The sequence below is a fragment of the Musa acuminata genome, chromosome BXJ2-11 (genome assembly GCF_036884655.1).
Source record: "Musa acuminata AAA Group cultivar baxijiao chromosome BXJ2-11, Cavendish_Baxijiao_AAA, whole genome shotgun sequence".
In the NCBI taxonomy this organism is placed as follows: domain Eukaryota; kingdom Viridiplantae; phylum Streptophyta; class Magnoliopsida; order Zingiberales; family Musaceae; genus Musa; species Musa acuminata.
The window spans coordinates 27,730,139-28,010,093 of NC_088348.1; the positions used below are offsets into that span (position 1 = coordinate 27,730,139).

Genomic DNA, 279,955 nt, shown 5'->3' on the forward strand with positions numbered 1-279,955 from the left:
AATATGTTTCCATGGACATTACTTCAGTAGAGTAGGGGAAACTTATGAAGAAGGAAGAGGAGAAGCAATAGAGGGAGTGAGGAGCTGTTGAATCGATAAAACAAGAGAGTGTAGATCCTTAGGAAAATAATTGAATGATATTGTGAGAGGCTCATTTGAGGAGATCAATGATATACTCCAGTGATGTATATTTGTTGGAGTAGCTTGCATGATAGGAGACTCATGGTTTTAAAACGGAAAGATAGACTCCATAAAAATAATATGATGTGATATAAAGACTTTTTAAGTTTTGGGTTCGTAGTATCGAAAAGCATTATGTTCAAGAGAATATCCTATGAAAATGCAAGGTTTAGATCTTGGTGTTATCTTGTATAAGGTGTAGAGACATAACCATAGATAACATAAACATCCAAATACTTTGAGTTTTTGAAGATGTGAAGATTTATGAAATAATTTTTCAAATGGTGACTGGTATTAGAAGACTAGAGTGAGCATACGATTAATAAGATAGGCAATAGTTTGAAAGACTACAGACCAAAAGGTTGTTGGCATGAAAGCTTGATGTATAAGTGTGAGACTAGTTTCAACTATATGTTGATGTTTGCATTCAGTAGAGCCAACTAGTTGAAGAGTATGCAGAGGTGACTTCAGGTGTTATATACCACAAGCTAAGAGTCAGGATGTGAGGGCTTGATATCACCTCCGTCATCAAAGTAAATTATTTTAATTATAAACTAAAAGAAGTTCTTGACCAAATTTTTAAAATTGGTGAAGATTGTTGAAACTTCATATTTATGATGGGGAGGGTATATCCATATGTACTTGGTGAAATAGTCTATGAAAATGACATAAAATCTGAATATGTCAAAAGAAGTAATTGAGGCAAGACCCCAAACATCAGTATAAATAATTTTAAATAGGTTAGAACAAAATATGGAGGATATTCCAAAAGGGGAGTCTATGACTTTTATTATTGAGACAAGCATCACAATGAGTTATAATGCTACTATTTTTAAGAATAAGAAGAGAATAATAAGAAAGTAATTTTTGCTAGATAAAGAATGGGGGATGACTAAGACGACGATGCCACACATCAATTGGAGCTACAATTGAAGAGTAAATAGTGGGTTGGATTATTTGTGGTACTAACGGTCATTCATAAACATTGTCCTTACTCTGGCCTCTGATCAAGAATGCTCCCATGCTCAAATCCTTGATAAGAAAAGAGTTAGAAAAAAATTCAATTGAGGTATTATTTTGTTTGTAGAATTGAAAAATGGAAATGAAATTTTGTTTAATATGAGGCGCACACAGAATATCATCGAGTGTAAAAATTATGGTAGGTGAATTAAGCATTATGGAACTAGTATAAGTAATAGAGATTCCTTTACCATCACCGATGATGATATCGTCATTTCTACTATAGTTGTTGTGGATGGATAAGTGATGATATGGTGAGATGCTCTAGAGTCCACAATCCAATTATGATGAGTAGTATTCAGAGTAGTCATGAGATTTACCTGAGGCCAATGTGATTGAACAGAAAGTTTGGGTCGAGATTGATAGACCTTTGCGGAGTGACCAATTTTATCACATAGTTGGCTGATAATTCTTTGTTGGTTTGTGTGGTCAGGGCGCCAAGACTAACGATGATTGAAGTAGCTACATTGGTAGTTGTGATTGTTAAATGAGGAGTTTAGCTCTGTGTTTGCTGGTTTGGTTATGCAATATTAAGCAAACCTACATATCTTTGTTTAGTAGTTCCTATGGTTGGGGATCTGGGTAGTGAAGAATGTGAAGAGTATTGCTACGTGGAACTCCGGCAGCACAAGTGCTTCGTTAGTGAGGATCACTATTGTACTTTGCTTAGCAATGACACAGTGATGAGTAGAAAGGGAATAAAGAGTTTGCGGCACTCAAGATGGCTCGATATGATGTTTAAGAGGCTAAACAGTGAGGAGGGAGTGTTGGGGATGGAGGAGCAAGGAAAATTAGAATACTACGATACGAGTAAAAAGAATCCTTTCGACTCAAAAAAACTGATATAGTATTAGAAAATAGGAGGTTTGATAAGAACACTTACAAGATACCAAATGCATACAGACTCTCTCTATCTCTTGCTTCATGAACTACGGTCCTATTTATAGGACCTAGTGACAACCACCCTATAACTACTAGATTGAGATAGTTATTGAAACCACCCTATAACTACTAGATCATGATTGAGGTGGTTATTGAAATCATCATGTAACCACTAGATCATGATAACTATCTAGATAGATAACTATGAATCAAATCTCAACACTCTCCCTTAATTCATAGTTGCATACACCAATTTGCGACATAAAATAAACATGCTTTCGAACTGGAAGCGATTTGGTGAGGATATCCACAACTTGTTCATCCATTCCATAATACTTCATTGTTATGGCTCCACTTGTCTAAAGTACTCTTTCGATCATCTAAAGCTCTTGCACAATCATTATCAGTGAAACCAAATAATTTATATTTAAATTTTATTTTGAACACCTATTTTAACCGAATAGGTTTCTTTTCTTTCGGTAGATCCATTAGCTCCCAAGTTTCATTCTTCTCAATTGACTTGATTTCCTCTTTCATTGCTTTTCTCCATTCCTCTTTTTTAACTGCTTCCTCAAAAGTTGTTGGATCTGAAATAAACAAAGCAAATGTTGAGTTATAAATTTCTGTTAATGATATGAAATTTCTTGGAGGGGTTTCATATGAGGAATCTGAATTTGAACTGCTATTGGGTGAGGTTGACGATGAACTTGTTGGAGCAGGATCTGTCACTTGATTCTGCGGAGTGTCTAGTTCTACTGGAATCTGCATTTGTGTTCCACCTTTATTTGTCTCCCAATTCCAACTTGCCCTTTCATCAAACATAACGTTTCTATTAATAATAATTTTGCCACTAACAAGATTATATAATCGATATACTTTCGATTGTAAAGAATAACAAATTAAAATGTATTTTTTAGATTTTTCATCAGGCTTGTGATGATTTTGTAAATTCACCAAAGCATAAGCAATATAATAAAAAATTCTTAGATGTCTAACACTTGGTTTCATACCATACCAAGCCTCAAAAGGAGTTCGATTCATAACAATCTTTGTTGGTGAAATATTCAATAAATAAACTGTTGTTGCAATTGCTTCTGCCCAAAATTGATTTGGAAGATGTTTTTCTTTAAGCAAATTTCTTACCATTTCAACGACAATCCGATTCTTACGTTCAACTACATCATTTTGCTTCGGTGTATATGGTGCTGTCAATTCTCTATGAATACCATTTTCTTCATAAAAAAAATTAAACTCATTAGATAAAAATTCACCACCTCTATCTGTCTGAAGTGTCTTTATATATCTACCACTTTGCCTTTTTACAAGTGCCTTAAATTTTCGAAAATTATCAAATGTTTCAGATTTCAATTTCAAAAAATATATCCAACTTATGTGACTATAATCATCCATAAACAATAAAAAATATTGACTTCCACCAAATGATTTTGTATTCGTAGGTCCACATAAGTCAGCATGAATTAATTCAAGACAATTAGATGCTCTCCATGCTTTTCCAATAGGAAATGATTTTTTACTTTGTTTGCTATAAATACATCCTTCACATACATCAAGTGTATTAATCTTGGGCAATCCGAAAACCATTCCTTTTTGACTTAACAACCTTAAACCTTTAATGTTAAGGTGTCCATATCTTAAATACCATAAACTAGACTCATTCTTTTGAGTTGTGATAAGCACATGCTTTTCAATATTTGACACATCAAGTGGAAACATCTTGTTTTGTGTCATGCAAACATTTACTATAATCAAACCAGAATTTTTATCTCTAATAATGCATGAACCATCATCAAATATTACTGAATATCCATCATCTACTAATTGTCCAACACTCAACAAGTTATGTGATAAAGTAGGAACAAAGAAAACATTATCAAGGTATTTTACCTCCCCTTGATTTGTCTTCACCTCAATTGTTCATTTTCTTTCCACTTGGATTTGCTTACTATCTCTAAGTCTAACTTTCAACTTGTGATTTTCATCAATATCTTTAAATATTAATTTTATGCCTAACATATGATTAGAACATCCACTATCCAGAAACCAAATATCATTTGAGATATCATGAACTTGTGAATGAGTCATAAACAACTTACTATTTTCTTTATTTTTCTCCACATAGCTTACTTGCTTTTCTCTTTTCTAGCAATCTGCCTTCTGTGATCTGTGATCAAACTTTTTACAATAGTGGCATTGAATTCCACTCTTGTAATTTCTTTGATTATAATTTGATTGCCTTTGTTCATCATGCCCATCAAAGTGTCCTCTTTCTCGAAATCCTCTTCCTATTGATTTTTTGTCTTCTTTTGAAGTAGAAGACTCCTCCTTAACTTGAAATATTTTTTCTTCACTTTTTTCAAGTGACCTGTTCAACCTTACTTCATGTGCTTGCAAGGAACCCATTAGTTCATCAAATGAATATGTAGATAAATCTTTTGATTCCTCAATTGCGGCAACAATCAAATTTCGGAGTTAAACTTCTCAAAACTTTTGCAATAATTATATGATCAGGAAGATTTTATTTGACTAACAATTTCAGTTACTCGAGAAAGAAAATCTTGCACCGATTCAATCGCTTTTCATGAACAAAATTTCAAACTCACGACGAAGGGTTTGAAGTTTTACCGTAATCACCCTTGATGAGCTTTGAAATTCATTTTGAAGTATCAACCAAGCTTGCTTTGAGGTTGTCACTGCTACAATTCTTGAGAAGATCGTCTCATGTACAGCTTGTTGAATAAAGAACAATGTCTTTGAGTCCTTCTTTCTATTCTCCCTCAGCCTAATTTCGTCATATGGATCTACATATCCATTCTCTATTTAAGTCCCAAAGATCTTAAGACTTGAATAGAGTCTTCATCTTGATATTCCAAAATTCATAGCTTTTGCCCGAGAAGATAGGGATAAGAGGTTGAGACATGGAATTACCATTGAAAGTCAAAATGCCCAGTTTAGATTGAAACTAGGCTATGATACTACAAATGTTAGGGATGGAGGAGTAAGGAAAAAACAGAATACTATGATATGAGTAAAAAGAATTGATATGTTGTGACAATGATGGGTATGGGATGTGTTGTCGTTGTGTTGGGTAGGGAAATGTTTTTGCTCCGTTGGTGATCTATCAGTTCTTGAAGTTCTCTATCAAGCAGTCAGGAAGAGGGAAAACGAGCAGATCACTGAAGTCATGCAAAGGTTATCGCCATATCCGCTAATGATGGTCGAAGCATCATGGTTGATGGTGCATGGCGAATAGCAAATAAGATTTTCTCATATGAGAAAATCTGTCGAGGAAAATCCTCTAATCTGTTGAGGAAAATCCTCTAATCTGTTGAGGAAAATCCTCTAATCTGTTGAGGAAAATCCTCTATCTGTTGAGGAAAATCCTCTATCCTGTATAAATAGGAAAGGGATATGTAAATATAATAAAGAGCTTTATCAATAATTCTTTTTGTCTTCTATTCTTTCTAACAGCTGCAGCACTGGGACGGTGTGCACCTGTTGGAGAGAAGATGCAATGTATCGTAGTTGCCGGAGGAGCTAATGAAGAAGGGAAGCCTCGTATGTGGATCAGACGACGGCGAGAAGAGAGCGTCGTCCACAACACTCGCACTTGGACTCTCACAGGGAGTGGTTGCATTGTTGCTTAAGTGTTGCACGAGTGGTGGCAGAGTGCAGTCCTGGCAGCAAAGAACACAGCAAAGAGGTAAGTGTTGCTCTAAGGCAAAGGCTTTGATACCATATAGAATGAAGTGCAAAAGCAAAAGCACACGGCAATTAGTTTGATACATTGTCTATTTATACATGTCAAAAGAGAGAATTTTTTTCAAAGATTTTCTCAAATCTGATCTGCTATCATAATTGTAATTAGATCACAAACAATCTTATCTTAACAATATATTAACAATAGTAATATCAAATAAAGATAAAGTATACATAGGGCACTATCAATGTGATGTACCAAAACATTGTGATAAGTATTGCACATGATCGATTGACTTGCTAAATCATCCTGTTATGAAAATACTGACTAATTTAGTTAATAAAAATTTTGATAATTCATCGTAAGATATTAGACTCAAATTCTTAATTCATCACTTGTCCTATGAAAGAAAAAAAAAAAAAACACACAAGCTGAGTCCCAAGTCAACTTTTGTATTTGTCGCTTGGCACCACATAGGACCACATCAATGATTACTTTTTGTTCCTCTTCTTTCGATCTTCATCGCATATATTAATATCTTGACAACAAAATTTATCGGAAAATTTCCATTGTTATTTGGATCGTGCTGTTCAATGCTTAGCCACAAGTTCAGGAGAACAAGAGATGCAAACTGAGGTTTGTAAACCTTTCGGAACTCGCACCTTTCGTACCCTTCCTTCCATCTAACAAATTGGCTTCATGTCCGCGCCCATTAATTGCTGGTCGTAATCAAAGGAAGCTTCATCTTTTATCTTCATCTTTTATCTCTCTCAGGTGGGATTCAACATTGATGCATATGAAGTCCCACCGGTGCCCGGTCATGGTTGTCACATCATCACGACATGGCACCGCGTCATGGCCAGCGATGTATTTATTTGGCATATATCCTATTATTAAAAACTATTTAAGCTCAAATCAATAGACAAAACATGCTTTGGTAGTAATTAATGCTTCTAACCATCATTAATAATCACTTAACATTTTATTAAAAATAATCTCATTTTAATAAAAAAAAAAAATCATTCGAATAAGTAGAGTATCAATCAATACACACAGTCTTATCTCTCAGAAAAAAAGAAGAAGATTTGATTAACTTGATCACAAGTGAATAATTTTAGTATGATGCCAAAGCTTGAGCTCTTTGCATAAATAGTTATTCCACCAATGTGAGAAATCATAATATGAATGCAGGGAAGTTTTATTAATTTACAAACAGTAAATGACTGGTAACAAAAGAGAGTAAGGAAAACGAGGAAGACAAGAAGAACAATGGCATCCATTGGTATTAGAATTGAGCATGGAGCACAAGAATGAGGTGACAATTCACCAAAATGCACCATCTACCTTTCTTTTGAGGTTTTGATTCCAAAGAAGAGGCTCCTTCATTCAATTACCAGTGCCAATTTTTCTGAGACCAAAGAATTCAACAACTACTACACATCCTCAGTTTGCTGGTTTTTGACGCGACTGCATGCACATCACAGGAACTCTGTCATCCATCAGCATTCATCTTTTCCTCGGCACCAACTCTCGTCCGCTGGTTTAATGTTTCCAGACGCCACGGTGATGTTGCCAGAAGTAGTCCGGAAGAGAACTTCTCGTCAACCATTTGTCCTCTCTCTAGAAAAGAAAAACATGATAGGATTTCACTTTTCAGAGAGAGAGAGAGAGAGAGAGAGAGAGAGAGGAGCTGATTTCAGGATCAAACTCGTGGCCTTCATGCAATGCAATGGATTCATGGACGTGGGAAGTGTGTGTTTATGGCTGTGGAAAGGCAGCAAGGAAGCCTTGCTCAACCCGTGAGGTAGGAGATAAACCCCAAACCCAAACGCAGCGTTTATTACGACTGCTGGTGGTGTCACCATCGCCACCTCAAATGTGTGTTGCTTCCGATCCAAATCCATGACTTTGGTGGATCAGAAAAACGATGATCAGCTGCTGTTTCCATCAGAGCTATAAGATCAGACTTTACGTATGTGGCTGCTAATAGATGGAACCGTTTTCCATCTTATGCATCGAACTACACAGTCCTTTTCTCAACAAAGCATAGCCTTATGTTTCCAATGTCTTCTGATTTCCGCTAATCAATAATTCTCTTCGGCCAAAACCAAAAACAAAAACAAAAAGGATCGAATCGGCAGCAGTGGGTGAAAACTTGAAGTCAAGTCTCGTGACTCCATCGACAAGCTGACGGCGTGCAAGTGCCGATACGATGTTGAGCCCGCGGGACCCACCACCCTCGGTTGTCGGCGTGGCACACTACGCACCACGCGTTCGTTGACCCATCACTGGAGCAAAGGACAGATCCAATTCCTAAGATGACACGAAACAAGTCATAAATTTGAGAAAATATCCTTAAAATGATTTCTTGGTATATATATATATATATATATATATATTTGATCCTTTTCCTAACAATATATGTTAGTATATACCGATAGTGTAAATATCAAAGAGGAAGTATTCAACGAAGAAAATTATACATAAGTAAATGAGTGTCTAATTCTTTTTTCAGTTCCAATATGCTATCTAAGCGAAACATTACAACAAAATATATCTTTTCCGACGGTTTATAGTTGTATGTCCCTATATTTAGAGGCAACAGATGCCATGGGGATACCATATAACTATAGTTTTAGCAGTAAAAATTTGTCTTAGTAACCGTAGCGATAGATGAATTATTTGTAGATAAAAACCACAGCCACACATGAAGTTTTCTTATGAAAAATAACTGTGGTAAAAGATGGCAAAAAATATTTAAATATCGTATTGAAAATTTTACCTATGATTAGGTAAAAAAATAAAAAAAAAACTATTGATTGGGAAAATAATAACGCTGCCAACTCACCTCGTCACCTGGACTGAAAAAGCCCCATAAGCAAAGACACGAGCAACTCATGCAAAAAGTCTACTAGCCTCATTTAGTTTCAACTCCTGAAAAAATGCCAATAAGACTTGATAGGGAATGCAATGGCACAACCATTGTTTTGTTAAATCACCCAATTGTGGGTCGTCAATTGGAATCAACACTCATCGCCCCCTCACGCGATCGCCAACCAGAACACAATCCTCGGAGAAGTTGTATGAGTTGACCATCAATATATCGCGATCGAACCCATCCTCTCAACTTCCCCTTAATCATATTGTCGATCGCCAGCGATTTGTTGCCCTCGATCGTGATTTCTAAAGGGGTCGCATACTTAATCACATAGAGCATTATCTTTTAACGATGTAGCCTGACTCTTAGGGCACCTGACATCAATCCTCATCCCTTGTCCATTTTAGGTATGTCCCTACCCTAACAAACGACGTGCCTTCAATTGTCCTTTTCTGACGTAAACGACAAAAAGATATTTTCACTAACCGTCGATATAAATGAATCTTTGATACGAAAAGTTAAAGGAGGAACGAGCAGCCAGCCATCCTCTACTGACAAATCAAGTATAAAAGCTAGCCCCCAAAATCAAACGGGGCAAGCATACTCAACCTAAACTCTCTTGAGCTCTACTAAACCCTCTCCACTAGTATTTTACTATGTACCGATACATAGTAAAATACTAATCTATATGAGTCAGATTTGATCTGTATAATACTGCAATATTTAGTTGATGGAGCAGTACGTACCCAATCATGCTTAAAAAATGATTTCATTGCTTGTCACTAATCGATACAAATGGCATGATCTGTCATCGGTCATAAGTTAGATTTATCGGTAAGCCAAATCTAATCCAACTGAGAGCGAATGTTTTGCCACAGCTTTTTGGCTTCTCCTATCAACCCACAAGCTTTTTTTGGTGTGCACCACAGCAACGCACTGGTGCTCTCTCTTGTCTGTCTCTCTCTCTCTCTTGCTACTAATGTTTGGCCTCTCCTATCAACCCGAGATTCTTTTGCGTGAGTTTTTGGGTGTGGCACAGCAACACAGTGGTCCTCTCTCTCTCTCTCTCTCTTCACGGTGGTAGTGGTTAGGCCAATAATGGCTAACTTTAAGTCTCAATCTAGAGAATGAATTAGATCGAAGAGAAAAATAGAACAAAAAGATGTAGCAGACAAAGGACCGAGTGTTCACTGTTCCTCCCATGTTACTTGTATTTTTCATTGTTTTTTGGGGGGTCAATTTTGCATGATAAAGTTGTTTCCGTAGGTGACACATTGCCACCAAAACATTTCATTCACCATGCAAAGTGCATCAAATCTTAAAAGGTGTATAACTCTGTATAGCTGATGACAGTGAACTCCGTACAGAACAAGGAGACATTAATGCGTCACATTTGCATCGAAACATGTCACTTCTTCTGATGGCTTTGGAATCAAATGTTGCACCACCTTGTCTTTCTTTCTTTCTTCTTGTGATTTAGATGGTTTTCTCTGACATTAAAGACTTACCGATGCACAGCTCTAAAACCTGTGGCTCAAATCGACCGACAGCAACCTCTCGGAGACATGCATTCATCGCCAGCACACGCGCTGTGCTTCTCAAGGCAGGCAGAAAAGCTGAGGAAGAAAAGTCAGAGAGAGAGTGGTTGTATCTCTTGAATCTAGATCTCGGCTCCGAAGGATAGGAGGAGAAAGAAGACCGACCGACTTGCTCCCGTCCTTCCTCTGTGCGGCCTTTCTGTTGTACCATCCCTCCATGCATAAAGAGACCCATTGAATCCTGCACGGTTAGCTTCCTGTACTGAGCGACAGTGGAGATGCTTTGATCTGTTGCAAGGGTTGGTACTGATGCCCCTAACCCGACCTGTGAATCTGTCTACCTTTCAGCTTCCATATATGGCAGGAGTAATCTATCCTTTTGTTGTTGCTTTGGTTCTTTGTCAGATTCGGACTTGGCCAATCTTGTTTTCCCTCAAAAGGGCTTTGGATACTGACACGGATCCAAGTAGGAATAATTGTGTTTCTAAATACATGCACATGGATTCTTCTACTAGTTAAGGGAATTTTGATCTGTCTGTCTTTGGACGAGCAGTTCATCCTTGCTCTAATAGCATCAGTTGATTTGCTCCTCCACCTCTTTGCTTGCTCTGTTCACTTCAGTGTCTTGTGTTTGGCTGAGGGTCTCAGTCCTTTTAACTCTTGGAGCATAGGTTAAGCTCTACGATTGTGGTCCGGAGCAATAACAGAGGTGTGGCCTTGTGGAACAATGATGTGAAGGCCGCCATGGTTGGTGCCACTGATGATTTTGTTGTATGGAAGGATTTCCCCAAGCGGCTCAAGATTCTGCTCCTCCAGAAAGATGAGGCCTCCGCCGCCGAAACGAAATCTAAACTCGAGGAAATGGACTATTTGGGTACTTGTTGCGGCTTCTGATAAGCTGCTGTGTTTGTAATCTCACATGTAATCTTGGATGCATTGTGCTGTTGTGTGATGAATCTGAGCATGTTTCAGTTGCTGTGCAGTGTCTTTGTATCATAGTGAAGAAGACGCACTGGAAGCAATCTCGAAGGACGCTGAGAGCTTTCATGTTTCTATTGTGGAGGTAATACATTAATTTGAACTGCTCTCAACACAAATTTCACAACCAAAGATAAATAGGCTTCATAAGATCCAACTTTTGCAGGTGACGGCAAGCGATTCCTGTGGCACTTTCAGGTTTCTTGAGATGGCTCAGGACATTCCTACCATCGGTTAGTGCAGCTATAAACACTTCTGGTTGCTGCTTTATGCCGAACAAAATGCATCTTGTTCTTTCTAATTTACTAAATGCACTGTTAAATTAGCTGCAATTAGATTCTGATCATATCACACATTCAAGTGAAGCTCCCTTCTATATTTAATTCAGTTACAAATTTGAAACTCTTAAGAAAGGAGCTGTGCCACATTAACAATTAGGAATTCAGTGATGTGTTTTCTGTTGCAGTTATCTCGGATGAACACTGCCTGAGCACCATGATGAAATGCATAGCGGTGAGTTCATCATATTTCGTGGATCGTATGTTTGTGACCTCATTTGTTCTTGTGCAGTGCCGTGATGAACTTTCAAATCATCCTGACATATCTGAACATGTATGTAATAGTTGAGTTTCTTATTCGGTCCGCTCTATAATTTGCAGCTTGGTGCAGCAGAGTTTCTTCAGAAGCCACTCTCCGAAGACAAACTCAGGAACATATGGCAACATGTGGTTCATAAGGTGCCTTTGCATCTCATTTTGAATCTACGATTAACAACATCGGTTATAGACGATAACAAATTCTCTGAATTGATTATTCCTGAACAGGCCCTCAACGCAGGAGGCAGTGTGTTGTCGAAATCGTTGAAGCCCATCAAAGATACCGTAGTTTCTATGCTCCGAATTCAGTCAGAAACATCAGAGCACAAAATTGAAGAGAAAGTAACAGAGATTGATGGCAAACATGGTTGTGAAAAGACCATGGCAAATGACAGGTTATCAGCACCTTCAACTCCGCAACTGGAACGAGGAAGGTTCCCGCCAGACCGAGAGTTCCAGGATGTGACATGCTGCTCGGTTGCTAAAAAATTGTTACAACCAAGGAAGTCTAGTAGCTCGGCGTCAAAATCAGTCGAAAACACTTGTGATAATTCAATCAGTGTTGCTAACACTGTGGATGCCTTACCTTCCAAAGCCCAACATATTGCAGCCGAAGAAGAGGTTAATTCAGTAGATGGTTCCAAAACTGATGAGTGCAGCTCTGTTAAAGCAGGATCTCTACCTTCCAACTTGCATAGCGTAGAGAATATAGAATCTCATGCGGACGATGTACAGAAGAAAAAATCGGTTCTCGATTATTCTTATTTAAATGGTGGCAGAAACAACAGAAAGAAAACAAAGGTACCAAATTGATGAGTTTTTGCAGCTTGGTCATCAGAACTTTAAACAACTGGACATGATTATAGTGTTTAAACTTCTCGGTATTGTAGGTGGACTGGACTCCAGAACTTCACAGACGGTTTGTTCAGGCCGTAGAGCAGCTGGGAATAGAGCAGGCAATTCCTTCCAAGATCCTAGAACTGATGAAGGTGGAGGGTCTTACAAGGCATAATGTTGCTAGCCACTTGCAGGTTCACACGAAACATTTGCCTATTTTGTGATCGTCGTTCTTTCCTCTTTTTTGTTTCAGAAAAGACCACCATATTCATTTCCTTGAGTCTGTGTCTTTAATGTTTGCTAGATAGAAATATGACCATTCCCGGGGCACAGATTATTGCACGAACTTAAGGATCATAGCCATACTGTCATTGTGCTTTCTCATAAATCAGACTGTAAATGACTTAGGATTTGTATAGATCAAATCGATTTAATGGCAATCAACACTAAAAGCAAGTGGTTTTTCAAATTTGTGTATCTAAATGAATAATTTACGATATCAAACTTTGAAGACTGTAATACTTGTGAAGGAATCAGCTTACATATTTGAAGGCATCTTAATCTTGCAGAATCTTGTGCCAGTTACGGTACATTGCTATGTCAAGCATTCAAAAGACATGACCTCAAATTCGATATGGCTGGCCTCTTCTTCCTTTCATACTTTTCGCACATCGATAACCGGCTCTATGCTAACAATGATTGAATTCTTGCAGAAGTATCGGATGCATAGAAGACACATTCTGCCGAAAGACCAAGATAGGAGATGGCAACCACACAGAGACACCACTGCAAGGGGTTGCATATCGCGCCCGATCTTGGCATACCCTCCGTATCATCCCAACTGTGGTGCTCCAACAAATCAGATTTATCCTGTTTGGGGTCATCCAAATTACCGCAGCCATGGTGTTCAAATGTTGGGGCATGCTGGTTATGCGGCATGGCATCCACCTCCACAAAGTTGGCCCTGGAAGACCTATCCACTGGTAAATGATATAGCGACCCAACCATCACATTCTCTTCTATCTTCCATTACCACAGATCGAGTCGTCTATCATCATGGCTTTGATTTCCTGGTGTAAGATATTCTTATGTGTGTCTTCGATAACCTTCATCTGCATGGCACTGAGAGGTGTGGTGTGTTGCCTCGTTTCAGGTTCGTGCTGATGCATGGGGATGTCCTGTTGTCACCCAATACGGCCAGTATCGGATGTCTTCACCGGTGAGCGTGCACTTTGATTGAAGTATCTAACATGGATTTTGCAGTTCCATTGTTCTTGAACTTTTGAGATTGCACGAGTGCAGAGGTCTCCGATGAGCAGTGACTTCGACATGAATGGAGATAGAAACGAGATGTTCAGAGAATCCTATGACCTCCATCAGGTAAAAGCACACGACCGACCGTTTCGAGTTTCACCGTCTCCTCTGCATTCATCGACACATCAGAGGGATGGAAATCAAGTCTGTCTTTGAAATGGCAGGTGGAGATGATCGACCAATTGGTGAAGGAGACGATGAGCAAGCCGTGGCTGCCCCTCCCCCTCGGCCTCAAGTCACCATCCACCGACGTGGTGCTGGCCGAGCTCAACCGGCAGGGCATCTGCACCGTGCCCCCCGCCACCAACGCCGCCTCTCCTGATCCCAACGACTTCTGCGGGTGACACAGCCGCGCGGGGTGTGGTGGTGGGCTCGGCCGACTCTGTGGCTCGCACCGCCGATACGTGGCCGATCACCTCGCGAGAGCAGTACGCGGTTGTCGATGAAAATAAAGGGGCTGCTGCTGATGCTGTCGCTGCACGAGGAAGACATGGTTACCGGTGGATTTGTCCTCTTGCTTGTTGCCGTGGGCTGTCCTTTTCGTCTCTCCTTCCGAGAACTATGTTGTATCTGCGTCAGCTTTCTGCTATTAATGCAGCACCGTAAGGATGGATGTCAATGGCTGCAGCAATGATGACCGTATTAAATGGAATGGATTTAGAAATAATTTCCACAATTAAGAAAAATAAAAAGAGGTGGCGCTTTTGTGGCAAATGACATGATAAATATCATGCTAAGACCACAATATACATCACAGCAAGATGACAGTGAAACATCGATACAGGCATAATCAAATGACTCGTCCATAAATGGCAGTGCAGCAACACCGCTCGATTGCTGGTGATTTATCAACTGGAAGGCTTTGTAGCGTCCATTAATATCTCCATTTCCGAAGGTTGGCAAAGCCAACTTTGTAAGGGCTTATTACATCCAATATGGAAGTAAGCTTTGCTCACAAGTGAAGAAAAAAAAAAGAAAAATATTACTTACTCCACCCAAAACACTATAAACAAATACAAATGCCAATTTTACAAACTCCAGAAGACTAAGTTTGGAAAGGGAGTAATATGGTACTCACGAGTCGGGGGAGACATACAATGGTACAGGTAAGAAGGGGAATGGAGCAACTGATGCATAGGCGATGGGTGGACGGGCTTGTGTGCAAGTCAGATCTTTCCTCTGCTTGTATTGCCCAGTGCTGCTGCTGTTTCCCTCATGCACTTCAACTTCAGATAGAAGAACGTTCATTGTGGTAGGTTCGGAGATCACATGCTCGTGTTGTTCATTAGGCTGCCTATGCAATAAGAGTCCAGACATAAAAACAGGCAAATATAATAGGCTTCCGTAAAACATCCTTCTGGCGTTCTTTGATGTTCGCTCACGAACGAATAATAGGGCTGAAATGCTGCTGAAAATTGTGAGTAGTGATGATTCAAGTGCAAACCACTTGGAAGTAAGACCCCCTGCAGAGAAAAGGAAACATATACCATTCTGTTATTTCATTCTCATGTATGCCTTTTTAAGAGGTGTACATGCATAACTGTTGCAAATTCATAGCCGGAGAAAACTTGTCACCAATTTGAACTTTATGAAGAGCAAAAGCAGCATGGATTGAAAAGTGTGCATTGCCTTGGCTCTTCAACTAAGTGAAGAAAAAAGAAAAAGAAAAAGAAAACAAAGCAAATGAAATAAAAAAAAGTAAAAGTAAAACACAAAAAGAAAACGCAGGGACAATGCCTTATTTTTTATCCATTTATGCATACTGCTATAGAAACCAAGAAAACGAAAGCTTGTCTAAATTTAAAACTAGAAGCATTACGACAAAGAAACAAAAGCTACACAAGGTTGTAAATGTATCATAGCACTTTTTCTTTCATTGACGAGGAGGAAGGACAATGTCTATGTCATACAAGAGAAAGAAGAAAAAAATGTAACCACGAAATCCACACTTGAAAACTATAAAAGCATTCTTTTTAATATTTTGGTTAGTTCTATTATTCATACCTGATATTCCACTGATATATGAAAAGCATTATCGGAGATAAAGGTACTTTACATATGTCTCTGAATGGAGAATAATTCTAATGTGTTAGAAACTTACAATTATATGCCAATAGTCCCAGAGGAAGCAGATACAGGCAGTTCCTTAGGGACACTAAAGCAGTTCTTTGGCCAGAAGCATCAGCAAGAGAAAACATACGGAACCTGAATCAAGTAGGCAACAGTAGCAAATAAAAGACGGGTATGATTATGAATGCACTATGAATGTCTATTGTAGTTAATAAAGGAACACAAACCCTCCAGCAATGTAGTCATTGCGACACAAATAAGCAAGGGCCATAAAGTGCGGAATCTGCCAAAAATACAAAGCAGCTGGAAGAATCACTGATTTTAACGGTAGTTCACCAGATGATGCTGCCCACCTGCATTAAAGAAATGATGGTAAGCGGAAAATGAAGTGCATCAACCAAGCAGGGTGCTCAGTTTTAATTGCTAATGAGTATAATGCGACACAACAGGATCTGGTTGTTATAAACTAGAATGCCTTGTTATCCTATTTCATTTGGACAAAAGTGACTATGATAGGAACAAGCCACTCGAACACTGGCAAGAAACCATACATCTCCTTCCATCAAAATTCAATTCAGTAGTACGTTTCACAAAACTATATATTGCTACTATCCATTTCAAATTGCACAGAAGTGCCAGCCTACATGTGCAGCATGCGTGTGTGTCTATATATATATATATATATATATATATATATATATATATATATATATATATATATATATATATATATATATATATATATAGGTGAATAGATATATGTATACACACACACACACACATATATAGAGAGAGAGAGAGAGGTAGGTAGGTAGGTGAATAGATAGATACAGATATATGTGTGTGGTTAGCATGGGATACACAATGATGTAAATGCATTGTACGCATAGGGCCTGAGTAGCACCTATGTGATCTTAGTATGTGTTCCTTGTGAATATATCCCTTACTGATCAAGGTGATATTTCAACCTATTAGACATAACAAATGAAAGAAGACCTTTCTCCAGTCCCCTGGAGGAGAAAAGACGAGCAATAATATTTGAGAGATAGCAAACTGGAATTTAGACACTTCGGCAATATAGCCTCCTCAACTTTTTCCCGCTCCTATCAGCTTTTCCTTCTCTAAGGTTCCAACTATTACTATCCTCTCCTTACCTTATTTTCCACTCCTCTGCTCCCGAACTATCAGCTTGCTTTTTCTTCCGTCACCAAAACTGTGATAGATCTTAGGAATGTCTTCAATAGTTTGCCATATTGTACTTCAACTGATGCACATAATAATCCAGAAATATCTACTCCTGATTTTTATAAAGAAATAATCTCCAATATTATTTGTCTCAACTTAATTCTAGTGTCCCAGTTTGTTGTAGGAACCCAAACCATAAATTTTCTTCTATATCAAAACAGTGCACCATAAACAACTTCTCCGCTATGCCACTGCTGCTTTTGAGTATAGAATCTCATGGTATGATAGACATAATCTACAATAATCAGTAATTCATGATTGCTAGATTATATTTTCCAACACAGCAAGCAAGAAACCTAAGATTATCAACAAAATACAAGCAAATTATCTCAATTTTTCAACTAATGCTCAGGAAGAATGCACAGTCCAAAATTTCAAAAGAATTAGTGATCTAATCCTCATGCTAGATCACAAGTTTCCTCTAGTATTGTCTCCATCACCAACTCACAAACAACCTTTTGCTTGAGCTTAGACTCATGTTCTCATATTTCAAGGAGTTCCAGGATTTCCGATCATGCTGTGTTCGGTTGACATGGTATCAACATGGTGGTTCATATTACGCCCATCACCCATGCATATGCCAACACATCTTTTTGCATATTTTTCAGTTGTGTCATCTGGCAAAGATTCTGGGCAAGCTGTGCTATCATCTGTGTAGGAAACTATTATGGGGCATGCTAAGGAAAATTAAAGCCTTGCTCAGATTAAATTCTCACTTCATCCATCTTGGAGAGAAAGAAGAGGGAACAACCAAATTGTGTGAATAAAAAAAATGAATAGTTAATGTAACCATAATAATCAAATAAGATTCTCTCAAACCTCTTAATTAGAATTTATTCTGAATATAAATCAGTTAACTGGTGATATACAAGTCCTACTTCAATTAAATCCTCTCATCTAACATATTGAAAAGAGAAGACCAGTAGAAAGAAAAACAAAGCCAACATTTGGATGTTTTATTTCTAATAATATGATAATTCAGCGTCTAGGGCACAACAACAGTGTCACAAATAATTGAATTAGATATACAGAAAGAGATGTTACCCAAGAAGTGGAGGAATGGCACCAACTACTGCACCAACCCATGTATTGACTGGGTGTATCTGTTTCAAGGGAGTATACACAAATGCATAAAGAACTAAATTACTAGCTGCAAGCCCTGCCGCCAGGTAATTAGCCTGCAAGAACCTTGTCAATGATGATTTTCAACCATCAGTCACAACCTCATTAATGCATAGGAAGCTTAAAAGCCTAAAACAATTATTTTAACCAGACTGATATTACAAAACCTTCCAAGCCAACAAAGTTGTGCCAGCAATCCCAACAGTAGATGCCCAGATGGCAGCATGAGGAACACTTAGACGTCCTGAAGGTAGTGGTCTTTGCCTTGTTCTTTTCATTTTAGCATCATTCTGAATCTCAAACACCTGTCATGTATCAAATTTGATTAGAACAAAAGAAGAGAAATCAGGATTCAGTATCTAGCTCAATTTCATATAAGATTTGTCAGTGTAACACATAAATACCTCAATTAAAGATTTAGAAAAAAAAATAAGAACATGCACTTCGATCTTGGAACAAAACTAAAAGAAAGAAACATAGTTGTATGTTTCCTTGCATTTAGAGTACCAGTCAAACCAACATAAACAAGAAAACCTAGTGGTTAAACTTAGATAAAGATGTCAGAAGCACTAACCAGTTATAATTAAAGTTTTGTTTTCCTGGATAAGTAAGATAACGCTACATATTGGATTTACAAACAACCTTTGTAATTCAATTAGAAAGCAAATTAATAAGTTATATACCATCAGTGATAAATCTACAAAATCAATTACTGCCTATGAGTTTAAGTAACAGTATCATTCCTAAGCTGGAGGTGCTTCATTAATTTGTAGTACAAATCTTATTAATTAACAAATATAAGGAACATCAGCAGAACCAATATGTTACAGAACTATCATCTTCAAATCATATACAATATATGATTAAAGATGTAATTCAGCAATAGATCTTGCATCTGGAATATTGCACCAATAGACTGTGATTACAACCAGAAAAGGTGCAGCAATATACAAATTCTTTCTTAACAATAGCATACAAATTTCAAATGGTCAAGCAAAGACAAACCACAGGTAGAGCCAGCCACCGGCTGAAACAGATGCACTATGATAATCCAGCACATATTATACCTATGATATACTCTAGCAAAAGTTCCAGTTTAAGGAATTTACTGGATGCTGACATTTGGTGATGGAAGTATAGGTAGATGTATTATTTATCTTTTTTTGCATATATCTCTTCAGAAGAAAGTTTCTGCTTTTACAGAGACGGTTCCAAGGGTTGGATGTTTTTTTTTCCTTTTCTTGTCATAAAATGAGTGCTTTCTGCAAAGACGCTTAAAACTACAACTACAAGAAAATGATAAATAGCCTCTTTTACAGAGTAATTATGACATGCCAGTGAAATAGGAAAATTGATTTGCAATCTTCAGCTACAGTTCATGCAATTGTTATAAGAAAAAAAGATGGACAAGAAACCTATATGGCATCATGAAAACAACAAAATATAGGATTTCAAATATAATATAACCAAAACAAGACTCAGGGCACCTGATTTAAAGAGTTTGCAGATGCTGCAACCATCATAGTGCCAGCACAAGTGCAAGAAAGCCCCGCAATATCTATAGCGCTGCCACTACCGAGAACAAAACCAGTTCCAGAAGTTGCAACTACAAGCATGCTGAAGAAAATGGATATGTTAGTCATCAAGAAACAGAAGACCAGATTAGTCAACAGTCCACCTTAGTGCAAAACAATAGTGGAATCCAACATGTTATTTATCATAAGACAAATACTCATATTGGGGAATTATATACCACAAGTGCACATGATACTCACATCCAGCCACATATCTCGAAAAGCCAGATGCAACAAGAACAATTAAGACTATGAATCTATAAAGCATGGATATGGATACAAAACACTCACATAACATGATATGGATACATTACACATAAAAACCTTAAAAGATTGGACAGAATACAACATAGATCCAATGATAAAAAAGAAATTAAACATAAAGTTTTAAACATAAATAAGCAAAAATTCCTCATAGACCATTAGACATGATAAATCCAACCCAATAATGAACTAGTCAAAACCACCTAATGACTATATAATCAATTGCTAAACCTAATAATTAACAAGCTATGTTAACGTAATATAGAAGCTTGAATTTTATTATGGGGATACATTATCCAACTACTGCAGAAGAACTAACCGATGAGTTCCATCCTGGTTAAATGTTAATTAATAGATTCACAAATTGAACCTAGCACACCGATTGAGAAGTTCTCGCACAACTATTATCACATTCTAGCATTAACAAATTACAAAACAAAAATCATCAATAACCAAGGCTCCAACAACAAAAACGCTTCCAATGGATGACAAGATATAACCTTCTTATTCTCATATAAACAATCCCTTACTACTAAAAGATGATTCAATCCACTACCAGCAAGAAGAGAAATTTTCCTCTGGCTATGGTGAACAGAGCAACAGGGTAACAAGACTGTCAGACAACGATCACTCACGATATATATGACGCGTATTTTATGAAGTATCATATTCTATAGCAAGAAAATGGTATTTTATTAATGACGTCTCTCGGTTGAAGATTAATCGATTGTCGGTCTAATCGAACCTCCAAATCCTAAGTGAAAGACCGTATAATGAACCTGGAAAAGAAAAGCGAAGCAAAGCACTCTGACCTAAGACGAGCCTTCGAGAGCTCCCAGTAGCAGCGGCCGTAATGACGGATGGCCTCGGAGACATTCCTCGACATCTGAGAGACAAACGACGAGGCAGGCGCCAGAGATCCGAGCATCGCCGCCGCCTCAGCCGGAGACGAGGTGGAAAAGGCGGCGGAGGCCCTCTCGAGCCTCGGCGTCAACGGATCTACGGCCGAGTGGAGTCGCAGAGCAAAGAGAAGCGCCGCTCCGCTGCCGGCGAGACCATCGACGGAAGATGAGATCCGAGGAGACGAAAAGGAAACGGAGGAGAAATCAAGGGTAGGTTTAGTGCTTGCTCGGCCAGCGGAGACGAGGCCCCTCGTGGCGGCGGCGGCGGCGGTGACTCTCCACATGGCGGCGACGGTGCTGCCCCAAATGGCTTACCGAATCGGGTAATAAGGACCAAACGTTTGCAATTAGGCCCCTCTAATGCCTATATTTTGCATTTAGTCCACATTGGAACCGACCAGATTCGGGTTCATGTCGTCAGACCCGACCGGGTTCTTCTTCGAACCGGATTGGAAACGTAGTCAGTCGATGGACCATTTATATATATTACCGTAACTCGATTTTTCATTCAACCAAAATTCAAATAATTATTGAAATGACGAAGTTATTTCGGTAAGTTCATAATTTTCCGATCAGAACAAGAATTTATTTGATATGGATGAAAAGAAATACAAGTATTTATTACAAGCACATGCAATAATAGATTAAAGCTTCGGAAATCGGAGGAATCATCCCTCGTTAATGACCAGTGGCTTCGAGGGACCAACTTAAAACGATGCTAAGCTTCATCTTTCAGTGGTCACCGTATATATTTTATTTTACTGTGAAAAAGATGATGATATTTGATTGGGGATTATTTATCATTTCATATTTATGTATCATGATACAAAAACTCATATGAGAGGAATATTAGTCTCTCTGCAAAACACGAACCTTATGCTCATACCCTAACGGCTCACTTTAGCTATTCTTATATATTAAATCCACTGGTGCTTATCAGACGTGGAAACCACTAGTACCCTTCTCACATCTCCCTTCCATCTTGATGCACTTGTAGGACATGGCACAAACCACGTACGCCACAAGGTCTGCGCAGCTTAAAGCTGCTAAGAGGAAGTAGAACCTGTCCAAGTGGCCATCATTTAGGTTCGCCGGAATCCACCCTGGCCGACCGCCCTTGCCTGTGATCTTCATCACGATGGTGACGATGAAGTCACTGAAGAAGTTTCCGAACGCGATGGAGGTCATGTAGAGCGCGCTCCCGAAGCTTTTGAGCCCATCCGGAGTCTGCCCATTGAAGAACTGCAGCTGACTCACGTACATGAACACCTCCGAGGCTCCTACCAGCACGTACTGAGGCACCTGCCACATGATGTGCAGCGAGCTGGCGGCGGTGCAACCCCTGCACCGCAGCTTCAGCCTGAAGTGCTCCACGACACCGGCTGAGACCATGGCCAGGGCCGCTATGATCAGCCCGATCCCCATCCTCTGGAGTTCCGTGAGCCCCGTCGTGTTCTTCCTGACCCTGCAGACGAGGGGTTGGAGGAGCCTCTTGTAGAAGAAGATGAAGGCGACGACGCTGAGGATGTCGAAGGCCGACATGATGGAAGGCGGAATGGTGACGCCTCCGACCGTCCTTCGCATTGCGGCGCCTTGTACGACGAAGAGGGAGGCCATCTGAGTGAAGACCACGGAATAGAGGATGGTGCAAAGCCATATGGGGAGCAACCTGAGCACGCACTTCACTTCTTCTACTTGTGTGATGGTGCAGAGACGCCAGAGTTTACGGTGGGTCGACTGAGCTTGGAAGGTAAAATCATCGGAGTCGACGACCGCAGCTCGGTCCAAGAACCTGCGCAATCAAACAGGAGTAAGGGAGAGATGTCTATCATCTGTTCTTTTGGGCTTTTCTCCCTCCTGATCGAAAAGAAAGACAGAGACAGTGCCTCCGTACCCCAAGCCCTCTGTGTGGAGGATCCTTCTGCGTCCACCAGCTACTTGGAGCTCCTTCCCGTCCTCCTCGTACAGGTCGGCGGCCCCCGGCGGCATCCCGACCCTCGATTTCCTCGACGCAGCGACGACCACCTGGCAGAATCTAGAGAGGGTGTTGCCACCTGGCTTGCGGTGGCGGTACGTAGGGGTCGCACCCACGAAGATGAGCAGTGCCACGAAAGCGGACACAGTGGAGGCCCAGAAGCCCCAGGCCCACATGCCACGGTCCTCGAAGTAGCTCAAGCAGGTGTTGGAGAAGAGGGAGCCCAGGTTGAGGGCAAGGTAGAAGTAGAGGAAGAAAGTGTCTTTGGAGTGGGCTTCCTTGGGGTCGTCCTCATCGAACTGGTCCGCCCCAAAGGAAGCAACGGTGGGCTGGTAGCCCCCGTTCCCCAGGGCAACCATGTAGATGACAAAGTAAAACAACCTGACTTCCAGATTGGTGTGCGAACCACAAGGAGTCCACTGATCACCACAACCCGAGGGCTTGATCAGGAACAGGTGCGAAGTCAGGGATAGCACCGTCAACCCCTGTAACAGAAGAGTGAGAAGGATTTCGAGGACAAGCACCCCCCCTATCCCTGTGCTCTCTTTCTTTGACATGTCAAAGGGCTTACAGAAGTCACTTACGAATACGAACACGGCTTGGAAGACGACGCACGTCTTGTATCCTCCCCAGTAGGAATCACTGAGGAATGCACCAACGAGAGAGAAGATGTTGAGAGCCCCTGTCCATTTGCTGACGTTGTTGGCGGCAACCGCGTTGCTCTGCTGTAGCACTCTCGTGAGGAACAACACCAGGTTGACGTTCACCCCGAAGAAAGCTAGCGTTGCCAGGCCCTGATTCACTGCATTCCGGAACATACGGTGGCATCAGCCTTGGCGAACAAAGCGAGAGAACTTAAATCCAAGTGCACAGGAAGCAGAGTAGTAACAGTTGCAGGGGAAGAACACAATTTGCAGACACCTAACGGATATCGCTTTTTTGAATGTTGGTTGTAAGTTTGTGGTTTTAACAAGCGAGGAAAGGATTACCAAGCAGAAAATTTCCAGCCAGCCATCCGCCCGACCTCCCTTCTGCTGCATGCTGCCCTGTGAACTCCACCGAGCTCTCAAGTATGTCCTTGTCCTGTGCGTCTTCCTTTGATAGTATTTTCAGATCAATCATCGTCATAATTCGATGAGCGATGTGCCTTCTTAAAGATGGAGATGATAGTGATGTGTGCTAATGCTCATGAAAGAAGGTACTAACCATTTTAGACACCTTGAAGTCGGTCTGCAAATACACCATAGAGAGGCCAAAATGATACCGGAAGGTAGAAGCAGGAGCAGGAGAGTATGGTGAAAGAACAGCTGTAGGGAGAGAGGACGACACCAGCTATGCGTTTATATAGGCGATAAAAAGGAAAACGGACGGTCGTGATTGAGCCACCAGAATCATGGCATCAAAAGAATAGGGGGGAAATCCTCGGTGCAGAGCCTATTTGTGATGTGTATGGGAGTTGGATATGTGCAATGACCAAGGAAATAAAAGCAGTAATCCCAAGAGTGCTGAGAAATGTTGGCGTCAGAATCAAATGAAGAATATGTTCCCTTCGCTTCCGGAAATCCACTTCCTTCTGATAAAGCTAATATTCTGCGCCTGCTTTGCAGGTTATATGCGGGAATGCAGAGGTCGTTCCAGCAGACGTCTCAAGTTATAATGCCGAACCATCTAGTTAGGCCGGAGTAGTGTGAGAATTCTTCATTAGAAGAGCTAAGTTATGAGCAGAAAGCAGATCAAAAGGGATCACAGAACAACGGGAAGACAACCTGACAGAATAAACTCAGTGTCTGAATTAATAGTGGAACTTGGCATATTAATAGAAACCCAAGCTTTTATTCTTACGCACTGATAATTCATGGTGGCCTGCACACGAGATTTTGCTTCCTTTTGTCCTGCATCAGAATATTTAGAGCAGGATTGTTGCTCCAGTTCTCATTACAAGAAAAGCCAGTTCCAGAATTCCTTGCTGATCCTCAATAATTGTTGATCCCCTTCTATTCTTCGAATTATTGAATAAGCACCTGACTTTTTTGTGTTTCCTTGTAATGAGATGAGGCTCCTCCAATCAACAGGTTGGAGTGTATCCTTTGGCTCATTAAGAATTTTGTGTTGGAGTGTATGTTGTCAGACTAACAACAGGTTAAGAAAGAGTGTATGATTAGGCCACGAGTACTCGAAAGATATCGGTTGTGATCCAACATCTATTGGCTGTGTTCGACTGATGGCCAATATTGCTTCTGCTGCTCCTTTAAGTAAACCAGTTTCATGAGGATGCTGTCTCCTACTGTCTGCATCTGCATCTAGTCGCAGTGCAGTCCAGCTGACAGCATCATCTATGTAGAAAGAAACAAGAACTAACGTTCAATATCATGGTCAATATCTTTTCCTAGGAATGTGGCAATTCTTAGTGTAATCGACACTTATCATCCTAAGTCCAGAGTTTGCTCAGGTTGACCCAACCTAGCAATACAGCATTGAGATTTAGTGGTGAGTTGAACTGATAGATTATTGCGTCTGTGAGAGTAGGGGGGGAGGTGACCACCGAATGAGATGTCATATATGGTGGAGCAAACCAAGAAAAATGCAGGGGTTAGGTTGATCAAGCGTAGAAAAAGACCAGCAAATCAACAAATGGAGGTTGATTGCAGCAAGGTCATTGTCCATGCCCTGATATCATGCATTCATTCTGTCTCTTAGTCGTGCTTTCGTATGCTTGATATCTAGCTTTACGGATAAGAGAAGCACCTTACAGCCATGTTCTGAGATCTTAGGGGTTAAGTCCCGTAGCAAAATGGTCTGCCTGCAACAAACAAAGGTCCCATTCATTATGCGAGGACATTGTAACTCCATTCTGAGATGTACATTTCGGATAACTTATCATGGTTTTCTGATGGAGATAAGGGACTGTTTTGGATGATCAAACTAGGTCTCTAAGAAATGCTCCCATGGCCGTCATTAGCATGCAAGATGGAGGGAAGGCGAAGACGCGCATTGGTGAATTCTCCTAACCTACCGAAAGCCTGCTACATTGTTCCGAGCTCATAAGTGGAGAACACTATCAAAAATCTTTCAACCTGCTTATCAATCCTCAGCTCCCTTCGGACCACCACCATCTTCCTGGTTTACCGGGAGCCATCCTTATCATTCTGTCAGATGCCACCAAGGCGTTGCTGCATTCATCGGAGCCAGTGCAATGGTGTACAGAACAGGGCGAGTCCCTATAGCCTGCGCGAAACGAGGCGTACCTGTGAACGCAGGATGTGTTCCAGCTGGATTCTGGCTCAAATATGGTGGGTGATGCGATCTGTGTGTCGAGCGGATTGTGGATCACATCGTACTTGAGATCACATCCATGAGCTAATGATCATGTCCCAGGTGAACGTCCGGATCTCATTATTTCTCGGCCTTTGTCATCCCCGTTGCTGCTCCTGCTCCGTGGAAACTCGCACAGTATAAAGGACTCTGACCTGCCATGGAAAGATGGCACCGTGAGCCACATTTCCTCTCTCTTTTGATCGCGTCATTTAGCAGAAGAGACCTTTGCATGCAAGCGCTACGTACTTATCTTAGTCTTGATCAAAGAAAGCATAGGGCTTGGTTTCAACAATTGTTTTGTGCTGGTTGTACACATAGACCTAATTCTCAGCAGCTGATCTTTTGCGAATGCCTACTCATGCTCAATTTTTGGTTGCTGTCAAAATGCTCTCACCACTACCACCGATGACTTTTGAGGCCACAAACCTGAGGTGATGGACAGTCCTGATGATGGGACTTTGACCAACATGGAGATATCTCATTGTCGTCGATAGTTCCGAAGTGTCACATGATAGCGGGTGATGGACGGGGAAAGGTTTTGAGAAAAGGAAGCTAACGTGATCCTGCAGCACGAATGGTCCACATGAGAGGACGTTAATCGTAGAGTTATTTGACTGATGGTCCATGAAGTGACAGTGTGGTTGTCATGCTGATAGGTGCGATGATGGAGATACGGCATCAATCCCTGCTTCCTTTTGGCTCCTCTGCTGGAGATAATCCAAGTTTGTCTTGGGAGGCGAAAGTTACTGTATCTTCCGTCGCCAATGCAAATCGATCGCATTCGATGGAATTTTCACTCTTTTGGTAGGAGTGTCGGACAGGCAGAATCTTTCTCCACCATTTTCTCAGATAAGAGAAATAAAATAAGAGCTACAATAGAAGAGCTCTTTCCAGCTTCTGACGCATCTTAAATGATGACTTGATCAAGGAGCTTTTGTGCAGTATCTGATCTTTGTACTATTGCATGAGTCTCATCATTTCGGTTTATGAGGATACGTTTTCCGAGAGTAAGCCAATTTTGCTTGAGCACTTGGAACAGTACCATCCACCATCCAAAAGCTCTGCAAGAGGGAATGCACGACCACAATCGAGAGGCGGTCAAATTTACAGCTCAACACGCACAAAAGAAACCACGTCAGCAATCATTTCTCAAATAATAACACACAGTGCTAAGGCATCATTTCAAGGCAGCGGTCGGATGTCACCCCTTTCAAGGAAGGATAAAGCTGTTATCGGAGTTTATTTATAAGGCATTATTGCACTTGAAAAGTATACATGTGATTTAATGGCTTCAACATTTGGGATGGATAATGCGAGAGAAAACACAATGCATGACTTGTGCCTGGAGATGGAGGCCGAGCCGCACCAATTGGCTCACCTGACCGGCCCAAATAGTTCGATCGAGGTTGATTTCCGATGGAGCTTCTTCCTCGTTCGTGTATGTGCCGAGTGAGTCGAGTGTACGGTCAACGCAAAGTGGCTCGTGAGAGATATAGAGGAATTTTGTTGTTGTTGTATGTTAGCATGTATAACAGTGTTTCATGCATGACGCACTGCCATTAATGCAATCACTAATGTTGACATTTACGATCTGCCATTAATCATGCACTAAGGAGGGCAAAAGGGAGTAATATCAGGTAATCAAGTCTGCTTGATTCATGGACGTATCGCTTCTCATTCTCGATTACAGCAGCCACTTCGACCAACCAAATGATCATCTCCAGGGAGAGCGAGGAACTGCAATGACAATGGATAAACACTCTGCTCCGCTGCCACTCTTCTTTTCTCCGAAGTGGTACACTCTACTGCCACTGAGACACACAAAAAAAAGGGCCATTTATTGCAGCTTCAATGCCTGCTTTATCATGACCTGGAAAGTTTGGAACATTAGGGAAGCTCATGCTGGCTTCTTCTTCATCATCTTGCTCGGTTGCCTTTAGCACTCAACTGCACTACATGATCTGGCGGAGCCAGAGTCAGGTTGGTGTTAATCTTCTTGGCTTCCTTCCGATACCGTATGCCGCAAGCATTGCACAAGCTCTGGTTCACATTCCAAAAGGTTACCCAAGAGATCAGCATGCATGCAGGGTTGAATGATGCTTCTTTTGCAGCACTTCTGGACAAGGATAAAGATTTCGAGCAGAAACGTAGATATGTGAAGTGGACATGCACTTTGTTACTCGTTCAGACTATGAAAGTTATTGCATCATCTTTATACATGCACTTCATTACAACCCCAATCATTCTCCTTCCTACCCAAAAATAGAAGAGACTCGAAAGAAGTACGATAGAAGAAGAAGAAACTATTGCATCATCTTTATGGATCACACTCTTATAGTCAGATACAAAATTACTGAGAAAATAAGGTATACATTATCAGATACAAGATTACTGGGAAAATATTCTGAACACAAGTATTGGATCATTCCTCAGTAATTGAAAAGCTGGAACTTATTCGAACACCAAATATACGATCAGATTATATTTGCTGGTCTACCATATATACGTACTAACAAAAGGAAAAGAGACAAGAAAGAAAAACATATAGTAACAGCAATAAATGTTGATGATTTTCCATGTATTTTAATCGAGTAGCTGTCTTGCACTGCATGCAACGGAGGCTTATTTCTATCACCAAATTTAGCATCGTGCTAATATCTGCCCAAATAAATGGTTGATAATAATCAAAATCCCAAGCAGTAATGCATGATCCCCAATGATATTATAGCCATTAAATCCTCTAATAAAATCCATTTTGTATTGAGATAAATGAGATGATGAGTTGGTACAGAAACTATATAAATCACCTTAGGCCCGTCGGGGCCATTTCGCCACAGTGGAGTTTTGGTCTCTCCACAAGCCGAGCACCTCTTGCCGATGACCATGAGAGGAGGACTGAGGGAGAGACTGACGTCCAAACCGGACATGCCATAGTTCCGCTCCTCCACACGACTCAGGAAGTCCCTCTCCACCAAAGGCTTTGGGGAGGAGGACGACGACGAGGTGGGGGTGGAAGAGAAACCCACCAGGTCGTATGCCATCGCAACCTTCTATACACCCACCCCCCCACTCACACTTGCAACTTCGATGGCGTACGCCTATATAGGGAGAAGAGAGTCGATGGATACGGAGGAAACGAGGTGGCACCGACGGCCTCCACCTTTCATCTGATCGACCTAGCAACTGAGTTGTCCTTCGTGCATGAATGAACGTTGAGGTGTGCTTAATCTCGTGGGAACTTACCTTCCTAATGCCCACCTCACTCAGACTGTAACGCTTCTGAGCCATTGAATGACTCGAGTACAACATGCATTGATCTGCAAAACAACACCAGCTGAACTCCCACTATCATACGTAAATATCCCGTCCTGAATCGGGTGGAGTCAAACGTACGGAGATGATGGAGAATTAAGTTGAAAGGTCAACGTTCCCAGTTACGTCTCGCAACGTGGTATCAGCTTATTTGTCGTCTTTACGTACTCTGCATGCAGACGGCTGTGCTGTGGATCACGTAAATGGGCCATCATGCATGGATATATTTGGGCCTGTTACGTATGAAATAGATCCGACGATGACTTTGATCGAATTAGAAGATCTGATCAATTATTATTATTAACTTAGACTTAAATATCTTAAAATTAAGGTATCTAAATAATTAGAATAATCCCACGTCAGAGTGATCTAAAATAATTTTTTGAACGAAATGAATGTTTTTGGTAGGTAGTATGCAAATGGACGGTCTGAAGAGTCCCATCAAAATAATTCATTTCGCCATAATTATGGAGTGTCTATTTTGACCCCCCCAAAAAAAAACTAATAAGACAAAATCGATTTGACCATTTAGTCTTATCAAAACCATAATTTTGACATGTAAAAACTAAAGGGTCCTATAAGAAAAAATTGTTTCGCCATAATTATCGTTGTCGATCGTTTGTTTGTTTTGACTTAAAAAAAGACTAATGCTACAAAATAGATTTGGCCATATTGGGCTTATCAACACCATAATCTTGACATATAAAAGGGGTTTATTATCCTTCAATGAGCCATATGATTCATGAGATTGGTTATTTTTTTCAATCTATAAATAGGATTGAGATACATACATTGTTTATCTCGTATGCCTCTTTTGACATTTATCTGTGTTCTTGAGTCATCGAAATTGAAAGATGTGACCCAATGAACTGTTTCGTTTGCGGCTGAAGTTGAACTGCATGCTAAACTAAATCGGATCAACAGTTTACGATTTCAAACCAAACTAGAATCAAGGTTGATTAGCAAGGAATGACATGACCAAGATGTGATTGTCATGCGATTCCAAATTGGATGAAACCAGAACGAGCGCTTCTGAAACTATGGTCCAAAAATCTTGTCAAGCAGTGCAGGTTACATCGATATGTGGTTGGTGCTTCGCTGTTTTGGGGTCTCATCAACAAAGCGTCGTCGGAGTGTCACTGCTCCGACATCATTCGCATGAGGAAAGGAATAGCGCAGGCGCGTGTGCACCACTCGAGGCCATTCATCGGAGTGTGGGTGGAGTCGTCTCCTCGATCACCAAAGGCCTTCAGGTCGGATCGTGCGTGGACGATCGGGTCGGGTCTTCTTCTCAGGCTAAGAATTTTAGCCAACGTTGCACTCTTTTTGGTTCTCTGATGAGCGAAGATGAGGTTGTATTCGCAGCTTAAGTTAATATAAGGGGCAACGACGACGAATGAGCAACGTTGGCGTTCCATCTGACCACAGACAAAACCCGCCGAAAGCGTGAACACATTGCTCTCCTCTCCTCTCCTCTCTCTCTCTCTTCGTCTCCATTCTTCTACATTGGCTTTCTATTCCTCCAAACTGTCTTGTCCCCCTCGGCCATAAGCTCAACTTTCCCACGTCCGATACTACCAAGAGCGACAGGCACGAATCCCCCGGCCCCGGTGCTTATTGTTCGTCGTACATGGATCGCGAATTTGCATCGTTCTGTCATTGTTGACGAGCAAATGGCTTGTCCCCGTGGTAGTAAGAGACTAAGTGGCTTCTGCATCACGGTCATTTTCTCATGTTATCCTTTCGTTATCTGCTCCTTGCTGTGCGTTTCTCTTCGTGTTACACGAGGGGTGATGCGTCCCATGGTTGTGTAGTTAGTCGCTGTAGGAAGACGACGACGTCGAAACAGTGGCCATGTAATCACGACATTCCACGTCCGTTTTTGTATGAGACAACCAATCCAGAGCAGCAGCTTCACCAAGTGTTCTGTCCTCTCCAGCACAGCGACAAAGGAGCTCATCAGGCTTGCACGCTCCTTTTCCTTTGACAGCTTCTTGCAGACTCATTCAGGTTTTAGCATCTGATCGATTCATCTGCTGCTAGTAAATGCCGTAGTAAGTTTCTGATGTGACCACATCTATCAAATTTTTAGCATCTGATTAGCTCGTCTCCTGCTAGGAAATGTCATATTGAGTTTCTGATGTGACCACATCTTTCCAAGTTCATTTTGAATGACAAGAACAAAGAAAAAACAACCATTCTGCATTCCTATCTGGCCTCGACAATGACTGAACGATTGGTCAGGATACACATATATTAGGTTGGACATTAATCCAATCTGAGAGCATAAGCTTCTATATCATAGATCAAATTTAATATATATAACTCAACTTTTTTTTATCATCAGTGATATGTGACTATCCTCTCATGATTCTTTTTTTATCACACACACGTAAATATTTTCAACAGTAAAATTCAAAGAAGATTTCTCCTTCTAAAACATATCAGTTTTCATATTCGAACGCCAACCCAATTCGTAGTCAAAGTTAACATGAAAACAATCCACATCGAACTCTGCCACTAATCCTACCTTTCTTTTCTCACGCGAACAGCAACCCAATTCGTAGTCAAAGTTAACATGATTACCAATTTATATTGAACTCAGCTTTGTTTTCTTACGAAGAGTCTGCTCATCAGTGGATTATTTTAACGCAGCCTCATCTTGTTGGATCTCGACATTCAAAAAATGTGCGAGAGTGGAAGTCGACGCTATGTCATGATCACCATGAGCTGCACTCATCACCTAACCACTCAATGAGGAAGTCTTGGCTTGATACAACAAGCTAAGCTTGATCGAGACCACTCCGCTTCAATTGTGGACCTCGTTGCCAACGCTTTCCTCGTGGATTTGCATTAACCAGATAACCAGATAAGTGACCAGCATCAACGATCCATATTCTTTATTCTCTGCTCGTTCCCTCTCGATGTTTGTAGATAAGAGGAGTTTTTCTCCGAGATCCTTATCTCAGAGGCCTCTTGATTTAATTCATGTCGGGAGATCCTTTCTTTTATCTTATTTGGAGATGGACGTAATTTCCAAAGGAATCACCGTGCAAAATTAGGAAGAACTTTGATAACTCGGGTGATGTCAAAAGATAACTCCCAGCAGATGCTTTTGAGCGTGTAAATCCTTTGAGTGTTTGACAAGTAATAGATAAAAATTATATTTTAAATATGTACTGATGTAAGTCTTGTTTGAGAAAATTATATTTCAAAGGTTTATTGAATATTTTATAATAAATTTGCCACATGATATTTTTAATATTTATTAAAAAATGAATATATATTTGTATTTAAATTAATAAAATTAAATAAAAAAATAAATATAATCTTGTAAAATTTTTGTATGAGTCAAATATATAATAAATAAAAAATATAATTATATAAATATAAAAATAAATCTTTATATTAGTTACCTACTAAATCAATCATAGGATACTTTCGAAATTTAAAAAATTATATTAGCATCATATAAATACTAAGATACTAATGTACAACATTTGAACATTTCTAATATAATATCTAAATAATTTATATATATTTTTTTTTAAAAAAATATTAAATAAAAAATATATTTTAAATATATATTGAATCCTTAATACATATGTCATCGAATCGTATCTTGGTACAGTTCTGTGGTCGTGTCGAGCGACACGTGGACTATGGAAGCAGGGGGCTTGGATCTATCGAGACGTGAGATCGTTATCTTGAACTGTTCGGGAGAATCATAGTACCGAGACCGATAATGATATGCATGTGATGGTCGTGCACCTTTTTCCGAGCTTGCCATGTTCGATCTCGTCCGTCGTTCTCTTGATGTGGTTGATGGCGGGAGGAAACCGAGGGATTCCTCTCAACCCGGTGATGTGGCCTTCATTTATTGGCAGCTAATGCTTCTGAGTGTGAACCAATGACGGCAGTGGCAGTGTCGCATTCGAGCGCCACTTGTCCGTCTTGAATCGCTTTCGCTTCATGCATACAAACCTGGCCTGCAGCCGTTGTGTCCCCTTCCCTACGCTTCCCTCTATAAATTCCCCACCTCTCTCCCTTCCCTGTCTCTGCCACTTTACCCGACCTCTAATCTCCACCTCCGTTTCCGACCCTCAACGCCTTGCTCCTCCCGGAGTCGGAGACCTCGAGACGGTTGGTCCTTTCTGTGGGCACCGGGCTTACGATCGGGAAGTCTGGGTGTCGTCAGAAAGCAATCTGAATTCTCGAAGGGCTGCATTCTCTGGACTTGCTGCTTTGGAGGAAAGAATCTTGTTTTGGATCTCCCGGATCTTTATCGCGAGCAAAGAGTTGCAATCTTGTTTCGGAATTCCGGAGGAAGATGACTACTTCGTCACTGCTGCCAGGGTTCCGTTTCCGTCCGACGGACGACGAGCTGGTGGGATACTACCTGAAGAGGAAAGTGGACGGGCTGGGTACTGAGCTGGATCTCATTCCGGTGGTCCAGTTGTACAAGTACGACCCGTGGGACTTACCTGGTAAAGCTGCACGTATTGTGTTTGCTAAAATGCAATGCTATTTCCCTATTAGATTAGGAGGAAATTTAGTTGTAGTACACTATACTTGACATACAGATAACAATTTCTAGGCAATTCTTGGTCAATCTTCTAAAGTCTAATCTCACCACTAATCCTTCGAAAGAAGAATATAAGAATTTTGGTTATCCTTTGAACAATGAGGTAAAGAAAAAGATATTGAGTTGATCTCTACCTCAGTTCCATGGCTTTTCATGCATGTGTCTCTTTGTTTGAGATATTTGGTTATGTGCCTGTATTTATATGCATTGATAACCAGAAGCCCCATTAAATTTTGTGTGATGTTTGATTGCTAGTTGATCGTAAATGGTTGAGATTTACGATTTTATTGTTCTTATTGTTTTGTTTGCTGGCTAGTGCTTAGTAGTCTAGGAATTGTCTTTGTGTAGCATCTACCCCTCTAAGCCAAGAGCAATCTCAATGTTGATGTATCATACTAATGTATATGTTGCGAAATATCCTGAAATTTCAAGAAGGAGAAACATCTCACACATTTAAATGTTAGTAAATGCAGACAAGTCATTTCTTCCGAAGAGAGATATGGAGTGGTTCTTCTTCTGCCCACGAGACCGTAAATACCCAAATGGTTTACGCACAAATAGAGCTACAGCATCAGGTTATTGGAAAGCCACCGGTAAAGACCGAAAGATTGCCTGTGAGCCTTCTGTGTTTGCCTTGAGAAAAACACTCGTGTTCTACCGTGGAAGGGCCCCCGGAGGTGAAAGGATGGATTGGGTGATGCATGAGTATCGCCTTTGCGAAAATCTACATGAAGGATCTTCTAATTTTGTGGTAGGTACTGATAGAAGATAAGATTTTCCTAACTATATGAGGAAATTTCTCTATTCTGTTGAGGAAAATCCTCTATTATGTTAGGGAAATCCTCCCTCCTAATTTGTATAAATAGGAGAGGGAACATGTTAATAGATTCAAGCTAAAGCTAAAGTTTCTCTACTTCAATAAAGCTTCATTCAATATTTGTTCTTATCTTCTATTATTTCTATCATGGTATCAGAGCCGCTTGCCTAGAGCAAGCTCTCATCTTGCTGTCAATTCATCATTGGTGTTGCCACTCTACGCCAACGTCCGTTCCCTTCCGCTACGGCATCTCTAGTGCTGCTCATTAGCACTGCCCCACCTTTCTTCCTCGTTGTAGCTATTTTCCTTCCTCTTCTGCTACAGCTTCCTCTTTTGCTACAGCTTTCTCCTCTGTTGCAGTTTCCTCCTTTGCTGTAGTAGCATCACTGCAACATTGCTGTAGATTTCTTCTCTAACGTCGCAGCCGTCGTAATCGCAACCACGACCAACGTCGTTGAGAAAAGCGAAGCTTCGCTCTTGCCTTCGGCCAGCGACCAACGTCGCTGAGAAAAGTGAAGCTTCATCCTTCGGCCAGCGACCAACGTCGTTGCATTCCTAAGAGGCTCCGTGGTCAATCCTCATCTTCCTCACCGCGGTAGTCTTCGCTGATCTGTCAACATTCGACAGACTTAAGGAGAATGAAAGGAACGCCTGTGCCATCACAGCAACAGCAATCGTAACAACAGCAGCAGCGATCTACACTTATCTTACTCATGAAGCCTCTCGCTTGTAAACAATTCTTTGCATCGATCCAAGATTGGTATCCTTGTCAGGAGCACCATCTTGCGGGGGCATGATAGAAGATAAGATTTTCCTAACTATATGAGGAAATTTCTCTATTCTGTTGAGGAAAATCCTCTATTATGTTAGGGAAATCCTCCCTCCTAATTTGTATAAATAGGAGAGGGAACATGTTAATAGATTCAAGCTAAAGCTAAAGTTTCTCTACTTCAATAAAGCTTCATTCAATATTTGTTCTTATCTTCTATTATTTCTATCAGGTACAACAACAACATGTCTTTGAGTTTACAAAGTTTATTCTTTTCTATAGATGCTTTACTTGTTCATCTTCATGTTCTTAGGGAGGTTTTGCGTTGTGCCGAGTGATCAAAAGAAATGTTCATGGGATGAAAACTGGTGATCTGCATGGAGAATCCAAAGCTAAAAGATGTCCCTCTTCTTCTGATGCATTTAAGTTTGACCCTAAAGGATATTCTGGAAAGGTCCTCAATAGTTTGGAAGAGAATTCATCACGCGTCACAAAAGTGTCTCACAGAAGCACAGATTCGACTCCTATAGCTTCTCCAGATGCTGATAGAGAGATCGACTCTGAGATGAGAGGCTTCTGGGAATCATAAGTAGTCTCCGATGCTTCAAAGGTATCAACATGCGTAAACAAGTGGTGTTCTTTATAATCGAAAGTCAACAAAATTATATGACATTAGCAACAAAAGTTTGTCATTAAGAATCTTTAGCTATAATTTCAGACTTCTTTGGTGGACCGAGGCATCTCTAGCTCGATGATTACCATTGGAAATACCGCTGAAAGAGAAGCATCCCCACCAAGTAATCTCTCTCCCTTCAGTGTCAACCTCATCGAGGAAGAGTTTGGGGTAGTGGGTGGATTTCCTGGGAGTGGAAGTTTGCTTGCTTTTCCAAGCCCTGCATATTGCATGGGACTTTACGGCAATGCAAGAGACATCACATATCAGAGCCTTGAATTGGATGCACCAAGAGATCCAAGTGCATCACATAGTGGTAATACTACCTTTCTGATTAATGAATGCATAAGTTATATCAATCGAATAACCTGTTTACTAAATCCATTTTGCCTTTGATTTCAGGCACTGAGACTTGGAACACGACAGCGCCTGCATCAGTCTGTAGACAAGCAGGTGAAGGAGAGGATGAAAGCTTGTGGTTGCATGAAGACAACTTGGTGGTAGTGATTTAAGGAAGTTCACATTAGATTGTGGATACTGCAGGTGACAGTTGATTATATAAGGGTAATTTGTGCATCCTTTCTCGATATGTTTAGAATAAAGAAGGACGTCAAAGACACCCCTCTCTATTGTCTGCGTCCGGAGGTATACACATCTCCCTTCGTCAAGAAATGTAACTAAAAAGGCTTCCTATCTCACCACTTCTATTCTAAGAAGCAAAATAAATCGACCATGTAATGATACCTGGTCTCTCTATCATAGGAAGCCCCTTCTGTTGTGCTTGGAAGTGAGACATTTTTGGTAAGTTAGGGGTTTAACTTGCATGGATTAGTGATCCTTATCATATTCTCACAAACAAAATTAATAGTTTGGCCTGAATCTAATATAGTCAAAATTAAATCTTAGCAAAATACATGTGAGGGATAGCACAGTGGTCACTTGACGGATTAATTGACCTATCAATTTTATTTGATTCGAACTATTGATCAAAATACTTAAACTAAAATTAATAATAATATACTTATCATATCTTTATAAGTCAATCTTAGTCTTACTCATTTAATGTGTTATAAGATTAATGGAGGTATTATAATATTTTCTATTCAAAAGTTTAACATTCACGTTAAGACTTAGTATAGTCTAAATCAAATCCTTGTATGATGCATGTGAGGTGGAGGTGACTCCACATCGTGACAAGTCCTTTGGTTCTATCCACAAGTAATTTTTTCTACTTAAGCTCACTTACCAAACACAAATATTATGTTGGCTCTCATATTAAATATCATGATCCAAGCTTGATGAGCTAATTAATATATTAATTTTAGTTTAAATATTTTTGATTAATAATTAGTCATCGTATCAAACAAATATGTTCATCGTTATTCAACAAATTTATACCAAAAAAATTAAAAAAAAATAAAATTCCAACATTACCATAGGAATAATTTCATAAAAAAATTAATTTATTTAATGAAGCAATCAAGTATATATTGTTTGAGAGCTACATAAATAAACTTTTGACCCTTATCAAATTGTAAGAAAAAGATTAAAAAACAATCACAATAACAAAAACAAATCATAATATCGTGACTATCTAAAATCGCCTTTGATTTTTTTGTTGCCATCACGACTACATAATATAAAAGAATTTGACAAAAGAAAAAAGGCATGAAGTGGATTAAGGAGTTCGTAATTAAGCACAAGTATGGCGATGATGGATGGACACGGTGTGTTCTCCTTGGACACTGATATAGAAGTTTAAGCAGTCCAATACATTGCAAGCAGCAGCTAAATTTTATTATCTCAAATTAGTCTTCCCAAATCATACCAATTCCGTGTTCAATTAGACCTGCAAACCCATATAAATTTATCTGAAATGGATTCATGGTATAAGAACCGTCATTGTAAGTTATCATATATATTATGACAATATATAAACGAGATTCACTTAATGTATTCTCCTTTGCCTCCATCTCTCTTTTCTCTAATTTTAATTTTTTTTATATCTATTCTTTTAAGCAAAATTATAAAAATCAAAGGGGTGTGTGTGTGTGTGTCGTCTTTTCCGTGGCATGGCGACGCTTGCATCCTTCTCGAGTCGGTTGGGCGCCGTCGTCCGCGAGCTGGCCTCAAAGAAGGGGCCTGGCGGATGGTACGGCCGTCACATGGCCGCGGCGGAGCGCGCAATCCTTGAACGGATCCCCCTCGTCGACCTCGTTGTCGAGGTCCGCGACGCCAGGGTTTGCTCCTTTCTTCCCTTCTCTCTTCTGCCCAGACAAAGCTCCTTTGTCTTTGTTGTTGTGTAGTACTTGAGATTGGTTGTGTGATCTGTACTTAGTTGCCGCCCGGTAAATGTTCGATGAAATTTCTGATCGATCCTTTCCGCCGGTCATTGAATTCCTTTGTTGTCCTTGTTCTCCAAGCTTTCAGGTGAAGGATCATATCGTTTAGCCGAAGACTAAGCACTCGTTGCCGTGAGGTTAGATCTTGCACCAAAATGCTGAAGCTATAAAAGGTTCGTATACAGTTAGGGTTTTGAGATGAGGAGTTTGTTGTACAAAGAAATTGTTAGGATTAAATTCGACATTGGAAAGGGAACCCTAGCGTCGAGAGTTCATTGTACAAGGAGAAACTCATGATTGCACTCTCCTTTGTTTCTTTGCCAAACACTTCTAGGACATGAATACAACAACCAATTTTCTCTCGCTATGGGTCCCTAGATCAGATTCTTGACCACTGTGGGTGCCGCCATCAATAAATACCAATTCTCAATACTGAACTCTCTGCTTCCCTTCGGTGGCAAATGGTTATTATTTTTTTGAGGTGGAAGTTGGCTTAAAGCAAGGGCACGACAGATAATCCAGCACTCACATGGCTGCTGTTGACTGGAAACCCCTCATTGATGGTTTGGACAATCTCCAGTTATTTTGATGGTTTGGACAATCTCCAGTTATTTTGTTGGTTTGGACAATCTCCATTTGGTTGATGGTTTGGACAATCTCCAGGACCCAAATAGCACTAGAAATTGTAACTCACTCTTCTTGATGGTTTGAACAATCTCCGTTTAGTTGTCACCAACCAACTTTTTGGTGAAACTGCTGATGCGTGCTGCTTGTCATTGAGTACCTTTTAAAAAATCTATTAGTACATGCTGGTTGGTATTGCAAGTTTCAATCTAAAATTCAGTTATTTTAACACAAGATCCATGCAGAGATCAGATTTGGACAGGAAAATGCTGCAGAAATAAAGGGATTCTAGATGAAGTTAGAAACGGGAACTAGTGTTTAACATTGGATGCTGAAGGGGATAAACCGTGTTTTTCCTGCTATTTTCATGTCTTTTCAAAAATGATGAATGTGGCTAGCAGTTTTCTATTGCTCTTTGGATGTATTGATACAATCCCTAGAATTTGTTAAATTTAGTATTGAGAATAAGAAGATTGGTGGTGCATTAAGGAGATAATGCGGAGAAGAGGTGCAATATCATTTATGATTCATGAAGATTTTTTTAATATAAAATATTAAAACAATGAAATGGAAGATGTTATTGACACACAAAATTGTCAATGAAAGGAAATATGCACTTCAAATTTGAGTGGTTCATGGAACTGTAGTTTAACGTATTTGCTTGACCTTCTGTAGATACCATCAACATCTGCTTTCAAGTGTCTGAGAAAGGCATGTTGCTCCCATAAACAAGTCATTGTGCTGAACAAGGTGGACTTGGCTGATAACTTCCTAACAGAGGTAGGTCCTTTACTTTAGCTATTAACACCGTCTTATTTAGGATATAAGAAGTGGGGTTTGTTATTGATTGTTGCAACAATTCTCCATCAGATCATGATGACTTTACCTAGAAGACTTTTTCCCTGACATATGATCATCTTGTTTGCAGAGATGGTTGAAACACTTCAAGAACCAGAACTATATTACTTACGGACTCAATGCCCACAATAAGGATAGTATCAAGGAGGTAATATGATGTTTGCTGCATCCATTTAATGATTACATTGTGTAAAGAGTATGGTCAATGATGTATAAAATATATAATATTACTCTGTACTCAATGTAGGAATCCTTTTGTCTCATGAGCCTAGGATAGGAAAAACTGTGTTCGAGAGAACTGATTGATATGTTTTTCTTGGTCAGCTACTAAGAATTCTACGAGCTAGGGTAAAAGAACTAAAGGTTGGCGAGAGTAATTACACTGCAACTATACTGCTGACTGGAATTCCAAATGTTGGCAAATCAGCCATAGCCAATAGTATGCATCAAATTGGAAGGATTGGTGCAGCAGGTACACCTTGGACCTTTTATTTATTAAGGAAATGATCAAGAGTCCAATTAAGTTTCTTGATTAAATTTTAATGAGTATCTCATTATGCAACAATGATTTGAAGAGAAGGGAAAATTGAAGCATGCAGTAGTCAACCCACATCCTGGGGAAACTAAAGATATTAGCAGCTATAAGGTATGTGGCTTCCATTGGTACACTATGTCTTGTATGTTGCCACCTATCTTGTTTATAACGAAGGAGTTCTTTGTCTTTTATCTTATCCATGCTGGCAAGCAGCTGATATGATGTCGAATATTAGCATGGCAGGGTGTGCCACCTTGTTGACATTGTTGTTCTAGGAATAAAAAACTTGAACCTATTGGGAGAGAGGGAAAAGAAAGTCCCACATACCTGTTTATGTGGTGCCAGATTAGACTAGAGAGCTCCTGCTGGATGAGAAGAGAGACGTGGAGCAGACACAAGCATCAGACATGACAAAGAAGAGCAGTGAGGAAGGCAAAGTGAAGAAGAATTCCAGATTGAGAGCCACACACACACACACAGATATATACGTGTATGTATATATATATATATATATATATATATATATATATATATATATATATATGTATGCATATATATGTATGCATATATATATATATGTATGCATATATATGTATGCATATATATATATATCCTAAATTATCTGTACATACATAATATTATCCCCCCTGCATAATCTATAACACAATTTGTCATTGACTAGCTTTACTAGGCACTATGCCAGGTACTCATTGGTAAGGCATTCATGGTTGTGAACATCATGTAGGTCACTGATCTGCACATATTGGCAAGAGGCCCAGGACACATTGGTTTAGCATTCCATAATCTTAATTCATGTGTATTTGAGCAATAATGTTTTTGTGGAACTTACTAAAATAGAACACCTGCCAATGGTTTTATTGTCAGGGCATAAGCGCTAATTTAAACTGAGTTTCGTGATCATATTGAACTGTTTTGGTGGTTGGTTAGTAACTAGAAGTTCTTTGAAACTCTGATCCCACTGATCCAATTTAGGTACTTTCCTGACTGATTGTGTTTACTGATAAAGCTGTGGCATCATCAGGAATAAGGGCGGTTGGTTCTTGTTTACATTGCTTCCTATATACTGTGGTTGGTGACGGTTAAATGAAAGTAGCCTTAGCCCTGCACTCCAGGTGACTAATTGGCTTTGGGAAAAGAAACTAATGGACTTTTTTGTATACTATAACATAAGGCAATATTCCATTAGGATTCATGTAAGAGGAAGAAAGATTAGTCCAGGTTAAGAGTAGCAAAGAGGAGATAAGTAGTACAAGTTTTCAAAGGAAAGGGAGGAGTCAAAATATTCATTTGACAGAGAAGGTTCATACGAAACATTTTGGTTGACAGAGACACATGTCTATTTCATGTATTAGTGTTATACAATATGAATATTTTGTAAATGTAATTGGTCTTTTGATTTGGAACTGAGTGGTTTATACTTTACGTGGTTTGCACATCTTTTTACCTGTAAATAAGAATCATCTTCATTCAAGTTGCAAATTTTTTTAATCTCTTTATCATTCTGTCAGTTTGGACCATTCCTATTTTGTTCTTTCTTTGGCCATGTAATTTTGAAGTAACTTACAGCATAATATGTGATAGTTTCATGAAAAGTACCATATAGTCTACCAGCAAACATGTTCATGTATTAGAGATTGCTTAACTGTTCCTGCATAGGCTTCAGATTGAAGCTATACTATGCCCTAAAATATGAAACAAACTTATTTCTATATGGCTCAGCAGTTCTTAGCGATAGTGAATTCATAATTGGTAGGATACAACTGAAATGAGGATAACAGTAATGTACACCCTAGTCTACTCTTCTTTTATAGACCTCATACCTTTTTTTATTTGCATTTTCCACATTCTGAAGCATGGTACTTGTCAGATTGCGAGTCATCCCAACTTATATGTATTGGATTCACCTGGTATTCTTCGACTTAAAATTGCTCACAATGATATGGGTGCCAAACTAGCCTTGACAGGTCTGGAGCTGCCTAAACTTTTGTGTTGCTCTCTATTTTTTGCTCAGCTGAAGCATTCCTTTTCCTTCTTTACCGCAGGAGCTATGGAGGACTTCTTAATAGGTGAGTATGATCTTGCTCGATATTTTCTAGCTATTCTCAACTTATCAGAGGAATACAAACGATGGGAGAAGCTAAAAGATACTCTAGATGACACATTATCCTCGGTTAGCTTGGAGAAACATGTGGTGGGCCGTGAAACCGTTCAGAGGAAATCGAGGCAATATCCTTCAGATCATACACAGGTTAGCAGTTGAAAATTTTATTCATATATGATGTCTAGAATGATTACAGAAGCATAGATTCTGGTTCACCAAACTCCTCAACAGTATCTCATGTTACTTCTTATAATTGAGAATATATTTTACTTACTGCTGAAAGTGGATGGAACGATTTAATAATGAGAGGGTTTTTTAAATCTCAAAGAGTATGTTTGATGCAGAATAATTAATCAGTTAACTAGTTTATGTGGGTCAATTAAATGTTATCTAGTATCAATCTTTATCGTAATGTTATTCCGACATGCAGATATGATGGTTGAAATTCTGTGCAGGACTTTATTGTCAAAGATGTTCGTCAAACCCTATTCAAGACTATTTCTTCATTTGAGGGACATTTGGAAGAGGAAAATAACATGGAGAAAATTATTGAATCTCAGTTTATAGCGCTGCAAGAGGCTCTTAAAGTTTCTTCGGAGTCAAGTGAGGACAGATATAAAGCAGTTGCTGTAAAGTTGTTGAACCTGTATCGAACTGGAAGGCTTGGCCGTTATACTTTGGATCTTGTTTCGAGTGAAGTTTGACAACTTACCATTTGATAAAATCTTACTTTCATGAGAGGTATCGCGTCGCGTCAGATTGCAAGATAACTGGCTTGGGGTGAGAGACACCAGCTTGTTTGTGAGGGCTTGTCCTCCACTGAAATCAGCCAAACTAAAATGTGAGTCATCCTTTACCTTTCAGTAATTGCTTTAATTGTCCTATTACTTGATCTTTATCTTTATACCAATTGTTTAATTCAATAGAATAGAATAATATGTACTGTTTTATAATGTTATAGAAGAAGAAAATAGCTCTGTTTGTCTCTGACACTCTCATGGACCATCCGATGTTTTCCTTCCACCAAGTTTCTACATTGTCCTTCATTGCATGTAACATTAGAGCTTATAGCATATCTATACTGGACTACATTGTCCAGTCTTTCTTTCTCTCTCCTTCTAAATTCGACCTCCGCAATGACGAGCTCAGCCTATCTACCATCACTAGCAAAGAAGCAAAGTTAGAAAATGCCATCTTGCTCGATGGTGGCCGAGAGGTCTCCCTCGAAGCTGCTTCTTTCATTCTCTGCTATTCCTTTAGATTTCATTATCAACCATAGGAAACCTTAACTATGATGTACTTTTTTCTGCCAGGTCTCTTGTTCACACAGCATAGTTATGGTGATTCGATAGCATATCCGGAGAGCTGTCTTGTGCTCCTTCCATCTCACTTGTACGGCACCAATGCCGCATGGGATATCAAAGATAGAGATTTAAATTGATCGTGGAATCTCAAGAATAGAATCCGGTGAGCAAAGAGTCGTCCCTTTCCAGCTAGTCTTTCTTGTCATTGTTTCTTTCTGAGCTAAAAATTTTCGTCGTCTCAAGGATTGTATGGATCTGAAACATAATGACGATGGTTCCCAACACGTGTAGCCGATCCAAACTATGAACGCCAATGGTAACTGCTGTAGTATCCGACTTTTATCATTAATTAGATAGGGGTTTAAGTATCATATGTTAATAGACTCGAGCATTACCTTTTGGTATTTCGTCAATTATATATGCCTTTGGAAATATCACACAGAAGAATATATGCGAGGACAAGCCAGGAATATATACGCCTCATCATCAAAAGCAAAGGTTCTCTCTTTACTTTGTTGTCACCCACGCCAAGGGAGGAATGAAACAGTTCAGCTGAGAACAAAGAAAAGAAGCCCCCGCACGCTATCCTTCCATCTCCTCCATCGCTAAAGAACCACCAGCAGCAGCACACCGAGACTAGCCGACAGCCACAATGGCTCTCGATGACACCGTCATCGCCGGCATCAACTTTCTGGCCGTGCTTCTCTCTGTACCTGTCATCGGCATCGGCATCTGGCTCGCCATGCAGACCGATAACTCCTGCGTGCAGCTCCTCCAATGGCCAGTCATCGTCATCGGCATCGTCATCCTCCTCGTGGCTCTTGCGGGCTTCGTCGGTGCCTTTTGGCGCATGCCGAGGCTTCTGCTCTTCTACCTCGTGGCCATGCTCGTCGTCATACTCCTGCTGGCGAGCCTCGTCATCTTCATCTACGCGGTCACCGTCAATGGCTCCGGCCACCCGGCTCCAAACCGAGCCTACCTGGAGTACCGCCTGGAGGACTACTCGGGGTGGCTCCGGCGGAGGGTGGAGGGATCATACAAGTGGAACCGCATCAAGAAATGTCTGAGCTCCACAACTGTGTGCGCGGAGTTGAATCAGACGTACAGATTGGCTGAGGATTTCTTCGGTGCAAGGATGAGTCCCTTGCAGGTGAGTGTGTCGACATCGGTGCATCTTCTACTTCCACTGCCTCATCTATCGATCCATGTCGCCTTCAATGTTCATCGCTGCTGCAGTCAGGATGCTGCAAGCCACCGACGGCATGCGGGTACACGTTCGTGAATCCGACGTACTGGATCAGCCCCATCAGCAGCACATCGGACGTGGATTGCACGCTGTGGAGCAACGACCAGATGGTGCTTTGCTACTCGTGCACGTCCTGCAAAGCCGGCTTGCTGGCCAACCTTAGACGAGAGTGGAGGACAGCGGACGTGGTGCTGGTGGTGACCCTTGTGGCCCTCATCTTCGTCTACGTCATGGGTTTCTGCGCTTTCCGGAACGCCAAGACGGATCAGCTCTTCCGGCGATACAAGCAAGGTCACAACTGATCAGCCAAGGCTTTTAGGTCCGCGACAGGTTTTGCGCCGTGGTGCTATTGCAGCGAGGTGGTCAGGTGGTCGGTGGATATTCCTGGAGTTGCCGGAAGGCAATTTCTCGTCCTTTGATCATTGCTCGTAGCAATACTAATATAATGCTCTTGTAATCTCATGTCTAAGATTTAGCTTTTCCTTTGGCTATTGGATCAAAAAGTATTATTAGAAAAAATATTATTGATATTTTAGTTAGTCCAATAATATTATTAAAAAATCTGGTTACATAGAATTATTCGAGATAACTTTGAGCCCTTGGGTGTCATAAGTACAAAGACCAAGGTTAGGAAAGATTTTTTTATTTTATCCTTTTGACGCTAAGTTAGTAGCTCATAAGTGTAGAGGAGAATAGTTAAAAAAAGTCTCCTTTTTTTATATTAAAGGTGAGTTTTTTTATTTGATGATAGGAAATATAAGATCAACTAATCATCATTCGCTACGTAAGTATCATATCCGAACTGATGTCCTCTTATCCATAAGGGTCAAGGTCCAAAAAGTGGCTCAAGTCAATTTGCGAGCTATCTAGTTATCGAGATACCTCCCAAGAAGACCAAAAGGTAGTTTGGATCGATTATGAATTAGCTCTCTTGCGGATAATTCAAGTTAGTCATCAACGTATTCGAAGAAGATCAAGGGGCAATTTAAACTAGTTACAAATTGCCCCCTCCATGAGATTTGCACGATATGTTTTTCCTCTTCTGGAGGTTAATATATTACCGACTTGAACATTAGAGGAATTGGCTCGAGAGGACCTCCCACCTTAGTCTTTGTGCAGGAACAAGATTAGAAAGACCCTGCATCACTCTAGATGACTTCTCATACGTAGATCAGGGCTATGTCGTGCTGATACAAATATCAATGATAAATTTTCCTAATAGCTATCTTTCTCATCATAAATGGCAAGAAGGAAGCTTATGATTATCTTTCTCATCATAAATGGTAAAAAGAAAGCTTTGCCTTCTTTTCCTCTTAGGGTGCTTACGTGGCAATAACATACCAGATGATTAGTCAAAAATGTTTCCCGTATTGTTTGTCTTCCTTCCGAAGGTATGTTTTGGGGCTCTTTTGAGATGAGCTCGAAGCACGACGTTTGGTTCATATGACATGTGAGTGTTCAGGATTCATCGGTCAAGTTATCCTGACACATTTTGCCTTATCCTTTTGTCATTGCAATTTTATTTTGCTTTGATTAGATTTTTTTTGACATATGTTTCAGGTGCATTTGGCCTTGTACCTTTGCTATGTCAGATTTCTCGTCACACAGAGTTGAGTTTTCTCGAGTCACGCATCTTGGATACATTTGCCTCTGTCATGGTGAATTTTTATTTATGCGGGATGAGTTTTCTTAACTCATGCATCTCAAACGTATTTGACATCGTGCCTCCACCATAATGGATTTATCATCACACGAGTCAAGGTTTTCTGACTCATATGTCTCAACGCATTTGACTTTGTGCCTCTATAGTGGTGGATTTCTCTTTATGTGGGTCGAGTTTTCTCGACTCAAATATCTCGAGTACATTTAGTCTTATAATGTGCGAGTAGTGCAAATTCTCCGGGAGAGTACATTTTCTCTCTTCGAATTGAGAGAGAAAAATTCTTCGGGAGAATCCGATTAGTACAAGACTCGAGTAGATTCCGTATGAGCATGATAGTACCATGCTCGATATACGGTCTCTAGGATATTAGATGGATGAAGAACTATAAATATATAGTAACTAAAGACATATAGGTCTAATGGATTGGATCTCCCTATATCGTCTAAGGACCATGGTGTAGCGACCTAATATGTTTGTAATCGATGAGTCAAGTGAATTATTATAAAGATAATAATTCACTGAATAAGAAGAAGTTCTGATAGGTACGACTCACAACCAACTCAGTATTGTGTTTAGAGTGTCACACGAGTATGGTAAGTATTATAATAAGTAAAAGTTTGAATATGAGATATATGTCAACCACTTATCATATTAGATATCTAGTAAGTCTCTAAATCATTGAATTCTATAGATAAGATCTAATAAGAGTTAATAAGAGATTATTGGGTAGAGATCCACTAACCTAATATGGTAGAATATATTAGAGTTAAGTGCTAGGAACCTCTATACATATGAAGGACCAAAAGGTGGTAAAAACTAGTCTCCTCTTGGCCGCCCCTCCTATTCTCCTCTCCTCTCCCTCTTAGCTGATAGCCATAGTTTGGAGCATGTGAACAATAAAAAGGGTCGATCCTTTCTTACTCATAATGCAGTCATGTGGTGCACATGGAGAGGTAAATCATACTGCGATTTGAGAAGCGTCATCACCCCATTTGTCGTGTGAATCATCGTTAGAGAGGAGGACATTGAACCTCATTCATCCTCTCCTATGGATCTGAGATTTTTCAGGGATATACGATCTCCCTAAGTAACTCACTTGATATGAATAGTTCTCGGTTTTGTGATTTTTTGCATACTAATCTTTATACGAAAATTTGATATTGGACTTTTTAGAAACCTGTTTTGTTTTCTATTTTCTCTATGTATGTGATACTACCTAAGGTTTCCCAACACTTCGAGTATAGTAATGACCTCTTCGACTTTGACCACTATTCATGAGCCATCGTTTAAGGTGCCGAGCCCAACTCAATCCGACCACCATTCTAGCATTACTAAACCAAAAAGGAAGCAAAAGACCATCATGAGGAAGGTGCCTTGTCCTCTAAGGAGTGTGAAACTTGAGGAGGCAGTTCCCAATATAGAGTCTCCCACCTTTGTAGCATCGAGCCTTTTGAGGGTCATCAAAGTACTCGAACCTCTTTGGAAAAAGGAGAAGATAGATAGAGATAAGTGTTCAATTTATACATGGTAAGCCCCTACCCTTCGTAGTTATTCAAATAATCGACCTACTAAACCAGGTCCCAAGAGTACCATAGATGGGAGGGTTTACATGAGGAGCAAAAGGTGTGGAGTGATGGTGTGGCCTTAGAGCAATACTATTGTGGATTCTTGTATCCGATGGTGGTGAAGTAGATTTATCATTCCCCTTCAGAGTTTCTGATCAACACTTGCTTCCGCAATAAAATGTTGGTAAGTTAAGTCATGACTAACTCCTTCGGATTCACTTCACTCATCTATTTGTTTGTGAACTGTAGCACCACCATGATGTAATAACCCATATCAACTGTATACTTAATGCCACTTCTGTTATTCACTAGTAGGCTCTTGCAATTGACAATCTTCAAAAAGAGGCAGAGGGGCTGAAGAAAGATGGAGCTCTTGCTGCTATTGTCGAGGCAAAGGCTCGGGGGGGTGAGTTGGCATAAGAACTTGAGGAAGCTGAGCTGCACCATGCCAATTTTGCTAAGCAACTAAAGAAAGTCGAGAGCAATAACCAAACTATAGAGGATGATTTGCTACAACTTACTCGGGAGTTGAATTAGATAAAGACTCACAACTATGAGCTAGCTTGAGAACTGAAAGATGCATTGGAGGCTGAGAAATGTATAATACCAAAATATTGGGAGGAAACAATCATCAATTACAAAGCAGCTACCTAGTTTAAAAAGGGTTTAGGGAGGATATGGATCATCTTATACCATTTTAGGTATGAAATCACCTTGGCCCATTTTAAGGTGAGGTATCCTAAGCTGGAGTTTAACAAGGACCTATTTACTAATTGCCCTAAGGATCAAAATGTCTCGATGGTGACCAAGGTGCTCTTTAATGATGGTCTTGACACATTGTCTTATCCAATCACTTAAGTTATCATCTTTTATTGGGTTGGTCCTTTGTTTTAGAGCCCTCGGTTAGTGTTCCCAATTTGTTCGTTCGGTCTTATGTTGGACGTGTGTGCCCCATTAGTCTTTTATTTTAATAGGCTGGGGTCTTATTAGAAATGTAGAGGCCCATGTTAGAACCCTTGCAGATTCTAAACTTGGGGTTGATCTCTTTAGGGGATCGGCCTCCTTGGAACTCTATAGAGGTTCCTCCCTCCAAGTTGCTGCTCAAAGGCTGCAGAAAAGATTCATCTATTGCTTATGAAAAGAGAAGGAATACATGGCTATTTATAGGGCTTCTAAACCCTAACTCCTAATAGGACTCCTACTTAAGACTCTTACTTCTAACCAACTCCTAATATGACTCCTAGTCAAGACTCCTATTCCCTTACAACTCCTAATTCTTCTCTAAGAAAACACCTCCTACATGAATGCCCCTCTCAATTATGACTCTCCTAGCTAGAGTCCTAACAGTTTTACATGAATGTCCCTCTCAATTAGGACTCTCCAAGCTAGAGTCCTAACAGACCCGCCCTCTTCAAATCAGCCTTGTCTTCGAGGCTGATGATTCATGAATTCTGGGAATTTGATCTTCAAGTCATCATAGTTCTCCCAAGTGGCATCTTCTATTGGTAGGTTCGCCCACTGTATTAGAACTTCATTAGTGGGTCGTCGTCGTCGAGTCACGATCCGTCGATCAATAATGGCACTTCGCTGGGTCTGGAGTTCTCTTTGGGTAGTCATATTTGGTGGGTGGCCTTGGGCTGTCTCCAAGCACCTATTTACAACTGTCTCGCCGTCGATTTGTGGGTGATATGCCATACTCCTTTTCAATTTAGTACCCTGCATATAGAATAACTTGGTCCAAAATCTACTCGTGAAGATGCAAGTAGAATTTATCATAAGCACAATGCGTCCCTTATAGTATAATTCTTTTGAGTCCCAATTGTAATGAGCCACGGAGCTTGGTGCTTCCTCCAATTTTTTTATAATCTTACTAGTCTCTGAATCTTCCTGCCATTCCATCTTAATATCCTTAAGAAAGTTGCTGGTCGGAAGTGAAATGGCCGAAACTTCAGCTTGCTCGGGTAGCTGCGAAAGCGCATCTGCAAGAACATTCTCTTTCCCCTTTTTGTAAGTTATTTCATAATCAAATCTAAGAAGTTTTGTTACCCATTTTTGCTGCTCAGGGGATGATATCTTTCGCTCCAAAAAGTACTCGAGGCTTTTATGGTCGGTTTTAATTTGAAATCGTCGACTAATCAAGTAGGGTCGTTGCTGCGCGCACAATGGCAAGCATCTCCTTATCATATGTTGACTTATTTTGATGGGAGGGAGATAATGCATTGCTAGTGTATGTGAGTGGTTGACCATCTTGCATGAGAATGGCTCCAATTCCGACTCCAGATGCGTCGGCCTCAATAATGAAGGGTCGGTTGAAATCTGGTAGTGTTAGCACCGGCGTCGTTGTCATGGCTGTCTTAAGTTTGTCGAAGGCAGCGGAGGCTCTGTCCGACCATTGGAAGACATCTTTTTTCAGTAAGGAAGTAACTGGTGCACTAATCTCTCCATAGTTTTTCACGAACTTGCAGTAGTAGCCTGTTAAACCCAGAAAGCCATATAGCAATTTTATGTTCCTCGGGGTCAGCCAGTTTTGCATTGCTCCAATTTTGAAGGGGTCTACTGCCACACCTTCCTCTGATATGATATGCCCAAGATATTCCACCTTCTTTTGAAGAAAGCAAAAATTCATAGTGGTTGTTGTGTGTTCAAAAGATGGTTTTCGGTATGTCTTCTTCGCATACTCGTATTTGATGATACCCGGATCGAAGGTCCAGCTTTGTGAAGATTTGTGCTCCCTTTCATCTAGCAATTCATCTACTATTGGAATAAAGTATTTGTCCTTGATGATTATGCCATTGAGAGCTCGGTAATCAACACATATTCGCCTTGTTCCGTCCTTCTTGCGTACAAGTAGCACCGGCGAAGAGTAGAGGTTGCAACTTGGCCGAATAACTCCTGTTTCGAGCATCTCTTTTATAATCCTTTCTATTTCATCCTTCTGGAGATATGGATACTGATATGGCTGAGCATTTGCTGAAGATTTGCCTGGAAGAATCATTATACAATGATCATGCCGACAGGTAAGAGGTAGGTTGCGCGGTTCGTCAAATATATTTGAAAATTCAGCAAGCAAAGGAAGTAGATTTGGATCTTCAAATTCTGTTGGCTCTCCCTTAGTTTGCTGCTCAAGTTGTATCAAAAAGCCGCTGCATGCTTTATGCAAAACATTCTCCATTTGTTGTGTGCAAATTGTTGTTATGTCGCCCCCACGTTTCCCATGCAATGTCACCTGTTTCTCCTTACTGTAAAATTTCATAATTAGTTTCATAAAATTCCAAGAAATATCACCTAATGTCGTCAACCATTTAATTCTGAGCATGGCCTCATGATTGTTAAGAGGGAGAAGGAAGAAATATGCAATTATCTCTTGGTCCTGCAGCAATAGTTTCTCCTGCAAGCGCCTATGATCACAATTCAAAATCCGTCCATCGGTGACCTTAACATCAAACCTGCAGCGATTCTCGATAGGTAATGATATCCGAACAGCAAGCTTACTATTTAGGAAGTTAGTAGTACTGCCCGTGTCGATGAGAACAGTGATTGGTTGTTGTTTGAGAAGGCCTCCAATTTTCATCGTTTGCGGGTTTGAGTAGTCAGCTAGTGTATGTACCGTAACTTCGGTCGGTTGTGGCTCTTCTTCTGCATCTTCTTCTTCATGTTCAAGGCTCTCTTTTGGATGTTCAATGACCTCTTCTTCTATCGGTTCAATCATAAGAAGTCCCCCTTTACGACAGCGATGCTCACGGCTCCACGGCTCGTCACAATGCCAACATAACCCCTTCGTATATCGCTCCCGAAGCTCTTCTCCTGTTAACCTCTTTGGTGCAGGGACTTGGTCGACAGTAGGGGGGGCTGAGGGCTTCAATATTACTGGTTGAGGAGCGACCCTAGTCCTCCGAGCTTCATGGTTCAATTGCTCCTCTTGATGTCGTGCGAAAGAGATGACTGCCATAAGCGTATACGGTTGTCGCGCTTTAACTTCTCCTTGGATCTCCGGCTTCAAGCCCTCAATGAAGGTCCTCAATAGCTGTTTTTGAGACCAATCACGAGTTTGATTAGATAACCTTTCAAACCTGGTTTGGTACTCCTGAATGGTGGAGGTTTGTTGGATCTTTGCTAGTTGTTCGTCAATATTCTCGTAATCGGTTGGTCTGAAGCGAATCAGCAGTCCTTCTTTGAATTGACGCCATGAAAGGACTCCATAAGTATGTTCAAAACAGTCAAACCACTGTATAGCATCCCCTTCAAGATGTATAGCTGCAATTTTCACCATAGATACATCCGCGGTTTTGTGGTACCGAAAATATCGCTCCGCGCGCGAGATCCAACCAATCGGGTCTCCTTCTTCCCATCTAGGGAAGTCCACTCTCATGCATGGATAGTTGGGGTTGGTCATAGAGCCTACCCTCCCTTGGAAGTCATCTCTTTGGGCTTGGTGTGATTGGGCAAAGCTCTCTCCTTGATATGATTTCTTCGGGCTTAGTGGTCGGCCCAATCTGAGTTCGGTGAAGAGCGTCCGAATCTTATCCTCCATTCGCGCCTCCAAGGCTTCGAATTTAGCATTGATTACCTCCTTAGATGCCATAGTATATGGCCCCAAATCAATGATGTTAAGATCTCTCTTTTGCTATTGGGTTAAAGGCATGTATAGGTTGAGAGAAGTGATGGTCGAAAGTGTTGGTGGATTGGTGGATGTAGGCTGCGGTTTAGGCTTATTTTGTGGCTGTTTTGGGTGCAGTTTGAGGGTGTGGTTTGGTAGAGTTTTAGGGCTGTGGATGAAAGTTTTGGATCTGTGGTAGATGGTAGCAAAGGTTTGACAGAAATCCGTCGAAGTTGCAGCAAGTATGTGCTGTCTTGTAAGAGTAGAATTGTCGTCGAAGAAACAACGGTTTCTCGACGTAATTTCCACCAAAAACTTGAGAGAATTGAGGAGGGAATTGATAGCAAAATCACATTTTATATGACAGCAAGGATATCTAATTTAATCAAGAAAATTTCGGCAGTATAATAGCAAGGAAATTGGTGCAAGTTGCAATTACAGAATTATCGTCGAAAAATTTCAGCGGGCTACAATGAAAATTTGCAGCAACATAAAATCGTTTTTAGAGATGAATTTCTTAATAGATCAATCTTAGATGGAAGCCAAGATGATATATGAAGTGTATAAGAAATTTCATTCAAAAAAGATTGTAAATAGATGGGTTAAGGCAACGATATGCAGCTGAAATTTTCTGCAACATAGATTTTCAAGTGCAGCAGATTGGACATAAAAGATCAGTAGTTTATATTGAGAATTTTTTGATGAAACCAAAGGGAAATCTACTGTTAGGAAGTGTCAAAGATGTTATAAAAATTTCGTAGAAATTTGGATAGAAAAAGCACAGTAGCAAGATCAAACAGATGGTGCTATGCGGCTTGAATTCTGCAATTCAAGTGCAGCAGATTGGACATAAAAGTTCAGTAGTTTATATTGAGAATTTTTTGTTGAAACTAAAGGGAAATCCACTGTTAGGAAGTGTCAAAGATGTCATAAAAATTTTGTAGAAATTTCGATAGAAAAAGCACAGTAGCAAGATCAAACAGATGGTGCTATGCGGTTGGAATTCTGCAATGTATCTTTCGTCGTAGAGATGAAAACTTTGTGACGAAAAGTTTATGCAGCAATATAAGAACGATTTTTTTTTTTATTTTCGAATAAGGATAACTAAATTGCAGCAGCAGTAAGGTAGGAAACCAGAACCTGTTGCAATTCACGGGGAGATCAAAGGATGATCCACGGTGGTGGAGATGATGGCGGAATTCGGTGATGATCTTTTAAGCAATTATGGGAATTGCTTTGGGCGGTTGTGGAGGGTTGATGGATGGCTGTAGAAGGGCAGCGAGATGCCAAGAACGCTGCTCTGATACCAGGTGTTAGAACCCTTGCAGATTCTAAACTTGGGGTTGATCTCTTTAGGGGATCGGCCTCCTTGGAACTCTATAGGGGTTCCTCCCTCCAAGTTGCTGCTCAAAGGCTGCAGAAAAGATTCATCTATTGCTTATGAAAAGAGAAGGAATACATGGCTATTTATAGGGCTTCTAAACCCTAACTCCTAATAGGACTCCTACTTAAGACTCTTACTTCTAACCAACTCCTAATATGACTCCTAGTCAAGACTCCTTTTGCCTTACAACTCCTAATTCTTCTCTAAGAAAACACCTCCTACATGAATGCCCCTCTCAATTAGGACTCTCCTAGCTAGAGTCCTAACAGTTTTACATGAATGTCCCTCTCAATTAGGACTCTCCAAGTTAGAGTCCTAACAGCCCAATTAAATTGATATAATTTTTCTTAAGTAATAAAATTTCTTTTTCTTAATTTACAATGATTGTATCTTAAAGATACACTCTATCACTAATGTCTTGGGCTTTATAGATCGATGCCTATTCTTTAGGATAAAGTTATCCCTGACCTAATCTCGAAAGCAGCCTTAAGAATAATTTTTTTTTAAGTTCATAATATGTCACATTCTTAGTAGCGTTGCACCTTCTTTTTTGCCGAGATGATACATTCCATTTCAGAGAACCTCGGTTATTTGATATGACCCTTTCAAGTTTGGCATCAGATTTCCCCAAGAGCTAATCGGGTTGCTAGCCTCAATTTTTCAAAGCACCAAGTTCCTTAATCTAACTTTTCGAGAAAAAATATTTTAGTTATATAATTTGGTTACTGCCTTTTTATATTTCAATACTTTTAGATATGCTTATGCTTAGGATTCATTGATTAGGTCAAACCCAACGTAAAGTCTTTCTTCAAAAGTTTTCTTATTAAAGCTTTTGACCTAAAGTGTTGGAAAGACTATCTTAAGTGACAAGATAATCTTAGAACTAAAGGCTCAGCTGAATGATAATTCTCCCAAAATGGTTTTAGGTGTTGTCTAGGAGGCTCACTATAGGGAAATCTAAGAGCGACATCACATACGCAGCGGAAGAACATTAAAAAATAAAATCTATAATTTCTCAAATATGTGTTCATCGTCATGCGAAGATTAGTATGTAAAAACCGTGAAACTTAAAACTACATATATGAAAGATTGTGTTAATTAGGAAGATCGTATATCCTTAAATCCCTGTAGATCTCTGGGAGAGGGTGAAGGAGGTCAAGTGTCCTCTTCTCTAGTGGTGATCGACACAGTAGGGCTGCGACGATGCTCTTCAAAACTCCAAGCCTGCTATCTAAGGATGAGAAGGGGAGGAGAATAGGAGAAGTAACTCAAAAAGTTGTAGCTTATGAACCATTGGTTCCCTCCTATTTATAGAAGTTCCTTGTCAACTTAACCCTAATGGATCCTACCCTATTGGGTATTGGATCTCTATACAACTACCCAAGCCTCTTAGATTAGTATCCAATAATCTCTTATTGGCTCTTATTAGATCTCATCCACATGATTCAATAATTCATGGCTTATTGGATATCCAATAAGATAGGGGCTCCGGTGAAAATCTCATATATCTGAACCTCTACTCATCGCAACACCTACCATATGTGTGTGATCCTTTAGGCCAATATCGAGCTGGTCATGAGTCATACCTATTAGAACTCCTTTTAACTTAGTGAATTATTATCTCCATAATAATTTACTCGACTCATCGATTGCGGATGTACTAGGCCATTATACCACAGTTCTCATACGATACAAGGTAATTCAATCCATTGGACTTGTCTATCCTCAGTTACCGTATACCTATAGTCCCTAATCCATCTAATATCTTAAAAATCATATATCAGGCATGGTGCTATCAGACCTATATGATTTTTGCTCGAGTCTTGCTCTAATCGGATTCTCCCGGAGAATTTTTTTCTCTCAATCCGAATGACCCTGACCAGAAATTTATCTAAGCATGAATACATAAGATATTCCTCTCATGACACCGAGAATGAATGATCCTCTATGAACACTTAATAGTCCTCTATCAACATCGAGAATGTATGGCTACCACTCTCGATAGTCGGCTGTGCTAGATCTGGAACCTCTAGACCCTATAAGTTTGGTATTAAAGAGTGGAGTACTCATACATGACATCCTTTATGTCTTAAGTCTAAGGACCAGATATACCACTAGAACTACGGAATCACTGTCTGACAATAATGCATCATCAACCATCTAGCATTCTATAAGCGGATAAATCAGTGAACTCATTCCCCAATAAGCACTTGTACTGCATCCCTAGTGTCCCCACAATATGAGACCAACTACATCCATTATACAGATAGGTACACAGTATACTAGTCTGTTCGGTTATCTCGATGTCTCTCTCGAGTAACATATGACCGGAATTATTTAGGATATGTGTTTAAAGTAGAATCAATCTCATTATCGTGATCTCATCACGATCTGATTCCTATTGCATAGATACATGAATATCATAATATATTCAAACAATAAGTAATATAAAATAATAAAATATTAAATAATAATAAATAAATAAAAAAAACTACGTGTCAAGTCACACGTGTCATCACTCATATGATTGACTTGGAGGGCACCTATGATTAGCACCCGTAGGATGCTTGGTGGTTTATCCACCTATATACCCTTAGCCCCGACAATCTACTTCTTTAACCTCTTAAGAATGACTCGATTGGTGACCTTGATAAAACCATTAGTTTAAGGATGAGTTATCATACTAAACCCTAATTGAATCCTAGCAAACTTTTCACATCTATGGCATTTTTAAGTATAGGTTATTGCATCTTTATGCAACGTCAACCAATAGAACCCTTATTGAAGTACTTTGAAGGCCAGGATCCATCCACCAATATGCTCCCCACAAATACATTCATGCACCTCGATGAGAACCTTCTCGGCTTCTTAGGGTGTCAAATATCTGAGAAGTGGTTGGGTAAAAGACTTATAATATATGCATTTGTTAATTATATAATATCATGCTTGATGATACTTAATTTTTCGGGCCACTACGGGATCAATCAAGAGTATCTCATCTCTTTTATAGCATAGGATCTTATCTATCAAGCTCAGCTCCCACCTGAACATAGATATGTCATGCTTCTTAATGGTTTGGGTTAATAGTGTCTCGACCAAAGGCCAATCTTCCTTTGGTCAAGAGTGTCCATCTCTTTTATAGTATAGGATCTTGTTTATCAAGCTTAGCTCCCCTCAACCATCGATATGTCATGCTTATTAATAGTTTGGGTTGGTAGTGTCTCGACCAAAGGCCAACCATCCCTTGGAGCCCGAGAGAATGCTAGTTTGGCAAGTGCATCAGCTTGAGTGTGTTTTTTTTATGAGAAACCTATAATATATTGAGTCGAGAGAAGCTATGAGCCAAATTTTGTATCTCGACGAGGTATTTTGCTATGGTCACATCTCGAGCCTTAGCTCCCTTCTACTTGATTCACGATTAATTATGTCGTTGAACACTGTCAAGTCATGGACTTGAAGCTCCCGGGTGAGTTAGAGCCCTGAGATGAGTGCTTCCTATTCTATTTCAGTGTTGGAGATCTTGAATTTGAATCGGATGACTCGTTCATATACATGCTTATTTAGGCCCTTCAGGATAAGTTTGACATTACCTCTCTCTAAGATGGCAAAGCCATTCACAAATAGCGTCTATGCTGAAGGGGTGTGACTATCGACCTCCTTAGTACATATCGGATGTCAAACTCATTTAGTTCGACTATCTTAGTAGTCATCCTAATGCATCAAACTAAGAAAGAACATATCTGAGTGGTTGGTCGTGATTACTTATACAACGTGAGCATGAAAATAAGGGCAGAGCTTCCTTATCGCTAGTATTAGTGCAAATGCAAGCCTCTCGATAAGGAGATATCATTCTTTGAGCTCACATAAGATACGACTGACATAGTAGATAGACTTGTAAACTCTCGAGTTATCCTAAACTAATATCGAGATGATAGTTGAGTCCATGGCAATGAGGTGGAGACTTCAAGTTTCATCCAAGGTATAAGAGGAGAGTTACGGTAACCCTGCGAGATGGTTCTTCAATTTTTTAAAAGCCTCGTGACACTTCTTGATATGTATGAAGCTTTTTGGGTTTTTTAATGCCCAAAAGAAAGGTAGGCACTTATCACTTAATTGGGATAGGAATCGGTGGAATGCTACTATTCATCTAATTAATTGTTAAACTTCCTTTATCGATCGAGGTAGGTGCATTTTCAGTATGGCTCAAACTTTGGGGTTAGCATCAATTTTTATTCGATGAATAATGAATCCAAGGAACTTTCCTGAGTTGACTCCGAAAGTGTACTTGGTGGGATTGAGGAGCATGTTGAACTTCTTTAGAACTCTAAATGTGTTAGCTAAATCTATCAAATGTGAGTCAATCATTCCTCCAAACTTTCTTGGGGTTAGCATTAATTCTCCTTCGATGAATAATGAATCCAAGGAACTTTCCTGAGTTGACTCCGAAAGCGTATTTGGTGGGATTGAGGAGCATGTTGAACTTCTTTAGAACTCAAAATGTGTCAGCTAAATCTGTCAAATGTGATTCAATCGTTCCTCCAAATTTGTTGCCTGAACATCTTGTTCATTATCCTTTGTTATGTTGCCTCTACATTTTTCAACCTGAATGACATGACTTGGTAACAATATGTGCCTTGGTAAGTGCGTTCTTGAACCTCTAATGCAATCCTTATTTGGTTATATCTTGAGAATACATTCAAAGAGCTCATGACTCAATATTACATCAACTAAATGATCAATATGAGGAAGAGGACAATTGTCCTTCAGGCATGCTTTGTTGAGGTCGATATAATCAACACACATTCTTTAACTATCATTAGACTTTTTAATGAATACAACATTGGCGAGCCATCATGGGTGCTGCACTTTGATGATAAACCCTACTCTTAACAGCTTATCAATCTCCTCATTGATTGTCTGTTGGCGGTCTAGAGCAAACTTATGATGCTTTTGTTTCATTGGTCGTGCTTTGGAAGAAATATTTAGGTGATGTTGGACTATATCTAGGTTGAATCTCGACATATCTTTTAGTGACTATCTGAACACCTTGATGTTTTTCTAAAAAAAATTGATAAGTTACACTCATTTCTCTTCATGAAGTGTCATCTCGACTTTGACAACTTAATCGAGATGGGTTTTGTTTAGGGGTGCCTCAATCAATGATTCCATCGACTTCGTGTGTACGAGGGATTTGGTGAAATTTTAAGGGTCCATAGGTGATATCTTAGATTGTGCCTTCTTCAGTAGGGAGATCGTCGTAAGGTAGCACTAGCATGACTCATTCGGGTTATATCATAGCTCTATAATATTGACTCTCATTAGGAACTTCATCACCATATGGTAGGTTGACACTGTCACCCTCAGCCTATTCAATGTTGGTCATCCTATAATTATGTTGTATGTCAACAGGATATCGACCATCATAAATTTGATCATCACCATTTTGGAGCACGACTCATCCACAAACGTGACGTGTAGATTCATAGTCTTAAGAGGAGAGATCGAGTGCGAGTCACGAATGAACTCCATCAGTGAAGAAGTCATAGGAGTGAGGTGAGTTATTAATCAAGATCCTGTGCTTTTAGAAAGCATCAAAATAGAGGATATCAGTAAAGCTACCTGTATTTATCATGACTCTCTTCACTCGAGTGTTGATCATCCTTATAGAGGTGACTAAGGCATCATCATGGTTCGGATCAAGCTAATATATCTCTTCCTCTTTGAAGATTATTTCAGAATCACCTCTCGTTTGTGAGCACTTTTCAATGGTAGCTCAAGCATAAGCTTTACGACTCGAGGAGTTATCTCCTCTTAAGGTGGGTTCATTAATTTTGATGTCAATATGTCTTTCTATCAATCTCTAAGGTCAAGGTGAAGATTCTTGATGCCTTCGAATGAATTGCTTGAGGTGTCTCTAACGAACGAGTTCCTTTAATCTGTTATTTTAAGTCATGAAAACCTTTCATGTCATGGCCATAATCTCGATGGAAGTGATAGCACTTGGATCTATCTCTCTTTTCTAACGGAGTCATTATCGATTGAGGGTTTTTAAGAGTCTTATCTCTTTTATATGTAAAAAGAGTTTAGTTTCGATCATATTCAAGGGGGTTAACTCGAGCCTCGAGCAAGGCAATTCGGGTTTGTCATTTCTTTGTTTTGTGGTAGCCATGGGATTGCCGAAAATTATAGCTAATCCATCTCGACCTTTTACATATCTCTTTGTGTTTATCTGAGACTATTACCTTAGTCACGATGTATTGATTGGCTCATTGGAGTACTTTGGGTATCATTATCAATGGCCTCTCTACCAATGATCAAAAAAGACAATATGGCTTAAGTCTCACCATGAAGGTCTGTATGATAAGTGATGTGTGTACATCTTACATGCCTCGGATCTAGTAGGTGAATTGAGTGATGAAATCCGAGAGCGTCTCCTCCTTCCCATATCTAAGTCCAAGAAGCATTGTCGTCGATGATTTCGAGTATATATTCTCAAGAAAATAAAACTCAAATTCGCTAGTGAGCTGAATAAAGAAATTGATATAGAGCGAATTCAGATGGGTGTACCATTCTCATGCCAAGCCTTTTAATATAGATAGGAAGGCATATCACATTAAGGCATCAGAAATACCATATAATGACATTTGAGTGCAGAAAGCAATGATATGCTCGAGCAAGTTAGTATTACCGTCGAAGGCTTCTAATGATGGAAGACAAAAATTGATCAGGATTGGCTCCTCCTAGATGTTGTTGGTGAATAATGACCAACTTGAGGTGGGGTTGATCGACCCTTCCACTATAGATTATTGGAATCTCATCGTAATTCTTCTAAACATTGATTTATTTATCATAGTTGAATTCTCAAGGAATCATTTGTCGAATATAACGATTAAGTTTAGGATTCATGTGGAACAAGATGGTGGTATAGGGGCTTATTGAATTCCGTAGTTGGGGAACAAGGTATTTGCTCGACCGGTGGCTCGAGGGCCTCGTGTGATCTTAAGATATTGGTATTGCGTCGGGTGGGAGAATCTCAATGGGTGTTGATGCTAGTGTCGATTGAATTGTTGACTATAGTTGAGGCAATGATGTTGCCTATTAGGTTAACTGGGGCAAGAGTGAAGCTACAACTTGTATCATACTCATTAGCATTTATACTTGTTGGGTGAAGTTCAGGAATACCTCAGTGGGTATGAGTAGGTGACTCAACGTCGCCCTTGGGTTATTGAATAGATGCAAATATTGTATCGACGCTTGTGTGGAGGTTGATGCATCCACGTCCAACGTCGCCCTTGGGTTATAGATTGGAGGCGGAGCCTCCTCCCTTGGGCATTCATTCCTACAAAATTGGACCTTTATTCTAGCATCAAAAATATTAGGAGAAAAAAATATCGTTAACGTCTTAATTAACCCGACATGGTTTAAACCCATATGCGTAGGATTGTTTGAGGTATATCTAAGGTGGAAACTTCAAACTCCTTAGGTGTCACTTATATAAAGATCGAGGTTGAAAGAGATTTTTTGATATAATCTCTCTGGCGTTCACGTTAGCAACTCATAAGTGTAGACAAGAATAGTCAAAAGAAGTTTTATTTTCTCTTTGTCAAAGATAAACTTTTATACATGATCGTAAATAATATGAAGAAAATTTTTTATTATCTTTCTCATCATAAATGATAAAAAAAAAAATTACCTTCTCTTATTTTTTGGGTGTTACATGGTAATAATATATGATTAATCAAAAATAATTTTCTAATCGGAATGAATGGAGTTTATGGTTTGAAAGCTGGCATGAACACACTCTCCCATGAATTCGATGCCCGTAGTTCCATAAAAGCTTAATACAAGAGTAAAAGCCCATTCCAAGCTGGTACGAACACACTCTCCCGGTGAATTCGATGCTTGTAGTTCCATATAAGCTTGGCATAAAGACTAAAAGCCCATTCCAAGACTTCGTCCACAACTCAGGCAGCTATATCTGACGAGCAGGAAAAGGATGGCTAGATATACCTTCCGGTGAGAAACATTGGGCGTTGGAAGGCCGCTTTCGAGCTATTGATGGAACCCACCCCTGCATCTGATAGGGGAGTCCGAGTCAAAGGTAGCGTGTACGACTGGGTTTCCTATGTTGGATTTGCCGGATATCCAAATGAATCCTTGTCATCATGCACTTGTAAGGCTGGGAAGTGTGCAGAAGATGTCAAAGCTGGGCCAGGGGACACCAGCAAACACCTGGTGTGCAGGGACCTTCGTCCCGGTAGACCATGGCTGAGGACAGTCGGAGAAGCAAGGCATGGTGGCTTGTCGCATGGAGGAAGCTAGTGGAGATGGTGTCACCTCACCGAGGTTATTTGGGCATCGGTGCTCTGCCAACCTCCCACCAAGTACTCTAGTGGTGCCCACACGAGAGGTACAGGCAAAGATGCTCGCTACTCCATCCTAAATTGGTGTGAACGAATCGGGAGAACGACACAACGCAGTCGGCAGAGCAGTGATCCGTTTCCCTGGGAAACACTTGTCCACCCACCGCCACAAGCCTTCTCAGTGTTGTAATTTACGACCTCAAATTGGCTTCTGCAGCTCTTGCAAGTTGAACTTATGATTATATATGATTTGGCGTCAATACGAGACCTCGTGTGCCGATGTAAACAGTAAAGTAGGTTGGGAGACTTTGTGCTACCACACATAAAAGGAGAACAAGGACAGCATCGGGCCCTCCCGGCTTCCACTTCCCTGGAAAGCGTGTTCCTTGTGGCGTTGATCCAGCAAGCCGATGACAGCTCGTGTCGGAGGGAGCTGACGGAGGAGGGAGTGTTCCGGAGGCCCCCACCCGGCGGGATTCATATGCGTGATGAGATCCATGTACTGTATCAGAATATATTATTATTATGTGTTGGTGATAAGCATGGAAGCAACGTGATGGAAAACGAGAATCTTTACACTGTGAACGTGTGACATCATTTCCGAGCAAGCCGTCGACTGCTCGATCGCAAGGGGGTCGGTCACGGCGGGACCGCCCAATCAAGAAGTCCACTTGGGGGGCGGCGGACCGGTGGGCAGAGAGAACCACATCAACGAGTGGCGATGGGTCCTCACGCGAGAAGCGTCCGATGCGACGTCGCCACGTGCACCCGCCGCGGCAGATACACGCAACCCCTCTCGGAGGCGGGGATGGCAATGGCGGACATGTCCACGGGAGAGTCACGGGACGACGCCACGAGCACAGCAAGTTATTCTGCTTGTCGTCAAATCCAATACCCTCATCCACAACATTTCCTATCACAGCATAGAATTCTCCACATCGTCGCGGTCATATGCACGTTTGCTCTGCTCAACTTCGAGTAATTTTAGTACACATTCCTATCCTTTGTACACGAACTATATATATCATCACAAAACTTTGGGACAAGGAGTACCCTCCCATGCATCATCATCCATCATATCGTAAAATGACACAGTCACCGGAAAGTAGTAGTACATGAACGACTTGCCACTAGTAAGGAATACCGTCTGCGTGAGCATAAGGTAGGCCGACCTCCAGGAGAACGGGTGATCCTCAGCTGCTATCATGAGGCTTGCTGTGTTGGTAGATAGGAGTGGTTGACTCGGTAGCGATGACACTATAGCTAGTGGTGATGAGCGCGACCTAGAATTCCAACAGGAGGCTACCAAAGGGGGCCCTGTGGGGAATGCCCTTCCTCCTTTTGGCGCTCCGGGTGCCGGCCGGCGGCGGGGTGGATGGGGTGAAGCCCTGACTCACGTTGCTCTTCTCGCTCCCGCGGCTGCTAGCGTACGACTCTTCCGAGTCCGAAGGTGCCGCCGCCGCCATTGCTTTCTGCTTCATTGACTTCTTCTTGCTGTGATCGTTGGCTGTGCCGGCTATCTGAAGGAACCGTTCCGACAAACAGTTAGTCGCAATACTCCATGATGGAGGCCGAGGGATAGGTAATCCGATGGAGAGAGAGAGAGGATGGACCTTGCAGCCGAGGGAGCAGAAGCGGAAGGAGTCGAGGAGGCTCCGCTCGCAGACCTCGCAGGTGTTGGTGACTCCCTTGCCGGGCCTCGGCTGGGGACGCTCGTTCAGGAACACCACGCGGGCGCTGTTGATGATGTACGTCTGCACGCCGGTGATGTCCAACACCTTCTGGATCTCGGAAACGCGAATCACGTCGTGGTAGGACGATCGCCGTATCTGCATCACCGAATCACCGGTCATCAGACGGGCAATCAAAGCCGCCGGTTTCTCTCGTCAGGTAGAGAAAGATTAGCAGTAGCGATTGATCGTCGGTAATACAAGATAGCATTTTGAGCGGAAGAACCACTGCGGAAAGGTGCCACCTTCACCGGTAAGAAGGAACAGAGTAGCAACCCATCGGATCGAATCCGCAAATAAGCCGCCATTCTGATGGCAGGAGAAGGAACGGACCTGGGTGGTGCGGTGGCCGTGGTGATGGGCGAGGCAGAGCGAGCAGAGGGCGCCGTTGGTGCAGTCGAGGCAGTACCTATTGCATTCGGTCTTGTTGGAGTCCGCGTGGAGATTGCATTGGATGAAGAACCTCGTCGACAGCAGCGGGCGCAGCCAGCGGGGGCACCGGCTGTCATCCTCCAGCCCTCCTCCTCCTCCCTGATCGGACCGATACCCATCGACAACCCACAGCAAAAGACAACCGCTTATCAGAAGTAGAAGGAGAAAGGAAGCATCTTTGGCACTAAAGAGAATCGACAACATACTCGTCTATTCTTGAGATCGAGCTCTTTGTTGGGGGATTCCTGGTCGATCACCATTTCGATCGTTCTCAAGCTTGCAGTGGAGCAGAGAAACGAAGGAGCAACAAGGCAGGCATATGAGAACTAGGGGAGGGGGAGAGGGCGTGAGGTCTTTTGTAGACACGCGAGAGCTATTGTCCGTTCTTATCCACTCTCTCTCTCTCTCTCTGCCGAGTTGATCACAAGCGACAAGTCCGTCTTCCGTCACATTCCCATTAGATTAAGACCCCTTTTTTCTTCCTGCCAATGCTGGTCGATTCAACCTCTCCTTTGATCGACTTCTTCATACCTTTTTCTTACTCGATTAGGGCATGGATTTGGGGACTAATCACTAGGATGCCATGTACAGATCTGGAATCAAAAGGCCTGTTCCTTACACCGCATTTTCTTAGTGGCCAAAGTTATGATACCATGATATTTGATTAGAGGATGAGATCGGTCGACCCTATCGAAGTATTAAGGGTCGAACTACATATATCCTTCGTTGGCTGAGATCAGTCGACCCTTCTCTCCGATCGATGTGGGAGAAATATCTTTGATATATTAATGTGAACAATCGTTATCGTAGGATTTATTTACATCATATATTCTTTCTAATCAACAATTAAAATACTCTCTTATTCCTTTTTCATATTACTATTTGTATCAATTTTCTAAGATTGAAAAAGAAATTAGTTATCTCATTCTTCTCTCGACAAAGAAGAAATGAAATGAAATGGTTTTACATACTGTGCATTACTCGTTACGGTTTAGATTTAAGATTTCTAGACTCAAATACTTTCAATGATCAATCATATTTCGCATATGATAGATAATATTAGAACTTCCCAACATAATGAACAGAGATTAGTGGATCTTTCTTTAATTGTGTGGATCGCATTTTGAGTTCGCAAAGCACTTAATTATTATGACAGCAAGAAAAAAAGATGACGAGGATGAGGATATTTAATTATAATTTTATATGATTGATTGCATTAGCAAACCAAACTTGGCCACAACAACCATGCTCTTTGTGGATATCCCACAACAACCATGCCCTTTCCTTTTTCCCCCATCCTTTTGTGGTGAGGGAGGGTATCTGAGCCTAACTTGGCCACCACCATAAAAAGGACAATCTAACCGCAAATCATCGCTCCATGATCCACTCAACCCACCCCTCTCTCCCTTACGGGTTGATGCCAAAATTTCCAGTGCATGGACCTTCCAGAGAAAATAAAGAAGATGAGGTCACGCCAAGAAGAGACCACCATTCATCCACCAGAATAATTTCATCTATAAAGAAGGATAGGAGGAACATTTAAATCGTGGAGGTTCTCATCACTTTGCTGCTTCTACATGTTGGAGATGGATCATGCATAGCTCATGAAACCTTGGAGCGAGCTAATGCCATGGAAGAGGTTAGCAATGGTGGGGCTACTGTGGAGACTAATTCTTCCACCGCACAAGAATTTTGTGGTGTGGGGGGTGGGGCCAGGTTTTGGAGAACCTGGTGTTGGTGATGACCTTGACAAGCACAACAAGCACAAGCACGCTTCCCACCTGGGGGCCGCAGAAGAAGATGAACAGAGAACAAGCGGTGTGGTAGCGGCAGTAGGCGTTTGGACAGGGAGAAAGATCCGTGTCTTGTTCTGCCGTTTTTCTTCTGACTTTGCCTTTGAGGATGGTGATGAAGATGGGTGTGGCGGCCCAAGGAGGAGGATCGGGGGCAGTTCCCCCATGTGCAGAGAAAGGAGGTGGTGACTGTCCGCTTCTTTGTCTTTACCGAGGAAACCGTCTGTCGCGGCCCTTCCTTGGATCTTGTGAGGACATCAATGTTTTACATTCTAAGGATATTACCGGAGCAACGCAATGCCGAATCTCTCATCCCATCGAACGGCTAAAGCAGATTGGGGGGTGGGTGGGTGGGTCAAAAGTTGGGACCGGAGATAGTTCCTTCGAATCGTTAGGTTAGGCAATGGTCAATCAAGCCTGGGTCCCATTGGTAAACGATGAAAAGATGTTAGATAATTTGGTTGGACAACGAGAAAAACGACATGGGCATCAGATCCAACTAAGATCCGATCCACTGACTGACGAGAGACGGATTCAATAATAGTGATAAAAAAAAGATGTGGAAGAATAGGGAACGGACCATCTTACGGCGTTCGGTCTCGATGGACTAGATCCTGCTAGTTCCAGAGGTCGCAGAAGCACCAGCGGATTTGTGGTCGTGTTAGAGCTCGACAAGGGGAGGAGAGTAGGTTCCACTGCTCGTACATACAGCGCGCATCATGACGAGTCTTCTTCCTCTTTTCCCTCCTCCCGTCTCCGTTTGAGCATCTATATCACGACCAACAAATAGAGGAGGCGTCGGCGGTAGAAGCCAACACTCGACACGTCTCTGTTATGGTTTGTGTCACCGATGCATCGGGAAATATAGAAGAGCAATATAAACTTTTGAGGAAGACAGTTACTAGTATGGTTACGTAGCTCCAACTGCATCGCCTGAGTCGGCAGCGCAAAGCAACTACTGAGGTTGATTAATACAACTCAAAAGGAATTAAAAACAAAAAACAAAAGGAAGATAAATTAAAGCTTTTGACGTCGGACAAGCAATTTCTAGAGAAGATAAGAAGCTGTTTATCGATCAGCTAGCTGTTGACCATGTATACGAATGTGACCTTAGGCAGTGTACTCAAAGCATTCTGGCCTGGAAGTCATTGATAAGACCGGAGGCTAAAGACGACAACTTCTTCCCAGTCTCCCCCGCTATGTTCTTCAGCGATGATATATCTTGTGATGCCTAGAGAAGCAAAGCACATGTTATTGAGTACCTCGACAAAAGACTAAAAAAAATGTCACACACACACACACACCCTCCTGCAGAAATCTGGTAGAGGAATGTACGTGGAGAGATATTTAGATGAGGTATTGACAATGTAAATGCTAGCCGAGCAGGTTTTCCTACAGTATAGAAAGTACCTGGAAGGAGATTCTGTTGATTAGGTCTGCAGCAGTCAGGTCAAGTCCCGAATCATTTTCACGACCAAAGAGATCGGCGCTTGAAATGGATGTTGACCCCTACATAAAAGGTGGTATAAGCCATCGTGAACACTCAAAAGGTTATCAAACTCCAACATGGTACCAATTAGGTTTTAACCAAATCAAATTTTTATTAGTGGTTCGGAATATCCATATCATAGGAGATCATGAGGAAATACCAGCAACTGATGCAACAAAGTTTTGCTGAAGCTCCAATGAGAATAAGGAGTCTCAAAAATAATAATCACAAAATAGAAGGCACCTAAACTGAAAAGCAACTGATAAATGTCTCTCCCAGGCCAATAACCATGTCAGTACATTTATTTTGGAGTATTCTCCTCACTTCCAGAGCCTGGAAGGCATTGGTTGCTAGCAGAGTCGACCAACTACGTAAATCTAGTAACATCACATTTCTACGATCCTGCTATCAAGGCTCACAAATCTCCTTGATTCAACAAATATAATATGATGGTGGAAAAAGCACATACCGTGTATTTTTCCAACGATATTTGGGCCTCACTAGCTCTGTTCTGATCACCAAAGAATTGGGCTGATGATATTGATTTTGCATTTGAAAATTTCTGTCTTGCTTCATTACCTTCTTGTACCTGGTAATCAAAAGTACAAAAAAACAAATTATAAGAAAATTGTAAGATTTGTACAAGCATATCATCACTTTTTTGCATTTAAGAATTGTGCTGACAATTTTCTGTCTTCTAAATTAAGTGTCATCTGTTCATAGCCTCTGCTAAAATAACCACAATGGACCTCTCACTATTGTAGGCCCTTATATCAAATGCCAAAACAAACCTGCCCATTACCTGTGTTGCCTTCAACAAATGACATTTCTCTCAACCACTTTCACACTATGGTAGTAATAAGATTCTATGGTATAATTTATCATCTAATCAAGGACACAGTATGATGCTTTGACAGGGTAGAAAAAATTCATAACTTCCACGACATCAAAAAGGTTACTTTTGACTTGATCAATGTCTAGATATGAATCCATCAGGCACATAGTTATTTTTTTTTAAAAAAAATCAGAAAGTCTCCATTAGAGAAAGAAAGAGGGACATCATTCAACCAAATTGACAGAAAATGGTAACAAAACAGTATTACCTGTACTTTTGAAGAAATGGAGCTTGTTTTTTTCTGAAATCCACCATCCATTCCAAAGTCTTGAAAAAAGCTTGAAGACTTCGGTGGAGCAACATGATTGATCACTTCAAAGCCACCAGTGCCCTCGACGGAAGGTGTATCCTCCATATACTCAAATCGAGAAGGAAATGACTGACCAATTGTCCCGTTAGAATTAGCTGGCACTGCCACGGGTGCTGGTTCTTCAGGCTTTTGGTCATAAAGACTTTCATTTGGCTGCAAAGAAATTAACAGTTAATGTGAAGACAGCAGATTCAGCCAAAAAAAGAAAGGTTATAGTGAAAGTGTTCTATTCTGATAATTCATATTCAAATACATAACTTGTACAATTCATATATATATATGCACATATACACACACCATAGAACCATTTACCATAGAATATGCAGAACATCAAAAGAATAAAATACTTGATAAAAATCTGAAATTAAGCAAAGACAAACAAGTCCAACAAAAAATGGCAGGAATAATGCTTCACAAAACCTATTGATCTGCTAACTTGCAGAGGCATAAATTTACCTTTGTCGTGAGCTTCCTGACACCAAGCCCCCCAGTCTTGCTTGCAGACTTCTTTGTATAAATCGGTTTCTTAACAGAACTTATAAATGCAGAACGAACTGGAGCTTTAGGGGATCGGGTAGTTTCAGTCTCATATGCCACATTTGGATTATCATCGGGTGTATCTGCAGGCTTGAGTTCATGAAGTCCATTCAATGCTTGTGGTGAATGGGATGCTGCAACAGGTGATGCAGGTAATCCAGTATCCTCAGCAGAGCTCTTAGCAACCTCTTTGGTAAGTAACTGCCTATACAATTCTGCTGCCCTAGATGTATATTTGGCCTCAATCTTGCCACCATCTGTCCATCCATGCTGCTTAAAGAAAACTTGTGCGCGGTTGTTGCCTCCAAACACCATCATTTTCAGCTGCTCAGGAGTCCAAGAGTCTAAATTTGTAGACCTAGACATCATCAAATAAAACATTTAACAGTGACTCATGCAAGCACCTCCAGAAGAAGCCATCAGGATCTAAATAAAATGCTTAAAGACATTGAACATGTTGGACATCCGATAAATAAGCATGTAAGTAATGCTAACATGTCATGGAAATCTTCAGGTAGAAATTAAAGAACAATATTAGTACGATCAGCCCTTGTAGTTACTACAGCAAGATTTCCATCTCATTTGATCCTTCTGATCTGCATATCACAAATATACGGATTATGCAGCACTTTCCATTATTAGAAGATGCGAAATAGTATTCTTGTAATAAACTAAGGTCAACTTGAAATTTGTTTAAGACACACCAACTTGCTAACAAGAGAACTACCAGTTCATTTTAATTCTGTAAATCAAAGTTAGCCATCCCTGAAGTCTCAAGAGCCAAACTTCAACCTCATCTTCGATCCGGTGTATCAAATTGCAAATCCACATTCATATAAGTTTAAAATAAAACAGCTTTTCTATATGAAAAATCATATAAGGTCTTTCTCATATGATGTACTTCTATCCATTTTACTTTGGAAGAATTCTACTGTCAGCCAATAAGGTTCTGAAACAATTTATGAACTTAATCAGTGTAGGAATAGAAGTTCCATAACAACTATTATTTTTAAATCAACTGTGTCAAAGCGCGTGAACAAATCTTCAAGTGTTATAACTTGGTCACAACCAACTAGAGTTTTAGCACTAGCTCCAAATGGGCAAATCAATTTCCATCATCTCAATAAAAAACACAAAAAAAGGGGTTTTCTGACAATATATTCTCCACATAGACACCGCGTTTAGAATATTTAACAGGCAAACACAGGTTAAACTGTAAAGTTAGCTCATCATGCAATCCAATAGACTCTATTACTGATGAATATCAAGTTGAAAAATTTTCAGGTCCCAAAAAAGGATAAAAAACAAAGACAATTAAAACACAATCAATTACTTCTCCTAAAAACTTTAAACATCATTATACAGATGGATCAGGAAATGAACTAGAAAATTAGCCTTCAAATGAAGCAGGACTGCGAGGAAATATCTAATGCAACTTACATTACAGATCTACTATCTTAAAAGCAAAAGCAAGTGGATATTCATTGTCCCCTGCAGGCATCCTCCGTGTGTATCATTTGAAGTTGATCCAACCAAAGTGGATTACATAATTTCAAGAACATATAAAAAGAAATAGATCGACAATAACATCCCACAAAACATTTTATGCATTTAGATATCGATACAAGTTTTCAAACTCCTAAAACCTTTTAAAAAAAAAAAAAGCAACTGCCCTATTTCTTAGATTTAGCAAAAGCAACGAGCATAACATTCTGATACCTTACGAAGCTGATGTGCACACCAAGGCTGCGGTGAACGGCAGAGCAATCGAGGCATAGAAAGATCCCGTAAGTCACCGACGCCCACGTCGGGTTCTTCGCGTTGCAATCGAAGCACATCTGCAAAGGAAAAGAGATCCACGGGCGAGAAATAATCAGATCTGAAGGCCCTCGCTGGAGATCCCAGCGACCCAATCGATTCCAGCAGAGGGACACGAGGAAGTCGATCCAAAATCAAGGAACGAAACACAAGAAAGTAACAGCAACGCATCTTGAGCGGGTTACCTTGTTATCGGGCTTGGATTTGACCTTTCTGAACACGGCGTTCTTGTCGGCGAAGCCATCAGAAGCCATTGACGACGACGGGAGGAAGGCTTTCGTGGATGTTCGCCCCAGACGGGAGAGAGGAGAGCAGGCAAGAGATTCGGAACCCGAAAGTAGTCGGTTTAATAATAATATTTTTTTTAACGCTTATAATTATAATTACTGTGCAATCTAAAGGGACCGGACCGGCCTTATTTTGATTCGTTCACATATATATATATATATATATATATATATATATATATGAGCTTTCCATCTTCAGGAAAATATTTTTTTCCCCTTATCTCTGCCTTTATCTTTGGTATCTCTCGTCATATCCGTGATGATTGAAAAGGGTCAATGAAAACCAACCCTATTTTATTGGGAACCTACACACTAGCGACCTCCATGCATTCTCCAACTCTTCGCTCATCATATTCGCAATGACCAAAGAGGACGAAGATGACCATCGAGAGTTGTTCGTTGGTTGATAACCCCTGCTAGCTAATGACTAACCCTGCATCATCGAAATCCCACACGTCTCGCCTTTGCCTGTAACCTCCTTTGCCAAAGACACAACAAGAATGATGAAAATGACGAACACACATTGAGGTGATCAAAGATCACATGCGTAGACTACTAAGGCCGAAGGTAGAGACAAACGAGGACGAGGGTTCGGGAGGCTTTGAGCGAAGGCATGAGTCTCCGTTAAAAAAGGTATAAGAGTAAAATTATTTTTCAGAAAAAAAAAATATTATAACTTTTTTAAAAAAATGGGAGCACTATACAGGAATTTATGGAGGCTTTTTTACACTGTCAATTTACACGGCAAAAAGCGTGATTTTCTTCAGCATTTTCTTAAATTTTCCTCAATTTCAATCCCATAACTTGAGAAGAAACGAACATGATATTAAAAGTGCACATCATCCTTTCATGGATCACCTGATGCAACATATCAAGATCCAATCTCCCAGGCGTTGCTCCTGCTCCAGTCCGAAGCCTGCAGCCTTGCACATCGTTTACTTCATATAGAAACTCAGCATGAGCAGCAGCACTCCTAGCTGCTCTGGAAACTGAACACGCTCTCCCCGCAAAGGCAACACAGAAACGAAGGGAGCCATACAGTGCACATGGAAGAAGGTTCAACAACACAAAAAGGCAAGCCAGGACTCATTTGCACTACACATGCAACTTATAAATATATACATGTAGAAGGACATTACCACCAAAACATTAGAAGCCACCGAAACATAGCATGCTCCGGCGGTAGCAGCTCCCTCCGCCGCTCTACTGAGAAAGCCACACTGCAATTCCAAGCACGTACCTACCGAATATAACCCAGAATTCAGCATGATCTAAAAATTTCTCCCGCCGGCATCTCAAAAGTTACTGCTACCACAGACGCAGTGTGACTACCTACTGCTACTACTAATTGGTGCCTCCGCAGCCACTCTGGAGTATAGAGAAGCACAGAGCTGCTCCTGCGTCATCACCCGGCCCGGCGACATCTTCACCGTCACCTGCTGGATCATGAGGTCCTTCACCACCGACACGCTCGCATAATGCAGTTCAAGATCCAGGTCTTTCAGCGCAGCCATCAGACTCGCGGCCGGGTGATTCCTTTTCTGGCACTGCAATCTGATCATGGCCTCCGACCCCAGTATCTTCACTTCCATCTCCACCCCGTGACACCGCCCGTTCGTCGTCGTTCTAAGATTATGGTCCGGTGGTGGCTGGACCGGGAGCTTCTTCTCCAGGGCTTCCACTCGATCTCGCAACTCCTCCTTGTCCGCTTCCACAGTCTGGAGGTTGGATCGCAGTTCGTTGATGTATGAGACCGCATCGCCGAGGAGGGAGGCTTTGTCCATCTTGGACACGTTGGGGACGACCGCACGGAGAGCGTAGAAGCGTTGGTTGAGTTTCTCGCGGCGCTGCCGCTCGGCTTCCACGTGGTTCAGAGGCTCCTCGCGGCCATTGGCAGGCTTCCGGCCGCGTTTCCTCGGACGTTTCTCTGGCTCCACCACCCGGTTGCTCTCCACCTCTCGCGCCGAGGCCTCCAGGTCCGACTGATCGGAATCCGGGCCATCGAGGATGCCGCCTACGCCGCCGCCGGAAGATTTCATCTGACCATTGGAGGGGGCTCGTGCAGGAGCAGAGGAGAAGCATAGCATCCCCGCTTCCTGGTTGCTCACCCTGGATGTCGCCCCCGTGCAACCCTTATTCTTCATGTCTTCTGCCACGGCGGTGGCGGCTTGGTGGTCTGAAAAGAGGCCGCCAGCTACAGGGGCCGGCGATGGATTCCTCTTGCTAGACGGTTCGGTCGACTGGGGAGGAACGGGGCCATTGGAAGCTAATTTGGGGTAAAAAGTTTGATTTTGCGGGTTACTGCCGCTGCCCTGATGCTGCTGTTGGTGGTGGTGGTGGTGGTGGGGTTTCTGGATTCGGCGCGAAGAGCTAGGGTTTTCCGTGAGGATCCTGGAGCTAGGGTTGTTCTCGCATTGGGTCCGGGGTTTTGTGACGGAGATGTCGGCGGCGGTCGTGACGGGCGAAACCGAGTCCTTGATCTCCACCGCGGACGGATCTGTGAGCCAGAGAACGGAAGGATCTGTCTCGCCTTGATCGGTGGCGGGAGTCGCCGCCGCAGGTTGCGGCGTGATCCAGGATACGGCGGCGGCCGTGGAGGAGGACGGCAGATCTGGGGAGCTGAAGAGGAAGAGGACGCGGATCTTGCCCATTATCTCGTGGCTGTGGGAGACAACGTCGGTGGAACCGAGCTCGAGCACGCCGGAGCCGACGGGGACGCAGACCATGGTCTGGAGGCCGAACAGCTGCGCCTGGCGCGCCCGCTCGCAGGGCGCCGAGGCGAGGCGGTCGGCGCCGGCGACCCAGACGGGAGCTCCGGCGAAGAGTGCCTGGCCAGGGAACCCGCCCCCGTTGACGAACGATTGGGTCATGGAGACGAGGAAGAACCACTCGGTGTCTGTGACCTCCTCGTCGACGGTCTCGTCGGGCGCCGAGGAACCGCCCCCGGAGATAAGAGAGTGGAGCTCGCGGAGGACGCGCCTCCGGTGCTCCTGCTCGACGGCAGAGACGGCGTTGGCGACCCGCTGCTTTCGCTTGTCCTCCTCGCACCCCTTGTAGTACCCGTCGCCCCAGCCAAGGAAGTACGCGCCGGTAGCGCCGTCCACCGACGTCTGCCAGAAGATGCCGTACGTCCAGCTTTCCCGGGCCCCCTCGATCAGCGCCTGCAGCCGCTGCTGGAGGGTCTCCTGGCTGAAGTACGCCGGTGCTGCCGAGGCGAGGGCGGTCGCCGGACCCAAGGCGGCAGCGGCGGGCGGGGTGGGGGTAGGAGGAGCGGTAGCGGTCGCCCAGGGGAAGCCCTGGAGGTCGGTGGTGCCCATGAAGGCCTCCATCAAGGAGGCGTTGTCGTCGGCCCACACGTTCATTCTCTTCTCCGATCGATGAGGGGGCGGGCGAGGCGGATGAACCGGATCACTTGATTCCCGTCACCGTTTCCCCTCGGTGAGCCCAAGTCGGGCAGCTATTGTTGACAAAAGGCTACTACTGGCTTTGCTCTCCCCCTCGCTTTACCAAACCAACAAATAAATAAATAATAGAAATATATTTTTAATTGATATTATCGGATGGAAAAAGAGAAGGGTAGAATATAATAGAATTGTGTGGTGCGGATGCGAGGGTGCGGAGGTGATGGATAGAACACGTTTTCCTTGCCGGCATCGGGAGGAAAACGACGTAAGCGTGGGTTTGTTGCCATGTCCTCACGTGGCAGAAGCCTCTGATTTCTCACGCGATAAGGTGGCAGTGTCGATGGGAATTGCCAACCATCGGACGGCTGCTAATGGGCTCGCGTGTTTCATTGCGATGATGGTGATGATATGATGGTGGTGGTGGGACAGGAATTAAAAGTGTGTCCAAGTACAAGATCGAGCAGATTTTTTAGCTTCACCCACCGGTCGGACTCGATGCAAGTGTAGTCCGGCGGACATCAACTAATACCATTACACGTCATGATCCTTTTTTTCCTATTGATGAGCCCAGATCACCGTACACGAGGCAAATGATCATTGATTACTAGGACGGCACAGAAAAGGTTCCGTCAATGTTGGTGATCAAAGGAATCCCAAACCCACGTAGATAATTCGGTGCCCCGTCAAATCTCACCTATCTGCATTACCACATCGTCGCTCGATGAGGAACAGCTATTTCACATTCGTCAATTTTCTCGATTCGCTATGAAAAGACCCCCGAGATAGATCCTACAATCAATCCAGAATAGCACCTTTGATTCGTCAATTCTTACTGACCTGATACTCAAAGAAGCATTCATCGGGCTGTACCCGTAAAGCTATTTTATAGGATCATTCCTCATATTTCGCTTCTCGAAATCGTCGGATAAGAGTCTTGATATTTGGATAGATTTATAAAAATAGCTAACCGAGTCAAAATTAGGTTTCCATACTTTGATAATTGGTCAAAACTTGGATTCAAGTACTATTACGTACCTTTCCAGCGACATCATTACTCATCGTCGCCGGACCCACTTGAAAAGATTAAGTTGAAGAGGAAAGAGAAAACTACTTGAATGCACTGGGGTTTCGCATTTTATGGAGGACCACAGCTTGAAAGCTATCGATCGTGACGTCGAAAGGTACCTTATGATAGCCACATTGCCATCGTGAAAGTTACAGCTGTTACTAGCAGCGTAACATAAAGACTATTTTGCAGAACATGCAATCGAGATTGACTTTGTATTTACTATGATTCTTTCTTGGTCTTTCTCCTGCTAATTATCTGAAAGAGACACAACAATGGGGTTTCAATTATGATTAGACCTTTGGCAGTAGGGTTTACGGATGTGGTCGGTGCAAAAATTCTTGAACTAAATAATATTAAGGTTTAAGTTCGATACTGTGAAGACGTGAATTTTGTCCGGAAAATATGCACAAAAACACTAGTCTAGGCAGCAACATTTGTCAGTAATCAGAATCAAAAGCCCATCCATATAGAAAATAAAAAAGTATAAAAATTATGAATTACTCTTGAAATAGAAACGAATAATAATTTAAAAAAAAAAATACTTTAGAAAATGAAGACAACTAAAAGCACAAAGATTAAAAAACAAACAAATGATATGGCGAGGGCAAATGATTTTACTGGAGAGGAACATGGGACCGTGGCTGGAGCAGGAAGGGCTGGTGCATGCTTCCTATAATAATCACACGGTTCATGAGAGGAAGGGCAATTTCTTTTAGGGTGAGGAATTCAATCACGAGTCCATTTCACTGTTTTACTAGACTATTTTCAACAACTATAATAATAAATTAATATTTTTAATTATTTAAGATTGACTACATAAATAATAAGACACCTTTTAGATTTATCCCAACTAGAATATCTCCATCACATGAAATAATAATAATTATTATTATTAATTTAGTGGGACACCTTTTTTAGTCGGCAGCGATGACTAGTTGAGTTGCGTGGCTGACTCGATTCTTTTGGCAGTTTATATAGCTTTTTATCCTAAAAGAAAAGATGTTTCTATGGTCAATTCACTCTCTTGCCTGCTTCGTGATTGGACCAGTATTTACTATCTTGTAGGGGTTGCAAATTTATCTCACAGGGGCTATCAAGCATAATGTAGAGATTTATTTCATCAAATGTTATATTTTCCTTTGAAAACTTACATAAGTTTATTTGAATTTGTGTTGTACTCATTCTGAGTCAAATCCCTTTTAAGGGAAACCTTTTCTAAGGTGATCAATGTTTTAGATCTGAGGAATATTTGTCCCCGATCTGTAATCGACAATTTTTTTACCAAAAAAGATGATTTAGTGAATGAGATTACTGATGTCAGTCCTTTCACAACATCAAATCTCCTCTCCAATGTGTTAGGGTTAGACCTCTTGTTATATTGACTTAATATCACTTATATATAAGCTAAATTATGCAAATATTCTTTCACTCAAACTTTATCTATTAAGATGTGGTTAGCCCAAAGACCTTGATCCAACACTTCATCATTGTAAATTACGAGACAGTGATGACCTCTATCCTGTAAGCAAGGAAGAATGAGAAATCTCTTGTCGACACTCTTAAGGTTGTTTAGCAACTCAAACGGATGTTAAGTAGTTTACTAAACCAAGCTCTTTCGGTCTCGATCAGTTAATAACTTCAATTTGTTCATTAGATTGAGCGAGCTACTAAGTGAGGTGCAAGAGATCTCTAAGAACTCATAATTCCTAAAACATGAAAATTTATTTTTCATATGAATACTTTGATTTACATATCAAAATTTTTCATACGACTGTGATTTACATATTGATAGGAAATATATTATCCTTAAACACATCACCACCACATGATGCCCAAGGAGAAAAGAAAAAATAAAATTTTCTTCTCACCATTTATGACGAAATAGATAATCATAAGATTTATTATCATCATTTAAGATGAAAAAGACAAGCATAAGCTTTCTTCATACCCTTTAGTATAGAAGCTCACCTTTGACATAAATAAAAGAAAAACTTCTACTTATATACCTCGGGTTATTAATTTGAGTGTCAGAGAAATTAGGTCAGAAAATCTCTCTCGACCTTGATCTTTATATAGATAACACATCAGGAATTTTGAGGTTCTCAACTCGGAGACACTACAAACAATATCAAATATCAAATATGATCATTCAGAGTGTGACTTTTACCATTAAATATCAAATATGATCATTAGTAAAATAATAAAAACTTTTGTTGTTAGGAAATAAGGGGAAATGGATCCAGTATGTCCATTCCCCCTTGCGCACAGGCCTACTTCAATCATCTCCTTAAATTAATCCGCTCAAACAAGCAACCAACCCGGTGGGCATGAGAAGAGCTAGATTTCCAACCACTCGTATCTAAATCGAGTACAAGTTTGGAATGAACGTGTCTTATCACATAAAAAAAAGGGAGGGGGTGGGAGAAAGTATCTAATGGCTGAGGAGCTATTTCTTCCCTTGGTGGTCTTAATTTATGCAAGACCAACAAGTCCACCTTAGTTGTTCGGCCATACTTGTTACCGGAATCGATCAAGATTTATAATACACGAAGACGAAGAAAGAGAAGAGAAAAAACCTGCACGTGTTGTCACAAAATAAGAAGAATGCATTAATCTAACGCAAGTTTTCGATCCACAAATACCCAAGTTGCGACTTCAGAAGCCCATACTAATACTAACTATGGATTCTCGGCGATCATAAAGAACAGAAAAACAAAAGAAAAAACACAATATGTATTGTAATTGTTGATCTGAATGACCGGCTTTTAGGATCTACCTATGGGGATGCACTTTCTGCGCATACATACATAAATCCAATGACCAAATACGCGCAACCTTTGTTCCACCTGATTAGTCTTGTCTCGAACACATCAACCGTTCGATTACGCACGTGGTATATCATTTTACCGTCCATCACAGTTCCCAGACCTCCGATCAGGAGGACGGGACCCACTGCACGAAACCTGGGTGAGATCAGTATCATCAATCACCACACTCGTCGAGCCTTTTCCTCGACTTAAATGGGTGAGCCCCATTCAATTCTTGATATATTACTCCAAGGCGCTCAATCATGATCACCTATCTTTTTATTTCGTGCCTTGTGATTGAATTTGCAGGCATTTCTGTACCCATAGACCTACCAACTACCCATCCATACTTTTAATGCAGAAATATTTTTGAAAGAGCATCCCTATTTGTCATACTTCTTCGCATTTATGCTATTTATTGTACTGATTATGCCCCATGGATGAATCGATCTAATTACAGTGTTTTTGACATCTTTATGTAACTAAAGTAAATTGAATCAAAACTCAACGTAATCAGCTTATAATATAAAAATATGATTTGAAATAAGTTGGTTTAGGAACCTTTTTATTCTTTCTTCTTTTAGAAATCCGTCCTACTCAACAACACCAATTCAAAACTAAGCAAACGAAGACGCTAGAAAGGACTAATAGCAATTTCCAGTGAACTAATTGATGGTTGAAGACAAACCTCCGACGACGCCCACCGATCGCTCGCCGCACGTGCCAAGGGAGGGCTAACGCTTCCCAAGCTTCCGGTGACGGAACCGCTCCTCCGCCGCGTTCAGCCCCCGACCGATCTGCTGGATCTCCAACGCCACGCCGCCCTTCTCGGCCCCCGGAACCCCCACTGAGAACCCACGAAGAGGCGTCCAAAAGAGATCGCCAGAAGAGATACAAGAAACGAAAAGAATGAAGGGTTCTTGAGATCGGCCGGCATTGTACCTTTGGAGCCGAGTCGCATCTCCGCGCCGTCCAACGTCTGCGAATCTGAACTTAGGAAAGCAGGGAAACGAAGAGGTCAGCAATAGGGAGGGAAGAAGCGATCGAGAAAAAGGGCGACCGCGGAGCTAAAATAACCTGGAAGGGACAGATCGTGGGAGAAGAGGTAGAGGACGAGGAGGCAGAGGATGGTGAGGACGGGGATGAGATGGATCAACCTCTCCGCCCTGGGCCTCGCCCGGATCCCCTTGTCCGCCTCGGTGGCCCCGACCACGGCGCTGCCGATGCTCTTCCGCTTCTCCTCCCTCTCGGCTCCCCCGGCGACGGCGGAGACGAGAGGCTTGGGGCCGGGCGATCCGAGGGACTGGCGCTGCATTCTGGTCTTTGGAGACTGGTGTGACTTCTGTAATGAGCGACGCCGCTTTAAAGAGGGAGCCCCGCGTCATTAATAATTGTATTCCCGCATCAACCAAACGAGATGCGCGAAAACATGTGAAAATTTGTTTGAATCTATTCCACAACCAATTTTGACATACACACACACACCAGACAATTTATTCCGAATATTCTTTCCAGCTGTTGACAACTTTTAGGCAAGAAGGTAAAATTTGGAGGATCCTTCCTATCTAATGAGTTATTATTATTATTATTATTATTATTATTATTATTATTATTATATATATATATATATATATATATATATATATTCCATCTCAGATTAAATTTCAGGTGCATATTGCCAAAGATGACATCTTTGATCATCACATTTTTGGCAGCTTCTAGGTAATAAGAATAAGAGCTATTTATTAAAATAAATTAATTAAATTTAAAGTGAACATTTATTTAAATAATTATCAAGGGAGATTTTGTTTGAACTTTTTTAGATTTTTTTTGGGAGAGATATCAACTGTTATAATTTTTTTTCTAACAGTGCTCCTATTTGACTTAATCACTGAAACACCTTTGAAAAATAACCCAACAGCTCTTTTATTTTTTTCCATGAACCGATCAATTACTTTGAATAAAGATAAATAAAATTCAAAAGGGAGAAAGCAACCAACTGATTCATCATATATAGACCGATCTTAAAAAAAGAAAGAAAAAAAAGAGGAAGCTATTACCTTATCTTTATAAGTTATTAAGTCAAATAGGAGTATTATCACACAAAAAAGAAGATTACTATTTATAATGTCATTTTTTATTATTTATAAATTTATATCAAGAACTTTAAATTTTTTAAGTTGTTCTTTTATAAATAGAAGTATATGCACTCTATTTATAACTTGATTTTAATTAAAAAAAATCATTCATTATGTACAACCCTTTTTTCTTCCATTTTTCTTTTTTTTCTTTTACTTCTCCTTTTCGAGGTCAACAATAATAACGTCCACAGCTAGCAATATCAATAGTGATGAAAGGAAGAAAGTGATGAGTGGTATAGATAGTCTGCAAAGTGTGCAAATGGGCAAGCTAAGGGCGATAATTGATGATAAGGAATGATGAGAAGTAAATCGAGGGCGGTAATGAACGATAGTAATTAATAGAGAGAGTCAATTGCCACAATATGCATAAATGATAAAGAGTAATAAGGAGTAGATCATGGGTAGCAATTAACAATAAGGAGCGATAAGAGGCAAACCATGGGTGTAGATCAACAATGGTGAGAGCTTGCGAGAGCAATGCGTGTAGTGGCATTGGGATAGTGATCAACAAGGGCAATGATCGAGCAATAAAGAGCGATAAAAGTAGGTTAAGAGCGACAATAATTAGTAAGAAGAGTCGATGATAATAGAGTATACATTGTAGGAAAGTAAAAAAAAATGAAAATGAAACTTAGAGGAGCTATGAATAGAAAAAAAAATTAATTAATTTTTAAGGGATTATAAATAGTAGAAATAAGCTCCAAAATTAAAATGTGACACCTCATAAAAAAAATCCCTCCCAAAAAAATGGACTGGTTTCAAAAGAGACTCTATTAAGACTAATTATCTTTGATAGAAAATTACATACATTTCCAGTATGTTACGATTTTAAAATCGACGAACCCCAATTTCTCAGTCAAAAATCAATTCTATAGTGCTTGTTGGCGTCATCTGACTCCATTAAATTTTATAATGACTACTCTCTACTTTTATTTCAATTTTCATTACCTTCTTATTAATGTGTAATTTAAACCTTATTGATGTAAAATTATTCCTTAGTTTTCTTTCCCTCTTCGGCACACATATCAATATTTTTATAACATTTCTTCCTATTTATAATTAATACTATCAATTAACTATTCTTTGACAAAATTAATTTGACTCACTTAAACCCACAACGACCGACTTCTTAACCCCGCTTTGCCGCGAACCAAAAGCAAGCCGTTTCGCACACAAGAAATGCGCAGTGGCGGAATCCATCGGTTATGGGAAGGGTAACTACGGCTTAACTCTAATCTTCTGTAGATCGAGATCGAGAGAGAAGAGCAGGGAGATGATGGTGTTGTGGGAGACGGCATACTTGTTGGGATTGAAGCGGACCTACGCGATCACCCTCAGGATCCAGCGGCGCGCCTCCTCGGCCCTCGTCGCCCCGAGCTCCGTCAATTCCTTCACAGGTGCCTTGCTCTGTAACATCCCCTACAATAGCAGTTGATTTGTGGGAATCTTTTAAGAGATTTTAACTTGATATCGTTTCATGACGAATCGTCATCGGAAGAAATGTTTGTTCTTCCGATTGTGTGCTCCTTTAATTAACCCCCCCCCTCTTATGGCAAGACGACGACCTCGTCTAAGATCAATGAGCCACACCAGAAACGCTTGCAAATTAACTTGTTAGGGAGACTATGGTCTGAGATTGCACGGCTCTCTTCGCTTTTGGTCGATCTGAGTTCCAGTGTAAGCCGAATCTGATTGCCCTGCATTTTTACCTAGAGATCTCATTCAATTCTTCATCACCATTGTCTATTATGTGCAATCTCTCTATGTAGGATCTCAAGAGGCTGAGATTACTTCTTTTGTCATCTTCATCTCAATTTGGAAATATTCATATGAGAAGAGATTGAAAATAGGATTAAAAGAATAGGCCTTATATTGATAAATATTGAGAGAGTCGGGTGACATATATTGAGTTTGACCCTTAATTTAGTAGCTTGAGTTTTTGAATTGGTGTTTTGACCTGATATATGTTAATGTTGACCAGTTTAATTCAGACTAATCGTCAATGGATTTCTAACAATCTCTCCCTTTCGTAGCTGTTGTTACCTTTGGGGACCTAATTAGATGTCATTTGTACCGTAATGACCAAATTTTTGCTACGAAAGCTTGTTGCATAGAACAGAGAATATATCATGATATGTCCTTTTTGTTGGCCATACCTTCGTTATTAGCTCGCAAGTTACATGTATATGTGTTTTAGGATAAAATCCTACTTTATCCATGCTTTGCAAATTGATATTTTTTTTATATGCAAACAGGAGCCTCAAAATATAGTCCCAACACTAAATCCCCGGTATTTACATAAGAACATGTTGGACCTAGCCAGTCATATTCATGTTTCCTTGTGTCGATATACTTTGAATTTGTCTTCCCATTATAATGCTGAAACCAATTACAAAGGTAAGGTAGTAATTTCCTTTCCACAAACTGTTTCATAGTCCTAATCATGAATAAATAGGTTTCCGATCTTTATCATCTAGGTTTAATTCAACAGGCCCATTGGTTGTGCAGGACCTTGTTATTGTTGCAATTCCATATCTTTGTTGCAAAAAAACAAAACCAATCTCATTCGCATGTCTTTGTTGCAAGTCCATATCTGATGACATTGGTTAAACATTTGGTCAAATGGCTTAGTATGCTAGATGAGATGACTGCTATCTGGAGTGAAAGTGACCAGCATTGTCCTTTCTAATCCTTGAAATGTAATCAACATAAGCATGCAAACATTGGCTTGATCACATATGTAGTGCACTGTGTCACAGTTTGACATCATTTGTTCATTGTGTCTGGTCACTATGTTGCTTTATGCCAAGACAATATTTGGCCACTTGGATGTTTAATTTTAACAATAGTAGCATTCTCTCTGAATACTTCAGGTTCTATGTAATGGTATTCTCTAAGGGTGTATATGGTCTCTGGAAGTAGAATGTTTGGAAGATACAAGAATTCATGTTCCTAATGAGAAATATAGAAATTTATCGTCAAAGGATTCAATTCCCATGACTTGCACTTTTAAATTATCTGATAGAAATTTAAGATGTAGGATCATACACCGATCTAAATTAACATATATCAGGCAGATTAAGACCACTATTTGCAATACCCTCAGTTTTATTATAATGAGATTAGGATGCTCTGTTCTTGTCGACAAGAAATGCTTTTTTTTTTTCGGGGAGCACAATGTGAAACATTCACTAATTTGTAATAAAATTATCAGTAGAGAGATGAACTGACACTTCACCGGAGTAAGTTCAGCCACTGAGATGCTATTGTTCAACGATTGCTGGCATTGTTGTGTGCAGGAGGACCAGTGGTCTTTTGATGTGGTGGTCAAGAGTCGTTCAAGGCATGCAACACAGGGAGGAGTACAGGGAATTCCAGTCTCCGGTGGCTTTGATCAAATGAAACCATCATCCCAAATTAACGTGCACAGTGGGAAGCCTCCTCGCAGCATTGATATCTCCAAGCAGTGCTCAGCCGCTAGTAACTCAGATCAGGTTAAGAGAGGTCGATCCTTCTCCACTCCTTGGAACATCCCCATGAGAACTTTCCCAACTGCAGTAAGTCATGATGCTGCATCCCTTTGAAACCAACGGGCTTGAATGGCCAGCACAGGCATCTTTCTCGCTACATGCCAAATCTATCGGCATTAGAAGACACACAACAGTAGACTGATGACCCTTCAAAACTTCCCTGTGAATCCAAGCTTTTGGAAGATGTTGCTAATTTGAGTGGATTTGGACTGTCTATGATGTTGCTTTCTCTTTGTCGTCGCAATGTCTTCTGGAATGCCCAGCGTTACAAACAATTATCACAAAGAATACCTTCCTATGAAGCTACAAATTCCTCGTACGTACTCCGTGAAATGACAGTGCTCCGCATAAATGATAGAGATAACATTATAGATGTGAGCTGCGTTAGCCACATATAAAGGCCATGAGCTTGCAAGATTAAAGTCCCGTCATCATAACTTAGGGAGCTATTATTTCTTTATATATATATATATACTTTAAAAATAATATTATATCACATAATTAAATAAGACACTCATACATGGATTAAATTCTTTTTTTGGGGTTTATTATCCCATTTTATTTATTTATTTATTTGATTGTTTGTTTGTCTTATGGAATTTGTTGGATCTTCTTTTAATTTTCTTCCTTCTTCCATTTTCTTTGCTTGTATGTTTTGCTGTTTGTTGTTTGCTCCCCATCCCTCTTTGATTCCTCCACTCCGTATATAAGGTCGCCCAGACGTTAACCACGCGTTCGTCTCCTCTCCCCGACTCCGACGCCAGATCCAAAGAGATCGGTCGGCGTCGCCCCAAAGTGCCGAGATGCAATTAGATCATCTGATTCCTTTCGACATATAAAGTTTCGATCTTGGTAAGAGATCTTCCGTAAAGATCCAATTTTGGTGGCACATCGATCGGTTTTGTTTGGAATTGACGCGGTCTTATATCGGGATCGATCGGGGACAAAACGAGACGCATCCACCTGATCGGTAATTGCCGGTTGAGGAGGAGAGAATAGAGCGAGAAGATAGTTCCCAAGTCCGGGGAGAGAGAAGCGATCCGAGATGAGCGACGGCGATGATGGTGGCGCCGGAGAGGACTCGGTGAAGTTGGACGACGAGCAGCTGGGGGAGCTTCGCGAAATCTTCCGCTCCTTCGACCGCAACAAGGACGGCAGCCTCACCCAGCTGGAGCTGGGCTCCCTCCTCCGCGCCATCGGCCTCAAGCCCAGCAACGACCAGCTGGAATCCCTGATCCACAGGGCCGACACCAACTCCAACGGCCTCGTCGAGTTCTCCGAGTTCGTGGCCCTCGTCTCCCCGGAGCTCATCGCCGCCAAGTCCCCCTACACCGAGGAGCAGCTCCGCCGGCTGTTCAAGATGTTCGACCGCGACGGCAACGGGTACATCACCGCCGCGGAGCTCGCCCACTCCATGGCCAAGCTCGGCCACGCCCTCACCGCCAGCGAGCTCACCGGCATGATCAAGGAGGCCGACACCGACGGCGACGGCCGCATCAACTTCCAAGAGTTCGCCCAGGCCATCACCTCCGCCGCCTTCGACAATTCCTGGTCCTGACTCCATTTCATCCTTCTTTGGTAGGTCCCTAATAAAACAAAAAAAGGTGTCTCCTTTGCCATTTTCTTGTCATCGTTTAGCTTCGATATTGAATGGAAATCAGTGAAGAGGGAAGAGATTGCATGCATGCCTCTCTGTTTTCTCTGGAATCATGCATATAGCGAATCCTTCTCACAGGAAACAACATTTCCTTGCCGAAGGATCATCACAAGTTGAGATTCCTAATCCAAATAAACTCATTAACAAACTTTGCTGAATTCTGGCGATTCCCAGCTGCATCCGCAGCAATATAGATGGTGTGATGTCGAGATACCACAGTCCGAGATGAGTGAGGGAAGGTGGAGGGGAATTCCACTAAAAATAGAGATGAAGAAACTGTATCCATTCACCATGGAAACTCACAGCTGTGTGTAGCTCATGATGAGCCCACCAAAGCCATTCTTCGATTCTCCAATCCTAACCCAACCCATCCTGTTCTCAGGTTGGGATTTTTCCAGCTCAAGACTGAGTTCGTCTGATTCTATGTTGCGCCACATTACAAATGGTATTTGATCTCATTCCCCTCCCCCCTTCGTTGCACACAGCTCAAGTAATTCATACCGAGGGATGAAAGATTAGACTCATCAGTCCGCTTATTTCAGCTGACATATGTTACAAAATCAAATAATAATGAGTTTAAAGTCAAACTTAACATATAAATATCAATTTAATCTAAATTAATATGAATATTTTCAAATATTATTTTAATCTAATTCTTTTAATCACCAATTGCCATCCATTGTTCTTTATCAAGCAAACGTTATGCTCTTCCTTTGCAGAACTTGCTGCATTCAGTAACAGGTGACTCATTACTCAATTTACCCAAACTAACTCAAATCACATCTTCATATTGATCATAAGTCTATTCTGCCATGCATTCAGCTTCTCCTCTACCAGTGCTGATACCATGACAGGACAACATCCACACTCAAAGGAACTGCTGGTCGAAGATCAGATCTTCTCTTTGGAATATATCTCATCAGAGAACAAAAAAGACAAGTTCTTTTTTGTGTTTTTTGAGAAATTCAAAGCTAATCATTCTTAGACTCTGTCATTGACGTTTCTTATAAAACAGTTTGATATCTATCAACCTCAACTGCCATCCAACAATAAATGCTCAAACTGTGTTCATGCATGCATGGTGATCTGCTTTTGCACTTGTTTTCTTATGTTTGATCTTCGTCGCCCTTCCACCGGAAATCTAACTCGGGAAATGGTCAAAGAGGTAGGTGAAATGTCAGTGACCTGTAGGTAGAAAACTGAATCGTCAACAAGGTAGACCGAGAGTACATTCACACAATACTATCAGAGTTTTAGAGCGTTGCAGTCCTCTCAACTGTAGCATGACAACTTTCGATAGAGCCGAATGAGGGTCGGTTGATAAGTCATCATTTGTCGTGTCATTGACATATACATGAATGTTCGTGAAGAATCATATGTTTCGCGTAAGTCATATTTCGAAAGACTAGCCCAAAAAGATATCTCAAAAGGATAAAGAATAACCTGTTTTGGTTGTCTCCATTGATGTGAGATCAAATATACTTATCGATACTAAAACTAAGAAACTATAGATTTAGTTGATATAAGAAACAGTTTGGATCAATGCTCCAAACGGAGCCATTCCCGTGTGTTCTCTTTGTCCAGAAAGAGTAGAAAATCTGACTGAGTCAGATGATCATCTGAGGTGGAGCAGAGATGATCATCTGACTGAGTCATGTATCGGTGACATGAACTCGTCGTCTGCGCACCACTAAACTAAGAGGCTGTGTGATCTGTTGCCTATCGGCCACTCAGTTCCAGTGGTGAAGGATGAAGTAGGTGGCAATGGTGTACATCAGTCGCCGATAGTAACCTGGGACGAGATGCGTCTGTACGCAGTGCAGATCTCGTTGAAAGATTGGCTCAGGTCAGTAGACTGTCTTAGTCTTGCATCAAAGCCAGAAATCTTCTTTCCGATGCTCCACCTCTTTTCTTCGGTTGTCCGGCAGGAACAGCACTCAAAACGTGGGACCAGCCTCGGTGAACACTTGCCAGCGTCTCACCTCCATCACTCTCTCTCTATATATATCACTCGCCTTCACTCTCCGATCTTGCAATCAGGCAAGGGTCATTTTAGAGAGATAAGAGAGAGATGGGCCGAGGCCGAGCACCGTGCTGTGCGAAGGTTGGGCTGAACAAAGGCTCGTGGTCGCTGGAGGAAGACATGAGGCTGATCGCTCACATCCAGAAGCACGGCCACGGAAACTGGCGCGCTCTACCTAAACTTGCGGGTTTACTCTCTCTCTCTCTCTCTCTGATTTCTCAGTCGACATGAACTGTAAATCGACATGGACTCATCTTTTTCTTTCTTGTCTCGGTTGGCATGGCAAGGTCTGCTTAGGTGCGGGAAAAGCTGCCGTTTGAGGTGGACTAATTACCTCCGCCCCGACATCAAGCGAGGGAACTTCACAAAGGAAGAAGAAGACACCATAGTGAAGTTACATAAGCTGTTAGGAAACAAGTAAGACCGACCGTGCATGAACACACCTTAATTAGCTGATCGGAGAGTCTCATGTCATCTCGCAGCACTGAAACGATGATCACTTGATTTAAATTTTGTTTAGGTGGTCCAAAATCGCGTCATGCCTGCCAGGAAGAACTGATAACGAGATAAAGAACGTGTGGAATACACATTTGAAGAAGCGATTGGTATCCACAGACCAGAAACCGGCGGCGGCGACGAACGATCCTGAAGAGCCACTACCCACCTCTTCTTCCTCGAGCTCAAATCATGGCGGAAACAAAAGCGATGAACACCAACACGATCCATGCTTGCACACTCGCGACTCCTCGGCGGAAGTGATCGAGATCCCCATCGATCCCACCATGGACATGTCGAGCATCTTTGATGATGCACTCTCGAATATGACATCGAGCAGTACTTCCACACAACTCTCCGATGGCCTCGTTATTCCTGATGGAGATCTTTGGAGCATGATCGAGGATAACAGTGCATGTAAAGAAGGCAATACCGGTGCATGGCTGGAGTACTTGGAGAGGGAACTTGAGCTTGAGCTTGGCTTGAGAGAAGTAGCTCCAAGCGACCAAGACAGCCTGACGACAGATGGTGTGGGGATGGAGGAAGACCCAGTGTCGTGTTACTTCCGAAAGGAGCCTCCTCTCCATCCTCTGCAGACCTTCCTGGCCTCAGAAATGATTTGAAAGACGAACCACGAGGTTTAGGGGTCAACTGAGTCTAAGTCGTAGGTGGGCGAGTTAGAATTTTCACACCTTCAAAGATTCTGATGTTACACGTGTCGATTTGTCGTTCCTGCTGCTGTCAACAGGAGCTGAACCATCATGGCTGTGGATTCAACTTGTCGTAGAAGATTTCAGTTTGCTGAGCTCTCGTTCTCACTTCTGTGCCAGCTTTATTTCATGGCAGAGAGACGAGAAAACCTGGAGATGCCTGACCTCTTAACTGGGCCTTCTCTCCACTGAGTTCATCTCAACTGGACCTTTCAAACATTCTTTCTAAAACTAATCCTCACAGATTTAATATAAAATAAATAGAAGAATCGTGCATTTAAATGGAAAATGCTGATTATAGCATTCTACAAATTGGTTCATATTTATTTATTTTTTAAAAATAAAAATATTATTGCATCTTTTATACAATATAGATAGTTAATCATTTACACGTGAGGTGAAAATTAAGATATATCACTTGCGCAACATAGTAAGTAAGAAAGGAATCATAGTAAGTAGAACAATAATTGATGCTACTGTGTTATGCTTGGAGAAACAGCTGATGTTTAGAGGAATCTAATTCAAGATCAAGTAGGCCATTTATCTGATCCCACCATTTCATCATTTTTAACTCATTTACTTATTAAAAAACAAAGGACAAAGTTGAACACTTCTTTTTTTTCTTTTTTTGAATTGAAAGGTACCAACAAAGAATTCTATAAATCATCATAGATCTTAGATTTTAACTCCCAACTACCATTCTAAGGCTTATTGGATGAGATCAACTGACCTATTAAATTGACTTATTAGTTTGATAGGTTTGTAATTATACAGTTTATATACTTATATTTAAATTAGTGATAATACGATCAACAACTTCTATAAATCAACTTAAGCTTTCTACAACTTGATAGATTAAGCAAGGGATCTTAAATTATATTTGTTCTTGCCAAATGCTTTCAGGCCTTGGATCATTGTATTTAATATATGTTGGGATTGTCTAGTATTTTGAGAGGCTTGGTATATTATTTAAACATATTCAAAAAAATATTAGATGAATCGAAGAAGATTGATAAATATGATAAGGTGCTACTGCTTCTCAAGTCATTTGTGGACTTGTATGATAATTTTGTAAAGATAATATTGTGTGAAAATGATACAATAATTTTGGAACAATTGTATATGGAGCGAAAGTTATATAAATCGAGGATCAAGAAAGAAAGAGCTTAAGACAAAGTATGTGAGTATTTTTTATCCTTATATCGTAGATAATATCATTAAGATAATATCATTAATAATGCTATCGATGATAACTACAATGTGATTATTTGGAATAAGCTTTTTATCTAACTTAATATTTACTAACAAGTGATATCAAAGTAAAAAAAATTTGATGGTTAGAGATTCAATAAAGATGAACGATGAAGATTGAAAGGAGCGTGAAATAAAATTATTTTCTCTTTATAAAAATATAAAAAGTGAATAAAATACTTATCAAGAAAGAGACTATTAAGATTAACAAGCAGATTGATTTTTTTGAGCTAGTGTTCTAATAATGAATCATACAAAATAAAATTCTTCTCTCCTTCCCGACAATATATCATATTACAATATAACTATGTTCCATTAAATTAATTATATATGTTAGAAAATGTGATAATTTTCTAAAATTGATTTTATAAAGTCTCTTCCCTTTTTAAAATTTTATAATAATAAAATTTTCCCCTAAAATATGAAATACCCAATCATCGCCTATTTCTATTCATAGTATTTTCAGTAATACCAATAAGATAATATAATATAATACAAAATACTATATATCTGTAATATCGTTGAAAACACTATAGTACAATTAAAAAAATATATAAATATTTTTAATAAAGTTTGTATAAAATATAATGCTATAATATTTTCTTGATATTATTAAAAATACTACGTTAAAACAGTGTAAAAATATATTGTAACTAGATCTGCTAATCATATGAAGTGGTGTATAGGAAAAAGTGAGAAAAAGATATTCTAACCATTAGATAAAAAAAGCGTTTTGAAAAAAGAAGAAGAGATGTTTATCAAAATTTTATCATAAAAAATAAAAATAAAATAACATTTTTAATAAAAATATTATATCCAATAACATATATGACGCATATTAAACTTAAATTTAAAATATATCCGGAAACAGAAAAAAAGTAATTCAATGACAGAAGGAGGTAAAGAAAAGAAAAAGAAAATCCTCGCCCCACAACAGTCACACCCGTCGATCTACCAGGCGGTGGCCCCCCGAATTAGCCTTCACCGAACGACCCCTTGAAAGGCCGCGCACACGTCCGCCGACTACGAGATCCCGACCGAAGCCCCGATGAAACGATAACAGGAGGCGAAGGAGGAGAGGGACGCCTCTTTGATTCCAAGAATCACTAACCCCCGATCGCCCATTCCCGATTGACGTTGGCGAAGACAACGACGACGACGACTGAGCGGATCGATCCCTCGGAACCCTAGGGTTTCGATCGCAACGAGGGCGTCGGAGCCCAAGAAACCAGGAGGTGACCTCGCCGGAGATCGGCAGCGCTGGGGGCGAATCAGTCACGCCACGGCCCGTCCGAGGCGAACGCGGGCTTGCGCCTCTTCACCCTCCTGCGAATCCCTCATGCCCCGCGCACCCGATATCTAGAGAGCCTCCCCCCGACCCCTATGGATTTCGTCAGCCGGCACGCCGCATCCGCCTCCGCCAACCACCATCACCCGCCGCCGGTGGAGGCTGCTCCGGCTCCGGTCCCGGCCGGCCCAGCCGTGCCCGAGGAGCCCGAGTACTTGGCCCGGTACATGGCCATCAAGCATTCGTGGCGGGGCCGGTACAAGCGGATCTTCTGCATCTCAAGCTCCGGGATCGTTACGCTCGATCCTTCGACGCTGGTCGTCACCAATTCTTATGACGTCGCTGCCGACTTCGAGGGAGCGGCCCCGGTGCTAGGACGCGGGGATGATGTCGGCTCGCAGGAGTTTACTGTTAGTGTGCGGACCGACGGGAAAGGCAAATTCAAGGCGATCAAGTTCTCATCCAGGTTTAGGGCGAGCATCCTGACAGCCCTGCACCGGCTTAGGTGGGGTAAGTTGGGGCCGGTCATGGAATTCCCAGTACTTCATCTTCGGCGAAGGACCTCAGAATGGATCCCTTTTGTAAGTGACGCGCTAATCTTCTCACCTCTTCTAATCCATATGCCTTGAAACACTTAATTATCTGCAGTCCATTGAACCCTGTTTTTGTTTTTATCTAGTCATTGGGTTAGATGGAGTTGTTTTTCTGCAGACAAGTCGCTTTCCTTGTTGAGCAGTTGGCTCGATCGTCTATTTAGTGATCATTTTTGGCTTGGACACGATGCAGTTACAGTGTAGTGTGGTCAAGGGCTTGAGTTTCTGCTTCCACCAGAAGCTTGGTGGACAGTGATAATTCTTGGTATCTTTTTGGTTGTCTTGAACTTGCATTGACAAAACAAATTCACAGATTATGCTGTTATATTACTGCATTTTTCTTCGTTTTTGATGGTTGGAATTCTTGTGCATTATGTAAATAATGTCATTCCACAACAGTCACGGGCCCTTGATTTGGTCCTGCTCCCGTGGTTACTTTTTGTTAGAAGGCCAAATATTCCTATAATGTTCTCCCCAAGGATTCACTGCAGCGTTCTGCTGGACATGTTAAGTGCTGCATATTAAATAACCCATCACATTATCTGCATCACCTTGAACCTAAAATTCGATGACAATTAGTTGTAGCTCCTATTAACTGATTTTGTTTCAGCACGAACTATGATAAAGTGTTATTTGAGCATAGTATTCCTTTTTTTCTCAATGACACCTTATGCAAAATTTCGTTGTACAGAAATTGAAGGTTACAGCCACTGGTGCCGAACTCCTTGACGGACAGTCTGGAGATCCTCGGTGGTGCTTGGATTTCAGAGACATGGATTCTCCCGCCATCATACTTCTGGCTGACAATTATGGGAATAGAAATGTTGACTCAGGAGGATTTGTTCTCTGTCCCATGTATGGGAGAAAAAGTAAAGCTTTCACAGCTGCCGCTGGTGCCTCTAATTCAGCAATCGTATCATACTTGGTAATGTTGTTTCCTTCTTTGTTGCTTTCAGAGAATGTTGCTTCCTCTGGTTATTTCAAGGTGTCTGATGGCCATTGTGGATGTTCTGTTATCCTTCTTATGTTATCGATATCTGTGGATGTCTTTGCAGACTAAAACTGCAAAAACTACCGTTGGGCTGTTGTTATCAGTTAATAGTTCTCAATCAATGACAATAGCAGATTTTATTAACAAAAGAGGTATGCTCATGCAATAATCCTGAAAAAGTTCTTCCTTGCTTTTTTGTATGTATTTGATCTTTTGTCGCTATGTAAGAGGTTTTGGTTTTAATCTGTTTTGGGTGCCTTTTTCTTTTATTAATTCACATTTCATGTTAATGTATGATTACTAATACTTCTTTGCTGTAACGAATAACAAACTATGACAGAATTTGCTAATTAACCTAAATTTTTAACTCCTTTCATCTAGAACCAGTATACAATTAACATAATGAATGAAAGTTGGATGGTGATAGTCATTTTGAGGACTGAATGACAATCAATTTCAAGTTTAAATAGCTAAAAACCAGAGAGTAGCACTGTGTTGTTGGTTGATCATGTGTTCCATTTGTACAATGATGTACTCCTATATCATGTGAGTCAAATGATTTACTTGATAAGGAAATATTCATAATTTCCATTAGACTGTAAGTGATAGAATAGACATGTCACAAATGCATTTGGATTTGAAAGCAAAAAGTTGTCACTTTCTAAGGAATAAGGCTTGAAATTCATTATGGCAAACAACAAAGCTTTTCTCGTTAGCTTTCCCCATACCATTTAATCTCTTTGCTTGCAAGGGTAGTTCTGTATACATTGGCCCTCATCAGACCATGCTGTGGAGTTTCTGGCACTGTTGTTCATTTTTTTTGCTACATATTTTTTGAAAGAAAGCGCTCCCCATATTAAAAAAATGGACCATGTTTTGCTAGTTTTTGGTTGATAGCTGGAAGAATGGTGCTGCCTTAAGAATTCTCAAAGTTTAAAAACTGGAAGTGGTAAGCTATACAGTTAGGTCAGTGCATAGTGCACATATTGCATGTAGGGATGCATGTGGAATCTTTTTTAATATGTATATACCTATATTGAAATTTAAAATCAGAAAGAAAAAACAATGAAATATTTTCAAGCAATATGATTGCATCTCATCAGTGGATAAGAGCAAGTCATAGCACACCTGAGCATAGTAAGACAAGTTACATGTAGGTATATGAAGCTATATTAAAGAGATACAAACTGTTTAACGAAATTATTGTTTCTTTATTGCATAATTGGTCCTTGATGAATGTATAAATTTTGTGGCTATAAGATAATGAACATCCACAATATTGGAAAAGTAATATTTCTGTTACAATATCACTAAAGGCTTAAAGTCTCTAGCTGTTTTATTAAAAAATGTCATTACATTTTGTGTATCAAACATTATAGGGTCCTATGTGGTCTGACGCAGCTGCTCACATAATATGCAGTCCAATCAGGCGGAATACCATTTCTTGCTGCTACGTATGAGACATGTGATGTGGTCTATTGCATACATGTCATAGACTGTTTTTTATACAATGGGAATACTCCGAGTAGTGTATTCTTTTGATCTTTTTATATGGACTTACCAGCTTGTAACCTTCTCATGATTGTAGGCTTTAAAAGGTTTTTGGGGCATGATGTATAATTAAGTGTCTTAAAGACCAATTTGCATGGGTCACCAGACAGTGGTTCAACTGAGGTTCGATCATGAATCAACATGTGACATTGTAAATAGATAAAAGAATACATATTAGTAATTTTAATATTGAAAACTTGTTTAATTCGGAGGTTCAAAATTTTTGGATGTTAATATAAATTTTTTTTTGAGACAAAAATGCAAGTGTAGATATGTTGTCTAAACATACAGTAATTTATTTTAATTGTTACTAATATTACATTGTTGCAAAACTGGGTGCTCTGTGTATATGTTGACACTCAACAAAATTATGGATATACAATATCCAAATCCAATACAATAAATGATGTCTAGAGTGTTAAAAAGGAAATGGTTTAAAAGAGAATTGGGATCACTATATAGATCAAACCATTTGACTTGTGTGAACTAGAGAACCAATATGGTTCAAATGACTGAACTATCCGGATCAATGGTTTCAGGTTAAAAAAAATGGTTTCAGGAAAAAAAAAAACTAGCTTTTTTTTATATGCCAGATCTGAGGGTGACAGGAACCACTTATCCTGTTGGGTCAATGGTGTAATAGGTTGACCTGTTTAAACTGATTGAGTACTTAAACCCCCTCATAATTGTTCTAAAGATGAGTGTATTCTTTACTTTAAGCGGACCACTACACTAGATGTCCTCAACTATGATTTTTATTGCTCTTGTTCTCTGATAATTCTTTCTAAAGGAATCAAGGTTAACTTCTAAAGATATTGACAAATCTGGACTTCTGAATTCTGCACCTTCTGCTGATGTGTGTTAAAATAACATCATGATGGTATTAATTTTGTGTTGCTTATGTATCTTGCTTTTGATAAGTGAATTGCCATTATCATTGTGGTTTAATTTCTTCAATAGTACATCGTATGTTGCAGCAAAGGAGGCAGTTGGAGCAAATGAGACCCCTTATGGCGGATGGTCTGTGACGAGGTTACGTTCTGCTGCCAAGGGAACTGCTAATGTTGAGAGCTTAAGTCTTGGGATTGGACCTAAGGGAGGCCTAGGAGAACAAGGGGACTCTGTATCTCGACAGCTTATTCTTACGAAACTTGCAATTGTTGAAAGGCGTCCTGATAACTATGAGGTGCTGTGGATGTTATTTTGCACTAACTCTGACTTGGTGTTTTGGCGACATTGCATAACATAAGTATATAATACAAAGGATGAAGTCCAATTATTATTTATGAAATATATTGGATTTAAAGATGAAACAACCTAAATAGGATAAACGATTCCCTAACATGAAAAGTAGGAAGGGGTTCCGATTGTATACCAATATTACACATCACTTGTTCTCTAATATTTCTATCATTCATTCCCTTTAGGCATGATTTAAGTCTGTTTGTATATGTTTGCTTTTTTCATGGTGGTGCACATATTACAAAGTGATAAGAGAAAGGTTATCTTTGAGAAGTTTACAAGATTGATGACATCATGCCATTTAGCGTTTGATGACATGCACTATGATTGGCTACTGCACTGAGTTGCTGTATCATCCATGGTAAACATGATCTTAAAGATTTCAAATATTTACTGGAAAACTGGGGGTGCTCATTACTTCCGGAGTCAAATCAGGATTCTAATTATAGTACTTTCAGGATGAATTTATTTGTCTTGTGTAGACACACTATATGCTTTATTATGTTATGCATCTAAGCCTGTAAGCAGAATGAACTAAACAATAATACTGTTAATGAGGTTTTTCTTCTCATTGCATATTCTGCATCTATTCAAAAGGATGATGACTAACCTTTAAACAGATCTGCTACTCTCACATACAAACAAGAAATTACAAGTACTTGTTTCAAGTGGCAGGATTCAATGTTGTTTGACTGTGCTTTACTTGAAAACTTTCACCTGTATTGTTTTCAAAAGTGCTTAAAATTTTGATTGTCCATCACTATTTAACTTGTTCTGAAGGTTAGGTAGGTTCAGAAAAAGTATCATTTTAATTAATAATATTGGATTTTTTTTGTTTATTGTTTTGCTAATAACTATATGTCTCTAGGTTTTCCTTATTTAAGCTGCTATTTTACTGTTAATATATGTATTTTTAGTGATTCCTTGTTCAAGCCAGGATTTAGAAAAATTTCTTTATCTACAATTTTGGGTTTTCCAGGCTGTCATTGTTCGCCCTCTCTCTGCTGTAAGTTCTCTTGTTCGGTTTGCAGAAGAACCACAGATGTTCGCAGTTGAATTCTCTGATGGTTGTCCAATTCATGTAAGTATTTTATATGACTTTATGTCAGTTCTGGTGTAATTTGTTAAACATCAATTCTATATCTATCAGGTATATGCAAGCACTTCTCGTGACAGCTTACTTGCAGCTCTTCGGGATGTTCTGCAGTCAGAGGTGGGTGACATTTTTTATTCGAGTCCTAAGTCATGTTTTATTGCATTTGGAGATTGAAGCCACCACTAACGGTCATACTTACTAGATCATTCTGCCGCTACTGTATTTGTTTACACCATATCTTGTATAAGTTACATCTATAAATAGGAAAAAGGAGGAGATTTTTGCAGTCTGTTACATAAATTTTCTGTTTTCGTAATGCAGAGCCAGAGCCCTGTTCCCATATTGCCAAGACTGACCATGCCTGGTCATCGCATAGATCCTCCTTGTGGAAGTGTTTGTTCTCATAAACATCAGCTTAGTCCTAGTCAGCAGCATCCTGTTGTTGATGTGGAAACTGCATCCATGCATTTGAAACATTTAGCTGCAGCTGCCAAAGATGCTGTCGCTGAAGGGGGCTCAGTCCCTGGTTCAAGAGCAAAGTTGTGGCGTAGAATAAGGGAGTTTAATGCTTGCGTACCCTATGGTGGAGTACCTCCTAATCTCGAAGTGCCTGAGGTAGTCTTAATGGCTTTGATCACAATGCTTCCAGCAACACCTAACCTTCCTCCGGATGCTCCTCCCCCTCCCCCTCCATCACCCAAAGCAGCAGCAACAGTCATTGGGTTCATTGCATGTTTACGTAGGTTGCTTGCATCAAAATCTGCAGCATCCCATGTTATGTCATTTCCTGCTGCTGTTGGGAGAATAATGGGGTTACTAAGAAATGGATCAGAAGGTGTAGCAGCTGAAGCGGCTGGGTTAGTTTCTATGCTTATTGGTGGTGGTCCTGGTGATTCTAGTATACTGGTTGACTCGAAAGGGGAGACACATGCCACATATATGCACACTAAGTCTGTACTATTTGCACATCAGAATTATGTTACTATCCTTGTAAATAGGTTAAAACCGGCATCTGTGTCTCCATTATTGTCAATGTCAGTTGTGGAAGTACTTGAAGCTATGCTTTGTGAACCTCAAGGTGAAACGACTCAACATACTACTTTTGTTGAGTTGCTACGCCAAGTTGCTGGTTTGCGCCGACACTTGTTTGCTTTATTTGGTCATCCTGCTGAAAGTGTGAGAGAGACAGTGGCTGTTATCATGCGGACTATAGCAGAGGAGGATGCAATTGCAGCGGAATCTATGCGTGATGCTGCCTTAAGAGATGGTGCTCTCTTGAGACATTTGCTGCATGCATTTTTCCTTCCTGCTGGGGAGCGCCGTGATGTTAGTCGACAACTCGTAGCTCTTTGGGCTGATTCTTATCAACCTGCTCTTGATTTGCTTTCAAGAGTTCTTCCTCCTGGCCTTGTTGCTTATTTGCACACGAGAATAGATGCTGCTTCAGAAGATCAGAACCAATTAAATGAAGAAGTCCTTTTAACTAGGCGAAGACAGAGACACATACTTCAGCAGAGGAAAGGCCGTTTTGGAAGAAGTATTGCTTCTCAAGAACTTGGGTTGAGTCCTCTACAAAATGTTCAAGATGGTGATTTGGCAAAACAGACTCCCAGTGCCTTCCTAGGGGCACAAAGTGACCTGAAACCTCTCCAAGAGTCAAACTTTGGGCAGTATTTGGTTTCATCTTTTGCTCATCCAGGTGCAAGCCAGATCAGCGAACCTTCCTATGCATTTCCACAAAATTCTGGTTCAGGAGTTGTTATTTCTGATAATTTTCATCAAATGTCGCAAAAACTGGATCCAAATGTTTCTGCTTCTGTTGACGCTGCTGTTAACTTTGTTGGTTCCATGGATTCTGACTTCCCTGCCCCTGCTCAGGTCGTTGTAGAGAATACCCCTGTGGGATCTGGTAGGTTGCTATGTAATTGGCATGGATTTTGGAGAGCGTTTGAGCTAGATCACAACCGTGCTGATCTAATTTGGAATGAGCGCACCAGGCAAGAGCTTAGAGAGGCTTTACAAGCAGAAGTTCATAAACTGGATGTTGAAAAGGAGCGAACAGAAGACATTCTTCCTGAAGGTGGTATACTTGAAGTTAATAATGTGCAAGATAGTGCACCTAAGATTTCTTGGAACTATGCAGAATTTTTAGTGAGCTATGCCAGCTTATCAAAAGAAGTCTGTGTAGGGCAGTATTATCTGCGGTTGCTGCTTGAAAGTGGAAGCAGTTGTGGGGCACAGGACTTCCCACTACGGGACCCTGTTGCATTCTTCAGAGCATTATATCACCGTTTCTTGTGTGATGCAGACATAGGGCTTACCGTCGATGGTGCCATTCCCGATGAGTTGGGTTCATCTGATGACTGGTGTGATATGGGAAGACTAGATGGTTTTGGTGGAGGTGGAGGCTCTGCTGTAAGGGAGCTATGTTCAAGGGCAATGACCATTGTATATGAACAGCATTATAAAACCATCGGCCCTTTTGATGGTACAGCTCATATTACTGTTTTGTTGGATAGAACAGATGATCGAGCATTGAGGCACCGCCTGCTTCTTCTTTTAAAGGTCGCTTCATTAGCTCAAGAATATATAATTGTGCCAATGTATTACTAAATTTGGTCCTAGTCTATTTGTCTTTCTTTGTGAATGCATAGATTCTAGAATGTTTATAGAAACTCTTGAGTGACTCAGAAGGTGCATTGTGATATTCAGAATCATGGTAGCCTCTAGAAACAAAGCATGGTAGTTATGTTTTTGTGGACTTTATGTGGGATGATAATATAGCAGTTCTCATCAGTTTCTTAATTTAATCTTCTGCCTCTAGTCGATGAAATTTGTGTTACAATGGTGCAAAAACCTTCTTGCTACAGATGGTAGATACTCTCTATTTCTGAGGCATCCCTAAATAGTTGGCATGTTTGGACAGATCAAATTGCCTTGTAGTAGAATCCTTGGCAAAAGAAAGTTGCTTTAACATATCAACTAGTCTCTCTAGTGGTATTAGCTGATAAGGTCAAGATCTATGGTATAAGAAAGGGTGTAAAGGGAGGTGAATTAGTTTCCATAGAAAAATGTCTAGGTTTTCTATGTGAACAAATGTTATTCCATTTTTTATCTGATTGTTAAAGGTGTCCAATTAGTTTGAGGGTGACCAAGGATTGCCCTGTCAGTTAAACATAGGATGGCATTCATCGCGCTAAAAAGGTATCTCTAAACACCATGCTTAGGTCAATTTATTGTTTGTAATGAGACAATTCCGGGCCATACTCTCCCCTGCCATGAAAGAACAATTGTTGAGGGTGACTGCATGTACCTTTAAAAAATTAATGGGTATATTGAAGCAAGAGGTTGAAAGTGTCTTTTATAGTTGAATGAGATTGAGAAGGTGTTTTGAGCAAAGAAATAAGACAATGCATATAGACAGCATCTGCAAATTTATTCTGCCATTCATCTTAGCTGTATCGTGACTATAGCAGTAAGCATTTTCTAGTCGCTAAGGTTCTTTTATGATTTAGGACTTGTCAAGAATTTCTTTGAAAGTTCATTTGTCTAACCTATTGTTTACCATGACCTAGTCATCTAGTATATTCGATCTTCTGTTATTAAATTATGATTTTTATTTGTTTATTTAGGGCCTCAAACATCTTCTATCTTTATTACATACTTGCTTTTGGACACTTGAAAATTATTCATTTGTTTATGTAGTGTATTTATGAATTTCCTTTTGTTGAATTAAGCTTTTAAATCACTTGTGTGTAATTTGAATCACTAATGTTGTATATAAGATGTTGAATATGTTAAAATGAATATGATAAGATTCCCATCATCAATCATGTTCTTCATGGAGAAATGACAAATTGCATTTTAGTTCAGAAATATGAGGGTCATTCATGGTAAGTTATCGTTTGCACATTTTATTCTATTCTCAAGCGATAAGTTGGAGCCGTGGAACCTTAAGAAGGATTTGGATGAAGAGGGGCATTTAATCATGTCAAGTAATCTGGGCTTGTTCAATTGAGTTTGGATGGTAAGGTTGATGAAAACATGCCTGAAATGTGATTGAACATTTGAACTTTAAGTGAAAATGATGTGCAAGCTCCATTAACTTCTAATGATAGTGAACTTATAGAGTGGTGGGAGGTATATTTTTTCTATAGCTTATTGTGGTTAATTATTCATTCTCCTTGAAGTCAACATAGCAGTATTAGTATAACCATAATCTATTTATATTCATCTTATATTGAAGACTGATGATTACTCTGTAGTCATCTGTAACGAGTTCAGTTTCCACATGTTTGTGACTAGCATTATTCAGTATATGTGAAATATACAGCCCAGCAATAATTTGATGCCAAGTGTTTGTCCATAAAGATTTCTTGATAACAAGATCATAGTTAGAACTTATAAAAATCATAATTTTTATATCAATCAAAATTATTGGGGATTTATATCAATAAAAAATTATCATTGGAGAAGTGGCAAGTTTGGAGTTTCATATTCACACAGAAAATTGAGGAATAGTTTGCATCATTTTGAGGTATCTTAAAAGACGAGAATGGATTTTGATTGACTCTTTCTTTATCTATCCAGTCAGTTAAATTTTGGTAAAAAAATATTTCCCTAAATCTAGTTGGAACTTAAACAAGTACAATTGTAGATTGTCTGGCACTATGTATCCTTCTATAGTGGTAGAATTTATTGGTGACTTGTGAGCAACTAGACTTTAAATGGAGATTTCTCAATGAAGGAAACTCATGGATTATTGGGGATATGATATTTAGAGGGGCCTATGTTTATTTAGTACACCACTAAACTTCCCCTGTGTCAGCAACTATGTAACCATATTGTGTTCAGTCTACACTAATGAAGGTTTAGTAGACTACTGGACTTGCAGTTATATCAGCAACTCTTTACTTAACGTTTCACTGAAAGAGAGTAGGTGGAAATCAAAAAATTGTCTTTGTTATATTTTCTTCTCATAATTTCATTTAATTTGTTTTTTGCTTCAGCTTTTGTAAAATCTCATATTTGGTCTCTATTTAGTCCCTGTTTTACATGTTAGTTGTACACAGTGTGTTTATTTCTGTAAGCAAACATCTGTGTTTCCTTAATTTATTTGAAGAAAATAAACTTACTAACATTGTACTTAAATAAGCAGCATATTTTTCAATATCATGCTGTGTTGCTCTTTGTACCTTATTACTAGTGTCGTGGAAGTTATTGATATTGAATGACTTTCTTTTGATTGTGCAAATTGTCCATTGTCCTAATTGTGTGTTTGGTTGCTTTTATAATCTCGTGCAATACATCTTAGACCAATTTTTAACTTATACTGCAGGTTTTAATGAAAGATTTATCAAATGTTGAAGCATGTGTCTTGGTTGGTGGCTGTGTTTTAGCTGTTGATCTTCTAACTGCAGCCCATGAAGCCTCTGAGAGGACTTCTATTCCATTGCAGTCTAATCTAATAGCAGCTACTGCTTTTATGGAGCCTTTAAAGGAATGGATGTTCATTGACAAGGATGGTACACAAGTTGGACCAATGGAAAAAGATGCAATCAGAAGGTGTTGGTCTAAGAAAACTATTGATTGGACAACCAAATGCTGGGCTTCCGGTATGGCTGACTGGAAGCGATTACGTGACATTCGTGAACTGCGTTGGGCGCTGGCTGTTCGGGTTCCTGTTTTAACTCCCATTCAGGTACTTTATTCTACGAATACTACTTAATGCCATGATTTATGTTTAAAAAATAAGGCAGTTATGAAACAACTTTGACAAATAGAAATAATAATGCCAAATCTGAGTTTCTTTCCAAGTGATAATAGCTCTCATGTCCTGTGTTGTTTTTTCTCTTCAAGGCATTTAAAATTACTTTCTGGTATCAGTGCATCAAAACAATTTTGACTAATATAAAAAAATAATGTTAAATCCAAGTTGTTTTATTTTTGATAAGAGCTTTCATTGTCTGTGTTGTGTTATTTTTACTGTTCTTTAGGGCATTTTAAATTACATTGTGGCACCAGAGAATTTTATCTGTGAACTGTGCTTGATATTAGTATGTTTTCTTATACTCATCTGTTTAAGAAGTTCTTATGTACAGTGATTTAAAAAGGCGCTCGGGCGAGGCGAGGCGAGGCCTGAGCGCCTCATTAATCTCCCAGGCGGCGCGCTTTAAATAGGCGCCGCTTGGGCGCTCGCTCGAGCCCAGGCGCTGGGCGCTTCGGACGAGCGCCTGGGTTAACCAAGGCGACCGAACCAGGATTTTAGGTCTGGTTCGGTCCTGGTTCGGTCTCTGATGGTTAGTTGGTTCAATCGAACCAACTAAAATCGATATAAGTGAGAATCCAACCCTAACCCTCGCCGCTACCGATTCCGATCCCGATCTTGATCCCGATCTCGCTGCTCGCCGCTGTCGCTGCTCGCAAACGTTGCCTCTGTTGCCGCTCACGCCTCTTGTTGCTTGCCGCTCCTGCTCCTGCTGTCGCTGCTCGCCGCTGTCGCTGCTCACAAACGCTGCCTCTGTCGCCGCTCGCGCCTCCCGCTCCTCGCCGCTCCTGCTCCCGCTCCCGTTGCTCGCCGTTGTCGCTGCTCGCAAACGCTGCGGTTGTCGCCGCTTGCGCCTCCCGCTGCTCGCTGCTCGCCGCTCTTGCTCCCGCTGCCACTACTCGTCGCTGTTGCTGCTCGCAAACGCTGCCGCTGTCGCCGCTCGCGTCTCCCGCTGCTCACCGCTCCTGCTCCCACTCCCGCTGCTTGCCGCTATCGCTACCGCTGCCGCCGCTGCCGCTTCCGCTTTTCTCAGTCAGCAGGCTCAGCACCCTCTTACACTTCCTTCTTCTCCTTCTGTTAACAGTATACAGTATACTGTTATACTGTATACTGTTAATATTGTTAGGTTTATTTAAAATTATTAATTTTCAATACTGTTAATAGATTTTCTTAATTTAATAGCATATTTTAATTTAAAATTTTAAATAATTATATTGATTAATTATATTATATATTTTTATATTTTAGCGCCTCGCTTCGTTCGAGCGAGCGCCTGGGCGAGCACCTGGCGCTTCGGGCGTTTTTGGACCTTGGCGCCTAGCGCTTTTTAAATCACTGCTTATGTATCTGTCTGAGATTTTAATATTCTGGCATCTTGTTTTGGTCAACTATCAGCAGACTGTGAATCTTAGTGGAGAGTAATTATAAATATTAACTAATATTGGTATTTTTCAAATGCATTTTTTCATAATTCAAACACATTTATTTTTATGGTTCGTTTTATCAGTCCATACTGGTGTACCAACTGTCGGTACGTACCGTACCACATTGTACCATGCCATACCGAGTGTACTGACACATGATATATGGGGGGTGTACCAATGTACCGACACATAGTATATGGAACGCACCAATGTACCGCTCATATTGGTCCCTTATTGGACCAGTATGTACCGCCTGTACCGAGTGGTACATTGCGGTATGACGAACCTTGTTTATTTTCTTATATATATTGCATCTTGATGCCCTTAAAGGATGCAGTTTTGGTCTATGATAGAACTTGGAGCGCATTCCTTATGTCCATGCTTATCTATGTGAGCCTATATTGATGTACATAACTGTGTGCAGTTTGTTGCTAACACCTTGGCATTTGGGCAAGCATGTGGCTGGCAAACATATGGCTGGGCAATGATCCTGTTTCTGGGTGCTAATTGCTCTGTAGTTGAGCATTTATTGATGGGAAATAGTTTAGATCTTGATGATGATGACTATGATGATGCTAGATTGATTGCCGAACTTCTCTTTATGTTCAGGTGGGAGAGGCTGCTCTGGCTATACTACACAGCATGGTGTCTGCACGATCTGATCTTGATGATGCTGGAGAGATTGTAACTCCAACACCAAGGGTGAAGCGAATTTTGTCAAGTCCTCGATGTCTTCCACATATTGCTCAGGTGATATTTTCATACCAAATGTGTTTGTAAGCTTGAATTACCCTTGCATGGAATGAAAAGCTAGATCAACTCAGCAGGTCCTCATAGAAAGAATTTAAAGCATAGAACCCACCATTTACTGCGGCATGCTAGACAGGCCTACTTTTAGCACTGAAAGTAGTAATCTGCAAGGAATCATGAGCGACACTTTTGATGCAACTCCTTCAGATTGCAGTAACAGAAACTCAGCAAGCTATTGCTGGAATTATTAATCCACATCCTCTATTAGATTTCAGATGCAGAAACTAGAAACTTTAAGAAAATAGTTATGCAAGGCTAAGAAGAGCAAGAACTAAAATTTATATTCAACTTTTCCAGAAAGTCTATGCGATCAGAATTTTTTTGCATAGCAGTTCTATATCAGAACTTCAATCTGATGGTGTCCACGACGCTTTGCAAAATGATTCTCTGCTGTTGACCAAAAAAGATTCCTTTCTGTTGAGATATTATATATTGCAGCAGCTAAAAGAGGTTTCCTCATGGTCGTCATTATCAGATCCCCTTTGCAATCCTGTAAGAGCCATCTATCTTCCCACTCTAGATTAAAAGACCTCCCAGCTTCACAAAAGCATGTTGTGTTAATTCATAGACCTTTAGTAATGGAACAATTGGAAGAATAGATTATTTGAGTTCTCGCAAACAGAAGTTTTAACATAGAAAATGTAGTTAATATTCTGTAAATGTTTTAATCTGGGCCTGATGATATAAAACTTTTATAAGTGGTATCATTCGCTAATATAATCTTATTTGGCAAAATAAAGATGCTGTGCTAGGATACTTGGAAGTCTGAACACTGAACAAAATTAATCTTAGCAGATCAACTCTGCCTGGGTAAGAATGAGACCTGTTCCCCAATTTTTCGCGCCATGGTGATCTTGTCACTCAAGACCTGACAATCAGCATGACTGAGCTTTGAAAAGATAAGAGGTTAACCTAGATGTCTGACAATCAGCATGTTTAGTATAATTTCTCACCTAGTTTATACTAATGTATTATCTTTAGGCCTCACAATTGAATGGTCAAATTTTGGTGAAGTTGGGCCAGCCAAATAGTATGTAATATCATGGACTTAATAGACTATGTCTAGTGATTAAGCTTTTGCAGTGGTGTATCCCTGAACACTGATTAGAGACGCAACCTTTTTCAGTGAAACTTGAGTCACCAAGCACTGCTTATGTTGGACTTTGGCATACAACATTGTTAGTGAGAAAAAACCCAGTAAGAGAAATAGCAGTCTGAAGTTTGATATATTTGATGTTTCAGTGACTGAGCTTGCTTTAAAGGATTTGCTATCTTAGATTTGCTACATTAAGTGAACAAAACTTCAAGTTGTTTGGCTTGGGCAACACATATTACCAATACTTTTCTGCTGAGTTTTCATTTTGTTTCGTGGAAAGTCACTTGAAAGAATGTGTAAGTTCGAAAAATCACTGGCACTTTCTTCGTAATGTGCAAGTTCATTAGATTAAGCTAGGAGGTCTGATGTCAAGTTGACGGCTTCTTCTAAATTCTCTACCACTTCTACATTGTCTTTTGTTGTTGGTCTATTTTTAATACGCTTAATTTGATATGCTTACCTTTCTTTTTCTTGAAAGTTCTGTGGCTATGTAAATTCTCGAGCAAATTGCCTTGTTGGTAATTTTGAGATTTTCAACTAGAGAAATTTAGGAAAAACATATTTTCTGTACTTCTAATATGTATGTGGCGGGCATGTGTGTCTGATATGGCATGCATCAGTATATTTATATGTAGCTGGAGTTCCAGATTTAACTTTTTATTACCATATCTAACTTTGTATTCTGTTTCTTGTTATGCATGTTATTTCTATTTTTCGAAAATTTTCTTCTAATTTTCAGTCTATTAGAGCATTATATTCATGAACACTGGACTTGTTTCTGGAAATGCAGGTCCAGTTTTTCTGTAAAGTACTTTTGACCAACTATCAGGTCTCCTTGTTAGGACCAGTTATTAAATTTGACTTTTAGTGCTGCATTTCATGGGCTATGAGCTTTTATAGCTTATAATTGAACATAAGCATCTCGAGTCTATTGTATCCTTGTTTTGTAGTCAATAAATAGGCTGTTTACTGTTTCAAATTCTTGTATAAACTCATAGTCAAGCAATACATTATTCTTTCTTGTGCCCCATGCAAATGACTGGAGTCAGTAAAGACCAGCAATTGATAGATTGTTAATGCCTCTGTGAGATATCAGGCTATTCTTACTGGGGAACCTAGCATCGTTGAGGTGGCTGCTTCCTTGCTCAAGGCTATTGTGACAAGAAATCCAAAGGCAATGGTTCGATTATATAGCACTGGTGCCTTTTATTTTTCTCTTGCATATCCTGGATCTAATCTTCATTCGATCGCACAACTATTTTCTGTGACACACATCCATCAAGCATTCCATGGTGGTGAAGAGGCAGCAGTATCTTCGTCTTTGCCCTTGGCAAAGCGAAGTGTACTGGGTGGACTTCTTCCAGAATCCTTGTTATATGTACTGGAGCGTAGTGGACCTGCAGCTTTTGCTGCAGCGATGGTATCTGATTCTGATACCCCAGAAATCATTTGGACACACAAAATGAGAGCAGAACATCTGATTCGGCAGGTACATCTACATGCTCTTCAAGTGGTATAATTTGTCAATTTGCCTGACATTGTTTTAATTCTTATTTGTCTTGTGATTCATCTGATCATGGAATACCATGGTAACCCATATGTTGCCAGGTTTTGCAGCATCTTGGTGATTTTCCACAGAAGTTATCACAGCACTGTCATTCATTGTATGATTATGCTCCTATGCCTCCAGTAACTTATCCAGAACTACGAGATGAAATGTGGTGCCATCGTTATTATCTCCGAAATTTGTGTGATGAGATAAGGTTTCCCAATTGGCCCATCGTTGAGCATGTTGAATTTTTACAGTCGCTGTTGGTAATGTGGCGTGAGGAATTAACTCGGCGTCCAATGGATCTTTCCGAGGAAGAAGCTTGCAAGATATTGGAGATCTCCATGGATGACATTATACTTGGTAAGAATAGGCAACCTTCGGAGGCAGAGGATGACAAATATAACAAGCCCAGTCAGATTGATAGCATAGATGAAGAAAGGCTTAAGCGCCAATATCGGAAACTGGCGATAAAGTATCATCCTGACAAAAATCCTGAAGGGAGGGAGAAGTTTGTCGCTGTGCAGAAGGCTTATGAACGGTTGCAGGTATATGTTTGCATATTACTAAATCTTCTTATATATTTTAATTTAGCTATTTTTTATATTGTTGATAAACTACTTTATTTATTCTAATTCTTGAATATAAAACTTTAGCAAGATTGACAAGATGAAGATTATTTGCCATCATGTTCTGTCTGTCTTTTTATCCTCTCGCAAAAGCAAATAATCTTGCAGATTCATGTTAGAAAAAGATTAATTGTCCATGGTATTGCTTGAATATCAATATTTACCCTCGAAAATTGGTATAATTATTGGTATTGTTGCTTAATTACTACATAAGTTTACAAATGTGAAGATAATAATAAAACATTTTGAGATGTACAATTTGGGAAATTCCTGATGTTCAGTTGATTGATCCATGGTTTAAAACACTATCAATCTATAAAAGCTTGCTAAATGTTTATCCCTGTTTTTCATCTATATTTTCACGCCACATTGCATGCTTTACGGGTCATCTCAATCTCAAAACTAGCAGCCAAATTAGACATAATTGATGGCATTCGAGAGTCCTTGGTCTTTCCTCTATGCACAAATTTCTTTCTATGTTTCTGTAAATTTATAAATGATATTTGTCAAGAATGCATATAGTAGATGTAGACAACACTTGCTTTTGGAGTATCTTTAAATGTACTTTTTTGCATTTGTGTCTAACCATGATGCTAAAACAGCAGCAACTATCGCAAGGAAGTATATGCAAGTAGTGCTGAATTATAAAATTAATGCAAGATTGATCAACTCTAATGAATTTTAATTTTTTATCGATCATAAGATATAACTGCTATTTTCTTCATATTCGACTATATTGTTTTTGTGCTAGCAGGCAACCATGCAAGGATTGCAAGGTCCACAAGTTTGGAGGTTGTTACTTCTGTTAAAGGGACAGTGCATCTTGTACAGACGATATGGTGGTGTCTTGGAACCCTTCAAATATGCTGGATATCCGATGTTGCTAAATGCTGTTACCGTTGATGAGGATGATAGCAATTTCCTTTCATCAGAAAGGGCCCCTCTACTTATTGCAGCTTCAGAGCTGATTTGGCTGACGTATATATTTTTTGTTTACAATGCTTTTTTAATATTCTCAGCTTGATCTATCCTTTCCTTTTGTGTGTATCTGATATGCTTCTGTTCTTCTGCATCAGGTGTGCATCATCTTCTTTGAATGGTGAAGAGCTTATCAGAGATGATGGGATTCCCCTCTTAGCAACCCTTCTTTCCCGTTGCATGTGTGTGGTTCAACCCACAACACCTGCAAATGAACCTGCTACCATCATCGTGACAAATGTGATGCGTACCTTTTCTGTTGTGAGTCAGTTTGAAACAGCAAGAGCTGAGATGCTCAAATTTGGAGGTCTTGTAGAGGACATTGTGCACTGCACTGAACTAGAGCTAATTCCTGCAGCTGTTGATGCTGCTCTTCAAACAGCAGCTCATTTATCAGCATCATCTGAATCACAGGATGCTCTACTTGCAGCTGGCCTGTTATGGTACATGTTGTTTTAAAGTTTTCTTCTGTTCCTTTTTGCTAAACTAGGGAAATAATATCATGTCACACCTTAAAAGTTATGCACCATATTCTCTTTGATAAACTGACTGACTCAAGGAATCAATAATGTATGAAACTGTATCACTAGCTGATATATATATATATATATATATATATATATATATATATATATATATATATATATAATTATAATAATAATAATTATTATTATTATTATTATGGGTTCAAAATTTCATTTTTCAGGTACCTATTGCCGCTTCTGCTCCAGTATGATTCTACAGCAGAGGAGAATGGTCTAAATGAGGCTCATGGTGTTGGTGCTAGTGTTCAAATTGCTAAAAATATCCATGCAGTTCTCGCAACTCAAGCTCTATCGAAGCTATGTGGTGTTTGTGAAGATGGAGTGTCAATCCCTTATAACCAACTGGCTGCTAGTGCACTCCGGGCTTTACTTACTCCCAAGCTTGCTAATATGCTTAAAAGTCGGGCATCAAAGGATCTTTTGTCAAATTTAAATGCAAATCTGGAGACTCCAGAGGTTAACAAATCAGAACTTTTTTCCCTTTTTCAAGTTTATAATTGTTACAGTTTTTAATCTAAAACTAGTGATCCTAAACCATGTTGAGTTTCAATAAACTTGTTATAGCATTGCTTGTTCTTTCACATGTGCTTTTGCATCTGATCATTGCTAATTTTAAAGGTGCAAGTGATGTCTCCAGATCTAATGACCATCTGAGAAATATTTTTTAAGTGTTTCTCACTTTCGTATCCGAAGGATGTGAGGCAGGTTGCTCAGTAGTGGAAGCCTGTGCAGCGGGCTGTCTTTTATTCTTCAAGTTCATAATTTTGGAAGACAAAGATCAAAATAGTTGTACGAAGATCAGAGTGTTTCTTGTAATTTTGTCCGTTATCATTATCAACATCAACCAATTTTGTTTTCTTACATGCATTAATCTGGTAATGCAAGAATCTAATGAACCAGGTTGTACCTAGGGGTAGATAGACATACAAATACTGCACATTTTATCTGCATCAAATTTTCACTGCAAATGCTTTTAAGTTTCTTTATTGCTTACTTCAGCCAGAATTTGACTAGAAAGCTTCAAGTGTTTTAGCATTGGGTTTATGATATTAGCATGTGTATGAATATGCTCTTTGTAGTTTTTTTTATTTGAGAGTAACCTTTTGAAGTACTCCTGGGTTACTAATTAAGGTAGCTATCTATGGGACATAGGTGGAGGACATAATACCTGTAAGTTAATTAGTATATAGGTATGTAGGTTACCTATAATGCAGGCAGTGTAGTTCATGACCATGAAACTTTGGATCAAAGAGTTGAAGGTTCCCATTGATCCAGGAGTATTCTCAGAGAGAGAACATGGAAAATTTTGATTTAGAAAATGAAAGCAAATATATTTTATAAATGATTAATTAGCAAGATTATATAATGCCCAATAATCTGGTTGCTTTACCTTCAGAATTTCTGGAACCTGTCTATTTTATAATATATTAGTTTACATAGACAAGAGGCAAATGTTGGAAACTACACAGAAAACTAGCCTTGGGTACTTTTTAAAAATGGAATAGAAAAGATGTACAACCTATTATTTTAACGATTTAGGATTTTTCTAGTCGTCAGTACATTTTCCACTTAGCTTTTCAGTCGGAAGGCAAACAATCATGTCATGCATCTGTTTTTATTGAATCAATCATTATGCTTTTTCCTTTTAAATTGGATAATAACAATTATTTGGTGTTGCAGATTATATGGAATTCTTCCACGCGAGCTGAATTGCTCAAGTTTGTGGATCAGCAGCGGGCCAATCAACGTCCTGATGGTTCCTATGATTTGTTAGAATCACAATCTTTCACTTATCAAGCTTTATCAAAAGAGTTACATGTTGGCAATGTTTACCTGAGGGTCTACAATGATCAACCAGATTATGAAATAACTGAGCCTGAGGTTTTTTCTGTTGCTCTTCTTAAATATATATCAGAACTAGTGCATACATTGAAAGACTTGGATGTTGCTGCTGCAAATACATTTGATCATAACTTTTCATCTCCGGAGTTATCCGCACTTCAAAACGGTACAGTTAGTGTAGCTAGTGACAAAGAAAAAGCCAATGAATTTCTGAAGGTTTCTGGTGTAGACGAAAGGAGGGAGCAAGAAGCTTTAGCAATAAAGAATCTTCAAATTGGGTTGACATCTCTTCAGGTACACCAAGTGATTTGTTGAAACCCGGACCTCATCAATAGATATATTAACTACCTTTTGTTTTTCTGCAGAACCTGTTGACGAGCAACCCTAGTTTGGCTGCTATGTTTTCCACGAAAGAACAGCTTACACCACTCTTTGAATGTCTAACCGTTGTTGTCCCAGTTGAAAGCAACATTCCGCAAATATGCCTTACAGTGCTGTTGCTTTTGACAACATATGCTCCTTGTTTGGAAGCTATGGTTGCAGAAAGGGCGAACGCCATCCTTTTATTACAGATACTTCACAGGAATCCTGCCTGCAGAGAAGGAGCTCTTGCAGTCCTTTATTCCCTGGCCGGCACGCCTGAGCTTGCTTGGGCTGTAGCCAAGCATGGTGGGGTTGTGTACATTCTTGAACTTATTCTGCCTATGCATGGTAAATCCTCATCCCCACACCCCAAAATAAAAAAAAACAATGTATTTGTTTTCTCTATTGTTTGTTCACACATAGGTAATGATTATGTTGTTAAATAAAAACCATCATCTCCTTGATCTCTGAAATTCATTGTTGCATGAGCATTTACATTAAAGTTTGAAATATTATGTTAAAGAACCCACAGTGAAAGTGATATTAAAAATAAAACAAAAGCTTCTAGGTAACTTTTCTGAAATATGCATGGCAGCTAATTTTGTGTGTTGCTATTGGTTTAATGTTATTGGATTGACTTGTGAGTCTATTTTTCACTAGTTTTTATATAAGTATATATATATATATATATACATATATATATCTATCTATCTGTTTGTGATTAAACACAAACATCTCTTTGGCTGTCCATGGCTAATCTTGAATAGAATTGAGGGCATTGGCCAACCATTGATGCCTTAGGTGATTCTACGTAGAAATTCTTTACCTAATAAGCTGCAGCATACACTCAGTGGAGTGTTTTCTGGATTATAACAAAGTATCTATCGTGGGCCTACCTTGATATGGATATTATATCGTATTTAAATTAAATTATGCTAAATTTCTTAGCATTCTTGGGTGCTTCACTGCAATTAGGGTGTAAAATATCGGGTCTGGGAAACTACAGTAAATTTTCCAATCAATCTACCATTTGATTGCCTTCAAAAATTTATAGGCTGACTCCTTGCAGAGTGATATAAATTGTATAGACTATAGTCCTCAAATGCATAACATTGCATCAAAAGTTGTAGCAATTTTGTATCCTTCTGATGTTAGTTTCATTTTGCAGAAGAAATTCCTTTACAACAAAGAGCAGCAGCTGCATCCTTGTTGAGCAAGCTTGTTGGACAGCCAATGCATGGCCCTAGAGTAGCTATTACACTAGCAAGGTTTCTTCCAGATGGCTTAGTATCTGCTGTCAGGGATGGACCAGGTGAAGCGGTAGTTTCATCTCTTGATCAAACAACAGAAACACCAGAACTTGTATGGACACCAGCAATGGCAGCTTCTCTCTCTGCACAATTGTCAACTATGGCATTGGACCTCTACCAAGAACAGATGAAAGGCCGCCTTGATGATTGGGATGTACCTGAACAGGCATCAGGCCAACATGTGATGAGAGATGAACCACAGGTAAGCCTCATAAGATCACATACATTGGTTGGTTTCCAGATGTATATTGAGCTTCATGTGTGCTTCTTGTGCTTGCAGGTTGGGGGTATCTATGTAAGGCTTTTCTTGAAAGACCCAAAGTTTCCCTTGAGGAATCCCAAGAGATTTTTGGAAGGACTGTTGGATCAATATGTTTCATCAATTGCTGCAACCCATTATGAATCACGAGCTGCTGATTCTGAGCTTCCTTTGCTGCTGTCTGCTGCACTTGTGTCCTTGTTACGGGTACATCCTGCCCTTGCAGACCATGTTGGTTATCTTGGGTATGTTCCAAAACTCGTTGCTGCCATGGCATTTGAAGGAAGCCGAGAAAAGATGGCTTCTGAAGAGGTGAATAGTGCAAGCAATGATGGACATAAAGAAACTGAGGATGCACAATCAGATTCCAGCAGTCAGACCCCACAAGAACGTGTGCGCCTTAGTTGTTTACGAATATTACATCAACTGGCTTCTAGTACAATTTGTGCAGAGGCTATGGCAGCCACTAGTGTTGGGACTCCTCAGGTACTGAAATTTTAGAAACGATGTATTTGATTTTAGATTAGATCTTTAATTGATTAATTATATAACCATGAATCTTAGTATTGCAACTGAAACAAAGTCCTACCTTTTTTTTACTTAACCTGTTCGCTATTGTTTTGCTTTATTAAGTGCTCTGTTTTATACAAATATTTCCATGTGTGTCAAAACTGTTAAGAAATTTTAAGAATACTTGAAGTGTCGTACATATTGTTTGGTTTCAATTTGGTCTTTGGATTAAGTTGAACAGATTTCAAACAAGAATTTCTATTTATTGAGAGAAAGAAATCCAATCTACAAAATGATTGGTACTTTCTAATCTTTTATTCATCTATTAGTGGCTAGTTATTATAATTGATCTCTTAGAACATTGAAATTATGTTTATATCATAAGAAAGTTACTTAATACATTAATTTTGTGTATGTTATTAGTGGTACATTCTTTTATTAGTCAAAAGTTATTTGCATGTTACGTTTATTGGTCCCTTAACTTTACTTATGTTTCTACTTACCATTTGTTTGATAGCAACATTGCAAGCTCCATTAAATAGATGGTCTGTTTTGGTAAAATTGACATATACATTTTTTACTTGGTGTTTTGAATAATATGCCATCTCCATTTAATAATAAATGTTGATTTCAAGGTTCAAAAAATCAATTGGACTGGTACGTGCTGACCATTATTCACCTGTCCGACCAGCACTTGGATCGTATAATTTCGCCCTGTTCCTCCTCTCATTATCCTCCTCATCCTTCTCCTTTGCCTCCTCTTCTCCTTATCCTCTTTTCTCTCCCTCTTTCTCATTGGTCTGTGTCGATCATTTTGCTGGTATACTATGTGTGACATATTGGCACATACTTGACCCATACTGTTCTAGCCTGGGACTGTATGTGCTGACCAGTATTCACCTGTCCGACCAGACTTGGATTGTGCAATTTCGCCCTGTTCCACCACCTCCTCCCGTCATTATTCTCCTCGTCCTTCTCCTCCTATGTCTCCTCTCCTCCTTATCCTCTTTTCTCTCCCTCTTTCCCTTTGGTCTATGTTGATCATTTTGCCGGTATACTATATGTGACATATTGACACATACTAGACCCTTTTTGATTTAGCCTCGGGCTGGTACCGGTCTCATATTGAATTTTGAACCACTTGGTTGTTTTTCGCTCAAGTATGTTCCTTATAATATCAAGCAAGGTTTCTTCTTACTTTTTATAGTGTTTTAACTTTACCATCATCATGGCCTCTTCTCAACTGATAAAATATATTCTTTTGTTAATATCCGAAAGACCTTTATTATCTTCCCTCCATACTTCTTTTCTTTCTTCACCCCTTCTATGTAAAGATAATTCATGCTTCAGCAAATGATGAGATGCACTGTCGGTTATATAGAACTCATTATACAAAATTTGCAAATTTGTGGGACCTATTAGAATTTCCATTTGCAATTGCAGAAAATTGTTTAATTTAGTACTTTGCCTTGGTATAAACAGTTAAAAGTATCAATGTCGATGTTATAATGTCATATCTTGAACATTGATGTTCGCATGATTTGCATTTTTGCATTATTGATATGTTCATGCTTATTTCTTTCTTTTTTTTTTGCTGCACTGCAGTTTTGCTTGCTTGATTATTTAGATCTGGTGTTCACTCATTTTCTTTTCGGTGATCTTATTTCAGGTTGTTCCTTTGCTTATGAAAGCGATAGGTTGGCAAGGTGGTGGTATACTGGCTCTAGAGACACTAAAACGTGTTGTTGTTGCTGGAAATCGTGCCCGTGATGCACTTGTTGCACAGGCATTGAAGTAAGTTGCCCCAAATAAAGTTTATAGTTTCTTCTTACTTGCGAAAAGCTTCTCAAATCTTGCATGTTTTGAAAAATAGGATCAATCTAGACCATCTTAATTTTATGCAAGACCATAGATTTACTTGTCCATTGACCAGCTTCAGAATTTGGCTTTTATATTATCTGCCAAAGAACAAAGCTTATAATGGAATTACTTTGGTAAGAACTTTAATTTTCATGGAGTTCAGTGTACTTGATCTTATACCATCATTGCAGAATTTTTGTCATGGAAAAAGAACATAGGATGCTTTGAGGTTGACCTTCAGATTTAACGAAGTTCAGTTGTGTCTGTTCCTGGGGTTCTTCTCTACTATAGATTTGCCTTTAATTACTTTACATGCACTTGTCTTTGAGTAGAACTACTGTTATGTGGTTTCTCTGATGTACCATCACATATTCTGTCAAAACATACAATGGCCAAGGGAAGAAGTACAAGTACATAACTAGGAAAATGTTATGTGCTACATTGTTCGGTAGTCTTTGTAGATAATTCTAATTGCTTCATACTCTTGTCAAGAGGTCAATAGAAAGAGAGAATAATTTTAGCTAAGCTAATCTTTCTTAAGAAGTCTTGTAATGTTTTCAAGTTTATGGACTAATTGCTATTCCACTTGTCCACCACATGATTTTATAGTGCTTTCAATTGCATACTTGATTTTCATATTTATGGTTCTTAAGGGGCACTCAGCATGAGGCAGAAGGATTTTGCACAAACTTTATGCTAGAAGCTCATCCATATCACTTTTCAAATCATTTATGAAGCTGCACCAGTTTCCTTTAAAATCTGAACTGAAAATATAGTGGCATTTGCTGATCTATTCTATTGAGAATACGATTTATCTTCTTACTTCTATATTGGGATAAAATCTTTTGGCTTCTAACAATGTATTTTTGCATGTAAATCGTAGGGTCGGCCTTGTGGAAGTACTTCTTGGTCTTCTTGACTGGAGAGCTGGTGGGAGACATGGACTATGTGCACAAATGAAATGGAATGAATCTGAAGCTTCAATTGGGCGAGTCCTTGCAGTGGAGGTAAAGCTCCTTTTGAAAGTTCTTTGTGTTATATTCTCCAATCGGGTATTTGTCTGCCACAATAGATCCATGAAGTTCCAGTTTGTTAGGGGTATCAATTGAATTTTCATTCTTGTTTAACACTATAACTTCATAGTTGAGTTAGAGCTCTGAAGCTAACATGTTTGCATTTTTGCCTATAGTATATTTAGGATAGAAGGATAATATCAAACCCTAATATCATGCTTATCATGTGTACTGTGACCACTGATGGAAGGTGAAATTGAATGATTATGAACTTAGAAAATTCCTTAACTGATTTGTGTGAAGTTTGCGCCGTTACTTTCTATAGAATATTTTATTATAAAATTCATGGCTATTAATCTAGGCAAGGGAACTTGACTTGAAGTTTGATTTGTGTGATTTGATCCAGGTTTTGCATGCTTTTGCAGCAGAGGGTGCCCATTGTGGTAAAATTCGAGACATATTAAATGCTTCTGATGTAAGTTTTGAGTTAGTTTGTGCATTTAGTTACTTCTTTTCGTACTTTGAATATATGCTGACATATCCTATTATAAATTTCCAAGATTATGAAATCTTATATTGAACAATTGTAATACCCTGCTGATTTCCTTTGATCTTCTTCTTAATTATACATGGTTTTCAACAAACTTTCTGCACTGGGCAAAATTAGGTACTGCAGCACTTGTAAATAAGTGCTTGGAAGTTGCTCTTAATTGTTTATCATAATGTTTTATGGAAAAGGCACACAATAATTTTTAGGTTGTTGCTTTGAGGTGCCTCTATTATGCTTCACAGTTTGATTGACAGTGTCGATGTTTCCTTTTGCTTTTGTTAAGTTGTGGTTGAATTATTCTTAAATAGCCGAAGGCCCCATCACAGGTGCACTCTATGTCGGCTATTCCAATGGCTTGAATAGCATAAGCCTTCTGTGGCCCAATTTGTTTACATTTTTGTTTCGTGGCATTGAATATTGATACGTTTCTGGCACAAATGGAACCTTGTGTTGGTCAGGATTTCCCTTGCTTGCTGGTTGGCAAGTAACAAAACTTGACTTAGGCATATACATTGGCACCTGTAGCATGACTCAAGAGTGTAGCATGCTACTGCACATAACAATTGGCACAACATTCTTTGGCTTAAACTGAATTTGCTAGAAGCAGGTCCATCTAGTCCTATCGACTAATTCATACAAATATTGACATTAGATGACCCTGACCAGTCTCTGATACACCACCTAAGTTAAGATTACGATGCCCTTCAGGAATCCTTGCAACTGATTTTGATCAACAAGGACTGTATTTAACTTTTGTTGGAATAAACTTAAAATGTACATTATATTGAGCTTGGTTAAGCAATTATAATTGGGCAATAACAACCTGAAAAATAGACAACTAGACAATGTCTGACCTGTTATTTGACTCTGTTGTAGTTTATTGCTGCCAAAATAATTGACTATGGGCTTATAAATGATTGTTCTTGACCAAGTCAGTGGACAGTAGGATTTCTTCTATTAGTAATGGATTTCCCAATCTCAAGCATAAAGTTGTATTATTATTTTTATTTTATTTGATGTTAACCACTTAAAGCCACGATTACAGAAAATATATGCACACGATTTGTGTTCTCATCGCTGTAGATGTTAGTTGTAGCTGACTTTTGCTTGTTGTCACTGAGTATTTGCTTTGCCAGGTATGGAGTGCTTATAAAGATCAAAAACACGATCTTTTCCTCCCTTCAAATGCTCAATCTGCGGCTGCTGGAGTTGCAGGACTAATTGAGAGCTCATCATCGAAATTTACATATGCACTTACTGCTCCACCTCCACAGCCCGCTCCAATGAGGCTACCACCTACTGCTTCTGCTGCAAACTCAAATGAAAAGTAGAACCACCAGTCCATATAGAGAGAGACAGATGCATGCTCCAGTAGCTAGCATCATCCCGGAATGGTACAGCTGTCCCACCCCCATCCCCAACAAAAAGAGTACATAGTGTACAGTATCTTGATTTTAAATGTTGAAGGAAAAGGCCAATTTTATATTTTTGCTTGTAAAAGCTTGAATTCCTATCGGTTTATGTATCATATTTCTTTGTATCTAAATGCTGAAATAAGTGAGGTTTGTTAAGGTTGGATCTTTTCGACTGTTAGTTATTCAAAGCTATAGAAGATACCCAGAATTTCCAGTCTTTGTTATGCAAAGTTCAATGTGCCTCTTAGCAAAGGGATTCCTGTAGAAGATGCGCTGAATTTGGAGTCTCCGTTTGTGCAAAATTCAAAGTGCCTCTGAGCAAAGGGGTCTGCTCCAGCTCGGTCCAGCTATCACACCATCGAAACTTTGCAGTTCACTGATCCTCATCAAATCATGATAGTAAGATTCTTACCCAGAAAAGATGCATTTGTATTTGTTGATATTGTGTGAATCTCCACCAATGACCTTAGTGGTTAGAGGCCTTTAGAATCGGCACAAAAAGTTCACACGCTCCTTTACTTCTCTCGGCCACTCGAGCTTTGTTCTCTACTCCAGCTAATCGCCACCTTAGACACATCCGCGTTCTGTCGCAGATTGACTTTACTCTATTAGCTCGCCACTAGGTCCTTGATCATCGTGTGATCTGTCTAGTCGGTGGACTCTGTCATAGATTCACTCGACTCTATTAGCTTGCCACTATGTTAGCTCAGTCAACTCGACTCTATTGAACATTGTTGTAGAAGATTGATTCCCACTAGGTCATCGATCGACCCCACTCTATTGAATACTGCCATAGCTTGGCTTAATTTCACTAACTTGATAGATTAGATAGCTTGATAGGTATTGTTGCAACTCGACTCAACCAAGTTACCACATTGATAAGATCTAAATTGTCCATCAAAAACTAGACTTGTTGACAATGATGACAATAGAAAATAATCTCCAATTAAGTAATGATTTAGAGAATATATTTTTGACCACAAGTGATTAAGAGCCTTTGACTATAAATGGAAGGTCTCTCTCTGGTCATCTTAGAAACTTGCTGACTTCGGCATTGAGGGAGCAAATCGGGAGTGATCTCGACAATGGCCTTTTGTTGCAAGATAGAAGGCCCATACATTCTTATTTTGGATTCTTAGATACTTTTTTTTTTTTTTCGCTTTCCTCTTTCTCCCATCGACCTTGAGATTCGCAATAAAGTTTCTTTAACTCCTACATTAACTTCGAGCTTGTACCAAGTCATATTGTATTTGTGATTCCAGTAGATGACCGATCATTGACCGATCATTGAAACCTTGTAGATGATACATCGTTCCGAAATTATAATATGTATCCTAATAGTGAATATTCTCTATAGTGTCCAAAATTTAAGGAATCTCCAACAATAACCAGTTGTGGATGCAAACATAAAAATCATGATTATATTATTATTTGAAAACTTTTAATATTAGAATTTAAAAATCAAGTAACATTTAATCAAATATATGATGTGTATCATTCGATATCATTCAGAAAGTCTTTATCTGATTTATAGATATATTGTCATTAGTTTCAAAAATTATAATAATACCGATCTATAAGGAGAACTAGAGTTATCTCATCTCTTCCTATCATTCAATAAGATAGCTATAAACAATGAATTAGGGACTAAGAAGAGATGAGAAAAGACTGTAATCTCTTAATAACTTATGCATTTAATCCCTATAAAATCTTGTGCTTTTATAGACGAGAGCATAATATATAGAATGGTAATTAAGAGAGTCCCTTCCATCAAGATCATTTCTTAAAGAATCCTGTCATAATTAGACATAATTTTTATTGATCAATAATTATAATCAGAATCTAACCATATCTATAATATATTTTACCTAATTAGATAGGGTCACATAATTTAGTATTTTTTCACTTTGTTTATTGATTAGTAATAACAAATAAAATAAAATAAAATAAAATAAAATAAAATATTATTTGAAAATAATTTACTTAATTAAATTTTAATTTTTTAAAAAATATTTTACACGTATGCACGAATTTAATAAAATAGATCAATAAGTCCAATAAACATAATATCACATTAAATTTGACTACCAATTCAGTAATATGTTATCAATATTATACTTCCTTTTATATATCACAACATTATTAACTTTTTCTAATAAAGTCTAAAATGACTTCCATAATTTATCTTATCAACATGATCCTATTAGACACATTCAATCATACATATACAAATATAAATAGGATAGCAAAAATAGATAATTTTAAATATGTAAATAAAAATATTAATTATAATATCTACTTAAATATAGATATCACTATATCCTTTATTTGTTGCTCACAAACTTAATTATAATAATATATTCTTTCAAAAAATTTAGATTATAAGTCATAAGTGAATAAATCAGTAATCAATATAATAAGAATTAAGTTCTTAATTAATATTAATTATTGTTGGACTCTTTCTCTAATCATTAAGTGTTTATATTAGAATTGCAAGAGTACTTGCTATTCTTAAAAAAAAAAAACTATTAAGATATGCTACAAAGTATTTTCAGTGATTTAACAATCTAACCACATCAAGTCCTCAAATCAAATTTTACGATCATAAAGTTTGATTATTGGCCTCAAAGAATATAAAAAATTAATTTTAATTTTTAATAATCCAGTAGTCCATTACTTAATATTTTTCTTATAAATTATCTCTTTAACTAATAATTATAAAATGTAAAGTTGACTTCTTATTATTAAGATAATTCACAAAATCAACATATGAAAATACCATCATTTTAAGCTGATCTAATTCTGTATATATATGAGCATATAAGCTTTCGTCCATTCTAGATATCTTATTACTATCTTTGTAGTATTTTTGTGCTTTATTCTTTAGTAACTCTGCTATATGCTAAGTATTTTGATTATAAAATTGATATTTGATTTGATATATGTGTAATAAGTTTTCAACTATGTATACATAATCAATATTTTTTATCTGATTTTTTAAAGTCATTTTAAAAATATTTATTTTGATCAAAATTTTTTACTTTTCTCATTTGCTAAACAAAACTATATAATAAATCTCTTCAAGAGTCAGTTAATATATATTTTCTAAGATAGTTCTAGTAATCCTTAAGATCCATTTTTAAATATCTCAGTACCAATAATATAAGATATCTTATTCATATCAATTATTTTAAAATTTTTAGTGAGAAGTTTCTTAATTTGATATAATAAACCAAGATCACTATTGATAAGTAAAATATTATCCATAAATATAATCAATATAACAAGCTTGCTCCCATTGGTTTTCAAATATAAATAGTGATCAATAGTATTTTTCTTAAATTTGAAGAAAGTAATTATATCAACAAATTTTATATACCATTGTTTGAAGGCTTGATTAGGTAATAAATAGATTTTCTAAATATACACACCAAATTTTATATTTTTTTTTAATTTTCTCTATGAATCATTTATGTTAATCAATATAAATCTAGATTCCCAAAAAATTGATTTTCAAATATATATAATGTAACTCGTAATCATAATGTTATTAATGTGACGACGATTCTTAACGAGTTCATTTAGAAAAATAGAGAAAATATCTCGTTATGATCGATGTATTTTTTTATGAGTAAAATCTTTTATCACACTTTTATATCGTTTAATATTATTATTTTATTTATGTTTGTATAATAGACTCTTTTATAGTTATTAGAAAATTCGACGACTTCTTAAACACTATTCTAGTCTATTGATTTTGACTTTTCTTTTATTACATTATACAATTTTTTAGAATCACTACTTTACAAAAACTTAAAACAACGAGGGATCATTTGATTCTTGTTGATGTACCATACTTTTAACAAAAATGGCATGTTTCTTTTCACTTTGATATCAATTGTAATTATTCTATAAGTTCATCAACAATGATAACAATATTATATGTAAGTTCACATATGTTATTTTTTTTTATTTTATTAAATCATTTGGTGATTTGAATAACAATAATCTCTAGAATATAAAATGATCAAGGAGTATTAACTTGTATCTCCTCGATGTCAAGATTAAATTTTAATATTTTTACTCTCATTAATTTATTATTTTATAAGAATATTACATTACTAGATTCAACTATTTTTATATTATGATTATAGCAATAGTATCTATATCCCATTAAAATTTTTAGGATAAATAATAAAATATTTAAAAATAATTTTTGAATTTATTTTATTTTCATGTGATATAAAGATTCTTATCATGTGATATAAAAATCTGTTTCCTATTAGTTCATAACTCAAAATAAATTAATAGAATTTCTATGTTATGAACCTTGTTCAAGATATACATAATTATCTTTAGATTTTCTCCTCAAATTAATTTAGGTACAAAATAATAATTTATCATGCTCCCAACAACTTTTATAGGAATCTAATTTCATCTTTCAGAAATCTCTTTCTATTGTGATACATTCAATAAAGGGATACTAAGTACAATACCTCACTTTTCTATGAATCTAGCAAAGAAATCAAAATTATGATCTAACTCATCATATTTACTATAAAATTTATTAATCTTATCAAATTTGATAATTTTAACCCTTTTAGTAAAGAGTCTCGATATGATATTGTATACCTAACGGTATATATATATATATATATATATAATTTCTCTCTACTAAAATAAAAAATATAGAGTGACCTATAAATATAAGTGTATAAAATCTCAAAGAGAAACTATATTTTATTCTAACATTTGGTTATTGGATCATCATAAACTCAATATTTATATTAATTATATACAAATCATGATATAGAATTTAAAAATCAACTTTTGTTAATTCTAGATAAAGAACTTCAAATTTTAAAATTATAGAAATTTCACATCAGATGAATCATTTCTAAGCATACGCTATAAGTACCAACTACTATTGCTTTTATTTTAAGATGATTACCAGTAATGATAAATATTTTTTATTTTTAGTTTTTATATTAAAATAAATCTCTATTATTGATAACATAAGTTGAAATGTTAGAATCAATCAACTAATTATTATAAAAGGAGTATTGTAATGTTTGATTTAAAATATACAAACATCATACTTACACCTTTTTGAACCAAAACCTCGTGATTCACATGACCTTTCTTGTCATAGGTGTAATACTTTATTATAAAGAATTTTTTAATGAGTTTATATGGTATTTATAAACTCAAGTGATTTATGCATTAATTTTTTTTATTATTTCTTACTCCTTAAGTAGTACTCAAAATATTATGAGTTTTTTCTACTTTAATTTTAATTCTTTCTAAACACATATACTAGTCAGTTCATTTAAATTTTATTCATTCTTAATTTTATAATGATAATTTTAAATGAGTTAAAATAAGTAAAATAAATTAAATGAGAAAGAACTCAATTATATTTATATCTAATATTCTTAAGCTCACAACTTTGTCAAGTATATTAATGATATATCTTGAATTTTTTTAATACTATCACAATGAATTTCAATCAGTTTTTTCATTAATATTTACTAATGACGTATCAGTAAATTTAAATTAATCTTTAAGAATTTTTTAGTGAACTAGTTATAGACTATAAGGAAGTCTGAATATTATTAGCAATTATTATGAAACTGAGTCCTTTTGATCTTTTCTAATTATTTATCTTAAATATTTATTTCATAAAAATTTCAGTAGTTATATTTGTGATCATTTCAACCAGTGTGATCAAGATCAAAGTACTAAGTATAAATTAGATATGTTTAAGTAATTTATAATAATTTAATCTAAAAAATATAGGGATGTTTATAAGAATATAATAAAGTAATTATCATTGTAATAAAATAATATAATATTAATGCCTTGAGTTTTCTAGTAAATGTTGAACTATTGATATCATCTCTATTTTATCTTTGAGTGAAATAGATTCAAAATATATTATAGAAGTTTATTCTCATTTAGGATTATCTAAATATTCTAATTATGTGTATCATTATGAATATTTTTTTTATATCATTTAGAATAAATTTCTTAATATAATTTTATACATCATTGGTTTAAACTACTTTGGTGAGTATAAGATCAATATAATAATATAAAATATTATATAAATGATAAATATTTATTTTAATTTACATATGATAAGTCTACCATCCTAGACCACTTTAACAATTACAAATCAAATAAAACTTAAGAATATGATTACAAATAATATTCATTAATTTTTTTCAATCTAATTTATGTGAAAATAACTCAATAATAATAAAATAATAATCATAATAATTATTGAATATTATTTAACATAAAAAACTCAAATGATAATTATAATCATTAGTCATGCTTTTATATAAAAAATAAAATTTATCTCATAATTTCAAACATATGCATGTGAATAGCCAAGCAAATATTTAAGATCAATAATTAGATTTTTATTTATCACGTAAAAATTTTTATCAATATGTCATATGAAAAACTATAAAAGAAAAATATAATTTATTTTTCTTTTAATTCCACGTGGAACCCTCAAACAAGTCAATCCTATTTAATTTGGAAAGTTCATAGTTGGACAACCCAAATTCACCTAGTAGATTTGGACCAATCATTTGCCCAATGAGATCTGTTAAAATTAAAATATATTAAAGTAAAAAAATTGACTAAATTTTAACATTTTCATGAATTCGATCAAAACTTGATTAATTGAGTTTAAATCCTGCCAAATAGTAAAATACATTAACGATCAAGTTGTTCAAAATATTTGAAATGAATCAAATTAGTTAGTTTTATAACTGAGAAAATAAGTCAATTTTTTTTAAATTTTTGAAGGGAAAAACTATAATTTTTTATGGGATATATAATAAAAATATATGATGCATAAATGGTAGAAATTAAATTTCAGGACATAGATTAGATTTTTTTTAATTTTCGAAGGGTAAAAATATCCTTTTAAAAAAATTTTAATTCTCATGCTATTATCGTCGTGTTCCATGGCACCCATGTGCATGGTCTCATCGGCCATCTACTTATGCGTCAATTGCAGTGGCATGACTCTTCTCATGCCGTAGATCGACAACCTCATCGCCATGCTATCACATCATGCTAGCATATATTCATGATGCATCGCTGATTAAGCTCTAATGACATATCGTCCCACCGTATATTCATGCACATGTGTTGACCGACAACCCTCACGGTCGTTGCAGTCGTGGTTATGCTCGTATATTCGCCCTGCAACCATTGGGAACTGAGACCTTTGGCGTCCAGTTTAAGTTGGTCACAGCTAGCAAAAGTTGTAGCCATAATGCTATAGCTGCGACACTATTGTTGTCTCCGTAGTAGTGGCACTACAATCGCCACAACTGCTATAGGTCATGGTTGTACTATAGTCGCTTATGACTAAGGCAAGTCAACTGCAATAAGGCTCCTACACAGAAGCAACCATACATGCGATTGTCGCCGGTTGTCTCAATCTACAAAGCTTTTTGTTATGCATGTAGTTGTTGCTTGCAATTGAGTAGGTGACCGGCCATTGCCCTCATCAATATTGTTGCTAATAACAAGATGTTGGTAGTAGTCCATCGATCAAATATGGGGAACCTCATCCGCAAACAAGCAACATGATGAACTTGATTGAAAAGTAAATTGATAACATATACAGATTATTTAAGCATTGTAAATTAAAACAAAATAACATCTTTTTATAAGTGAAATGTGCTAATAAACAGATTTAAATACAAAAAAGATCTAAAATACTTTTACGATCTATATCACTTTTGCTACATACGCAATCGCTGACCGTACTTGAACTGACGTCCATCAAAGGCCACCACCCTTAATAACAATATTGCTGATATATCAAATATAAGGAACCTCATCCACGAACAGATGACATGATGGATTGAATAAAAAAGTAGATCAACAACATAGATGGATCACTTAAATATCGTAAATCAAAACCAAATAATATTTTTTCGTAAACTAATGGTGCTAATAAATAGATAGAAATACAAGAAAGATCTGAAATACTTTTACGACTAAAGTATTTGATTTTAAAACATAGCTTTATAGGTATAAAAATCATGATTATGCTATTATTTAAAAAAATTTAATGCTAAAAATTAAAATCAAATGATAATAAATTAAAAAATATATAATACATACCTTTCGGTGTCATTCAAAAAACCTTTATCTGTTTTACAAGCATACCATCATCGAATTGAATCCGAAAGCTATAGCAATACCGATCTATAAAAAAAACTAGACTTATTCTCTTTTCCTATCCTTTACAGGACCACAATTGATAAATTAGAGAGTAAGGAGTGACGAGAGAAAATATGTATACAGGACCACAATTAATAAATTAGAGAGTAAGGAGTGACGAGAGAAAATATGTAATCTTCTGATGACTAATAACTAGTGTATTTTATCTCTATCACGTCTTATACTTTTATAGACAAAAATAAAGTATCTAGGATAATAATAAGAGAATTCTCTTTCATCACCCTAAAGAATCCCAACATAAACTTCTACAAAAGTATGGATAGTTACAAAATACCCTTAACAAATATAAATTACCATCGCATATAGAATGAAAAGCCCAATTTAGAACCTAAGTCCTTGCAAAATAAATTTATTGCAAAATAAACAATCGGTGAGGTTTCCATGTAACAATTTTGCAACAAAGTGGGCTTTCATTTAGGCGTGCGTGTTTGTGTGGTAGCCTCATCTAGTTAGATATATATATATATATATATATATATATATATATATATATATTATTGTTTGAGGCTTGTAAGTGGAATCCATGAGCAAACTTTAGATAGAGATTAAAAAAACAAAAGTTACAAAAAAATCGAAACCTCCAACCCATAATATGTAGGGATTTTCTAATTTAGATATGTGACATAAAATGTTAGAAATTTCAACATAAAATCTTTGCATGGAACAATGACAAATAATCGTGTCATCGTTTAATTTAAAATTGCTATCAACTATGAGCACTTTGTAATGCAACCGTTGGCAAGTGAAAAAAAAAATATATTTTTGTCTGTTGTTCACTCGCCTACTTTTATTATAGATTTAGATGGTTTTTAGTTATGATAATATTCATGGAAACTCTATTGCTCGAGAAACAAAAAAAAAACCTTATTTTACAATTAAAATGGGAAACGATCGAAGAATCTATGATCGATATTGCAAAATCATACAACTCAGCAAAACACCTTATTTGATATGACTTAAATGGATACACTTTTGCTCGCTCGAATCCATTGAACCGAAGGATCGATCCAACGTTCGTCCTGCAATCAGTCTCACAAGGAAAGTTGTGCGACGAGCAATTTGTGGTGCGCCGCCAATACTCCAACGAGCTGTCCAGTCTCCATCCACTATAGGCCCACACAAACACTTCCATTCCTTCCAATAGCAAGCTGGCAGCAGAGCTGGCCGATGTACGATAAGGGAAGACGACCCAACCCACCACCTCTCTCCTGGGCTTCTAGACGAGGAAAGTGGGAACACCACTGGTGTCTTCCCCCGACGCACTATCTTCTTATGGTGCGACAGATACAATCCAACTTCGACGGTCATCGTATCCCCCACGCCGCTAAATTGGACCGCACTACATTCATCGTCAAAAAGAATCAACCAATACTGTGTACCCTAAGCCATGACCGCTGCTATCTTCTTCATTTTGTATGATTCTTGATTTGCTGTAACAAATGACTGCACCGACGCCAACCATCGATGCTTATATGCTCGACACGCGTTTAGGGTCGCCGGCCCGGGCCTTCCTGCTCCGCCGCCTGGACCGCCGGCGCTCCCTCGGGTCCTTGGACTGGCCCCACTCGTAGAACCTGCTCTGCTCCGACGGAACGATGTCGCAGTCGGGGAAGGCGACCGGGTACCGGTTGGTGTCGTAGCAGCAGGAGTACGTCATGTAGCGCTCGCGGAAACGGCGCATGGCCGCGCGCTTCTTGGGCGTCATGAGCGCGAAATCGGCGGCCAGGAGCTCGTCGTTGGCCTCCGCGCAACGCCGGGCGGCGGCGGAGTCCACCTGCTGGATCGGGTCGGCGCGGCAGCCCCGGAGAACGAGGTCGGAGAAGTCGGAGACGAAGGGCTCGTACTTGTAGTTGACTTTGTACTTGCCGTTGCCGGTGGCCCAGGTGGAGCCATCCCATATGGTGGCATAGACGGACATAGGCTTCGACGGGTAGTCGCCGCCCATGGCGTCGCTCCGGACCACCTCCCTGATCGGGGTATCGTCCACGTAGAATCTGCATCACCATTTTGGTCAGAACAAGAGAACAGAGAGAGAGAGAGAGAGAGAGAGAGAGAGGTAGAGCACCATGCATACATGATAAGTTGCGAGGTCCAGAGGATGGAGTATCGGTGAGCCTCGGCGGTGGGATCGAACGGAAGGACGTACCGCTCCTCGCGGCCTCGGCTGGTGCTGCCGTTGCCGTAGACATTGGTCTGTATCCTCCAGTCTTTCCCTCTTACATTGCTCAGAAACTCGAAGTCAAGTTCATCATGCGTCTTCTCAAACAGATCTCCATTGGAAGTCTGCAAACAGAGCACAGAACATATCCGATTAATCTCTCTCCCTCAGTAATAATATTCACATCTAATCGAGTTAATGCTACTAAATGATTGACTTTAAGGATCATATCAGAAAAGAATCGATTTCTTGAACCGTTCAAAGAACGCGTGCGGATACTGCACCGATGTTGTGTGAACACGGAAAAGCTTAGTTGTCTTTCATGTGGTGTTCGTATCACTGTCTCGAAAACGTGAATCATGAAATCGTTCACAAAGGTACATAGAATTCCACCATTCAACATTACGATAAACCATCAAATCCGATAAATCATGTATTATATTACATATTTTCTATATTATGTGATCAATTCAGATGCCAAATTATTATTACTATGAGAAAAATAATTACAGTTCAACCAGAAAAGCAAATTCGGTGGAATTAATGATAGGGAAGGAACTCACGTAGAAGGCGACGACGACGCCGGCGGTGTAATCCGACGGCAGCTTGATGGAGGCGCTGAAGAATCCGTGATGGTACATATCGTTCGATACGAAGCCCGATCCTAAACCACCACCACAAAAACAACTCGATTACAAAGGACGCGTCGGCGACAAAGATGGGGTCAGGGTCGGGGTGGGGTGAGTACCGGAGTAGCGGTTGAGGCTGAGGCGGGCGGTGCGACCATCGGAGGAGCGGACGAGGTTGTCGTTGCCGAAGAGGTGGGAGAAGCCCTCGTCGAAGGTCACAGTGTTCACGTCGAACGCCGCCGTCACCGTCACGACGCACGAGAGCAGGACGACGGCCGAAATCATCGCCATCCGCCAACTATTCTCTCCGCTCTGCAATCCGAGTGTAACTATGGATGTCGACGTCGTCGGCTTCCGTCTTCTTATAGAGAGGGGTGGGGAATCGGTGGGTGGACGGAAAGTGGAGGGACGGATTGATCTGGCAACGAATACTTCCATACCGTGCCGCGCTGCTTCGTGCGTCCACTTTGTTGACTCAGACGCGGTTGGGGAACTACTCGCGTCGCACACGTTTCTTGAGCGGTTCGAACGCCATGGTCGGTGGGTGGCCACTGATCGCGCCACTGATTCGTCGTTTACGAGAAAGGAAGGGATATTAAAGAATATTGCGACACAATAATCTTTGATATCTTAGACATCAAACCAAAGGCAGCTGACGAACGCCAATCTGTCGCTTCCGCTTGCTCCGCCATCATTCCACCACGCTTGTAGATCGAAAGGGCAAACGCTGGGCGGCTCGCAAGCTGGCGTTGATCGAACCGCATAAGGTTCATGCGCCTCCGCTGACGAATTTAATTGGATGCAGTAAATGAAGTTAGAAACGCACAGAACACGGCATCGTTGGACTTCCCGGAGTCCATTGGTGGGAGATTGAATCGAGGGAGGGGAAGCTACAGAGAGCCTATAAAGAGTTTACTCCACTTGCAATCGGCATCAAGGATTTGAAAGAGCCCTTTTAGACTATCGTCATCTAGAAATTGTTCGTCCCGAGATGGAAGACTCAATTTTGCCACAAAAGCTCCCATGCGGCTTTGATTTCGTCGCTCAGCAATGATCGATGTTGAAGTAATGCGTTTATCGATGGAGCAGAGGAGGAGCACCGGGGAGAACCGAGCAGCAGACACAACACCCAACCAAATGTCCCTCTCCTCCGACCAGACATTCCATGATGTTAGATTTATTGGGTGTACTAATGTCGTGTGTTTGGAGAAGTGGGACATCATGAACGAGTGAGTTCTCGGATTCATACCCACGCCCTACGAGGAACGTTACACGCTAGCGGGGACGAGGCTGTCGCCTCCGGACGCTCTGCGTTGCCATGATTGCTAGGAAGACTCCGAGAAGGCTGGTGATCACTTGGGCCATGCAGCAGGAAGCCTCGAAAACAGACCTGAAACAAAGTGACTTTTCTCTCGTTTCAGAAGCTGTGGGAATCAAAAGAAACATAGACATCTCACATCATATCGATTTTAGTTGTTTATTGTATTGAAAATTGATTTATAATAATTATTTATGAAGTTATCAGGGTGTAAGTAGTTATAGATATATTGTAAGTAGTAACTCATGACCTAGTTTCTATACCTAACTTAATCATAAGTGACATGATGGAGTGATATAGTTACCTCTAGGTCCTATAAATAGGACCATAGTTCATGAAGCAAGATAGTGTGTATGTACTTGAAAATATCTTATAAGTGTTGTATGTCTTTCCTCTTGTTTAAATACTACATCGATTTTTTTGATCGAAAGGATTCTTTTTAATTGCATAGTAGTATTTTATTTTTATCATTTCCTTGCTCCTCCGTCCTTAATATTTGTAGTATCAGAGTTAAGTTTCAATCTGAACTAGGCTTTATAGCTTTCAATGGTAATTCCATATCGAAACCCCTTATTCTCATTTTCTCAGACAAATGTAATAAATTTTAGAATATCAAGATGAAGACTCTATTCAAGTCATAAGATCTTTGAGACTAAATAAAAAATAGATATGCAAATCCAGACGAAGAAATCAAGCCGAGGGAGAATAGAAAGAATGACTCAAATGCATTTTTATTCATTCAACAAGTTGTATATGAGATAATCTTCTCAAGAATTGCAGTAGCAACAACATCAAAGCAAGCTTGGTTGATATTTAAAAATGAATTTCAAGGCTCATTAAGAGTGATTACGGTAAAACTTCAAACCCTTCGTCATGAGTTTGATATTTTATTCATGAAAAGCAATGAATCGATGTAAGATTTTTTTTCTCGGGTTATTGAAATTATTAGTCAAATAAAATCTTATGATGAACGTCTTCCTGATCATATAATTATTGCAAAAGTTTTAAGAAGTTTAACTCCAAAATTTGATCATGTTATTGTCGTAATTGAGGAGTCAAAAGATTTATCTACATTTTCATTTGATGAACTAATGGGTTCTTTGCAAGCACATAAAGCAAGGTTGAACATATCACTTGAAAAAAGTAAAGAAAAGTCATTTCAGGTTAAAAGAGAGTCTTCTACTTCAAAAGAAGATAAAAAATTAGTAGGAAAAGGACATGACAAGAGGAAGATTTTGTCTTTCTACAAGTACCTTCGGTGAGGAACAATACCTTGATAATGTTTTCTTTGTTTCTAGTTTATCACATAACTTATTGGTTATTGACCAATTGATAGATAATGAATATTTAGTTATATTTGATGATGGTTTATGCACTATTAAAGATAAAAAATCTTGTTTAATTACAGTAAATATTTGCATGACGTAAAACAAGATATTTCTATTTGATGTTTCAAATGTTGAAAAATATGCTCTTGTTGCAACTCAAAAGAATGAGTCTAATTTGTGACATTTAAGACATGGACACCTTAACATTAAGAGTTTAAGGTTGTTAAATAAAAAATAATAATTTTTGGATTGTCTAAAATTAATACACTTCATGTATGTGAAGGATACATTTATGACAAATAAAGTAAAAAATCATTTTATGTTAGAAAAGAATGGAGAGCATCTAATTATCTTGAATTAATTCATATATGTGAACCTATGAATACAAAATCATTTAGTAAAAGTCAATATTTTCTATTGTTTATTAATGATTATAGCCGCATGAGTTGGGTATATTTTTTGGAATTAAAATCTAAAACATTTGATAATTTTTTAAAATTCAAGGTACTTGTAGAAAGACAAAGTGGTAGATATATAAAGATACTTTGGACGGATAGAGGTGGTAAATTTTTATCTAATAAGTTTAATTATTTTGTGAAGAAAATTATATTCATAGAGAATTGACAGCACCATATATACCGAAGCAAAATGATGTAGCTGAACGTAAGAATTGAACTATCGTTAAAATAGCAAGAAGTTTGTTTAAAGGAAAACACATATTCCAAATCATTTTTGGGCAAAAACAATTACAACAACAGTTTATTTGTTGAATATTTCATGAACAAAGGCTGTTATGAATTAAACTTCGGTCGAGACTTGATATGGTATAAAACCAAGTGTAAGTCATCTAAGAATTTTTGGTTGTATTACTTATACTTTGGTGAATTCACAAAATTATCACAAGCTTGATGAAAAATATGAAAAATGTATCTTAATTGGTTATTTCTTACAATCCAAAGTATATCGATTATATAATCATGTTAGTGGCAAAGTTATTATTAACAGAAATGTTATGTTTGATGAAAAGACTAGTTAGAATTCGGAGACCAATAAAGGTGGAACACAAATTCAAATTCTAGTAGAATTAGATGCTCTATAAAATCAAGTGATAGATCTTACTCCAACAAGTTCATCGTTAACCTTAGTAGCAGTTAAAATTCTGATTCCTTAGATGAAACCCCTCTAGGAAAATTCAAATTACTAACATAAATTTATGACTCAACGTTTGCTTTATTTATTTTAGATCCTATTATTTTTAAGGAAGCAGTTAAAAAAGAGGAATGACAAAAAGCAATAAAGGAGGAAATCAGATTAAAACGAGTGTTCAAAACATAGTTTAATGTAGATGGAAGTATCCAAAAGTATAAGGCTTGACTTGTAGCAAAAGGATATTCACAGCAACAAGGTATTGATTTTGATGATACTTTTTCTCCAGTTGCTAGATTCGAAACCGTGAGAACTTTCTTGACTTTAGTTCACTTGAGTTGGCATGTTTATCAATTTAATATGAAATCTATATTTTTAAATAAATATTTATACGAAGAGGTTTTTATTACTCAATCTAAAGGTTTTTTGGTTAAAGGACATAAAAGGAAATGTCTATAAGCTAAAGAAAGCTCTTTATGGGTTTAAAGAAGCTCAAGGGTATGACACAGTAAAACTGATTATTATTTTAATCAAAATAAATTTAAGATGAGTAATAATGAACCTACTCTTTATCTAAAGAATGGAGATGAACATAATATTCTAATGGTTTATGTTTATGTTGATGATATTATATATATGGGTTCATCTAACTCTTTTGTAGCAAAATTTAAAAAGTGTATGATGAATAAGTTTAAAACGTCAGATCTAGATTTACTACATTATTTTCTTGGGTTGGAAGTGAAACAAGGATCAGATAAAATTTTTATTTCATATAGAAAGTATGCAATGGATCTACTCAAAAAATCTAATATGATTAATTGTAAAGTTACAATAATATCCGTAAATATATTTGAGAAATTGAAACTTAAAGATAGTATATGTTTGACAAATGCAAAATACTATCGAAGTTTAGTTGAAAGTTTGATTTATCTAACTCATACTCGACTGGATATTACCTTCTCTGTTCGTGTAGTATCCAGGTTTATGCATAGCCCAAGCAAAAATTATTTTAAAGCTGTTAAAAGAATTCTGCATTATATTAGTGAAACTACAGATTATGATATTTGGTATTCTCATAATTTTAAATGTAAATTATTTGGTTTCACTTATAATGATTGGGCAGGAGCTTTAGATAATAGAAAGAGTACTTTATGTAATATTTTTAGCCTTGGATCATGATTTATATCTTGGAGTTCAAAAAAGCAAGTAATAACTACGTTATCGATATCGGAAGCAAAATATATAGTCACAACATCAGCAACTTGTCAAGCAATATGGCTTAGAAAACTTCTAGAAGATATTCATTAAGAACAAAAAAAAAACAACCGAAATATTTTGTGACAACAAAGTCACAATTGCAATGATGAAGAATCCAATATTTCATGGAAGAACGAAGCATATAGAGATACACTATCATTTCATCTGGGATCTTGTAGCAAATAGAGTCACAGCAATAAAGTATTATGGAACAGATGAACAAGTTGTGGATATCCTCACCAAGTCGCTTTCAGTTCAAAAGTATATTTATTTCATGTCGCAAATCGGTGTTTGTAACTATGAATCAAGAGGGAGGGTTAAGAATTGATTCATAGTAATTATCTAGGTAGTTACCATGTTCTAAGTAGTGACCAATGATCTAGAAATTATGAAAAAGTTCCTACACCTAACTCAATCATGGGCGATATGATGGAGTGATATAGTTACCTCTAGGTTCTATAAATAGGATTATAGTTCATGAAATAAGATAGTGTGTACTTGAGAATATCTGGTAAGTGTTCAATGTCTTTCCTTTTGTTTAAATACTACATCAATTTTATTGATCGAAAGAATTCTTTTTAATTACATAATAATATAATATTTGTATCATTTCCATGTTTCTCCATCCCCAAAGTATTGATCAGGTTAAGGAGATCATGGCACGAGCTTAATAAGATAAGAATCGGCATTCTTCACTTCATGGCATGTCACACTGGTATAAACGTAGCGCATACGCGTTCTCTCGGTCACACATGCCTCACCCTGTCATCGATCATCCTCTGCAAAGCACAACTCACACTTCACACCACACTGTCCTTTTTAACCTCCACTCATCTCTCCCCACCTTGGCTTACAACTCCTGCTCCTCAGTCCTCTCTGTGGAGCCACCTTCTCACTCCGGTCCCCAGCAGCACATGATCATTTATGCTCACTCCTCACATCAGGCAGCACCAGGCCAATCAATATATAAGTAGTGCTCCTGCTGCCTAGAGGAGGAGAGGGATAAGATCTGAAGAGGGTAAGGGAGGAAGAAGACTATCATGGAGCTTTTCCCGGCACACCCTGACCTATCTCTGCAAATTAGTCCTCCCAACAGTAAGCCCACAGCAAGCTGGAGTAGAACTGCTGATGGGAATCTTGGCTTAGGATTTTGCAGGAGAGCCATAGACTCCTCACACAAAAGCACCACCTCAGACTCCGCCGCCGCCAAGCAAGCCCACCAACTCCACTTCCAACAGCGCAATCCGTTCCTTCACGAAGGATATCGTCGGGATCTTAGTCCGATAATGCCCATAAGAGGGGTTCCGGTGTACCACCGCCCTCCTGCCTTCCACTTCGGCCTTCGAAACCGGCAGCACCAGCCACATCCATGTGACTCGACGTCGCCGTCGAGGTCGACACCGAGACTCCTGCCGCGGTTCCCTGCGAAGCGAAGCACGAGGGCGCCGAGGATGCGGTGGACGACCACGCTCCATGCCCGCTTCGTCCATGCTGTGGAGCTGCTGGGAGGCCATGAGAGTGAGGAGATGTGTACCTCTTGTTTCTCTTCACATGTTTCGATCGCGAGTACTGACCGATGACTCTGGTGAACCTGTTTGGATGTTAGGGGCGACGCCGAAGTCGGTTCTTGAGCTCATGGACGTCAAGGATCTCACCTTGGCTCATGTGAAGTCTCACTTACAGGTACCGAGCGACCGTAGTATATGCTGCTGCTTTGGCTTGCGGTTGCTTCTTTTCCATGAAGTATTTAATATGGCCTAAATAATATCATATGTATGAGAGAGAAAGAGGCCATGTTTTGATGAAGCTTTTATGTTTGTGTGTGTATGATGGTAGATGTATCGAACGGTGAAGACCAGTGATAGACAAGCAGCTTCTCCTGGTACTGCAGCTTCAATGTCTTTCGGTTTGCTTCTTATTTGGGTCATTGCAATGCATCAGGTTAAAGGTCATGTTTTCCCCTCTCTTAGGGCAAGCTGAGTTCATAGAGTTTTCTGATGACAACTTGCTCGAGATCCAGGGACCCGGAGCTTCTACTCAGCAAGGAAGGTCTAATGGAGATAGAGGCACCAATGATCATGGCTCCTGGAGCAATTCTGCCAGGTGTAGAATATGCATCAATATATTTATTTCTGCTCAATTCTTTTCTAGCAAAAGCTAATTTTTTTTCTTGATAGATTTATTTTTATAGTCAGAGAATGCTAATCTTCATATCAAAGAAGAGAAATGAATGCTTCATATACATATATTGTGACGTTTGTTCCTCCTATTTTGAGAGTTATATGTCATCTTCCTCTCTAGAAAATTGAATTGTCTTTCTTCTAGCAAAGCCTGCCAGATATAATAATCTTTACTTTCTGACATGAAACTACACTGAAAAGAAAAGAAAAATAATAGGATGGATGAGTGGTACTATGTACTTTTAAAAGTAATCTTTGTTAAATGCCACTAGGCTGATATGATAAAAGAAATCATGATGATCTATCTATCTACTTTAGGCAGGCAAAGTCATCTGCATTATCAATCTTCATCCAAGTGCTAAAAAACAGCAGCAAAGATCATAGCATAGCTTTGTTCCCCCCATGATCGTGCAATGATCTCAAAAGTACTTTAAGAACTAGAGAGTCTACTCGATTACCGTCTCATCCAAAAAACATGATCTCTCTTTTTCGATGAGGTCCTCGCAATCTTAGTGTAGAAGTTAAGCCTTTTGAGACTTCATTGCACTTTGTCCTAATGGGTAACGGGCACCACATGGGAACTGCTCATCACCTTTAATTCAATGTGTAAAACTGATAAAGGAAGCAATTCACAAGAAGCAAATAGAGAAAGACAAAGTACTTCTTCTTCTTCTTCTTCTTCTTCAAGTATGCTCTTATCTTGCAATGGGCTTTCGCTAATGCACTATATTTTCTCTTTTTCGCATGCAGCAAAGGAGACTGCTTCCCTGATAAGCCCGGTGGTGATTCCACCAAATGGACCAAAAACTCAACTGAGGTGACCACCTTCTTCATGTTATAGATGAACTCACCAAAAGATTTCATGTAGTGTTTTGCTGTGCAGGATATGCAATCAAAAAGGTTGGAAATGATACCCAACCTGAACTCATCGAGCTTCTCGGAGACCAAAATGATAAAGCTCAATCTTGAGTTTACCTTGGGAACGCCACATTCCATCTAGTCTTCTCATCCAGCACATTGTATTATCAGAAGTGATGTGAGGGGGAGAGAGGGAGAGAGAGAGAGAGAGAGAACTTATGAAAGCTGAAAGAGATTGCATGTCAGATGGCTCTACTGATACAAGTCATTAAGACCAAGAAGAAGAGTCTCTTTTAGTCCTGCCATAAAAGCAGGAAAGGATCGGGTTTCTTCGTTCGATTGCATGTGCACGAGGTTGCTTTTGTAGTGTCCCAATAAAGTGAAAGGTGAAGCGCGATGTTATGATCCAAATGCTGACAGGAGATGTGTTTATGGAATAGAAACTCATTTTGATGTTCCATCACTCCTTCTTCCGTGGTTGTGTTACTACAAAGAACCAGTCACAATACGTTATATTAAGATTCTGAAATTATTTGGAATTGTGATCTAATTGGAGTCTTACGCTACATCTTATTTCATCCATAATCTACTGCATGCTGACAAACCTGCATGTCGCGGAACGAGACGACGCCGTCAGATCCTGTCCGCTGCAGGAGCGTATCAGATCGGATGTCTACGCCTTGCATGCGTCTCTCTCTCTCTCTCTCTCTCTCTCGTATATAGCCTCAGCCTTCTACAGCTTTACAAGTTTAGCTGAGCCTCATACACACGTCTACGTGACCTTTTGGACATTTTCCTCACTCCGAGATACTTATCACTACTCTTAATGGGGCCCATTCAAGCATGTTCTTTTATTAGTCAAAATGATAAAAGGCATCAAAAAGAGGAAGGAGAGAGAAAAAAGAATGCGTACCCACTGATTTGTAATGTCGTGTGTTTGTTTGTCTCTCTCTCTCTCTCTCTCTCTCTCTCTCTCTCTCTCTCTCTCCCTCTCCTGTAATGTCTTGGAAGCAGATAGGTACAAGACTGGCATATATTGGGAGACAGGGTTTATTTTACGAGTATATTTCTCTTGCAAATAGTGACACTTTTGGAAGAGAGTGAGGTGACAGGCATGCTTTCTTGATTAGCTCGGCCTTGTTGATCAACCCTTCCTACTTCAGCCGCAGCAAATATCTCCCATGATGATTGGAGAAAGGAAGCCTTCTGCTGTGATGGAAGATAGCGATAGATCTAGTGGGAGTTGACAGCCAGAAGAGAAAGGAAATTAATCTTCCGCTGCGATGGAAGAAAGCAGCGGTAGGTTTAGCGGTTGTTGACAAGCAGCAGGTCACAGAATCTAAATCGTTTGTGTTAAATGCATGAATTGGATGAGAATTTGAAGGTTACCTGCGGTGTCTCGTACGCACATGTAGTAGATTCTGATCGATTGGTTGCAGAAGGCGCCAGTAAAATGCTGATTCTCTGCCTCTCTCAGTCCCACTTCCTGTGAGAGTAATAAGGTGAAGCTCAAAACGGTGCCTTCTTGGACATCGTCCTCTCTCTCTCTCTCTCTCTCTCTTGCGCGCGCGATAATTGGTTCCAAGAGGCGGTAGCAGCGCTGCATCCTCGTTCGTACGAGTCTCGCCATGCGAGAATTAAGGGGAAGCTCAAGACGGTGTCATCTTGCACAACGTCCTCTCTGCAGCAGCACCACAAACCGATAACAAGAAAAGATGCATGCTCTCTGTTTCAGATCTGTCACCCCTAATCAGTGCGTCGCACCTGCACCTGCACCAATAAGTAACTCCTACCTGCAAAGATGACACTTCGATGTGAGCTTTTATGCGTATCACGAGAACCGAGGAAGAGAGAGAAGGGTAGTAACCAAGAAAGATGAGAGAAGAGAAGCGAAGAGAGAGAGAGAGAGTGTGTGTGTGTGTGTTTTGTGGGGGGCAAAGTAAATGATAAGGCACTCGATTGCTTTATGATTGGCAGATGCAGGGGGCAGGCAGGCGTGGGCGGGCAGTCGTGCCATCACATCGGCGAGCAGGGGATGACAGGTAGCTCGGGCTTCTGATCCTGCGATAGCGACCCGACCACGCCCTCCCCTGTGTCCTCGCCCGCCCGGCTTTCAAGGGCCTGTCGCACGAATACATGCACGTACACTACCTTCTTTCCTCCTCTACAGGCTAATCTTGAATTAAGTACGACAGCTACCGGTAGAGGGAATTGATTCACGCAGATGAGAGTCGTTTGTTGGTTTGCAACTGCGAGGAAATTGATCCTGATGTGACCATACGGCGGTTCTGCGCTCACAGAAGTATGAAGCACAGGTCAAAGTAGTAGTAATAGACAATAGAAATGTAGATAGTCTTTGGAACAAGTTCATCTGGCTAACCTGTGGGATTTTAAGAGAAGCATTTCTGTCATTATCATCATAATGGTCCATGTGAAAATAATTTCAGATAGGAACAAATATCATGCATGCATAAATGTGCATAAGAAACAATGTCAATAATAAATCATCATACGCGGTTGATTACACTGAAAAAAACACGGGCCAACCTGATGCAGCCCATTTACTTTATTGGTCATTTTACTGGCTCATCGCTTCCCAATTTCTTTACTAGAGGATTAATCGAGTTGGCCCCAAAGAAGTTTGATTAGTGTCATCATAATAAAAATAAAAATAAAAATCCATTTTTTAAAATTTCGATCATTGGGAAAATAAATACAACTTCTGAAGAACCCTCCCTAGCTGAGCTTTCAAGTAACAATCATATTTTAATAGGCCACAAAAGACTCCCAACTTTACAATTGCACTAGCAAAACTGGGCAAAGAGCAAATCATATGGTGTAAAAGAAACAAAAGACATGATGATCACGCAGCAGTTGCTGGTTTTCTACATGGATCAGGCTCCAATTATTAAAGCACAAAAACCACCAAACTTACTTCAGGCATGACTTCGGCAAGAGAAAGCAAAAGACAGTCCCCCAATCCCAAAGAGATGTTTCCACCGTGTCAAGAGTTGTTTCGCAGGCTTCCAGACGAGGGTTCTGGTGGCTCATGTCTAGCCATGGGTGGTAACTGCAAAATAAGGGCAAAGCGCAAGGACCATTACGACATGTTCCGGGCTCGCTCTTTCATTAGCTTTCATAACTACAAACAAACAGAAATATAAGTAAAATGACATTGAACAACTTTTGTATGACTGTGAGATGCGAAAATTATGATAAGGGAGCATATAGAAAGTGTAGATGCTCGATGCGTGCAACTGTTGTTGGAGAGAGATCGACAGACAGCTGCTGTTTTTCTATTTTTTGGAACTATATGTCCTCTGTATATATAAACACAAGAAAATAGAAGAACTTGAAATAACACGAGCATGAGTTTTCTTACAATAAAAGATCAAACAGTTTAGTGGAAGGAAAGTAAGCTGTGATTTGCTCATTGTGCTATACAGCTTATTAAATGACACGGTGAAAGAACAAGACATGTATGTACAATTCTATAGAAAATTATAATATGTATAATGGAGCTTGGCCGATACAACCCGACACTATAGACTATCACAGACAAATATGTAAACAAGATGTTTGAAATAATGTTTGTATATGTCCGTATCTCTCGATTTATTCATGCTTTGCACAGCATATTGAGGGTTGCTAGTAGACTTGATAATCTCATTTTGGTTAACTTTTGTGATTGTTTCAATCTTCTAAAAGGAGGTTGTGTGTAGTCATCGCACAAAGATAAAACTGTCTAGAAACAAACCATCCAAATGATCATTTTGGGAGTTTTCAAACTTCGTAAAGTAGTATGAAATGTCAGTTAGCACAGCATTCAGGAGCTACCCGAGTGACATATAATTAGATGAGCCTCTGAAATAGTGTTTAGGGCTGGTTCGCTATCTTATTCCTCAGCAAGACCATTTAGAGCTTGTAAAGTTTATGTTTATGTTTATAATTTGTATTACTTATCAAGTATTTGTTGAAATGACTGCCTATGGGATCCTGAATTAAATGCTTTCTCCGATCCCTCTTCTTTTTTGCAGGTACTTAAGGGATCATAAGAGGTTTCAGAAAGGTTAACCCTTTACAAACGGACACACATGGGTGCCACATTACCTAGGCAAAACCAACTAAGTCCGTGAGAAGACGAGCTCATATAACGTCCCAAATTATGGACATCTACAAGTTAGGAAACTGATAATTAGAATTTTTCAAAACCTTGAGTTCAAAGGAATTAAACTAAGCCAAAAACTTGAGTTCAATCATCAATTCACAATGAAGGCATGGCTGCCAAGTGAGGGTATTCGTACGGCAAGACTTGACATCACATAAAGTTTGTTCCACTGAGACATTGGCTTCACTCGTTAATGCCCCTCTATAAAAGAACTAATGGTTACCATAAAGAATAAGGTGCCATATGCATAAACATACAAAGGAAAAGCAAAGACGCGAGAGATAGTCCTAGTAATTATGATTACAAAAAGCACTATGAGGAATCCAAAGACTTGTGTTCATCATCAAGAACTAGGACTAGATGGTTATGAAAAGGTTAATATTAAATAAAACAAAAACAGCAAACGGAAACTTGGAATTTAAAGTGGTTCAATGATTTACATAACCTACTCTATTTACAGAGTGCCGTAAACTAAAAAAATCAAATCTGACACAGCAATCTGTTAGCATTTGCAGCATTTGTTAAATATAAAAGAAATCTGACCTTGTGTTGCAGCCTCATTATTGTCGAAACCAACAATTTGTCCCCAATGATCTGCCTTAACTTTTTAATTAGGTCAATTCGGTTTATTTTTCTCTTCTGGTAAAAAAAGAAAAAGAAATGATTATTCAGGAACCTAGACTAGGTCAAGCAGAAAACAACACTTTTCAGTAGGGCGTTTAGACCTTGAAGTCATTATAATGAGTGTGAACCAAGTCCATGTCTTCAGTAGACACCTTAGTTGAGATTGCTGCAAATAACATTGAGAAGGGCATCAATGGTGAGGTTGGAATTCTTGGTGCTGCTCTAGACACTGGAACCTGAGATTGATTTGTGCAGCCCAGATTTGGCTGAAAAGTCTTCTCCTACAGTACAAAAGAAAATAACAATTATAGTAACAGGCAGACATAATACTGAAAGCAAACGGAAAAAAAAAAGATCAATTAGATGCGGAGAAAAGATAGCTGCACTAGCTAAAATGCAATAGATCACTCAAAATCGAATTTATAAATAATTAACTAGACTTTCTGGTTATTCAAACTCGGATGCAGTGGAAAAAAAGATCATTTAGATGCAGAGAAAAGATGGTTGCACTAGCTAATATTGTTGTACAGAACACAGGATCAGAACAGAAGTATATATTGAGAGAGATACTAACTCTCTTTCGCAATCCAACCATAAAGCCCACCTTACAGATAAATGTAAATACTTTTGAAGCATGAATATGAATATTACTAAATCTTGAAAAACAAAATTCATCATGGCATGGATAAGGTGATCAAAATATTTGACACAATAATATATGTAACAACAGCTGACATTTTTCTACAGTTTTCAAACAGTATTTATATCTCATGATACATAACAAGCAAACGATCAAAATTCCTAACCTACTATTCAGAAAATAGTAGTGACAGATAGAGAGAAGATAGCAAAAGCTTAATAATATGGTTTTTTTTAAACTCATGAATCATAATTTGATGCTTAACAAAAATCACACATAGATAATCTATCTGATCTTATATTCATTTCTACAGTAAAAATTATAGAAAACAAATTCTCCTAAGTAGTATCTATTAGATATCAAATTATGTATCATAAAAATATCTGACAGTTTTATAATTATTAGAAAACATATATTTCAATGAAATATCGAACATGCATTCAAATGTACCCTTTACATTGAACATGTAACCAATACAGATACTGTAAGCATTCTAAGTATGTTATGTGATCAAATAAAGAAACTATTCATGGAACAACTGATTTTTCACAACTCAAGCCTTATTCCTGGTGCAGCATTCCAATGAAATATGTTGGGGTAGGAATCTGCAAATTGTAAGACACACCTGTAATAAGCTGTGAGGTGAATTAAAATTTGTGAGGGCAGATACATTGCATGTACTTTCTTTCCCAAGCAAACATTCTGCAGTCACATTAGTATGCAAGTATTTCAGAAATTCCATCCATAATTGTAAAAAAATAATCCACAGAAATTCTCTAAGTAATAACATCAAATGCATTACCTTCAACTTTGGAGGTTGCTTGAAAAGTCACTGTGAATTCTGCATATATATAGGTATACAAATTCACATCCCAAATAATATAATGCTTTGGCTTATGAAGATCATCTACACCAGTGTCAAAGTTTTCATTACTAGGCTGACACTGATTTGATCCAGGGTGAATGAGTTCCACATTTCCCATTATAATGCGGCACAACATCAGGTATATGATACCATTTTCATCAACATCACAATATCTAGCACTGTAGACAGCATATGCAAGTGAGTCATTGTTCTACACAATTCATTATTAAAAAAAATCTAAGAGAAGTAAATAACAGGTGCACCTGGAGATCCAGATGAGAAATTGTTGGCAGCCTTTATGAAAGAAAAATTAATGTCTTCCTGAAGGTGCACAAACATGACAAATATAATATCAAAATGAAACCTCACCAGATATTGGAGCAATTTGCGGGTGTGAGATGAATGCCATTGCCATAAAGACGTTCATGAAAAGGTGGTTTCAGAACCCCATGCATCATCATCTCTTCCACAGCATCCTTGGTTGAAGTAAGCCATGCATAGCGGACATTTGCATTGCCACGTGCCTTTTTAGTGGTTTCAACCCACTCTTGGAAAATGTTATACCGAACTAGTCCTACATCATTTCTCAAAGGAGTCCTATGGATTCCAACTATATTTTTTGGATCAATGAACTTGCCCAGACCTTGAAGTAACATATTCTGCACAGCTCTATTAACATGATGACCACCAGCAGGTGCTTGACAAGCTCCAAAGGCAGGAATATTTAGAGGCAAAACAGAACCTGGGTCATTTTCTCCAACTACTTCGTTGACTTCAGCATAAGTATTTTGGTCACTGGTAGAATTTTCTTCACTCTTAACCCTCTTGAGATTAGGTATAAACCCATTGTCAGCTCCAGAACTTGAACTTTTAGCTGCACTGTTGGAAATCTTAAATTGTGCAGTGACTTCATGTGTACCATTTGGTTCAGGACTCATGTAAGCCCGTATTTCTTTGTTGGAATGATAGCATCTATTTAATGCATACTGGTGGGAGTGTAATTCTGGAAAGAAGGATTTGCCATGGTCATCAATCCAAGCTACTGGCTTAACCAAACCTGTTTGCAAAATCACACAAACCATGTGAATGAAGTCCAACAAAAAATGTTGATTCTGATAACCTGCTTCAGTAATTCCTTTCTTTGACCGAAAATCATCCTGAACCAAATGGACAATATTTTCCGGAAAATCTTCCCATTGATCATTCTCATAAAATGGCACACGGTGTGGCAACCCACTTTTTCTGAAGTTGCGATAATTCTTGACAATATGGTCCCCTGGATAGCAGATTAGGCCAGTTTTACAGCTCATTCCTGTGTAGACCTTTAAAGAAGATTGGACTGCAGTATGTGGATGTGCTACCAGACCATGGCTATCATTTGTCACATATACAGCAGAATCTCTCTTCCTTTTGAGATCACACTTTTCGCCTTTATCCAACACCTTTACATTCTTCTGTTCCATTTTACTCACAAAAAAAACTGTAAACCACCAACTAATTCATTCTGATGTATTTCTCTTCACAAAGGCTGCCTACTAATTTACAATAATGTACGACTTTGCATTGGTGTATAGCCAGAAAAACTTATGATAGGGAAGTCAGTGAATATGTTTACCCTGCAACAGTATCCAATAGTCTCTTAAGTTCAAAAAAGACATCAAAGCTACAACAACCAGATTAGACCAAACAAATCAAGAAAAGAAAAAATATGATGACTTTCATTTATACATGAAAGTAAAAGGGCTTAATATAATTGGTGATGGCAGAGAAGCATTTAGTTCACATAAGAGCACAAAATGACAAAAAAGGAAAGTACAAAAGGAACAGTCTATGACCTACTATAAACAGTGGAACAAGAAGGCCTCAAGTTAACATGTTAGTGGAGAACAAGCAACTTGGTATTGTGATTTCTTGACATTGCAACTCGATATGGAAGAAGATTAGACCTATGAATATACCTGTAAATCATTTTTTGATCAGGATGTCACATCCTGATAACATGATACCGCATCATTGATTTTTTTTCTTTTGTTTGCATGAACGGACAGCAAACATCACAGGTACAAGAAAACAACAGAGACAAAAACTCCGACATATGACCTCAGAATTGCAAGCAGGCAATCAAGGATCATGCATATCAAATTCAGAAGACAATTGACTCTCTTGGTCAACATGCATCATGGCCACAAAAATTCAGGAGACCTCAAAATTACAAACAGGCAATCAAGGATCATGTAAGTCACGTTCACAAGACAATTGACTCTCTTGGTCAACATGCACCATGACCACACGTCATCCACCATGAAACGTCGCTAGATCACTTAACTCCGGAAGAAGTCCAGCAAGATCATAACTCTTCTTGGCGAATCGACGAACCATAACCCTAATCGATAACCAATTAAACGCAAAAGAGGACCCCGAACGAACCCATCCATCTCCAGAACTATAGAAAACACCATGAATTAAGCCGAAAAGAACATCGATCGGATTCGATAACCCATCCGGCAAACAAAGTTAAATCCCATAACATACAAAATTAAACCTCAGGCACGGGAGAAGAGAGGAGATCGAGAGGGGGAGACAAGGATCGATACCTCGACAAGTAAAGGTAGAGGCTCAGGTGATACATCTCAGGAAGAAGGCCTCTCGCCCTCTCTCTCATTCGATCTCTGTGGTCGGGATTCGGGAAGGCGGTTTCCGTTCTCTCTCGATCCGGAAGAATGTGGAGTAGAGCGAGGGAGAAGTACACAAACCGTAGGACCGTCGACGGTCCTCCCACGCTTTCTTGCGCCAAGAGGAAACCACGCGACCCGGCGTAGGTACATCGATCCGACGGGTCAGCGATGGCTTTAAAAGGTAGAATCTACTTGATCAAACTTTGACCGTTGATTGATCGATATTTTGAACGATGCAGGGATTGGGTCCCGGGTAAATAAGCGTGGACCGACTTGTGTGACGCTCCAGTAACGAACACGTGTTGGGGTAGTGTTGACGCATAGGAAGCAGGGGATGCGTAAATGGTTTAGGTGGTGGGGCCACGTTCTGACGGCGCATACGTGATCCAATTCCAATTCCACTTTTAATACGATAGACTTGTCTACTTTTGTAAGTGTGACAGACATGGCATGTAATACATATCCGTAACCATTTACTTGGAATGCTAACACCGACACGTGTCTCCATCATTCACCTTCGTCTGTTCTTCGGGAGCCGTTTACAACCGACTCCATCAACGGGACGGCCCATCGGACGGCTGATGACCGCAAGCCGCGGTTGATCCAACGGTCGAGATCTCCTGCTGCCACACAAACACCAGTACTCACGTCGACGGATCTTGACACGAACAAACAAACAAACCTACCTTATTCGTCCACCCGTCCTCCGGCATTTCCGACGCTATAGTGGGTCCTCTATGGCCCCGCACTTTCTACCCACTCCCAGCACCCGTAGGAAGAGGGTTGAAGAATATTGATCTTAAAGGCAATCGGGAATTTGAAGGGAACACGAGACAGAACGAAACGAAGGAATCGACGAAACAGAGTAAAATAGAAGAGCAGCAGCGAGGACTTCCAACTCGGAGGCGGCGGGAAGGAAGCGTCGGAAGAAAGGGGCGACGGCGACGACCCACCCTCCCCTTTCCTAGGTGCTCCTCGTCCGTTACCCCTCAATCCACATTGCCGCTATATTTCGAGGTAATTGTGACCCCTCCCCCGTCTCATCTGTTTGGTCATTCGATTTGAAGCCGCGAACATTGTGATCGCTCGGTCCGATATTTGATTTACTGATGGTGAAGACCGGATTCTTTAGGTATTTCATGTTGATCGATCTCTCCTGCGTTGTGTACGATTTTGCTGGCTCGAAACCCGTACGGGTTCCTCGGTGGTACTATCCGTGTAATCACCGAGATATTTTCTTCCTTGAATTTCCATGTTAGAATTCTGTTTTATATAGTTTAGCTATTTCTCTGATTGAGCGATCTAATATAATTAGGGAGAGATTAATTGATGATTAATTTTAAATTTCCATGATTGTGTAAATGGATTAGGAATTAATCTAATTAATTAATCTGAAATTATTTTTTATTTACCTCCTTTTGGAGATTCCTCCTTTTGCTCACAACCACTCTACTTGTTTTTCACCTGTTGACTGACAGTGGGAGGTAACGACAAGAATATCGGATAGTTACTCTTTCTTTCTTTAAATTCAAGATTACGATTTATATTTTCTGTGAATTTTAAGGATTCAAAGTTTTAATTTTTCATGTTGCATGACAATGTTTATTCATTTAGTTTAGATTGGAAATTTAAATTAATAAAATTTGGATATTTAAATTAATTAATTAATTTTAATATCATGATGCATTAATTTTAATGTTATTTTAATTAAAGTTTCGAATCATGATTAGTAAAGATTAATAAAAAATTATAAAATTCATCATATTATCTTAAATCAAATTATTGTAAGGTTGATTTATTCATTTAGTAGCATGTCGTTTCATTTCATCTAGCATGTTGATTGAACTATTTAATAAATTTTATGATGTTTATTGTTCAATCACTTTCATGTCTTATATTAAATTAAGTTTATTAGTTTTAATTTATTTAATAATATTATTTTAAAAAATAATTGAAATCATATTGGAATTTAGTTAAACTTGACTTGAAGCTTGTGGCATGAAAGGTATTCTAAATGAAATCGAGAGGTATGTATCTTAAATTTAATTTATTATTATTTAAATTTAAATTTTGATATTAATTTTTATATAATAATGATATATGATTATATTTTTATATTTATAAATTGATGATGTCACACAGAGAAAACAACCTAGATTTTGGAGAGAAAAGACATTATGAGGAATAAAGTTAATATCATTAGTAAAAGTTTATCATTTGGATCAAGATGACACTTGGCAACGAGAAGAGGAAGTGAGATTTTTTTTTAAAGATAAACTTAAATTGAGGGACCAAATTTCTCAAGGGGAGAAATATAATTGCTGAAATATTTTCTTTCTTTTGTTAAAATAAAATTTTCTTTGTTAGATTTTTGCTTTATATAGTTTATATATTTCCTTAATTGAGCAATTTAACTAAAAATAGAATAATCAATTATGGAATTTTGTTTTAATGATTATGTAAACAGATTAAGAATATAATTAATTAATTAAATTGAAAATATTTTTATTACTTTCTTTTGAGCCCTCGCTCTTCTCCCTATTTAAAGACAACCACTATCCTTGTTTCTCATCAGTCGGTTCGCAGCGTGAAGGAACAAAGAGAAGATCGTCTTGCTAAAGTGAGAGGTAGGTTGTCTACCTTTTTTTTTTTTAATTAAAGATTCTGATTTATATGTTCTATAAATTTTAGAAATTAAAAGTGTTTAATCTTTATGTTTTTTGACAACATATATTCAATTAGTTTAAATTCAAATTTTAATTAATGAAATTTGAGTGTTAAATTTATTATTTTTTTAAGGTCATGATGCATAAATTTCATTGTTATTTTAATTGGTTTAAGCCTTGAATCATGATTAGTAAAGATTAATTAATGAATTTCATGAAATTCATGCCATTTTATCTTAAATTTAATTATTTTAAGGTTGATTTATTAATTTAGCAGCATGTTGATTCTTTTTAATTTAGCTTGTCTTTTGAGCTATTTAATGAATTTTTACGATGTTTATTGTTTGATCACTTTTACGGTCTTGTATTAAATTAAGTTGATTAATTTAACTATCTAATAATATTATTTGAAAAATTAAAATTTAGATTGGAATTAGGCAAAATGGGTCCGAATTGGGTCTGGCCCAATTAAGACCACAGTTACATGCGCTTGAACAGACCCGACGTGCTAGTTTGACATGGTTGGAGCCTCTGATGCGATTTGACCTGACCCAATAGCCTAGTTTGACTGTCCAGTTCCAACCTTCAGCTTGGTCCAACCTAGATAGCCCAACTTGGTCCATCCCATATCGAGTGGGCTACGTTATAGGCCCACATGTAGCTTGTCCCCACGGCCTAACGCGTCGCCTTCCTATGTCGTGCGAGCACAACCACCGCACATGCTTTGCACGAGACGTCGAGGGTTTCAATGGCCCGATCCACCTCGACCTAGTCTAGTAAGTTAGAATGGAGCACATGATCGGGCTTCCAATTTTGGGCTATATTGTGGGCCACATGGGCCCAACGTATGTAGGCCATGGGTTGGTCGGCTCAAGGCCCATTTGTAGCATAAAGTTGATCGAATCTATTCAATTTTGATCGTTTATTGATTGGAGGTGATTTCAAATTAGTCATGTGTGCGTCAAAAGTTGGTTTAGGTAAATTGGACATACTAAAGTCCATTTAGACTGCTTTATGGTGATTTGAGACCAATTTTAGGTGATTGATGTGTTGTTGGTTCAATTGGGTTCTAGTGGAAACCATGGTTCAAGTCAATTATGGGTTGTCATAGGTTTGATGTTTTATAAATGATTAATGATATTTGAAGATTTATCTGACTTTATAGTTTTAATAAATTACTGAAAATTCTAACTGAAAATCGACATATGGTCAAGTGGCTAATGTGATGTATAAGATTGGCTCATGAGGAAGTTATTTCCATTTGTAGATTAGTGGGTCGTCAGAGTGGTGGAATGGGCTAAAAGGCGAAAACCATGATATCAATCATTACACAATGCCTTCCTCCAAACCCTAGATCCTGTTTCCATTTCCATCTTTGGCTAGGGTTAGTTGTTTAGGCTATGTCAGGGCGTTTGTTTCTCATGAAGTTCTAATTATGTTGTTGCAATGCCCTTCGAAATAGGGAACACACTGTATAATAATGGCAGCACCTGTCAAATTTGTCAGCCTGCCTTTTGTTCTTGTCCCTCCGTTCCTTTATGGGTTGTTGCACAATACATGTTCGTAGCTTTGTATCTTAAAATTTTCTAATGACTTCAATCTTGCCCTTACAAGACGTTTTTTGCCCTAAGCAAGGTGGGAAGCTTTTTTTTTTTCTCAACTATTCAATAAGCGCTTTTAATTGATACGCCCATCAAAATCCCAGTATTTGGTCACTCCTGTAACTTCTTGAGATTCAAGAATGCAAACCTTGAGTTGTTTTATTTAACTTTTGTTAAAATTATAGATTTTGGTTTCTGCTTTGCAGTTGAGATTGGAGTGCAAAAATGAGCGACAATCTGATGGATAAAGTCAGTGCCTTTGGTGAGCGTCTGAAGATCGGTAGGGCCGAGGTGAGCCGGAAGATGAAAGATCGCATGAGCTCTATGAGCTTTAAGATGAAGGAGCTCTTTCATAGTCAGAACCAACCAGAGAAGATTGTGGAGGAGGCCACATCAGAGAACTTAGATGGTCCTGATTGGTCTGCCAACCTCATGATCTGCGACATGGTCAACGGCGACAATTATAATGGTATTGAGTTCATCCGTGGCATCAAAAAACGAATCATGTTAAAGAATCCTAGGGTCCAGTATCTTGCCTTGGTCCTTCTCGAAACCTGTGTGAAAAATTGCGACATGGCTTTCTCTGTGGTTGCTGCGGAGCGGATCCTTGATGAGATGGTGAAGCTGATTGCCAATCCTCAGACTGTTGTGAATAACAGGAACAAGGCACTTGTTATGATTGAAGCATGGGGAGAGTCTGGGGACGAACTCGGGTACTTACCAGTCTACGAGGAAACCTACAAGGTATTAAATAGTTAATTCCTTCCAGAAACATTTTCAATAGTGTTATAGTAAGCACTGCATACTTCAGCAGTTAACAGTTGGTGGCAAATATGAAAACTTGGTTCCACTAAAAATTCTAAAGGCATTTGGCTCCCTTCTGTTTTCTAAAAGTATTGTGTGGCAGTCGTTTTTGGTGCCTGCGGAGCAGAAGAATTTTCTAGTGCCATTTCATTTATTATAACTGTAGTTCTTAAAGGGCACCATGTGCATTTCCCATCCAGGGTCTAATGCAGATCATGGTTTTATGGACCATAATCTGACTTGGGGCCACTGTCAAGCTTCTAAATTTTATTCATGACTTGTCATCGGCACAGTTATTGTCAGAAGATAATAGATTTCATTTTCATCATTGATGTCATTCGCTGTGAGCAAGAAGTGGCACCTTTGCAGTGTTGCAACTATGATATAAAATTATAATTTACCAAGTATTTATTGTAATATAAGCTGTCTTTGAGGAAAAAAGGGCGGTCTAGTGCACAAGGCCCCTGTCCATGTTTGGATATGGGAGGGGTCAAAATACCCAGCCTTACACTTGCAAAGAAAAAGGTTGTTTCATGACTCAATCTCTGGACACATTAACTTTATTATAATATAAGCTGCCTTTGCTGTGTTTAAATTTTCATTCGTGCAACTTGTTAGAACTTAGAAGTACTTGTTTTTCATGGAAAATACCCAAATTTATTATGCTTTAGTTAGACTAGCAGAAACAATCTCTATGCATGCTATCCTATTCTTTTTTATCTCAAATAATTTAGTTTTATGTTCTCCTGTTCTATCAAGTGTCTAGATTGTTTTTAGATATCTCCTCGAGTTCTTCACCACACCATGAGCAAATAGATCTGATACGGCTTTGTCTAGATACGATATATGATTATAAGTGATACGGCTTTGTCTACATGTCAGATTGAGTGGCTGCGTATTCCTAATGATTTTTTTCCCTTGTAGAGCTTAAAATCTAGAGGTATTCGTTTCCCAGGACGAGATAATGAAAGCTTAGCTCCAATATTTACACCACCGCATTCAGTTTCGGAGACTGAAGCATCTAATAGTGTAGCTCCGCAGACTTACGATGTTCCTATGGGAAATTTTACTGCTGAGCAGATAAAGGAAGCATTTGATGTGGCTCGAAACAGTGTCGAACTTTTGTCAACAGTTCTATCATCATCACCTCATCAAGAAGTCTTACAGGTGATGTACTTTGATCCTCTTAAAAATTGATATCTTTTTACCTTTTGTCTAACAAAGAAGGTTGTTCAGGTAATAGTATCTTGATTTCACGTATTGTTGTTCACTTGTTCATCTATATGGCATATTGTCTTTTGGTTCTGTATGCCTTATCAAGTGGCAAAGCCGTGTTGTCCTGGACCTGTTGTTTCTCACCTATTAATTTATGAAGCATGTCAAAGCATCTGTGCGGTTCAATCTACTGAATGGTCTAAAAATGATTTGGGTTTATCTTTTTCTGTATGTTTGAATTAGCAACTTGGTTGTATTACTGGCATGTTGTATTTTAGAATGCATTATTACTGAGTCCTTGAATAGGTAATAGCATTACTGGGACTACATATTGAATGGAATAACTGATGCAACATATGTAGCCAACTCAATTTATGATGACCGAGTATATATTTATGTGATCCATATCCTTACAATCTGAAGTAAAAGCAAGATATTTATCACTATCTACCTCAGCTCTATGATTGTTCAAAGTTTACTAAATTTCTGCTGACTGTTGGTAACTGTCTTGTCTCTCTGCTTCCAACCTTTCCAAAAAAAGGGACTATGTGCTATCATATTGTAGTCCTTTTTTGAGAACTTTGAGTTTGCATGATAAGGATCTTAACCACAATATAGTAGGCCTTTTCATCCAATAATGGCTCAAACGCCATGGACCCTTCAAAGCATGTTGCTTAAACCCTCAAATGTTCTTGCAAAGTGCTATTTAGCAGGGTAATTGCAACAATGAATTGTATGTGGATGTCTCTTGCAAGGGCTAATATTCTGGACTGTGTTTCTGTTTCTTCTTTTTTTTTTCCTTCTCACCTTCCTTGTATCTCATGATGATAGAGCTATTCTATGCATTTTTATCCAGAACTCAAGTTATTGATTCACACCTGAGATTACCCTAGTGTTCTCATACTTGCTTATGCTACTACAAATAATAGAAATTAAAAAAAAGTCTAGATGGAACTATGTACCATGAATTAGTTTGTTGTACCAGATCAGAGAAATGGTTGAATGGCAACGTTGAACTAATAAGCTGATCTCTTACGATCCCAAGTATGTGCAATATTTGAATGTGTACTAGTGCTTAGTGGCTGTTCATATTTACCTTCTTGATAACAGAGATCATGAGAGTCTGTTTTGAGTGAAACTGTTTGAACTTGAAGTGCCCATAAAAGGACTCGTGCTTAAGTGATCCATCTTGTCAGTCTTACATTATTTTCATTTGATTTCTGCTCCATTTTCATAGTGTATTTCCATATTAGGTTTGTTCCTTTGTACATGGACCATCTTGTACTATTCTAGCTTCAGCTATGCATCCATTCGCCTGGAACGGACCTTGAGCATCCTAATCTGGAATTGAACTGATCAAACAAGTCAATTTGAGAGAAAAACTATTTTTTGTAGGGCTTGGAAAAATAATGGATTTTATTGGCCAACGTTACAGATTGACTTGATTAGGCTCACACAAAATTCAGAAATTTTGCTGTCTACCTAAACATGGAGTTGACACGAAAAATGCATGTATTCATTGGGTTACCATCTACATGAATCATTGGGTTATCATCTCCACATATACACAAATTTGTTTGTTCTTCTTGTTTTCATGCCTTGTGTAACTGGCTTAAACTTGTCTAAACAGTTCATTTTTCTTCAACTAACTGAAATTTTTCTTAAGAAAGTATGTCAATTGTATTTGACTTTTCCTTTACTCTTGAGCTCCTAACAGGCACCCCCTTACACTCTCTTGTGATGTTAACCACCTTAATTGCTAATGTTATCACACTTCCATGTTAATGTGTTTACATGTATGTTTACTTTTAAAATGTAAGCACACTAGCATGTTGATTGACAAGTCTAACAAGGACAGCACATCTCCAGTTGGTTTATGCTCATCTTTTCCATTGGATTTGTGCTCAATTTTTGTCCATTGATCATCAATTTAACAACTCTGCTTGCATTAAATAAATTCAAAGTTGATTATTCTCTTTATATTCAATGTAGAAAAACATGATCAGTGTCAAACAGTTGTAGTCTATTTGACCATTGTTTCTTTCTGATGCATTGAGAATTGAACTTATGTACGAACAAGTTCCTGCATCTGCATACATTTCGGTTTGGCTTTCAGGGCATATTGGCCATGTAGTTTACTTGCTCGATCGCTAATATTCTCTCTATGGGCAGGATGACTTGTCAAATACTCTGTTCCAACAATGCCGACAAAGTCAGTACACCATCCAGAGTATTATCGAGGCAGCAGATGATGACGAAGCTGTACTCTTTGAGGCCTTAAATGTGAATGATGAGCTCCAAAGGGTCCTCTCCAAGTACGAAGAGCTGAAGAAGCCTCCTGAAGTGCCGTCTGAACCAGCACCTAATACGATACCAGTTGTTGTGGAACCTGAAGAATCTCCTCGAGCTGGCAGAGAAGATGCTCTCATCAGAAAACCTGCAGGTTCCAGAACCAAGCCAGATAGATATGAGACATATGACGACATCCTAAATGATCTCGATAAGATGATTTTTGGTACAGAAAAAGGTAGCACATCCAAGAACCAGAAGCCAAAGAAGCAGCAGCAACAGAGTGATGATCACACGTCCTTCTAATTGTTACCCTTCTCTTTATAGGCAAATTGTGGTGCTGATCGTGGTGTATGCTCTTCCTCTACTTGTCATTTTAGGAGGCAAAACATGCTCCAGTTTGAACTGGATTTCCTTTTTTTTTCATTGAAGAAAGTTTCTGAATCTGAACAGAGAAACTTTCTCATTTTTTTATGTAAATAAGGACATATTCCTTGTGAATGCCAGTTGGGGCCAATTTGAAGCTAGCAAATAACCAATAGATTTAAATCTATCTTGGGGTTAATAAAGACTATCCATATTTACATTCTTGTTCATGTTACATGATATTATGTATACCAATTGTTACAATGTGAGGATCAAACTTGTTTATTCTTTTATGGAATCGATCACATCCGGGTTCAGATTTAGGGTTATTTTGGAAGAAGTTAGAGCGGTCTTCTACTAATAATTGTCACATAATGATGCACGATGACATGGACATAATTGTCGTGATCCAAGATAATATTTAATAAATTAATTCAATTTGTCTACTAATATTGAACTAAACTTTTAGTTTTGTGACGATCCGATCGGACGTGATGGGATAACTAACTTGTTATGATAAGTCTAAATTATTAATCCAAACTCATGAAATCTAACATGGGACTAAAATCTGAGTATTATAACCAAATATGACAAAAACTTCAAATGCATACAAATCATCCAAGTAATTATGTCATTGAAATCCTTAACTATATTAACTAGGAAACAAGTTCATATTTTCCTTCTTTCTGCCGTCCGTGGGGAATTCTGGTAATCTCTAACAAGCAACCTTGCAAGTCATATTCCACAAAGGTCATTTCCCAATTAAAACTGAGTAGAGAAATCAGGCTTTGGAAAGAAACAGCAAAAAGTTCATCTACTACACATGAGAGAACCGGACAAAAACAAAACCTAGCTAAAAAAAACATAAAACCTAGCTCAAAAACACAATTTGTCTCCAAATTAAATGCCAAAAGAACACAATACAAGACATCCGACATCTTAACTGGTCTTTGGTCCAGTATCCGACATTATTTTGATGAGAAGTAAAAAGGATTTATTGTTTCCGAGTTGCAATTGTAGCACTATTTTTTCCCAAGAACTTTGCAGTAAGTTTGCTTGTCATTTCAAATCTTGGACCACATGCGATCTTGAACCACTCGGTGTGGAAGGATCGAGGCATGTCGACCCTCTCGTACGTATGTGCCCCAAAGCAATCCCTCTGAGCTTGGACTAAATTGGCAGGAACCCTCTCCCTCCTGTAGGTATCGAAATAAGCCAGACTGGAAGACATACCCAGAGTGCCTATACCGGAGTTGATAGCAAGGCAGCTAACTCGGTGCCAGGCAGCCTGTCAGTCCAATATCTCCTTTGCAAACTCTGGGTCAATCAAGAGCTTTGCTAGCTCTGGGTTTCCATCGTAAGCCTTCTTAATGCGATCCATGAAAATTGCACAGATAATTCAGCCTCCCTTCTGTATCTTTGAAAGCTCACCCAACTTAAGTTCCCATCTAATTTCAATGCTCTTTGTTCTTATCAGGTTCATGCCTTGTGCATAGCTGCAAATCTTTGAGGCATAAAGAGCTCGCTTCACATCTTCAATCAACTTTGCTTCGTCAATGCGTTGATTGCCCAATATATCACTGTAACCACCAGATTGAAATACTCTGGCAGCCTGAACTCCTTCTTTAAGTCCACTGAGAAACCTGGAATCCAAAGATGCTGCAATTGGACAGCCATTGATGATTCAGCTGCCTGTTGGACGGTCCATTTGCCAGAACCTTTCATCCTGGTCTTGTCTACGACCTTGTCCACTAGATACCCCTCATATTTATCATCTTTTATTCCAAAAATATCTGCAGTAATCTCAATTAAGAAGCTAAGAAGTTTTCCTTTGTTCCATTCAAAGAAAACTTGTCGCAACTTATCATTAGATAGCTTACCAACAGATTTCAATACATCATAAGCTTCAGCAATTAGCTGCATGTCCCTGTACACAATCCCATTGTGAACCATCTTTATAAAATTGCCTGAACCTGGGCAGCCACGTTGAGAAGGATGTCTTCGATATACTTGTACACTTTGTATGATCCTCCAGGCATCAAAGAAGGTCCATTCCTGGTGCCCTCTTTTCCACCAGAGACTCCCATCCCAAGATAAAGAAGACCGAGTTCTGCCATGGCCTTTTAATGCTTCTCTGTGTTTTCATACCACTCATTGCCCCCATCTATTATACAGTCACCCTTCTCCATGTAAGCTGAGTGTAGCTATTGTTTGGTCAACTGGTGAACCAGCTTTCACAAGCATGATGATGACATGGGGCTTCTGAATTGAGTTGACAAATGATGCAGGATCATGAAAACCATAAACTGGAAGGTTCTTTCAAGTTTAGCACGTTCAATGGTCTCATCAACCTTTGAGGTTGTCCAGTTGTACACAGAAATAGGTAAGTTTTCTCAGCTATGTTCAAGGCTAGGTTTTGCCCCCATGACAGCAAGACCAGCAAGGCCGATTCTTGTGGGAGCCATCTTTCACCTGGTAGAGATGTTGGAATATCAGAATTGAATTAAATAAGAACAGAGACAGAACTAAACCTAATATGAATTTAAGAATTATGCACTATAAAAGAGTAGCATCATTTACTAGAATGTTTACATAAGCATATATATATAATCTTAACTATCATTTTACAGAAGCATTTATATTAGCTAATCCAAACCAAGCATCATAGCCAAAATGGAGCCAGAACTTCAGGTGAATAGTGGTTTAAATTATCTTTTTGACTACAAGGGAATTCTTTAGCAACTTAACATAAATAGGCAACCTCCACACTACCAAAATACAAGTGAGGAGCTTCTACCTAATAGTACCCAAGAATAAATTTATGCAATATCACAATCATTTTGAAAAGAAACCTCAAACGTATTGCAATTTAAGATTCAGACTTCTATACAAAAGTCAAAATGAGAAAAATTGAGATGAACTGAATAGCAAGATGAATTTCTTCAATGTGAATGATCATATAAAGTCACACAAGCAGTAACATGAATTTTTCATACTACTTCATATAAAAGTTAGATCATCATATTAGCCAATAAGGAAAGGATACAGAAGAAAAGACGGTGACACATAGTGGCTGTCTCCTACGGTTGAAACAACAGGAGAAGGGAGAGGATGACAAAGTAGAATCCTCCCTTATTACCATCCACCACTGCCACTGCATGTCATGCTGTGCGAGGTGGTTGAGATTTTAACTCTTTGTCTAGGTTTTAGGTTGTCAGATTACTGGATTTTGTAGGGTTGAAGCCAGATTACATTCAGACACATTGCAGAACTACCAAATTTGGAAATGATCCCAACTTTATTTTCAGACATCATGGCATGTAAAAAAATTAACCTGAAATTTTCAGGTAACAGAAACTCGATCTGATATAGTGCGACTTGTCAGACATATTGGGTCATATGGAATTTACCTGTTCTCTCCCTCGATCGAGATATCCTCTGTTTCGCCCAAGAAATATTGTATTGAGTGAACCATCAATTATTCGGAGCGTGAAGTGCAATTAGATCAATTTATTTATTTTGAGGATCAATTAGGATAATTTATGGTTGACTTGGAAAAAATAAAAATAAAGAATCCAGGCTCCGTTAATCAGAATGTTTACCATCTGTAATCATATGCAGACAATCTACATGCTTAATCAGCTTTGTTTTTCTCAATCAACCTGGAACTGATCTGGATTAGAGCCCATCATTGGTCAGCAGACCAATCCAAACAGATATAGATAAATCTCTAAATACTAACAGAAGAACCCCTAAACACACCCAAACAAAATCTGAAGTTACAAAGATAAAGCCACATCTCTATCTCCTAGAACAGCACAATTTTTATTGTTTGTCTTAAATTCACCAAAAAAGAAAAATAATAACAACTTTATCATATGTTCTAGTTTCCCCAGAACATGACCACGTTGGCTTCCGAGAACAGCAGCATGAATTTGAACTGTTACAAGCCCACAGGCGCTGCAAAATCACAACTTTATCATCCACAAAATCATATCTTGAACGACAACTCTAGCATCACAAACAAAAATGGGATCTTTCCTCCAACTACACCAAAGAAAAAGATGATGTATGCGTATAAACTTGTCCTATGACAACCATCGACAATGCAGAGACCATAAAAGCGAAATCAGGAGCGCAAACCTGGATGAGATGTTTCACTCCACAGGCAAGGCTCGTTTATTTTTGGTGAGAAGACCCTTTGCATTTCTTCTCTTCTACTTTGGTAGAAGGCGATCGACTATATAGACAAAGCAAAACCCAACTCCTCTCCTTCTCCTTCACCGGTCTTTTGTCTCCATGCGAACACCAATTCTTGGATTTAGATGAATAGATCCAATTAATGAGAAGGTGCCGCAGGTCGGGTCACCGCCGGTACGTGACTTCTCGATTTCTTTCATGGGATGCAGTGTGGGTCCTACGTGCCTCGTCCAATCACATCTCTTCCCAGTTCCTAATCGCGTGTTTGGTGGATTGGAGCTACGAATTGATTCGGTCGGTGTCGTCTTCGGATTTGATTGGGCCGTAAGTGAACGGCCCATTCTTTACGTGTACTGTGATTAAAACGGCCCATTAATCGAATGGAGATGGGCTGTCACGTGACACCGTCTCCGTCTGTGCATCCCTCACCTCTTTTCATTGATTTATAGATGAATGATGATGACGATGATATATCTATATATGCATATGACCTCTCCTGCTGCACTGTGGCTTTGGATGGAGAGGAGACGGCCAGTGCATGGATGCTGTCTCTCCACCTCCTCCTCGGTTGCGTGCATTAATGGAACCTAGAAAGAAGCCTGCGAGGAGGAACGGAAAAGATAAAAAGGAGGGTGTCGGTTCCTTTCTCCTGCTTTCAGCCCAGTCTCGTCAAGATCACTAGGCACTCGATCTTGTGGGCTGTGTGGCCACCGGTGCCGTGGACCAGTCGATCTGAAGAAGCCCCACACTACACGAGGAGGACAAAGCAAGTTTTTATGTTGCATTGGACCAGCCAGTTTGCAGTCCTACTGTTGAACTGGAGCCACTCCACCACACCTTCAGCATGTGACCGGAGGAAGAGATCTCCATGCAGGCAATGATGCATCCTACCTCACGCGAGATCGAACTTGCAGATAGAACTTGATGGGGGTGTGAGATTGGCTGTGCTCACAAACTCGTCGTCTACGAATGAATGAACATTCTTGAACAGTGCTGCACTAATGAATGCACAGCTCGTAGTGTCAGTCCTGATGTTATCTGGTAGTTCTTCAATCTTGCAATGCTCCCTCCTTTCAATCAGAAGAAGAAGAAGAAGAAGAAGAAGAATGCAAGAGAAAGGTTTAGGGTTTGTTTGAGGGAGGCATATATGGTCTCAAAGATGTCCTTCTCCTGTAGCTTTTGAAGACTTGGCCGAGCAATAAACTCATGATGGCTTCTCTACTGTAGAAACAAAATAATGTCTTTGACTAAACATTCTTTATTGGGATATCACAGTGAACATATAGTTGTGATGGTACATGTAAGCTGTTTCGCAACAGGACGATCAACAGAAAGATTGATATCTATGTAATTCCCATTATTTTCTTCATGAAGAATCTCTTCGAGATAATAATCATTGAACAGCTTTTATACTTCAGTTATCTCAGCAATATTGGGGGTGTTTTTGGTTCTTCTGAAGAGGAATCAGAAACCTCGAAGGAGATGGATCACATGAGTGAGCAAGCAAAATACACAGCAAACAGGATCTCCATGCAAAACGAGACAGGAGGAGTACTACTTGAGCCATCATGGCGTCCATCTCTTTTCTCATCCACACACTGTCACTGCAACACTCGCAAAGGATGTCAAAGCCGAGAAACGCGGCTACTGCCGCCCTTTTCCCTCTCGTCCCATCACACATCCAACAGTCCACTTTGCACAAGCTGTCCCTCCGTGCCATGTTAACCCAACGAAAGGGAGAGAGAATTCGTTCCTCGAAACATGTCATCAGGAGATAGGACGAGTGGCTAAGCGCCTAAAACCTCCACTTCACGATGAAGAAACAGGTCCCAGTGGATTTATGGATCCGACCCTACGCCCCTATCTCTGTCTCTCTCATGCACAGCCACCCCTCCCCACTGACAAATGTGTCTCCATTCTTCTTCTTCTTCTTCTTCTTCTCCTCCTCCTCCTCCTCCTCTTCTTGATCCCTTAGTTGCATATGAAGATATGTCTTCCATTCAAAAGTCAGCGTCTCCATTGTATCGAATGTACTGCCTTCACTTTTTCTCTCTCTATATATCTATCTCAAACGCACTCATTTGTCCTCTTAGAAACAGTGCCGTCTTTGCAAGCAAGCAAGATATTAATCTTCCTGCCTTCACTTCTTCTCTCTATATATATATCTATCTCAAACCCACTCATTTGTCCTCTTAGCAGCTGTGCTGTCTTTGAAAGCAAGCAAGGTATTAATCTTCCTGCCTTCACTTCCTTCTCTATATATATCTGTCTCAAACGCACTCATTTGTCCTCTTAGAAACAGTACTGTCTTTGCAGTATTAATCTTCCTTGTTTCACCCTTGGTTTGAGAGGAGGATAAGTAGGGTTTGGCGGTCTGTGAGTGAGGCTGCTGCTTTGGATTAAAGAAGCACTTTGTAGGGTTGGGTTGCTGGAGACATGCGTGACTATATCTGGCAAAGGATGGAGAATGACCAAGGAGAGCTTGCCGACGTAGTCCGCGCCGGTGGGTGGGTCGGAGCTTCGAGTACTGCCTTCCCGGCCAGCGACTGGCAGCTCCCTTCAGAGCCCGTGGTCTTCCCACCCGCATCGATCAAGGACTCGAGTAGCGACTTGGGCGATCCTTTCATGAAACTTTGCGACCCCCTCATCGACGAATTATCCGGCATCGAGTTCTTCAAGAGCAGAGAAACAATGGCAGGGCAGGTCAAGATGGTCATCAAGGAGAGGGACTGCGGTGATGGTGGTGGATTCATATCTCAGAAGTTGCTAATGGGTGGGGGGATTAAGAAGCCTTTTGATATCACCTCGCCAGAAGGAGACAAGTCTTCTCCTCTCTCTCCGGTAATGGCTGGGGAGATGATGAAGGTAAGTAGTGGTGCAGTAGGATGCTTGGGAGACGATGGTGGTGGAGGACAACAGATCTCATCCTCGCTCGAGCAAGGTGTCAAACGGAGGTTCGACGACTGTAGACCACTTTCTTTTACTTGGAAAGCTTCTTTATTGGTCAACCAGATAGAAAGTTAGGCTATGTTCTTCTTGTTTCTGAGGAAAACCAGCCTTCATCAGGCAATCATCTTCAATGCCTTTTTCTGAACTCAAGTGCCTAAAAGATTTTGTTGTGCTTAATCCTAGTAAAATCTGCTTTCAGAAGATTCAAACATGGTCTAGAAATCATGTGATGTTGATTGCCTTTTCTTGTTAGCCAATGCTGAACATGTTCATCTAAAAATATGCTGAAATAGGACTTGACAGAACCCATAATATTTTAGGTCATCAAGGTGGAGTTTGGTTGTCTCTTTTCTGGTACAAGACATATAGATGGGTGCAGAACCTTACAATCTGGAAAGAGCTCATACTACCTCAAGATTTATGATTGCCGATCACCAAATTTGCGTCTAATCCTTTTTGAATTGATAGCTAAAAGTAGGTTTCAATCTCTTCCTATATTATTTATTATATATGTCGCCAAAAACAACCCCAAACAAAATTTAGGGTCTTTCTTGCTTGTAATCTTTTCCCGGTATGATATGGAATTGTTGCCATTAGAATGAACAGACTTCTTCTGTATCCAGGAAGAACGAAGCGAAGAAGGTAGTATGTATTCCAGCTCCTGCAGCAGCAGCATGTGGTAGGCCTGGTGGAGAGGCTGTGCCTTGTGATCTATGGGCTTGGAGAAAGTATGGCCAAAAACCAATCAAGGGATCTCCTCATCCTAGGTAAGTTCTCTTGTGATCGATTTCGCTAGATGAATTCCTCCTCTGCAAGGAATCATTCCATATGGTCTTGCTTGGTTAAAGATGATCCAAAGGAATTAACAAGGCATGAAAACAGATTAAGTGTTCATCACATAATAGAAGCCTATGTGCCTCCCTAAATAAAAGGTATCAGATCAAATAAAGCTCAGTGTCTTGAAGCTCCAAAAACTCATACCCTTGTCGTTGTACAACCATGCATCAAGCACAGCATATGTCAGCTAATTTGCCTTCTCAATTTGATCTACTTCATGTAGAGGTGATTTAACTCGGGTTGATCTTTTTAGCTGCTGATTAGATTCTATCACCTCAGGGGCTATTACAGATGTAGCAGTTCCAAAGGATGCTCGGCGAGGAAACAGGTAGAGCGTAGCCGAACCGATCCCGATATGTTGGTAATCACATACACATATGAACACAACCACCCATGGCCTACGCAGCGTAATGCGTTTGCTGGCTTCACAAGATCTCAGACATCAAAGAACTGCTCTACTCGCAATCTAAAGGAAGAGCCTAAGGAAACAACAAGATGCAGTGCTGCTTCAGTGAAACAAGAGGTTAAAGAGGTAGTCGACAAGGCCAATGATCAAGCATTCTATAGAAGCCGCGAGCCCCTCATCTCGGAACAATACCACCCCGACAACTTCTTCACAGATATGTCGGTGTTGGAGGCCGACACAGTGAATCTCATCTTCTCAAAGGAGCTTACCGAAACAAAGCCAGAGGAGAATGGAAACAAGGCCTTGGATCCATTCAACATGTTCTATTAGGCATGCAGGAAGATCGATGATACATTGGCACAACATATACATTAGCTAGTAGGCAAGCTAGAGATCGTGCTTTTAGGTTACATGTCGAAGTTTGAATCAAGATGGGGGTGGGGGAGGAGCGAAGGGTGTGCTCGTGATATGTTGTCTGTGGATGAGTTGGGAGAAGGGCCTGGAAGATCCACGGCATTTGGAATAATGGAGGACAGTACGTACAATGACTGCAAAAGCCTTTGCAGGGCAGTTAAGAGGTGTAGGCTGAGCTTTTCTTTTGCTACTGTTTCCTCCTTGTTTCAATGTGGCGAAGAAGGAGTGCTTGGCAGTGTGGTCAGAGTTTTAGTAAGATTCATGGACAAAGGAAGCAACAAAGATGAGTAGGAGGAGCTCAAAGATACATACAAAATGATGAGCAGGCATTAGGTCTTGGAAGGAACAAGTCAGTATCATTCATTCTCTCTTTTGCTCCTTAGCTTTCTTTCTTCACCTGTACATAGCTTGCAACTTCTCAATGCTGAAGTCATATTACTTCCAAGGTCAAGAAGGCATTCAGATTGTTCCTGAAGATGTTTCCAAACCATAGTTCAAAGCCTCAATGTGCTTTTCTTTTCTGTTTTTTACTTTGTGTGTGTATGACAGTGTGTGTGTGTGAGAGAGAGAGAGAGAGAGAGAGAGAGAGAGAGAGTCTGTGAGTGTGAGATTACATCCACATTGTTAATGTGTGCATGTTTGATAAAGATCAAGATCGAGTTGTTGGAATGTAATGATGCTCAATCACATCGATGTAAGTATGAGATTGCATTCACAGAGTTTTAGTGTATGGTTATCCTAGTGAGTGAATTGGAAATCCTAGTGATTTCATTATCCACATTCTTGGGTAAGAGAAACTCATTTATCCAGTTCCAGAAGCACTAGGGAATTATATTCCAGTGTCTACTGACCTCTTTTTACTTGCTGAATCTTCATAGTTCCTTTGGTGCTTGATCTAAACTGGAACTTACAAGCTAGAAATTCTAACATATTATATGATGTAGCACTAACAAGCTTCTATGTCATTGCAAGTAAAATTTAGGTTTTACAGAATGAACCGTAGAACATTAGACCAATAGACAGGAATCCATTAGACAATTAGCAATTCCTAGGGCTTGTTATTACCAAGAACAAAGCCATCTGTAAAACAAAGCATGGCCTTTAATCTGACTTAAAGAGTAGTGGTACTTATCATAGGGAATGGATTTACACTCTTTTTCCCCACCAAAAATAATAGTTGATGCAGATGATACTTTTATCTAGTTTGAAACTCTAGTGATCTTATGTAATCATGCTTTGATTTGTGATTCCAAATTTGCAGCTGGTTTTGTTATATCTGTGATCTTGATGTCTCCAAATTCCTGCAGGGAAATGACACTTGCTGAGGTGCAATGTTATTAGATTAAAATGTATGAGAATACTTGCTTTGGTGACATCCAGGTATAAGTCAAACCAGTTAAGATTAACATGTAAGAGATTGGACACCAATGCAACTCAAAAACATAAACTTTTGAATGTTAGTAATATGATTTTTTTTTTTTTTTTTTTTGTGTTATTTCGATCTTCATCTTAAAAGTATATATTTTTCTTAACAAACAATATCAGAGTGTTCTCATAAGAGTCTTTATTTTACACAAGTAATCCTATCGGCTAGAAATATGCAATTTTCAAAATCTTTCTATATGTATGTGTATATATATATATATATATATATATATATATATATATATATATATAGCTGACATGTCAGAGAGATGAGGTCGATCAACATATTATAACGATCGATGCTTAGTGGAGGACACATCAGATATCGAGGTGGTTGGTGAGGTAGCAGCCTCTTGCCACTTGGATCCGATCGATTGATGAGGCGATTTATGAGTGTGACATGGAGACAGCTACCCAATCCCGAGCTTAATGTTGGGTGGTAATGATTTCGACCAAATCTCATGCCCTCCATCATTTATAGTATTTTTAAGTAGGCTTTATAATATTATTACTATGGTGGTCAAAACATTATAATACGACTCCAAATTACAATAAAAATATTATTTTAACCACTATAAGAGGGACAAAAATAATATCATCCAAAGAGGAATAAAAAAAATTAATTTGTTATAATGTTTTAGCCACTACAATAAAAATAATATAAAACTTATTTGAAAACATTGTAAATGATTCAAATGGACTCCTAACATGATATCACTTAGGGAGGCATAATATGATATTGTAATAGTCTATGAGCAATGACAACTAGGGAGGCATAATATGATATCACTTATACTATTTTTTAATAGATTTACAATATTATCAGCACCTCAATAAAAAATTATAAATAGTATTAAAAATACTATAAATGAGTCATACAAAACATTATAATGATTCAAAATTAGTAAAAAAATACCATTGAGGTTGATGAGGAATATTTTTAATATTATTAAAATTAAAAGCACGATGTCTTTTGACCAAAAAAAACATACATAAAGAAAAGGAAGATGAAATCACGCATGAATATTTTCACCGATGGCATCTAAGAGCTTAGTGATGTTCTATAAAACTAGAGAAGGTACCGATGATCTTATTGATTATAACAAATCTTAAGGCACAAGTGGCACAAAGGGATGAACACAAAAAGGTTCTGATGGATCCAATATCCAGTGATAGCTCATAGCACGAAGGGTAAACACAAGGGTGTGATGGACCCAATTCGCTCTTAAGGATCCTCAAAGGTAGTACCTTTTGGTGGCGGGAGATACGCCGTGCATAAGCTCAGATTGGCAGAGAGGTCAACAGCTCCAACTCGAGGCCTTGTAGTTTGGTCCAATGCTCTTCAAATAGTTGACGCCGTAAATGGTTTGCAGAAGAATCGTTGGGGTTCTCAAAGCTATTATTTCCGATAAGTCAACTTTTGTCGTGTGCTTAAGATGTCATCGCAATGTTCGATTTGAAACTACTGATGGTTAAGTCAAACTGATAGTAAAAGAACTAATGATTTCAGAAAATTTTTATCATCTCATAAATATTATTATTTGTTCCTGTCGTCATCTCTGCGCAATGCCACTCATTTTTCTCCTTTCATCGTCAAAGAGATTTCCTCAACTGCGTGAGGAAATCTCTCTGCTCAGTTAAAGAAATCTTCTTTTTCATCATGTAAAAATAGACTTCATATAATACTAATTAGAATGTGCTTTTCTCTTTACCTTTACAATTTTTTTTTTCATTCTATCGGCCTCCACCCGTTACTTTCACTATGAGTTTCATTTCCTTCTCCCCTCATTCCTTCCAAGTCATCTTCAACATCATCAATATCAATAAGTTATCGATCATGCGAGTAGATAGTAGGTGAGGAGGAAAGGAAGATGTCTCATCTTTAATATTATTCTGATTGCTTTTTTTGTGACAATTGTGTCGCTTGATCTCACAGTAAAATCCGAAGAGGAAAAGAAAATGATAATAAAAAGGAGAATGAAGATAGAGAAGAAAATAAGAAGGAGAGACGAAGATAATGAACAGACGATAGGAGCTTATGTTAGGAGCAGAAGAACAGGAACACAGACATGGAGGCAACAACCGGAAAAGAAAGGACAGCAAAGCTATGAGACGAAGGTAACAATGTGAAAGTATAAGGATATCTATAAAATTATAAAAAGGATTATTATCTGAAGAAAAAGATGTGAGAAAATAAAAATCGAAGGTAAATCGTCCCAAAAAGTAGAAAAGAATTACGTTAACGGCAAAGCACGCCTCACTTTGTGTCTCATCAGTGAGGTAATGACTGTACGGGCGCGGCAGCTAAAGGGACGCAAGTAGTGTAACAAATCTAAGCTGGCTAAGGAAACGTCTTTTCAACGACTCGATTACCCAACCAAAGTAGATTTGGATTCTCCCGACGTACTGCAATCTCCGCATGCCTTCTTTACGTGCAACCAAACAAAAAAGGTTGCATTACCATCATCGTCACTGTTCTCGTCATCAACGCCATGCCTTCCCCCCCTCCCCCCTCTAACAATGCGGGGCAAGCTTCCACTACTTAATTCCTCAAGTTCAGCTGTGTTTGTTCTCCTCATCATCTTATTCAATTAGATCCACTCTATGATTTAAAGACAAATCTTGATATGAACAATCACAAAAATACAACTTGACCATCGTATCAAAATTCATCCTACCATTCCAAATCCATCCCACAAATAAACTTCAAGGGGAGGTTGATAGAGATGATTGATGATGGAAGCCTTAATCAAGTAAGACCTCTCTCGATGCCGCCGTCAAGTCGATACCCAATGCAAGTAGAAATCCCAAGGTCAAACGTATGGACAACAAACTTTGCAGTGGTCATGGATTCAGTTACCAAACCAACAAAAAGCTTGACAAATACACAAGGTTGGATCGATTGGACTCTAAGCTCATAAACGCTTGTTCTTCCAATTCTGCCAATAACAAATTTGGTTCTCTTAATATGATTTGCCAGCATTTAGAACTCAAGACCGTTCTCCCGTGCAGCATTAGCAAGAGCTTCTATGCGTCCATGGTAAGGATAACCACCACGGTCAAAGGCGACCCTTGTGATGCCCTTTTCCAAGCAAGACTTGGCAATGACTTCACCCACTTTTTTTGCCACATCCTGATAGCAAAGTATAGAAGACAAGAATTAGTTCTTAAAGACATGGATTTCATAATATTTATCATCTACGAAAGAAATATTTATAAGCAAGAATGTACAATATACAAAATACAAAATGGCTACTACCAAGAAAAGAGAGAAATATTTTTGAAATATCAAGGACTACTGACAACAACTTAGGGATTTCGAATGCTTACAACTGTTGGACCAGAAGAACAATCAAACTCCTCCGACACTGGTTTCTGCATTGTAGATGCTGAAGCTAGCGTATGCATCTTGGTATCGTCAATCACTTGGACATACAGATGTTTGTTGGAACGGAAAACACTCATTCTTGGTCTCTCTGGGGTACCTGTAACCTGACAAAAGGAAATGATTTGGATTAAAAGTACAAGTTTGCAAGGAAAGTTCATGAAGTGAAATATGAAAAAAATGCAGGAAAGGAGGAAAACGAAGCAATGCCAATTCGTCCTAAGAGATAAGATTTAAGAAGCATCCAATAAGTATCTACCTAGGAAGTGCTTATTAATACATGAAACTTTTGAAGTCAACTAAAGAATACATCATTATGTGACAGAGAAAATAAAAATTTTCAGAACATGCACAATGTATAGTAATAAGATAATTTAAGTTATAATTATGTTTCTTATAGTTATGAATAATATCACATGAATTAGTGACATGCATATATAAGCCTTCCTAGAGCAAGTGATGAAGTCCTCAGTGTTTGCCGTAAATGAGGTTAGTTGCCTTGTGAACTTAAACTCAAATACTCATGCAATTTAAAGGCCCAATTTGGTGACACAATGTGGATGAGATGTGATTATAGAAGCTGCAATGTAACAAGAGCATGCTTCAAAGAAATATGCGTCTCATGATTGGAGTCCACATCAATTGCGACAGATAAAATCAGCCACATCTGTGTACACGACGTAGGAAGCACAATAGCATGACAAATGAATGGGGCTTCCTGAATAAATAGGGAAGTCAGGCCCTTGCAGTCTTGCTTTGTGAATTAGCCACTACAGTTGATCCTAAAGTTCCAAGAGGCAGCGAAGGAAGGAGTTACGAAAAGATGTAAGTGCAAAATCATTTATCACCAAAACTTGTTGGGTGATAATAATATTTGACAATAAAGATGAATGGTAGGAGGCACCAAAGGTTTATAGGATTTGAAGCCTAAGATAACCAGATTTGTATGAAAGAGATGTTTGTTGAACTCCAAATCTATGTTACTATGATAAATGACCATTATGCAACTTTGAATGGTAGCATGTTGGTGGCATATCTTGGGGCAGAGTGGCAATTCTCTTATATCATATCACCTGTGCAACCATCCAATTGAAAACTTGAAAAAACTGTTGTCCAAATGAGACGTATGTTTAATAATCCAAAGGAGAGGAAACAAACAGAAGCAAGTGTCATGGAGCATATAATCAGACTATTAGTTAATTAAAAATAAACCACACGACCTCTCTCACAATTGAGAAAGGAAATGATGAGTTTTTTAATACATCAAAGCTAACTAATATGGAGGCAACGTTTGCTTTTTACCATGCTTGACCACAGCATACATCTGTGATAAGTTAAAAGAATAAAGATGGAAAAGTATATAAATGCATACTAGGATTTATCTTCAGCAAGTAGAGTTGTGCCTATGTATAAGGCCATAAGCTAATAGTATATATTAGCTAAGATATTGCATCAATTCTGGCATTTGTTATTTCAAAAATTTTGTGTCAGAGGATATGGTTTCTGTTCATGCAAATTGTTTGTTCAAAGACCCTATGTTTTTTTTTATAAATTTCACCAGTAAAAACTCTGGGAATTATAATAAGTTCATTACTAAAATATGAAGTCAGATCCTGCATCTAGGGTTTATGATATGCTGGCAAAATTGTCACATTCATTATGCTATATATGTACCATTATTTACTCGTCACAGTGAGCAAATGTTCATGCTTCATTACAGTCGAAGTGTGGTGAAGTTTGGTCTACAATATCTAATTCCTGCAAAAGCAAGTGGCTGACAAGGAACATTAAAATAGTTAAGCAATAATATCACACACACAAAAAAAGAAAGGCATAGGGTTCGAACCCTCAACTTGAACTACTGTTTTAAAGTAATATTTCTTTCAAAATATTGTTTTATGTAGCCTGTTGACCTTTGAAAAGAAGCATAAAAAATAGGGTTTAAGCCTTCAACTTGAACTACTGTTGTAAAGTAATATGCTTTCAAAGTATTGTTTTATGTAGCCTTTTGATCTTCGTAAAGGAGCATAAAAAAGATAGGATTTAAGCCTTCAACTTGAACTATTACCTTTTTCTTAAATCCTTGGAGAAGTATGTCATTAAAATGCAACTTCTTTCCAAAGAGAAGTGCATAATATACTTGTTTAAATCATTTGCCAACAATTTTAACTAGACATTCAAACACGATGTCAAGGAATTCTGTTTGCTGTATCCATCTATTATGGTATCTTGCTTTTTCATGATCTGCCAAACGACCTATACATTTGTTGTTTGGTATTGCTTGTAGGTATCTGTTCTTACAGTTTGTCGATAGTATCGAGTGATCCACACAGTGCACATGTGCATCCGTACCCACACACACACAAAGGCAAACGCAACTGCTCATAGGAACAGAGCAGAATGAACTCCCAGTAACCATGGAACTTATGGACCGCACAGTGTGCTATCGAACCACCCGTGCAGCTTGTTAATGAGTAGCAAGTAGTCGCTGTTTTAACGTTTGCCAATTCTCTATCAGCCATTTTATCAAACACCCTATTGTCTACATTTTTCTCGAGCATTAATCTTGCACGGGTGTTCAAGTGATCGCCTCTCGTGTCTTTAGTGTAAACCATAGCCCGTCAGACAATGGGGAAACAAATGCACTTACTTTTCTGATTTAGTGAGAGACGAAGAGGAATATGTTCCATTATCCCTTCTGGAGAGAATTAAGAGAAAGAGGAAGGGATGGAGGAATGGGTTACCTTCTTCCGAATTCTCTCGTGGCGGAAGGTACGGTTCTCTCTTCGGGTGACGACCTTGGCCTCGATGAAAGAAGGCCGTCGTGTTGTGGTCGGGCAGGCCATGGCCGAGGAGGGCATCATATTCATTTTGAAGCAGAGCCGCTGACCGCTAACGAAGGAGCTGCTTCCCACCATTGCTGGAGACACGCGAGCAGTAGCTGCCATTGTGGACGGAGCAGAAGCGACCAGCGAAGAAGAAGAATGAGACATCCTCCTCTGCTCTCCCTCTCTCTCTCTTCTCTCTCTCTCTTGTAATGTCACTCGCGAGGACGAAACCCGACCTTATCTCCTCATCCATCCACCTCTGCCCGATTCTTCCATTTATGCCCCTCAAAGTGTAACGGGATTTAACGGTAACGGCATTCCGGCTCCTTACCGTCAGTTTAGAGTAATTTCTTTTCCCTCCCGCGCTTCGTCGTCGTCTACCTATATATACTCGCCCAAAATGAAAGATGAGAGAGCGGAAAGGGATTGCGATCTCCAGTCTCTGATCTGTGTAAGCTCTCTACCACCAACTTCTCAGGTTTGCTTTTCTTCTTCTCTCTCGCGTAGATAATTCATCGATATCCGATTCCGTCACAAACAGAGATGATTGTTTCGTTGGATGTTCGGCTTCGAATGGATCGATCAGTTTGTGATCGATGTCGAAGACTTTTGATTCCGGTGTTCTGTTTCTTTGATCCAATTTCGCAATCGTTCCATATGTTTTTGGAATTGGAACCTGAAACGGATCCCCTTTGGGGTTGGATCTGGGAAGGAACCAATCGATCCCAAGTTCGGTAGATAATTCCCTAACGTCTTTGGTTACTGCTATAATATCCATTGCAGCGATCATCGATCTTGAACATATCACGAAGCGATCGAAACCCAGATCAAGGAGCGCATCAAGACAATGGTAATTTGCTCTTTTCCAGATTGAAGCATGCATATGGCTGTATTGATCGTCTCGGAAAGCACAGGAGGGGGGCGACGGCAGAACGGGCGGCGGAGATGAGATGGCGACGGAGATGGGATCAGGGGAAATGGAGCACGACATCCAACGCATCCTCGAAAAGATCGACCAGTTCACTCAACAGGTTTCAATCCCCTGAGCTTGCTGTGTAATGTATCCCCATGGTAAATGACTCAAACAGGGGATCTCTCTGTGAAGGTGTGGGAGCTGCTGGACGCAGGGAGGACGCTGTTCAAAACCCTGTCATCGGAATTCGAAGAACGCTTGATCTCGTGAGTAGTAGCGATCGGTGTTCTTAGTTGGGAAGCAAGATAATGAAACGGAAGTTGAGATGGAGGTCGACTCACATGTTTGCGTCACAGAATCCACAAGGAGCAGATGGCGAAGTGGCAGGAGGAGATCAAGGAGATGCAGTTGCGTGACACATGCAACGAAGCAGCTCGAGCTCTCCTTGAGAACGCCCAGCACTTGCTTCGCAGTGCTCCTCAGGCCTCTCCTACACAGCAGCCTCTGCAGGATTTCTCAGGTGAAATGTAAGTGGCGAAGGTGAAATCTGTGCTTTTGTTTTACTCCTATGTACTGCCTAATTCACGATAACACGACAATTGTTGCACCCATGCAACTAGCAATTCATAGCTGTGTCAACTCCCATCGCATCCTTCTACATGAAATATAGGCAATGTCCTTTGTGTTGAAGCAACATTTTGCTCATAGTGCTTTCACTGCCTGGACAGGTATTGATGACCCTTTTTGCAAGATCTTAATTCATATATGGTATATATGATAAACTTAAATGCATGAAACTTCCATCAATATGATTTGGGGACATGGAGATTATGAATATGCACAATATTTATCTTTAAAATTAGAAAGAAATTTTTCATGACACAAAAGGCAAATTTATCATTGTGACAATTCATATTTGATTCAAAAGAAACACAAGGAATAAGTCATAAGGCAACAAATGGGCATAATGAGAATGATTCAAATATTAATGACTATTAAAATCCACCCACCAAACAAAACATATATTCATTACAACTAGTTCTTTCCTCACAGGCTTTAGAAGTTATATTTGGGTAAGCCAACAGCAAAAGATTAGATTCCTTATTGCTTTCAGAAATTTTGGAATGTAAGATAAATACCAAATCCCATGAATTTCGAACCAGAGACAGATTTTATGTACTCTGGTATCTCACATCTATGAAACAGCTTTCGAAACCAATCTAAATGGGAACAACAGTCTTTAAATATATATAGAGAGCAAAATCAATTGCAGGAACTTGGGCTTTAGTCTAACAGGAAGTCACCACCCAGCATCAAGTTCCTGGAAACTGGTCTCATAAGTTTCCAGGTATCTGATCTGTTCTAGCACCTTGAATATTGTAGTGGAGTGTTCATGCCATGCAGAAAGAATCATCTAAAGCTTTGTCCATTGTATGATCTAGCTATGTTTAGGGGGCACCAGATTCAGGCTACGCATCCACTCACAAAAGCTATAATCATCGAAGTGAAGGAAACTGCTCTTTAGCCTTGCCCTTTGCTCTGGAGTTAATGAGCGCAACTGCAGGAATCTTGCCTCCTGTTTCAGCAAAGGATTCAATTTGTTGTTAGAAAAACCACCATAAACTAATTGTGATAAGAAAACATGTCACCCCAACGATGGAGCCTCCCTAAAAAAGTTAACTCGTACCTGCTCATATGGGGGATCCTTGTGAGCTGGTATTAAACGAGAAACAAAATACCGAGCCTGAGAGCTCCCCTCCTGTGTCAACAACATCAAAGCATCTCAGAAAATATACAAAACCATTTTTAGAGAGTAATGGATATGAAACAAGAACCAAAATTTAGTTCATCAAATCATTTGAATAAAAAAAGGGTTATTGCTTCTGATCGTGTATAAAAAATCAGATTATTTTCAGTGAAATGACAATAAAATAGACCATTGGATCAAGATAGAAAACCTTGATAAATGAAAAACGAGAGAAGTCCACAAGCATTTCAGTAGGTAAAAGGATTTCATAGAAGTAATGACGCTAAAAGTATAAATTGTATAGAAAAACAGACTTTGAATGCAAGGATCCGAGGAGCTGGAAAACGGTTCTCAGTCAGCTCCTCTGCCAATGTTCTGCATGCTGCTAATGCTGCTGCATTTTTTCCTTCTTGAGCTGCAAGCTCAGCACCCTAAAAAAAATTATGTCAGTCAATTATAAAGGATGAAAGCAATATGATCTTGAAAGCAATCACCAAGAGCTTTTTGAAGCAATACGTAGCATATGACATGAATTCTGTCAGATACTAGCATCAAAAGTCTACTTGGTACTAACAAAAAAATGGAAGAGAACAAGAAACAGACAAAGGTAGTATATAACATGAATTCTATCAGATGCATGCATGAAAAGTGTACTAGTACTAACAAAAAAAAAGAAAGAGAAAAAGAAACAGACAAACTAAAATGCTTAGAGATCAACACATTTACTTATGACCAAGAGTTAAAATCTTGGTCAAATACTGACATTGGCCGACTGCAGAACTGTTATGGAACTGGTAGTCTGGTACCAAATAATGTACCAAGTATCTGTACAGATCGGTACCAACCAGACCAAGCAAAGAGAGAGAGGAAGAGGAGATAGAGCAAGAGGAGATGAACAAGGAGCCATAGGATGTGGCACATGAGAGATGGCAATGCGGGAAAGCAAATAAAGAATGGAGGAGCAGTGAAGGAAAAGATGATCAGAATGTCGGGTGACTATAACAGGCATCATACACATAAACAGATTAAGATGTGTTAAAGAAAAACTTCAGTCACTAGAAACTGAGAATAAGATTCAACACACAAAGAAAGCCCCATATATTTCGCTTTGATTGTAGCTGTTAAGATATTATGCCATATCAATAAACCGGTCAACACAACATAATCATGTTGCTCCAATGATGCATATAAAGTATGTCACTTGCAAATGTACATATACATGATATCAACTACAGCACAGATAGCAACAGAAAACTACAGAAGGCAGAGCAAGACAGCAAAATGTAATCAGGTTTTGTTAAGCTGGTCATTAGGAACACCTTAGAGCAGCATGAGCCAGCTACTATGATAAAGACATTAAGGAAGTCTATGAAGGATCTTGTGGATAGAAAAAGAAGTCAGTTTGACTTATGTTGATGGAATACCCCAAAAATTAATGATGCCAATCATCATCTGTGCATCATTACGTTACCAATTGATATGAACAGCTAATGTGACTAAAAAAATGGATCAAAAGGCTCAATTGTAGAATGAAGCAACAGAACTTAAACAGAATATTCTGAGACCTAGATATCAGTTTTAAGCTGAGCTTGAAAATCATTTGGCTCAAATAATACGCATATACATGTATTATGCATAGACGAGGAGTGATGACATGGATGAGGAGGGTAATAAGGAGGAAGAGGCGGAAAGAAAGGGTGGAAATGAAGAGGAGACAATTTGGAAAGTAAAAATATTCAAATGTGGGCAGGTACCAACGAAGGAGAGAAAGGCAATAGGTAGAAGGAGAGAGAGGCCATCGGTAGAAAGAGAGAGATATGTATGCTTTAAATAAAATAAATCTGTCAGTATCAGTGCCGGTCCATAGAATTACTGCCTGGTAAATCTTGGTACCGATAGTCCAGTAAGTCTGAAACGATAAACTTATTAAGCAATAGGCATTGTTTCAGATCCGACCGAGCAAATACTAATCAGCTAGTAACTGATCTAGATTGATTCGGACCAACTGGTATGGTCAAATTTTAAATTCATGTATATATGCATACACACTATCATATACGAACCAGGACATGTATACAGTCCAAATCTACACTATTTTTTCACCTATTGGCTTAAATACAAACAAGAACCAGGGTTCATAAAATAAGGATCAGCTTGGAGATAAGCTGGATCAGATAAGAAAAACTTTTTCTCTCTTAATAATAATGAGACCATGAAAAATTGACCAGGATCAGCTCAATAAAATTGACAAAATTCCAACGGCTAAGACCATTGCTGGAATACCCAAGCATTTCTGACCAATCTCAGCTGATCATGCAGATATTGATGTACATTCAGTGATGAGATAAGCTCAACCTGTAACAGTTGACTGAGATTTCAACATAACCAATGTTCATCAAGCTGAATGACGTAGGTACATGTTTAGCTTGGCCTGTAAGAGGGCTAAATTAAGCTAAAATTAGTCTGAAGTCTTAAGGTAATAGTCATGTCTAAGAACAAGTAAACTTCGTTATCTTCTAGCACAAGCATCGGGTCTCAAACATCCAGAAAATTCAAGATGTGAAATCCTAATAAAAGTGCCACAATAGGAATTATAGTAGACTGATATTTATAAAAAAAAAACTCCAGTTAATCCATATTCTGACTTTGACACTATCCTTTGGACATCTTATAAAACTCAAATATTTACATCTGCCCATTTCTATGTAATATTTAACTTTTCATGGTCATTAACTTAAGCCAAAATCATGATCACTAATTTAAATAATGTCTCTTATTTTTGCATTCAGATCATTATTTAAACAACAAGCATCTTTCCAAGGAGGTATTTAAGTCTATTATCATGAATTAGCTTCTCTAGTAGACGTGGTATTGAAGGTAACTTACCAACCATATGAACAAGTCTGTTCCATGATCAAGGACCACTGCTGCATTAGACTGCATGGCAAGGTCATAAGCTGGTAGCTCCTCAAAAGTACCTCCTTCACGATGCATTAGGCAACGAGGAGCCAACATGCGAAGAGACAAATCAAATGACGCATTCAAGAACAAATTTCTTAAGACAGACCTTTCATCCTCATGACCAATAATATTTCCTAAAAGTGGTCCCCTTCTAAGATGAAATAAGCTCTCAGGCAGAGTTGATAACTCGTTAGGAAATCGAAAAAGCTTAGATTTTGGTAGCTGAGAACCAAACTTTAGAGCAATATCCTTAACTCTCTCATCTACTGTGAGTCTCATATCAATAGCATCAGAAAAATTTTTGGCATGCAAGACGGTCCTCTTAGCAATAAGAACTGCAGCAACATCTTCTTGGATGCTCCGGAGATACAAGGACACGCTATCAACAGTAGGTAACCTCACGGTAATCACTCTCGAGATGTCTGCTTGATAAATGTTTGAATAACAAACTGCAAATTGGAAATAAACATAGTCATTCTTTATATCACCCTTTGTTTCCATGGACAGGGAAAAGCTCTGTGTTTCTTCAATGCTATGCATCTGAATGCAAAAAGAAGAGTCATTCTTGAATGTTTCATGAGAATCAGCTGTTGCTTCTTCTCCTGGCCCAATGACTTGTGTCACAAGAATGTCATCCGAGCAGCGTATTTCAAACAATCCATGGGAACCAGCTGCCCTGGTAGATGCTCTTTGCAAGTTAACACCAAATGCCTCCCCAAAGTCATCATGAAGTATCAGCACACCACCAGAGCTTTTTGCTAGAGGCTGCAGAATGGGAACTCTCACTGGACATGTACCAGCACAAAGAATATCCACTGTAGTTTCATGCTGTAGTGCATTCTGACCAAGATGTTCCATCCACTTCATAGCTGTCTTCTCCATGTATGCATAATTCGGATGAACAAATGAGTGTGGAACTGATCCAGGTCCATAAGTATTAGGACCACCAGCACATACCATGATTCTGCAATTTCCTCCTGATCTTTTGATAACTCCACGTGACACTTCAGCTGATGGTCCTCGAATTATAGCTACAGCAACCTCCACTGCTGTACCAAGGCAACGATCTCGAGATGCTTCTGGCAACTTGAGTTTGTACGGCATTAGAGATGAAAATATAATGTGCATTACAGGAAGTGAAGCATGTATGGGTGACAAATAAACACCAGTTCCATATATTAGAGCTTTCAAAGACTCTTGGGTGGGTGATTTGTCACCTGGTAGGACATCAGCTGATGCCACTGAGCCCTCTGAAAAATCAAACACTGACACTGTTCGTCCATACGTGATGATACCAAGCCTCGTAGCAGGGGGAAGAGAGTCCACAAAAGCATGCAAAGAACCTTGCAGGTGCTGGAGATGTGCTTCATCCAAACATTCATCAATGAGAAGAAATATAGGTGCAGTCACTCTTGAGTCAGATACTGAAACAAAACCTAGCTGACTATTCCCAGTCTGAACATAGTCAATAGCTGAGGAAGAAAGTTCAGGCCAATGTCGAAGATCTTCCTTGCTAGGAGCTATGTATTCCCCATCACTGCTATTCAAATTCTTACATATTACACATTGCCACTGTCCTGATCCAACCAAAATTTCACAGTAAAGATTCGCATAAGCCCCGCAATTTCGGCAACGATGAGGTTCACGATGTACAACCTCAGGACCAGGTGTAATTTCCCTCCCAGGGGAGACCAAAGCTCCGAATCCCAAGCTTGGTACATTTGCTAGTTTTTTACGTTTCAACACCTATGAAGACAAAAAATGCTTGTAAAATGAGAAGAAGACACTTATCATCAGCAATAGTTATGAAGGGCCTTATGAGCTAGTGAAAGAAAAACATTTGTTAAAGTTAATTTTGAAAAGCCTAATAATGAGCAAACAGATACACATTCCAACAGCAGTAAGTTTCTGAAAAAAAATGTATAGTACTAAGCTTAAAGTGGAGATAATAAACACAAAATTAGCAGACAACTAAAATCAATTTGCCAAGCAAAAGAACTGTTGTTTAGTAGTATCACAAATAGTACCTTGTGAGCAGAAAAAAACACATAAGGACACTCAAAAGTGAACTCATCAGCGGAATGATGCAATGGCAACTCATGGGATCCATTGGAGTAATGGGATGAAGAGGATGTGGGCAACGATGAACCTGTTGAGAAAGATACAGGCTGTGGAGTTGCAGGTGATGTTCGGAATGGTACAGCTGCTGGCTGCAAAGGCGAAGAGAAGACAGGCGGGCCAGGAGGAGTACTGAACTGATGAACTGGACTACCGGCATGGACTCCGTCACCTGATGACGGAGGGAGCTGGCTTTGTTGGGATATCTGAGGAGAAAGTCTTGCTGATTCTGGGGAGGTGAATGCAGAGGAAGTAGGCCGCTGATTGGGACCAGGCGTCAGGTTGCTAGGTGAAGCAACTGCAGCAGAGTAACCCAGATGACGAGGTGGCTGAGGTGGAGTATCCATTTATGCTGGACTTAGTTGCTTCCTTGGCAGAATACAGTACTAATTCTGTCTGTCAACAAGAAGGAATAAACCATTACACCTGATGAAGAAACAGTATAGAAAAGAACTCGAAATCCAATCTCAAACATGAATGACAAATCAATCATATAAAACCCCAAAAGTGTTGTCTCCTGTGAAGGGAAACAAGGCTAATAGATGGTGAACCCTAGGAAGATAAAGGGAAAAGGTATGAATAAAAAGATACTTCTTTTGCCACCAAAGTGATCAATGAGGAGTCTCAAGAAGAGTCATGTCACAACCAGAATCAATTGGAATATTGGATCTGACGCATGGTAGGACACCCATCAAAGCCCTTATAAGTTCATTCAATTCTTTGCCCCCAGTTTCAACATGGGACTAAATTGGGACATTACAAGACCACTCGTCCTCGTCAATGACCAATATAATCAAACCCTAACATGATACACACTAGGCGTAGACCAGGGGTGGCTCCATGTTATAACATGTCATTTAGCCCCATCCATTCATATAGTCATTTCCTACTCTACTCGATCCCTTCCCCAAGTCCAATGCTAGATCAGCTAGTATCATTAAAATGATATTGCATCCTGCCCTTTTTTTTTTTCTACAAAGCCTTATTTGACCATTTTTAGACACACATCAATTTAGGGCAGTAAAAGAAAGTCAAAGTAATTTTATTCAAAACAGAAATTGTAAATATTTATTTTCAAAGAAACAACTATCTGAAAGTAGCAAAACAAGCTCTATTAGCTTGCACTAAAAGTCACCTAACAACAGAGGAAGATCTCCTCCACACAGGAATCAGGCTTACTGTTGTTAGAAGACAAATTCATTTAATGAAAATTATAAAATTCATTAAATTAGCCAAATCAACAAGCTAAATTAAATAACTAGCATGCTTCAAAATAATTAAATCAACCTTGAAGTATAATCTAATTTAGGATATGATGGCATGAATTTCATCAACTATTATTTTGCTAATCATGTTTTAAAATTTAAATTAATAAAATAACATTATAAATCATGCAATATGATCTTAAAAATATAACCCTATTTTAAACACCGAATTTTCTAGAAAATTCAAACAACTAAAACATAGATAAAAAATTTCAACTTAAACTAAGGATAAAGGATCTACTTCTCTCAAAGATGATGATCCTCCTCCCTCTCGATCCTCACGGACAGTCAATAGTTGAATAATAGAAGGAGGGTACGTCCATTCTTAAATAGGAGCAAAAGGGAGGATTCTCCATAAGGAAAGAAAGTTTTTTTATTTTTCATTTTAATTAATTAATTGTATTCGAAACACATTTCAATTGTTAATTATTTCTCCTAATCAGGTTACACAAACAAGGAATGAGGTAAGCTATATAAGACAAAACCCTAACTATAGAGATTTTCAATTTAGGAAATAGGAAAAGAAATCCAATGATTGATTACAAGACGAGCTAGAAAACCTAAGACGGATGCTAATCCGAAGGAATGGGGAGATGCGAAAAGCATTTGTGGCCTCACGACGACCAGTCGAAGTGCGATCGTCTTGGAATCGAGAAAGAAAAGGAAGGAACAAATCGGACTTGGATCTATACCCTATGGAGAGACGGGGAGAGACTTTAGGATGGTTTGAGCAGTCTAGGGTTTAGGAGATGGATGGATCGGCGATTAAATAGAATCAAACGGAATAGATTTCGAAGAAAAAGGAGTGGATTTGTCGAGATCGCGTGCGTACCTTGGAAAAGACGATCTAGGAAGGGTCGAGGGAAGAGAGAGGAAGAAACGGTCGGATTTATTCACCATCATCCCGCCTCTCTCCACCATCTGCTGCGACTTCAACGAAGGAATTCGCCTCTGGTCCTGGATGGATTTCATCCATGGTTGCCGCTTCCTCCTCCTCCTCCTCCTCCTAGTTTGTCAGCGAGGTCACTCTGAAGCCACAACAATGGTGGAGCTATGCTGTATTCATTTTTGGAAAGGAGAAATCCAAGGACGGACGGAAGAAGAACGAGATGACGAGGAAAACAACATGACAAGGAGAGACAAAAAAGGGGTTGGGGAGGCGCAACGAAAGATCTGAGCGACTCTCCTGAGATGTTCTCTCTCCGAGTCGACTCGGCTCTGGATCGGTGGGCGGGTTGCGTTGGGTTGGTGGTTTATGCCTTCTGGCACATGGCCTGACTCGGTTAATTTTGGCTACCGTTGGAAGCCCATTGAACCTGGTTATATCATAATATAAGTACTTTAAATAAGGTACTTTTATTATTTTCATTTTCTAAAAAATATTTTAGATGATTTTCTAAAATCATCCAAAATATATCATAATATTCTTATTTTTTATTAAAATTTACTTTGAACTCTCAAATAAAAATCTTTAATACATATAATTAATTTGTAGCTAAATTTCGATGAAAAAATAAAAATTAAAGCCATCAATTGTTAGTGAACACATTTTTATCATTTTAAAAAATAAAAGACAATTTTCAAAATGAGATGGCTATTGGAAAAAGAAGTTCAAAATTTAAAAAATTATTTTTTTTTTATTTTAAAAAATATTTAAAAATAAAACTGAGATAAAAAACAACTTCAGTAGTATTAATTTGATGATGATATATCAAATCCACTTGCTAAAGGTTAAGATTTGATTATGATACATCAAATCCATTTACCATAGATTAACATTCCAAAATTCATATGATATATTTTTTAAAACGTCAATTAACAGTCGAAATCGACAACACAGTTTTTATCATCCCAAAAAGTTTAATTCTTGAAAGAAATGGTAAGAGCACTTGAGAAATGTTATACAAAGCAATGGAACAAATTCCTTGACGACAATGCCTCTCTCTGCATCATTATTTTAAGGGCACTACACTTATGTAACGATTCCAATACATCACGTTATGTATGTAGTCTTAACACAGTCCTCACGTGCTCCCAAATAGACGAGACAGAACCTTCATCCGGCAACTGATACAAATGATTGTACTACACGTAATACACGTCGCTAGAAGCTCTGAAGAATAACTTGCACACATCAACACAAAATGTACTTACCTTCGAAACCCCCCTCACATACGAAGGACTGAGTCATGAAGAGATCATAAACTAAGGCCCTTATCTTGTGGAGAATTGGTGCCTCCAAAGTTTATTACCCTTTCTCTTGCAACAGAAAGATCATAGTACTTGCTTCCATCACTAGAGTTACTTGATCCAGCATCTTCATGCTCATTAGGCCAAGTGCTTTCTCCAAAGGATGGAGGCGAAGGCAGTCCCAGCCGCAGAGACAAGTCCCATCCGATTTTGGATGTCTCCATATGTGTCGAATCAGCCTTCGAGGCACCAATGTTGCTGCCAATGGGGCTCTCTGTGAAACTGATCTCAGCCTCATCAGGGGACTCAGCACATCGCATAGTGGCAGTTGCCATGTGATGTCTTGGGCCTTGAGTGATCTGAAAATGCTGACCGGAAACCACGTCACGTCGACTGTCACTGTAATACAATGGATACACTCCTGCCAAATTCGGACAGGTATAGCTCGCTAATGGAACAGAAACTCTTTCTTGGCAATAGGCAGAAGGCTTGATGGAGATAGGACACTCAGTTCTGTTGAAAACAGAGGAGTTTATATGGCCCCCAGATACACCGGAATTGTTGAACTTCACCTCTGGAATACTGCTACAAGTCATATTTGGGGGTCTAAACACGGCAGTGTACCAGGATGGAAACTCCGAAGCAGAGGTCTGTAGTTTGCCTTGGTTATGTTTTTTCTGCAACATGGACTCTAGGCTGTTACTGTCAGAGATTTTCAGAGAGGCAGTTCTGTTATCATTGGCCACGGGACTAAGATAGCACACTGGGTTGCTGCGGTGCTGGCTCTTTGAAACTCTTCTAGGAATGCAACCCAGATTAAGTGCCGCTGACAAGAGAGACAACAAAACAAGAAACATAAATTATGATCACAATATTCCCTGTTTGATATCATGAAATTGCATCTGTTGTGATGTTGTATGTGTGTGTGCACATGCCTACGTCAGCAGATTTCTAATATCAAGTTCTTTGGTTAATAAATGAAAGACCAACAAACCTCCAGTAACGGCATCTCTAAATGTGCTATGGTCTCAGAGCCAACAGTATAGAAGATAATAAAAACTAACACTAACAACAATGGCATTTCAGCAGAAAAAAAAACTGAGAAAGAAAAACAGAGTCATGAGCAGAAGTAGGGCTTGGGAAGTAATACCTTCAATACAAGGTTGCAAGAGATCTCCACTCTCCGTACCATCTTCCTTGCGAATGATAGTGTCGATAGCATCATTGACTCGATCCCGTAGTGTCTTGAGGTCCACATACTCTGCCTGCATTACCCACCACCCAAGAGACAGCACAATAAAATAACACATGTTTAGACCATTTTTGTAGTCTTGTAGATTTATTCATTTGATTTATAAGTGTCTTTTCATTTGATCTTATTGGTTTTTTCATTGATGCAAGTGTTTTCTTGTTTTATATAGTAGTGCAATTTCATTGGTGCAGATATTGTAATTTCATGGTAAAATACTAAACTGTCAAATGACATAGAGAGAAGGCAGGAAGGATAAGTAAAAAAAAAAAAAACATATAATGTCAACTGAGACTTTCAAATTTTTTGAAATGAATGGGAAAGTATCTTTCTGTTTGCATTTTCCCTAAAGAAAAACTAGAAAATGGTTGGGAACTGAAAAGTGCATACCTCAGAGTTGGCTTTGGAGTACATTATCTCCTCAGCCTTGAGAACAACAAAGGGGAGCTTCTCCTGAAATTCCTTGTTTTTCCTGGTGGCAGGGCTGTGCACGTCATTCGCCACTCTGAAAGAAAAGTAATAGCAGCACTAAGAATTGTAGTAAGGATGCATGACCATCAATCAACATCGAAATCTGCTGTTGTTCATGGGAAGGTCGGTCATGGCACACAAATAGACACAAACAATACATATACATACAGATATGTCAACAAAAAAAAAAAGGAAAAAAAAAACTTAACAGAGGCAGATAAAGGGTTGTGGACCTGAAGATCTCTTGAATGATGGACCCACGTATTGGTTGGTGCCTGTCACTGTGCCAAGCACGCCTCACACACTCATAAGGTCTCGGTCCTGGCCTCGGCATCTTTTCACCTCCTCTCTCTTTCTTTACCACATCATTGTTTAATCCACAAGTCCAATCCCCTGAGTAGCAAGGAACAATTATAAGATGTAAATACAACAAAAAGTGGGCAAAAAGGAGCTTATATTTTGATTTTTGAATTGAGTCTCAATTTTTTCACATGTAGATTCATGTGAAAAAACACTCCATTTTGTAATAACACATCAGTCTAAGAAGAGAAAGGAAATGTAGATTGTGAAGTCAAACCCAACACAACAGATAGATGTTCTTTGTTGGTTATCAAAATTGTGCTCCAGACATAATTAGCAAATCATTGTTTACCTACTTCTCCATCAGGTGCAAGTCAGATAATATACATTGTGATGAATGTTTTGTGTTGGAAAACCATTTTATAAGTTACATTTTTTTGTTTACATTTTAGCCAAGCATAAATGCCAGTGTAAAATAAAATCTTGAACACAATATGAGATAACCATAATTTTTCAACCTATTATTGGCAAGATACGTAGGGGCATAAAACGAGATGATGAATTGGCAAATAAAAACAACCTATCAAAAAGATGGAAAGAGATGAAAGAGGACAGACAGGAAGATGGGAGGCAAAATATACAACCGGGACCATTCAAAAGTAAAGCAGTCATGGCAGATAAACATAATAACTCACAGGTCAAAGATCTCGAAAGGAAAGCATTATTACATCTAAGAATCTAAAAAGATCACTAGTTATCCAGCCTTTAACCCAAAATTTATGCTTCAATGGCATCTTCGACGACAAAAGCAATCATCATGTCTTACTTGGCCCTTAGATGTTAAGAGTAGAGTTAATTCCATGATATACACATTGTCTCTAAGAAAACACATGTCAAACATCTGAAGAGCTTAACTAACATGCAATTTCATTCAAGAAAAGGGTAATGAGTAAAAATTATAAGAGAGCAACAAACTGCTTGACAGAACCTTACCAGTGCTTCCTTATTCACTAAGCACGTCTCAATATCAATAGTTTTTGCCTGGAACAACATAATTAAAAAATTCAGTCTTTTAAGAATTAATCTTAAGAAACATATAATAAAAAATTTTCACAAGAAGCATCTACAAAAGATATCGCATCAATCAAGCTGCATCTGATATCTTTCCTCCAATAAATGACCTACGTTCAAGTCTTGCATATTGAAGTTGAATGGAGAAATGAAAATAACCATTGAATGCATCAGCCACAGATCAGTTATTCTACAATTTTATTAGGAACTATACAAAGACAGTATACAGGTAACTTACGTAATATCTTGCGGGTAGCAACTTGATGATAAATGAAATTAACCATTGAATGCATCAGCCACGGATCAGTTATTCTACAATATTGTAAGGAACTATACAAAGACAGTATATAGGTAACTTAAGTAATATCTCGCGGGTTGCCACTCCACCAAATTGTTCACCTAAATAAATGATTCGACCCAAATATTTGGATGGACTAAGTGATTAATTGATTAGACCAATCAAAGATTATGCCACAATAAAAATGAAGCACAAAGTGTCACAACTCGACCTGATGGGATAATTGGCCTACCAGCTTCATTTGGCCCAAACCACTGGTCAAAATACTTAAACTAAAGTTGATACTAATACCTCCATCAGACCCCCCTCACCATGATATAATATTAAGTCGACTCTGATACCAATTGTCACAACCCAACCTAATGGAATAACTAGCCTACCAATTTTGTTTAACCCAAACTACTGATCAAAATGCTTAGGCTAAAGTTGATGGTAATATTTCTATAAGTCAATCTTAGTTTTGTCCACTTTCGATGTGGGACTAATCAATGTGCTATAGAAAAACTTTTTGTACGCATCTTAAATTATCTTTTTGTCCTTAGATTAGATCATAGTCATTTAAGATAGATAGAAAAAACATCACAAAGACAAATTTAAGTTGTCATTAAACTCAAGGATTGAATAGTATAAAAAATTTGGTCATAAAAAATAGATGTTGATAATTAGACGATTGGATACACTACTAGTAGTAAAAAATATTAGCATATAGGTACATCATTTTTTGTTGTTGTTAATAAAAAAATCCAGAATAAAATATGTTTAATTATGTGCATACGCTTGAATCCTCTATTTATTTGAGTGATAAAATAGGTATCTGTTATGCAATTGTAAAATTGCTCTTAGAATATACACTTGTAAAATGTATCTCATCTACATTTGTATAGCATATAAGAAAAAAATTTACAAAGCATATACATACAAGTAGCTATGCATGCTATGCAGGAGCCTGAAAACGCACAGCTATGCCCATCCATGCATGGGTCAAGTACACTGTTTTAAATTGCTGAAATGTTTGTATCCAAAAAAACGAGTAAATATATCAAAGAGTACAAATTGGAAGGAAAAAACACAATATACCGTGTGTCTTTTACCTATACAACAAGTTCAGTGGGCTTCCATTTTTAAAGTAGTTGGCTTTTTCATTACTTGTAATAGACAAAAGAACCAATAAATGAAAGAATGAAATGCATGAGTTCGTGGGAAGTTATATACGAATATATGTTGTAATTTTTCTTGAAATTTCATCAAGTTCGTGCTTGAAAAACTTTAATTATAATATCAGACTTAAATCACATCAGATCCAATACAAAGAACTTGATTACTGAAAGTATCAAAACAAAATAAAAGAAATGAGTCTAAACATGGATATTTTGTCCATTAGCAAACACACTACCCATTTTGTGACCCCACAAAGATTTCCAATGCTAACATCACGTGGTGCATTTACTTAATAGTTTAAAGCATAACGTCATATCAAAATGACACCTGCTTACCCTTTTCTTTGTTTTACCTAATTATGAGTTATTATATACACACAACGTTATTGTACTTTAGTTTTTGTTATTTTTTTCAACTCAACTGAACTTTCAGCTTCAGGTCAAACATAATTAGTATATATTACAAAAGAAGACAAGGAAAGATTAGAAGGTATTTCAGCAGTCTGAAATTTGTTTTAAATTTATGAACTTATTAATGAAGCTAATTTTGGGACTAAAAGCTGTGATGTTTTTTATATTATTATTGTCTATTGAGTAGAACATTAACACAGAACATAATAATTACATGAAGGTATTTCATCCAAAATCCGAGGGGTCAAAAACACAGTAGTTCCCTTGTTAGGTCCAGCTATCCAACCAAAGTACAAGCAAGAAAGCATAAAATACAAGTACCAAACCGTGTTTTTATAGAAATTTCTTGACTGTTCTTCATCAAATGGCATATGTCCCCATGGCATTTTGGTAGTTATTTGGAAGATAATATATTTACCTCAAAAAAAATATTCCATTCAACCATAAACATATTCTACAAATTCTGTGATTCCTTATGACAACAACAAAGGCTACAGATTCAGACAAAGGAATCCAATGTCATGCATACGGATGGGCATCAGTGTTTATGCCATTTGTTTGGATGGTAGAGTATCATTCTCCTCTAGTAAGATGTATGAGGTTCAATCCCCATCATGAGTAAGCTGTGTACCTTTCCAACCATTATGATTGTTGACCCTTGTATGGGCTGTGGGCTCCAATTTCCGACATTATAACAAACTCAAGACATTTAAAGTCCATGTGCCTTCTCAAAGAACCACAATTCTTGGTTCTGCTCTCATGAAAAGACACAAGTGGCTAACAATTGATGAAACTATTATGATAATTTATGTTGGGTCATCAGGCAGATTTCTATGCAATTTGGCTAGAAACGTTTTCGGGCATACAAACTTGTTAGCTGGGAAAATTACATTTTTGTTGCTGTTCTTGTCAACCAATTGCTTGAGAAATTAATGGGAATAATCGCAGGCTTCGATATCATCAATTAGAAAAAAGAAAGAAAAAAAAGAAGATCGAGAGAACCCTAGCTTTGGATCCCATCATAAGCCCTAGAGTAGATCCATGACACTCCACCAAACTAATCTCCTTTTCCATCTCGTTTTGGCTCCTACCCTTGACCTAAATTGGATATCAAACAACAAGGAAAAGCAACGGATCGGATTAACAAAAGATCACCCTTCCTTGGGACAATCTCATCCCTCTCTCTCACACAAACAAGGGCTGGTACTGGAAAGGGATTGCGTTTCTGACCTTCGTCCGATTTAGGAGGGATCACGGGCGCGTCCAGGAGAAGAGCACTCGCCAAAGCAACAGCATCATCGTTGGGATTCGCATTTGCCAAAGGTAGCGTCGGCCAGCGTATATGTCGGAAAGCGCGGTGTGTGTGCGCGCGCGCGAGAGAGAGAGAGAGAGAGAGAGAGAGAGAGGGAAAGGGGGGTGGTGGATGCTTCCTTTGGTACCCAATAATGGCTTGGTTGCCGCCATCAGTACATGGTGCGTCCCTGTGGACCCCGCTTGCTTCGATCAACGATGGTGGCAGGAGCCAGTTGTGGTGGACGGGTTCGAGGCGGGTAGATGGCGCGGGTGGCCGTACCTTGGCTTTTGATATTGTTCATCCGTGTATAACTTCAATGGCATTCGTAAGTTCATTATATGTTTTCTAAAACCAATTATGCAAATTGAATGATTAATAGTTCGGAGTTTGCTTCTCATCTCCCGATATGATCGGATCATGTTGTCGTATTTTCTTGTTTAGATCTCTTATAGGGAAAACAAATTTCATTTTAATATATATATATATATATAATAAAATTACATATTCATTTTTTAACTTTTTTTAGTATTATCATATGTTATGTAATTTTATACTGTGATTTAGATAAAGGCTTATGTTTATAATGTCGGCTAATATTATAATAATAAAATTGTAAATCCCAACTGATTTAGTATTGATCATATGAATTTTTTAAGTCATTAAAATTTATAAAAATATATATTTTTTATCAAGTAAAAAGGTATTTAAAACTTTATTTATGGTCTTTATTAATTTTTTTAGATCTGCTTAATCTCTCGATTGTATTATTAATGATAATCATTTCACCTATTTTCTTATTGTTATATTCTTATGCCTCATGTTACATGTGATAATACTGTATAATTGTTTACGAATTAAAATATTTTTTTTCTATTTTTCATACTACTTCTATATTCTATATGCTCACCTCAATATTTTAATCTTAGCAACATAAACACACACACACATATATATATATATATATATATATATATATATATATATATATATATAATTTTTTAATTATTTGAGACTAAGATTCACAAAGTAACATTGGTCTAATAATTATTAAAAAATAATTACACAAGACTAACGATGATCATTATCATTTTAATCATCTTATTTTTATTATATTAATAATATTTTTATAAATATCTCTATTTTATCAAATAATTGATCAAGATCCCTAAAACTTTTACTTAAAGGAACTTTTTGTTCATCTAGCTTAACTATATTATTTTATATATTCATTCTATTATTTAAAATTACATCTCATATATTCAATTTTAATCATATTTAATATAAAATATTTAACTTATAAAGATTACCTTCACAATTTAAATTTAGAATTAATTTGTTTAAGCTCTCATCGATAACTAAAATAATATCATAAGCAAATAATATATTATCTTGTAAATGATTAGTAATTTCATTTATTATTAATATAAATAAGTAAAACTTAACATATATCATCGATATAATATTATATTAATAAAAAAACTCACTATACATTTTCGAAATAGTTTGTAGCTATATTATCATATACATCCTTAAAAGCATAAACATAATTAATATATATATATATATACTTAAATTAATTATAATAAATCTCTTGTAGACTTCATCTAAATCTATAATAACTATATACAAATATTTTATTTTCTCTCTGTACTTTCTAATTAATTATCTTAATAAATAAATAACTTTAAATATTATTTTTTAATCATTTTTATTATAATTAATTACTGTTATTATATATTATAAAAAAATTAAATTAAACGTACACATCAATGGGATCACTTTCCGATAACTATATTATTAATAATAAAGAAATCTTATTAGATATTATGATACAATTAATCACATTAAATTCATGTAATTTCTCAATTCGTTTTATGCCCAAAGAAGGATGCCATTTTTTTATGGCGTGGCAGTGCGGAAGGCCACGCAGTCTCCCGCTCCTCCTCCTATCTCCTGTTCATTTGGATTCGGTTCTTCCCCAATTCTGCCCGCCAATCTTTATTTGGGCTACCATTTTGTTTCTTCTCTCCTCTGATCGACGATTTCCGGAGATTAGATCGCGGGTTTCATCTCGGAACTACTGCGACAGCCAGATCAGTTCTCTTCCGTCTGAATTCTGGCGAGATCTCGCCGCGATTCGACAGATCCGGCCGGTTGGGATGTTTCTCTTCTGCGGCGTCCTCGACGCAGAAGGACGCGAAGAAGATCTTGCTCCTGGGACTTGATAATGCCCGGAATGATGACGCTGCTCCATATGTTCCACCGTTTGATGGGTTCCATGCCTGTGTCGTTGCTCTTATGGAATTCGAATAGCCATTGGTTGAGTTCTGTGTTTAGTTGCAGAGGTTGGCTCAGCACCAGCCGACGTCAGAGGAGCTGAGCATCGGGAAGATCCAGTTTAATGCCTTTGATTTGGGTGGCCACCATATCTTATATTCTGATATTTGCCTTCGCTTACCCACCGGAAAAGAAAAGGCTTGATTGTCAGGTTTGCGATACTTTGTTATACATTATAGCAGATAAAACTTAATATTGTGTGAATAGGTTAGGAATTCTGCATCTTCTTTCTATTTTTATTGGACTTTAATTTGTTCCATTAGAACAGAGTCGTTTTACATAAGGAACACAGCAGCAGGAAGAAATATAAAGTTATTTGTGATTGTGCATGAATACTGTCGGCTGGTGAGTCGGCTCTAGTTGGCACGTTTGGTTTACCGCTGAAGGCATAGGTTCATCCTTGTATCTCCTCTGTGCCGATGTGAGAATGCTGATATGGCGAACCAGCGCTCGAAGTTGGTTTGCCAGGGCTGTTTTGACTTTGGAGCGGTGAGGCTAGGTAGAGGAACTGGGATCTGCTTAGCCACGAGGTCCTCTCTTGGCTCAGGTCATCTTCAAGTTACGGGGTTGTCTCCTGGCCATCAGTGATCTTGCGCAACAAGTCAACGCCGAGGTGTCACAGCCTTAGTTGAAATTACCTAAGGCGTGAGGCACCCTTCCGGCCAAGACGTGAACTTAGCTTGCGTTGCTTAAGTCACGCTTCGCCCTTGCGATATTGCTCTGCAAAGGTCAGCCCACTTGCAACCTCTCGCAGGTCCCAAAGGACCTATAAAAGAGAAAGTTGATTAGTTCGAAAGAACGAGCGATGGATAAGTCGCGACGTCTCGCGAAAAGAGGGGAAGCTTTACAAGCAATTCAGCGAGCACCTTGCGCGCACAAGAGAAAAGAGGGAGAGAGGGAAAACAAGGGCTTTAGAAGGTTGAACGAACAGTTGCAAGCCCACAAACAACTGCTCACCGAGTCCCGGGCGCGACAACAAGTTCCCGTCAAGGCAACGTGCGAACTTGCGAAGGATTGTTCAACGCCCGGTACTATACCGAAGCCCCATCCAGCTTTGTGCCACCCGGGTGGGTTCCAAGGGGCTGAGATGGCTGACGTTTTGGTGAGCGGACGTAGATTCCAGAAATCAGCTCGCGGCACACAAAAACGGAGCTGTTTTGGGGTTGTTTTGCACGGTTCGGTGAGTGGTCGTTCTGTAACACTGCAGCTTGTTCGAACTTACATTTTTACAAGCAAAATGACTCAAAACCAAGGCAAAACAGGCTGTCAAGTAGCTGTATATGTAGATGAGAGTGACGAACGGTTCGTTGAACGGAGTTGTTGAGGGTGCGTGACGACCGTTCGTGACAGAGGGGCTTCCCGACTCGACCTCTTCGATGCTTAAGCCAGTGTAAGGCGGAGGAGGGCAACAGATAGTAGTATGAGATGTGCAAAAATGAGAGAGCAGAGAGCCAGAGAGATTGTTGCCTATGCGCACCCTTGGCCTGTGGTGTGGGTGTGGCTCTTATACCTAGGTATTGTGCCCTCTGGACCTGCATTAGCCAAGGTGGTAGAGGTATTAGTAAGGGCGTGCCTCGTGTGACGGAGGAGTTAATGTGGGTGGCTTGCTGCCCGTCATTAATGCAGAGTGTTGTCAACAATAAATGCATGGCTCAAGATGTCAGCTAGGGGGCGAAGAGGTTGGGCTTGCTATCATTGATGGTTGCTGGTTCTCTTGCTTTGGTGTCATTTAGTCCATGTGATGGAGGGAGCTGGAGGGTGTCAAATTTGTCCTCCTGGAAAGGCGTCCTTCAGAGCTTTGAACAAAGTGCTCGAAGGACATTGTTTTTCCCGTGTCTGTATAATGCACGCGTTGCTTTGATCATTTGTGAGATGGATGATGTCCCTTTGCTAAGATGTTTGCTTATTTTAAGTTGGAGTGATGGATTGTTGGCTCAAGGGGTTTGGCCCGATCGCATTGAGAATGGGCATGCGGTGAATTTTGGGTCGATCGCATTAAAGCGAGAGAATGAACTTGTTGTGAGGTTTGGCTCGATCGCATTGAAGCGAGACAATGCACCTGCTGTGAGGTTTAGCTCAATCGCGTTGAAGCAAGAGAATGAACCTGTTGTGAGGTTTGGCTCAATCGCATTGAAGCGGGAGAATGCACCTGCTATGAGGTTTTGCTTGACTTCATTGAAGCGGGAGAATGCACTCAACCGCGCCTAAGCGGTGGATTGACCATGTTGAAGTGGGAGAATAGGCCTCCTGTGAGGTTTTGCTCGACTGCATTGAAGCGAGAGAATGAACCTGCTCTGAGGTTTAGGTCGACTACGTTGAAGCGGGAGAATGAACATGCTATGAGGTTTGGCTCGATCACGTTGAAGCGGGAGAATGCACCTACTGTGAGGTTTTGCTCGACTACGTTGAAGTAGGAGAATGCACCTGATCGCGCCGAAGCAGTGGATTGATCGCGTTGAAGTGGAAGAATGGACCTAACCACGTCGGAGCAGGGGATGGACTATGTCAGAGCGATGGATTGGTCGAGGCATAGTCGGCGAGGAATGGTCAAGACTAAGTCGGCAAGGAATGGCCGAGACTTAGTTGGCAGGGACTAGCTGAGACTTAGTCGACAAGGAATAGTTGAGACTTAGTCGGTAAGGATTGACCAAGACTTAGCCGGCGATGGATTGGTCGAGCCTTAATCGGCAAGGACTGGCCAAGACTTAGTCGGTGATGGACTGGCCGAGACTTGGTCGGCAAGGATTGCCCGAGGTGCTGGTTGGTTGAGGCTGAGGGGCTGCTTGACCGAGGCAGAGGTGTTGCTTGGCCGAGGCGGAGGTGCTACTTGGCCGAGGTGCACTCGGGCACTACTTGGTCGAGGAGGGGCCTTACGTTTTTGAGTCTTTTCAAGACTATCCCTTAATAGGAAATACCTTCACCGGAGGGGCAGTAGGGGGGGGCCTCGGAAGCGATGACTCAGGTCGATAGAGGGGGCCTTGGGTCTATCATAGACGAGGCAACGCGCTGTAGTAAGGGGACCGAGGAGTCGTTGCGGGTCACTGTTGATGCTCCAACGACGCCAGGAGAGAGGTCGCCGGGGTCGTCATGGGGGCCCGAGGGTGTTGTTGATAGGTGAGGCCTAGGAGGGCCTCGAGATGAGATGAGTAGGTGTCCAAGATGGGTAGTCTGGGTCATCAAACAAATGCTGACAACGTTCGGGGGTTGGTGTCGTCGTGTCGACTTGCAGTGATGTGGGAACCTCTCCGTTAGGGTGTTTGTTGGGAGGAGTAATAGAAGGACATGTCTGCGATGTTCGGCCCTCCTAGCATCAAAATGATTATGCATGAATGCTACTGGCTAGTGAGTCGACTCAAGTTGGCATGGTTGGTTCACTACCGAAGATGCAGGTTCATCCTTGTGTCTCCTTCATGTCAATATGGGAATGCTGATGTGGTGAACCAACACTGGAAGTCTACAAGGGAGGCAATTTGCCGGGACTGATTTGACCTTAGAGTGGTGAGGCCAGGTAGAGGAATTGGGATCTGCTCGGCCACAAGGTCCTCTCTTGGTTGTCCGGTCATCTTCAAGCTGCGGGGTTGTCTCCTGGCCGCCAGTGATCTTGTGCAATAGGTCGGTGCCAAGGGGCTTTCGGGCTCAACCTCTCCGATGTTTAAGTCAATGTAAGGCAAAGAGGGGGACATATAACAGTATAAGCTATGTAAAAATGAGAGAGTAGAGAGTCAAGAGATTGTTGATTGCTCCCCCGCCCCATGGCTTGGCCTGGGGTGTGACTCTTATATCTGGGTGTTGTGCCCTTTGGACCTGTGTTAGTCGAGGTGGTAGAGGTATTAATGAGGGCGTGCCCTATGCGACGGAGGAGTTAATGTGAGTGGCATACTACCCGTCATTAATGCAGAGTGTTGTCAACCATAGATTCATGGCTTGAGATATCGACTAGGAGGTGAAGAGGTTGGGGCCTGCTATTACTAATGGTTGCTGGTTCCCATGCTTTTATTGTCATTTAGACCACATGGTGGAGGGAGCTAGAGGGTGCCAAATCTATCCCTATCAATTTGATCTAAAAGTTCGTTCTTTTTTTAGTGTCCATTCTTTCTATGTCTCTAAACTAACATATCCATTGTAAAATGAGATTTCTTTTCACAGCCCCTTTCTACTATTTATAACCTTATTTTAGAATTTTTATTTTTTTTATAAATAAATATAAATATCTTCATAATTTTTTTTCTCTCTCTTTATCAGGAAGACAACCTTGTTTTTAGAATTTTTAATATTCCTTTATAATAGACATAAATATCCTTTTTTTTTTCTCCTCCTGGCATGGGTAAGTAGTTTCGGGAGAAGTACGAGGGGGCACTTCTTCTTCTTCTTCTTCTTCTTTTCTTCCTCCTCTTTTTCTTCTTAATCTAGATGATAAGTGTAACAATGAGCGGCATCAAGCGAGCAGCATTAAGGAGTTGTGGGTAAAAAAAGGTAAATTTGATAATCGAGGATTTTAAATAGTAAAATTATATTTTTTATTATTTGTTTAGGAGCTGTCAACAGTAAGGGGTTATGGATAGTAAATTACTTGTAAAGTGTGTCAGAAATTTATATTTTTTGTTATTTTCATTTGTCTTTTTAATCATGGACTTAATAGGGATGGAAGTTACTCTCAAATGCTTCGCAATGTGCGTTCAGTGCATATTCTTCCTGATATGGTTTGTCTTCCAAGAATTGTTACAAACTTGTTTGTTGATCATTGGCTTATGGACTGGGATCAGAAATCCTGTTGAACTTGTTCAATAATCACTTCACTCTTTCGTATGGCCGGGTAGTTTCCAAGCACGAACTTATTTATGTGATCGTGCTGTTTGAGGTTCTTTTTCATCATTAGGTAGCTACAAAGCAAAGTAGAGATGCAGTTTTAATTTTTCTGCCAATTTATGGTACCTTTTAGGCTTATTTGGTGCTGGAACTTTATCTTCCTGACAAGAATAGAGATACTGAAGTGTGTGATTAATGAGTTAAGCCACCATGGGCGGACCGCTTTAGGTACTGATACGGCATGTTGTTTAAGAATCTCAATCCAAACCACCACATAACCCTATGAACTGTGCTGTGTCTTGCTGTGCATTTTTGGTTTCTGGACTCCTGTTATTGTCTTACAGGTTGGTCTTGTTTAATATTCTAGAAATAGTAAATTATTTTTTGGAATCTTTCTCTTCCTCCAAATAAAGAAAAGCGCTGGAGCAACACTTCTTTAAATGTCCAAAAAAAAAATTTCACTCTTCTAATCAGTGCTGCAAAATCTAAGCTCCTCTTTTGTTTTTTTTTTGCCCATTCTGTTATATTTGTTCTTTGAGTCATTTTAAACATTTATGATGGTTTATTCCCTATTCAACTCAGTGGCATAGAATCCCTGCTGTAATTATGGACTTCTGCTTATACTAATGTCATGATTGATCCTACCCAGAGCAGCTGTCTGAATTTTACGGAGTGTGTGCCGCACCTATTACAAAGTTGACAAATGTCTTTTTTTATTTATCTTTGTTAGCGCATCTGGTAATAACTTTGATGATCAATCTTGCTAAAGGACATCAAATCTTAAATAAGCATCTTTTTAGGAAATTGTATTTCCCTTAAGCAGGTGTTTCCTTTTGACTTTGTAACTCCTCTAGATTCTCATGGATAGTTACTTGATGTTATGGTCTCAACTCTCATGGGATGCTGCTGTTATATATATATATATATATGAATGATTTAGTTAGATGAGCTTGTAAATATAGTAGATGCATAGAAATTGTTCTCTTGTGCTGTTGTTAAGGGGGTTTTGGCTATATTTGTCTCTGAAACAGGCTGATGCTGTGTTGCATCTAAGTGGATGTGCATGACAATGAGAGGAAGGAGCTGAATGTGCTTCTCTCACTCCGATGAAGCTCTGGCAAATATTCCTTTCCTCCTTTTGGGTAACAAGATTGACATTCCATATGCAGAATCCGAAGAAGAGTTGTGCTTCCCATCTAGGCCTGAGCAAGTTCACAACCGGAAGGGGAAAGGTCAACCTTGTGGATTGTAATGTACACCCCCTCGAAGTCTTCATGTTCAGTATCATGCGTAAGAATGGCTAAGGTGATCGCTTCAAGTGGCGTTCACAGTACATTAAGTTGGATGCTATACGTGTGTTGCCTTTACTTGGCTTTCACAAACAGCAAAAAAACCTTGCAAGTTGTTTGTGAAGCATTTTGATCTCAATATTATGTTGGGTGGAGACCGGTTAAACCAGCGGATCATAGAAAATAAGAAATTTGTATTTGTCTTTTGAATTATGACAAGATACTAGAATTTTATTATAGAAGAAAGGAAAGAAAAAGGGGATGATGGGATCTGTCTGTCAAAAGATTTAATAATATTTCATTGTCTATCGAAAAGAAACGATTATATTATTATTTATAGGGTTCCACTTAGAATCTAATGAGGATAGTAATTATAATAAGATTCGGTTGATGTCAAATGACGTCTCACGCCTCAATTGACGCGACAACACTTGGTCAAACGGACCATAACATCGGCCGAGGCGCATTAACGCCTGCTCAGGCTCGGTTCTTCACATCACGCCAGCACCAATGTCAAACGCTATCAGCTTGCCCCTACAAGCAGGCACATCAGGAAACAGTAAGCTTCCCTATAAATACCCTCGCATTCTGAACACCAAAAAGGGGAGACACACCAAAAAGACTTCTTCATCTGAAATCCCCTTCACATCAACTAACTTGATCGTCGGAGGGGTCGGTCGAGTCGAGCCTCCCGACCCGACCTGTGTGCAGGGATAAAGACGGAGCGCCTCCCATCGTGTGCCCAGGCAAGGAGTCCCCTCCCAGATGGAACGGTTGACCCGCCGTGATCGGACCACCGTAGTCGACCACCTCGGCGGACTCGAGGGCCGTACCGGGAAGATCCCATCATCCGGACCCGAACCGAGCCGCGTCGACCCCGAGGCCACGGCTCAAGGTTGTTTATACTAATAGAATCCATGGACTCTTAATAATTATTAAATATTAAATAATTTTTTATTCGATTCTAATTGAATTAAATAGATTTTATAAATATTATTTAAAAACTCAAAAAATAAAAAGGATTTTAGTATATTATTGTTGGCACAGAGTATATACCATGAACTGGCATTATTTTCTCATATTGTTAGAAACCATGGTATTTGTTTGTATAAATATTTTTGTTCCCAACTTGATCTCCAACACCATTTACATCCGAAATGTCTCTTGAATGCATCTTCTTTCTATTTCAATTTATGGCCTTTAGTTCATTTCCTGAATATTTTTATATCAAAGTTTTGGCCTTCCATTGAAACTAAATAAAACATGATGAGTGGTACTGCTGTTTATGGTGTTCAGCTAGTGACTCTCATATTATGAACTTGACATTTCCATCTGGTTCATTGATGTTGTGAATGCAGAACAGAACATGATATGAGAGTGTGATCTGCAACACAAATTTCATACAAGAAGCCAGTAAGTCAACTTGGGGTGATCTAAACGACTCGTACGCGTGGTTTAATGGCTGAGGTTTGAACGATCTCTGTTGGTACAATCTCCTTCTCATATTCTTATTGATCGCAAATATCAATCAAGGGTGTTTGGTCTAGTGGTATGATTCTCGCTTCGGGTGCGAGAGGTCGCGAGTTCGATTCTCGCAACACCCCATCTTTGTTTCGTTTTTGCAGGATGTCGACGTTGATGTTCTTCGTATGCAGAGTTCACGTACTGGCCCTCTTAGCTCTTTTTCTTTTCTCTGTCGGTCTTCTTTCGAATCATCCATATCTCGGACGTATGTCGTATACGTATCTTTGGATTCTGCAACTCATAGTCCAACATCTGCCACCGCTTGCTCCCCTTTCTCCTCTCAAGCAGCTTGACCATTCCATTATCCAAGCTGACGCTGCTCCTCCTCCTCCTCCTCCTCCTCCTCGCAACACGACAACCCAGTCCCCATGTTCCTTCGTCTCTCCCTCCCTTTACCTCCTCCATCTCAGTTGTTACGATGGTTGGTGATGACTGATGGGACCAGATAGGTTGGATCGACCGCAGCTCGCTGCTTTCTTGTCATGTCTGAGAGCCCTTCTCACAGAAAAAGAAGAGCAAAGCAGGTCAAGAAGATGTCGGGGACCGGCGAGGCTTTAGTGTCTCTGCGTTGCCTGACACACAGCCACTATAGGCTGCGCAAAAGTGATGTTTCGTGTGACCTCAATTGCTGTGGTTCCTCGATAATTCATGGAATCCAAAGTCTTTAGCAGACAAGTAGGCCATTGCTAGATCAGGTCAAGTTGACCTGTAGATAGAGAAGACTGTACACTGTCGATGATGGTGTGTGTGAGAAGCGACAAGGTTGGCTGCCATCTCCAACGAGCGTGCACTTGTCAACCATTGCTTTCTTCTTGGACCACTTGATACTGCACCCTCCACCTGCATGACAACCATGAAAGAGGAGAGGAGAGGAGAGGAGAGGAGAGCACATGGTGATCCAAGAAAACTCCTCAGCAGCTGCAATACGCTTTAGAATCTCAAACTTGATGTTATCATCAGGCCGACGACTTTGCTCATGCGATTCTTTAGTCTTCAAGTTAGCATGTAGCCGTCGTCAAATAGTTAATGTCAAAAAGGAAATATCTATATATATATATATATATATATATATATACAAGATGAAAGGGAACACCATACAATGGATGCAGATCATCCATTAGAACTTGGAATCTCTTAGAAAACACTTTGATCTTGAACCATAAAATGAACTACATCACAATAAATATTTTGTACCGTAGAAAAATTTAAATCTTAAGAATGTGATATAAGAAAACTTGGATGAAAGGAAATGAACTAAAAAATATACTCATACTGCTAAAATTAAGATAGTTAAATGACACACAATGAATTTGATCCTCATCGATGTTATTCTTCGATCTTTCAGTACTTGAATCTCCAGCTTCAATTGCTGGTTGGAATCCACATGCTTATAGGTCTTCACTGAATCATGTCAAACATCCTTTTTACCTAATTTTCAACATGCTTTCATCTGTCGCCAACCAAAGAGCACTTTATCATCATAAGGGCCACTAAGTTCATCAACCACAGCTTAGATGGACCTACAGTTTGTTGTAAAAGAAGCTTCCTTTGCCAAAGTTGTCTTTGCTAAGCACTTGAGAATTATGGTCTCACTCATCCACTCTACCACAAGTACACATAAAAAGATGGTCCATCAATTGGGTAAACATAGAATTACCATCTGCAACATTGCAAATGATTCAAGAATCATACCATATTTTTCAGATTAATTTTGACACTAGCAATATATAAATGCTTGATAGAGCAGATAAGATTTTCTTAACCAAGAGAAAAATCCTCCGAGAATAGCTTCAACAGAGTAGAGAGATTTTTTTATACAGTTAGGAAAATCTCATCTACTATCAAGAACTTTGAGTAGAAATAGAACATAAAATATTTACAAAAGTTAAAAGAGTCTAACTTTTATAATAACTCAACAATTACTTTTAAAAATTAATAATTACTTATTTCAAGAATCGAATCTTATTTTGAACTAATCTAGTTTTCTGAAACCTTGTTAATGATCGATAATTGAATTATAAATACACTATTGATTTTTTGATAGATCTAATATATCATTAATTTCACCATCACAATCTTTATTTTCTTACTTATCAATTAAGCTAGCCAATGTTATCCTTATTTCAAGTCCATTTGTATTATTTCCTTAGCCATATAGACGCTTCATATAAAACTTATTGATCAAAATTTTAAACTCTTAATTTTTAAAAAAAATATATTTAATACATCACTAGCTGAATATTTAGATAATAAAATTTATAGAACGAAACTTTAACTATTCCACCTTAGTTAGGTGAGTCACCAAAATATTTTCTACTAAACAAGCTAAAAAATCATATATATATATATATATATATATATTATTGAAAAGAAATATAACACAAGGGGGAATGAAGAAAGAATCTCTGCTTCCCGCTTCACTCTCCGACAACCAAAAGGCGGCCCAACACGTGTCTTCCTTCCCTCCATCTCCGTGCCGGCCGAGGCAGGTAGTTCCCGGGCCCCACCCACCTACGGGACCGAGTCGCGCTCCTCGGGCGGAGCCAGGGTGGTTCGGATAAAACCGAGCCTCAAGTTTGAACTTGCCCCGAACGTTGAAGTCAGTTGGGCTGGGGTGGGTGAAATCACGCGCATGGCACGTGACGAAAGCAACCAAACACCACACGACTCGGCGAGTCGCGTCCTACGCGGTCTCCCACAAAGCGAGACACCAAAGCAAACCCCCAACAGACGTCGATGGATTCGACGTTGATGCGCTTCCCCACCCTTCTCTCTCCCCTTCATCTCAAGTCATCCGTAATAAACCATGCCCGATGACGTCCTCTTCCCTTCGATATCACGTCAAACACTACATCTTTCCCGCTGGTTAGAGGAGGCTCTGCCACGTAGGCGGTGCGTGCCAAAAGGGTGCACGCCTATTGGGCACACGTCGTTCCGCCATCGGGACAACCGTTCTCGTTGGTGCAGCGAAATCGACGCATGGCACGATAATTAAAGCAAACGGGGAAGAATTGTGTGATCTACGCGTCCGTTCACCCTATTAATACACCCCACACACAGTCTGTCTTTCGCTTCATTTCATCCCAACCTGCGGCGAGGAAGGAGGGCTCGGAAAGGACCGAGGAGAAGAGAAAGGGAAATAGAGAAGGGACGCAAAGTTCTCCCTGTCGTCTCCCTTCCCCCACCTCGAGGCCGAGGAGAGCAGGCTGAAGGAGACGCAGCAGCAGTCGCATTTGGGGTGTTGGCCGGGGGTGAAATCGGCGGGGAATTGGTGAATTCTCGAGGGCTCCACCCTGGGCTTTCTGTTCTTGGATTGGGGGTGGTCGTTGGCCGAGGGTAATGGCGTCGGATTCCTTGTCGGTGGTGGCGGAGGACGTGCTGAAGCCGCATGAGACACGGACGGGCGACATTGATCTGGCCTCTAGGAAGGAGGTGCAAGCAGGTGATTTGATTTACTGCCCATAATTTCTAGTGTATTTCCTCATAATCGATTCTTTATCGTCTTTTCGAATGTTCTGTCCTCGACACAGGCCAGAAAAAATGGCTTCTTTTTATTCCGATGATTCCTGGATGGTGCCGTCCTGATCATCATTCTCTTGGGGTTTCTTTATCGTCGATTTTTAGTTCTTCTGTTACACATATTTCTTGTGTTGTATTAGTTGGAACGCAATAGAGAAATCGCGGAGGAGTTTATTGTTGGCTTTTGTTTATAAAGATCATTAGTCTGTTAGATTTCTCGATATTTTTATTCCCAAAGCTCAAAAGTATTGATTAGGATTGCGCGGAATCATGAATAGAATTCTCTGGTTCTGTTTTGCTATGGCAGCGTTGAGAAGGTACGAGGCAGCCGAATGGCTGAGGAAGATGGTGGGGGTTAATGGGGCGAGAGATTTGCCGGAAGAGCCCACAGAGGAGGAATTCCGGCTTGGGCTGCGAAATGGGATTGTTCTTTGTAATGCACTCAACAAGGTTCAACCTGGTGCTGTCCCCAAGGTTAGCTTTTCTTGCAGTCACGCGCTGGATTCTTTCTTTCTTGTTTGATACCATCGCTTCAGTGTTGCATGATGTCATCTCTTGACTCTCATTCCAGGTGGTGGAAGCTCCTGCGGATTCGGCTCTCCTCCCAGACGGTGCTGCTCTGTCAGCATATCAGTACTTTGAGAATTTGAGGAACTTCCTCGTCTCCATGGAAGAGTTGGGCCTCCCAACATTTGAGGCGTCCGATTTAGAAGGGGTGCGGATTTTTTGTTTGTTTGATAAGCTCTTCTCAGTTTCTTTTTTCCTTTCATTTAAGTTATGAATTAGAAGTGGAAATCCTAAATTTCTGAGATTTAAAGTATCACTAATTTAAAATTTTTTTGACATGTTATCTTCTTCTTCTTCTTCCTTTTTCATGGGCTGGAGGGCAGGGTGGTAAAGGCTCCAGGGTTGTGAATTGTGTTTTGGCTCTTAAATCCTATGGTGACAATAAACAAATGGGCAGAAATGGTTCCTGCAAGTATGGTGGGATCCTGAAGCCTTCCACCTCTGGCAAGTATTTTGTAAGGAGGAACTCAGAACCTTTCATGAATTCCCTTTCTAGAAGCCAATCAACTGAGAAAACCCAGGATGGCATATCGGTGGAGCAGAACATGGGTGTCAATTTCTCGATACAATCCACTGAAATGGTAGGTAAGCTGAATGTCATAATTTGTTGAATAAATCGGGTATCTGCATTAGCTAACACACCAGCATGATATTGTCCACAGACGACATCACAGTCTCTGAACATGCTTCTGCGTGCCATCCTATCAGATAAGAAGCCTGAAGAAGTCCCAGTGGTAAGTTAATTCGTTATGACAATTAACTGTATGTAGTGCGGATGAGGCTGGAATTGTTATTGCATTTATGCAGATTGTGGAGTCAATGTTAGGCAGAGTAATGCAAGAATTTGAGCGCCGAATTGCAAGCCAAAACGAGCAGGTAGGCCCTGGTACTTTTATTATTGACACGCTGCTCCATTCATCTGAACAGGACTGCTTATGTCCTTATCTTTCACATGATTTGTTATTCTGATTGTCACCTGTGACACAATCATCCAGCATGTTATCCTTCTGAAGCCTGCTTGATTTTCTTCCTTTTTATGCACCTTAATGTATATTATTTTTGCTACTGTTAAATTTTTTTAAACCGCTTCAAATGATACCGCAATGCTTGATAGGTGAAAACAACTACAAAGGATCTAACTGATGGAACAAAATCCTTCTGCAAAGCAAAAAATTCAACAGAAATTTCATCCATTTGTTGTGAAAAAGAGGTACTAGACCCACACATTCTTATTAAAGTCACACTTATCAAATTTAAGTGGTTCCCATTAAACTCTTGTGATATATTAGTTTATGTGTGTTATAAGAAGATGACATATGATTCGTGGTTTATTCTCCTTCAGTGCCTCATGATTTGTTTAAATGTCTCTCTAACACTGTACTGTGTTCTAGACGGCGAAGACAGAGAATTCTTTCCCAAGCTCAAAAGATGAGGATTTTAGTATGAGCTTGAAGGATGCAGAAACATCAAAAGAAAAGCTCCTGAAGCAACACTTACTTTTTGATAGACAAAAAAGAGAACTACAGGTATTCTCTTCTGATTTTTTTTAAGGATTTGCATGATGGTTGGGTTTATCAAGCTGTGTTGATGGTGGTTGATGTTCTCTGTAGGAACTGAAAGGTGCACTTCAAACAACTAGAGCTGGTATGGAGTTGATGACAACTCAACATGCCCAGGAATTTAGTAATCTTGGTGAGATAGTTAAATGATCAGTTGGGGATGACAAGAAATTGTTAACCATGAGGAACTGTTAGACATACTCTGAAGGCCGTTGTTCTTGTCATTTTAGGGAAGCATATGCAAGTCCTTGCTCAAGCAGCTTCAGGATATCATAAAGTTCTCGAGGAAAACAGAAAGTTATACAATCAAGTGCAGGATCTTAAAGGTGATATTCTAGTTAATTATATGCAAAATTAATGCTTCCACTAATTTCTTTTGTTCACTATCAGGAAACATTAGGGTGTACTGCCGTGTGAGGCCTTTCTTACCTAGACAATCAAGTAGTATGAGCACTGTTGGTCATATTGACGATGGAAATATTATGATTATCACCCCTTCAAAATATGGGAAAGGACATAAGTCTTTCAGCTTCAACAAAGTCTTTGGCCCGTTTGCCACTCAAGGTGTTCAAGGCTCTATATTTGAGTACATTCAGAATTTTCTAACAAAGCAATGAACTAATCCCCTTTCATCAATGCAGAGGAGGTTTTCTCTGACACACAGCCTTTGATTCGTTCTGTTCTCGATGGTTACAACGTCTGCATCTTTGCATATGGACAAACTGGAGCAGGGAAAACCTATACAATGGTACATCATTGACATGAAAATTCATTTTGGAATATTTAAATTCAGCTCACGATTATCTATCCATGGAAACGAATCAAGACTTTTTTTAATTATTTGGTTCTTAATTTTTTTATGCAGAGTGGACCAAAAGAACTTACAGAAGAGAGTTTTGGAGTAAACTACAGAGCATTAAATGACTTGTTTCATATCTCAAAGCAGAGGAAGGAGACATTTTGTTATGAAATTGCTGTTCAGATGATTGAGATATATAATGAGCAAGTTAGGGATCTCCTTACCAATGATGGTCCCCAGAAAAGATATCCTTTTGTGAAGATCTTGCTCTTATTATTCTTCAGTTCTTTTTAGTTGTTTGTTCTATTCTGTTTTATATATTTCGAGTACCTTTACTCGTCAATACATTAGATGATCTTGCTCGTATTATTCTTTAGTTCTTTTTAGTTTTTTGTTCTATTTTGTTTTATATATTTTGAGTACCTTTACTCGTCAATACATTAGATATTCATAATAGTTCTCAGAAAGGACTTGCTGTGCCTAACGCAAACTTGGTTCCTGTCACATCAACAACAGAGGTTATTGAATTAATGAACATTGGTCAGAAGAATCGTGCTGTTAGTGCAACTGCGATGAATGACCGTAGCAGTCGTTCTCACAGGTCTGGTTACGTTTTGAATGGATGTGTTTTGGCTTTCATCATGTCAGGCTAATGGATTTTTGTTTGCAGTTGCCTGACCATTCATGTTCAAGGAAGAGATTTGGCATCTGGGGCTGTTCTTAGAGGCTGTATGCATCTAGTTGATTTGGCAGGTAGTGAGAGAGTCAATAAATCTGAAGCTAAAGGAGACAGGCTAAAGGAAGCACAACATATCAACAAATCTCTATCAGCTTTAGGAGATGTAATATCTGCCCTTGCTCAAAAGAGTTCACATATCCCTTACAGGAATAGCAAACTTACACAACTACTACAAGACTCTCTAGGTAAGAATTAAACACAATTGACCGAGTTCTACATGCACTTTATCTCTCCATGAGTCATTGTATGTTATTCTCATTTTTCTCAGGAGGGCAAGCTAAAACATTGATGTTTGTCCACATAAGCCCTGAGGCAGATGCAATAAGTGAGACTCTAAGCACGCTCAAATTTGCTGAACGGGTTGCATCGGTTGAGCTTGGCGCAGCTCAGGTAAACAAAGAAAGTGGGGAAGTCAAGGAGCTCAGGCAGCAGGTGCTATTTCCCTTCATTCTTGAGTTGCTGTTCTTTCTAACTTCACATGTGACTTGCTTTCCTTCCTGATTATCTCAATAGGATGACCATGTTTCATTCTGCTTTAGGTAGCTAGTCTTAAAGCAGCATTAGCTAAGAAAGAGGGTGAGCAGATCCAAAGCACAATGTCTAGTCCTGATATATACAGGCTAAAATCTGGTGCAACATCTCCTGCACATCCAAACCAGATGCAGACGATGGAGGATTTTGGCAACATAGAGGTAGAGATACCTTCTTTATATTATTTCTAATAGGAAGTTTATCAGTGTCCCTTGTGCTACATATTCAGAAATGATTTCTTAGCATGCAAATATATAGATTTGCATTCGGGTAATGATTTTGTCAGGTTACATATTTGATTTCCCAACTCTTGTTTCTTAACATTTTAGGTGCTCAGCTGTTCAGCAATGATGCAGGAAAGGGTAGAGATTGATCTCCAAGACCTTTTAAGAGCATCTGATTCTTCTCCTTGGCCAGAGGACTCCCTCAGGGGCTGGGAAGGAGATAACCTGCATATGCCAGACTCATTTTACCAGGGATATGTTCCCGATGTGATGAGAGTCTACGGGGATCATCACAGAAGTTGGGCCAACTCTATCGCAACCGATGATTCAGATGATTTGGATTTTGCAACAAGTGATTCCTCAGAGCAAGACATGCTATCGCAGTACAATCTTCCGAAAAGCAACAGCAATGCTGTCAATGGTGGATCAAAGATCAAGCGGCCTCAGTCGGGTCCAGTGAAGAGTTCCGAGACAAGGTAATCCTGTAGCCATAAATTTGCGCACAATTTTTCTTGAACATAAAGACTGGCTGGCCTTCTATTTGATCCCCTAACAAATATAACTAGGATCAAAGCTCATCTTTGATTTGAACACTAGAGAAAATATGTTTCTAACCCTTTCTTCATCTGAATTCAGGAGACCAAGCCGAACGCAGATGCCATCTCCATCGAGTAAGCTATCAAATACACCAGGCCAAACGGTAAACCGCTCCAACAGACAGTTACTCTCTGGCAGCGCCGACGGAAAACGAAGGCCTATTGGGAAAAATGGAAAGTAGAGTGATAGACGAAGAATGGCTGGAGATTTCTTGGTTTGTAATTACAAGGGGAATGAAAGCTGTTTCTTTTGTGAAAAAAGATACAATCAAGATGTATAACTCTGCTTCTTTTGTGAATGTGTTTATTGATGATGATAGCTTCATGATCTGTATAGTAAGTTGTCGGGTTTGTCCTTCCTGGCATGATTCTCTAACTTGAGCATCAAGAGGATTAAGGGAGTTGATGGTCAACTCTCGACATTCCTTCATTCTCTAACTTAAACATCAAGAGGATCAAGAGAGTCGATGGTAAACTCCCGACACTCCTCTCTCTCAACCCCAACACGAGGACGAGGCATGAGTAAGATCCCTCGACTAGCTGTGGTTGGATCAAAAGAGCCACAAAACTTCAAAACAGACCTGGTCACCATTACAAGCCCTATTAGACCAACTTCCCATGGCTGTGTAGATAGGACAAGTGCAAAATAAAAGGCTGAGAGCAGCAATCATTATAAGGATATGATTGCTGATACCTACTCCACCACCATGCCTCTTTGACAAAATCAGCAGCATTATACAACAATTTATTATTCATCAAGTTGCAGGTTGTCTCATTATCAATGTTCCATTTCAATCACATACAAGTAGGATGTCCATGGAGCATCTAGATATCTTTTTGTTGGAGTATGTGAAAAAAGATCAGGCATCCAACTACATCAATAAAGATCAAAAGGTCATTAGTTAAGAAGAAGAAGTTCAGATCTAGGAGAACAACAGTTTCCAAAAGATTAGAAAAAGTTCTAAAGCAAAAGCCACCAATGATGAGCTATGTTTGATCATTGGCTGCAAAAGCAAATGAAGACCTCACTTTGGTGCAAGCATAGGAGCACCAACACACTTTGAAGTGGAGACTACATCATAATAATGTGCTGCACTCTTTGTTTCAGCAATCAAAACATCCCAAGCTGCATAAGAAACTACAAACTGTAGGGCTTTTCCTGCCAGGGTTTGAGCTCACTCTTCCCAAGTGTCTGAAAGAAGCACAAAGTTGGTTTTGATTCTTCTTTTGCTCATATAAATCTATATCTGTTGGCTTTCTCCTTTTCCAGCAATCATACTGCAGTGGTGGAGTTCATCATGGTAGGGTAGTGCACACAACTTACAACACAAGCAGGTAGCCCAAAGAGGAGACACCAGACAGTCACTGCAATAAAAGGGTATTCTAACTCCCACTTTGATCTGGGAACCAGCTTTCTCATTTTAATACCATGAACACATATGGAATACAAACTAGTAATCGTGATTAAATAGAGTAATGACATATTACAGTATCAATCAAACATTTGAACTTCGACAACTAGCAAAAATTTTTCTTACAGGCTTTGAATGAAGAAATCTAGCTGTACAAGCAAACACATTGTCATCGCTGATGCAGATTTTCTTCTCGATCGGGGGTGGTGCAATACAACTGAGGAAAGAAGTATGCAATGATTCGATCATGGAGGAAAAGATACTTTTGCGGGGATTTATTGGAAAGAATTTGGCAAGGATATTGGTGAGCTCAGGATTCTCGATTGTACAGAGGGGAATAAATGAATGATAATCACATGCAAAAAGATTTTGCTAGACTTGCGCGAGACCACTGAAGTTCTCAAGGGAGAAGCAGAAGAGAGAGGAATTCAAGCTCAGATCAGAGCATGGTTGGGGAAAGACTGATTCCGAGAATCCAGAGACATTGGAACAAGTCCAAGAATTAGAGAGGTCTGAGGTGATAGACAAACTGATGTTGGCAAGACAGATAGCAGTGAAGGGATCTTGATCAATTCCTGAGAGGACTCCAGCACGGGAGATGTTGGTTCCAATCACATTTTTTATGGTCACCTGCTTGATTGTCGGCAGAGCATCCGGATCATATTGGTCATCAGGATGTGCCCCACATTGACCCGTGAAACGAAATGCTTCATGAACATTTTCCATTTCCACATCTGAAATGACGATATCCTTAATGAAGCCGCCTCGTCCCCGAGTGGTCTTGAATATTATGCCAGTGAAAGAATCATGGACATGAAGGTGCTTAACATGTATATCTGAGATACCACCGGACATCTCACTGCCAAAAGCAAGTGCCGAACCAAGAGATGTCTGCAGATGGACATTGTTGATCTGAATATTTGAGGAAGGCCTGCCGAAAGAGATACCATAGTTGTCCCAACCACTCTTGACAGCAATGGCATCATGTCCAACACTGATGCTGCAATCTTCGATGCAGAAACTTGAGCATGAATCTGAGTCAAGCAGAAAATTTAGATGAAGATTTGGAATGATAGTTGTTGCCCCTAATTTTATGTCATTATCATGGACTAGGACCAAGCTTTTGCTTATTTGCTTTAGGACAGCATAGAATAAAGATAATTACCATAAAACAATAATAGAAACTGTAGGAACATATCTGAATCTTTATAACGGATCTTGAATCAGATCATTCAAGAAATTTTGTGTGCTAAAAGCAACGATAAAACAGGGCGGAAATCATAAAAACGCTACATTTTGACTCTTACTTGGTACTACACCATTTGTATATGGGGAATCAGATGAAGCCTGAATAACTATATTCTGGACAGTTACATTGCTGCATCACAGAGGGAAAAAGAAAAGATATTTGCAGTTGTCCAAATTCTCAATATTTCTTCACAAGACTAAACAAATAGTTTTAGCACGCACCTGGAATAGACTGGATGGATACTCCATGCTGGGGGATTCAAGAAAGTTAAATTTGAAATCACAATGTCACAAGAACTCACAAACTCAAGAAGATGAGGACGGCTGTAGTTCAAGGTGTGGGTACGAAACCACTCCCACCAGACAGAACCCTGCCCGTCAATAATCCCATTATTTCCTGTTCCACAAACCAATCTCAGCATGGTATACAAGAAATGCTATGGAACTTGCAATCATAGAAAGAGCATGAAATCGATCTGCCGAAATGTTAAAAAAGCATGCCTGTTATCACTACATCCGTCAAGTTGTATCCGTTTATCAAGCTGCGATGCCTTTCACCGGGAAGGTCTATCCCTTGACCATAAGAGGGCAAAGGCTCGACAGTAGGCCATTGAGATGCATCCTAAAATAAAGAAAAAGAAGGGGTTATTAGTTTTCTAACCGTAGCAAGTAGAAAATTTTCAGCATTAATAAAATAAACTTGGACTTCTCATTTCATTCCATCTAATCTTCTCATGGGTATCAACAATTTGAAAACTCCACAGAAGAAATTGTGTAATTTCTAAAACATTGAATGACAGCTAACTTAATTTAATGTTAACCGTTTGTTTTCAAAATCCAGCCCCATTATAATTTCTTTATCTGATAATAAATAGATGTAGTACAGCAGTTCATGATAGACATTAATAAACATGAAGACATATGGGCTTATGTACTATGATCAAGACCTGACTGCCAATTATAACTGCATCTTCGTCCAGGAACAAAGTGAGATGACTGGTAAGATTGAAACTTCCTGTCAGCCATCTCCCCTTAGGAACATACAGCTGAGCACCACCCTTGTCGGCGAACGACCGCACATAGAAAACAGCATTTTGAAAGGCAACTGTATTCAAGGTGACTCCATCCCCCACAGCCCCAAACTCTGTAATGGTGACACTGTGTGGTCTTGGTGTCAAGCCATTCTTGAGTTTACAATACCCATCACCCCTGTCCTCGACTTCGACAGCAACTGCAACCGCTAAAAGTAAAAGCACGACGACCTGCAGAGAACAGGAAATATAATAACACGGTAATTAGCACTTGACATAGCTTCATCAGTATCCACATTGCTTCCACATCGACCTAAAGGCCAAACAGAAAACGGAAGCTTGTATCGAAGCCCACATCAATTTTTCCCTTCACTTGGAACCTCCAATGCTGATTAGGTGGAATGGGGAAAATGGAAGCTTTTCTGGCAATGAATTAAGGGAAATCTGTTCCAAAATATCGATCATGCAGACATCTAAGATCTCTTATGCTAAAATTACCAACACAAGACTTTAAACGTTTCCCGATTGACATCAGACCTAACAAATAAAATCGATGGGTATAACAATGGCAAATGTCATCGTAAAGATCACACCACTGCATTTCCTTAAATTAACACCAAATCCTATTCTGAATCAAATGATACACAACCATTAACCTAAAGTGATACCCAACAATAGCAAACACGTAAAAGAACTAAAAAAGGGGAAACATAAATGATCAAAATGGATCTCTAATTAAAACAAGGGGGTCGATGCGCACATCTATATGAATCGATGATCACATCGCCAGTGGCAAATGGACAAGTGGTCGAACCGAATCAGAGTTCCAACAACCAATTATAAATAGAACCGTGTTCAGAAAACACTTTTAATTGGGTCGAATCTCCACAACCCAGATCGCACAAGGAAGAACATCCGACAAAAGCATAGCAAACGACACCCAACAGAAAAAAAACAAAAAAAGAGGAACTCGGAAACGAACAAGATCAAATTTTTACACGAATCCAATAATCCCAAGTTCTTAAGAAACAAGAAAGGCAGTTCCTTTGACAAACATCACAAGGAAATATACAAGCAAACGTACTTACTAGCCTCTTCATGAGCCCCTCGGAAGAAGGGGCGACGAAAAGCGGAGCAGGGAATTCCCAGGCGAATAGGACTGGGGAATACAAGACGTAGCAGGAGGAGAAAGAGGCAGGAGAACGACCGCGGAAGAAGAGAGAGGAGAGGAGGAAACGAGGAGGAAGAGGAGAAGCACAAAAACCAGACGCTGTCCTGTTTATACTAGGAAAAAAACAATAATAGTAACACAATTATTCCTACATCCACCCGAGACCTCCGAGCCCCCAAAAAGCCCTCCGAGACGAAGGCCGACGCGGACGAGCGGGTATGCCTGGGGGTCGGCGTGCTCGCATTACCTTCTTAACCTTTCCTTGGATGCTCGGACAAATACGTCTCAAGGGGGGAAAAGGAAGGTACAATTTTAGCGAAGCAGGAAAACATGAAAGAAATTGAAGGAAGAAAAAAAGGGGCGAAATAGAAAGAGGGAAAACAGCCGGGGAGGGGGGACACGGCCGTATGCCACACCGAGCAATAGTCACTAGTCCACACATGATGCGTCTGACATTTCTAATACGGCATCACAGCAAAGAATAATAGGAGGGGAGTAGTAACACGCTGGCCTTCCCCTCCCCATGCTGACACCTCTGGAATCCATTTGGCACGTATTTTTGCGTCGTTACTACCCTTTCGATCCCACGGTGGTGTTGGAGACGGGAGCGTTGGTGTTACCTCCGCGGGGCCCACTCCTCTCCTCTCTCTCTCTCTCTCTCTCTCTCTCCACCCACAGATCTAATCAGTAAATTCGTATGTTCAGTGGTTGTTTACTGTACATGAGAACAATATTTCTTACCTTTTGGGGAGGAATTTGGCGTAAATGTACGAGTAGAAAATTATATTTATATATATACATATATATATATATATATTCGTGTGGGGCCCGCAGCGGGGAGCGCATTGCCATGGCATGGGGCTGCGTGTCCCATGTGGGTTGCCAGGGTAGGCGGTGGGGCCCGGCCCTCAATCATGCCCGCCGAAGCCAGGCTGGCCTCGATCACTCGTCTTCCTCCTCGGAAACACGACGCCCTCCGGTTCGTACCCACCATGAGAATTCGACACGTAAGGACTCGGTGCTGGGAGGAGTCCGCTGGTATCGGGCCGGTGATTGGCGGGAGGAGGAGTGAGACGGGGAGAGGGTGGCGGGACGAGCCGGGATGTTTACTTTTGTCGCTTCTTCCACTGGGGCCCGAGGACGCAGGGGCAGACGAGGTGTGCCCCACCGCTCTCTTGCGCCCATCCGTCGGTCTTGAGGAGCTTTGTGATTCTCAACATAGATCCTGATCCGAGCGGAGGCCGATTGCGCGGTCACATCGCTGCGTAAGACTCGTCGCCTGAAGCGTTCTTCCTCCAACCCCACACGAGATTTCGACACGTAAGACGTGGTGGCGGGTGGGGTTCACCAGCAGCGGCCGGGGATTGGCGAGAGGGAGGGGGGACCGATGTGTTCCCCACCACTGTCTTGATCGTACCCGTCGGTTTTGAGGAGCTTCGAGATTCGCACAATGATCTGATCGCGCGGGCACATCGCAGCAAGAGACTCGTCGGCTGAGCCCTCTTCCTCCGACCCCACACGAGATTTCGACACGTAAGGGACGTGGTGACGATGAGACCCTTGGGCCGGGGCCCATTTCGACACGTAAGCCCTCTTCATGCTTTGAGATTTGCGTCAAGATCTGATGATCCGAGGGGTTCATGGACCGTGAAGGCCCGAGTCCTATTGCGCGGCCCGCGAGCGCCTTGCCGCGGGAGAATCGTCGTTTAAGATTCGAGTCGTAGTCGGAATATTCGAATCATTCGAGCGGTGGATCCCATCAATACACCGAGTTAATGCATCTAATCCTACAAAGGCTTAATACCATACTCTTCCTAATTAATGGGTTTTGAGTAACATTTAGAGTGTATTGGATATTAATATAAGGAAATACTATCATATATCCTTGGATACATTAGAAATTGCATATTAATTGTCACAGATTTTGATGCAGTGAGTGTGCATATCTCTTCAAAAAATTGAGATCCATTTTAAAAATTCATGAAAAACTTTAATTAGGATTTTTCTTTTTGAGTTAACGATCTATGTGAAAATATGATATATCAAATATATAAAAAATAATTGGAATATATTAATGTGTTTCTAAAGGCAATAATATAGGTGATTTTTTTTGTGGAACAATAAATTAATCAGAACTAATGGTGATTAATTACAATGATATGCATGTTAAGCTTTTATTTATTTTGAATAAGAAATTATATATACTGCCATGATATATTGTGATTCTCCGATGTATTAAAAATTCAAATCCAAATTAAGTTTAGTAATAAAGACTCACGACGGATCTCGATGTCGAGAAGTAGAGTTCGATTGGGATCCTAATTGTATAAAGACTACAACGAAGACATTTCTAACAAAGACCCATACGATGCAATAATATTAACTTAATACCTCTATCACCTTTTAATAGCAAGCCACCTATATTAACTTGGGTGTCAGAAGGACTAGATAGGGAAACCTCTCTTAATTTTAGTCTTTGTGTAAGAGGCACCTTCAACACTCAATGTTTTCACCTCGAAAATATCTCGAACAACCTTATGGATTCAAACCACTTCAGATATACCACAACATCAACGATATTTTTTCTCATTAACAATTAATTTTATTATAACTCTTTTAACTTTTGTTAATCTATAATTTACATTAAAGCACATATGGTTATATTAGTAAGATGTGGATTTCGAATCAATTGAGATGAGGTGGTAGGCTTTGAGATCATCCAATCTGGAGTTACTCTAAACCCTACAAAACTATGTTGGGACATTCTAACAAAATTCTTTGGATGCTTAAGTTAGCTTTAGAATCGATGGTTTCAACTAAATGCTAAGTTCACTCAGAGAGAGTCTAACTTGGAGAGCATATCTCAGAGTTATTTTATAGTATGATTTAGAACCGTTACACTCGAGCTCTTAGTTTAGCACTGATCCCCGAGAACATGATACAATTTGTATTATGATTGAAACTGTAACATCTAAAGCAATATTGTGTTATCGTGTTGATCACATGGTAATAATGGAATATCCACTGCATCATAATGCTCATAGTATATTGTAAATTATTCAGCTATTGAACGATTATTATAGTCAAATAGATAAATCTGTATGACCCATGATGAGTTGACTCCATAAAATAATTATATTTAATACCAAATAACATAAATATAAATTAATAATTATAGATAAATCTATTCAACGTAAACCACTTCGAATATTATTCTACATGGGTATCAAATGAGTATGTCGTATTATAATTGACCGACATAACATATGCGTATATCAAAGGATAACTTCCAACAATATAAAAAGATCCACCTCGGCTGTCACGTCGTCGGTCGTGATGGACCCACGTAAGATGGATGAAAAGGTTTCGTGAGCGATGGTTTGGCATGTGCGCAGTCGAAACCGGTGGTTTTTGACGCGAGTGATCGCACCCACTCTCACGACCGCACGCAGCCGGGAGGGGAAACGCCTCGGAAACCGTGCGATGGCGCGGCGTCGGTAACCACCGGCGTCAGCTACAGCGCAGGAACTCATCCGAGACAGGGTACGGGGTGAACCGACCCAGTCACGTTCTGCCGTGAGTTGACGAGCCCCAGCGATCCACACGGCGTACGCAATCACCGACGTCACCAGCGACGAAGGGACGATCCCAGACACGGTGCAGGGAGACTAGACCCAATCAGACGTCTGTGGGTCCCACCTTTTTAAAGAGTTCCGCCTGCCATGATAAGCAAGAGGGCCTTTCACTTGTCGGACAGTTCGCGGGCTACGTATTCAGCGACGTCATCTGCGACTAAGAAAGGGCCGAGACAGGATACAGGTGATCCCACCACATCTCGGCGGGTCCCGCCGGAACGATAGCGATACTTCTGCCTTGCTTGGACGTTCGCCAGGGGTGGGTTATCCTGGATCCTGTCTGAGTTTGTTCGGCTCAACGCCTCTTGACAAACCGCCCGGTGTTTTGCTCGGAAAAAGGATGTTGTTGTTTCTGTTATTCGTCCGTTCCTCTGCGGACTACGGTGGGCTCTACCACGGTTAAAAGTTCTATGCCACCGCTGGAAATTGATTTGAGATGAGTGTTTTTGGAATCCAACGGCGGAGATGTCTTCACGGATAAACTTATATCTGCGGCGAAACCGACTCGAGGCAACTAACTCGCTTATGAGCTCGTTAAATAGCAGCGGCGATTGAGAGCGTGGCTCTCAGACCATCGGGAGAGGCTTGTTTCCTTCTTGTTCTCCTCCGTCTTCCCTCCTTGTGGAGGCTACGACGATTCGTGGTTGCCTTTCTGTGCCTTTCATTTCCCGAGCGACGCTTTCTTTTGTGCGCGGCTTCAGGTATCAATCGCGAAAGTTGTCCGATTCTGATCGAAATCCGTATTTTCTGGTGATCGATTTGGTTCTTGGGCTATATTGGAATGTGAGGAAAGAAAGTTGAGACGAGCGAAAAAAAGGGGGGAAAATCCATTTTTTAGGTCATTGTCTTCTGTAAGTTGAGGTCTGTGCTTCACTCGGGTGGTTATATCGAAATCAGTAGAATATGCTGTTTGTAGTGGAATTGCAATTTGATAATAACGTGTCCCTCAAAGAAGAGAAGTGAAAAGAAACTCATTTTTTTTAATCTTTCGTAGTTTGGTAAGCAACTTGTGTTTGGCATGGTTTAGGAGTCCGAGAGAGTTCGCATATAGGTCACTTTTAGCGAATTCCATGTTCTTATCTACCTATTTGTTATCTCGGTCTTGCTTGTTCTTTGGTAGATTTTAATTTTGCTATTTTGCACTTTGAACTCGGAATCTCAGCTTTGTTCTGATGTTTCAGAATAATGTCGTTGTATTCTGGTATCTGTAGTTGCTCCGAGATGGAGTGGTGTGACTGCATCGAGCCGCAGTGGCATGCTGACGAACTCCTAGTAAAGTATCAGTACACATCAGACTTCTTAATAGCCTTTGCCTATTTCTCCATTCCACTTGAGCTCATTTATTTTGTGAAGAAGTCTTCGTTCTTCCCGTACAGATGGCTGTTGATACAGTTTGGCGCCTTCATTGTTCTTTGTGGGTCAACACATATGATAAGTCTGTGGACTTTCACCATGTATTCACGAACAGTTGCATTGCTATTGACTGTTGCAAAAATTTCAACGGCTGTGGTATCATGTGCAACGGTTTTGATGCTTGTTCACATAATTCCTGAATTGTTAAGTGTGAAGACAAGGGAATTGTTTCTGAAGAATAAAGCTGAGGAACTTGACAGGGAGATTGGTGTTTTACGAGCCCAAGAAGAAACAGAGCGTCATGTCAGGATGCTTACACATGAAATCAGAAGCACGCTTGACAGGCACACAATATTGAAGACTACATTTATTGAACTAGGGAGGACATTGGATTTGGAAGAATGTGCATTTTGGATGCCATCAAGGAACGGGATTAATCTTCAACTTTCACATACTTTGCACCACCAAATGCCCCTTGGATCTGTTGTGTGCACCGACCTTCCTGTCATCAATCAAGTCCTCAGTAATAATGGTGCAATAATTATTCCACATACGAGTCCATTAGCAAGGACTCAACATCTAACCGGAAGATATGTGGCGCCAGAAGTTGTTGCTGTCCGAGTTCCACTCTTACATCTTTCAAATTTCCCAGTAAATTATTGGCCTGAGCTTTCTCTAAAAAGCTATGCTATTATGGTTCTAATGAGCGCGAGAAAATGGCATGTACATGAGATGGAGCTTGTTGAGGCAGTTGCTGACCAGGTAACTATTTTCTTTTAGCATACACTTTCTATTCTTTTTCTCATCTTCATTTAGATTTTACAAATTATGAAAATGCTTCTATAGATATCCTATTCTTTGAATGAACTCCAGGTGAATTTTCAGAGAAGTGGCGTTTCTAAGTTTTCCAATGCAGTTACGAAGGTTGCTAGTTTTGTTTTCTGTTCATGTTGGCATCTGTCATTGTTTATGTCTTGTGGTATCTGAATTTGCTCTGAGCAAATTGATTCCTTTTTCATATATCCGTGATATGTGCTCCGAAGCAAAAGCAATAATACTAGCAGATAGTGGTAATTAATTCTATGACATATCTTAAAAGATCTTAAAAAATGTACTTGATATTAAAGCCTAGTTTAGTTACTTTTTAAGCCTAAAAGAAACAATGAAACTCCCATATTGACTGATAGCTTAAAAATCTTGATGTGTTTTGAAAGAGAGAAGTTAATTATCTGTAGCAACTGGTGTATTTTACTAACAATCATGCATAACGGTTTTATCCCTTCTCTGGACTGTATGAAGCCACTCTATATGGCTTGTTGGCAGTGTCAACTGTCACTGTGAGTTATAGTGGTGACTTGCATGGCTGACTGAAATGATCCCGTGAGCTAATGTGATGTTCCTGAAATGATCTAGCACCATTTTGGAATGTGATTTTATGGCTTCTGATTAATTTTGGTATAACTTGTGTTGTCAAATTCTCTTCCAATCCCATTGCCTTCATATTGTTGGTGTTTATATTGAGCTGTATTTCCTTATTTCCTTTTGGATTTCGTGACCATCCAGGTAGCAGTTGCACTTTCACATGCTGCCATTTTGGAAGAGTCGATGCGGGCATGTGACTTACTTTTAGAGCAAAATGTTGCTCTTGATTCAGCTTGTCAGGAGGCTGAAATAGCGATTAATGCTCGCAATGATTTTCAAACTGTCATGACCCATGAAATGTGGACTTCGATGCATGCAACAATTGCTCTTTCATCTCTGCTTCTGGAAACTGAGTTAACTCCTGAGCAACAGTCGATGGTAGAAACCATGTTAAGTTGTAGTAATCTACTAGCAGCAGTTATCAATGAGGTTTTGCATCATGGGAGCTTTGAGTTAGAGATTGCAGCTTTCAAGCTTCATACCATTTTTAGAGAGGTCAGTATATGTGTTTTCCTTCTCTAATATTATTTCAAATTTCATGGTTATTCTTCTATAGTTGATGAAAATTGTCACATTAATTTGCAGGTTACTAATTTGATGAAACCAATAGCTGCTGTAAAGAACCTCTCTTCTCTCTGACATTGGCACCAGACTTGCCATCATGTGTCATCGGTGACGAAAAACGGCTTATGCAAACCATACTAAATGTTGCTGGCAATGCTGTTAAGTTTGCAAAGGAGGGCCATGTATCGATCACAGCATCTGTTGCCAAACCAGATTTTTCAAAAGACCCTCAAACTGCCAGTGATGAGCATTTCTATTTGTTTGTGCAGGTGAGTTGTCAAAAAAATTTCCTAGTTCTCATTAGCAGCAATCCTTTGGTGGCTCTAATTTGCTGATGCTGTTATTATGCCAAGGAGTCAATTGGATTGATATAACAAAATGTTGATAAAATCAATATTCATCATACGACAATGTACCACTTGGTACAGACAGTATGTATCAATCCGATAGGAGACCAGTATGGGTGGTACATTGGTACATCCCCATGTATTATATGTCAGTATGCTTAGTATGGTTCAATACAACTCAATACGTATCATACTGATAGCTGGTCGGTACACCGGTTCGGACCGATAAGACGAACCATGGATAAAATGATCACATTTCTCATTAGTTGCAACAATGGATTCCCATAGTGGTTAGCACATTGTTGCAATTTGATAGGTCTCAAGTTTGAGTTTGTCTTGGAGCATCTTATACATAGTTTAATGTAATGGAAATAATTTGGTTAAAAAAATATAATGGGCTTTCAGGGTTGCTGCACTGATTGATTAACCAGTTTGTCATTCTCTAAGTGTTGCAGATCGAGGATACATTGGCTATAAGACAACTGAAAGAACAATTTGATGCATGTAGTACATTGCATTTGGTTTGGTGTCTTGATCTCTATGAAAGAGAGCTCATACCCAAAACTAGATATATGTGTATAAATGAAATGATCTACATGGATTTTAGGTTGATAATTCTTTGTGATTAGTTTTCTCCAATAACAATTTCTGCTGGCACAATTCTTTGTGATTGGTTTTTTCAATGACTGTTTCCACTGGCACGATCTGAAGGTATGGTGAAGGGTTGCACAGCTACATTCATCACAGAACCTTGGATTTGTGATAAGTTTAAATGGCTCTGAATATTATCGAAGAAGTGTAAATGGCTCTCTTGCTGGATGTTTTGATTGAAGAAACCAATTTTGTGATGGTTTAAAGCAATGAATGTGTATCATTTTGGTGTTGAGCGATGTGGTTTAATCTGCCACCTGATTGATGACCACCATTAACTTTGTATAAGTAGGCCGGCATTGGCCCCTCCATTTGCTGATAGTAAGTTGAAATCAGTTGGTGTGGATTAATATTTGTTGTTTCCACTTCCATCTATGTGAGATTGATATGTGGCTCCCTTTTCAGGAGATGTAAGTGGTTGATCTTTTGTCATCGAATGATATCTCTGAATATTTTGTTTTTTTCTGGAATCTTTCTAAATCACCGCTATGGTTTTTCGTCGTTTGCATCTTTTTCCCCGTGCTACAATATGCTAGCCGTGAAAAAGCTTTATTGAAGAAGTGAAAAAGCTTGAATGTATTGACATTTCCGTTTCCTATTTGTACGTATTAGGATTGTGGATTTTCCTCAACAGAATAGAGAGATTTCTATCAACATAATAGAGAGATTTCCTAATATAGTTAGGAAAATCTTATCTGTTATCATGTTCCTGTAAGATGATACTCTTATCAAGGATATCAATCTTGGATTGATTTATTTTTAATTTTTAATACATCATTCAAAATATTTTTAATTTTATTTAATTTTATTATTTTTATTGTCAGATGCTCTTGAGATAGATTTGTTTTGTTTATATAAAATTTTGTCAGCGTAATACACACATTAGATCTCAGAAAAGAAATTGTCACAAGTGAGAATTCAAAACTACACAATCATTAACTATGTTTTTTTCTTCAAAATTATTTTTTTAATTGAAGCATTAAAAAAAAAAAGGGTTAGCTGATCACCGGAAATATTGTTTGTCAAAATATAAAGTATATTAAGAATATCAAACATCATATTGCCTTCGTGATTTTATAAACCATAAAAACGTCATATTCATCAGCTTTATGATCTTAATTTTATTCTGTTGAATTGAATTTTTGTAAGCCGTCCACGGTAGCAGTATTCACCGCTTTCCCCCTCTCCCCTATATAAACCCCCCAACATCGCGCCCGCCAAAATGGGGGCTCTTCTTGTCGCCTCGCCATGGCGAGTTAGTTACCTCGCCCCATTTCCAGATCCTGATCAATAACGCCGGTGACCGCCTCGCCGTTGCAGGTAGACCCCCGTATTCTATTCCCAGATCAAGAAATTAAATACGCTCTCCTATGCCTTTTCCCTTGGCAAGGTGGATCTTCGTCGCCCTCTCGATCGATTCACTTTCATGGAGGGATTAGTACCAAGATCTTCCTCGATCGCCGATTGATTCGGAGCTCCCTTGACCTTTGCATGCTATGGCAGATTCTGCTATCGAAGCTCTGTCAGTTTCTTTCCGAACTCTGCATCTAGCTTTCTCGATTATGCTGTCAGTCACAAAGGTTCCACTGGTTAGCGTCTCAGCCCTGCGTCTCCTACATTAATTCATGGGGCCATCGCAATCTCTGTACTCTAACATTGCCGATGCACTATGTTTATGCTACAAATTTTTATGGTAACTGTGGATCAATCTCTAGTCCGAGAATGTCCGATAAGCGAGGAGCATATGAAGAAAAAAATTGTTCTACTCGTTTGTCGCCACCACCGCTAGTATATGATGACGAGTCACATTTACTGATGTAATCGAAGAATTTATGGATCTCGAACTGCATTTTTCAGAGGATTACTTCTGTAAACAGGACTGCTGCTGCGCCTTCGATCCCTCGGTTCCCTTCCCGAGTGGTTGCAGTATCCGCTGTGCCTGGAGACGTCCGCAGGGCGGCGAGGATTCCCGAACACCCGTGGACAGCGGATGGCTAGTAGTAGATCACAACGGTTCCAAGTGCGTGGATTCCGATATTAAGGGCTTATAACGCCTCTCGAGACCTCGTTGTCTCCACCTCATCTCCTGTCCTCGAGGATTGTTCCAAAAGCGGGTAACCTTTCTTTTCACTAACCTTGAATTAGGGTCGACCATTGCCCTTTTCCACAACGTTCTCACAAAACAAAGAATGAAAGAGAATAAGAATAACAATAGGGGGAAATCTCTCTTTTCTTTTCAATGGCACATAAGGAACCAAAGCCAATTGACCACAAGGTCCTCATTTTCATGTATTTTCTTACCTTTTTTTTTTTTTGGCACACCATCAGCCTAAAGGAAGAGGAAAAACCCATTCTCTTCCTGTGCTTGTTTTTTTCCTTTCTCTTTATTTATTTATTTTTTGTTGATTTCATGCTAGAGTCTTTAGAAAATTTTTTGGTTGCAGCTGGAAGACTCGGCGGGGCCTGGAATGGGGCTCGAATTTGAGGAATGGGTGGCATCGATCCGCAGACGCAGCGGCAAGTGCCTGTCCCAAGGAAACCTTCATGGATTGCCTTTGCGTGATGCTATGCCCCACAAGACCTCAGCCTTGAATCCATCCCCTCGCTGCGGGTATGCAAAGTAGGATACTATGGATTTTAGCCTTTATTTTCATCATTTTGTCAATGTCTTATCTTTGCAATTTATTTCTTCCTCCTGATTCTTTACCAGTAGATGCTCAGAAGAGTTGCCTAGTACTTGAAGATATACGGTAATATCTTACCATCTAAAGTGGGAGGGGAAAAAATGAGAACGCTTTATTTTAAGAAATTTCTTGGGCTGGAGGAGGTTCTTTTTACTATATTTCTTATACTGTGAATTGATGGATAATGGTCCTGTGGAAGCTAATCTCATTGCAAATTGACCTGTTTCAATGCTGGTATTTAGACTTGGAAGACATCTGAAAACCAGTATATGCACACGATGGGACTCTTTTTTCTCATTTTTAACTACTTTGGTTTTACCATTTGATGTCACAATTTCATGCCAATTATGCATCTTGAATTTTCCTGCCTTTTTTTTATAATTTAATGGTCAAATATAGGTTTTCTTCAAAAGTATAGGTTAGCCAGTAGTGTTGGTGAATGCTGATGGAACATCAAAGCTTCTGTGAAAAAATTGAAGTTATGAATAAAACAATCATTTTATGTGATGAACATCATGAACATCTAAGCTCTCATGAATAAAGTTGCTATAATCCAGAGATTATATCCACTTTGGGCAAATGCATTTTCATTCTTAATTAAAATAGATGGGATCTTTTGTAAGCTTCTTCCTTTTTACAGGACAGAAGTACCAGATTGGGACAAACCTGATGGTAGTGCAACTAAATCACAGTCTCCAGACCAAGTGCCAGAAGTTAGTTTGCGGGATAAGCTTGGAAATGCTGCTACTTTAGATGTTGAAGCAAGTGACATATCTTGGGACACACTATTTTCCCTGCACCACACAAAATACACGAGCAGCAATGAACATTCTGAAGATGAGCTGAACAAAGCTCTAGAGGTTTGTTATTTGCAAGACCTTCGGTGTTATTAGTAATGACTAGTAAGTTTTCAACAGGTGGATGACTGGTATTCAAAAAACTAAAGGGGAAAACTTTTAAGAGTTTACTTTGCGAAAGTTATTTTGACTGTTAGGTTATGTACTAGAAAAGTATCCTTCAATATTCAGTTTTTTGGAGATAGTGATATAGCAAGTAGCAAAAGTGATTTAAGAAAATATAGAGTTGAGAACAGGACGTTCATAATTCCAGGAAGAAATCTTGTTTGCATAGGCTTTTTCTACTAGGTTGTGCGGTTGCTATGTCTATTTTGTCATGGACATTGCTTTCTTTACTTTTCTGCAAGTCCTTTCAATTATAATTGTTATCTAGGCAACATTTTTGTTGTTTGCTTCATTGACAGTAACCTCCTTGAAATGTGTGTAGCATGTAACTTGCTATCTTTATCAAATGCTACCTAATCTCTAGTAGAAATTAGCTTGCGAGACCATCATTTTTAATGGAACAGCTTCTTAAGAAGTTCTTCTGCGCCGAGTGCTTATTATTCAATTCAATATGTCAGATTGCCACTTGCCATGTTACTTTTAATTCAAATGCTTTTTTTATCGAGTGATTTTTTTTGCTTTAACTTGGCTGGGAATACAGGTAACTGTAAATTCTGGTGGAGTAGTTTTCTTTGCATTGTTTAATACAATAAACGATGATGATCTTTTACCAAAAGAAGCAGCAGCAGTCATTAAAATTGCACCCTCGAGGATGGCCACACAATCAGAACGCCTGGGTTACGAATTTGCAAGATTGCTTGGAGTGAAGACACCTCAAGTGGGCACCTTTTCTTTCTGTCATTTACATCATCTTGTTTACTTGGTTATATCACATTATTTCTTTTCAATCTCTTTGTTAAAAGGCGAGGGTGATCCATAACTCTAGCACGGAGTGGCAACTGATTAAGGATGCTGCAGAAAAAGCACGAGATATGACTGTTGATAGTGGAGATGAAGTGGGTGCAGTTACGTGCTCAGAGTTGTTAGAAGCCCTCGAATTGAGTCGATGCCTTCTCCTAATGAAGTAAGCTTATCGAACATCTCTTAGTCATTCATATTAGAATCCAGATCTCAGTAATTTCTTTTTTGAAATATCTGCTCGTGGCAGTTATTGTCATGGCTCGCCTCTGGTGGAAAATTCGATCGCATTTGATTCAAGAATAGCTGCTGAAAATACTGCTGCAGCACTAGGCAGGGTCTTGATGTTGGACCTTGTGCTTAGAAATGAGGATAGACTTCCTTGTCCCCAACTTGGGTGGCGTGGCAACCAAGCCAATCTGCTGTTTTCAATCAAAGTAGCCTCTGCAAACATGGATGCACTCGATGAATCTTATGACTGTAGAAGAAACAAACCACGGATAGTGAAGAGTCTCAGGAAAGAGAGAGCGAAAGAGAGACGGGCATCCTCTATAAATGGTGGACTAGGTTCTCAAGGCCCCGAGTTTACAGCAGAGGATTCTGATGATTGCATCGAGTTCACTGACAGATCCATTAATAATCAAGCGACAGAATATGGAAAAAAATCTAATTTTCATATTGTGGCCATCGACTCTCTGGTTCCTCGCAGACCCCCTGCAGGTAAACGGGCAAGAGATCTAGAAAGCTATCCCAGGGTGGTTGAGCTTATTATCAATAATTATGAGTTTTCTTCTAACTTGCTCTATGAATTGTCTTTTGGGAAGCTGGGGTTCCCTGGACCTGAACACACTGATGCACAAATTGATTCTTCTTTGCCGGAGTTCGATATGGTAGCTGTTGTTCATGCATTCCGTCAAGGATTTCGTGCCGCTCTTAGGGACCTCCAAAGCTTCCATATATTTCTTCTCACACTGTACCAGAAACTAGAGGGTCTCTTTCGGGTGTTACTGACCATCATAAATAAATGCTTTAGCGAGTCTGACAAGGATGATTCTGGGGCTTCAGAGTCACCATCAAATTCTTCTTGCTGCAGCTTCAATGCCCACTTTCAGGCATGTAAGGAACATGGTGCCCATGAGACACATGCAGATTCTAGCGATCCTGAATCTCGGAGATGTTCACAAAAATCTTCAGGATTCCGAGATAGCATTGATATAGTTTCTCCTGTTTCACGAGATAATTGGAATGGTAGGTGTTCCAAAGGAGGTGGAGAAGCTCCCCGGAGTCTGCGCTTGACAATGAAGCTTCGTGATTTTAACAAGTGTACTAAGGTTAGAAGTTCCTTTGCATTTGGTATAAGATATTCGGTAGTGTTATTTTGAGCATGGAACTATTGTTGAAAGGCATTTAAGTTAATCGGATTGATGTTTAACGAGAGGTTGAATATACCGGGGGGAGGGTATAACAGTCTGATGAAGTCTGCATCATTTAAAAAGATCTTATCGAATGACAAAATCTACTTCTAGGGAACTCCCTGTTTCTATTTTATTCAATCTTTGTTGCTGTTAAAAGTTTTGTGTAAAGTACGTTATTTGCTACTGCCTTGTTGTTTGGCTCTTAGATTGCCAGTTCTTTGCTGCTGTCTCCAATTTCTACTAACATACTGCCTGTGATAGGTAGATGCTGAGTTGAGCAAGGAGTTGGAACAGTGGAATGAAATGCTAAAATCAGATGTTGTGAGACTGTGCCAAGAAAACAATTTTAATACAGGCTTCTTTGAGGGAAACGATAATAACATTGCCGTTGATGCTTATGAGCTGAAGGTAACATAAATTTCATGTCCAGTTCAACTGACAAAATCTAAAGTCTTATTCCTTTTTCAGGTCCGACTTGAGCATATCCTTGAGAGAATATCACTTATTTCTGATGCAGCTAGTACAGAGCGGCCTTCTCCTATTACAGAGTATCTTTATATTGGTGGAGCCCTGGCTGCAAAATCCATGTACACCCTTCAGCACCTGGGTATCACTCATATATTGTGCTTGTGTGCAAATGAAATCGGACAATCAGATTCTCAAAATCCCGACCTCTTTGAGTACCGAAACTTCTCTGTAAGCAAACTTTTCTTTTTTTCCCTCTGTTCAATGGAATATTAGTTACTCGGTTTGCTGAAGTAAATATTTGCCACAATCCAAAAGGAACAATCACATGTATCATTTTTAGAATTTTCTTGAAAACCAAATTATATAATGTCAAAATAGACTGAATCTGATTAATGAAGATTTCCATTTCCAACATGAATTCAGAAAGTTAGACCTGCTATTTATTCAAATGCTAATATGTAGGAACGGACAAGTACTATGAGCATACTGTTTTGCCATCTAAGATTCAGAATGCATTGTCTGGCTTTATAATTACCCCATGAATTTTCTATATTATAGGGTCATGGGTATGCTAGTAGTCTGCAGCTTCTCATGGATCAAATTGATTTTTCTCCATAACATTTGCCATGGAGTAGAGAGAACACAGAAATAAGAAAAATCGAGTAATTCTATACTTCATTAAAGTAAAGCTCACTTATCTTGTGACATGTTTTCTGCTGCCTTTGTTGATCTAAAGTTCATCTCTTTCTATTCATGCTGAGTTGGAGCACATTAACTCACCAGCATCACAAACTGAAGGATGAATCTCTAGAGGCTGTTATCCTTCCCCCGTAACTTGAGAAGACTTGAATAAAAGCTCCCTAGAATTTACTCACCGGAGATGTTGATATTGCAAGATTTGATTACTCCTAAAATGCTTCCCGCTAGTCTTTTCTAATTGCATTTCCCACCATGTAAATATTTTTCTTCTCTTTTCAACTCTCCAAAATAAAAAAAAAAAAAATTCTTCCATCCTAGATTCACATATGAAAGAGGCTGGCAAGTGTTTCTTGGGTGCAGGTATGTGATAATGATGATGAAGATATCGGCAATCTCTTCGAAGAGGCTTCTGACTTCATTGATTATGTTGAGCGTTTGGGAGGTAAAATATTGGTTCATTGTTTTGAAGGAAAAAGTCGCAGTGCCACTGTTGTGCTTGCTTATCTAATGCTAAGAAAGTAAGGAACCAACTCAGGCATTCTTATCTCTCTCTCTCTCTCTCTCTCTCTCTTCTACTTGAATTAGACATATTCAATAGAGTAAATTGTAATAAAATCCATTGCTCCAGGGGCCTCACTCTATTAGAAGCGTGGAACATGCTTAAAAAGGCGCATCGTCGAGCCCAGCCAAATGATGGCTTTGCTAAGACTCTTCTGGATCTAGACGAGCAACTGCATGGGAAGACATCTATGGAATGGCAGCAAAGGAAACCTATGATGAAGGTTTGCCCCATCTGTAAGGAGAATGCAGGCCTGAGCAGCAGCTCACTCAAACTCCATCAACAGAAGTATCACAGAATGTTATCGTCCGGCAGTGCGGATAGTGTCATGGCCTTGGAGACACACAAGTCTCTAGAGGCACTTAAGATCAATCGTCATGGCAGTACTAGCCATACTCGAATGCGATAAATTCTCTCATTGATGCCCGTGTCTATGGACGTGGCCGATCCAAATTATGCTTTTGGTCGCAGTTCGACTCTTTTATCTTTATGGCCGCTGATAAGGACCTGTGAAAATGATAGTGCGTGCAATAGGACAAGCCTAAAGTTGATCTCTGAACATTCTTATTGTGTTTGCTAGATTCTTGTCAATGATTTGACTGTGCTAATTCTGCTAGATTCTGATATGCGAGAGTTGCACATTGTATACCTAGCTCAAAAGCTAACACAAAAAGTATACCATAATTAATTGTGCTAATTATGCATTTGTTTGTCAGGGCCAACTCCTCAGGCTTGTTTCAACGGGTTTAGCAGAACAAACTTCAAATTTAGAGGAGCAATTGGACAAGATGAAGCTACTGGATGTGACGCGAGAAACACAGAAAAAGGTTAGATATCTCAACCTCTACTACCATTGGTCAGCTATGCAGTTACCAAGTAGCATGAATTAATTGTATCAGTTAGAACGATTCATGACAACACCTTTGGCAAAAATAATTTGCTTGCCAAATACCCCATTTGATGCTAATTGATCTCCTCCAAAATTTCAATGTTAATGAGAGCACCCCCTTCAAAAATAGCAAGTCTTTTACAATGTTCCAACACAGGCTACTTTGATGCAAAGGAGGCATCAACTGGGGAATGTTAGCAAGCAAGATGTGTTAATAGGCATATGAAAAACATTTGTTTTTCAACTAGATCATCAAAGCCTAAGAAAAAGAAAATAATGCAGGATTTTGCCTATGGAACAAGGTTCAGAGGCTTATCAACCCATCGAATTCGGCACCCCCTAGCCTGCAACATCTGAATTAGTCCTGGGGAAAGCAGATGCCTCAACCCAGTAAGTAGCTTCAGCTTCTTTAACCTTCCACCGGAAGCTCTCAGTGCAGACTCAAACCCCTCAACTGGCACTTGAGTCAGATGCACCAGCTTTACATCCTGCAGGCACTTCAAAGAGCCAAGCAGGTTGCACAGGCCCATGCTTGAAACTTGGCAGTACGATAGATTTGCCTACAAAAGAAACTGAATCAGATTCCATATCTTTTTCTCTTATTTTTCACCAGATCATTTCCAGAGTTTCTTGATATCAAGCAATAAGAGAAGAATTTCAGATGGCAAGTCACTGACCTGTCTGAGATTTTTAGTATATTGCCCAAGAGCAAATAAACCAGCATCATCTACCAGATGGCAGTGCTTCAAATCCAGTTCAGTAAGGTGCTGGCAACCATTTGCAATAGCAGTTATTCCTAAACTTGTAACGCAATGTACACCCCTCAGTTCAAGATCATGCAGGTCCTCCAAACAACTTAGATGCTTCAGTCCTAAGTCAGTGATCCGTGTGCAGTAGCAAAGGTTCAGGTTCTTTATTCTCTTGCAGCCAGTAGCTATGGCAGCCAATCCATCATCAGTGACCTCAAAGCAGCTGTGAAGGCCATTGGATTTGTGATTTCCTTCAGATTTGCAAAACCTAAAAGAAAATGCTCAAGTACACAACAAAGTAAACATACCGATAAAGGTCAAGGACGCGAAGCTTTTTGCAATTGGATGCAATGTGAACAAGACCTTCGTCAGAAACTTTGTCACAAAGGCCTAATTTCAAGACAGTCAGCTCTGAACACCTGGATAAATACTTCATTGCTGCAAAGCATAGATTTCAAGTGAACATGATGCCACTTTTAGCACAAAAGTTTTCGAAAATTCATGAGAATAATGGTCTTACCAGCATTGGTCATGGTACAGTCAGTGAGATCTATTTCTTCAAGATTGGAGCAACAAGTCCCAATACAATCAAGGCCATTGTCAGTTATTAATTTGCAGGATTCTAATTGGAGACACGTAAGATTTTTACATTTATCTCCTATAGCCACAAGGGCTTTGTTGGTTAGCAGGTGGCAGCATGTTAGATCGATGGTCGTTAGATTGACACAGCCAGCTACAAGCTCGGAGACCCCTTCATCAGTCACCCACTTACATTTACTAAGCCCGATCTCCACCAAATTCCTGCAGTTGAGGCCAATTATCTTAAGGCTTGGAGCAAAAACTTGAAAGCCATCAAGTTTAAGCACGGTCAAGCTATCCCTCAAATAATTCAACTTGGAAAGAAAGAGTGGTGCCAGCTCCTGCAAAATCCAACATTACATCAATGGTGGGAGAAAAAAATGGAAAAAGAAGCTCGCAACGGGTGCCGCAATGTCAAAGCCTTACAGGAAAACAGTCCCCAATATTAAGGTCTTGCAGGTACTTGTGCCCTTCAATTACTGAGATTAAGCCACTAGAAGTCACATTCTCACACCGAGAAACATCAACACTCTGCAAACAAGCATACGCATTAATCAATAACTGCCCCCTTAATTCTCCACATGATTTGCTAATCTGCAGTGGCATTGCTACATATATCAGGATTTAACTGTTGTGCATCTCTCTAACAAATGGCATTTGTTGGGAGATTATTTGAAAATGCCAACGAATATGAGAAGGATTTTCAAATTCTGGTCTATATTATTTTCCTCGTGCCGTAGAATCCTGAGGCTATTTTGACATGCAACTGATGCTTTTGTGATAAACAGTGAAGAAAAAGCAAAACGAGGAAAAGATGTACCAAGATATACCTGCAATGAGTTGCTCCCATTGTTGAGAAATTGTAATCCTTCATCATTTATATGGGAGCATCCTACCATGCTCAGATCTTCCAGCTTTCGAAGGGAGGAGACAAATTGAAGTGATCTATTTGTTATCTGAAAAGGAGAAAGAAGAAGTCACAGCAGGTAAGAGCTCCATTAGATACAAAGATTCCTAAGATCAACAGCAAAAATTGAGATTTTAGCGCTCAGATCAATAGTTCTGTCAACTTCACTGCTTCCTAGTTAACATATAATGTCGTCTCAACAGCTGGTACCATTTGAAGCCCAAAAACTCGGAGGAGAAACAAAAGAGAACAGAATAAATGCGGATCGGATCATTGTACACAATTGCATTCGCCACAGTTTCCCAAAGATCCAAGGAGGAGGACAAAGACTTGGGGCTCACCTTGAGATAAGAGATGTCTAAAACTCTAAGATTTTGGCACTTCTTGGCGAGAAGCTCGATCCCAATGTCCGAGATCTCCAGGCACCACTTGATCCCGAGCATCTCCAGCGCGGGGCACCCCACCGCCACCTTGGCGAGCCCAACGTCCGTCAACCCGAGGCACTTATCCAGCCATAGGTCCCTCAGCCCCGCGGCCGCGGCCAGAGAGGCGGCTTCCCGGTCCCCGACCCCGACGCAGTGCGACAGGTCCACGGCCTCCAGGTGGGGGCACGCCTTCGCGAGCGCCGCCAGCCCCCGCCACCCGACCCCGCTGGCGCGGCTGAGGTTGATGGACCTGAGCCGCCAGAGGCCCGCCCCGGCGGCAAGGGCAGCGGCCAGAGCGTGGTCGTCGAGAGACGGGCAGGCGGAGAGGTCGAGGCGCTCGAGGCAGGCGGCGTATCGGCGGAGGAGCCCCTGGAGGGCCTCGAGGCGGAGGACGCGGAGTGAGCGGCGGCGGAGCGCCTCCGCGTGGAGGAAGCCGCGGCAGACTTGGCGCCATGACTTGCGGTCGCGGGAGTCGGCTACGCGGTCGAGGATCTGGATCAACAGGTCCACCGAGAGGGTGGCCAGAATGGAGTCGGACGACTGCTGCGGTGCCCTCTCCATCGCCTCCCCTCCCCTCCGTGTCTCTTCCTATTTGGAGTGATATTGCATTAGCTCAGGTGGGGACGAAGAGGAAGGACGGCGGCAGAGGGAGGAGAGGCGTCGTTGAGGCTGTTGGGTCTCCGGAGAAGCGGTGCTCTTCCACGTGCAGAGCGCATTATTGGCCGAGAGGAAGAAGCAAATGAAGAGTTGTTGGCCTCTCAACCCCTCTTCTTCTTCTTCTTCTTCTTCTTCGGGAGAAGATAGTGCCGAAGGAAGGAAGGGGGAGGAGAAGAGAAGCCTGACTGGGTTACCGCCTGCACCAGGTCAGCGTATCTCCTCCATATAACTAAATGACTTTAATACCCAGATGGGCTGTGATAGACAAAAGAAGAAGGGACGGCTGCCGCGATGCGTAAATAAGGGTTCTAAAGGAGGGTGATTTGGGAATAAAGAGTAGGAATGGGGACCACATGGCGGTTGGGTATTGGAGAAGGCGGCACCTGGGATCGGTGGTGACGAAGTTACACGGCGCCGTTCCCGTTCCCGTTCGTGCAAGATGGAACTTTTCGTGCTGCCCCAAAACTTAACACTCTCGGATGGAGCGGGGTTCACTCATCCATCGGTGGCAGGCGGGCCCCGTGATCCGCTAGAGAGAAGTTTCTGATGACCCCAAACAGGAAACTATGGAACGATACAAAGGGTACCTTTTCGGAAAAAAAAAAAAAATATATATATATATATATATATATATATATATATATATATAGAAATTTTTGATGGGCATCTCATTTTCAAAAAAATTTATTATTAAAAAATTATTTTATCTGTATCTTCATCACATTTGCCTTTGTAAATGGCCACGAGTCCACTTCACCTATAACCTCCTCTATCAAAGATATGAATGAAAATAACGAAGAAGACAAGGATAACAAGAGATTACCGGTAGAAGAGACGACTAGTGACAGACGAGGGCAACGCGCACCAGGTTGTCGGCGTGTGTCCATAAAGGTGCAGGTGATAAAAGATGAACTTTGTACGTCGACAAAATTATCTTTTATAAATGAAAAAATATCAATAAAAGTTTTTTTAAATAGGGGTGATGATAAAAGATGAACTTTGTACGTCAACAAAATTATCTTCTACAAATGAAAAAAACATCAATAAAAGTTTTTTTTAATAGGGGTGATGATACCAAGAAGAGACCTCATAGTTTGAGAAGAAGTTTCTAATAAAAGTATATCCCATAATAAATATAACAGACATAACGATAAGGAAACATGGGGCCCGACGATGTGGGTGGTTCATACATATCGAAGGATGATTGTACCTACTTCTTTCTTCAAGTTGGTGGGTTCCATTAACGAGGGCCAATACGTCGACTCCCCCATGATTCTTGCACGTCACCACCTCCCTCTGTTGCGATCTTCACCCCCATTACACGACCCATAAGTTGTTCTCAAATCTCATTTATTTTTCTTTTGGTTAAAGAAAAAATAGATAAGAGAATGATGATAACTTGGGTTAAAAGATATAAATCAAATGATATGTCATTTATTAGTTTAAACTCTTAAATGCAATAGTCCTTTTCACAATTTTAATCTCCAATATTGTGATTATTTTAAGTTTTACACCTTAATGATGATAAGACCAAAATAGAGGAGAATATTTATGTATGAAAACAAAAAAGAACTAAAAGATTAGTCTTACGGATTGAAAAGGTTGGATGATGACACATCAATCTGACCCACGATAAGCACATTTCCACTTTGTTCACTCCATTGGTTCATCATTCCTCTTGGAGAAATCAAATATGTTCTTTTTATTATCTTGGGGATAAACAATTCTAATATAAAAAATATGTCCTGTAAGAGTATCCATGATGGCCCTCTCAAGAGACCTGGAGAATCAAAGAAACATCGTGGAATAAGGCTACTAGCACAACTGGTTTAACAGATAGATATAACACAGAGAATAAGTAAGATATATTTTTATTTGCTTTGTGGATTGATACACATAATGCAATCATATAAAGAGTATTTCGAACTTGCAACACTATGTACAAAACCCTCTTACCTCAAATATCATGCTTTCTAATTCAATGGGTTAAAGCCATTCTACCAACAAAGACTCATTAAATAGCACTTACCAAAGAAACAACACAAGTTTTGCAATAAGAGGATATATTATATCGTCAAACACAATGTGACATGCTTCTCACTTTTCAAATACTGGTTGGATCAATATGCACCAACCAGTGGTTACCAGAGCAGTGCTAGATCACAGAACTAGTACCGATCAGTATTCATAATCTTAGTATGTTTCTTCAGTGATACCAGCCGTACAGATCAGTATAGCACCGAGTACCATACCAGTCTGGTAGGGGTGAAAATTGATATTGAAACAGTATCTATAATCTTGGATTCTATGTTACTAAAGATCTGTGACTTAACCTCCAACGCTCATACTAAAAAATGCAAAAGAACACTCAATTAGAGATACTTAAATTCATTATCGTCTTTAATAAGCTTACTGAGGGCTACCGGCATAGTATTTTCAGAACAATTTTGGTTCACTATACAAGACTATAATGAATTATCTTGAGGCTATCTAGTCCCCGAATAATATATGCATATTTGTATATATGAGGCTAATTACATATTACTCATATAATTAGTTACATTTAGTATCTTAATTTTTATATTTTCAAAAGTTACAGATCTCTATACTTACGAAAGTGAAATATTTAAATAAAATTTTTAAAAATTTTTTTTAATCTTATAAAATTATCTTTTTAAATCTGTATAAGGATTTCAATATTTCACTTTTGTAAATATAGAGATCCCAATTTAACTTTTGTGTGTGTGATCAATAAGATGCATTCTGAGTTCTGAATATAAGTCTGCCCTCATTTTAATATTACGCTTCACTCGGACATTTTCATTCCATATTCTAGAGTGATCCAAGCTCCAGATAGCATAGCTACAAGCAATCCAACCATTTAAATTGACTCCATCAATAATGTTTATTACTCCATGAATGCACCAGACTTTTGCACTTTTTGGACAGCCAAATTGTTTCTTCTAATGTCCATCAAATTATCATTATGACCCCATTTATAAAAACGATTACACAGCTCTTTAGAAGGATGTTCACTTGCTCTTACCCGACCCTACTTCGTAGTGTGCTTTCAAAACTTGCTCTTGAAGCACACAGTAGAAAAGCATTCTCATTCTGAATACAGAAGACTTACTACACAAGTATAATCAACCAAAATTAAACTTGCATAATTTGACCACAAAAAATGCATGACAACATAGTTTTCACAAGCATGAGAACTCATTATCTTGTTAAGCATGACAAAATTACCAATGAGGCAATCACTATACTAAAGAATTGTCTGTATGAGTTAATGATTATGTCTTTAATCCCTCAAGCAACTAGTTCTAAATGATGAAAATGAGAATTGAATGCTTGAGATAGATACCAAAAAAAAAACTTACTACAGATCTAGAACAGATGTTTTCAGTAGCAAACAATTATTTCTGAAATACCCTGACCTTTTGAATCTCTCAAGGTTGAATGTACAGGATTAAAATTGCCACTGTAGCAAGTTACACACTAGAACGAAGTTCTTCTTGCAGGGATTCACTAACCATACCGAGATGAGGAAATGCCTATAACTTCATTTTTGTCCGAAGTTAAGTTCCTATTCCTCCCTTGTATATTGATAGATTATATACTAATCAACACATCGTCAAGGGACGATCGTTTGATTTATACAATGATCACTCGATCCCATCATCACGTTATCAACTATAACCATGGTTCATAAGATCACACAACAACAATCATGTTTAGCTAACACCCAGCAGCCAATCTCAAAAGCATGTTTAGTTCAGCCAGGTCCAATGATGAGATAAGCACCTTCAAGGGTATAAACCAGACATGGTCGTCACTTAATCGAGTTAAATCAAATTTCAACTGGGTTCCAGCCAATGGCCAATTCCTGCTACCTTTTGGTTGTTTCGATCACATTCTATACATATTCTAGATAATTCAGAAGGTTCAGCATGCCACATCTGAGTGACACCCTGTTGATTTCGGTTGATCCCAATCGGTCCTCATCAAATCCAACAAAATTTTGACTAATCCTGCGAACTTAACTATCAACTTGGTCTCAGAGTCGCATTACAGAAGCCCTAAACAAGTCATTTGTATTCATTTAATTCATTTTGACGCATTTCCTAAACAACATTTCCAACATCCAAAGCGACAAGAAACCATACTCCCTAATCTATTTAACGTAATGCAAATCAACAACATAAATTGCATAAAAGGGCCACAAACTTACCATAAAGTTCGTCAGGCAAATCTTGCCAGCATCGGCTACCGACCGTTGATCCTCCTCCTTGACCACGATGTCCTCTTCCTCGTCCTCATCAGAAGAGCCCTGGCGAGCCTGGTCTCCCTCTCCTCGTACTCTTCATGTCCTCCACCACCTTCGGCTTGCTCCGGATCCGAGCGCCTGCCTTCCCGAAAAGAACCTCGTCCCAGATCGACCTCTTGGGGTCGATCGGAGCCTGCATGGAAGGGAGAAGGCGGATCTGTTGAAGTCGGCGAAGGATCGAGAGAGGCAGGAGTGGTATAGACCAGAGGCAAGGATCTTAGAAGTTGAGAGAGAGAGAGAGAGAGAGAGAGAGAGAGAGATGGCACTTATCGTCTCAGACCACGGTTTTAAAACGGCCATCACTTTCCCTCCTCTTCTTAGGATGTGTTTCCGTTTCAGACCACGGTTTTAAAACGGCCTTCACTTTCCCGCCTCTTCTTCCTCCCGTTGAACCGGTTCGATCAAACATCAATGATCGAGCTATTTATCGGTTCGAACTGATTTAAATTAATATTATAATATTAATTAAATCAAATAATATTGAAATCAATATAATAATAATATTATTATTATTATGAAATGTATCGATGAAATTAAAGTATCATGACGAGGATGTAGTTCTTACTTAAATTGACTATATCAAGACAATATAATAATAATAATAATAATATTATGAAATTGATTAATAATATTTGTTAATAATTATCTGAATTTTTAATATATAAAAAAATAAACTTTATGTGAAGCAAAATACCGGTTACGATAAGCTACATGATTAAAACCCATAATTATTATTGTTGGAAAGAATAGAAGGTAAGAAGAATTATTGAAGAAGCCTTGTCGAAGAAGCTTCAATGCATTAACATGTCATCTCCTATTTATACATATTATGAGGAAAGATTTAACTCAACAGAATAGAGATATTTTCTCATATAATTAGAGAAATTTTATCTGTTATTAATTATTTATCAAAATCGATGGAAGGGTGGTGATGTATCAAATGAATTTATCAATAATATCAAATGATCCCAAACTCTATTGAGCAAATTTTACACTCGTAATATCAATTTGACTGTGGTATATCAAATTCATTTTCTAAGTGTCTAGTGATAATGTATCAAATATGCTCCTCAATAATAGAAGGTTTGGAAGTTTACACTTAAAGTACTCATTAGTACTTACGTACGAGACTAAATGTTGAATGTTCAAAATAATTCATCATGTGACGACATGACTTGTATTTTGTCAATCGAAACTCAACATGTCAAATTCAGTCGAAATGTTGTATAAAATCCCGACGTGATCTCTTGTGATTAGCTACGATAAATTATGAAATAGTGAAAATCACATAGAATGATATAAATTAATAATAGGAAATAGAGAGATATAAGAAGTTTTTACTACAAACTTTAAATCTATTTTTAAGAAAATATTAACTATAAATATTGTATACCCAATAACAAAAATAATTATGTAGCTGCTCGCTGGATGCCGTGCAGGAGATCGGACAAACGGGTGTGTGCTGTCCACTGCCCTGCACGAACTTTTCACCACTTCAAAAGATGACACGCCCACTGATTGCAAGGAGAGAGAAGGTCAGATGGGACCAATTACTTCCCACTCTGGTAGACCCCATCGCATCATGCGGTCTTTCAATTCGGTAGGTAAGTGTCCACTGCTTTTCCTTGCTTCCTCCTCCAGGAATCAATCATTCCCCTCACCTCAAACACAACACACATCTTCTAATGGCGAAGAGATTCTAATTCTAAGTTCGACACACTCCTGCTGCTTCCACAAGGATAGAGCAAATCTTCTAAAGCTAGATTATGTCTCGCCAATGATCCGCTAACGAGTCAACCGAGCAGAGCAGAGCAGAGCAGAGGAGAGGAGATGATGATGATGATGATTACTGCTGGGAACAGCAGTGGACAAAGGAAGGAAGAAAAGAAGGCACCATCGTGACCCACCTACTCGTTTTAACTTTTGCCCACAGTTTGGGGGGTCTAATAATTAAAGGAATCTTAGTACCTCTGCTTCCTCCTTAACGGAGACAATGCATGTAGTGCCGCTGCGCGATCCAAAGCAGAGGAGGGCACGTAGATCCAGCTTGTGACTCGGGACCCCTCTCGCCTCCGCCGCTCACGCTAGTTACAGTCGTGAGACCGATCCCGTGTGTTGGCGAAGCAGGTCGAGATCGACGGGAGCAGTGAGTGGATCGAGAAGGTGCAGACAACGCACCTTTTACCCGCTCTAGCATTTTCCAGAACAGGTGGACGGCATTCGGTAGCCCCACTGACCCACACCAATCCTTTCTGCTGCTCCTCCAAAAATGATTGCTCTCGTCGTCTCCGCATCCGTAAAACATCGACAGCTAATGACTCGGATGCCATGTACTGATGGAAATGTATCGTTTGCTTCCCCTGATGATGATGATGATGATGAGCCAGCAAACCTTCCTGCACAACTCTCCCGGTGCTAATCACTGGGATGAAACTACTCTTAAGCCTTTCGGAAGCTTTTCTTCGGAAATGGAGGCTTCCGATCACAAGTGCTGTGCATGAAACATCGTTTGCGAGCAAATCCTGTTGCCCTGTGCGCTCAGCAGTCCGCAGCTTGTTGTTGTTGGTGTGCTGCCACACCTCTTTTGCCTTGGCTGCGAGGTGGTGGCCACTGAGTTCCGTTTCGGATCGCAGAAGATGACCACATTCCCCAATCAGATACTCGGTTGATGTGTACTCTCACGTCGACTACAAACCACCCGCCCATGTCCAAGAATCCAAAAGTTCCCCATCCCTCTCATCCTACTCTTCCCCAATCCCCTTCGTTGCTTCCACTCCACCAACCTGTTCCTGCGGTGCACCACACGCTGCCCTTCCCCTTTAAAGCCCTCGCAGCGCCACCGCCACGCAGGAAAGGAGAGCATATCAACGGTAGTAGCGGCAGCGGCGACGACAGTGACATGGCTGGTCTAAGCGTTCTCTTGGAAACACACAACAGCTTGCCAAAATACACTCACATCATAAGCAAAACCTCCCTCGTTATGAACTCTTCTCTCTCTTCTCCTCCTTCCTCCTTCGCCACCAGCACTTTCCTGGAACGCTGCTACCTTTGCCGGAAGAAGCTGCAACAGGGCAATGATATCTACATGTACAGGTGAGTCACAGAACCTTTGGCTTCCGCTCATTCTCATCTCTGCCCGGTTTGCTCGCTCTCCAAGTTTCGGTCGGGTGGGTTTTCGCCCTGCAGGGGGGACCGAGCGTTCTGCAGCGTGGAGTGCCGCTGCCGCCAGATATTTATGGACGAGGAGAGCGGGCGGAGGGACCAATGCTCCCTCGCCGCCGCGGCTGCCTCGGCGGCTGACGCCGGAGCCCAGTCGGAGCGCTGCCGGCCGGGGAGGGCGACCCGAAAAGGGCGGGCCGTGGCCGGTGGTTTCGCGTAGTGTCGTTACTGCTTTGGCCAAGCACCTGGTTTTGGTGTATTGACCAAAATACCCTCGCCTTCCTGTTTTCCCCCTCTTCATTCCATTCTTAAGGGAATGGGTTTGCGGGAGCCTCATGTACTCTGTTCCTTCTCAGATTACATTGTTTTGTTCTTACTTCGATAAATAAACATATTATATATATATATATATATATATATATATATATATATATATATATATATATATATATTAGATTAATGCACTCTTTCTCTGTTTGCATACTCCATTTTGTTTTAGTTCGGAACCACTTTTCTGCTACGTTGGAGAAGAACTTTTCTTTCTTTCTTTCGTTTTACCTTTTTCTAAAGAAGATGCCTCAAGAACATGTCAGAAGGAAGTCTCAGAATCGAGTCTCCCCATATCAAATCAGAGAAGTGCTGCAGAGATCAATGTGTTAGAGAACAGAGTGGTTTCCAGGAACAAAGCAGAAGCTTAACATTTGTGTTCTCTTCCTCAGTTTATGATCGCTAGATAGATGTCTGATGGAGACATCATTGGGTCCCGACTTTATACAAAGCACCAAAAGCTGACTCAGATGTTCATGTGAAAACTATATGTGTTTGGCACGCAAGTTACTGATGATTGAATGTTTGATTGTACTGCTCGCTTCGATGATACCATACTAATCCGATGGTGGGTGAAGAAGAAGAAGCCCACCACCACCATATGCTTGATTTGATCTTGCGGCACTCACCATTACCCACTGTCAAGGAGGTGATGACGTGTGTAATAGAATTAGGTTTTCAAATATTTTATTTTATTTTATTTTATTGTGCTTTTAAATCGATATTGGATCTGTTGTCGTCCTCGAATTTTATCCCAAAAAAAAATATTTTTTTTATTTACTTTAAATTTTTATTTTTAATATTAGTAAAATATTTTTTGGTCTCCCTCTTTTAATTACTATTCATTCACACCTTACTAATTATCTTTTATTTTATGAAATATATCAATTTATTATTTTTTATTAAAAAAATATATATTTAATAGTAATTTCATCCATTCATTTTAATAATATAATTTCGAAGATAAGCCAGAATTTAATATTATAATTCATTATTTACCCTTTACAAATCAAAAAAATAATAATGGTGCGAATATCCGATGATCCAAAAAATATTATTGGCTTAATAATTTTTTTATATCTCATATTTAAATAATTTCACTATTACTAATTTTCTTATATTTCCAAACATTTTACTTGTTGAAAAATCCCCACAAAATTGTTCTGCGATCATCACAACCGTCGATGGGTGCTGATGGCGGGACCCAGACATCCACCAACCGCTGACGGCCACCTGTACCCGTTACACGTGGAGACCACTCGAGTAGCGGCCGATTTCTTACCCTAAATAAAGCATGCATGAATGGGAGGGAAAGACCGCCCCGCACCCTAAACCCTGCTTTCGCTGGGAGAGGGTTTTGGAGCCGTCACGGCGAAAAGGTTCTACTTCCCTCGCTCGCCGCCGCTGCTTAAGACTTGCCTCTTCTCGGGGTTCTTGGTGGGGGAAGAAGACTTCTTGGTGGTCGACAGCCATGGCGAGGCTTCTCCGGTCCGCTTCTTTAAAGCGAGCCTTCTTTAGCTCAGAGGTTCTGTTCTTGACTCAAAAATCTTCTGTTTCCATTCTTCTGCAATGCGTCCACTAAGATCGATTTCTTTACACCAAGAAACCCTTGTCGAACGTGATTTGTGGTAGTCATTTTCATTAATATACGCACGAAAGAGGAAGGAGGGAAAAATGCCCCAAACCCTAAACCCTTCTTTGTCGGAGAGGGTTCTCGAATCCCTAATGGCCGCCATGGCAAGACATGTGTGAGGTTTCCCTTGGTCTCGAAGACGAATAAGAGTTCTTGGTGGTCGACGGTCTCGGGTGTGCTTTCTTTAAGTGAGCCGTCTTTGCTTCAGAGGTTCTATTCGCCACCTAAATCATTTGTTTTCATCGTTATGCTGTGCCATTAGGTTACTAAGACCGATTTCCTTACACCAAGAAAGCCTCTCTTGAACGTAAAATCGTGTCGTGCACCCCAAATCCTAAACCCTTTTCTGTAAGAGAAGGTTTTGGAATCCCTAATGATCACCACGGCAACAAACATGTGACGTTTCCATACCTTCGTCGCCTATTCTCCTTTGTCTAAGGCATCCCCCTTATCAGAGTCTTCAGCCATGGCGGCGTTTTTCTAGTGCTCTTCTCTTTGCCTCGTAGGTTCTATTCTCGACTTAAATCATTTGTTTCAATCGTTCTGTGGTTCCATTAGATTACAAAGATGGAATTCTTGAAACTAAGAAACCTTTGTTGGACGAAAAATCAAGTCCTTAGTGTTTTGTGGTCTATTTCAAGCACTTAATCATTTTTCTACTGATGATCAAAGGTATAATACAGTAAAGTTAATGATAGTAAGTAGAGGGTTTTCTGGTTTCCATTTAGCATTTCTTTCTTCATGATTCTGCAAACCGTAATAACCAGGTTTTAGTTTCAATATGATCAATCAAAAGAAGATTTCAGTCGTCACAGTTTGGACTATTTTGTTGCTTGCTGTCACATTGCTAATTGTTTTGTTGCAAATGTTTCTTCTTGCAGAAATATGGGCCAGAAATCAGGGGAGCTAATATCCAATTCTACAACTTTTCTAGTAAAGGTAACAGGAGTACATGATTCATGTATACATGATTATGGTGTTCTTACACTTCCAGCATCTTTCTTTTCTTTCTTTTTATTTCTGTCGATTCGTTATATAGTCAAATGGAAGACCTGGTATATATGCAGAGAAGCTAACAACACTTCAACTGTAAAGCAATATGGCAAATGTTTATTAACAGATTATGCTAGGTTATACAGTAATTATTTCTTGGTCAGTTTATTTTCTCTGATCTATATTCTGATAATCCTGAGATAAAAGAGGTGTTTAGGTGGATTATTAGGTATATCTTATGATTGACACCTGTTCTAAATCTCAAAATTTCCCTAAGAAGTTCTGTTCTTTTTGATGGTTCGAGTCATGCACACATGCTTGGATGTTCTGTCCCTAAGATTTTCTTCAGCCATGTCCATGTACTAGGCTATTGATCAGTGCCATTTTGGTTGATCTGAACCTGAACTGCAAAGTGTGTTATTGTAGGAAAAAGTAAATCGAAGCCAGTCAGAACTGAAACTGGTGAAAATGACCTGTTGAAGAAAGATCTGGCTTTACAGCAAGCCTTGGACCAGATTTTAACTTCGTATGGAAAAGGCTCGATCATGTGGCTTGGCCGTTCTGCTGCTCCTAAAGAAGTTCCTGTTGTGTCTACAGGATCTTTTACATTGGATATGGCATTGGGAATTGGAGGTCTTCCGAAGGTATCCACTTATATTTGTCAAGTCTGCTAAATATTTGTACTGTTGGATGAGATCTTTAACAAATTGATTAGTTCTTAGACTTTGTTAGTTGTCGTAGTTAAAGTAATAGTTCTGAAACATTATATTTTATATAGTAATATGTATTCTCTTGATGGTAGTTTTAGTTCTGTGCTTATTCTTAGATTAAGTAGCTTATTAATTCTCTCACATTTTTTGTTTTCCTTCATATGTAGTTCAATATGAATCTCTGAATTGAGCGTAATTTTTCATAATTATTTGGATGATGGTAACATAGAAGAACATGTTGTCCCAGCTATTGAGGCATTTGGCTGTTTGTAGATATCTTGGACACTTCCACCATATAAGTGAGGACAATTTATCAATCCAAATAGTGAAACATTATGCTCATTTATAGTCTTGAATACTTGCATCAACAACTTGACAAATCATTAGCATAATGTTAACAGACTCAGCACACCATGAACCCTGTTAAAATCACCAGCTAAATTCTGTTTCGTCTCAACTTCGTCTTGCACAAATGAGTTATCCGAACAACATCTGTGACAAGCTCACACCTAAGTGAAGGCTTCTACAAGGTTGTTGAAGTGGTTTAAACAGCTTGTTTTCTCTCCAAGTCATCGAAGCCAGGTGTGGTGTTTATTATATTCCTCCCTCTCATCTTCAATGCTGGGGAATCAAATGCTTTTGACCCTTGATGAAGCTTTATACTTGGTATCATGATGCTGGAGTTCATCAGAGTGACAACCATTATGTGTGAAATTTAGAACATGGAGGATTAGCAATGATTACTATGATGTTGCTCCTGGGCAAGTCAATTCTCTGTTCTCCCATAGAATTACTTTGTATTTACTATAGTTATCTCTTCATGCATTGGCTGATTCATCATAATTTATGGCATGCAACCTTGTCTATATAATTGCAATTATCGTCTAGTGTAACCTTATCTAAGTATTCTTCCCTCTCATCTATGTAGAGGAATCAAATGCTTTTGATCCTTGATGGAGCTTGGAGCTCCCATCATTTTGAATCTATTTTAGGCAGAGATATAAAAGGCCCAGGTTGGCTCTTATAATTCAAAAAACAAAATGATGAATCTGATCTCAGGAATTTGCCAGGCAATAGACATGCACTTTCTTCTTTGCTGCCTGAATTTGGTTTTCCTATTTAATGGGATCTATACCATATGCAATGTCGAAAAAGCAGACACTTGATTATGTGGTTATGCAGACATTTTGGGTGAATGATAATATTTCTGTCGGTTTATTGAAATAAGCTTCCATTATATGGTCAAAAGTGACCCCTGAACATGTTGAGTGTTATTTTTTCAGAGGTATAATTCTTATTGTGCTGTTGACGTGTGCTCAATTTTGTCACACTTTTCTTTTCTTCATAAAAAAAACCCATTAATTTGCTTTCATCAAGTGGCCAACAACATTAGCAACAATGTCCCACCGGTCACTTATTGAGTATTGACTATAAAAAAATGTTGGATATGTTAATAACTCTTTTTATGTAATTATCCACTGGGTTCTGAAATGCTCGCCTTTTGTGTCTGGCAGGGCCGTGTTGTGGAGATATATGGTCCAGAAGCTTCTGGAAAAACTACACTTGCTCTTCATGTTATTGCAGAAGCACAGAAGAACGGAGGTAATGTTGTTTGGGCTTCTTGCAATCTGACATGCTTCCTTTGAGTAATGTTCTGCATATTTCTGAAACAGTTGGTAGTCTTTAATAAACAATTTAGAGAGAAATATGCAGTAGTTGGCATGATCGTCAATCAAAAAAGTTAGTGCATATTGCTGAAACAATTGAATTGTATGTTGATAATCATGCCTCTGAAAGAATTAATTTTATCACCGCACAACTTATTGTGGTGCATGGGGCAGGGGAATACATAAAAAACACTCTCTTATAAAGAGTAACTTAAACATCCTTAGGTGATCGTGGTATTTCTAATATCTCAAACATTTCATATTTAATCTATCCTGCATGCACTAACTTTCTAGATTTGTTTTATTTTACAGGTTACTGTGCTTTCATAGATGCAGAGCATTCTCTGGATCCAGCATTGGCAAAGGTTATTGGTGTTAACACTGATAATTTTCTTCTTTCACAGCCAGATTGTGGTGAGCAGGCACTTAGTCTCGTCGATACTCTAGTTAGGAGTGGCTCGGTTGATGTTGTGGTTGTAGACAGTGTAAGTCGTAAAGGACTATGAGCTGTTACTTAAAGATATCTGCTTCTTTCCTTTTTCTATTTCTTGAACCTAGAGATGGATTTTGCATCATGGTCTAATTGTTATAGTTTGTTAGACATGAAGTCTTGCATTCAACTGATGATCTATGCATGGGATTCTGTAACATACATATCTTGTATAAACTGTAAAGTGAAATATCTTTCTGCTAATTACATTCTCATCGATCTTGAGTCTGCATATTCAAGTTATTGTGGACACTGCAATGGTGGACAAATCTAGAAGTATTTTGATAGCCAAAAATTTTGAAGTTTAAAATTTTAAAAATAGGTGTTAAAATATGTTGATAACCTTTTGCCCTTGATTTTCTTCTGGAATTCAGGTGGCCGCCCTTGTACCTAAAACTGAACTTGATGGTGAAATGGGAGATTCCCATGTGGCACTCCAAGCAAGGTTGATGAGCCAAGCTCTTCGCAAGTTGACCCATTCACTTTCCCAGTCGCAGACACTCTTGTTATTTATTAATCAGGTAAGTTTTAAACACATGCAAGCATGTTTTCAGCTATATTTGCTCAGAGTTTCTCTTATATGTAATTGATATAAAAGCTTCATAAATTTAAGAATTGAACTTGAGCCTCAACGCCACCAATTCTCTGGAGGCTTTTTATCTTTATTTGGGCCTACTTGGATATAATTTTTTGTATGTGTCATTTACAAAAAATTGTTTTTCCTACTGCATCATGGCTGCATTATCTGAAGGATAATTCTAATACAGGCTAAGCAGTTGATTCCAGTTTTCATACATGGTAATGATAGATAGTCACAAGTTATATATTTTTGGTTTGTATTTATCCACAGCTTTCTGTGCTGTCAAATTGATGATGGTATTTTGAGTTATGGATTTTTGATACTACACTTGATTTTGGCTCCTGCTTCATGAATTTGTTGACAGCCATTAGCAATCAGTTGATGGATGTTATGGCATATGGCATTGCACCTCGGGGAACTTATTTGCATGCATAATGTGTGCTGGGCCTGCCATAATGCATATATACCTAAGTGACATGAACAAAAAGAAAATTTGTTTGATTATACCCACCTTGACTTTGTATTTTTGGGTTTAGTTGAGAAAATTGCGAGCTCCATGAAGCATTGAAAATCATTAATTGAATGACTGATTCATACGGCAACACTGCAATGAAATGAAGCTATGCGCTGGTCTTATTACCACGATTTGTCTTTGTAAACATGTAACATGGTATATGCAGGACACTCATAAAATACCTACATTGGTTCCGGTGAATTTCTGATATTTTTCCATTGCCACACACAGCAAAAGTTTGGAACCTGAGATGCATTTACTAAATTCTTGGTCTGTCCTCCCATTTTTGTAGGTTAGAGCAACTATGAAGACATTTGGATTTGGTGGGTCAACAGAAGTGACCTCTGGCGGCAATGCCTTAAAGTTCTATTCATCTGTTCGCCTTAATGTCAGAAAATTTGGCTTGGTTAAAAAAGGCGACGAGGTATTATAATTACACAAAATTCAATTGCCATACTGATTGTAGTTTCACTAAACATTTTGTCCAGAACTGGATTTGCCATAAAATTCTAATTAATCACGGTGAGTTCTAGAAATGCACACTTGAGAGTTGCTGTATGGTTTTAACTTGTGGAGTGGGAAGTCTTTGCCATCGTTATATTTGTTATAACCCTTTCATTTGTGAAAAGCTAGGCTTTAGTTCAAAAGTAATTGTTTTCTCATCGGACATATCATGATTGACATTGTGGCAGACTCTGGGGAGCAATGTCCTGGTGAATATTGTGAAGAATAAACATGCCCCTCCATTTAAGACAGCACATTTTGAGCTCGAGTTTGGCAAGGGGATCTCCCGTGAGTCAGAGATGGTAGAACTAGGTTGCAAGCATGACTTTATTACAAAACGTGGTGCTGTCTATGGTTTTGACGGAAAGAGCTTCCGTGGAAAAGAGGCCCTTAAACGCTATCTCATGGAGAACGAGGGGGTCCAAGAAGAACTAACGATGAAGCTGAGGGAGAAATTATGGAACAACAATGCTGATAAGGAGGGCGGCACCCTAGATGGAGCATCTGATGCAGCAGATGACACTGTTGCCATTGTATGATGTGTCGTCATTTTGTACAAGGGTTTGGGCTTTTCTTGCAGACCATGCTCAGCCGGAAATGAAATCCAGGTGATCGATTGGTATCTGTAATTGATCTTGTCCAGTGTAGTGGACTAAGCTTTTGATTCTGGAAGTTTGGAGGACATGGTGGCATCAGAGAGAGAAGTCCAGATTTGTAATGGTCATATGGAACTACTCCTTGCTTCGTACTTTACTATTTTTCATATTTATGATTATATGCAAAGATTGGGTAGCAAAGTGAGAGAACCTGAGATAATGCATGTGATTTTGTAGGATTTATCTTGTGAAAAGCTTTTTTTGGCAGCAATCGTATGTATCCTTGAATTCATCAGTTTTCTAGGTTTTTTTAGAAACTTATCGTGGGATTTCAATAAATGACACCAGCTTTGTGTCATTTTAAAATTATTTTATTTCCTTTAATCTCCATTTGTTTTTATTTGTTCTTGATAATTAAGATTAATTTTTATTTGCTGTATTGTTGCATTGAAATATTGTGATTTGAAGTATTGTTCCATGGCTTCTGTATGCATGTATGTATGTATTTATTTTTCCTCTGGAAGCGAAAAGTTCTCCTTCGGATCTCCCAAAGATTTTGTTTGATGCGTCGGCCGGGAACACGTCAACCAATCGGTTGAGTACTAATTCGGCGCCGACTCGGTCAACATGGGGAAAACAGATGCACGCACCTTGACGATCAATTCCAAAGAAAAACCGCCGCCTGACTCCACGGCTCGCTTTGACCTCGTCGGCAAAGCGAAGCGTTAGAAACGTGGGGGCAACCGTTTCAACCCACCCGGGTCATGTTCTCTCACCCCAGCAGGATCCATCGCCTCGTTCTCCACAAGGACGATTGATTGACCCACACCGCACAACATATGAGGCATCTCTTTCTTCCTTACAGAAGAAGCGACAAAATTACTTTCGGGACCCACAACTTGCGAGGTGGAGGAACGATGTCTCCTGGCCCGGCCAAGACATGGGAACTCTACCGTAAAGACTACATAGTGAAGCCAGCCGACGACGCACGCGGCTTATGGCGACGCGCAAGAGACACCACAATTGATATGCCAGTGCGCCTTCTTCCTTCTTTCCCCCACTCTCTCTCTCTCGTGCGCCTTCTTCCGCCTTTCCCCTCTCTCTCTCTCTCGCTGGCACACGGTCAGTCAAAGCCCGTCCCCCTTTCCCGCAACCTTTGTTATAAAGACACCTCTCTCACCCTCTCTCTTACGCCCCATCGAGAACGAGGAGATCAAGAAGAGCGAGGAAGAGGAAGGCCGACTTCCATCCATCGCTTCGTCCCGTCTCCTCGTCTCTCACTCTTCCTGCCTCCTCCCCCTCTTTTTTTCTTTCTACTACTACTACCTAGAGAAAAGGAAGAAAACTCACATCTAACACACCAGATGGCTCGCTCTCTCTCGGGTGCTGCTGCTCTCGCGGCATCTCTCTCCGACAGCATCACCCTCTTCGTGAACAGGTAGGATCATCATCATCATCATCTCTCTCTCTCTCTCTCTCTATCAATCAATCTATCTATCTATCTATCTATATCATACATGGATGAACCTTTGGACCCATACTTACCTCTGTTCTGTTTTGTCTCCTACAGGCGGGGATACGCTGCAGCAGCGGCGGCTGTGGGAAGACCGGCGGAAAAGAAACCGGTGGTGCGGAAGGTGGTCGACTCCTCGACTGCCGCCGCCTCTGGTTCGTCCAATTCCTGGATCCCGGATCCGGTGACCGGGTACTACAGGCCCACCAACTTCCGGGTGCAGGATGCGGCCGAGCAGCGCGAGATGCTTCTCTCCTACAAGCAATGAACCAGCAGCTTGTTCTTTTGTTTATGCAGTGGGAGAGAGAGAGAAGGCTGAGAGCCTCTGTGCCATCTCAATGATGTGTTTCTTCGACTTCAAAAAAATCAATCATAATGAATAAGAATTTCTACTTATTATTTACGCAATCTATCCTCGAAATACTTGGGAAGAATGGATCCATTAATGAGAGGAAGGGATTATAGCAAACAATTACAGAAGCAGAAACAACTGAAATGATTGAAAGGTCACTAATTCCTTAAAAGTTCAATAATAATAATAATAATATGCCCATGATGAGAAAATTATTTTAATGCAGACTTTCTATGCAAGAAAATGTGCAGAGTTTCTAACAAATAAAATTCAACAGCTGACTTCCTTTTTTTTTTTATTTTGCGTGTCAAAATTTAATGCCACTATAACTTGACAGTCACTACTTCCAATTCTGTGGCGACTTGGGTGAGAGAGACTGAAGCCCTGCTCTTATATTTCTGTGGGGTTTTTATTCCTACTACAAATATATGTAGGTGGAAGAAAGAAGTTACTTATATATGAGACCAAGAGATGATCATAAACAGTGTTGATTCGTCACCCCTGGCTCTACTTTTTGTGATTATTGGAAAGAGAGCAGGCCTGACAGGAACAATCGGAAGGAAAACACCAAGAGCACTTATTAATAAGAAGAGCATGCTTGTCCCAAATGTAAATGAGATAAATCAGCTAGTATATAATGTCTGAAAGCAACTTGCCCATCCATCTAATGGAAGGGTCTACCAGATTATCTGAAGAATGAGGAGTAATATTTCATCAATTATATGGACACATTGTCCCAGCAGTCATTCTTCATTATTATTTTTTGAATGATAAGATTAGATGCTCCTGGATTTGCCATCCTTTGGTTCCAGTATAAAACACTCCCATAGCAATACAATAATTAGAAAAGGCAGCTTGAGATGAAGGCTAAGAGGCCATTCTTTTCAAGTTAATGCACACGCAATGACAACACCTCGGGGAGGCGAAGAGGCCACCACCACTCTTTTATGACAAGAAACAATCATCACAAGTGTTGATGATTGCCAAACAAGATGTCAGCTTATTGTATACTCTGCTTTGGCTGCAAAACAAATTCATTTCTACGTGTTGAATGATTGAATCTGGTACAGATACGTGGAACCCATGGTTGACTGTTTCCACTGATCTATCATGGGGCAAAATTTAATTGGTATGCCTGCCACCTAATCGGCAGTCTTGTTTCTTTATTTGTCCAACCAAAAGTCCTGTCCACTCGACCAGTGTATCATCACGTTAAATGCCTTTTATCTATGTCCATTCCAGGTAAAACCCTAAACCTACAACAAGTGATATATGATCAAATTGAGATGGTTAAAACCAGTTAAAATTATCCCTCCAAAAAAATATTTCATCCCTTCATGTATAAAAACTTACTTTTAAGGGATTATTTTTTACCATTGACGACCATAATCAACTATCTTAAATTACTAACTTGGGTATCGAAGGGGAGGAGGAGGGATCGAATCGAAAAATATTTTTGAATCTCGATTTTTACACAAATGACACCCTAAGAGCTCAATGTTTTCATCGGCACCTCGAACAACCTTATGCACATAAGTCTAAACCATATTGGATTGACTCAAACGTCAACAATATCTTCCTGTAACACCAAAGAAGTTCAAGTCTTGATTTATCATGATTATGTCCTAAACAAACAAGTTTAAGTTTTCTAATAGAAGGATCTCATAATGACTAGGTCCTTAAGTCTCTAACACTTCTTAGTTAGACATTAAAAGTAGATTAAGGCATTAGAATAATTTATAAGAATATGATGATGTACTATTATCAACTTAGTTTAAGGTTTTTAAGCGCTCAATAAAATTAACAAGTCAGTTATGCTCGAGAATGATACCGTTGGTATTAGAATTGACCTAATATTAATAGGAGTCAAACTCTTAAGGCAGTGATGTATACATCAAATTATTCTTGTAATAACTTAAACATATACATACACACCCCTATAATTAAACTTCATTAGCAAATTATCATTTGATTGTCAGCAAAAACTCTAATTAACATTAACATCCTACATAAACTTTGTTGCTGCACTCTAATTACGGAAAAAATAATAAAAATATGTCACACATTCATATTTTTTTAACTTGATAATCATAATGAGTAGGATAATTAATACATGCAAATATGTTACATTAAAGACTATAACGACAAATATGCTGTTTTCAACTTTGCAAATGATAGATATGTATAAACTCCTTTAGATCATTGGATGTGCTATAGTTACCTTTTTGTTTGCGTACCTCTTGTGCAGGGGAGGTGAAAACCCGACCTCTTGAATGAATCGCCTGCAGGAGATCCAGCAAGGCGCCATTTTTCTTGCCCACTGTGAACAGCTTTTCTTTCTTGCTCGCAACTCCGTCTCTTTACCTAACAAAGATCGATCAGATCAGGTGATAACCACACAGCAAAAACAAGATGAAGACCATCAACTATCTGTAGGAAGTACCGTTTTCCTCCGCGGTATCTCCAGCCTCTTCTTGGACGCCGGACCTACCCAGGAAGAGAAGAGATCGCCGAAGGGAGGAGGGAGAAGGGTTACGACTTACGTCTACCACCTGTTCGAGGAGTGGCCTCAAAGAGATCTGGGGGGCGGATACCTGTGGAAATCTCGTTCCAAATGCCAATTCAGTGCCTGTTGAAGGATCTGATTCCATTGATTTAAAGAAACGAGCAAGCTCAATCGATGGCGGTTTGCTCGCACTGTATGCCGATCAATCAAGATGATGGTTCTTTTGGTCGGTATCGCCAACCCTTGATTTACCGAATGCAAAGCGTACGTTCCCATTTCGACGGCTCTTGGCAGATCAATCGAGCCCAAGTTCGTTCCAAAAGGCCCACATAGGTTCAGAGCGTCACCATGATCAGTTCGATGGTTGCACGAGAATGAAAAGGAACAAGAGAAGAAGGGCCCAAGAAATTTACACAAAAGCAACACCAACAATCCCAGAAGAATGCGGAAATCATAACAACAACAATCCAAGAAAAATTTGGAAATCACAACAACAATAGTCCAAGAACAATGTGGAATTCACAACGACGATCCAAGAAGCATGTGGAAATCGCAACAACAAACCCAAGAACAATGTGGAAAACACAACCAAGGATAGGGAACTAATCACCAGATCGGAGATGTCCGTTCTCGAGGGATCCCCGGTCTCGGAAATCGGCGGCATTCGTCGGTGATCCAGCGATGAGAACGGAGGGTGCCGTACGAGGTGCAGCACGGACGATCAATAAAATAGGTCATCTCCACAAGACCGCCACACGAACAGACCGAAGTATCCCCTCCAAACCCGCTACCAATCACGACCCTCCAATCCCCGCATCTCAACCGTTCGAGAGAGATACATATATATATATATATATATATATATATATATATATATATATATATATATATATATATATATATATATGTCATGGAGGATTGTACAAAAGACTACAGTTCTGCACAAAATTCCTTTTTCCTTTATATTTCATTCGATAGCAATCTAAAATGGGACATAAGACTACAATATGTTCACTAACTTGCAACCCCAAAAATCTGTGGCAACAGTGACAAACAATCGTGAAAGAAGGGCATTCAATTGCAACTTCCAAATAAATGTAGCAATTAAATGATAGCCTGTCTATAAAATTTGGTAGTAACATAGGCATGAAACCATCATTTGGTAGACATCGATTGAAAGAGAAGCTCTAATCACGGGAAGAAATTGTCATGAGATGCATGGAGAATCGAGAGTTGTCAGGAGAGGAAATCACTCTCAATGGTTCCTCAAACCTTGGGACAAGCGGCGGTCCACCTCACGAATTTGAGTCCTTGCATAGTGATCACTTGGTATCATATTAGCTCCGGAACATAGGGAAAGGGTCTACCATTTACCTCCTCTCTCCTCATGATCTGCATTTGATTCCTTGTTATTGCCTTGCATCACATCTGAACTGCTATTGTTTCTTACAGCATCTCTAACAGGATCATTTAGAAGAGGCCCTCCAAAAAAGATTGACCGTCCAGTGTACACTAATCTCTCTTGTTGTGATAAAGGCGGCAATATCGAGGAAGAAGCCTTCAGTGTAGCTCTTCTGTCGTAAGTACTAGTTTCTGGAGAGGGATTAACCAAGGAAACCCGAGAGGTTCTAGGTGGCACCTCTGTGCTCACCATTCCAGCAGCAGCTGGCACTGACACAAACCTACCGGCTTCTTGATCCCAAACCACAGTAGCCCTTTTGTTGTCCCTAACAACTGCAGCAGAAGATTGGAACATTGTGTTGTTTTGGGTAGTTGGAGGACCCCTTGGAATGAAATGAGGTGGCCGCTGCTCTGTGACAGGATGTTGCAAAGGGAGTGAGCTGGGAGCAACAGATTCATAAATGTGAACCGGACTGCTAAGGCTGCTTGCGGTTTGTGTGCCAGATTCAAAGTCTTCCTTGCTAGCAATACTTTGCAGTTCGGAATTTCTTAGAGGAGACAGTTTTGCTTCACTTCTGGATTCTTTACTCGCACTATAATCAGCGCTCAAGCTGCTCCGTACGCTTGCGTTGCCGCTAGAACTACCATCAGTATGAGGCACATGATGAGCCTCTATGGGCCTAAGGACCGAAGACGATGCCCTGGCCTTCGCTGCTGCTCTTATTGCCTCATTAGAGTCCAATTTGGCAAGCTTCCAAGCACTAATCTTAACACCCTTTTTGGACTTGTTGGCTCTTTCCACAGACCCAACTGCATCTGGATCAACAGTTGAAGGCACCATTCCAGGCCCCAAATGAGAGATGACTTCATCCTGAAGAAAGAAATTAACAGAATGATCAACGTGGATAGAAATTAGCTGCTTTTTCAAAATTCATGAGCAAAACAACAAAATCAGAGAAGAAAAAAGTAATAATAGCTGGCCTCGAGCGTAAGCATTATCATCTTAGTGGTTCCATCATTCTAGTCCAAAAATAATTGCTTCTCCACAATTCATTTAGCTGTGGCACAAATACTAGGTGAAGCCTCACCTGATGATCAACAAATACCCTTGGAGGTGTGCACCATACACCTTTATATTGAAGACCAAGAGAACTTCCGATGCTTAAGCTGGTTGTTGCGGAATTCGTAGGGGAGTAAAGAGTATTAGGTTCTTCTTCATCTCCTGATGCTGGAGGTGCTTCACTCATCGCTCTCATTGCAACAACATATTCATAGGTGGTAATTCCCTAGAAAAGGAGGGAAGGAATGAAATTGTTGATGCGTGCAATACTTTAAATGTAGCTGAACTATGTTTCAAGACAAACCTTTTTTATCAGTATCATGTGGAAAAAGAAAAGTTCTCCGAGAGGTACACATGCTAAAAATGAAACCGCAATACAGATGGCCTACACAAGCAAGAATTTCCAAAATAAGGGTGTTGTTACCATTGTATCTGCTAAGTTACCATATTATGCAGTCAACAAATGGAATCTGTTTAAGAGTATTGATTGCAGAAGTAACTGAAGCATATAATAAGATCAAATTATTTGACATTAAGAGAAGGGATTAAAACTTGAGTTTTCTTATATTCTTCACACTCATGCTGCAATAACACAATCGTGATAAAGAAGCACAGGATAGTATAAAGGCAAAATAAGTTGTAGAAAAATGATCACTTGATCAGCAGAGAAACTGATCTAATATGCTTGAATGTAATCAATGCAAGAATCTAGCCTGATATGACCAAAGATAGTGGAAGTCTCAGCAAAATCATGTCAATGAAAATGTGAGAAGTCCATCAAAGTCTCAGAAAGAGAACATGAGAGATTCATCTGAAAAAGATACCAAGGAGCAGACTTCTTAAAACACATAGCAATTATCTAGCAGCCAGTGTTGTTTGAAAGTCATAAAAAAAGCTTTATCTATCATGCTTTTTCATTCAAAATATTTCACTAGCAAAAACCGAGTGTAAATACTCTAAATATGACTGATTATGACTGAGAATAACCCATATAATTGCAACAGACATCTTTGATCTTTCAAACTTACTATGATAGCAGCAACTGGACCACGAGAAAAACCATTTCCAAGCTTTTCCTTGATATTGGCTTCTGTTCCCTTCTTATCAACAAAGCAGAGTACAAAAACAGCAATGCCTACTCCAATTTCAATGGCAAGCTGGTAGATTGAATACATAGATGAAAATTAGACCTGAATAGTCAGCATGCAGTCATATCACAAGTCAGAAAGGTTACGAAAAAAGGGAAACAACATTTTATACATACCCAGATGAGGCTAGTAGCCATCAGAGCTATAAATGTAATGTAGTTTTTCCTCCCCACACAATTATTAAGCCACTGCCAGTAAGTGTGACATATAGGCAACACATTCTGAGTTTCAAGCTAATAATGAAGAAGATACTAACAAAGATATATAAAACATAATATACCCGACAATGATGATCAAACCCATCCACACATTTATCACAGCTTCTGCAATGTTTACTAAACTTGCATACCTGCAAAGTGAAAAGTTCAACATATGATTATGTAAGAAGAGAACTAAAAGCAATATCACCGAACACAGAGGTGACAGAATAAGATGCAAGATACTCTGCAGCATATCCATAAAGAAAACAAAATTGACATTGAGATTAGTCATAATTATGAATCTAATAGTTGCCAATCTCCAATAACGATAAAATTTTTTGTTCTTTTTCCACAAGATTTAGCTGTAATAACTAAGTTTAAGATATGAGGAGAAAAGAAAGAACCTATAAAGTTGTCATGAACCAGCAAAAATATTCTCTGTAACCTACAAGCTGTTAAAGAAAAGCAGAATTTTAAAAATAATTTTACCGCTTATATCTGATATGTGATTTTAGTCCAATGACGTTCCACCATAGAAAACTATCAACAGCATTGTAAGTAATAATTTCATGGAAAGTAAGAGATAGGCTAAGGTGTAGGAAATAAAGCACACCAACTTAATATAATATTTTTGATAACATTATGCATATTATACTAAAAGTATAAAAGCTAATAAAGTGAGTCATTGAAATTCCCCCATACCATCCATGCTACAGTAAAAAAAACTATAGTTGCACAAAGAACCCTCCCATGCTGCCCCTTTCATGAATCAAGGCATCAAGCCAGATTATATAATTTGTTAACAGATTGCTGCTGATATTGAAGAACAGAAGAAAAGAACTAGTATCCAATTTGAAGTATGTGTTTGCATATAATCAAGTGATAAGAGAAAAAATTGAATTAGATAAAATGAAATACGTTCCTTCATGTCACGATGATAAGCCTGCACTCAACTTTTAATTTAAAAGCAGAGAATGAATGTGCTGGAAGATTTCTGGAAAATATGTCATCTAGAACCAATACCTCAGCATTGCACAATGTACAGAACAATGCATCATCCTCATCAGGTTGCTGCTCAGTTACTTCATGTTTGCGCCAGTCTTCTTTAACAAATAATGAACAAATAAATCCAATTAAACTGCAGCGAGCAGTTCTTTTTCGTGGTCCCATCCTGGCATTTGCTTTTGAATCATCTATGGATAAATCTTGCCAATTAGAATAGACAGCCAAGAAACCTGAAAGACTGATAATCAAGCAGAACTTATTCCAATAGCATCGTTTGCAACTTTATAGTTATACCTATGCCTCGCAAACTTGGAGCACTCTTTTGTTCGCTGTCAGAGTCATCATCAAACTTTGACATAATTCCAGGATCAGCAGGGTTAATTCGTGTACAACGGACATAAAGGATAAAAACCGCCAATGCCTGAAACACAAATAGGAATTACAAAAATCCCCAATAATGGAAGTTGACACCAGAAATATGTGGTGTGTTAAGATATAAGTTATATTGGGCGAAGGAAGTCTTACCACAGGAGTATAAACAGCGATGGAAGCATATTCGATCACATCTTTACCCAGAAAAGGTGCGAAGAAGGCATAGAATGCAACAACCAGAAGAAAGAAAACTGTTATAGCAACAACCTACAGAAGATGGAAGCAGAAGAAGAAAATGAGTCCTTGAAGGAATGAATGATGCAAAATAAACAAGTCAGTGTAAAGCATAAGAGAATTTACCAGCACATTATAATGTGTTAAAATCAAGACATAAAAATATCCTGAAATACACAAGAGCATGAAAATATGTTGTTTTTGCACTTGTTATGTCATCCTTGTTCTCTAAATATTCCCATATGCTACCAAAGTAAGGAGCCATTTTTTTTGTACTTGAGCTACATATTTTTGTTTTGTGCATGTCATTTACTTCTAGCCTAACATTATTCTTTTGGTTGTGAAAAGGATTATGCTCTGATTATTTTACTCTGTTTATTTTACTCTGTTTTTCCGGTAGTCCTCTACTGGTTAGCAGGAAATGGGAGGATACATTAGAATCCAAGAACCATTCAGATACAGCCAAAGTTCGCAAAGCAGGAAAATGTTGCTCCATGACTATTGTTAGGCAACGCAGTGCGTATTCCAAAGAATTTGTGAAGAGAATGTTGGATCTACCAACAAATAGAAAGAAAAGATGAGAAAGAAATTAAGAAGAAAAAACACAGATGTGACGCAGATAACCACAAATTCATCAAGGCAATGAAACTTGACACTCAGGATCAAACTCGAAAGATGCAAGAACAAGATTGGCCACATAGACCAAGGGTTTAAGGCACCAAAAGCTAAAATAAGGACGGACCCTTAAACCAAGAAGGCTTTTTGAAGGAACAAAAAACATTTCTGAAGACATTTCTCTCCTAGAATCAGAAGGCAAACATTTGAACGCGTAACAGGAAATACTCGAAGGAAAGAGTACCTGGAAGTTGTGTGCAGGAAGCTGCCAACCATGGCGCCTCACCATGATTTGGGAGGAGGACACCTTCAGCAACCCTTGAGGTCACATAGACGAGATCGAACGAACAGAGAGGAGATCCCACAGAGGACAAAAAAGAAGGTTCTTTTCTCCTTCTTGAGGACACAGTGAGTGGGCAGGGAACAGGCAGGAGGCCTAGAACAAGACAAAGGGCCACCCTCTCAGGTCTGATAAGAACATAGAGAGAAGGGTCGGGGTTGGGGTTTGGGCCTCTCAGGACTCGAAATCTTCTTTGATTGGGGGGGTTGAACGAAGAGTGCACCGCAATAGATGGTTGCTGGGAAGAAGTTGGCCTCTCTCTCTCGATGAGGTTGAGTGCTAAAGAATCATTAGCAGTACCTCCTCGGTTGCAGTGGCAGTGGGTGATCATCTCCTGCAATCCTATATATTAATGGTGGCTCAAGTTGCCCATGGAACCTCTCTCCCTTCAATATCATTAGGGTTGTAGGATGTTGACTTGTTCTTCCCTCAAAGTGAAGAAGAAGCACCAAGAAACCCAACAACATCACCATGGAATGCCCCCAAAGCTTCTTATTTTGGTCATTGTTTGTTTCCCTCTCCATCATATATCACAGTCAACACTTGCCCAACTCTTCTCTTCTGCAACCTCAAGATCAAAAGTGTTGTGTCTCCTATTAAATCTTTAACCACCATGCTTGTTGCTCATCATGAAAGAAATTCCAAATCAACCAAAACTTGGTTGCATTCCTCACATGTTCCCCGAGCATTAAATTAACTTAAGTTGAGGACTAATTAATGCACACTCTGTACTCAAGTTGAGCTGGTATTCCATTAACTTAGTTGGATTAGCACACAATTATTTATCCGCAGCCAGCAAATAAAGGAGTTCCCACATGTCTAACTAATAAATGTCACAACATTCTACACGGCCACGTAGAAGCATCATAACATCAAGCATACCTAAACCGAAACCCATTCATCATCCTTTCCAACACGCATCGAGTATAAAACAAGCAGCCATGTGAAGCCACGTAGAGGAGGCGAGTAATGTGTAAACCAAGTCATAATCTTGTGTCTTCTCTCGGAGTTTGGGTCCTGTTCAAATGCACGTAGTAGAAAGTCAATCCATACAAATCTTGATCGCACAAATAATTATTCATACACACATTTCATTGAGTGGGCTCAAACAAGTGTGTGTCAATATATATTTACTTTCTTGTAGTTTTCATAACACAGACTTCCCGGTGATCAAGTCAATGTTGCAGTGCATCTGGTAAAATACAACTTCCAATGTCGCCGGGACTTGGGCGATGAGATCCAGCTTGTTAGCATAATCCAGTTCACCTGCTCGACAAAATATTGTCCAACACAAGATTGAAGATTCGAGTTCATCTATAGTTCAAACAATTCTTTGGATGAGCAGACCATTTCATTGTACAATCAAATGCATATCTACATGAGAAAATTACAAATTCATTTCTAATGCTATTAAATTGAAATTTTCAACATGCCTAAGTGTTTTTGACTTCAAATATATTTGCGATGCTGAATTGAATATAGTGTCTCAGATATAAGAAGACTCACTCTTTACAGATTTGCACAGGCCAGGCTACGCAGATGAACAACCAAACGATCACCTGCACAACCAGTTCATCTGGCTGTGTAAAGGTAAAATACTGAATGATAAGATTGACAGGGAGCTCAACTACAGTTTGCCACGAGATCACATGTAGTTCCCAAAATATCCATATACATCCAACTGCTAAAGACTTTGATATCAAAGGTCCATAAAGTTGCTAAATCTGCCCGGATGCACCTGCACGAACTCTGAGCATCTCCGTGCGCTTACTTCTTTCCATCACATCGACCAACCAGTTGATAGCAAATTTAATCCCTGTTCTGCGGAGTGTAAAACAAAGTTAATAGACTGAAATCAAACATGAGTGGCACTCTCAAATTGACTCTTATTCCCAAAACAGTCTAGGATATCAAAGCCTGTGGTTTCCCAAGAACTCTGTACTACTTCCCACATTTTGCCACTTCAACTATGCATATAACCAAGTAGATATACAATGAGATCCACCTTCGAAAACTTTATGGCCCAAAACCCATCAGCACAGAGGTTCATCTTCTCATTTGGGTCAAAATTTATAGTCAACCAGATAAATGAGATAGATGAGAGAACAGTGGTCAAAGAAGACGAAGGCGACTAAGTTGATGTCTAGGAGGGTGAGGGGAAGGTGGAGAGGGACAAGCAGGTTTGCCGATGTGGGTGGACTGGTGGTACGAAGTGGAACCTGGGGAAAGGAAAGGATGGTGAAGTGGTCATATAGACAAGAAAGGAGAGGGATAAGGAATAATTGAAGGTGGAGGGGAACAAGAAGAAAGAAGAAAGGGGAGGGATAGAACAAAGAGGACTCATGTTGTGATAAGTGGTAACTACTGAACTCAATGGTTCAAAATTCACATAGCCAAACTACATCCTCAAAACTTTTCTCACGTGAAATTTGGCTTGTTTAGTATTACGCGCCTATTGGTGACCCAATCTGAATATGCTGCCAGGCCAACACTTCAGTGAGACATCCTAGTAATCATTTGAAACATTGGTAAATATTTAATGATCAAAACAGCACCACAGAAAATACGTTATAATACCAGTTGCATGCAGCCATGTTTTGCTACATAAGAAAATAAGAAGATCAAAGCAAAATATACTAACCCATTATATGCAGATACAGCTTCAAACATGTAAAGCCTTTCGTTTAACTCTTTCAGATCCAAATATCTTGCAAGTTCTTCTGCTGAAACAGCTCCAGGAAGATCCTGTTTATATTAGCAGTCAGCAAAATCCTACTTAAATTAAGTAACAAGATGACTTACAGGAGATTAGTATCATTTGCATGGCACACAACAGGAAAAAATCTAAAGCCCCATATGTGAATTAATATACTAAACCAGAAATATCACTACAGGCTGAGAAAGAAATTGAAGCCAATAAAACCTTAAGGAACATGAACAAAATTTTAAAACGGGATTAGTTGTTTTGATCTTGTCCTTTCATAAAATTTGGGCTCAGTTTTATCAAACTCAGTACCACAGAAAAAAAATATAGTTGCATATTTATCATTAAACTTGCTTCAAATTTGCTATTTTCCTATTCAACTAGAATCGCATATTTAGCCAAACTAGATTCTTAGTTAAACATATACCAAAACCACATAACACCTTTCTGTTTATTGAATGGAAAAATATAGACAAAATAAAGGAACCAAAAATCCAAATTTTCTACATACAAACAGTTTGAAAATAAAAAAATAAATACTTTATCAATAGCATACCTGTACTAACTCGAAGAAATCAAATTACAAAAGATATCTTTGGATATAAAACAAAATTGAAACACAAGATTGGTACTGAAATCTAAATTTTTGGAACCTGCTTGTTTGCTAGTATCAGAAGTGGTGCACCTCGCAAATCCTCATGTCTAAGTACTTTTTCTGTTCCACAATTTCAAGATTCTAGTTAGAAATTGTTACATCACCACAGTCTATAAAATTTGTCACAGCCAATTCTCATGGCTGGAAAAAGGAACAAAAATCTACCACATGAAATATCATCAGACATGGATTTACCTAATGCAGATTTAGAATCCTCAAATGATGATGGACAAGCAGCATCAATAACATACACTATAGCATGTGCCTCCTCGTAATATTTCTCCCATATTGTGCGTAGACCAATCTGCCAGAATAAGTAAATACTTAATCTTACAGTTTGATGACCCAAAAGTTTCTGATAATTGACTTTCAGATATAAAATCTAGAACGTCACTTTATGAACCCTGTTCAAGTGTTCCTGTTGATAGAACTAAAAAATTGTACTTAGGCTTCCAATAGCATCACATGATAACTTTTGGTACCTTATGAACTAAAGCAGCAAACTAACATCCTCACAAGGTTAAAAGACCGACTTTGAATAGCTCATATAGTAGATTATGAATTTTCTCCAATATGTCAGGAATGGTAAGAGAGGTATTCTATGGTTTAAAAAAATGCTGATTCAGTGACTCAGGCTAACAAATCAATGGAGATGAAAATTCTAGGGACGCGAGAGTAGGTGAATTTTTATTTATCACCAATTGAGAAACCAGGTTGCCTCAATGACATTGCTCCAGTTATAAAGTGAATGTTTATTTAATACCAATTGATAAACCAGCTTGCCTCGATGGCATCGCTCCAGTTATTACTCTTTTGGACCCTGTCATTATTTACCTTGCAGTTCACCTGAATCATTTGTTCAAACATGTCCTTGGTTCCTCACTTAAATAATACAAATAAAAAGGGACTCTTCACTTTGGGCCTAAAAATGTCAAGAATCCTGTATAATGGCCTCTAGCAAACTGAGGGATATTAACAATTAATTGCATGTTTCTTATCAAGCATGCAATAAAATAATAGACAAAGTAATTTTTCAGCATCACCCTGATGCTAATTTGCTAATAATCAATTTTACACAATTTATACATTCAATGAAAATTTATGCTCTTAATAACAGAATAGCAGTGACACCAATAGAAAGATGATTTATACTCACAAGTTCAGACGATAGATATATTCTTTACCAGGAGGCAACAGATAAAATCAGAACTCATCACACAATAAATTAATCTATTTTGTCGAGTCCATAGGGTCAACTATATCCGGAGTAAAAAATTATTGCTGACTTCCATCATGCAGATTGAAAGAGAAATGGGGTTCAAAAAAACTTACTAGGTGCAAGAAATATTATTAAAATATGTGATTGAGCTACAGCTACAAATCTACTTAAATTAGGAAAAATAATTCATTTCCCTAGTCAAATTACTCATCGAACCAGAATAAATATAATCTATATCACCAACAACATAAGTTCCAAATTTATTAATAAGCCATGAAACTTGCCGTTAAATTCCATAATAACAAGATTTGCAAGCAAAGAACATACCTGCCCTCCTAGGTCCCAAAAAACAAGTTTTGCATTTGAAGCCTCAACTCGACCAATATTAAGCCCAACTGTTGGAACTATCCGATCAGGAGGGAGCCCTTCCAAATTTGAATATAAGGACTTCAACTTCTCCAGCAAAGTCTGAATTTAGAAACATAGTGTCAACTGAATACTATTCTGTAGAAGGCATGTTAAGAAAAACAAATTATTTAATGCCTCAGAGGACAATAATCCAGCCAGCTGATGCAGAAATGAAGTTTATAGTCTGCAAGAAGTATAAAAAGCAAAAAATGTCTAAAGAACTATGTTCCTTTTCATTAAGCCCACTCCTACATGCTTGCAATTTATGAAACAAAACCAAATGAAAGCCTGCTCAGATATGCTTGCAGTTTATGAAACCACAAAACCAACCCAAATGAAAGCAACAAGAAGTATCTAACGATTAGAAGTAACAAATATGTCAATTTCCAATATATAGCCTTTTTTTAGAACTGATAAGAACCATGGTTTTTCTTTATAACCAATTTATGAGAATAGAAAGAATATATATACTTGCATTTCCAATATAAAAATAATATACAGTTATTTTCACTTATCTTAGTTAGGGATGAGATAGAGCAGGTTGAGGTAAATGGACACATCAAGGAATGCAACAACAAAAACCACCTAATTGATGACATATTTTATGATTTAATAGTCCTACATGGATACAGGATCTGTCCTTGTATAAGCACCAAAACTCAAAAATATATATTCTAACATGAACATGTTCACAAGTTTCTACAGTGTACGAAGGAAATTAGTCAGAAGATCACTTGTATACATCTTTACAAAGAAGTATCATGGATGTCATTCTCATAAATATTAAAGTTAGTAGAAGAAGAATTACAGTTTTTCCAGCCTTATCAACTCCAAGAATAAGAACATGGAACTGTGTCTTGCTGAATATATACTTCCAGAGTCCATAGAATAATGAAAACATTTCTACTGATTTTCTTTCCACCAGCTATAGTCCGTCTTCAGGAGCAAATGAGATCATATCAATGAAGGCAGATACTCCACATTTCGTAAATATCCTGCAAAAAGCACATGTGATAAAGATTGTGAATCTCGTACTAATTATGCATTGTAACTGTATCTAGGTTCCTAAAGTGAATCTCTCTAACAATGAAGAGAAAAAAAATGACATAGGTGTGTGTAATTGATGCAGGTATTGTCACAATCAGAGCTTAATGGGCTAACTAGCTTATCAACTTCGTTTGACCTAGACCACTGGTCAAAATGCTTAAGCTAAAATTGATAGTAATACACTCATTAGACCCTTATGAGTCAATCTTAACCTTGTCAACTTCCGATGTGGGACTAATTGGGGTGTTTGAATATCCCTCCCTCGAAGGTTTAATATCCTCACCAAGGCTCAGCATAGCTCAGATCAAACCTTAGTATGGTGCATGTGAGGCATAGTACAATGATGGCTCCATGTTGTGACGAGTCCTCTAACTCCATCCACGGGTAGTCCTTTCCTACTCAAATCCCCTTACCATGCCCAAATACTAGGTCAACTCTAATTTCAAATGTCACGACCCAAGCCTGATGGGCTAACTGACCTATCAGCTTCATTTAGCACGGACCCCTAGGAAAAATGCTTAGGCTGAAGTTGATAGTAGTACACTCACTAGACCAATATAAGTCAATTTTAATCTTACTCACTTCCGATGTGGGACTAATCAAGATGTTTCAACATCGAAAGTGGGTAAGACTAATATTGCCTTATAAGGGTTTAATAAATGTAATACTATCAACTTCAGCCTAAGCATTTTGGCCAGTGGGTCGAGTCAAACGAAGTTGATAGGTCAATTAGCCCATTAGGCTCGAGTCATAACATTTGGTATCAGAGTCGACCTAGTATTTGGGCATGATGAGGGGGCTCGAGTAGGAAAGTGCCACCCGTGGATGAAATCAAAGGACTCGACATAGCGTGAAGCCACCATTAGGCTCCGGCTCACATGCACCATGCTAGGGCTTGATCTAGGCTATGCTGAGCCTTGATGAGGACGTCAAGCCCTTAAGTGGGAGAAAAACACTCCAATTAGTCCTACATCGGAAGTGGGTAAGACTAAGATTGACTTATAAGGGTCCGATGAATGTACTACTATTAACTTCAGTTTAAGTATTTTAGTCAGTGATTTGAGTCAAACGAAGTTCATAGGCCAGTTAGCCCATTAGGTCCGGGTCGTAACAGGTATCTACAAGAACATCTTCCAAGATCCATAGTCGGCAGATTAATCAAGTAACATATTCTATCATATCCATGTGTAAATAAAGATTCCTATGGCTATGCTTCTATTTAAATGTTTGTTGCTCATAATCAATAACCATATAAGATTAACATAAAACAAACAATCACAATAAAATTTGGTATCTCTAGACTTATTTCTTCATACGTCAAGGTTGACAGATCAAGTAGGAGTGCATTACTATCAACATGATCAAACTTGTCATGACAGAACATCATAGCTCATGTCAACATCATTAGTAGAGACATGCCAATAATGCCTCTTTAATCATCATGCTTTAATTAATATATGGTAATCCATATGTGCACTTTATAAGTAAGGAACATAAGTGTTAAAGCTTTAACAAATCTTGATATTAAGCATATAACTCATGCTTACCAAAGAAAGCAGGAAATAAACAATCAAATGACCAACCTAGGACATTAAATCAACAAAACGAAAAAGAGTTGATTAAATCTTCAACAACCAATCATTTACCCTCTATCACCAAAGAACTATATCCAATAGTATCATATTAGACATGAAAGCCATCCAATATTGCATAAGAATGTCTTGAATATGGCAATTCATAAAGCACAAGAGGAATAAGTCAGGTGACCAACATCCTATTATAGTACAGCAAGTTCATGGAATCCTCAGCTAATGCATTAAAAATGTGATTCGCTAACCAAGTCAAATTCAAACAAAATTCCAAAATGATATTAATAGACAATAGAAAAGTGAGAGACAACAAGAAAAACCATCAATTAACAGATCTTGCAGCTCTGGCAAGACAGATCAATGAACAAAAATGAATGGCTCCAAACACAGGGGAAACCTACTTTGACAACAGTGAGCTAGTACTGAGGTAAGAATGCTGGAAGGCAACACAGATGGATGATCCCTGGATTCTTCAGAGAAGAAAACAAATTAAGGATTTTGTTTTATAGTTTATGTTCCTTTTCTGTTACGGGGATGGTGTGGCTCATTAAATAGGAATTTCTGAAACCTCATATGTTGAAGGACCTAATGTTCCACTGTAATAAGTACTGAATTATCTAGTAGGGAGTGATGTTAGCAATGATCTAGGTCAATCTGGCGTATTTAAAGACATGAGATCTCCATTAAGAAAATGATTTCTTCTAATCTAGGGATATGTTGCTGAAGCCTATTTAGAGAACTGACCATCCTGTTAAACACACAAGTGAGGCAGCATAAGGACTTCAATGAGGCTTTCAAAATTCTCTTCATCACTCTATAGTTGAGTGATCTGCAATTAATTAAATTTACTTTATGGAATTAGTTAAATTCCTCTCTCATATAGTTTCTTATCATTGCTGTTTCTTTTCCAACAAAGAAGACATTCTGATGCAATTTTACTGACTACTTGGATTATTTTCATTCTTCTTTCTCTAATCGGATTGCAGAATTTTCATTAATTCGTTCATTTCTTGTCATAGGAAGCAAGATCTGGCACCAAAGTAACATAGCTCCTTTAAAACCTGGGTGTCAAGGATTCAATTCATAAGATAGCCTCTTTTCTTGCAAGGGGAAAACTGTGTACATTAAACCCTCACCAGATCCCCTATTGACAAAGAACTTCTTGCACTAGGCTGCCCATTCCTTGTCATAATGAACTTGGTCGTGTTAATAATAATGGATCGATAATGGAATTGTTGACATAAATACCTATTTCTGCCCCTAGAATTGTTTATACAAGTGGAATTTAAGTCTTAGGCAGTTCGCACTTACATGCATGATAAACAAATGGATTTCTATGCAATTCTTAGCATCACCTCATATCACTACATATGAGTCTTGAGAATGCTTCCTATAAATACCTAACTGAATGACATTCATTAATTCTAAACGAATCGATGTAGAAAGGGACCGGATCGTACATATCCGATTTTGCATCACCTAGCACAGGTTAAGAATAAGTATGAATAATCTCAACATATGCCTGTCATAGAATCCGATTCTCGACCTAGGGCGAGGCTTTAAGCTGGCTTGAAGGAAAAATCGATAGGAATCGGCCGATCCGGTCGCTGGATCCAGCACGATCCGGCCGTCGAATGCGAACAACAGCAAAAGAAAAATAAAACCAACCCGAAGGAAAGCCGCCGCCAACGTCTTCGACCGCTAGCCCGCTTCCTTCTAAGCCGACGGTGGTCGTCCGCCTCGTTGTCGCGGGAGGTGAAGTCTGAGGAGAGAGAGAGAGAGAGAGAGAGGTGGTGGAGGAAGGGTAGAGGAAAGACACTGGAGACATACACGGACCTTTAAACAAGGCCTCTTGGAAGACCCGATTTAGCGGCCCAAGAGAGAAAGAAGGAATGGTCGAGGCTACAATTGGGCCCCATGAATGAGTCCAACAAATATATATATATATATATATATGAGTTGTTGATGTCTTGATTACTTGGACGTAGTCCGAACTCGTATGCTTAGGATTGTCCGAGGTGTCCTCAAGATGGAAACGTCAAGCTCCTGAGGTAGTACCTACATGAAGACTGACGTCAAGAGAAGTTTCTTGACTAGATTCTCTAACGCTCAAATTAGTAACATGGGATATATTAGCATAGACTAACTTGAGATATATTAGCAAAGATACAAGTGCTGAAAAAGATGATCCCCTTTTTCATTATGTTGAATATGAGCTTTTATATTTAGTCATAAAATGATAAAATATTTCATAAAATATTTTACGAGGATGCAACTTCTAACTACCTCCTACAATCTCCCATTTGCCTCTTATCTATACGAGTAATAAGAGGGGAGTAGCTCATAATTGTTTGTCTTGGACATTTATCTACGTTGGCAGATGGGTGGAAGGTGGCCTCTATTTTCTCTTTCGCCACGATGTAACTCCAGTCGGACCTTGAGTGAGATAACTCAAGTCTTTCATTTCTCCTTCACCATGGTGACCTCAGGATCCGGGTGAATTATGGTTGTTTTTGGCATCTTACGTAACTCCTCACACTTACTTAAGACCATTGCATTGACGATAATGTATTGACTGACCCTCTGAAATGCCTCTAATATAGTCACTAATAATCTTTTTATCAACAACTAGAAGAGGTAAGAGGGTTTGAGCCTTACCATACGAATTGTACTATGAGTGACGGATGAGCATCAATTATGCCTCAAATTTCATTCATGAATTGAGCAACGAAGTTTGCAACCGTTTTCTCCTCTCTTTACTTGAGTCTGAGAAGCAATGCTAATGATGGCCTTAGGTACATGTTTTCGAGGAAGTTAGTTCAAACTCCCTCGCAAGCTAATCAATTGAACTGATAGAAAGCGGCTTCAAGCGAGTGTATCGTTCTTATGCTGGACCTCTTAACTTGGTCAAGAAGATTCGACACATCAGGGTATCTAAAGTGTCATACAATGATATTTGGGTATGGAAAGTTGTAATGTGCTATGTTAGGTTGGCACTACCATCGAATGCCTATAACGACCGGAGGTAGAAGTTTGTTGGAATTGATTCCTCCTAGTTGGGTAAATGGCGATTGACACAAGGTGCGATCGATCAATGCTTTCCCTTTTGATTGTTAAAACTCTTATCATAACTCTTCTAAATGTTGGTCTATCTATTACAGTTGGATCCATAAGGAATCCTCTATCGACTTTGTTAATTGGGTCTCAGATTCAGGAAGGATAAAGTGGTGGTGTGGTCTGCTGAATTTTATAGTTAGGGACTGAAGTTGCCCCTCAGTCAATAGTTTAATGAATCTTAAGCAGTCCTAGGATGTCAACACTACGTCGGGTGAGGGAACCTTGATGAGTGCCAGTGACGATCGAGCTGATCATAATTTAGCTAGTGGTATCACCCTTTGGCTAACAAAGGCAAAAACAAAGCTAGTGATTGTTAACTACAAGGTTAGAGGTTCAGGCCCTCCTTCTATAGCTAGCACTTGTTGAGTGAGATTCAAAAATACCTTAACAAGGACAAGCAACGGGCTCGGGGTCATCCTTAGAGGTGAGAGATCCTAGTTATTAAATAGATGTTAGTATTGCATTGACATTTGTACCAAAGTAGATGTGGCCATGTGTATAAATAGTGGTTGATGCCTCTTTTGTGTGAAAGTACTGTAGGTTGGGGGCAAAGCCTCCTTGATTGAGCATTCATTGAAAGGGTCAGCAAGCAAGAGTTCTTGTAATATTAGGCCATCATTCTAGTGCTAAAATATTACAGGAACAAGTTGTTGATATCCTAGTCAGTCCGATGTGATATGGATCCATATGCGTATGATTGTTTGAGGTACCTCTAAAGTAAAAACATTGAGCTCCTAAGGTACCACCTGCATGAAGATCTAGGTCGAAAGAGGTTTCCTGATCCAATCCTTCCAATGCCCAAGTTAGTAACTTAAGGCATATAAGTATGAACGTAAATAGTCAAAAAGGTAATCCCCTTTTCATTGTGTTGAATATGAGCTTTTATACGTGATTGTAAAGGATGTAGCATTTAACCGCCTCTAACAATCCCGTCTTGGTCTCTTATCCACGCGGGCAATAAGGAGGGAACAACTCATAACTACTTGCTTTGGATCAGACGGGTAGACAAGTGAAGGATAACCTCTATCTTATTCTTCCACCCTAGACACCATATAGTGGTCACGTATCGAATAACGATTAATTGACAATATACCATATATATATATATATATATATATATATATATATATATATATATATGTCACTCTTGAATAAGAATAAGAATAATAATAATAATAGTAATAGTATTATTATCAAAAGCACTCTGGTATGTCCGTAAGCCAAGATGAAATCGAGATGGCTAATCAGTTTCACAATATAGTATTAATAGATTTGGGTGCATACATAATCGCGGTCGGAGTCGTCGATCTGGCTTGTCCTAGGCTCCGGATCAATCAAGCTCAATGATTTGAATTGGGCCCGGCCCATTTAAGACAAGTGTTTTATATCATATTTATATCACAATTGCTCTCTCACCAAAACTAAATTTGATATAAATGAATAATTTCAAATGTGTGTCTTTTGGACTCAATTAAGTGGTTAATATTTTTTCTTAAAAAAAATTAAAATCTTTCACTTCGGTTTGAATCTATTATCAAACGATAATAATATGCTGAATACAAAAGAAAAAACAAATAAATAGACAAATAGTTAACATAAGTTCAAATAAAATACTATTTATTATCAGTATCAACAAGAACCAAAGATCACTTGCTCGTTGGACCAAACACACAATGGAATTGTCATGATAACAGAGTCACCCCACACCCCATATTCCTAGCTTGGCATCATTTGTTCATGGATGAAAATGACCCCCTCCCAATCTAGTGGATGACACAGGTCAGAAGAATACGAGTACAAGTTGATGAATTGCTTCCACCAGTGGATTCCCAAGCATTTGGGATTCTCTTCTTTCATGTGGCCATCATCTTCCTCATCATTCCTAAGGCCAGGTCAATGAATATATATACATATATCAACACCTGAGGCTTAAAATATTCATTACCATTGACCATGTTTTCCATGAGATCTCACTAATCCAAGTCCTAAGACAAGGAATGAAGGATGCATTTGGATTAAAATAATAAACCTTTGATCAGGTCCAACAAGCACTGCTACAGTGGCAAAGTAGACCTTCATCATCAATCAAATCAAATCCATGGGGTGGGTTGGGGACCAAAAGACAGGTCAGCTGAAGAATTTTGAGGTGTGTCCATTTGTGGTTTAGCAGACCCACACCTCTCCATTTTCTTCCTCCACCATCAACTCATTCTAGTGGCCACCACAAGAACAACATAGTAGAAATTTAGGTAGGAGCATATGCTTGTGGTATATCCCAATGATGCTTCTGTGTGTGTGTGTGTGTGGCTGATCTAATTTATATTCTTAAAACTCTTATTGACATATGGGTGATAAATTAGTCAAAGCTAAAATTTTAAATGAGACATATTCTAGTTTATATTTTTAAGATATCATCTGAGATATCTGAATAATAGATCTTAAATATTTTTACCAATATCACAACATCTGAGTTAATCCAAAATATTCACTGAATATGTGATTTGGACAACTCTTGATGCAATCTAATACTACAAATGTTAGTCTTTTGAGTCTGAGGCCAAAATGTGCCAATCTTTTTCTCTCTCCTTTGTTTGAAAATGAAGATTATGCCAAGTAAAAATTATTCTAAAGCTCTGAAAAATCAGAAAGTCTCTTGTAGATGATGATTCGATTGCATGACTTGATGAACCATGTAATGGTCCTTCCAGAGGTGCAAGTGGAACCAGAATGCCCTACCTACCTAAAAGCTGAAAGATAAGTTGACACAACAACATGATTCTGCCCAAAGAATCTTTTTTGGTGTTCCATCATTGTAATAGAACAACATGCTTATCCAAACTCCCACTGGTGCTGAATGCACCAGTCGATTCTAGGTTGGTTCAGTGGGTCCTTGCCTTTCAGCATTAACTTAGGAAAGTATAAATGACCCTACATGATATTATCATTGTTCATATATACCCCTTGGAATAATCTTCTCTATCTATTTTGTTAGTGATGGTCAACCACTAGTTTATGTTAACTTATAAATCTTTTTGTTATGGCATGATGCCTTCTCATAATCTAAAATTTTCCAGTGGTAAACAAGTTGAAAGTATCATCAGCACATGAAATTCTAGACTTTGTTCATTGTGTGCATGTAAACCTCAAAACTTTCACTTTTAATCTGTCTTGAGGGAAATAATTTTGAACCTTGTATGAGTTCACTCACTAAGAGCATCAAAAAGGAGAGAGAGCAAAGAAGACTACTAATCTGTCTCAACAGTATATTTGCAAGTATGTATTTTTCTAATTGGATGTTTTAAGATAAGCAAATATAATGTTCAAATTATTATATTAAATTGCATACAATTGGCTCTTACATTGACTCCGACTGACACCTATCAATTGAGCAATCATGGAAGAGTTATAGAGATATTTGCTGGCAAAAAGGAAGAAAAAAACAAAAAATGGTTGCACATCCCTATCTATTGGTAGAAATAAAGAGGAGATGCTTTTGTGCTATCATATGATGGCAAAAGTGACAAGGGGTAGTGCCCCAAGTAAAGTTTCTTGCTCAATTGTCATGAACACTAGTCATCCAACTCACCATTTTCTTTTGTGGAGCCATATGAGACTGAGATGTGTTCGGTGAATGATAAGTGTAAGTGCATTTCACTCGTATGCTTCCTGCCAAACTCTTCACTGTCACATAAATTGACATGCAATGATGTATATATCCACTTCACAATCGACCTAGCCTTTTAACCACATGTCTCCCATGAGCTGCTTGGTTAGAATGCATGGTTTACATGTTTTCTTCCTCATTCACAAAAAGGTTTTGTGATCGGAGATGTACTCGTCCATTTAGAACTATCTATCATCAACTCCAAGGTTCTCGACAATTCTGGAGAGGAGAGGAGAGGTGTTGATTATTTTGAGACCATGATGATGTAATGAGATGTGATAGACTCTTGTCTCTATAATTGATTGTCTTTATCTATAATAAAAAATAATAATAAAAAATATATTATCAATTAATCATCATTCGATACGTAACTATCGTATAAAAATTCTTGGTACGAATAAAAAGAAAACCCAGATCTCCTTCCATCCGTCTGTTCGTACGTAAAACAGAAGCCAATTTTGATTTGACTTGAGATACAAAACATATTACGTCTCATACTTAATAATGTATAAAATAGTCAACAAAAACATGTTAATTTTATTACAATCGACATGGGACTTCTTTACTACTCATTTCTCCACATGATAAAATGTTGTTTGACCTGAGGCATGAGGCACTGTTGAGCCTTGAAAGTTGCACGATAATTTGAAAGATGGAGAAGCACTGAACACCAATGAGGTCTGAGGCAAAGCAGCTTTAATTCTGATCTATCTATCTTCCACAATGTGGATGCGAAAAGGAGTAAGAGATGGTCATGATGTGATCCCAAGAAAAAGTACATCTCATCTCTTATGCAAAGTGGCGTGCAAGTTCCATCAGTTCATGCTGTACATGGTCATCAGCAAAAGCCAAGTTGTGCAAGAAAACTGGACTAGTGTTAGCTAAACACAACATGAAATTATTAGCATAAAATTTATAATTATACTAAAATTAAATAATAATGTATCTAAATAATATTAAGATGTGTATATTTTGATGCTATATGAAAAGAAGATATTTGTGTGATTTGCAACGGTACTATCTTTAGATCCAAGATCGTTACGAATATGTAAAGAGAACTAGATCCATCTCCTTTCTTCCTATCCTTTCACAAGATCACTTAGATTAATAGTTATAGAGAAGAGTTATGAGAGAAATTATGATCCCTCAACTGAATCCTTTATGAGATGCATCTATTTAGACCCTAGTGATCTTGTCTATTTATAAGCGAGAACAAAGGATATATAATAAGTTATTAGAAGAGTTCTTCCCATCAACAACATCATATAAGGAATTCTATTATAATATGAACGTCTTTTCTATTAACCAATAACTATAATCAGAATTCAATCATATCTATAATATATCTTACCTAATTAAATAGAGTCATATAATCTAATAAATAATCTGAAATCATTAGTTTTAGTTGCAAATGCAATTTTGAATGAAAGAGAAGAAAGTACGCTGAATGTTAGCTCGAGAATAATCATCAATCCGAACTACAAATATAATCTTAATTCCAATTTCAAATCTTTATGTATAATAAGAAACATCATTAACATGAAATGAATCTCAAGAGGAGATGATCAATAAGTTCTGTATATATACATTTTTAAAAATAAGTTAGCCAGCTAAACAAAAGTGAAATTCTCGAGAGGAAAAATCCCTAATCACAAATATTCTTTCATGATCTATAATGAAAAAAATATTAGATAAAAATAATAATATAAAATGGGAGAAGATTAATAACATTATTATTTTTACTTTATATATAACTTATGGGGAGTATCTTACCTATTAAATCTCTCGTATTCTTAGATAATACAATCATATCATTTCATAAGGAATGGATAAAAATAACTAGTATACTTATTTTTTTCTCTGTAATATTTTTTTTCACAAATGTGCATTCTATATGACATCACTTATAGGCCAAATTATGCTAATTAGCATAGTTGACTTGGTCAAATAATTAGCCTTCATTTCTACACGTTTAAAGAAATATAATCCTAAATTATCCGCATGAGAAATGTTAATTAGCACGACTAGCACGATCAAACGATCCACAAAAATTCTTTTAGGGATTAGAATCATTAAATTATATGGTTGGGGATGAGAATATTAAATTATGGCATCTCAAGTATTCTCATCGTTGCTTTGTCTAATTCTACCAAGCTATGTGACAATCTTGACATGTCCATATATGATGAAGTCCTATATGTCGATGTCCCTACGATCGAAAGGGATACCCTCTTCTTACTCATCAATCAATGCGCCTCGCATCGAGCGGGAACATCACAGACGTTTCAGTCATCGAACACGAACATGAGAAGTGAATGGTGATCGAGGCATAAAAGTGCGGCAGTAGAGCGAGCGATGCACGCACCGGAATGCCCACCGAAGTCGACACCGTCCCCACCCATGATGGTAATCAGGTGTCGGGACCCATCTGCCACATGGCACGGGTCAGGTTGGCTCGGGCTATCTTGGATTCTTTTCTCCGTTATTGTACGGATCCACTCGTGATTGGACCGCTGGAGCAATCGCAGTGGGACCCACGGGACCGGATGATCTTCTCCTGGAAGTTGAAGGTTGTCAGTTACAATTGCCGGCGATGTGGATCCGCGAAAGTTGTTTGCATACCGAACTTTATGACGTAATAATTGATATAAATTTTATGCACGGTTTAAATTAGACTTTTTTTGTCAAAAAATATAAATTAAGATCAAATTCTGATCCAAAACTATTACATTTTAATAGTTTGAGCCAATAAATAGATAATAAAATATGATTAAAATTGATATCATCTCTCTCTAAGTAGATAAGAATCTCTCTCTCATGAGAGGAGTACTCCGTGAAAGTGCTTCCAAAACCAATCTGCATCAGAACAAGAAATCTCACATCAGTTGCATACCCCACCACCTGTTCGACGGTTTGTGACCACATCTTTCTCGCCTCTGACACACACGATGTTGCGTACAGGCACAGAGTGACAGGCAGTGGTTCTTTGGCAATTAGGTAACGCCACTTCCTTTCACATCAAGATTCTATGTTGGTGCGACGCAGTAAAACAAATGTTTGAGAGCTCCTCATTTACAAGTTCTAACAATTTTCCAAAATCTATTTTTTCCCACGAGACATTGTTTTTTTTTTTTTTTCAGGCTGATTTTTTATTGAAAAACTCTTCTATTAGATTTTTCTATGAGGCACCATTTTTCATATTTTCGGAGAGGTGCACCTAATTTTTTTAGAATATTTAAAATATCTTTAACGTGACATAATAATAGCTTTTCTCTTTTATGGATCGATGCATAACGTAATATACGGTATATAACTTTCGATGCTACTTAAAAAGTCTTTATCTAATATGGACATGTGTTATCATCATATTCGAAAGTTATCGCGATATCAATTTGCAAGAAGATCTAAACAATGGATTAATAACTAAGACCGCTATAAACAATGAATTAATAACTAAGAGAGATTGATAATAAATTTGTAATCTCAATAGTTTGACTAAGGAGATAGAGAAAAAATCTGTAATATCTCAATAGTATCACGTCACATATTCGTGTTGAGTCTCTAGAAAATCTTATTTATTTATAGGCAAGAGTAAAGGGTCTAAGATAAGTAACCAAGAAATCCGATTATAATTTATATTATAATTCGATTTATTTTTATTGATCGATAATAATAATCAAAATCTAATCATATCTATAATATATCTTACATAATTAGATTGAGCCTTATAATATAACGTTTTTTCACTTTACTCATTAATTAGTAAGATGTTAAAATAAATAAATTTAAAATAAATAAAATAAAAGTTTATATTAAAATAGAAGTATATGTATAAATATGAATAGGATAGTAGAAACAAATAATTGTAATTATATAAACAAAAATATTCATTATAATATCTACTAAAACATGCATCATTATATCTTTTATGGGAGCAAACCCAATCATAAAATCGTATTTTTTCAAACACTTTAGATCATAAGATTTTAGTAAATGGATCAACAATCAATATCATATTTATCAAATTCTTAATTAACATTAATTATTTCTGAACTATTTTCTCTAACCATATGCTTTATACTATAATGCATAGAATTACTATAATATTTACTATTGTTAGAAAAATACTATAATATAACACAGCATTTTCAATGATTTGACAATTGAGTCTGATTACACCCATGCGCATGGGTCTCATCAATGATGCTCCGGTCGGCTATAGCCTGCACACCACTCACGGTGGCATGGTTATTCTCACGAGGTTGATCGATGACCTCATTATCATCGCATCATGCTGTTGCGCACATACGTAGTTGTGCACCAACTAATGACCACACCATCACCGCACTATGACAATGTGCCCATGCGGGACTATACACACGCACTGCCTGGTGACCCCTATTGTCACCATGGCATGTGGCTATGCCCATGCTTCTGCCTACATAGCCATTAACCTTCAATATCCAATAGATGTCAATTACAGCCAACAAATGCCATCGCAACGAAATCGCTACAATGGCTACATACGATGACTCTATTGTAGTTACCATAACTATCGCAGACAATGACACTACTACAACCGCCTATGGCTAAAGTAGGCCAATCATCATAAAGCGACTACACTTCATGCTGCTTTCGCTACGTACATAGCCATTGCCCACGATTGGATTGACGACCATCAAAGGTCATCGCCCTCTGCAATGCTATTATTGAGAATAAGCTATCAATAATGATCCATCGATCATATTGCTCACAAGCAGATGACATGACAGACTAGATATAAAAGCAGAACGACAAACAGATCGTTCAAGCAACGTAAGTCAAAACTAAATAATATATTTTCATAAGTGAATTATATTGATAAATAGATCTAGGGTATTTGATTTAAAAATATGACTCCAAAATCAATTATAAGTATAAAACTATAATTATGTTGTTATACAAAAAACTTTAATGTTAAAAATAAAAATCAAATAATAATAGATCAAATATATGATACATACCTTTCG

General features: G+C 39.2%; 29 protein-coding genes, 3 long non-coding RNA genes, 1 other non-coding gene and 3 pseudogenes across 47 annotated transcripts; 18 read left to right on the forward strand and 18 right to left on the reverse strand.

Moving 5' to 3' along the window:
• The first annotated feature begins 10,184 nt into the window (after positions 1–10,184).
• Positions 10,185–14,560, forward strand: LOC135626589 (two-component response regulator-like APRR2). 3 transcript variants are annotated; one of them, XM_065132012.1, is made up of 13 exons: positions 10,185–10,519; positions 10,622–10,682; positions 10,888–11,090; positions 11,200–11,279; positions 11,361–11,427; positions 11,661–11,707; positions 11,854–11,931; positions 12,019–12,591; positions 12,681–12,821; positions 13,341–13,610; positions 13,781–13,846; positions 13,930–14,007; positions 14,106–14,560. In XM_065132012.1, the coding sequence occupies exons 3-13, from the start codon at positions 10,961–10,963 to the stop codon at positions 14,283–14,285; spliced, it is 1,710 nt and encodes a 569-aa protein (XP_064988084.1). In that variant the 5' UTR covers positions 10,185–10,519; positions 10,622–10,682; positions 10,888–10,960; the 3' UTR covers positions 14,286–14,560. The 3 variants fall into 3 exon arrangements, with proteins under 3 accessions (XP_064988084.1, XP_064988083.1, XP_064988085.1); XM_065132011.1 differs by having other exon boundaries at positions 10,185–10,515; XM_065132013.1 differs by lacking the exon at positions 10,622–10,682 and having other exon boundaries at positions 10,185–10,515.
• A 225-nt stretch (positions 14,561–14,785) lies between these two features.
• Positions 14,786–21,439, reverse strand: LOC135626590 (protoheme IX farnesyltransferase, mitochondrial-like). The gene is made up of 8 exons (XM_065132015.1): positions 21,029–21,439; positions 19,866–19,995; positions 18,546–18,683; positions 18,301–18,434; positions 16,239–16,364; positions 16,043–16,146; positions 15,020–15,404; positions 14,786–14,887 (listed from the first exon to the last, which is right to left on the reverse strand). The coding sequence occupies exons 1-8, from the start codon at positions 21,400–21,402 to the stop codon at positions 14,866–14,868; spliced, it is 1,413 nt and encodes a 470-aa protein (XP_064988087.1). The 5' UTR covers positions 21,403–21,439; the 3' UTR covers positions 14,786–14,865.
• Positions 21,440–21,891: 452 nt separating this feature from the next.
• Positions 21,892–24,395, reverse strand: LOC135626588 (protein NRT1/ PTR FAMILY 7.3-like). The gene is made up of 5 exons (XM_065132010.1): positions 24,300–24,395; positions 24,083–24,188; positions 23,678–23,895; positions 23,013–23,578; positions 21,892–22,910 (listed from the first exon to the last, which is right to left on the reverse strand). Exons 1-5 carry the CDS (start codon positions 24,336–24,338, stop codon positions 22,055–22,057), a joined length of 1,785 nt encoding a protein of 594 aa, XP_064988082.1. The 5' UTR covers positions 24,339–24,395; the 3' UTR covers positions 21,892–22,054.
• Positions 24,396–28,325: 3,930 nt separating this feature from the next.
• Positions 28,326–29,449, reverse strand: LOC135627581 (GATA transcription factor 4-like). The gene is made up of 2 exons (XM_065133703.1): positions 29,216–29,449; positions 28,326–28,448 (listed from the first exon to the last, which is right to left on the reverse strand). The coding sequence occupies exons 1-2, from the start codon at positions 29,447–29,449 to the stop codon at positions 28,326–28,328; spliced, it is 357 nt and encodes a 118-aa protein (XP_064989775.1).
• Positions 29,450–38,596: 9,147 nt separating this feature from the next.
• Positions 38,597–44,720, forward strand: LOC135626592 (DAR GTPase 2, mitochondrial-like). Of its 2 annotated transcripts, XM_065132018.1 has the most exons (10): positions 38,597–38,804; positions 40,206–40,310; positions 40,459–40,536; positions 40,713–40,860; positions 40,964–41,034; positions 42,812–42,908; positions 42,987–43,192; positions 43,501–43,886; positions 44,359–44,512; positions 44,593–44,720. In XM_065132018.1, the coding sequence occupies exons 1-8, from the start codon at positions 38,637–38,639 to the stop codon at positions 43,747–43,749; spliced, it is 1,122 nt and encodes a 373-aa protein (XP_064988090.1). In that variant the 5' UTR covers positions 38,597–38,636; the 3' UTR covers positions 43,750–43,886; positions 44,359–44,512; positions 44,593–44,720. The 2 variants fall into 2 exon arrangements, with proteins under 2 accessions (XP_064988090.1, XP_064988089.1); XM_065132017.1 differs by having other exon boundaries at positions 44,359–44,720.
• Positions 44,527–46,163, forward strand: LOC103971740 (protein TORNADO 2). Its single transcript, XM_009385847.3, has 3 exons — positions 44,527–44,665; positions 44,792–45,499; positions 45,586–46,163. Exons 2-3 carry the CDS (start codon positions 45,002–45,004, stop codon positions 45,895–45,897), a joined length of 810 nt encoding a protein of 269 aa, XP_009384122.1. The 5' UTR covers positions 44,527–44,665; positions 44,792–45,001; the 3' UTR covers positions 45,898–46,163.
• A 17,945-nt stretch (positions 46,164–64,108) lies between these two features.
• On the reverse strand, positions 64,109–65,694 carry LOC135627304 (protein RGF1 INDUCIBLE TRANSCRIPTION FACTOR 1-like). The gene is made up of 4 exons (XM_065133350.1): positions 65,536–65,694; positions 65,231–65,428; positions 64,781–64,996; positions 64,109–64,687 (listed from the first exon to the last, which is right to left on the reverse strand). The coding sequence occupies exons 1-4, from the start codon at positions 65,587–65,589 to the stop codon at positions 64,451–64,453; spliced, it is 705 nt and encodes a 234-aa protein (XP_064989422.1). The 5' UTR covers positions 65,590–65,694; the 3' UTR covers positions 64,109–64,450.
• A 2,291-nt stretch (positions 65,695–67,985) lies between these two features.
• LOC135626594 (probable ADP-ribosylation factor GTPase-activating protein AGD8) lies at positions 67,986–72,517 on the reverse strand. The gene is made up of 7 exons (XM_065132019.1): positions 72,357–72,517; positions 72,073–72,191; positions 70,273–70,711; positions 69,715–69,969; positions 69,081–69,200; positions 68,533–68,631; positions 67,986–68,353 (listed from the first exon to the last, which is right to left on the reverse strand). Exons 1-7 carry the CDS (start codon positions 72,423–72,425, stop codon positions 68,246–68,248), a joined length of 1,209 nt encoding a protein of 402 aa, XP_064988091.1. The 5' UTR covers positions 72,426–72,517; the 3' UTR covers positions 67,986–68,245.
• A 998-nt stretch (positions 72,518–73,515) lies between these two features.
• Positions 73,516–75,820, reverse strand: LOC135626593 (transcription factor MYC2-like; annotated as a pseudogene).
• A 4,436-nt stretch (positions 75,821–80,256) lies between these two features.
• LOC135626596 (uncharacterized) lies at positions 80,257–81,087 on the reverse strand. Its single transcript, XM_065132021.1, has 3 exons — positions 80,816–81,087; positions 80,681–80,725; positions 80,257–80,585 (listed from the first exon to the last, which is right to left on the reverse strand). The coding sequence occupies exons 1-3, from the start codon at positions 81,051–81,053 to the stop codon at positions 80,473–80,475; spliced, it is 396 nt and encodes a 131-aa protein (XP_064988093.1). The 5' UTR covers positions 81,054–81,087; the 3' UTR covers positions 80,257–80,472.
• Positions 81,088–86,134: 5,047 nt separating this feature from the next.
• LOC135626595 (probable calcium-binding protein CML17) lies at positions 86,135–87,094 on the forward strand. Its single transcript, XM_065132020.1, has one exon. The coding sequence runs from the start codon at positions 86,455–86,457 to the stop codon at positions 86,965–86,967; it is 513 nt and encodes a 170-aa protein (XP_064988092.1). The 5' UTR covers positions 86,135–86,454; the 3' UTR covers positions 86,968–87,094.
• A 1,999-nt stretch (positions 87,095–89,093) lies between these two features.
• On the forward strand, positions 89,094–90,348 carry LOC103972556 (myb-related protein Zm1-like). Its single transcript, XM_009386912.2, has 3 exons — positions 89,094–89,276; positions 89,377–89,506; positions 89,610–90,348. Exons 1-3 carry the CDS (start codon positions 89,138–89,140, stop codon positions 90,205–90,207), a joined length of 867 nt encoding a protein of 288 aa, XP_009385187.2. The 5' UTR covers positions 89,094–89,137; the 3' UTR covers positions 90,208–90,348.
• Positions 90,349–92,551: 2,203 nt separating this feature from the next.
• On the forward strand, positions 92,552–120,443 carry LOC103971748 (dnaJ homolog subfamily C GRV2). The gene is made up of 22 exons (XM_009385855.3): positions 92,552–93,414; positions 94,118–94,351; positions 94,482–94,569; positions 96,946–97,154; positions 98,190–98,291; positions 98,361–98,423; positions 98,628–100,871; positions 103,645–104,007; positions 106,107–106,247; positions 108,500–108,892; positions 109,012–109,500; positions 110,336–110,559; positions 110,658–111,002; positions 111,266–111,560; positions 112,785–113,240; positions 113,312–113,657; positions 114,478–114,821; positions 114,900–115,364; positions 117,058–117,182; positions 118,132–118,255; positions 118,668–118,736; positions 119,948–120,443. The coding sequence occupies exons 1-22, from the start codon at positions 92,929–92,931 to the stop codon at positions 120,140–120,142; spliced, it is 7,800 nt and encodes a 2,599-aa protein (XP_009384130.2). The 5' UTR covers positions 92,552–92,928; the 3' UTR covers positions 120,143–120,443.
• An 8,989-nt stretch (positions 120,444–129,432) lies between these two features.
• On the reverse strand, positions 129,433–131,640 carry LOC135626597 (probable xyloglucan endotransglucosylase/hydrolase protein 30). The gene is made up of 4 exons (XM_065132023.1): positions 131,410–131,640; positions 131,225–131,325; positions 130,578–130,786; positions 129,433–130,497 (listed from the first exon to the last, which is right to left on the reverse strand). Exons 1-4 carry the CDS (start codon positions 131,579–131,581, stop codon positions 129,972–129,974), a joined length of 1,008 nt encoding a protein of 335 aa, XP_064988095.1. The 5' UTR covers positions 131,582–131,640; the 3' UTR covers positions 129,433–129,971.
• A 5,686-nt stretch (positions 131,641–137,326) lies between these two features.
• On the forward strand, positions 137,327–139,837 carry LOC135626598 (probable transcription factor KAN2). 2 transcript variants are annotated; one of them, XM_065132024.1, is made up of 6 exons: positions 137,327–137,857; positions 137,946–138,022; positions 138,176–138,221; positions 138,310–138,442; positions 139,270–139,336; positions 139,388–139,837. In XM_065132024.1, the coding sequence occupies exons 1-6, from the start codon at positions 137,380–137,382 to the stop codon at positions 139,517–139,519; spliced, it is 933 nt and encodes a 310-aa protein (XP_064988096.1). In that variant the 5' UTR covers positions 137,327–137,379; the 3' UTR covers positions 139,520–139,837. The 2 variants fall into 2 exon arrangements, with proteins under 2 accessions (XP_064988096.1, XP_064988097.1); XM_065132025.1 differs by having other exon boundaries at positions 137,328–137,857; positions 139,403–139,837.
• A 436-nt stretch (positions 139,838–140,273) lies between these two features.
• LOC103971751 (inactive poly [ADP-ribose] polymerase RCD1) lies at positions 140,274–148,480 on the reverse strand. 5 transcript variants are annotated; one of them, XR_010492573.1, is made up of 10 exons: positions 148,269–148,480; positions 146,044–147,290; positions 145,612–145,853; positions 145,435–145,511; positions 144,271–144,450; positions 144,089–144,184; positions 142,313–142,447; positions 141,333–141,665; positions 140,767–141,170; positions 140,274–140,655 (listed from the first exon to the last, which is right to left on the reverse strand). XR_010492573.1 is itself a non-coding variant. In XM_009385858.3 (7 exons), exons 2-7 carry the CDS (start codon positions 147,135–147,137, stop codon positions 142,382–142,384), a joined length of 1,755 nt encoding a protein of 584 aa, XP_009384133.2. In that variant the 5' UTR covers positions 147,138–147,290; positions 148,269–148,480; the 3' UTR covers positions 142,079–142,381. The 5 variants fall into 5 exon arrangements, 2 of the variants coding, with proteins under 2 accessions (XP_009384133.2, XP_018675605.2); XR_010492574.1 differs by having other exon boundaries at positions 140,274–140,610; positions 140,767–141,665; XR_010492572.1 differs by having other exon boundaries at positions 140,767–141,665.
• A 740-nt stretch (positions 148,481–149,220) lies between these two features.
• LOC135584040 (TOM1-like protein 1) lies at positions 149,221–157,475 on the forward strand. 3 transcript variants are annotated; one of them, XM_065133386.1, is made up of 5 exons: positions 149,221–149,366; positions 150,925–150,976; positions 152,823–153,360; positions 154,345–154,587; positions 156,808–157,475. In XM_065133386.1, the coding sequence occupies exons 3-5, from the start codon at positions 152,842–152,844 to the stop codon at positions 157,228–157,230; spliced, it is 1,185 nt and encodes a 394-aa protein (XP_064989458.1). In that variant the 5' UTR covers positions 149,221–149,366; positions 150,925–150,976; positions 152,823–152,841; the 3' UTR covers positions 157,231–157,475. The 3 variants fall into 3 exon arrangements, with proteins under 3 accessions (XP_064989458.1, XP_064989459.1, XP_064989457.1); XM_065133387.1 differs by lacking the exons at positions 149,221–149,366; positions 150,925–150,976 and adding an exon at positions 152,276–152,399; XM_065133385.1 differs by lacking the exons at positions 149,221–149,366; positions 150,925–150,976 and adding an exon at positions 152,300–152,650.
• Positions 157,476–158,030: 555 nt separating this feature from the next.
• Positions 158,031–159,755, reverse strand: LOC135627450 (6-phosphogluconate dehydrogenase, decarboxylating 1-like; annotated as a pseudogene).
• Positions 159,756–160,933: 1,178 nt separating this feature from the next.
• Positions 160,934–161,584, reverse strand: LOC135627451 (uncharacterized). The gene is made up of 2 exons (XR_010492615.1): positions 161,434–161,584; positions 160,934–161,250 (listed from the first exon to the last, which is right to left on the reverse strand). It is a non-coding gene; the product is annotated as an uncharacterized LOC135627451 (long non-coding RNA).
• A 1,890-nt stretch (positions 161,585–163,474) lies between these two features.
• On the forward strand, positions 163,475–166,783 carry LOC103972557 (probable WRKY transcription factor 14). Its single transcript, XM_065133065.1, has 3 exons — positions 163,475–164,444; positions 165,063–165,206; positions 165,556–166,783. Exons 1-3 carry the CDS (start codon positions 163,927–163,929, stop codon positions 166,010–166,012), a joined length of 1,119 nt encoding a protein of 372 aa, XP_064989137.1. The 5' UTR covers positions 163,475–163,926; the 3' UTR covers positions 166,013–166,783.
• A 3,560-nt stretch (positions 166,784–170,343) lies between these two features.
• LOC135626600 (large ribosomal subunit protein uL18c-like) lies at positions 170,344–173,978 on the reverse strand. Its single transcript, XM_065132027.1, has 3 exons — positions 173,651–173,978; positions 170,852–171,013; positions 170,344–170,654 (listed from the first exon to the last, which is right to left on the reverse strand). The coding sequence occupies exons 1-3, from the start codon at positions 173,897–173,899 to the stop codon at positions 170,505–170,507; spliced, it is 561 nt and encodes a 186-aa protein (XP_064988099.1). The 5' UTR covers positions 173,900–173,978; the 3' UTR covers positions 170,344–170,504.
• A 59-nt stretch (positions 173,979–174,037) lies between these two features.
• On the forward strand, positions 174,038–175,312 carry LOC135626601 (uncharacterized). Its single transcript, XM_065132028.1, has 4 exons — positions 174,038–174,584; positions 174,649–174,765; positions 174,840–174,913; positions 175,004–175,312. Exons 1-4 carry the CDS (start codon positions 174,582–174,584, stop codon positions 175,176–175,178), a joined length of 369 nt encoding a protein of 122 aa, XP_064988100.1. The 5' UTR covers positions 174,038–174,581; the 3' UTR covers positions 175,179–175,312.
• Positions 175,313–175,612: 300 nt separating this feature from the next.
• Positions 175,613–183,964, reverse strand: LOC135626602 (protein transport protein SEC23 A-like). Its single transcript, XM_065132029.1, has 6 exons — positions 183,571–183,964; positions 181,383–181,869; positions 179,281–181,101; positions 176,709–176,825; positions 176,335–176,406; positions 175,613–176,223 (listed from the first exon to the last, which is right to left on the reverse strand). Exons 2-6 carry the CDS (start codon positions 181,818–181,820, stop codon positions 176,086–176,088), a joined length of 2,586 nt encoding a protein of 861 aa, XP_064988101.1. The 5' UTR covers positions 181,821–181,869; positions 183,571–183,964; the 3' UTR covers positions 175,613–176,085.
• A 699-nt stretch (positions 183,965–184,663) lies between these two features.
• Positions 184,664–191,301, reverse strand: LOC135626603 (uncharacterized). The gene is made up of 6 exons (XM_065132031.1): positions 191,116–191,301; positions 187,942–187,989; positions 186,882–187,041; positions 186,568–186,682; positions 186,079–186,193; positions 184,664–185,754 (listed from the first exon to the last, which is right to left on the reverse strand). The coding sequence occupies exons 3-6, from the start codon at positions 186,980–186,982 to the stop codon at positions 184,937–184,939; spliced, it is 1,149 nt and encodes a 382-aa protein (XP_064988103.1). The 5' UTR covers positions 186,983–187,041; positions 187,942–187,989; positions 191,116–191,301; the 3' UTR covers positions 184,664–184,936.
• A 1,770-nt stretch (positions 191,302–193,071) lies between these two features.
• Positions 193,072–199,780, forward strand: LOC135627518 (uncharacterized). The gene is made up of 2 exons (XR_010492643.1): positions 193,072–193,667; positions 199,354–199,780. It is a non-coding gene; the product is annotated as an uncharacterized LOC135627518 (long non-coding RNA).
• A 1,363-nt stretch (positions 199,781–201,143) lies between these two features.
• TRNAP-CGG (transfer RNA proline (anticodon CGG)) lies at positions 201,144–201,215 on the forward strand. Its single transcript has one exon. It is a non-coding gene; the product is annotated as a tRNA-Pro (tRNA).
• A 2,995-nt stretch (positions 201,216–204,210) lies between these two features.
• LOC103971758 (kinesin-like protein KIN-14P) lies at positions 204,211–210,003 on the forward strand. Of its 4 annotated transcripts, none has more exons than XM_065133456.1 (19): positions 204,211–204,577; positions 204,962–205,128; positions 205,226–205,369; positions 205,545–205,802; positions 205,884–205,955; positions 206,029–206,097; positions 206,336–206,431; positions 206,613–206,747; positions 206,832–206,913; positions 207,011–207,106; positions 207,171–207,344; positions 207,422–207,528; positions 207,646–207,824; positions 208,019–208,180; positions 208,250–208,503; positions 208,587–208,750; positions 208,858–209,010; positions 209,179–209,549; positions 209,710–210,003. In XM_065133456.1, exons 1-19 carry the CDS (start codon positions 204,475–204,477, stop codon positions 209,849–209,851), a joined length of 2,928 nt encoding a protein of 975 aa, XP_064989528.1. In that variant the 5' UTR covers positions 204,211–204,474; the 3' UTR covers positions 209,852–210,003. The 4 variants fall into 4 exon arrangements, with proteins under 4 accessions (XP_064989528.1, XP_064989529.1, XP_064989530.1 ...); XM_065133457.1 differs by having other exon boundaries at positions 209,206–209,549; XM_065133458.1 differs by lacking the exon at positions 206,336–206,431.
• A 1,108-nt stretch (positions 210,004–211,111) lies between these two features.
• LOC135626604 (probable polygalacturonase) lies at positions 211,112–214,915 on the reverse strand. The gene is made up of 6 exons (XM_065132032.1): positions 214,449–214,915; positions 213,277–213,591; positions 212,831–212,951; positions 212,552–212,726; positions 212,389–212,459; positions 211,112–212,115 (listed from the first exon to the last, which is right to left on the reverse strand). Exons 1-6 carry the CDS (start codon positions 214,458–214,460, stop codon positions 211,454–211,456), a joined length of 1,356 nt encoding a protein of 451 aa, XP_064988104.1. The 5' UTR covers positions 214,461–214,915; the 3' UTR covers positions 211,112–211,453.
• A 3,782-nt stretch (positions 214,916–218,697) lies between these two features.
• On the forward strand, positions 218,698–222,968 carry LOC103971760 (probable ethylene response sensor 1; annotated as a pseudogene).
• A 775-nt stretch (positions 222,969–223,743) lies between these two features.
• Positions 223,744–230,570, forward strand: LOC135626605 (dual specificity protein phosphatase PHS1-like). The gene is made up of 10 exons (XM_065132033.1): positions 223,744–224,617; positions 224,948–225,114; positions 225,828–226,047; positions 226,691–226,867; positions 226,953–227,113; positions 227,198–228,278; positions 228,624–228,770; positions 228,831–229,058; positions 229,890–230,047; positions 230,158–230,570. The coding sequence occupies exons 2-10, from the start codon at positions 224,972–224,974 to the stop codon at positions 230,495–230,497; spliced, it is 2,655 nt and encodes an 884-aa protein (XP_064988105.1). The 5' UTR covers positions 223,744–224,617; positions 224,948–224,971; the 3' UTR covers positions 230,498–230,570.
• Positions 230,571–231,061: 491 nt separating this feature from the next.
• On the reverse strand, positions 231,062–234,658 carry LOC103971762 (F-box/LRR-repeat protein 3). The gene is made up of 7 exons (XM_009385873.3): positions 233,554–234,658; positions 233,136–233,261; positions 232,732–232,836; positions 232,247–232,646; positions 232,035–232,164; positions 231,655–231,949; positions 231,062–231,537 (listed from the first exon to the last, which is right to left on the reverse strand). Exons 1-7 carry the CDS (start codon positions 234,196–234,198, stop codon positions 231,268–231,270), a joined length of 1,971 nt encoding a protein of 656 aa, XP_009384148.2. The 5' UTR covers positions 234,199–234,658; the 3' UTR covers positions 231,062–231,267.
• A 6,103-nt stretch (positions 234,659–240,761) lies between these two features.
• Positions 240,762–242,205, forward strand: LOC103972559 (uncharacterized). The gene is made up of 2 exons (XR_010492649.1): positions 240,762–241,717; positions 241,811–242,205. It is a non-coding gene; the product is annotated as an uncharacterized LOC103972559 (long non-coding RNA).
• A 1,222-nt stretch (positions 242,206–243,427) lies between these two features.
• LOC135626607 (DNA repair protein recA homolog 3, mitochondrial-like) lies at positions 243,428–251,713 on the forward strand. Its single transcript, XM_065132034.1, has 9 exons — positions 243,428–243,635; positions 244,625–244,682; positions 245,163–245,380; positions 246,961–247,048; positions 247,426–247,598; positions 247,978–248,124; positions 248,990–249,121; positions 249,390–251,235; positions 251,368–251,713. Exons 1-8 carry the CDS (start codon positions 243,582–243,584, stop codon positions 249,738–249,740), a joined length of 1,221 nt encoding a protein of 406 aa, XP_064988106.1. The 5' UTR covers positions 243,428–243,581; the 3' UTR covers positions 249,741–251,235; positions 251,368–251,713.
• LOC135584059 (late embryogenesis abundant protein Lea5-D-like) lies at positions 251,162–251,578 on the forward strand. Its single transcript, XM_065133704.1, has 2 exons — positions 251,162–251,235; positions 251,368–251,578. The coding sequence occupies exons 1-2, from the start codon at positions 251,162–251,164 to the stop codon at positions 251,576–251,578; spliced, it is 285 nt and encodes a 94-aa protein (XP_064989776.1).
• Positions 251,714–255,228: 3,515 nt separating the features above from the next.
• Positions 255,229–261,166, reverse strand: LOC135626608 (probable protein S-acyltransferase 19). 2 transcript variants are annotated; one of them, XM_065132036.1, is made up of 10 exons: positions 260,448–261,163; positions 259,508–259,621; positions 259,277–259,403; positions 259,001–259,170; positions 258,058–258,126; positions 257,894–257,965; positions 257,658–257,786; positions 256,934–257,014; positions 256,658–256,855; positions 255,229–256,440 (listed from the first exon to the last, which is right to left on the reverse strand). In XM_065132036.1, exons 1-10 carry the CDS (start codon positions 260,490–260,492, stop codon positions 255,532–255,534), a joined length of 1,914 nt encoding a protein of 637 aa, XP_064988108.1. In that variant the 5' UTR covers positions 260,493–261,163; the 3' UTR covers positions 255,229–255,531. The 2 variants fall into 2 exon arrangements, with proteins under 2 accessions (XP_064988108.1, XP_064988109.1); XM_065132037.1 differs by lacking the exon at positions 256,934–257,014 and having other exon boundaries at positions 260,448–261,166.
• Positions 261,167–262,011: 845 nt separating this feature from the next.
• On the reverse strand, positions 262,012–269,988 carry LOC135626609 (uncharacterized). Its single transcript, XM_065132038.1, has 7 exons — positions 269,834–269,988; positions 266,338–266,524; positions 265,449–265,589; positions 264,098–264,206; positions 263,901–263,962; positions 263,185–263,288; positions 262,012–262,364 (listed from the first exon to the last, which is right to left on the reverse strand). Exons 2-7 carry the CDS (start codon positions 266,428–266,430, stop codon positions 262,262–262,264), a joined length of 612 nt encoding a protein of 203 aa, XP_064988110.1. The 5' UTR covers positions 266,431–266,524; positions 269,834–269,988; the 3' UTR covers positions 262,012–262,261.
• Positions 269,989–279,955: the final 9,967 nt, after the last annotated feature.

Excerpts from the sequence above, each read along its gene's own strand:
- LOC135626602 (XM_065132029.1), bottom strand. The coding sequence starts at position 181,820 with ATGGATACTCCACCTCAGCCACCTCGTCATCTGGGTTACTCTGCTGCA. Across the intron at positions 181,102-181,382 it reads TGTTTTTTTCTGCTCACAAG|GTGTTGAAACGTAAAAAACT; the intron begins GTACTATTTGTG and ends TTGTCTTCATAG. Across the intron at positions 176,224-176,334 it reads AGGATCCCCCATATGAGCAG|GAGGCAAGATTCCTGCAGTT; the intron begins GTACGAGTTAAC and ends TTGCTGAAACAG.
- LOC135626604 (XM_065132032.1), bottom strand. Across the intron at positions 212,952-213,276 it reads CAGTTATAATTGGCAGTCAG|GATGCATCTCAATGGCCTAC; the intron begins GTCTTGATCATA and ends TCTTTATTTTAG. Across the intron at positions 212,116-212,388 it reads TACAAATGGTGTAGTACCAA|ATTCATGCTCAAGTTTCTGC; the intron begins GTAAGAGTCAAA and ends TGCTTGACTCAG.
- LOC135626609 (XM_065132038.1), bottom strand. The coding sequence starts at position 266,430 with ATGTTTTCATTATTCTATGGACTCTGGAAGTATATATTCAGCAAGACA. Across the intron at positions 265,590-266,337 it reads TTGATAAGGCTGGAAAAACT|ACTTTGCTGGAGAAGTTGAA; the intron begins GTAATTCTTCTT and ends TTCTAAATTCAG. Across the intron at positions 263,289-263,900 it reads TGATACTAGCAAACAAGCAG|GATCTTCCTGGAGCTGTTTC; the intron begins GTTCCAAAAATT and ends TAATATAAACAG.
- LOC135627304 (XM_065133350.1), bottom strand. The coding sequence starts at position 65,589 with ATGGTGATCGACCAGGAATCCCCCAACAAAGAGCTCGATCTCAAGAAT. Across the intron at positions 65,429-65,535 it reads TCGATCTCAAGAATAGACGA|GGAGGAGGAGGAGGGCTGGA; the intron begins GTATGTTGTCGA and ends CGGTCCGATCAG. Across the intron at positions 64,688-64,780 it reads TCTGCTCCCTCGGCTGCAAG|ATAGCCGGCACAGCCAACGA; the intron begins GTCCATCCTCTC and ends CGGTTCCTTCAG.
- LOC135626595 (XM_065132020.1), top strand. The coding sequence starts at position 86,455 with ATGAGCGACGGCGATGATGGTGGCGCCGGAGAGGACTCGGTGAAGTTG.
- LOC135626590 (XM_065132015.1), bottom strand. The coding sequence starts at position 21,402 with ATGTGGAGAGTCACCGCCGCCGCCGCCGCCACGAGGGGCCTCGTCTCC. Across the intron at positions 18,435-18,545 it reads CAACTTTGTTGGCTTGGAAG|GCTAATTACCTGGCGGCAGG; the intron begins GTTTTGTAATAT and ends AGGTTCTTGCAG. Across the intron at positions 15,405-16,042 it reads GGGACTATTGGCATATAATT|GGGGTCTTACTTCCAAGTGG; the intron begins GTAAGTTTCTAA and ends TTTTCTCTGCAG.
- LOC135584040 (XM_065133386.1), top strand. The coding sequence starts at position 152,842 with ATGAGCGACAATCTGATGGATAAAGTCAGTGCCTTTGGTGAGCGTCTG. Across the intron at positions 153,361-154,344 it reads TCTACGAGGAAACCTACAAG|AGCTTAAAATCTAGAGGTAT; the intron begins GTATTAAATAGT and ends TTTCCCTTGTAG. Across the intron at positions 154,588-156,807 it reads CTCATCAAGAAGTCTTACAG|GATGACTTGTCAAATACTCT; the intron begins GTGATGTACTTT and ends CTCTATGGGCAG.
- LOC135584059 (XM_065133704.1), top strand. The coding sequence starts at position 251,162 with ATGGCTCGCTCTCTCTCGGGTGCTGCTGCTCTCGCGGCATCTCTCTCC. Across the intron at positions 251,236-251,367 it reads ATCACCCTCTTCGTGAACAG|GCGGGGATACGCTGCAGCAG; the intron begins GTAGGATCATCA and ends TGTCTCCTACAG.
- LOC135626605 (XM_065132033.1), top strand. The coding sequence starts at position 224,972 with ATGGGGCTCGAATTTGAGGAATGGGTGGCATCGATCCGCAGACGCAGC. Across the intron at positions 226,048-226,690 it reads AGCTGAACAAAGCTCTAGAG|GTAACTGTAAATTCTGGTGG; the intron begins GTTTGTTATTTG and ends CTGGGAATACAG. Across the intron at positions 228,279-228,623 it reads ATTTTAACAAGTGTACTAAG|GTAGATGCTGAGTTGAGCAA; the intron begins GTTAGAAGTTCC and ends TGCCTGTGATAG.
- LOC103971758 (XM_065133456.1), top strand. The coding sequence starts at position 204,475 with ATGGCGTCGGATTCCTTGTCGGTGGTGGCGGAGGACGTGCTGAAGCCG. Across the intron at positions 205,129-205,225 it reads AACCTGGTGCTGTCCCCAAG|GTGGTGGAAGCTCCTGCGGA; the intron begins GTTAGCTTTTCT and ends CTCTCATTCCAG. Across the intron at positions 205,956-206,028 it reads AGCCTGAAGAAGTCCCAGTG|ATTGTGGAGTCAATGTTAGG; the intron begins GTAAGTTAATTC and ends GCATTTATGCAG.
- LOC135626597 (XM_065132023.1), bottom strand. The coding sequence starts at position 131,581 with ATGGCGATGATTTCGGCCGTCGTCCTGCTCTCGTGCGTCGTGACGGTG. Across the intron at positions 131,326-131,409 it reads CAGCCTCAACCGCTACTCCG|GATCGGGCTTCGTATCGAAC; the intron begins GTACTCACCCCA and ends GTGGTGGTTTAG. Across the intron at positions 130,498-130,577 it reads TGGACCTCGCAACTTATCAT|ATTCTACGTGGACGATACCC; the intron begins GTATGCATGGTG and ends ATGGTGATGCAG.
- LOC135626592 (XM_065132017.1), top strand. The coding sequence starts at position 38,637 with ATGGCGACGCTTGCATCCTTCTCGAGTCGGTTGGGCGCCGTCGTCCGC. Across the intron at positions 40,311-40,458 it reads CTGATAACTTCCTAACAGAG|AGATGGTTGAAACACTTCAA; the intron begins GTAGGTCCTTTA and ends TCTTGTTTGCAG. Across the intron at positions 40,537-40,712 it reads ATAAGGATAGTATCAAGGAG|CTACTAAGAATTCTACGAGC; the intron begins GTAATATGATGT and ends TTTCTTGGTCAG.
- LOC135626588 (XM_065132010.1), bottom strand. The coding sequence starts at position 24,338 with ATGGTGTATTTGCAGACCGACTTCAAGGTGTCTAAAATG. Across the intron at positions 24,189-24,299 it reads ACTTCAAGGTGTCTAAAATG|GAAGACGCACAGGACAAGGA; the intron begins GTTAGTACCTTC and ends ATACTATCAAAG. Across the intron at positions 22,911-23,012 it reads CTCCACACAGAGGGCTTGGG|GTTCTTGGACCGAGCTGCGG; the intron begins GTACGGAGGCAC and ends TTGATTGCGCAG.
- LOC103972557 (XM_065133065.1), top strand. The coding sequence starts at position 163,927 with ATGCGTGACTATATCTGGCAAAGGATGGAGAATGACCAAGGAGAGCTT. Across the intron at positions 164,445-165,062 it reads GAGCAAGGTGTCAAACGGAG|GAAGAACGAAGCGAAGAAGG; the intron begins GTTCGACGACTG and ends TTCTGTATCCAG. Across the intron at positions 165,207-165,555 it reads AAGGGATCTCCTCATCCTAG|GGGCTATTACAGATGTAGCA; the intron begins GTAAGTTCTCTT and ends CTATCACCTCAG.
- LOC103971762 (XM_009385873.3), bottom strand. The coding sequence starts at position 234,198 with ATGGAGAGGGCACCGCAGCAGTCGTCCGACTCCATTCTGGCCACCCTC. Across the intron at positions 232,837-233,135 it reads ATGGGAGCAACTCATTGCAG|AGTGTTGATGTTTCTCGGTG; the intron begins GTATATCTTGGT and ends GCTTGTTTGCAG. Across the intron at positions 232,165-232,246 it reads CTGTACCATGACCAATGCTG|CAATGAAGTATTTATCCAGG; the intron begins GTAAGACCATTA and ends TATGCTTTGCAG.
- LOC135626598 (XM_065132024.1), top strand. The coding sequence starts at position 137,380 with ATGGAGCTTTTCCCGGCACACCCTGACCTATCTCTGCAAATTAGTCCT. Across the intron at positions 137,858-137,945 it reads GCTGCTGGGAGGCCATGAGA|GGGCGACGCCGAAGTCGGTT; the intron begins GTGAGGAGATGT and ends TTTGGATGTTAG. Across the intron at positions 138,443-139,269 it reads TCCTGGAGCAATTCTGCCAG|CAAAGGAGACTGCTTCCCTG; the intron begins GTGTAGAATATG and ends TTTCGCATGCAG.
- LOC135626600 (XM_065132027.1), bottom strand. The coding sequence starts at position 173,899 with ATGTCTCATTCTTCTTCTTCGCTGGTCGCTTCTGCTCCGTCCACAATG. Across the intron at positions 171,014-173,650 it reads ACGAGAGAATTCGGAAGAAG|GTTACAGGTACCCCAGAGAG; the intron begins GTAACCCATTCC and ends TCCTTTTGTCAG. Across the intron at positions 170,655-170,851 it reads GTTCTTCTGGTCCAACAGTT|GATGTGGCAAAAAAAGTGGG; the intron begins GTAAGCATTCGA and ends CTTTGCTATCAG.
- LOC103971740 (XM_009385847.3), top strand. The coding sequence starts at position 45,002 with ATGGCTCTCGATGACACCGTCATCGCCGGCATCAACTTTCTGGCCGTG. Across the intron at positions 45,500-45,585 it reads CAAGGATGAGTCCCTTGCAG|TCAGGATGCTGCAAGCCACC; the intron begins GTGAGTGTGTCG and ends TCGCTGCTGCAG.
- LOC135626589 (XM_065132012.1), top strand. The coding sequence starts at position 10,961 with ATGGTTGGTGCCACTGATGATTTTGTTGTATGGAAGGATTTCCCCAAG. Across the intron at positions 11,091-11,199 it reads CGAGGAAATGGACTATTTGG|TGTCTTTGTATCATAGTGAA; the intron begins GTACTTGTTGCG and ends GTTGCTGTGCAG. Across the intron at positions 11,428-11,660 it reads TCAGGACATTCCTACCATCG|TTATCTCGGATGAACACTGC; the intron begins GTTAGTGCAGCT and ends TTTCTGTTGCAG.
- LOC103972556 (XM_009386912.2), top strand. The coding sequence starts at position 89,138 with ATGGGCCGAGGCCGAGCACCGTGCTGTGCGAAGGTTGGGCTGAACAAA. Across the intron at positions 89,277-89,376 it reads CGCTCTACCTAAACTTGCGG|GTCTGCTTAGGTGCGGGAAA; the intron begins GTTTACTCTCTC and ends TGGCATGGCAAG. Across the intron at positions 89,507-89,609 it reads CATAAGCTGTTAGGAAACAA|GTGGTCCAAAATCGCGTCAT; the intron begins GTAAGACCGACC and ends AATTTTGTTTAG.
- LOC135626601 (XM_065132028.1), top strand. Across the intron at positions 174,766-174,839 it reads TCGACCAGTTCACTCAACAG|GTGTGGGAGCTGCTGGACGC; the intron begins GTTTCAATCCCC and ends CTCTCTGTGAAG. Across the intron at positions 174,914-175,003 it reads TTCGAAGAACGCTTGATCTC|AATCCACAAGGAGCAGATGG; the intron begins GTGAGTAGTAGC and ends TTTGCGTCACAG.
- LOC135626603 (XM_065132031.1), bottom strand. The coding sequence starts at position 186,982 with ATGCCGAGGCCAGGACCGAGACCTTATGAGTGTGTGAGGCGTGCTTGG. Across the intron at positions 186,683-186,881 it reads ATCATTCAAGAGATCTTCAG|AGTGGCGAATGACGTGCACA; the intron begins GTCCACAACCCT and ends CTTTTCTTTCAG. Across the intron at positions 185,755-186,078 it reads CTTGCAACCTTGTATTGAAG|CGGCACTTAATCTGGGTTGC; the intron begins GTATTACTTCCC and ends CTCTCTTGTCAG.
- LOC103971751 (XM_009385858.3), bottom strand. The coding sequence starts at position 147,137 with ATGGAACAGAAGAATGTAAAGGTGTTGGATAAAGGCGAAAAGTGTGAT. Across the intron at positions 145,512-145,611 it reads AGCAACCTCCAAAGTTGAAG|AATGTTTGCTTGGGAAAGAA; the intron begins GTAATGCATTTG and ends ATGTGACTGCAG. Across the intron at positions 144,451-145,434 it reads CACCTCACAGCTTATTACAG|GAGAAGACTTTTCAGCCAAA; the intron begins GTGTGTCTTACA and ends TTTGTACTGTAG.
- LOC135627581 (XM_065133703.1), bottom strand. The coding sequence starts at position 29,449 with ATGGCATACGACCTGGTGGGTTTCTCTTCCACCCCCACCTCGTCGTCG. Across the intron at positions 28,449-29,215 it reads ATGGCCCCGACGGGCCTAAG|AGCTTGTGCAATGCTTGCGG; the intron begins GTGATTTATATA and ends AATGTGAACCAG.
- LOC135626607 (XM_065132034.1), top strand. The coding sequence starts at position 243,582 with ATGGCGAGGCTTCTCCGGTCCGCTTCTTTAAAGCGAGCCTTCTTTAGC. Across the intron at positions 245,381-246,960 it reads GAATTGGAGGTCTTCCGAAG|GGCCGTGTTGTGGAGATATA; the intron begins GTATCCACTTAT and ends TGTGTCTGGCAG. Across the intron at positions 247,049-247,425 it reads AGAAGCACAGAAGAACGGAG|GTTACTGTGCTTTCATAGAT; the intron begins GTAATGTTGTTT and ends TTTATTTTACAG.
- LOC135626594 (XM_065132019.1), bottom strand. The coding sequence starts at position 72,425 with ATGGCTTCTGATGGCTTCGCCGACAAGAACGCCGTGTTCAGAAAGGTC. Across the intron at positions 72,192-72,356 it reads AATCCAAGCCCGATAACAAG|ATGTGCTTCGATTGCAACGC; the intron begins GTAACCCGCTCA and ends TTTCCTTTGCAG. Across the intron at positions 68,354-68,532 it reads TCAACAGAATCTCCTTCCAG|GCATCACAAGATATATCATC; the intron begins GTACTTTCTATA and ends TTGCTTCTCTAG.
- LOC135626608 (XM_065132036.1), bottom strand. The coding sequence starts at position 260,492 with ATGGTGAGGCGCCATGGTTGGCAGCTTCCTGCACACAACTTCCAG. Across the intron at positions 259,404-259,507 it reads TCGCTGTTTATACTCCTGTG|GCATTGGCGGTTTTTATCCT; the intron begins GTAAGACTTCCT and ends TTTGTGTTTCAG. Across the intron at positions 257,966-258,057 it reads GGTTTGATCATCATTGTCGG|TGGCTTAATAATTGTGTGGG; the intron begins GTATATTATGTT and ends ACTTACTGGCAG.
- LOC103971748 (XM_009385855.3), top strand. The coding sequence starts at position 92,929 with ATGGATTTCGTCAGCCGGCACGCCGCATCCGCCTCCGCCAACCACCAT. Across the intron at positions 113,241-113,311 it reads TTGGGTTGACATCTCTTCAG|AACCTGTTGACGAGCAACCC; the intron begins GTACACCAAGTG and ends GTTTTTCTGCAG. Across the intron at positions 117,183-118,131 it reads CTTGTTGCACAGGCATTGAA|GGTCGGCCTTGTGGAAGTAC; the intron begins GTAAGTTGCCCC and ends TGTAAATCGTAG.
- LOC135626596 (XM_065132021.1), bottom strand. The coding sequence starts at position 81,053 with ATGCAGCGCCAGTCCCTCGGATCGCCCGGCCCCAAGCCTCTCGTCTCC. Across the intron at positions 80,726-80,815 it reads CCACGATCTGTCCCTTCCAG|ATTCGCAGACGTTGGACGGC; the intron begins GTTATTTTAGCT and ends TCCTAAGTTCAG. Across the intron at positions 80,586-80,680 it reads GATGCGACTCGGCTCCAAAG|TGGGGGTTCCGGGGGCCGAG; the intron begins GTACAATGCCGG and ends GTGGGTTCTCAG.